At 36.4% G+C, this 288,358-nt stretch overlaps 1 protein-coding gene across 6 annotated transcripts; it reads left to right on the forward strand.

The window, feature by feature from the left end:
* The first annotated feature begins 20,904 nt into the window (after nucleotides 1-20,904).
* On the forward strand, nucleotides 20,905-185,851 carry SPOCK3 (SPARC (osteonectin), cwcv and kazal like domains proteoglycan 3). Of its 6 annotated transcripts, XM_066186018.1 has the most exons (11): nucleotides 20,905-20,985; nucleotides 21,145-21,318; nucleotides 83,336-83,381; nucleotides 95,928-96,042; nucleotides 122,350-122,476; nucleotides 140,561-140,675; nucleotides 167,465-167,584; nucleotides 177,783-178,004; nucleotides 181,746-181,808; nucleotides 182,975-183,112; nucleotides 184,123-185,851. In XM_066186018.1, exons 2-11 carry the CDS (start codon nucleotides 21,145-21,147, stop codon nucleotides 184,290-184,292), a joined length of 1,290 nt encoding a protein of 429 aa, XP_066042115.1. In that variant the 5' UTR covers nucleotides 20,905-20,985; the 3' UTR covers nucleotides 184,293-185,851. The 6 variants fall into 6 exon arrangements, with proteins under 6 accessions (XP_066042115.1, XP_066042120.1, XP_066042118.1 ...); XM_066186021.1 differs by lacking the exons at nucleotides 20,905-20,985; nucleotides 21,145-21,318; nucleotides 83,336-83,381; nucleotides 95,928-96,042 and adding exons at nucleotides 108,833-108,909; nucleotides 109,163-109,261; nucleotides 109,927-110,082; XM_066186019.1 differs by lacking the exons at nucleotides 20,905-20,985; nucleotides 21,145-21,318; nucleotides 83,336-83,381; nucleotides 95,928-96,042 and adding exons at nucleotides 108,841-109,261; nucleotides 109,927-110,082.
* Nucleotides 185,852-288,358: the final 102,507 nt, after the last annotated feature.

A 288,358-nucleotide genomic window follows, 5' to 3' on the forward strand; every position in this document is an offset into this window, starting at 1 on the left:
CATAATTGAAGTCATGAGAAAACACTTTCATTCGGGGAGTAGTAATTTTTTTCTACAACGTTTTAAAGGAAATAATTTTTTTGAACATTAACCAGCTTTTACCAAACTATAGTCTAAAAGACATATTGAAAATTAAATTTTGCTTTTCACAAGTATACGTCTAAAAAGTACAGGATTTACAGAGTACATGATGTGCAGGAGGTTGTTCACAACTCTAACCTGTTTTATTATTACTGAAAAACTGCAAGACTTGAATAGCAGAAAACAAACAAAGTATTGAATGTGATTTAAAGAGTCAGGTGAACAAATGCACCTTGGAAGAACGTTCTTTAGCTGGCAGTGAATCAGCTTACAAGTGATGCCCACTAAAGTCACAATGAAAAGTCTTTTCTTAAATAGGTGTGTACATAGTGGATACAGAAATTGAATTTATGACTTAGTTTCACTTGGTCTGTCTCTCCAGGGAGGGACATTGTGTTGCCCAGTATCAGCTCCTCCCTGTGTAAAGCTTCAAATTAAGGGAGAGAGAAGGAAGCGAAATACTATGGTTCATTTGAAAACATGGTATTAAAGAGAAAAAAAATAAAACAGAATGTTCTACTAGAAATAAGACCCTTTTACCAGGAGATTAATACAGTCTTTAAAGTATTTTATAAGAGATTTTTAATTTTGAAACCTAGATTCTAAAGAAACTAAATAAAAGAGCAAATATACTGTTATGATAGTTTTTCCATTGATTTTCCATCAATATGTCCACAAACTACAGAAATATTTGATTCATTTTTCCAGTACTAAATAGCATAATGAACTAGTCTTTTTAGAATAAATAATCACAGACTGTTGCCATGAAAACCTCCTTTAGTAATAATGATCTTATTTAATTAAGAAATAGAAATTAAGTTATAAAAATAGCCTTAGTACTAGGACTTGGATTTAAATTACTTCTATCCTTGCCTACCAGTTTTCTTTCAAAATACCATTGTATATTTATTCCACTGCACTTTAATATCACCCTACAGTCTAATAAAACAATACTTTATGCTTTATACCTCCATCTTAAGTACCTGAATGTGGAAAGTCTTCAAAGGAACTGATATTTCCAGTGAAAATGTGGTTGTTACCACAGAGATGAACTCAAATTTTCAAGCTGCTATGCATCTAGAAGTAACTACTCACATAAACAACCTACTAGACATGGAACAAGAAAGCCCCAAAGAGTGTAACTGACCTCATAGTGTATGTGAAGTCTTCTTTAACCTACAACAGGCTGGAGGGGGGGCAAAACCGTATAATTACATTTTCCAGCTTGTACCATACATATATTGTGTTTACTAAATTGTGAATAAGAAATGTTTACCTACTTCTCAACTGGATATTGGTTTTTTTGGGTTCTCCCTGGTGGGATAAACTTCTCCGTGAAACAGATATACAAACACTAGATTAAAAGATTTTAAGAAATGTTATGGTGTTATGAAAATGAATAATTTTTATATTGTGAGATCCCACTGTTTCTATGCTGAAAATTCTTGTATTTTTTAAAGTCTATTTTGACAGGAAAAAGCATGCAGCATGGATTTTAGTAATGTTGTGTGGAAAACCTGAGCATCTTTTCAATAATATGCATAATTTGTATGTACATTATTGACTTCAGATTGAGTTATAAATTTGAAACATCTAAATCTGTTTTGGACTTTGACTATGGGATAAGTTTACATTGTTAATATAGATGTCATGATAAGTTTTGAAACACGAAAAACTAACACTGAAGGAGGAAATTTGGCTGAATTAGGAAATAGAACCAGTTAACCGTGTTTATGTTAGGTTTAAGCCTTTTCCAAATGGTTTAACGAGAAAATGAACATTGTCATTAAATTTAAATAATAGTTATTGTACAGTGTAATGCTGTTTAACTCTCTCTTACCAGCTGAGAGTTAGTTTTTCCAGTTACAGTAACTAAAAGCATCAAATGTCTTATTTCTGCTGACAGCTTTCAGACTTCCCCTCTTCCATCTCTGTCACACAGTCTCTTAGGAAGACTTGCAAAGTCTTTGCCTTACTGATGACTTTGTTGTCTCAAGAAATTATATGCATGAGGCTATCTGTGAAAGGAGAGACCACTCCTCTTTAATTGGATTGGTAGAATTAGAATTCATCTTAAAATGAGAGTTTTTCAGAGGAAAGAAAAAGTAATCAAAACAATTGCAAAGAAGACAGAGAGAGAATGACAAGAGATGAGTAATTCTTAAAAATGAAACAGTGTAACTTCCTCTAAGATTGCATGATATCTTTTTTTCCCCTTTCTTACAATCTTGATATGGCGCAACATAGTTGACAGTCAGAGGCAAGAAAGCCCTGAAGGCCAAGTATTTGGGTACTGAAAATGACCTTACTGAGGGGCTAATGAAAAGAAAGCTGAAAAATCCTGTGGTGCATGAGTACTTTTGGAGATGTACTGCTGTTCAGTTCTGCTAGGTCAAATTTGGAACCATCAGATAAACCATAGGTCTTGACTAATGGAAAGTTTTGATCATCTTGTACTTTGGTACAAACATAGTTTAATATTTCTTCAAAAGTCCTTAATTCACCTACTTTACTTCAAGAAAACTGTCTGAGAGAAGGTCTTATTGTTCACAAATGATAATGCACTTCAGAGTTTTGTTAATGTTCATTTGCAAGGAGTGTTTGTAAAGCTCAATCAATGAAGACTGCATTAGGTGAGGCACTGAAGGGATTAGGGGAACAGAGAGAAGTATGTATAGCACAGCTTATCTGGGAGGCAAAAAGCAGCTTAGTAATGCTGATGTACTTATTCCACTCTCCAGAAGTTGTTTGAGACCAATAGCTGTGGACAGGAGTTCAACAAGAGGCCAACATTTTGCTGTGCCTCTGTGGAAAAACCCTGGTCCATTCAACCTGATTGCATTACAAGTGGCTTTCTACAAGGTAAGCTGAGTCTGCTATGCACTGTTTCCTGTATTGTGTTCTGGGAGGATGGAGCTTGTTATTTAAGTGCCTAATACTGCATCCAGAATATGCAGAGCTAAATTTAGCAATGCCAATTTGAACTCTTGGGTTTGGCTTATTTGGTGTTTTTTTACTGGCAAGAAAGAAAAACATAGAGGGGTAAAAATATGTACCTTAAAAATAGTATTGCATTTGTAGAATCTGAGTCTATTTTATAAACAATTTAATGGAATTTCTGAAAATGTTATATTCATCTCTAAAGGCAAAATTTAGAATATTTTATGCAGCAAAAATAAATTGCACACTTGTAGTATGTTTTGCATTTTGTGATTTCTTTGAAGGAACATCTGTTCTATGAGGACTACTCAAATTTTTGAGATGCCCTATTAAAATCTTAGAGACTCTGAAGCATGCTATTCTTGAGCTAAAGAATGGGGTGAGGGAGGAAGGACACGTTGCCTCTTTTAGCACCATGTCAGTGTCCAGTGGCACTTGGGAAAAGCATGTCCTGATAATAAAGTCACTGAATAGTTGGGAGAGGTATTTCTTTAATATAAGGAAACTGATGGACAGGTAGATCCTTTCTGCCATTAAGATACACTCTCAAAAGTTGCATACTCTTCTGGCAGCCTGGAGGACAAAGTAAAGTGCTAATACAAGGAGAAAGGAAAGTGCTTTAGACTGCCACTTTACATTTAAGCAAAATTTGTTATACTAACTGCTTTTGGTGAAAAAAGTCCCTGATTAAAAAAAAAAAAAAATAAAAAACCCCATAAAACAACAACAACAACAACAACAACAACAAAAAACCCAACAAAAGAAGTACGTGCACAGTACAACAGAACATAGTTTCTATAAACTTTCTATTACCTCTGTCAAAACCTATGGTCTTCAGCCAGGGAAAGACAAACAGGAAGCCGGAAAGATCCCCAAGGTTCTAAAAAGTCTCCTGCAGTCACAGTCACTTCTGTACTAGGAAATTCTGCCAGTAAACAGGTAAAAACAGCAGGTGCTGATCTAGATGCTATATTTGATTTATCTCTTTGTTAAAAATGTCCTCCTCAAGAAAACTTCTGTCAGGAGATTTCTGTGCCTCCCATACTTTCCCCTAGTTCACTGTCAGGTAAAAACACTTTACCTGAAGAATTCAGGGTGTTCTAATCCAAGTAGTCATAGTTCCTTTCCGTGTTACAATCTTATCCCATATCATCTAGGCCTTTCCTCTCAGGGTTTCCTATGACTGCCCTTTGCCCTCACTGTCCTCTCAAAGGTATATCCTGTGCAGCTCAAAGTGTTTCCATCTCCATTTTAGAAACAAAATGTGTGGTTTCTACAGCATTTCCATTACTAAACCATTATGTATTAGCTTGGGAATGAGAAACTTGGAGGTGACGAAAACATGCAACTGTTTCAGGTTCTATCAGACACTTGGTAACTAGTTCTGCACGCTGTGAACTGGTGCTTCTAAATTTTTGAAAAACAGCTTGGCAATATTAGGAAGTATTAACAATGTAATTACGTGTGTATGTGCAAGTCTTTCAAGTACCGAGCGTACCTCATCTGAGACTGTTAAGGATGGAAACCCTAAAAGGTATAAGGGAAACAGGCAATTCTGTGCTGATATGTGTCATGGCCCGAGTGGTTTCAACAGGGATGATAGTTGTGCAGATGAAGATACTGCGTCCTATACAAAGGCATTTCTAAACAATGCAGAAAACAAGAGCTACCACATCCCAAAATACCAGAACTGTGTTTATGAATACATTCAACTAGTCAATCCCTAATGTTATTTGGGTGTACAAGGTATTTTTGAGAGTATAAGTGCAGCACTGGGAGATCTGGCTGATAGTAATACTGTCTTTATGGACCTTGTCTGCTGTTCCACAAATGGGGAATATGACATTGTTATGAAGAAAAAAGATTAAAATGTTAAGTGGAAAGAATAAATATAAAGCAGACAGCAAGCTGCTGTTTCAACAGCTAGACAGAAGTTACAGAAGCCTTTCATTTAGTGTGCTTGACTGAGGCTGAACTAAAAGAATACCTTTGAGTGCCAGGCATCCCTCATATATTGTGATGCAGCTCTAGCACAGTCAAAATGGGTAATCATTGTAATTGTTTGCCTTACTTGGCTCAAGCACACATAGTAAATGATTTGCAAAAGCCCATTTGAAATTCAAGTTCTGATGCAGTGTATCATTAGACACAAGCAAGGACATTGCCCAGACCAATTAACAAAACAGTCAGAGTTTATGAAAAGTAGTCTTACATAAATTTCATATTTTAAAAGATCTGACTCTTTTTGCTTAACCTTATACTATATTTGAGCTCAGCCCTGTTTTGTAAGTGGCAGGGCTAGTGATCTGACTGTTGCCTCAGTTCGGGTGAATGGCTTTGCTGCTTTGAAATATATTACCTAGGCAGCTCAAGTGTAAACATTTCCACAAATGTGGATGTTTTGTGGGTGTCTTTGCAGAATTTGTCTTTGCTTCCTGAAAATGACAAAATATCCTGTTGCACTTCTCATTACATCTCCAGACTAGGCTACTTTTTCCAGGAAGCATTTCTTTTGATCTTGCCTCCTTTGCTTTGTCAGAATTACAACCTGTGCATAAATTTTCCTTTTGTATTCCTGAAAATGGATTTATTATTAACAATGAATTTTCTTTCCTTTACTCTCTCCCACAAAATATTATCTGTAGGAAATAATATTAAAAATGTTCAGCCATTTTTCGTGAAATTGCCAACAACATTAATATAGCATCTGATTATATGACCTGTATATTTTCTTCATTAACAACAGGCAGTCTTCCTCTTTCCATATAATCTGGTTTACTACACACACCTACATAGATCTATTAATTTGTGGTAGGCTTACACTTTGAAAAATTGCTATATTTCCTCGGTATTCATGGAATAATTGCAGATGCTTTTCAAGCGCCTTAAGATAAGCTGCTGTCACAGTGCTTTAATTCCAGCTCTATTGTCTCCAAAGGAACCACAGATTTACAGGGAAGACTATGGGACTTGGGTCTGTCATCATGTTACTGCAGAGTGATAGCACTACCTGCCTGCTTGCTGCACTGCTGTAGCTGGAAAATGTCATGCTGAGAGGAAACACAGCTGATCCTGAAGACAGATCTACACAGCGGACTTTTGTGGGCATTAAAATGCTGGTCACTACAAGAATCCGCTACATGGCTCTTACTGACACTCCTGCATTAGCTTTTCAAAGAACAGCAGTCCTGAAACATGTCTGCAATCACACTGGGGTGCCAGAAAACCTTAGGCCAATTGTAAAGGTGTGAGTTCTGGTATCTGCAAGCAAGGCTTCCAGGATCAAGGATTTTTATAGGTATAACTAGTTATGGTGTAAGGGACAAAGAGAAACACACCCAGAAACAAAAATAATATCAATTTTCTCTAAATAAACAATTAGGAAGGATATTAAATATTATATTTTAAAGCGAGCAATGAAAAGAATTATTGCTAGGATGGCGAGCAAGCAGCAGCGTTGTAATTACTCATCTTTCATCCCCATGTCGACTTAGGTCCAGCTGAATGAATACAGTTCCCCGATGCCACCGGGGGGCGATCCTCTCCCAAGTACTTCGGGAAAGAGGCACGAATTTCATATTCCGGGCTATCCCGGTGAGTCGTTTGCACGAGCATGGGTCTATTTAAAGAGGTTTCTAGAAGTAAATTTTAAAAGGTAAGAACATGTTGGCAGCTAAATTTTCGTCACGTTCCTAGAATTCTTGAATCTTTGACTAAATTAAATTTTAAAATTAATTTAGAAATGATTGTGTCTTAAGGAACTGGAATGTTTAATGTATTCTCCTTGATTTCAGTTAATGAAGTTTATTATTAAGTATCTTATTCCTGCTTATAGCTCAAAGATACTCTCATAAATCTGTCATGTTCCTGATATTCATTGTCTGTTTGTAACCATTAACCTAACATTAGTTAATACTTCCCTATTTTATCCATACACTTCTGAAGAAATTTCTAATTTACTACTCTTTGACTAAAAGGAACAAAAGATAAAAGCTTTCTGAATGTTCAGAGTATATATATATTGTTAACCACTACTATTCTTCAGACCTTTAGCCCAAACATGTATTTCATTCCCTGCGAGTGCATTGGCATTGTACACAGGACAAAACAATCTCATTTCCAGCTGCATAAAGCAGTTGGCTAGTGAGTATATGAATAGGATCAGAGAAATGAAGAAATGAAAAGGAAAGGGAAATACCTGCCATTCAAAAAGTAAAAAAAAAAAAAAAAAAATTAAAAGGAAGTAGCGGCAGTCTAAACCACAAATTTGTTATAAATCAAGAGCCCAAAGATTTTATCATTTACCTTTCAGTTTTCTTTACTGTAACCTCTTTAAAACCTCACCCAAAAATCTAATAAGGGATTAGAACAATGGGCATTTTAATCAATATGTACACACACGCTTTTTCAGATTGGTAAAAACACTTGAACAAGTTATGGAAAAGGACAATTATATTTTAAATACCCAGTTTATTATTAAGAGAAAAGCATTCATTGCATACTTTATAATGTTCTGGTTTTTTATATTTTCTGTGAACATGGCCTAGGATCAGGAATAATCAGGTACAAACACAATTTTAAGTCTTTAGTGATTAGCACAGACTTCTAGCGTTCATAATGTGACTTGGTGTATATTGATCAATGCAGCCTATTCATTTAATGTGAAAAATATCATTTGCTTCTGTTGCTCTAATTCTATGCAACATTTTCAGAATAATCTTTGAGAGGAGGTATCAAGATGATTTCCTAGGCACAAGTTCTATGACACTGTCTAAAAATGTCTGTGCCATGTCTCAAACTATTACTTATCCCCATAGCTTCTGTTTTGGTCTGAGAACTATGGTCTATCTTGGAGCTAACTTCTATACTATCGAGATAGTTACAGGCTGATATCAAAAATCAGAAAGCTCTATGTCATTCACTCATTGCTGATTTTTAAACTTCTCTTGATTTTCTCCCTCTTCCAGGGGTACTTTAGGTGAAAATTTTATTGTTTATTGTGGTTCTCTCTCAAAGAGAAAGGACTGAGTAACCCCAACATTATTACTCTGATATGGGGTCACCAATACAAAAAGTTAGAGTGATGAAGAATGGGGACATTCTTCCACCTTGATTAAAAGATAGTTTTCTATCATGTGGCTAAAACTGTTCTGTTCTGTAACTCTGAATCTGAGAGAGACCCCGTTGTTACAATTAGGTGATTCTTTGATATTTTTGTGATAAACATGAGGCTGGATGCTGTGCAGGATTTTGGAAAAACTCGGGCATTGATTTCCTACAGTTAGTCTGGATTTGCAACCTTTAATGAATGCAGTGCAATGCAACCCCTCTTTCAAAGGTGTTAACAATTTGGGGTTTGGATTCTCAAAGATGCTGGCAAATTTCAGCTCCTATGTTCTTGACTCTCCCTTTTGCTATTGAGTGTATCATTCAGAGTGATACATGAAAATTAAATTTCTGCATAAAATCCAGAACTGCACTTTTACAAAAGAGTAAAAAACTCTTGAAAGGACCAGCCTTCTTTCTCTCTTACAATTTGAGTGATGACTTATATTTGGTATTTGGAGAGACTATGCTGGGTATGAGGGGTTTCTCTAAGACACAAGCAGCCTCCTTCAAATGAATCCTAGAGCAAGGAAGGAGCTCTCTAAGTTATTATCTGTAATATAGGGAAATTGTGTCACTTGTACAATGTTAGAAGGTAAAAGGAAATTTGGAATCTGAGGAGAACTATAAAAAATAAAAAAGAAGCACAAACAAAAAAACCACCCCAAAGCAAAGAGCAGTGAGACATCAGAATTAGTCGCTGTTATACTCTCCTAGGTTGGTATAGTTGAGATGGGTGTGATATATGTTAATATAATAAAAGTATAAATCATAATAATTTATTATGGTGACATAGAAAAAAAGATTAAAAATGCAAAGTACTATGTTGTGTATTAACATACTGTTATTTTACTCTAATGAACTGGGAAACTACTGGACACATAATGTTTTAAGCTAACAAAATATCCCAACAATTATTCTTTAAAGAGCGATTAATTGAAGGTCAACTTATGGTCTAGTATGCAGCCTAGCGACATGCAAAGTGAGAGAAGGGGAAGAAGGAAGTTTCATCAGCTGTGTCAATGCATTTCTTTTTCTCTCTATAGGAGCCTCTGGAGGACTGAGGTCTGCTGGTGGGGTACTGCTGAATCTGGGGGTAGCTCAGTGGGTAACAATCAGACAGTAGCATCTTCACTGCTGTCCAGAAAGGCACCATAGGATAACAAAATGCACCGTAGAAATGTTAAACCTGTGACCTAACAAATCTATTTAGACCTAGCTGGATTAAATTCTGGGTAAATTACAGATGTTTAAAGCCCTATACTTGTCAAGGTAAGTGGAGGAGGTTGAGCAATGTCTTCTCCCCACTTTCCACTATATGCATAGCCATTTGGCATACTATGTGCCTATGCTAGGGAGAAAATGTTTGCTATGGATCCCACCATCTCAGAGATATTTAGATTTGAGATTGGAATTATGGTAATTCTCCCCATGGTATCTTGTGCCCTTTGAAACAGATCATCCTAATGAAAGATCATCTTTAAGTGAGGAGCACGCAAGTTTCCAATAGATTGATAAATTGCTTTCCAGACTCCTCACAATGTGTACAATATTTTATTCCTTTCACAATTTCTCCTGTGTGAAATTGAGATGAAACATTAATGTCCTAAAACTATTTGCAGAATCCTAACTTTAAAAAGGATTTTTTCTTTAATTTCAGTGTTTTAATTGCCTTGAATTGAAAAATTTATTTTAATTGAATGTCAAATTGCATCTACAGGTATCTCTAAATTACTTCTTTATTGTCTTATCACTATGTTCCTATTCTCTTCTATGGTCTACCGAAGAAGCCAGATGGTTAGAAATTTCCAGATCTTTGACTGAGGCCTGTGACAAAACTACATCTTCTACAACTCGTTACAGTCTCCTTTGAGTTTTAGTCATACCTGGCCCACGGAATCTAGGACTCAGAAACTGAGTCTTTGAAATACAGAAACTACAAATTGCAGCCAATTAATTATAATGGAAACTACTTTTTAGTAGGTCACCTAAATTTTGACAAAAATGAAATATTTCAATTTGGTTAGATAAAGTATTAAAATTTTCTGTGTCAAAATGCCCACAAAATAAGCAGAATTAGCTCCCTACAAGAATAAATTATTTTGCACTAACACATTTTAACTATTTACCTAGGTTATTTTTTTTAATTGGAGTGTCATGGAACTAGAGTTCCTTTCCTGCATTCCTTGGGTTATTTTCTGTTGGTTTGTGGTTTATTTTGTTTGGTTGTGGGTTTTTGTTTGTTTGTTTATTTTATAACTTCCCCCCCCCCCCATTTTTAATGTATTAGAGATGACAAAAAAATCAAAATAATTACAAGAATGTTCATATGGAAAAAAAAATAGTTCCTAGATGTCCTGATTAAGACAAGCTGCCAATTCAAAATGTCCAGTTCAATACAGAGAGATTAGGCTGGAAACTGCAATAATCTATAAATTAGTACCAATCTATCCCAATAGCTTCATCAGTCCTGGTAATCTGGAAGGCCAACTCTACTCTAGAGCAGTGGTGTCTGTTGTTGTGGTCATCTTGTTCCACATCAATTTTCCACTTCTGAAATAGATCATATACATGATTATTGAGATAAAATATAGCCAAAGCAGTTAACTGAAGAAAGTGAGAGTATAAGGGAGAGATGAAAAAAACATGAAAAGGAATAGGCAAAAGAAAAACTATAGATCTCTATTCTGAAAACTACAGAAAAGAAAATGAATTGGAAAAACCTTATTTTGAAAGATGGGAAGTGACAGAAAGATGAGAAAGGTATTGGTGGTTTTAACAAATGAAATTTCCATGAAGAATTGTGTCATTATGAGTTTTTTTCCTGCAGTAAATTCTGTATTTTCATATGTAAAAGTTGTGTAGAAATGTGCAGAGGCTCTTCTGAGTTATATCCTAAAAATTCTATCTTTTTTTTTTTTGCAAGGTTTATGATCAATTTGACTTACTTTTAAATTATATAGAAGGTTTAATGATTACAGCATATTTATAAGATAAAAAGAAACATCATTTCAGAGACCTAGATTTTATATGGAGGTTATTTGTAAAGAAGTTGTACTTAATTGTGTAGCCTCCTCTCACTTCTGACTGAATTGGTAACAAGGTAAGACATACAGCATGTGTGGTAGTGCCTACAGGCCCAAAACAAATTAACGTAATGGGCACAAATGTGTATTCCTGTCAAATTATGTATTTGATTAGGAATGGACTTGGCTTCAACTTCTTTCTTGCAGAAGAAAAACAAGCCAGTTAACCCTTGCAATTCTGAAATGTCTTACACAGTTCTAGAAAGAGAGCCAAAGAATAGATACGGTTTGTGATTGAACTGTAAAACTGAGATTCCTTTTCTGCAGTAATACAGATTCCTTTAATGCTTACACTGCTCCAAAATCTGTCATGTTGACTAAACAAAGCTTGACTTTCATAGCAAGAATCTTTTGAATATGTGCAGTCCTCCAGATTTTAATCAAGTTGGTTGGGAGAGTTAATCTGCTGGAGGGTTGCAAGCTCTTCAGAGGGATCTGGACTGGCTGAATCAATGAGCTGAGGCCAATTGTCTGAGGCTCACCAAGGCCAAATACTGGGCCCTGCACTTCAGCCACAACCCCATGCAGCACTGCAGGGCTGGGGAAGAGCAGCTGGAAAGCTGCCTATTGGAAAAGGACCTGGGATGCTGGTCGATCAGCAGGGTGGCCAAGAAGGCCAGTGACATGCTGGCTTGTGTCAGAAATAATGGCATCAGATTGCATCAGCAAGACCATGGCAGTGATTGTCCCCCTGTACATGGCACTGGTGATGCCACACCTTGAATCCTGTGTTCAGTTCTGGGCCACTCACACAGAAAGGACATTGGGATGCTGGAGCAGGTCCAGAGAAGGGCAGTGGAGCTGGGGAAGGACCTTGAGCACAAATCATATGAGGAACAGCTGGGGTTGTTGAGCCCGGAGGAGGCTCAGGGGAGACTTTATTGCTCTCCACAGCTGCCTGAAAGGAGGGTGTAGCCAGGTGTTGCCAAGTGGGTGTAGCCAGGTGGGTTGCTCACTTCTCCCAGGTGACAAGGAGAAATAGCTTCAAGCTGCAGCAGGGGAGGTTTAGACTGGATATTAGGAAAAATTTCTGCATGGAAAGGGTTTTCTGTAGCCCTGGTTTCCTGCCTGAGATACTTTGGTTTTCTGAAATTCTTTCCCCAGAGGAAATTTCTGTAAACAAGAGAAGTGCTTTTGTAAATGTACTGTGTTTTCATTCCTTTTCCTAGGAGGGACTTCTTCTTGATGTCCCTCTGGTCTGAATAATGTGATTGAAGAGGTTTGTCTTTGTTTCACCAATCGAATTGGACTGTGTAGAATAGTATAAAAGGGATACACATCCCAAAAATAAAGGAGTAATTTTCAGCCTTCTGAAGTTCGGAGTCTGAGTCCTTGTGGTGTAAAGCAGCTGTCAAGCACTGGAACAGGCTGACCAGGGAAGTGGTTGAATCACCATCCCTGGACATGTTTAAGACAGGTAGATCTGGCACTTACAGCCATGGTTTGGGGTGGGCTTGGCAGTGGTAGTTAATGGTTGGACTTGATGATCTTAAATGTCTTTTCTATCCTAAATGACTCTTTGATTCTACAGTCACGAGATGTTTCAGGTGGAGGTGGCATGGTGAGTTCAGCCAAACTCTAGGTAATATGACTGTCTCTAGCTAGTTCCATAGGTTAATTCATCAGCCTACAGTTAGTCAATAAAGTATTGCATTTAAACATGTCATCACTATAAAATACAGCATACTTGTGGGGAAAGGCCTTTGCTCAGTTACTAACAGAAAAAAGGGGCAAGATGGTTCTATTTTGATCAACTTAGCTTTTGCTTTTGTGAAGACTTTTGTGAAGACTTTGGTTCCTTTTTAAGTTGTCAAAACTTACATCTTTCAGAGACCTGACATTAGGCTGAATTTGTAGCTACCCATCTTTGATGTCTAAAAACATGAGCCCAGTTTCTTTTATTTCTGACATAAAACATTTTGATAAAGGATAGCTTTCTTCATAAATGACACCTTACTGTGAACATTTTTAGACATTATTAGAATTATTTAGATTGTATTAAATCCTCTGTGACAGTCTCAATGGCAATGAATACATTAGAAGTGTCTCAGATTTTGTGCTCCAGTAAGAAGATAAAGCTTGATAGGATATTCAATATGTAATAACCAATATATATCCAATACATGTCTAGCATATATCCAGCATATAACAAGATATTATATTGTATCCAACTGCTTTGAACATCATGCATACAACATTTTACAGGAAAACGTTAGTTTCTTAATAAATAAGATTCAAAAAAGTCTAAAATGGGAACTAATATAAAGCAGAATGTTTCTGTATTGGATAAATTGGATTAAATTGGTTTAAGTATTTGAGTAAACCTTGCCATTTCGATCGGTGTTCTGGCAAAAGAGAAAAAACTAACCCTGGTTTTGCACAAAAAAACCCAAAGAAAAGCAAAGTCTTGTAATGTGAAAAAAAACCCTCATGAAAACAGTGTCAAGGTTCGAAATTTATCATTAAATAATTTTCTTGCTTGCTACATTATGTATAGGCTAGAGCTATTGTTAAGAGAAGCATTCAAGAATTTCAAGAACCCTGTCTCTTCAAAATAAGATGTTAGTGCAGACAATGGCTTGTGGTCAGGGAGAGTAAATATTGGGAAGGAGATTAATTAGCATGCCAAAAGAACTTTACTAAGATGAGGAGGCTACAATGGGGCTGAAAATCTCCAGCTGTGCAGAACGCTCAGGATTGAGGAAAAAGTGCTAAATGAAGAATCCAAAAGGGTCCCCTACCTGTTTAATCAACCGCAATGATTAGAATAATTAATGCTTTTTCAAACTGTGTTGCAGAGACATTTCTTAAAAGATGCTGGTTATCCACATAGTAAAGGAAAACATGAGTGTGTGTTTCAGAGAGAAAATAAATTAAAAAAACAAAAAACCACAACAAAACTCCCCCCACCAAACTCTTCTGCTGTGCAACATGCATTTTTTAATGTCATTTTCATTCTTATTCAAAAGAACGAAGAGCTAAAAGTTTTATTACATACTTCATCTTCTAGTTTTGTCTGCACTAGAATTACTTTCCCAGGTAAGTTATACAAGTGAATTTGCAAAATTATTCTTGTAACTTATTTCAGGCTTGAAAATCCATAGTGAAATAAAAAACCAAATATACCTTTCCTATCATACTATCACCCACAGTACCTTTTGTTGAGCATAACTCAAATTGTACATCTGTATTTCTGACCAACAAATTTGAGCAAACATGAAAATTTCAGTAGGTAAAAATAGGAGCAGCATAACATCTTCTTTGCTTATTTCTCATTTTTGGCCAAGAACAAAAGACATGTGGAAGACCTTCTTCAGTCACATACTTTGGAAAATGTAAACTACAGGAGGTATGAATTAGAAAACTGCTGATCTACTCCATAAACTTCTAGAATATTTAATTAAAGAAAATGGTGAGAAAGGTGAGAAAGAAATTTAAAGAAGTCAAAGCTCACCTAAGGTACATATGTCCTACCCAACTTCTGAATTGCTTCTATTGAGATTTTGTGGTGTGAAGTGGTTAAAACACATCGCCATCCAACAGAGAAATGTCAACTTGATGCCCAACATTTTTTGGTGCTTAAATAATGCCAGATCTGAAAATTCAGCCACAGCTCTTGAAGCTGAGTATTTCTGTATAAGGAACATGTAAAATAGAGATGCTTAAACTAGGAAAACATCTTCTCGAGGAGATTGTGAATAACACAGGAAGGGCTTAACAGGCATTGGTTTAGAAGCTCCATCAATCTTATGCTGTTATGACTGTTTTGTTCGCAGAAAATCTAATGCATACAGTGTTTGATTTGAAAAGGTGTGTCTGGGACTAGGACACAAGAGATATTTGCCTTTTTCTGGAAGCTGTGATGTGTGCCAGATAAAACTCTGGGTTAGGAAAAGTTTCAGATTTTTTATGATCTACTGGGAACAGTCAGATGAGTTCATAATTTTTAATGAATAAACTGCATCTAAAAGAATTGATATTGAGAGATAGAAGATTGTCCTTGGCATCAAGGCACTGCTTATTATTGTGTTGTAAATTTTAACATGCAGTTTAAATTGTTCAGTGGACAAGAAAAGAGTTTTGAATTTTTGAACATCAGCAAATACAAAAATTCATTGCATGCTTTTCTAGAGACATAAGCTTAATTTTGACAATGACAACTTAAAATATTCTGTAGTCAAAGTGAAAAATTAAGATTTCAACTCTAGGCAAGATATTTTTCTTGAATAGGCTAAATCAAACCTGAGTTTGGTTGGGGAAGTTCTTCACTTTGTATTATATAAAAAGCCAGATCTTTCCATGTTTAACAAATTTGGATGAAGAAGAAATTATCTTATTTTTGAAGGCCTGAGTTCCAGGGTTTATCTTTGTGAATTCCTGTTGCATCTGCCATGGTTGTTGGGGCTATATAGAATGTCAGAATGATTAGATGCAGTGTCAGGCAGAGATGTCACACCATTAAGATGTTTTCTGTTTCAGTTGTAAAGTTTGTGAGGATTTGCTTAGACCTGTCTTGAGATGGTCTTCTGCCTCTAGTTTTGAACAGGTCCACATAACAATGCCTTAATCTAAAGTGTATGCAAGCTCTCCATAAAACCAGATGGATGTGTCCTTAATGCTGACCATCATGCTCTCTGGATCTTTGTGGTTTCTGCCTTTTTGACAGTACTTGTGTTAGCAGAGATCCACAGGTGTTTAGCAATCTAATCAAATTCATGAAGAATGAGAAATATGAGCACCTTGGAGCATTTACCCTACAGGAAAAATATTAGGGATTAAATTGCAGTAGTGGCAGAAGAATAGGGAAATCCATAGAAGACAAATACATTAAATCTTGAAGTCTGCAGTGGCCTGAAGTAGAAGACAAAAATCAAAGAAGAATGAAAGATGAATACTTCAAAGCAGTTCAAGTCACAAGTAGCAAAAGTCAAGGAGAAGTTGAGATGCAGCTATCAAAAGACAACAAGGTTAATAAGAAATATTAGCAAAGATAGTATTACTATAAAGAAGATGAAAGGAAAGCATGAGTCCCATTGTGGAGGAAGAATGCAGTAAGGAGAGAAATGTAAGAAAAGATGATATAAAACCTATGCACCACTCATTAACGGCATGTAGTTGGTTAACTCAGTCATCACAGCAATGACATGAAAGAAAAAGAGCTTAGATCAGACTTTGCCTGTAATGAATCCATTTTGTAATTTTTGTAAAAATGAGATTGTTGTAATCATCTTATGAACTCTTCCCTGAATATTCAGAGAACTGTTTGAAAGGGTCTCAGAATTGTTAGTCATTGCTTTTGAGAAACTGTAGGGAACAAGCATGTACCAGGCGACTGTAAAAAAATAAAAAAAAATTAACTGGTTTCTTTAAAAAAGGGACCTTCAGAAAAGTGGGTGAAAAAGGGTCAGAAAATTAAATTCTTGCTGTTCTACCCTCAATTTCTTGAAGATACAGAGACAGGTAATTCAGCACACTATGTCGACATATCTGGAAGATACCAAAGAAGGGGCAAATCCTATCAAGCTAAAATCATTTATGTTTATCAGGTACATCCTCTGCTCTATTCAACAGTGTTCTAGTGTTCTAGACATTGACAATGGAAAAACCTCATAGCCCAGTTCAGTGGGATAATAAAGTGATCAGAGATCTCAAAATCATGGTATAAGACTAAAAGAACAGGGTAAAAATATGGTAATAAACATATGACTGGGATGAAGTACAGACTGGGGTTACAATAGTTTCCAATATGGGAAAGACTGCTGATCACAGGAAAAGTCATTTGTTCTTCGTGCTTTTGGTGAATAGGATTCACCATAACTTATAAGCTTAAATTGCAGCAAGTTCAACTTGTTTCATGTATTGGAAGCCTCCTCTAAAATTAGTCTAGTTAAACCCACTGACACAGATCAGTGCAGAGTTTCTATCACTGACAGTCTCCACCAATGGTGATTCTAGAAATAGATTTGGATTGACATCTGCCAGCAGTAACAAGGTCTATCTGACTTTGCCTGTGGGCAGTGGGATACCTAGAGGTTCCCTTGAGCTTTCCTTCACCATAAGTTTATTCAAATATAATAACACAGCCCTTGCAGTAAAAATACTTTTGAAAAATGAACTCCAGACTTAATTGCCTTAAGTGAACATATTCTTCATTTGCAGGAAGTGAGTAAAGCACTTTTGTGATACAGTGTTCAGGGCATAAATTTCCTTGCATTTCCTAATAATTTTTCAGCATGTCCCTTCTGTTCCATCAGTATCCTATGCATATAAACTTTTCTTCCAATATATATTTTTATACATACGTTGCATAATTCCAACGCTCTTTCATATAACACACAGATGTGTACACAAAATATATTTAAATGTGTAGTCCTTCTTTTCTCTTTCCATCCTTTTCCTTGTGCAACAACCATATTACTCATGCCACTATTGTAACTTGCAAGTATATTAGCACCTACACCATCTTCATTGCTACCTCCCTGTAGGATGCATCAGCCACTCAGAGGGGAAGACACCTGAACAGTTATTATTCTAAATTAGTAAGTCTTAATATTGAAATATTTGTAACCGAAAATTTACAAAATAGATGATATTTTGGAATCGAGAAGAAATTTTTTTTTTGTTTATAACAACAATGCTTTTGACTGGATAATGGTAAAGAGCTATGAGGCAGTTTCTAAACTCTCAGTTCAAAATTATGTTCCTGTTACTGTTAGTATTATTCTCTTACGACTGCTGCAGTAACAGATTCCCTGTCACATCTTAAAGATGCTATTGTTAAACACATCAGTGTGTAACAATACAGTTACATTTTCTGCAAGAAATGTATGTACATTTAAAATAAAGAATATTTCTGAAGGTACATAAGTTTAATCTTTGAAGAGAAGTAAAATTATTGAAAAAAAAAAAACCTTCTTAGTTTTGTATCTTCAAAATGCCATTTCAATCAAGTATCATTGTGTGCTTGAATAAATGGAATTACCAACTTGTGTAAAGTCCTTGATCAGAATGAGGCTCTTAAACCAATTATGTGGAGATCAGAGTGCTTAAAATTATAAGGAATACATTTAGAATTATTAAAGGCTTCAAATAGCTTGGTTCAGGCAAAATTACATAAAATTGATCATTAGTATGTGTTGTCAGTGGAAACTGCAGACATAGGTGTTGAAGATCACTTTTTAGACAAATTGCAGTGAAACTTTTAAAACTCAAATCATAAGAGATTTCCCATTTCTAAGGATTTTCACTGAATGCAAATCTTAGCCACTTTTGATCCTCTTCTCTAAGTATGGAAAGATGAACAATAACTTTAAATTACTAACTAATATTATCTGGATGAAGTTGTCAAACACAGATGAAGCAAACCAAAACAAAAATAGATCACCTTCATTGCTGGGTAAGTGAAAACACAAATTCAGCAACTGGGATGCTGTTCGAAAGGTTTAAATAAGTAATTTAAAAAACAAACAAACAAACAAACAAAAAACGCACACCAAAACCCCAACACATTTGATTTATAGAGAAATTTCTTCTTTGCCAAAGGGCAAAGCAATTTGTAGGAAATTAACATTAAGACTGACAAATACAAACTGGATTGTCAGAGAATGATTCTATACAGCACTGACTCTATAACCCACCCTGAGAATAACATGACTGTTTTATTGATTCTTATTTAGCCTCTGTGCAGTCCCTCTATCCCTTTGCTTTGAATTTTATGATTCATTTATTACAGAATATCATATCATTCTGGATAGGTAGCATTTTTAGAGTCAGGCACATAAATCCTAATCTCGCAATCATCCTGTCTGTCATATGGGTGACAGGATTTTCATTGATTTTAGTGATATAAGTTTAGGAACAAAATGGCATGTATTATGTACTGTATAATGTAGGTTATTTGACTTAATTAATACTTTACTATCTGTCTGTAGTTACAGTTTATGACCAAAATCAAAACTTGCTAAAGTCAGTGTCAATCTCATAATCACTTCTCTTTTTGCATGAAGTGGCATTTTTCTGCCCTCAGAGAATCTCTTGATGGATTTGGCCCTAGTTTCAAGCCTGAAAGTAACTCATATTTTACCACAAAAAAATACTTTCAGCAACTACACTAAGAGTGCTGTGTACTTGACATACCCGGCTACCTCGAGGTGGGTTAATCTCGGCTAACAGCCAAACGTTTACCCAGCTGCTCACAGCCCGTCTCCCCAGCAGGACAAGTAGAAGAAGAACTGGAGTGAGAGAGCTCATGGGTTAATATAAAGGAATCAGGAACACTGTTTACCGATTATTATTGCAGACAAAACAGTCTTGGCTGAGAGAAAGTTAATTGCCAATTAAAATAAAAATGTAGTAGCCAGTTTGAGCTGTGGTAGAGAAGACGACACTTTAAAACTTTTCTCCCTTCTTTTCCCAGGCTCAGCTTCATTCCAGACTCCTCTCTCCCTGACCAGCACAGGGAGAATTGAGGGCGCGTACAGCATGTAACAATTTCTCTTTGCTGCTCGTTCCTTTTCACACTTTTCCTCTGTTCTGGCATGGCTTTCCCATCGGCTGCAGTTCTTCAGGAAAGTAAGCTCTGGTCTGGGCTTGCCACCGTTTCTCTGGATATATCCCTTTGCTCTGGCATGACTCTTCCAGGGTCTGCAGTGCCCTGCCATGGAGAGCATTTTCTCATTTCTCTCTGGCGCCGGCGTTCCCTGTCATTTCTCACCGTTTCTGTTCCCACTTCCTCTCCCCGCACAGCGTTCTCTGCCCTTTCCTGGCTGTGCTTTCACAGAGGCACCGCCAGCTTTGCCCAAGGGCTTAGTTGTGGCCGCAATGTCTCCACTGTGGAGCTGGTAGGTGCCAGTTGTTCCCAAAACGGGAGTCCCACACCTCTTCCCACAGAGGCCACCCTGCAGTCTCTGTCCCACTTTCTCTACCGAAGCCTTGCAACACGCAGCTAATACAAACTTAAAAAACACTGTTACTCAAGTCTAGGGAATAAAGCTAACTTTAAAAATTAGATTAATTAGGTCAACAGGATGGCAGAACTTAAATATGGAGGTAGCTATGCTGAAAAGGTAATGGAACTATTTCTGCACCTTGCTCAATTCTAAATAAAATTTAACTAACTCGGGAAAGCAACCAGATGTCATTGAAGACTTTGAGTTAACATACTGTTGCTGTTTAAGAGACAAAAACCAGAAAGAAAGGGAAGAGTGCACGACCCTTTCAAAAGGGATAACACGGGCAGGCAGTATCACGAAGTGCCTCCATCAGCACTCAGAGGCGAACCGCAAGCTTGTGTCTCTCCTTGCCCCGAAGGCGCGGGAAGTTCTATTTTGACATGACTGTGAGTTTTGAAGGATCACGTCCGCCTAGGGGTTTTCGCCGATCTAACTCGGGGTGCGAGGTGCCAAGGCAGCTGTAGCGAAGTTCCAGCGGCATCTCCCCCTCACCTGGAGGAGGCGGCGGCCCCGCGCGGCTGCCGCGGGGCCGGGCGGGGCTCGGCGGGGGTGTGCCGGTGCTCGGGAGCGTGCCGGTGCACTGGGCCCGCGCGGTTCCCGGCGGCGCGGGGTGCCCAGCTCCGGGCGGGAGCGCGCCTCTCCCGGTGCGGCGCGCGGCGCGGCGCGGAGCGGGGGCGGGGCGAGGGGCGGGCGGCGCGCGCGGCGCGGGAGCGGGGCGGACGGACGGGCGGCCGCAGACGGCGGCGCGTGCGGGGAGGGAGCGGGCGCGGGGCCGCCTTTCCGGCCGCGGCGAGGAGCGCGGGTGCGGGGCTCGCAGCAAGGTGACGGGCTGGGCAGCCTCCCCTTCCCCTTCCCCCCGCCGCTTTCAGGTGGGCGAGGGGGCCCGCCGCGGGCGGCTGTCCCGTGCCCCACAGGCAGCCCCCGGCCGCGGTTCGGCTCCGCTGTGGGTAACCCCCCTGCCCGTGTCTCCTCTCGCCCAGATGCTCGCGGCGGCGGCAGCTTTGGTGTGCGTGTGTGTAGCAGCCTGGTGCAGCCCGGCGGCGGCGGCGGCCGGGGGCAGACCGGACAGCGGCAATTTTCTGGACGATAAACAATGGCTCACGACCATCTCTCAGTACGACAAGGAGGTCGGGCAGTGGAACAAATTCCGAGACGTAAGTTCAGCCCTTCCACCCTGCCAGCCGGCAGCCGCGCCCAGCCCGCTCCCGCTGGTTCCGTTCCTGCAGGGTGTAGGGCATCCCTTGGGGAGCGGGGACTGGGGTACAGCCTCAACTTTCCCCCTTCTCCCGGAATTTTAATTCTTAATTAATCGCCTGCGGCACCTCGGCGAGCGAGATATGAGTCCCGCCGGGCAGTTCTTGGTGCGCTGCTGCCGCCGCGGAGCGGCCGGGACCGCCCGGCGTGCCCCGGGCCGTGCGGGGCGCCCAGTCCGCACCTTCGGGGCCCAGCGGGCCGGGCCGCGGGAGCCGCTTCCCGCCCTGCGGGGCGCCAGGCGGCGGAGGGGGAGAGCCGCGTTTGTCCTCCCTTCTCCCGTTTCCCGCCCCGCTGCGGGAAGGGATGCGGTGGGAGCGCGGGGCCGGGCCGAGGCTCGCCCCGCCACCGCTCCGCCAGTGCCGCCCGGGACAGAACGCCTTCCCTCCCCGGGCACCTGGCAGCGGCGCCGGGCTGCACCGCCGCGTCTCGCCGTGCCCTGTCAGAAGTGCCGGCAGGGAGGGCGAGGGAGAAGGGGCAGCGCTCAGGGCCGGGGGTTGCGGTGTCAGGGTGCGGGGCTGCAGCGCGGCGGTGCGCGGTGTCCGGAGCGCCGTGCTCGGAGCCCGGGTGCACAGCCCCAGCCTGACCCGAATCTCATCAGTTACGAAACCTGCCGCTGTAAGGTGGCTGTGTCCTCAGCGTGCTTCCCCGGTGCGCCTAGTTCGGGCTCTGTTTGCTGCAAGTTGTGTCAAAGAAACATAATCTATTTTCAAAAGCTGTTCACATCTCTTTCATTGGAAATGATTTTCTTTGATCATCCAGTGTCCTGCTTCCTTTGGTGTCACTTAAAAACCCGAATTCCAACCATGCAAAATAATTTTCTGTTTTCTTTACTGTTTAACCTACTGGATTTCTTAGATTTGGTTAAAACATTGATTTGGTTTGCAACTTAAGAGGCAACAGGTTTCTTCTTGTTCTACAGCCTGCTGGCGACTGCGGTTTGCTGTAGCAAACTGAAGTAAATGTCTCCAAGAAGTCTCTTATTTTTCTGAAACCTGGAGTGTCTTGTGATGCATGTAATTTTTAGCTTTATGTCTCTGTTGCATGTGGGATGCAAACTTGGCTATTTATCTTAACCAACTAGGAAGGAACTATTAGAGTTGTGGGAGAACTTATTTTCCCAATAGTTTTTATTAAACAGCACAATTCTGGTGTTTGAGAGTGCTTCCAATCAGTAGTGAGATTTTTTTAAAATATTCCATGCAAACAAAAACGAGAGCTTAGGTTCATGTGAAAAATACCTGTTCAGCATGCTGTGCATTGGGACCTGTGATTTAGGAAAAAAAAAAAAAAAAACAAAACAAAAACCGAGCTAAAATTTGGTGCTGTAGAAACGTTCTAGGATTAAAGGCTGCTGCTAGAAAACTCCAAAATACGTACATCAGTTATGTTTTGTAATTGGGCAAAGTCATTTATGTAAGGACTAACCTGCAAGGCTGAGGAAGCTAAGTGCTCTCTAATGCTCGTCTCCTGGGTGCCCACTGACATGTACTGTAATATTGGATATTAGCCAGATAATTTATTCTGTGACAAGTAGGTGTCCCCAAGGGTTTTAAGAGTGACTGCTTTGAGGAAGTACTGCATACTGATTCTTCAGAGGCAATTTGCAAATATGCTGTCTTATTTTTACTCTGTGTAAGTTTTATAAGGCTGGTGCTTCAGTGAAGAGTATGCTTTCATTTCTTGTGCAGAATGTTTATGTCCTATTGAGTGGTACCCAGTCTGGAATATTTATTTAATTATACAAGGCTCTCCTTTTAAAGCATGGGTAGTTTTCAGTAATTTATAACATAACTGTAAACCAACCCCCCTCCCCCCCCCCAAATTATTTTAACCTACCTGTGCAAGAACATTAGAAAAATATCTTGAAGAACACTTATCAATAATCATACTTAAATATAACATGGTGGAGGAGATTTACCATCCTGCATTTTTGTATAATTAATAAATTTACTTGTGTGACTGTAATTTGTTGGTTTTGAAATCGTAATTAGCCATGTGATTATTGATTCAGATGTGGCCTCCTCTTAAGGAACAGGATGGCAGCATTTGAAACATATGTAGGGGTAACTGTTTTTTGCAGAGGTAAAATCAAGGTATGCAAGGCCTGTGTTTATAATTTGATTCTCTGGTCAGAGTAGGATATTTATTGCAGGCTTTAAATACCCTACAGATGTAATGGTGAGATGGAATTCTGGTGTGAAAAGAAGTATTTAAAGGCTTAACTTAAGACTTAACTGACAGGACTGATTAATGTGGAAGATAATGACCCTGACTTCTGGCTCATTGGCTCAGTTTCTTAGGAGTTTTAGATCACAGTGAGAAAGAACGGAGTCATTCAGAAAGCGAGCCCTTACTGAACCTGATAAACCAGGATATACTGCTTTATTTATAAAAAACCAAAAACCAAGCCAGCCCTTAAACCTAGCTCTCTTAACATCCTCTAAAATGTCTGTTTTGTCAGTAAGTGTTGTTAATGTGAGATTATTAGCTAAGATCTTTTCAGTACTTTGTGCGGGCAGAACTGTAACTGACTCTTCAATTCTTTTGAAAGGTCTTGATCATTCTGACAAATCTATTGAAAATACTAATGCGCAATAGGTCTGGGCAAGAACTGTGCCTTCGCATGTAACAGTGGGAAACTAGGTGTGTGTTAGAGGCTACCTACCTTCCCACTTTTTCATGTGCAAAAATTGAGAATGGCCTTGTTTTTAAATGGGGACTTTCCATCTTAAAGATGGGGGAGATGGGATATGTCAAGTATCAACTCTCTTAAGTTGTATGGGCAAGTCAAACATTTTGGGTTCTTTATGAGGGTATGTTTATTTTTTGCCTGAAGTGTGGGGGAGGAAGAGTTTTTAACCCTGTCTTAGCGCTGCTGCAGTCCAGTTTCTGACTAGCTGCAACTATTCACATCTGTCACTAAAACAAGTCTCAGGGTTGATGTGTTTATTAAGGTTTTCCAAGCTGCCTGGTTAGGCTGCTTTAGCAGCCAGTGGTGTCACGATGCTGGGGGGTTCTAGCCCATGGGAATGTATCCTCTGTTTATTTCAGGCTTGGGAACTGAGGCTTTTCAGTAGATACTGTTAGGGGTATCTTCTTCATTCATATTTTGCTGTATTGATAATGCTTTGTAGTTATGGTTTTATCTATGATGATACCTCTAGACATTTGATAAATGTATATACAAATACTGCAGTTTGTCTGAAATAAGGGTTATTCTTTTTGAAAAATGTGATCGAGAAATGGTATTACATTTATACTCTCCTACTTTGAACATCCTAAATCTTATCTGGCCAACCTTCATTGCTCATAATGCTGTAAATCTGTGGAGTAAAACAGACTATTGGAATATCGGATTTTTTTTCCTCTTTCTGATTATTTTCCAAATAGCGGTGGCGTTTTTAATCCTAGAGCAAAACACAGTGACTTTGTCATTTAAAATCATTTTGTCTCTTAATATTATCTTTACAGTCAGTTGGACAAAATTACATACAATCATAGTTGTCTGTCGTATCACTATCTGAAAAACTTTCAGACCTTCTTTTCAGAAATTTTAATTTTAATTTCTTTAAAATACAATGAAGCAAGATTCTATAGAGTAGCTCATTTTAGTAATTGATATTTGTAGTGTCTTGTGCTTTTGTGTTCATTAAAAAGACTGTATTTTATATGGCGAATTTTACTTGCTGCTGGGAGAGAGATTTTTGAGTTCTAACTTGCTTAGTGATATATACTTTTTCTTTTCAGAGATCATAATTTAAGTGATTGCTGTATTTTCAAATTTAAGTTGATAAAGGAGCTCCACAACTCAGCTGTGTCATAGTATTGCTGTGAAATAGTAGGGCTGGTTATCATTGTACCTAGCTGCATCATACTGCGGTATTAACTATCTTCCCACCATGTTAATACAGTTGTCAGGGGTAAAGAAGGTAGAAGACAATTGAACAGACCATAAAGCCAATCATCTATGAAGAGGAAGTTTGCATTGGAAGTACTCCTTTTTACTCTGCTTTGCCAAGGTGTGTTCTCACACTGACCATCAAATGGAATGCCTTCTACAAGTTTGGGCAGCTTGTGTTGGCTTTCCAGGGGAGTATTTAAAGAGTATGTTTTATCAGCATTAGTGAAAACTAAACCTCAGTGTTTGGAAAGGAGATAAATCGAATATTAGGTCTCCATACCAATTCAGTAATAGCCAGCATTAGTTATTCCCTTGTCTGTTTTGAAGGTTTAAGGCTTCTCAAAAACGAACACTGCCCCTCAATTAAGCTCCATGCCAACTGTTGCATTACTGAGCAGAACTTCTCCGTCCAGCTGTGGATCACAACTACGTCTTTGTACAACTGAGCAAGCCAAGGCCCTTTTAAAAGGAATTCATCACAAGTTCTTTGCACTTCATTGTGGGATTACCTTGTAAGTACTCAGAAGGTTTTCATGCTTCCGGAATGGAGTACCAGTACCTTTACTTGAGGAGGAGGAAGAGTTCTGTTCAACAAGACTTTTGCAATGGACAAGAAGCCCTCCTAATTTATGGAGGATTCTAAATGTAGTTCAGAGGAACTCTGTATTTAGGATTGGATAGTGCAGCATTCATTGTCTTTTCTCTCATGTTAACTCTTCAGCTGTGAGAAAAGGTTTGGTGGTCTTATTTCTCCAGTACTTTTTATGGTTCAGGGTAAAAAAAACTTATTATTGGGTACAGCAGCTCTTTTATGACATAAATATATCCTGATCATGACATCAGGAGAAAATGGAATTGCTAAACATGAAAGATGAGCTTCTGCTTCTTTATGTTGCCTTAAGCCTAAGTTAAATCAAGGTCTTGTAATAATGCAAAGTTACTTTTGCAAATGTTTGCTCACTGTGTTGCAGATAGTGCACAATATTTGCAAATAGGGCTTTGAATCTTTCCCACGTGCCATTCACGTTTCAGTTAGCTGAAACTTACAGGCACTTCTTAAGTAGTATCAGTTACTTTTTTTCCCATGACTTGCTTTGTATGATCTGAGTTTTGTTAATATGGTGAAGCCTGGGAGGTCTGACAGAAAAGAATAAGTATTTAGTTTCTTCATCTGTAATTACTGCCTTCGAAATTGAACTAATAAGGACCTGAATACTCTTTTTTTAAACTATAAAATACGGGAAAGTGTTAGGAATTTCTATTACTTTTAATTAATTAAGGAAATTAAAGCAATTAATGAATTGTTCATAACTTCTAAATTGGATGTAACATTATAATGGGGAAGAGTAATAGAAATCTTAATTTTTCCTTTCTTCTGTATTGTAGACAAAGGCATCTAATTTTTATATATGCTCTTTATTCATTCTCAAGTATAGATTCCTTTTGTCTTTCACATGATTACGTTTCCTATGGTCTGTTTCTGCTGCCTGTTTCTAGTGCCAAATGCTTTTTTGTCTGAAAAGGCAGAGTCTACTAATCTCAAACTATTGTTAACACTGAACTCTTAAATATCTCTTGGAAGGCATTAACTTGGAAGCTCTTTATGTAGCTAGCATTTAAAAGTTAAGTAAATGGTAATGTGCTTTTCCTTAGATTGCCCTCATAATCTAAAGTAAAGCTGATAACATTGTTTCATCTGATCTTTATCTCCTTTCTCTGAAGAATCATCTTTATTTTATATGCTGTAGGTTATTTAGTGGCTATGGATACCCAGTCTTCTCTTGTCTTTCCATTAAATCTTATTGGAATTGACTCTAGCCATCTGTGCTTATTATAGTGTAGTATAAATAGCTTTGTAATACACAAATAGATGGTAACAGTAACAGAAACTGCATAGGCTCTCTTGGCTTTACAATCAGAAGGGAAAGATGCCTAAGAGGTTTTGTAAGGGGTGGCAGAATGTAGAAAACAGTGGATTGAGCAGAATTAGAATATTTTTAGACTGATGCCAATTTCTCTTTCTTTCTATCTCCTCTGTTTCTGTTAATTCATAATAGAAGTATGTGATGTAACTATCTGCAGAAAAGAGAAATAATACCTTGGATTAGTATGTTTGCAAGTGTTGGGCAGTTTCTGAGTGTGACTCCTTGGACTGAGTTGAAGCAGTTGTGTGTTGTTTCTGTGTCATGTCCGTGTTGTCGTGACCCCTGGTGTGTCCACGTTGTTCCTGCAACCCCCTCCCTTCGACACAAGGTATGCTGAAGGAAATAAAAAAATCTTTCAGCAGCTGGTTAAGTCTTTGGGAATCTAGCTTTAGAGCGACTCCCATGTATTCAAGCATAAGGCAACTTTTATTCTAGCCAAGGTTATTTCTATCACTTTTCTATCAGTATTGAAAAAGCACTTTAGTAAAATAGCTGTAGTTTTGTTTTGTGTTAATGTTTCTAATGTAGGCCTTTTTAGAATTTTTGATATTGATTTTGGAGTGGTGTTTCTCCTATCGTTGTTTGTTGCTTGTTGGTTTTCTATTATCCTATTTGTCTTAACTTGACCTATTTTAATGTCTTGGTAACCACAGAGCGCTTCTTTTTCTGTATCTGTAAGTCCAACTATGCTTAATGCTAAAAATCTTGCCTGTTTGCTTTAGAAACAAATACTATGGAGGCAGTGCTAGTAAATGCCAGCATAGGAGATTGTATTTAAAGCTTTTGTAATTTTCATATTTCTTGAAATTTGATTTCTGAAAGAGAAAATTTAGTGGCTAGTTATATCAGAGATATATATATCTATATCTATATCTATATATATATATATATATATATATATATATCAGTGAACAATCTTTAGGTATTTGATTTTTTTTTAATGGTTTTTCACTTCTACTTTCCCATTTCACACTGATAGATGGCAATAGGGAAAATTATGTAGGAATTATTGATGTTGTTTGAAAAGATGGTGCAGTTTAAGGTGGCAGCCTTGGACAGGACACAAGGAGAGATAGAATGAAATTATAACCCATATTATAGACAAAGCTTTCACATTACAATGAAGATGTGATTTCACTGGTCTGTTACTATCTTTGCAAGTGGCTGCTTTAACAGAACACAATAAGAGAATGGGTTTAAAAGATTGAAATCATTCAAACTTTTTGGTGTTATACCCGTTCCAGAAAGTATTATCTTAATACTTGTTATTACAGACTATACAGTGCTTGACATTTTGCTGCCGAAAATTCTTATGAACTAATTCTTTTTTTTCTCATGTGATACATAATCACTGACTCAGAAGAGACTGTCAGTTTCCAGCTTGTTCGTTATCTCTCTAAAAGTCTGCAAGTCATCAAACAATTTTATGTAGTCAGTGCACTTACACTGGGATTTACATGCAGCTGAAAACAAACTCCTTTGACATTTTTGAGCTTGCTCTTGATGATGAAATTCATTTCAGTTGTTAAATCTTCGTAGCATAGCAGTGAGAAGTACAGAACTTACTCCTTCTTACATGATACTGCATGTGAAAAATGATCTGATTTTACCAGCTGCTCAATAAAATAGAGGGAAGTTATTAATATGAAGAGTGTGGGAATCTATATTTAATGATGCATACGTGTTTGAGGATTTGGGAGGGCTTGTGTTGGTGACCGGGACATCACTTTGGGAGAAAACCCAAGCAGTGATTCTTAGAAGTGAAAACAATTGATTAGTAGGTAAAGGACCCGTGACCAGAATCCATTGTAGAAAGTGGCCTTCCAGCCTTTTGCAACAGAGTGAGTTAACCACTTTGGTCAGATTTAGAAAGTCTAGATCAAGCTTTGAGAACTCTGTATTTATAAAGTTTAGGACCAGAGTAGATCACTGGATTTGACAACATGCTTGCCTGTGTATAGTGGCTTATTTACTTATATCCTGAGAGATTATATTACATCCAAAAATTCTACTTTGGCAAAAGCATCTCGGGTTTCAGAAATCTTTATGTGCTACTGGCAGAGATTAAGGTTTGCTCTCTAAGGCCTGCACTGTGAGGGAATTAATTATCTGCAATAATCCCAGATGATCTAGGCAACAGATTTATGCTGTTTTGCAGAAGAATAAGGAAGAATACCATTTAAATTAATGATGGTCTGATCTGGAAGTGTTTCCTTCCTTGGCCCAAATATGAAACAACTGGAATAGTGCTTGATTTTTCTTAGGCTAATTTGCTATTTAAAAGGATTTCTGTTCTGCCATCTTCATAGAATTTTCTTGTGTGTGTTGTCAATAAAAGCCAGCTGCTTTTATGTGAAAAATCACAATTGATGTTAGAATGCGAGCCAATTCAAATCTTAAGGAAGGTAGAGAAATGGCTTACAAATTTTCATTAGGGTAATCACCAGGATACATACTTGTTGTTTTAAATCTGGTGTTCAAGTCTTTAAGCATATTAAGAAATACGTAGGCAGTCTTGTTTCCAACATCCAGGAACAAAAAATATGAATGTGAACAGCTCCTTTTAACAAAGCCAGTAAAGGGTTGTCAGATTGCTCACTGTGTTGCAAATAGTGCACGATATTTCATATGTGAGCTGGATTAAAGCACACTAAGTGCATAACTATTTTCCTTACTCAATCTAGGATTTCTCTCCTAAACTGTTACTGTTCAATTTTTCATCCCTGTGCATATTTTTACAGGTGTGTATATATTTAACTTTAGTCAGGACTTCTTGGCAGGCAGTTACAAGGTCCTGTTTTGATGAACTCTGGTACTTGGGGCATGAGTGGACAGATTTTCTTTACACTATTAAGAAAAAGACTCAACTGTGTTAGAAAAAGAGGCAGTTGGTTCCACCTGTGATATCCACTGATATTCATGGGCTCCTCAAAATAAAATATCCTCTCAAAGCATGCAGGAATATATGACCAAAACTGCCTTGTAGTTACTGTAAGTAACATCTTAGCCAAGTTAAGTGTAACATGATTATGAATCATGAGATTTCTCTCTGAGATCTGCGGGTGTAGTCTTATAAAGATGGAGAGGGAGGGATATGCAGAAGTAGAATTAACTCTGTAGATTTGTACTGCAGAGTGAATATTACAGACATATAAAATCTCAAAATATTTCAGTCTTCTTCACTAGAACTGAATGTGGATTTATAAACTGGGTTCTACACAGTGGTAGAACTGTGATTTAGGCTAAAGCTACCATACCCTTCTCTCTTTGCATGCTTTTTATGTGTGCTTAATGCTTACAGAGTTCCTCTCTTTCCTTTTTTCATTCCTATGTAAAAATAATAGTTTCTTTGGGCATATGAAATTATTCATTTTTTCCTCCAAGTTTTCTAGATTTGGATTGTAGCACAGCTTCTGTAAATTGAAGACATTTTTGAGTAACATAACTTGTTGGAAGACAATGACATTTTTCTCTCAGAAGGTTCTAAAGTATTAATATTAGAGAGTATTTGATGTCCAGCACATAGAAAAGTTGAGCTCTTGTGTGTTGGTTCTGTGTGTGGTTTTTTTTTTTTTTTTTTTTTTTTTTTTTTTTTGTTTGTTTGTTTGTTTGTTTTTTTTGGTGTTTTTTTTTTTTTTTTTAATAAGTCAATGAGGCCACGTGTATGTGAGGGCACACACATGCTTATGCTAACTGGTACCTCAGATCAATAAAACTGTAACGTGATTTTGCACTGTCTATCCTTTATTCTGAGCAGCAAAATGCCTCACGGAATATTAGAAGTAATTTATAGGTCCAGCCTCACCGTGTCTGCAGTTTTATCTTACCATTTGATATCCCATTGATTGCAGATCATTTTTGGATATATACTGAAGGTTACATGGGTTTAACAGTGTTTGTGGTTGTGCAGACTGAAATAATAGTTCTGAATTCATATCTCAGATTTGTGAGGCAGTTATCTGCAATAGTTTCAGCTCACTGACTGGAAGAACTACATCTTTTTTTACATTCCTATAAATATCACATAAGAACAAGGCAAGTATTGCTACAAGCATGTAGAGATTGTAAAGGAAATGTTTGTTTGGACTCTAGCTTCTCCAAGAAAGGTGGAAGAAGTTATAAAAATAATACTTAAAGAAAATGTGAGAAATTATTCTGTGAAGCAAAGCTGATGTTTGATTCTAACAGTGGTTGTCAAATGTGATAGCATCTTACATAGTTTAGCTAATATAAAAGAAATTTCTTGTCAAACAGATATTCCTTTAGCCAGAAAGTAAGAGGATCATCAATTGTTTTACAATTGGACTGTGGCTTTCCAGCCCAGTTTGAGTGTAGTTGGACTGTTCAACAGCATGAATGTTAAAAAGTCTTTTTTCCCTAAAATATTGTAAATTGCTGTCGAACATTATTAATAAGAAGTTAATCTGGTTAGTAATATATATTTAGTCCTGCTGCTTCTACAGATATCTATGGTTTTTATTCTAATGCAGATGAAAGTAGTAATTTGTACATGCTTAATTCCCACATACACCGATCCTGCTCTTGCTAAGTTATAGCAGAAAGATGCTTTTTTTAATTACTGAAAAAAGTACTAGTTGAAGGTAAAATTTCTATAACTGTAAAATTTTTCACAGTATTTATACAACTAAATTAAAATATGTCAGTGTACATCATTCATTTATAAGAAAACAAATTTAAGCTTGAAAATGAAGTAGATGGATTTTCAGATTTGACACATGAATTTTTCAGTTGTTTTAACTTAGGTAGCTGTAGCCAAACAGCTTGCTCATTAGACCAAAAAACCTGCCAAGGGTGATCAAGCACAGGGATGAAACAAAAGACATTGTGATGTATTATTTTATGTCTCGTGTTGATCGAGAGAAGTGGTTGAAGGAAAATTAAGGGGAAAAAAGAAAATAAGCTTCATAATGCTGAATTAATTATAATTGCAAAGTGATGTGTAGTCAGCCAACCTTGTGATGTCTGAATTGTTAAAGGAAGTTGTTCAAATAGTGTATCTTTAAGGAGTTTTTCAGGGAGTGAAACATATCTGCTTGAAGGTTTCGGATTGTTTTCTTTTCTCCATTTTATCAAATCTTCACTGTGGGTTTCTCAGAGTCACAGAATCACTCACTAGGTTGGAAGAGATCTACAAGATCATCAAGTCTCATGCCCTATCTCAACTAAACCATGGCATCAAGTGCCACATCCAGTCTTTTTTTAAACACATCCCGGGATGGTGACTCCACCACCTCCCCGGGAAGACCATTCCAGTATTTTATCACCCTTTCAATAAAAAAAATCTTTTTCCTTATATCCAACCTGTATTTCCCTTGGTGCAGCTTAAGGCTGTGTCCTCTTGTTCTGTCAGTTGGTGCCTGGAGAAAAAGACCAACCTCCAACTGACCTTTCAGGAAGTTGAGAGTGATATGGTCACCTCTGAGTCTGCTTTTCTCCAGGCATCTCTGGGATGATGTTGTATTAGGCTGGGTCTGGACCTGGTTTGCAGGGAGTCTTGTCTTATCGAGGTCACTGAGGATATGTTCACTGATGTTTGTTGGAGGTGGAATTATGCCAGTTCTGCTTATTTTAAATAGTTATTTGACCATTAAGTCTACAAAACAGGCTTCTGGATGTATTTTGCATCTTTGAAGAATTGAAAGAAAGCAAACTTGAACTGGAGAACGAACTAAGTCATCCATCCAATAACTCCTTTTCGTTATTAAAACCTCTCTAGTGGTCTAAAGTAGTGTAAATACCAAAATTATTGTGTGGGGGCTTTTCAAATTTATTTTTGTTTTTGCTTTATTAGGTGTAAGAGAATTGCAAGTTTGTTGCAACTTATGTGGTACAATGACAACATTGTTTCCTTATTTTGTAAGTAACTGTATTTGAGTGGGGTTTTATTTTCCCTTTCAATAAATTACTTTCCGGAATAAGTTGTTATTCTGCAGCTCTTCCCCCCTGCTTCCCCTCTTCAGCCATTTGCGAGGTGTGGGTACAGAACAATCTCAGTTTCACTGACCTGAATCAAAGTATTTCATTTTGGTTAATTCATCTTTGAGGATTTCTGTTTGTGTATTTAAAGTCTGTGTCTGATTCATTTGCTGCATTGCTTCATGGAGTTGTAGGTAGGTGCATCTGTGCTGCCTTTACATGACTTGCTCCTACAGTGAATTGCAAATTGTATGATCATTCTGCTCTCCCCTTGTGCTGAATCACATGTTGCACTGTGCAAAACAGTGCAGAAAGTCAAATAAATTGGAGGGTGACAATTATGAAGTAGAAATAAATAAAGTCAGACAAGCATTAAAAAAGCTGTACAGTGCATAGCGAGACAATATTTCTGAGGCAAGATTTTCATCCTGAATCAGAAAGGCCATTTATATAGATAATAATATTGTTAAAACTTAAGCTGAGTAACCTATTTGTCAGAAGTATTAAAGCATCTGTTGCACAGCTTAATTCTGTGGGAAATTACAGAGCTGACAGCAAAACAAAGTACTGGGATGGATTTACACAGTAGTTGTTTCTTTCATCTGGTGCTAAAGTAGATTGATCATCTGGCATCGTTAATTCTTAGATGTCCCAAGTAAGATACAAAATATGTAGGTAGAACTAGTTAAAACCAGGCTTAGGTAAGATATACCATTGTGTAGTTATAACTGATTTTTTTGAAGTATTTAATTTCTGTTCATATTATGGTATATTCTGCTTATTTTGCTCGTCTTAAGTGGAGTTCTGTTATACCTGTCTCAGATTTATTTTCTTGAGTAGTTACTTAGTTATTAGGTGTTTCTGACATTTGTATTTTTTCCTCATCTTCATTCAGAAATCTGCTAAACTATTTGTTATTTCTCTCCTTGACTAGACAACACAATGGGTTGTTCATCTTTAAATATTTTCACTAAAATCAAAATATTTTATGTCACTTTCCTTTTATGACATTCACCAGAAAATTAGAAATGAGGCTAGGATGAAATGAAAGTCAAAATTTTATTGCCATTATATCAGCTGTAGGGATTTGCAAATACCTTATGCATGTGGATATTTCTTTGACACTGGTCACAGCGATGAATGTCCCTTTCTACTCAGCCTTTACACCAGGTTCAAGTCCCTGGTCCATCCCATAAACATCTCAAGTGTTAGTGTTACTTTGAGTCACCAGGCAAGGACCAGTGATTTTATACCTTTTCCACACCAGTTTATTTTTATGTATTTGTTATGGCAGAACTGGAAAAATGAGTGAAGAGAGAGTTTCTTCTTTTCCCACCTGGATCTAAATCAAGATCACTCGTGTTTTAAACAGTTTAATGCATGAGACTATAAACTTTGAAACTGAACCAACTGGTCAACAGCACCAGCCATCCTTGGGGGCTAGAGTTAAACAAAGCATGTAAACTTCCCACCCTCCCTGAACCTAGGTTAGTAGAAAGCTGGCTGGTGCAGTTGCATTGTGTCAGAAACAGAATTTCTTATCTAAAAAACTTGAGTGTCAGTTCAGATCAGAATTCCAAATCTTATCACTTAAGTCATGAATTTGGAAGAATTTTTCTCACTCTATTTTTGTCTTCTCTGACAAGTAGACTGTATGAGGCTGGAAGTCTTCCTTCTTTCCTCCTGCAACTTTTAAGTTTCTTAAAGAAGGATTTGAGTGAATAGTGTGCTTGCTGAAGTTAAATATCTATAAAAAGAATCTGTTTTATTTGTGTGTATATTCTGTGAAATTTGTGTGGGACTCATAGATAATGCCTTATTGCTTTTCAAAATACAGGTACTTTCATATTTTTGTCATTTGGGTGTTTTTTTTTTTTAATATTTCATTTAGAAGGAATTGTGTACCTAATTTTTATTATAAACCAGGGCAATTTGGCACAGAAAATGTCCTGTAAAAAGTGTAGATTGTTCATTGGGCAAAAGGTTTAAGAAGTAATTGAGTTACAGGGGATTAAAAGAAGGTTAAGAGTGTCGTTCCAACAGTGTAGAATTAGTTAAGGACTTGATACTGTTATTTAGTTGTGTATTGCTGTTCTGAGTGAGTTTTGGCTTGAGGTGTTAGGAGCATGTAATGACTGGCTGCCAAGTAAATTTGTAGGACAGGGAAGAATCCTGAAATCTTTACACACTATGTATTAGCTTTCTGAAAAAGGTTTGAGGAAAATATGTGAAGTCTTACAAAACAGCAAATTACTTAAACGTTTTTCTAAATATGAAATAGTATTCCACCACCCCAATAACTTTTGCTTTGAAGTTAAAAAATAACACAAATATGAAATAATTATTCCATATTGTCCTTTGATTTACTGTTACCTAGTTCATTGTCATTGCTCAGTTTATGTTATTTTCTCTCTATTTAGTTTCTTGCACGCAGCAATTAAATCAGCATTCTTGGGAGTAAGCTTAAGAGCAATTTAGAGGGTTTCTAAAGAAAAATTTCTGGGTTATGATCACATGAGTATTGTTTCACGATTTCTTCTGAGAACGGAACAGCACAATTTGTGAGCAAATACTCCTCCAAAGGCATTTAACTACCCAGAGTTTTTACCTCATGAATGTCTAGTTACCCCCTACAGGCAGCCTACTGTGTGCGTTTGTTTGGAGAAGTGGAATTTATCTGATTCTTTTACTAGATCAGATTCCTAGTTGATTTCTAGGAGTCCGTGTTTTACTACACTAAAAATAGCTAGCTTATTTCCTTAAATCACTTAGTAACCTGAGGAAAATAAGACTGAGTGCCAAGTCTTAATTTTCACAACAGCCAGTAATGCTTGAACAGGTTAAGTGCATCCTATATCAGTGATGAAATGGTCAGGTATAATGATTTGTTAATATAGCACTTAACTATAAAGATTCAATTTTAGTCCAGTACTGTTGACCAGTACTTGGATAGGTCGATGTCAGTCTGATGCTGGATTTCTCAGTTGTATCAAACTGACAGTGTAGTCATCCTAGTTAATCACTACTGGAACTGATTTCTGATTTCAAATTCAAGTACTGAATTTGAATTTCTTGCATCTTGAGTGCTCTCTGCTCTGTCCAGCAAAGAGTTTAGGCCTGTGGCTAATGTAAGCCTGTGAACAAGCTTCCTGTGAAATCACTTGTGATTCCATTAAGTAAGATTTTTAATTAAGATTGTTACTATCTGGCCAGGTGTTTGTTGTTTTTTTTTTTTTTTTTTTTTTTTTTTTTTTTTTTTTTTTTTTGTTTGTTTGTTTTTTTTTTTTTTCCTATTGATTCCGAAAGTGTGGGATTGTTTTTTAAAAGATGAAGTGGTTAAATTGTTTTCTTTTGGCATAGGTAATGTCTTACTGGTGGGTTTGATATGACAGTATTACTTGGACTTTTAGAAAGTTACTTTTAGAAAGTTAAGCTCTGCTACTTTGGAAAGATTAATTGTAGCACCAGTTACTTTGACAGCCTAATTCACATTTCATACACATGATAAAAAAGGAAGTATGATAAACTGTCAAACTACTGTAGCGTCTGAAGAGATTTGGTTCTTTTTTAAGAAAATGCTAAAACCACTGTGTTTTTTGACCTCTGAAACTTGCGACCTTCTTTTAAATTAAGTTTCTCATTACTAACATAGTATAAGTATCCAAAGCATAGAATTTGTGGGGGGATCTGCTGTGCAGGAGCAAATAATGTTAGTTTTAATAAATATCAGATCAGGTGTGTAAAAACACGTAGATCAATTTCTAGGTTGTTATTTGCAGGTATAGCTATTCTGAGAAAACACTATCCTTTTCAATATTTTTAAATTTATTCATTCAAGAGGAATATACACCAAGAAACCCAAAATCTTTTCAGTAGTTAATGTAGTTTATCTTATTTGGACATGTTTCAAAATTTTATGTTAAGCTGTAAAGCTAAAAGTAAGATTGTGTATGAATTCAAGATGGTATTTAGTTTCTGCAGCTTCAGCTATGTATCCCATCTTTTTAGTGTACTCTTCTGTGCCTAAAAATTCTGTGTTTCCTTTATATCTGGACACAAGCCACTCACCCCTTCCTGTGACGTAGCTCTTTTGAAGTTAAATGTTTCTGTAACGCACAAATCAATAGTTTATTTTGAACACTGTCTTACAGTATTCATGAATTGTAGAAACATGCCTTGTTTGTAAACTTACTTGTACTTTGGCAGATGTGTTTGTGTTGGAGATTTTTCGTGATAACTTGCTGAAGAATAGGCAGTAACTAATCAAGAACAGCAGAAATCAAGAGCATGACCTCAATTTTTTATATCCTAGGGGAGAACTTACTGTATGAAATGTAACTTGAATATCATGAACTATGGGCCAGGTGTCTTTTAGCAGCCAACTCCCGTAGTTTGTGCTTGCATTCAGCTAGAGCTGCTGCTCTAAAAAAACTATACTGAAATAGATTTGTATGTTTTTTGAGTATCTTGGGAAAGTTTTGTGTTGGTAAGAAATTGTTTCAGATTCTGTAGGGTTATTGATGAATTCAGCAGAAGATGAAAGTAGCTTTTAAATTGAACATTTGTAGAAAGCACTGAGTTTATAGATAGAAAATAGCCTTATCCTGTGGGATTTCTGTATAGTTTTCTTATAAAATGTGGTCTTTTTGATGTAAAATTAATTATTTGCAGCAGATCTGACGATTTTTGCTAAAATCTTTGAAACTGTAAACAGTCTATTTGTCTTCATTAAGACTTTTTTTGTAGGTAGTGAAGTTAGAGAAATGTGGTATGGAAAGTTGCATGCTCATGGGTTTGTAATATTAACCGTTACACAGCCCGAACTGAGGGGGAAAAAAGATCACCAGAAGTACTGTTTATATGTGAAAGGTTCTCATGGGTTGTAGTGAATTCAAGGTAAACTCTGACCTAGGAATAAAAATGGTGTACTCTATCAGGCTATTGAAAAAAACCCCTCTAAAATACCTGATGAAAACTAAATGTGGGGTGTATTGCTATGTATTAGTGCTGTTAGGCACTTCCAATTCTTACAGTTATTTCACAATATTACAATTTATTTGTGGTCAGTGTGTTCTTGGTAGTTTCTGTCAGTAGCTTGCTGCCCCATATCACTGATTTGGAGCAAAAGTGTGGTACTGCAGTGTGGTTTCACAATAGGCATCTTATTTCTTGGATGGATTTTGGTGATTGATTATATGTAGAAATATATGTGATTCTTAGCTTGTATTTTTAAAACGCCCCAATGAACCCAAATGTCTAAACCAAAGAAGAAGCATCTTGCTGCATATAATTAAGTTTTCTTGTTATTAAGTTAGCATTTGGATTTGGTTGCTTGGTGAATAATTATTTATCTTTAGCATACATAGTCTATTTAAAGGGACAAAGTAAATATGCTTAATATTTTCTTTCAGGTTTTAAGGAGTAATTTCATATGCTTTACATCCTCGTATATTTTCCTGTTTGTTTTTATTGTTCTACTGCAATGTGTTTCATATCTTTGTGTCTTGTGTTTACTTTCGTGTTGCTTTATTAGATAACTAATGGAACAAAAGAAGCTGAGTGCTTCCCTAGGGGAAACAGGAAAATAAAATTTTGATATATATATATACACACAAAAAGCACTAGAGGGATATTCTCACTGATGTGTAAATTATAGCAATGCTATGGCAATTTCTTCAGAGCTGGATTTTTAGAGCCAGTGTTAGGTATTATAGATTTATTTAGGCGCAAACCAGCACGGCAAATATGTGGCTGTTTGCAGGAGGAGCAGGTTTTTTTTTTTTAGTGTGTGTACATATTCACATGGCAGACTTTTTTGGTATAAAATTCCTTTTACTGTTAACTATAGGTCTGAGACATTAATATTCTCCTTTTTATTGGGTCCAAGAAAAAACAGATGAGGCTGGATGCTCATTTTACATCTTGTGTAATTCTAATTACAGAGCTAAGCTTATGGAAAGGGTGGTGTAGGTTCTTTTTATTGTATACCTTGCCATATATGATGTAGCATAAATTTAGTTTGTAGGAAAATTAAAAGCTTTTTTATTTGTTTTGTTGGGATTTTTCTTTCTCTCGCAGTCAAAAAAGGTTTGCATTTTTTTACTTTAAAAGGACTCTTGCAAAAATACTGACTTGTTAAGTTTGTCATGGGTATAATTAAACTTTTTGTCTCATAGAAATATTTCATTTAAGTTGGGAATGTTAGGAAGACTTAAGTGAGTTTGTGATAAATCAACAGCATATTATGCTTGCTGTATCAATTATAGTGAGTAAAGGGAGAAGCTTGGAATAAATTTTCTCTCCAAATGAAAAAGGAAGATCTTACTAAAACTCTTTATTATTTGTTTAAAAAGTATTTGTCCTCCGGGCATCTGTCACTTGTATGGGTATTAATTACTACTGAGCAATTTTTCTATCAGTGATGGAAATACATCTTTGAGTTTCTTTTTGAAAAGTTAGGGAAACAGGTAATATTTTCTGAAGTAAGAGTAATCTTGTGAATTGAGTCCTGATTACAAAATTGCTATCAACAACTGATACATGTATATGATGATTAATGTAAAATAAGTAGTTATAGAAAGCAAATGCTTTAGCTGTTCCTTCTGGTATCTCCCTGTGGTGAGACTAAAGGTGCATCTGCATGGCAAAATGCTCTTAAGAGATAGGTGTAATGAGTGAGGCCATGGAGGTAATAATAATATAGAAATAGCATAGCTCTAGTAATGCAGGGCGATAAGCAAGCAAGTTTATACTGTTTCTGAGCAATGCCTTAAACAGCAATATATGCTCACACTTTCAGTGATTTTGGTATTTGAATTTGGTGTGCAGAGGTGATTTGAATGGTACTTTGAACAAAATGTGTAGTTTTACAACTTTTGTGTAAAAGTGCTTAAGTGCCTTTGTATGAAGTAGGTTAATATAAACCTCATTTTTGCCACCTCCAAGTGAAAACTCAATGCAGAACAGTTTGCCAGCTTGCTTGTAGGCAGGAGTTAGTCCATTGAGCTTATTTTTGAACAACAGCCACTAAACAATTGTATGTATTGTGGCTAGCAGCATGTGTTACTGCTGCCTACTGAAACCAAAAAATGTTCAGTGGCAATGTTGTAAAAATAGGTTGTTGGTATGAAATTATTTGCAGGCAGCTGAAAAATCACTGCTATTATCAAAAAGGTTCCAAATATATTTACCTTATTCATTATTAAACCTGAAACTTGAAAAAAGTATTTCAGCTGTTGGTGTCCTAATTTTTTTGACTTGGTAACTAAATTTTAATTCAAATGAAAAAGAAAAGAAAGTTTTCTAAAGAATGTTTTTGACATGTTTCTGATTTTTTTTCTTTCAGTAACGCCTCAGAGCTCTCCAAATGCTTATGAGTATCAGACAATGAGCCCATGCAGATCAGGGGCTCTGTTTATTAATGCTATTCATAAATCTGCTATACTGCTACAGAAATTTTGATATTTCAGCTGGGACTTAATTCTGGACCCCCCAGATGTTAGAAGTGACTATTTTTTGATTTTCAGAGTGGATATTTTTTTGGACTCTTTTTATTCTAGCAACTGAAGTAGGTATGAGTGGAGGAAGGAGTCCTTAATCCTTGGGGGAAATTTAGTTAGGCATTTTTTTGGCCATGGTTAACCTCACTTCTGAGGTAGAGAATGAAGAGGAAAGAGAAGGATTAAATTGAGAGAGGAAAATAAGTGTATGCACACCAAAAACCTTAAAATAGAAGGGAGAGATGGTTTTTTCCTTGTCTGTTTCTGACAGTTATTGGAGAGAGGAGAAAACTTCAAACTGAACGTTGTTTGAGGCATCTATATCCTCTGCTATGTATGCACATAATATTTAAGTAATTTGTCTGTTGAACATCAAAATAGGAGCAGTCTCTTCCTACTGATGTGTTTCTTCAAGGTTCTCAAAGATAAAGCAGCCTAAGGGAAATTGACATGTGTTCAAATACTTTTAGAGGTGTTATTTAATTTGCCTAAGGCTATTTGTCCTGGGTTGTAGTATAGGATGTGCACAAAGTATTCTATCGCCGTCTTCATGAACTGTTGAATCCAGGTGGGGCGGTGTTTTCCCAGACCCCCTCCCTCTGGGCCATTATCTTCTGCTAATGGCCCATCAAATGCCTTGCCCATGACTCATAGATAACTCCCTCCAGGAGCTATCTCTGTTTAATGGGCCATCAAGGACTCCCTGCATGACCCATCATCCCATTGTGAGATGCTCCGCCCAGGGGGAGGAACCAAGCATTCTCACTTGGATATAAATCTGGGGTTTGGGACAGTACAGGGGGCCCTTACCCACTGGATTCCCAGAGGACCCGAGCTACCAGACCTTTCTACAGGATCACTGCTTCAGGAAGACCACCTCATCTGGACTGCTTCCATCACTCTGCTCAGGTTGTATTCTGACTCTGTCAGTGGTCTTTTGTATTATTGCATCTGTTTTATTTTACTTTCTTTCCTTTCTTCCTATTAAATTGTATCTCTGACTTGGAGCTTCTCATTTGTTTTGCTTTCAAACCACTACACTATTGCATCTCCCCTTTTCTTGTAAGGATAGATAAGGATCTTGACTCCAAAGTCCCAGAATGAAAGATCACTCTTAGGAAAAAGCACATGATTGAGATTGGATATTGTTACTACTGTTCCATGACACTTTCTGTACTTAAGTATTTAAGTATTTAAGACAAGTGCAAGACTCCTAAAGTGTGTTTATAATAGTCTTGATATAGTTTCTGTTGAAATAGGAGGTATTAGTTAATATTACAGTAACCTTTTTATTTTGTTTACTGTGTTCCTGTACATTGGACTGTTTTCTGTTTTTTATTGTGAACTATTTGGAAATGGAGGAATTAGTAAGACATTTTTAAGGCTTTTAAGCCTTTCAGCATTGATTAATGTGACAGTTGGAGAGAGAGAAATTTTGCTGAAGTTTTTATCTCCTGAAAGGTCATCCCTTTTCCACATAATTTGATCTGTAATTAAAAGGAAGAGTTGTTTAAAAGCGGAATGAGCTTAATGGATACTACACTTGTTTGAAAGGGCAAATCTGCTGTGAGTAAAAATTCTGCTTCCCAAGTGCCTGAGTTTCTTTCTCAGGAGGTGTTTCTTCACTTTTCCTCCTTGAATAAGCCTTTTAAAACTATACCTAAGTTTTTTTCTCCCTCTATCTGAATCACTAGGAATACAGTCTAGGCAGGAGTAAATTGCTAGTATTTTCATCAGAGGAATGAAAAGACTTCAAGCTCTTGATGGCCATTTTATTTTTTGCTGACTGGCTGTTACCATCTCCGTCTTAAATAAGATCATGTGGTGTGTGCAAGGTCTGTGCTCTGTACCTGTGCATCTCTAACCCTGGTATCTTAGTCTGAAAGTGCACATCAGTACAGCTGCAAATAGTAAATACTTGACTTACTCTTGCTATACTGAGATATGGAGATTTGACCAATATATCTGTATTTCCTCTTATATTTCTTTCCTGTTTTCCTCCCCATCTCATCGATGCTGATTTTTTTTTTTTTTTGTCATTTACATGATCACATATGAAAATGGTCAGTTGGCAGAAATATGCTGTGTCAAATTTTCCAGTGCTGAATAATTCTTGGTAGGATTGCTCTAGATAGCTTCCACTGTAGATAATTATTACTGTACAATAATTTGTTGTCCTTCTTCATATTTATGAATGTAGTCTTCATGGAGGAGTTTTGCATTAATCTGAGTGTCAATTACCTGAAAGCTTCATGCACTTCTTTGTGCTAGGGTGGAAGAAAGCATCCGTGATAAGGCAAGAGGAGATTTTAATTTTTATTTCAGCAAAGTTTTGGTAGAAGAAATAGAAGTTGTTATGACTTCTGTCATAATTTTTGTCCTTGCCATTGGGATATAAGTCCTTAGAAGCTGAGAAGATGGAAAGAACCAGTTCAAGAAAAGGTTTGATTACAAGAATCCTGACATCCTTGAGAAGAAGCATTTTGTGTAGTTTTTCATGGATAGATACATATATCACCCTGATAGTGGAAGAATTTTGGGAAATCTTTGTATAATTTACATATCTTTATGTATTAATTTTTCTGTTAAAATTATTACTAGGCAAGAGATGAAATTAGGATATAACTTCCATGGCTTTTATTGAACTAAGAAGAACTATTCAGTGCCAGGACACTTTCCTTGGTTCCTTAAACAACCAGGAATTTCATTCCCCTTATTTTCCTTACCTGATTTCTATCCTTACATTTCAGTTATTTCTCTTTTTCAAGTCTTATAAATTATGAATATTATTTTCACCAGCACCTGAGGCTAGACATTTATTTGTCTTTCCTTAGGAATAGAATGTAAATTAGGTATTACAAGGTTACAAGTTGAGATAATAAATTTTTTTGCCTAGAAAAATATCAACATCAAAAATTTTTCAACAATTTTTTCAGAGAAAAAAATCCCAGATGTAAATGAACTATTTTTGCTGGCTTGCAGAAAGCCAATTCTGATGGAGGTTGAATCAACTCTGATAGTAAAGTATTGATCCTTGTTGTGTGGAGTTGCCTAATCTTCTAGCCTAAAACTGCTACCTAGGTTTAAAATGCCATGGTGCTGCAACTGGAAGGGCAAAAAAAGGTGCACCAAAAAGCATTTTCCCTTTCCCATTCCTTCTGAACTAGCCACGTTTGGAAAAGTAGTGTTGTCTTTTTGGGTGAATTTCTCAAAACAAAGGAAACTTGTTCATTGTCCTGCTAAAGCACTGCTGGGTTTGGTGTTGGGTGATGATCAGAATTTCCTTGTTTGGCCAAATAACTAGAAGAAGGCAAGTGGTTATTCAGAAGGTGATGCTGGGACTCACCTAACTGCTGTAGTTTAGAAGTTTAGCATAAGCATGTTCTCTGCTTACTTTATATGGTAAGTGGGGACAGGTGTTTGCTTCAAACAGTTTTTTTGTTCTGATTTTGTGTGTGACATCTTTTCAAAGTGTCACACACAAAAGTTTTTCTTTCAGGGAGGCTAGTTATCCTGGATGCTTTGTACAGATGGAACAGCTGATTTTTAGATCCTAAAATAAGGTACAACTAGTACTAGACTAGTAGTAGTCTCCAATTTTATCTGTTTTGTACAAATTGATGGAAAGACAGTTTTTTGTTTTTCTGTAAATTCAGCATGTGAAGAATAAAGTATTGAACTGCATGTAAAAAAGGTGTTTTATGTGTAGATTATTTTATTTTTACAGTGCAGCATTATACTGCTAAAAGGAGTTGAGAACCTTTAACCCTGACATGTATCACTATTATGTAGTTACTAAAAACTTAATTATTTTGTTTCAATGTTCTTCTACTTCCAATCACGTTTGAGGTTATTCCTGAAGAATAAAATAGAGTTATCACCTACGAGAACTTGTCTGGAGTTTTATTTTTTTACCCTTTGATGTTCAATAAAATTGTTGGTAAATTTATAAACAGTTAATACCTTCTGATGATCACACCTGTGTTAGAGAAGATGCATTATATCCTTTAAATCAGTTGTTTCTCATTGTTTTTCAGAGAAGTGTCTGATCTTCAGATTAGCGTGTTTAAATGTGAAATATTGCAGTGTGTTTTATTTATGGTGGAAGACTCATAAAGGGCATGATCTGAAATTCTTGGAAGTATTTAGAGTGCTTAAGCGTGCTATGGGTCCTTGAAGACCATGCTGATTAATGCGCTCTGGATATGTCTCAGAACACCCTTTCCCTTGCCCAACGTGTGCTGTGTTACAGTACTTTCTCTGAGGGAGGCATAGGCGTATATATTCCGTCAGAAGTTCTGTTTTTGCAGTAGTGTTGTACTCTGCAGAGTGGATGTTGGTTTCTCCGGGGAGCTACATACAGCAAGAACATTCTTAGGTGTGCTGTAGTTTGTTAAGGAGGTGTAGCTTTGTAGCTGTGAATTGCTCTTCTGTCACTCAACTAACCACATCCAATTATATTCCAGAGTTTCAGGGAGAACCTTCAAAAGCGGCTGATCAGAGTAATGAATTGAAGAATGGGTAGTAAATTCTGAAGAGGAAATGAAAACAGATAACGCCAGAGTTTAAAAAGCCCTTACTTTGTTAATTATGTGAAAAGAACAGAAATGCCAGGTAAAATAAACAGGTATATCCATGCGTAGGAAAACCAGAAAGGATAAAAGGAGAAAAATCTGAAAGCAAGAAGGAAATGGGGAAGAAACTGAAAACAAGAAATGAAGTAAACAAAACAGCTTTGTGTATACTTGCTACCATACTCCAGTTATCTAGGAATGCATTATATAGTATTTATAACTATGCTACTGTTTGGGTTTGTTTTTTTTTTTTTTTTTTTTAGTAAAAAAGAAAAAGAGTGTATTAAACTACCTATCCAAAGATAAAAACTTCAGATTTTAGCCCCAAATGCTCCAAACATTGAAAAAAAATAGATGTTGTGGCTTTTTCACCACGTTTTCTGATATGGACCAGCTTTCACTGCAAATTTTTTTTTCTTGTCCTACATAGCCATAGCCTGAGAGGCAATGAGAGTTCAGAGTATGAGTTTTCTGAATGTAAAATGTAAAGTAAGGGATTCTGTTTTAGAAAGGGGGGTGGGAGTGAAGGCAGAGGCTAAGGATGGGTTTTGGTGGCTCATTAATACCTGAAACATCTTGACTAAAAAACATTCTTTCTTCTTCATCCAAAATAGAAGAAGGGTGTGTATTTCTTTTAGCAAACATTCAGTGATTTGAATTTATTTTTCTATCTAGTCAAAAAGTCTTTTATTATGGACTCTAAGAATGCTTGTCTTTAGCTTATAAAATTGAAGTGATTTTGGGCAACAGGATATACTCAGGAAGATAATCTGGAAAGAAGAATCCAAATTAGACTGCATTATATAGAAAATGTAAAATAATTTTACAAAGTAATTTGAGTGCATTAAGTGGAAGGGAACCCGATACCTGTTGGAGGGACAGTGCAGCAGGGCAAAAGCATTCTAGGGGGTTCCTGGAATGTGTTGATGGCAGCTTCCTTCTCCAAGTGATAGAGGAGCCAATGAGGAGGTGTGCTCTGCTGAACCTTGTTGTTCTCAGCTGCAAGGAGGGTCTGATGGGGAATGTGAATCTGAAGGGCAGTGTTGACTGCAGTGCCCATGAAGCAGTGGAGTTCAGGATCCTTAGGGCAACGAGGAAGATGCACAGCAAACTTGCTACCCTGGACTTCTGGGGAGCAGAGCTGGCCTTCTTGAAGAATGTGATTGGCAGAGTACCTTGGGATAAAGCCCTGGAGGGAAGAGGGCCCAGGAAAGCTGGTTGATACTCAAGAGTCACATCCTCCAAGCTCTGGAGTGATGCATTCCTACAAAGAAAAATTTGGGCAAAATCGCCGAGAGGCCTGTGTGGATAAACAGGTTTCTAAAAACTCAAACACGAAAAGGAAGCCTGCAGAGAGTGGATGCAGAGATAAGTAGCCTGGGAGGAAAACAGAAATTGTCCAGAGAGTCAGAGATCAGGTGAGAAAAACTGAAGTCCTGATAAATTTGAATCTGTCTAGGGTCATCAAGGGCAACAGGAAAATCTATCACTGATAAAAGAAAAACTAGGGAAAGTATGGGTTCTCTCAGGAAGGAAGCAGGGAACCAGGTAACGCAGAATATGAAGAAGGCTGATGTACTCCACAACTTTTTTGCCTCAGTCTTCACTGGCAAGTATGCCAGTCACACTGGCCTGAGATGCAGGATGCGAAGGCAGAGACTGGAAGAATTGAGAAGCATGCGCTGTAGAAGATCAGATATGAGATCATCTGAGGAAACAGCGTCCATGGGACCTGATGCGATACAACTGTGGGTCTTGTGGGAACCATCCAAGGAAGTGGAAAAGCCACTACACATCATATCTGGAGTCTGGTGAAGTTCCTTCTGGCAAAGGGGAAACAGAACCCTCATTTTTAAAAAGCAAGATAAAGAAGACATTGGAAACCACAGGTCAGTCAGTCTTACCTAAGTGTCCAGCGAGATCATGGAGAAGTTCCTCCTGGAAACTCTAAGTGATTGGTGACAGCCTGAATTGCCTTCTGTGATGGCATTACAATTCAATGTGGATACAGTAAGAGCGACTGATTCCATCTTCTGTTAACTGTGAAGAGCAAATGACACTGTCATTTGTATTACAACATTGTAATCTCTAAACTAAAAAAAATAAAACGTGAGTTTGGTGGGTGGATCATTCAGGGAATCCGGAATTAGCTGGATGGCTGCACTAAAAGGGTTGTGGTCAACATCTTGATGTCCAAATGGAGACGATTGGCAATCCTTTGGTTGGTGTTGACACTGGTGCTGTTCAACATCATTGTTGACATAGACAGTGGGATTGCGGGCACCCTCAGCAAGTGTGGCAACACCTCTGGGCTGTGTGGTATGATTGTAATGCCAGAGGGAAGGGATGGCATCCAGAGGGACCTGGACAGGCTTGAGAGACAGGCTTGTGTGAACCTCATGAAGTTCAGCAAGGCTGAGTGCAAGGTCCTGCACCTGGCTTGGGGCAGCCCAAACACAAATTTAGGCTGAGTGGAGAATGAACTGAGAGCACCCTGGGCAGGACTCAGTGTGTTGGATGAGAAGCTCAACATGATCCATCAATGTGCACTTTGTACCCAGAAAGCCAACCTCATCCTGGGCATCCACATCACAAGAAGCATGGCCAGCAGATTGAGGAAGGTGGTTCTCCTACTCTACTCTATTCTACTCTCATGATACCCCACCTGGAATGCTGCATCCAGGTCTGGGGCCCTCAGCATAAGAAGTACATGGATGAGAGGGGAGAAGTCTGGAGAAGGGTTGTGAAAATGGTCAGGGGCCTGAAGTGCCTCTCCTGTGAAGAGAGGCTGAGAGAGTTGAGGTTGTTTAATTTGGGGATCAGAAGGCTCTGGTGAGACCTTAGAGAAACTTTCCATTACCTAAAATGGGCTGCAAAAGAGCTGGAGAGGGAGTTATTACGAGGGCCATGTAGTGATAGGAGAAGGGAGAATGGCTTCAAAGTGAAAGGGCGGAGGTTTAGATGAGATGTTAAGAATAAATCCTTTACTGTGAGGGTCGTGAGACACGAAAATGCTGCCCAAAGCACCTGTGGGTGCCTCATCCCTGGAAGTGTTGAATGCTATGTTTGGACAGGGCTTTGCATAACCTGGTCTACATAAAGGTTCCCCATCCGTGGCAGGAGAGTTAGACCCAGATGATCTTTAGGATCTCTTGCATCCCAAAACATTCTGTGCTTCTATGATATCTTCTATTTTTTGAGTGTTTCAGCAACCTTTTCAAAAATCTGACTGGGATAGGAAGTGTTAACTGTAGATCCTGATGCCTCAGTCTATATGAGGTTCTTTTAACTTTGATAGTCATGCCAATTTGCTTTTTGATGCTTTTGAAATTTCACTTTTTTGAGTAAGTGTGGAGAAGGTTGCGAGCAGGTTTAGTCCCATCTTCCTATTTTCTCCAGTGAAACAAGAAAAAATGTGGTATTTGTATGGTCAGAAATTTTATTTTGTTTAAAACCTCCAGTGTCATTTCAGTGCAGTAATTTTAAATTAATAGATTTATGGTTGTCTTTACATAGAACAGTTTATTCACTAATGCCACATGGCAAAGTATTTTTAAAGCAAAGTAGTCTTTTATTCTGAAGTCTGACTCCTTTTTTATTCAAATTGAATGTACCCTCAGGTTTTAGATTTGTGTCTTCTCCAATATTAGGGTAGCCGGAATATGAGCTCTCTAGTTCTTGGCAAGTCGTAAGCTCTTTTTTCAGAGTTTTTGTCATACAGAGCTGTGACCATCTGGTGGTAGATGTCTTATTTTTCCTTCTGGAAGTGTACTTTTCCCTAGTGAACCTAAATATTCTCTAATCCCATTGAGAGTAAATAACTCTGTTCTGAAGAACCCTGGCAATATTTTTGATCTGGATAGAATGCTCCTATTGTCTAAGAGTATCCTGGAAAGAAAGCTTACTTAATCAGTATTGTTAAGATGAAGTCCAGTTCTCCAGTTTTACTTTTGTGTCTTCTGTCAGTGGCCAGTTTCTTATTCCAGGTTATTACAGATCTAGATTAATCTGAGTTCTAAACAAAGGCTTGCTTTTGACTGTGTACGTGGTTATGTTTTTCTTGTAAAGTGTGTATACATTGAAAAAGAAAATGGTATTTTTTTCTACTTTATATTTTGAAACACACCACAAAGTCTTACAGAATGGATGGGAAACAGTGCCACATTTCTCCTGAAAGGAAAGAAGTGGAAAATTTCAAAAGGTTACTTATTAAAAAAAGAATGATATTTTGATGCTACAATAATGGGACTAGTGAAGAAACCTTGGATCAGGACTATTAAAATGACTCTTCCCCTGGATACTGGCTAGATTGTCATATTACAGAACTGTATGAAGAAAAGACAGACAGATATTCTGGGGCATTCTTCACTCTTCCCCTCCCATGAATTTTTTACAGTAGCTTATATTGCTGGCAAGTGTCTAGCTTGTAATCCTTTTTGCATGTATGAAAGATACACTTGGGAAGGGAAGGCTTTGTGTAACTTGTGTATCCCCAAATCTGTTCTTTTATAACAAAAAGACTGTTCATTTTCTCCGCCATGTACTTAAGTATCAAAACTACTTAAGATAAAAAAGCAAAAGCCACAAAGGCATAATGCTGTCATTTCAAAATGATACAAAGGCACTTCAGAGCAGCCAGTAATATTATAGGCTTTATCAGAGTTGCATCAGTTCTTTCCTTCAGAAATCTTTCACTATACAAATCAAATAGTCAGATATTTGACAAAAGCGATAAAAGGTAAAAGATGTTACAAATCTCCAGTACAGTTAAAATGACTGCAACTAAAGAAGGTAATTATTTCATCATTCCATCTACAGTTCTCCAATTCATCTAGAAAGCCAATAATATAGAGAAGCTTTGCAAGTTTGAGAATATGATCATTGTAGGCTGTTTTAGACTAAGTAGTTGGCTCAGGTGCAATAATATGTCTTTTACTACTCAAGTCACTGGAATTTTTTGGGAGTCGATTAGTTTTTTTTTTCCCTACTTAGTTGCACATAGAAGTTCCCCCTTTACTTGGCTGTATTACACAGAATACACAAGCAGATATTTACAATTTTTCTTTAGCTGGTAGGCAGTCACTAGAGGGTAATATATTCTCATCTCACTTTTGGTCTTTCCAAATCCTCAGGCAGCTGCCTCTGTGCATTTATTTAGCCTGTGAGGCAGAATTGACAGCTTTTTGAATGTTTGCAATCAGAATACATTTTGTTGGATGTTGCAATAATGGGGCTGCAGGATTGCCTGAAATCTTCATTGGAATAAACTGTTAATGTCAATGCTGTTGGCAAATAAAGCCTGTATTACCAACAAACTCTTGAATTCTTTTAAATTTTCATATACTTGAAACTCTTGGTGCAAAAGAAAACCCCTTTGATAATCTACCAGGGTAATTGCTTGTAAAGAAAGATGACATTATTCTAGGATTTGATGAAAAGTGTGTGGTTGAGGCATATGGTTGTTTCAGACCATTGCAATTTGGGGAGAAGAAAATGGAAAGGACTTTTTTTTTTTTTTTTTTAAAGAAGCTTGGTCTCCTGCTGCATACTGGTCAATTTGATCTGTTGCTGCTCAGAATCGCAGAGAATTACGTAGTCTCAAACAATGCTTATCAGACTAATTGTCTGTCTAGAACCAAAAATTGTGAAATTTTTAATGTGGTATTTCTATTCAGCAGTCAGACCTGATATTCCACAGAATCTGAAACGGCTTCTTATCTCATTTGACAACAGTAGCTACAGATTATTTTAAGTTTGTTCTGTTCTGCTTTGAGTTTTTTCATCAATCTCTTGCAAGAAATGTTCTCAAGGATTCTATGGAATCAAATTCTCTACACTTAGAAGTGCATAGTGGTAACAATTTTCTTCTGAGTGGTTGCTGTCACTTACAGACAAATTCACAAGTGCTTTTGAGAAACTCCTGTAATTTTCTCTGGAATTCTGTTTTATCCTCTGATTTACTGAATTCTAGTGGCATAAATCAATTTGTTATTCTGTCCTTCAAAACTCTCTCCCCTCTATTTGCACCATTTTATCTTTCCAGGAGATTAAAAAGTTACTTTCTGTTAGTTTTTAAAGTATCTTAAAACTGGCCAATGAATGGACCTGTACAAGTGGTTTGGTAGACACTCAAAGTTATGTAGCTGGAAACTGTAGAAGGAATATCAAGTTAACAGCTGCAGTTGTGTGCTAAAAATATATAAGGGGTTAAATGAAGAACTGTAAAAGTAATTGTAACATACCTACTGCCTTTCAATGACACTGGTCCCAAAGTGTGTCCTTGTCTAAACGTAGCCAGCGTTGGAATTGGCCACCAGAGGGCAAACTAAATGTGCATGCTCTCCACTTCTATATGTTCTTGAAAATCAGCTGCATTTCTTCATGTAAATGTAATTAGTTTTTTTATTCTTTAATGTTTTTTAAAGAAAATACTCTTTCTCACTGAAGAGGTCGTCTTGTCTTGGCTCATTGTGTAGCAACAATAACCTGAAAGACCAACTTTGTAACAGCATGTTTCATAGGAATGATGTAAAACATCACCATGTTAGTTGTGCATCTTACTGCTGGATGGGTTTTGATGGCATGTGCAAGCAGAAGATTGTCTGTGAGTCTTCTGCTTCTTTTCATGATCTGAAAGAACATTAATCAATATGAGGCTCTCAAAGAGGCTCTTTTGTTTACAAGAGGAAGTCTTTAGTCATGTAAGTTTGGGAATAACTATTCTAAAGTCCATTTCCCTGATGCTGCAGACGCTGACATTCTTCCTCTATGTATGATATTCTTCCTGAAACAAGATGTAATTTTGTTTTTTAATTCAGAGTAGTTCCAGGAGTTTCCTTTAAACTTGCATAGAACTTTGTTATTTATGTTCCCTTTAAAGCATACCACTTTACTAGACAAAATTGCACAAAAGTTTTGCTGAGGCAGGTACTGAATTTGTTATCAGTTTAGGTATGAAAGATGACACATCTCAATGTTCATACATTTTTAGGTCAGTAGAAATAGGGATGGTAGATTTCTTTGGAGAACTATGTAAAAAATTACAATGTAGTAAGAATAAACAAAACCATCCATTCTAAGCCTTTCAACTGCTTAACAAGCAGGGAATTGATTTTAGTCACCGAATTTAGTAGCTTAAATGGGATATTATCTTCTGTCATTGAGTACTGATAGATACATTTTAAGTTTGTCTTTCCATGAAAGAATATCTTTCCTATTTGACATAAAATTATGGCTGTCAGATGAAATGGTATATGTAATGAAATGTGTATCTCATTGGAAGGGAATGGTACTTTATTTGGTGGTAGTTTTCATGCTGATTTTAGAATGTGGGGGAGTACAAATCCCAGTTTTCTTCCTGGGAAAACCAAGCTGTGATGTGGTATGCTCCTGTTTAAATTTGGGCTTTTTGGCTATGGTTAGTTTTATTTCGCAAAAGTTTCAGTATGACCTGGGTCAAACCACTGTGAAGCTAGATGAGATATTACTGGATAGAAAGAAATGCTTTGACAGGTTCTATATTGACCAACTCTGATTTATAGAAATTGTGGATTTATTAGCCCTCACGTGCAAGACAGTAATTAACGTGGACTGTATGTTTACGAATAAATTTTTCTGTTATTCTTTGTAAACATTTATAAATATATTTCTTTGGGATTTGTGTGACTTGGTAGAAATTTTGGATTTGATTCATGTAGAATTGGTAATTTTATAATTAGAGAACTTAAAAGATGGAAAATGATCCTGACAGAGTAAATTAAGTATTTGACAAATTTTCAGTGGGTCTGCTTTGTCGATGACTTGTTGTAATATAATTTAAAATAGATTATATTTACAATACGATATTTCTGTTATGCCTGGCAGGGGAAGATTTTGAACCTTTACATCTGTATACAGCTACCTACTAGCATGAGTTGTAATAAAAAACCATTTTCATTAGTGGCAGTTTGATGTATTTTCCACAACGTCTTGGCCAAATCCATTGTATTTCACAAAGGTTTTCTCTTGCAAGATGGAGTGGGTAAGATGAATGTGTCATTGTGTAGAGGTATGTCCCTGAGTCACTAAAAAATCCAAGAAAACACAAAAAAGGCTAGAAACTCTCTTAAAGCAGGAAATAATTCAAATACTTGCTTGTGCCTCATCTCTGTGGTGGATCAAACAGCTTAAAGACTCATTTGATACATTTAATGCTGTGTTTCCAATTAAAGCACGTAAAGAGTCAAGGTCCTCTGTTATTTTGGTAAATCTTTATGTGTAATAATGTATATTTTGTTCCTTTTTTTTCAAAATACGCTGTATTGATATATACTTTTATTAAAGTAAGATGTTCAAATTTTAAAAAAATGATTTTTGGGAGTATTCTCTCAGAATATCTAAGAAAGGGCTTTGAAATTCCCCTGTAGCAGGCAGCCTTTCATTATAGAAAAGAATTGATGACATTACAATTGGAACAATAGTCTGTATTGATTTTCATAACATCATCATAATAATATGGGGGATAGTTTTATAATACCTTAAAACACATTTGGTTATTTCAAGCAAAAAAAAATCAAGTCCAATTGTAGTACAATTTCATATTTAAAACTCAAATGGTGTTTCTGGCATATACAACTGAAGGAGGCATACCGTAGGTCTTATACAAGATTCTTTCCTGACTGAATATTGAAACGTGTTTTCAAATTAATTTAGAAATTGTTTTTATGGCATTTCTACCAACTCCTGGCCAGTCTGAACTCTTGTCTGTATTATCTGTATTTTCCCTATCTTCTCTCTCAGATTTGAGCTACCTGCTCATACTCTTGAATAAATGCAGAGATATCTGCTCCAAATGACTCCTGGAGAGGAAAAGATTTTTTAAAAACGACTGTAAAAATAGAAACTTGATGTATTTATTAGTGTATTACTTACTTTTCTCGAACAGGGTATAGTAAACAGCTTTAAAGGAGGTGATTCATGACTCATCAACTGAATTATTGAAACAAATGAATTCCCTAGAAATGTTGTGTTCACACAGTAACAGAGGGTTTTTCAGATACATCAGAAAAACTGACATAGATGGCTTTCCTCTCTCTGCCTTTTCTGTTCCAAATAGAAGTTCTTGCTGCCTCTGCATGAGATGGGTGACAGTTCAAGGATGGGACGTAGGAAAAAAAAAGTCTTTGCAATAATTGTGTTCCTTATGACTGCTTCAAAACTAGCTCAGATAAGTTGTTGACAACTTGAACCTTAATGACATAAAATGCATGGTTGCTTTGTTTTCTTTTAAAAACCTGGTGTTTTCAACTAATCTTGTTCTTCTATCATTATGAACATGTGTTGTATATTTAACTATGTGATCCTGCATTTTTGAAGGCAATTTTGCTTGTTTGTTTAACAAACTGTCTTACATTCAAGGTTCTTTTATTATTATTGTTTTAGTAATGTGCACTTAGTGAATTATAGACTGCACCTTAATGAAGTAATTATTGAGGAAAGAACAGTCTGCATCCACTGTATAATTGTCTTTTCCCGGGTAATGCAATCAAATTTGTATTTACACTCATTCAGCTTTTTGTGTCTCTTCTCTAGGGTCTTTTAAGTGGATTGTTCTAAAAATAAACCAGTTGGCCGGCTTGATATTGTAACTACTGTGGAGATTTAAAGCTTATAATCTTTTAGAGGAAAAAGCCCCAATGCCTTCAATGCTAGACAGATCCACAGATACCTGTTGCTTTTTGTGATGCTGGCTATTAGCAGTCTGCTTTATAGTTTTTCCACATTTGAATTAAATGTGGAGTTTTTCAGGAGTCAGGTATGATCTTGGCTTCTAGTCAAACTTACTTGAACTGTATCTTCCTGAAAAACAGAGTCTGAAGTAACTATCAATGTCTCTGGAATATTTTCTGGAACAACAACAAATGTTCCAGAGTTGATAGAAAAAATAAGTTCAATTTTTCTTTAAGTTATAGAAGAATAAGGCTGTTTGAAACCAATATGTTCAGTCCATATATCAAGCATTAGATATATCTGTAACATTTGGATTCTGATCAGATTGCATGCAAATTTCTATATTTCAGTTCTCTCCTTTAGTATTTGTCTCATAATCAAATAAGCTTTAAGGAATAGGTAAGGTGTATGGCATATATGGCATTGATTTGAAGATAGCTATCCTGTTGGACCTGAACTCCTTGTCTTGTTCACATATTCATAGCTTTGTGTGAAATTTGTTTGAAACATACACGGTTTGCTTGCAGAAGGGAAGCCAGTGATGCACAGCTGTAGAGATGTTAAGCTAGCCATTGTCTCTCTCTTTGTGTTCTTTCTTGCTCTTGTTTTGTCTACAGTCTTCTCTTCTCTTCTCTTCTCTTCTCTTCTCTTCTCTTCTCTTCTCTTCTCTTCTCTTCTCTTCTCTTCTCTTTTTCTTTTTCTTAGCATAAAAATATGGAGAAAATGAAAAACTGTACATGGTCAGCAACCTAATGATCCTAAAAAGAAAGTCTCATACATTAGTAGTAATGACTGCTTTATATGAAATACGTGAGGGAAAATAAGCTGAGCTCAGTCTCTAGTCCAGCAGATTATGTCTGATAGTTGGCAATAATGAGCAACCAAAACAACAGATAAAAGCATCAATGTCATTATAGAGGCTTCCTCTTTAAAATAAAAATAAAACAAAACCAAAAAAACAACTCTGAAGATCTGTAGTGCTACAGTATCTTAATGTATTTCTGTAGTGTACTATAGCTGCTTCCCTTTTTTGTGTTCTGTTTTGCCGTTCACAGCTGTAGTTGAAGCTTTGAATGCAAATTACTGTCCTTCTAGTGGGATAATGGTTTTAGTTTGTATTCCAGGCCTATATGGATATTTAAAAATTAAGAACAGCATTCTATTTAACTGAATTACATGAACCATATTTAATCTGTATTTCCATAGAATTTAACAAGGAGCTGACTTGGCCTTCTGGTTAAAATAGATCTTAAGATACTTCTGAGTCAAAAGGATTTCACCAGCTATGTCTACATCATTTGGCTTCTACTTTAACAAGGAACAAAAATTATCATGCATGTTTTTCACTTTGATTTTCAACAGTTAACCAACAAACATTTGCATCCAATAATGAAGGAAAAACATCTTTAGGTTTGTATTTTGGTATTAATAAAAAGTTACTCCTGCTTTCCTTAAGTTTGACCATATATTTATTTTTTTATCTTCTTAAATCCAGTTATTTTGGATTTCCTAGCGCTGGATTTGTACTTGTGTCTGTCAGTGATCCCTTTTCCTACTTCTGAAAACTTAAGAAATGATTTTTCTTCTTTTTCTTTAACACTAAAGGGTTTTTTAACTATTACAAGTGGCTGTGGGATAGCTGCTATTTGAAAAACCGTGATATTCTTAAGAAATCTCAGTTGTCACTTACATTGCTTGTTTGGGTTTTTTTGTGTCCCAATAAAAATATTTTAACTTTTCTGATCAAGCTACAATCAGTTCTGCAGGTTTTTTTGTTGTTGTTGGTTCCCCCCCCCCCCCCCCCCCCGGTTTAACAGCTGCTTTAGTTTGTTAGTTGCAGTGCTTACATATTAGGAGCTATTGCAGAACTTAAATACTTTGAAGGTGTTTCAATTTTATCAGTGCTGTTTCCTCATCAGATTATCAGATAAGAGAAAGGATAAACCAGCAATTTACCAGGGAATTTGTTACTTAGCTCTTCATGTTCTACCTTCATATAATTCTTGTGTAGTCTGTCCTCTAGTCTTTGAACTTGATAGTCACATTGATTATAGCTCTCATTAGGCACTGTCTTGGTACTTTTCATGCCACCTTGTTTTGCGTGGAAATTTAACTTAAGCAAAAAACTGAATTGTGGTAGTCATGATTGAATTTAGAGTTTGTGGACTGTATTTAGGCATTTTTTATAAGGTAGGCTCTTCAGTACTTTCTCTTGGCATCAGATTTAATTAGAATGAACTGATGTATTGCTGCTACAAAGAACAGGAGAGACATAGAGCAATTCAGGTTAGAAAGACAAGTATCTCCAGAAACACGTTCTGACGTGTGTTGGTCCATTTTATTCAAAGGATAATTGTACACTTTCATCACAAGGATTTTAGCTAGAATCATTTTATGCAGTGATCTACATTTTTAAGCAGCAACGTATTACTTATTTTCTTCACAAGTCCTTGATGTTCAAAAAATTAACATCAATGAAGATGCAATATTCTGAAAATTTAAGCCACAGTCAATACAGAGGGGAAAGAGAAAAAATAAGCCACAAAAGTGATTGTTAAAGGACTTACTAAATTAATTGTAGAGGGATCTAAAATACTGAGGCCATTGAAAAAACCTTAGTAGATATTATGGGTCCCCAGTAATAATATAGTACAGTAGTGAGTTTGTAAAATGGGGAAAAATTGCAGATAGAAATGTTAATGGTGCTTTGTGTTTTGGAAGACACAGGCTTTAAATAGGAGACAAGAAAATTTTAAGATTGTGCAGATCACCTGCAGAGTTGCAAAATTAGTATTTTACACTTTTACTCTTTAGTATTTCTATCTCTTTAAGAGGATTTATATAAATGAAACAAAAGTATGACACACAGCTTTCAGTAACTCCCAAGTAATTTAGAGGATGAGCATGTGAAGTATATTTGTGGGATGTGATCAATAATTCTGGATTTACATCTTTTTTAGGTTTGATGTGGACATAACTGAAGCTGATGTTACTGGACTGTCTTACAGATAATGGTCTAAAATGTAGATACAATTTGGGAGATGGTGATGGCAAAATGGAATGTGCACGCGTGTGCCGGAGCTTTGCCACTCTTTAGTGAGCATATGGATGTTTCAGGTTAATCATATTCTGATACATTTTTATCATCTGGTGAAAAAATGTTTGCATTGTGGATATACATTTAAATCCAGAATGCTACACCTACAGAAAGGAGTGAGGTAATCCTAAATCAGTGAAGTAAACTGCTATCTGTTTGTTTCGATAGCAGAGTGGGGCAATTGGGCCACCTTAAACATTATGAAGTTTCTTTGACAACTTCAGAGCTTATGTGGGTCTCTTGCCAGTGTTTAATCTTTAAAGAAAGCATCAAGTATTCTTTACTTGAACCTTACACTGCTAAAAGTTCAGGAAGAACCAGTTTCTCTCTGACTGAATGTTGCAAATAGCTACTTGCAGTTTCAAGCTTTCAATTTCAAAGTTACCATGTGGTTATAGACTGGAGATCATTGGGTTTTTTCTCAATTCTAAATGTCATTATTCTTTACCTTCAAAAAACCTGTTCGACTGTGCTGTCTTTTTAAAAAAAAATTTCCCCTCCCTACTTTTATCTACCTTTGTACAGGAGACACATGATTGTAGGACAAAGGCTTTTTCATACATGAATCATCTTTTTCATCCCAGATAACTGATCTTGTGTACCATACAGACTATGTAAATAGTGACCTATGTACGATATTACTGTAACATCAAAAAAGACTTAAAACAGGAAGAAGTTAGTTTGTGATCTGATTCGGTTTTTATTTAAGATGTATGCTAGATTTGGGATTAGAGACGTTTTAATTTAGATCCAATCTGTTCTTTAAAGAAACATATTTAGGTTTAGGTTTGAACAAAATAAATCATCTTCATACATATTGTTTGGAAGATGATGCATATTGTGCTTTCCCATGCAATAATTACCTGTGTTTTAAATGGGTAGGCTGATGATGTGCCCTGATAACAGATGGATACTTTAGACTTGCGGCTTCCACAGACTTGGGGAATGGAGCAGTACATGTTGCTATATGAGAATGGCTATATGAGAATGAACTCTATGCCAGCAAGACTGAGTACAGCCTGCTGCCAATTCCTATTTGCATGGCTTCTATCTTTGAGTACTTTTATTCTGTTTTGCTGGAGTTCTGCCTCCTCCTTGCTTCTCCCATGTTTGCTTTCACTGCTATCCTGCTATGAAGTCAGTCTCTTGTGAGAGACAAGACATTCACAAAATTTGTCTTTAATCTGTCTATAAGAGCACTTTTCAAACCTTGATTTGCTACTGTAACTGTACATTGTTCATAAATTGTGGAAGTCAGAGGTAGCTGCTTCTCCCAGACTCCCATTTTGCTTCTAATTTAAAAGCATTACATGATGAATTAGTGCTGAAGTACTCCCCCACATGTATGCCTCTCTTCAGGACAGTGACACACTTAGTGCAGACTGAGTTGAGTACTTAGTCTTCTGTCCCACTCAGTTTGCATTACTTTTTTTTCCCCTTTTTTTCTTTTTTTGGTTGTTTTTTTGCCTTTTTAACCACAACAGCTGCAGTCAAGACAGATAACCTATTATTCTGTATGTATTTAAATACATGTGTAAAACTTGTTTTTTGATGAACTTAATTGTAGCTTAATCTTTTAAAATTATTATTGTCCTTTCCCTCATTCAACATCGTTACTTGATTTCACAAACAGACAAAAAAAAAAAGGAAGACTAAAACATTTTAGAATCCTAATGAGACCAACTATCAAAGAAACGCTATGAGATATGGTATTTCATAATGGAAATGTGCTGAGTACTTGAAATTGTTGACTTGAGAATGGTTGGCTTAACTCTTCATGGGGTTGTAAAATTGTGGTGTTGGGTAAGGTATACATGAAGCCTTTAAGTTGTAATGAGTTTGGTTTTTTTAAAAGCAAGATGTTTATCAGCATGCAGCATGGGTACTATCAGATATTCACACTCATTGCACATCAGGAGTATTAGAGGGGACTTTTGTTTTTTTGGTGCACGTGGCAGATTCTTGCTTTATGTAAACCTTGATGTCAGAGAAATTGTACTAGAAAAATTTTGCTGTAATCAATAACACGTTGCAGAGTTGTGCGCCTGAACAGCTTCAAGAATTGATACTTTCCAGGTATTTATGTATCCTGGTTCTTTGCCGAGGATCCTGTTAAAATTGCAATATTGAAGGCTTTATCCTTTTTCATTGTTAGCTGTGTTTCTTGTGTCACTATTGATTAATTTGGTTTTTAGTTGCTGTTTGTCAGTAAGCTGAAAGCACTGGAGACCTAAGACACTTTTGTTTATAACATTTGTTACAATACAACTCTGTTTAAATTACATTTAAGCATTGTTTTGCATGTCCTTTCTCTTTTCACTTGGTTGTAACCTTGTGGGATCATTCCATGGAATAAAGGAGAGAGCACTAAACAGTGGAAACTTCTAAATAATTTTGAGTAGTATTTCTTCTCTAAGTAGTCCAGTTAGTATACATTCAAAATTCAGGTGATGAATTACAGGACATTACCATTACTAATAGGAACCAGCTGACCAAAAAGAAAGTCAAATTGTATGTTAGCAACTATTAGAAAATAATAGAAAACAAATTAGAAGATGTGTTCAGGTTCCTGTATAAATCTGTAGAGCACATTGTCGTTATCCCTCTTCTTACCCCTCAAGATATAGTATAGAATTGGAATAAATATTAAAAAGAGGAAAATAAATGATAAAGGATATGAAAAAGTACTTTTTAAATAAAAAAATACTTAATATTTGAGAACTCTGATAGAGAGAAGGAATGGTAATGAGAGGATGTTGTTTGCTTTCTTTCTGTAAAGACCTCTCTCTGTTTATCGATCAGTCTGTATCTCTTCAGTAACCGATTGCAGCTGTCTGTGCTTGGCTCCAGTTGGAGATGGAAACTGGGGTAGATGGTTCCATGCAGCAGGGTTAGTTGCCTGCATACGGTGGCATAGATTCTAAAAACAGGAAGGTTTATGTCAGTGGAAGTATTTAAATGCAAAGGAACTCTAGTGTAATGAATACAAGATGGATTCACTTGAAATTTAAAACCAAAGACAGTAGAATAGTTTTAATAAAGAAAATGGAAAAGTCTGTGTACTGTAATTAATGGAAATGTTGATGGTTTCTCAGTCTTGTGGATGACCATGCATTTTGAAAGCAGAAAAGAGGTACTTCTTGTTGAATTTGTTTCAATTTCACTGAATTTCAGTTTCGCAGAAGGAACAGTTAGGGTCACAAGGAAACTGAAAAATGAATTTTCCATGACTTTTGCCAGTCCTAGCAAACATACAGGCCGGGTGAATCTACCTCCCAAACCAATAGTAGTGACCAAAAGGAACTCTGAAAAACAGATGGTGATTTTGCGTTTTTGAACTGCATTGCTAAAACTATTATTTTAAAATAACAGACATGGTCTGTGGACACGTGATTTGCTTCCAGTTCATTAAAGACAAAAGTCATGTACATTTCATTATGTAATTGTCCTTGCTACTGGATGAAAATCAAGATGGCAATTAAAAACCAAAATTTGCCTCAGTAAAAAAAATAGAAACAAAACTAAGGAAAAAACCTAAACCTGTCATGATTTTTTCTTTACCTGTTATTGTCTTTACTTCCACTCATTCTGCTTTTCCTTCTTTTGTCTGAGTTTTAAAAAAAAAGAAGATCTATGGATCAGTAAGTGCAACCAGCACCTCTGTTAATTAGCTGTGATTTATCAGCCCTGTTCTGAGTAGTTGCAGTTTCCCATATTTATCACTGTACTTTCTATGAATAGAACTATTATGGTAGGTTTTATTAATTGAGATAGGCTGGAGCCAAAAGTATGGAATATCACTGCTGCAACACTTTTCTTTGATGAACTGCTGTCAAAACCACCAGCTGGTGACTGATATAGATAAGGAGAACTTGTTCTATGATTGCAGATTGCTTTGTCCTTATCATTGAGATCTCAGTATCTTTCAGGAATTTCATAATATGGCACAAATAGGGCTTGGCATGTGATTATTTTTTGATTTCACTAAGTGAGGTTTTTAACTTTGTTTTTACAGTAGTTATTTTTCCTAGTTTCTGATGATGATTATCTTTTTCTTTTCTGTTAAGTTATGGCCAGACAGTGGATATTACATTTTAGAAAGGCAAGCAGCAGTGCCTTTGAAATTCTGTTGCTGTTACTTATTTTACAAGATATTAAAGACCAAACCAGAAATAACCCAGAGGAAAGTCTTCTAGGATACATTGTGAACTGTCAAAAACTCAGCCTGAGCAATGAGCGTTGAGGTTCATTGCAGAGGGAGGGTAGGACTGGTACTTGGCATAAATTATATGAGTTGGCTAAAGAATTAATTTCTTCCTGGTATACTTGTTGGGATTAGATAGAGTAACAGAATGAGTAATTGGCTTTGTCAATTAAAGCATGCACATTTTGTACAAAATATTCAAAGGAAATTTCATTCAAGCCCTAAGATGCTTGAAACTTTCAGGTTTACAGTAAGCTAAACTGACAGAATAGAAGTTGACTGGCAGAAAGGAGCTGAGCATGTGAAGTGTAGAATTGCTTTGTTTTGGAGTAATTTCAGTGATACCACTTTTAAAATTAATTTTTTCCCCATTTTGATTTGCTTTGTTCCTTTTAGTTTGAATGAGCTTGGGCCACGTGTAACCATTATTTCTCCTTTCTTTCTCAAATGATCTTGGAGGATTTTGTGGAAATTAAAGACTGCAAATCTTGTATTATTTTGTCATGTTGATTCATATCTGCATGGTGTTGTATGTAAGAGAGCTGATGCTTGAACTTGCCTCCTTATAGTGGAAATGGGTGTGGAGTATTTAAGACTAGTCAATGACTTACTTTGAATCCAGGATAGGAAGAGCTTGAAAAAGATCCTTAAGATCATCAAGGCTAACTGTAAAAGTATTACTGTTGAATTATTCTGATCCTTCTCTGGTAAAGCAGAAATAAAGCAGGTCTGAGTTAGATCAGTGGAATTTTCGAAATGCATTTTTATGGTATGAGCAAAGATAATGCCCCTATAACACCGTGTAAATAAGCAGCATCATGTTTATAACGTCATATTTTCTTTTAAAATTGCATAGTGCCATCCATGTTGTTTATAAAGTGCCCTAAGTTAGAGAAAAGAAAAACAACCCCAAAAATGAGTACTGAAAATTATGAAGACGTAAGCAGTAGTAATGTGTTGAAGATACCATTGAAGTGCCTAGGGTTAGGAAAGAGCTGATGAATAAAAAAAGCAAAATACAAAAATTAAGGAGATTTGAGGTGGTAAAACAGGATGTCTTTTTCCATGTAGTGAATGACATATTGACATAAAAGCAATATGGCAAATCAGCCTTTCCTATTGAAAGTGAACAAAAAAAAATACATGTATTTAGCAAGGATATGACTGGCTAGTATGCCAGGAACTTGGTATGATATATTAAGGGATTTTACAGTGAGCTGTCTATTAGTAGCACTCTTAGCAATGTTGTTTTGACTACTTGGAGTACAAGGATTGATACTGCTGTTTTTTTGAAATCTTGTTTAATATAACTGAGTAATTTCACCCAGAGATAAGCCTAACTCTGCTAGTACTTTTGGTTTTGATTCTTCTTTGCAGTGAATATAGGCCAAATTTTGGAATTTCTGGCCAAATTTTGTTTTGTCAGGTATTTCTAATAATGTCAACTTTTTTTTTTAACTTGATGGTCTTCAATTTTCCATATACTGTTCCTTTAATATGGTAAGTAGACCCACAGGAGCAGAGATTCTTCATTGATAAATTTATGACCAGAAAAAAATCAGTATTTACTTACCCTAATGTCCTGTGTTATATTGGCCAAGTAATTTCAATACCAAGCTCTGGAAAAAACTCAGATTCCTTAATACTTTCAATCTGATGTACAGGTATTGGGCTGATCTTTAGAATATGAAAGTTATGAAACCAAGCATTCAGAAATTATGCTTAAAATTTCAGCCTGATGGATTTATTGGTCCTGTTGTTGCTACACAGTGTGATACAGCCTTTTACCTGCATGCTCATACCTTGCCCATATTAAGTGGAAGGGATTTTCTATGAACCATGCTTGACTTCAAGGGCAAAGTGATGCCTTAAGCTTTAGCTTTCTTATTTGCAGATTCTGTGTTACCTAGGGATGTAGCTTTGAGCCTCATATTAAGTGTCAGTAAGCTTTCTTCACAGGGTAGGTAGATAAAACAAATCCCTTTTTGCTGAACACCAAGGGCAACTCTCAGGCCCAAAAACATAAACAATGGTGGACTGAAGGGAGGAACAAGAAGGATAGGACCTCACAACCTGAAGCTGTAATTGGACAATTAAACCCAAATATGCAAATGGACCAAAACTGCTAAAAATGTAAGACCTCATGACCGTGACTGGGCGGGTTTTTGGTGTAGCGTTTTCGTAGTAGACTCAGGGTGCAGCCTTGGTCGGGCTTCGGTCCTGTTCAAGGTGGATCCTGGAGGCCTTTCAATAAATACCTGGTTTATTCTCTAGCTCTGTCCAGTCTCTGTTTCAGGTCAGCCTTCTAGGCAACAAAAGGATTTATGAGTCATTGCACTTCGATTCAGTCATGTTTCAAAGTGCAGAATAGGTAGTGAGGGCACAGAACTACAGGAAGAAAAAGGAAGGTCAAGTCAGTTTATGCTTCAAGTTATGGGTCCCAAAACATAATCTCTTGTGTCTGGGTTTATTTTTAAGTATTCAAGCTTTCAAACTTGAAGAAAGTAATAGTATTGAGTGTAACATAAAAAAAAAAAGTTACTAAAAGTAAATTTTTTGCACATAAACAGCTATTAAGTAATTAATGAAATAGAAGTGAAAGATCAATACTGGAGCATGGTCATGTGTAATGGAACATACACTGAAGAGAATACTTGAAGAGAATGGTATACTTAGAAGCCTGACTACTCTTGCTCAAAGACTGCTTCAAGGGAGGTCCTACGTAAGTTTTCGGTCTGTGAAACTCAGAGAAAGGTTGCGTATCCCCCAGAGTGAGATACCGTAAATAAGTTTAAGTTCTTGAACTTGATTCTACTTTAAAATGTAAGTCAGCTAGTTTATCTGTAATGTTTTGCTGCAGAATAAACTGCAGAGATTACATCTAAGTTTTCAGTGAAGTTTCGTTCATGCAGGCTGTCATAGTAAATTAAAGAATTAAGATACCAAGAGAACGTGGCCCTGAGCATCCTGCTCTGGTTGACCCTGCTTTCAAGCATGGGTGAAATTAAAAGTATTCGGTTGTTCATGCAAACTTGAACTACTCTTTCTCTGATCCTGTACAATGCAGATGCTGATAGTTCCCTGAATTAACAGATGTAGCTGTTAGTCATTGTTTTCAAGTTCATGTTTTAAGGTAGGCTGTTGATAAACTCTAGAATGTCTTCTGTGTTCAGGGGGTTGGTAGCTTTTGAGTGTGTCTTTTATTTTGTTTGTTTAGTTTTTTTGTTCTGTTATGCTTTTTAAGGCATTTAGATTTGTCCCAGTTACGAACCTAGCACACAGCTTTTTAGAATTCTGCTGCAACTCAAGTGACAGCAGTGCAAGTAGGTGCTACGTGTAAACAGACACGCATTAAAAAATAAATGATCCAACTCTTACAGTTGGTTTGTATTGTCCTAAATTGTTTTTGTTTGTAAAGAGTAAGAAAATAGGCTTTTGGATTCTGTCTAGTGTTTCCTTCTTGCAGACCTGAATATTGAGTTTTTTCTTTGTCTGTGTATTTCTTGCGACAATTCTGTTTCTGTATTTAGTAGTTTATTGTGTGCAGTTGCTTAAGTGGGTGCCTTACCTTGTTTATTCTGCTTCATTTTCATATTCCTCAATTTTTCAGGAAAAAAAATTCTAGCTAAATATAATGTTTACAAGCTAAAATGCAGATTATAAAAAAAAAACCAAACAACTCCATGATCTATGTAGAGGCATATTCCTGTTAGTAATGTTGCTTATACATGTATGTGTGTATCTGTTTACCTTGCAACAAAACTGTCTAATTTGTCATATTTTACTGTGGGATTAAGTAAACAGTTTGAAAGAAAAACTTATTTCCTTAATGTAATGAACATGTGTATGGACATTCAGTTCATAGTTCTGAAACCGGATTTATGTGGTTTCAGTAGACTTCTGGAAAATAACTGGCTTGATAAACAGGTAGATAAGAGCAATTTCTTGGGTTTGTGTGCATGTACATGGTAAGCCATCAAACTGTTTAGTAAATGAGTAGTTTTCACTGGCCACTTTAGATCCAGTCTCTACTTTCTGGTGAAAACTGAAACAAAGCTTACTATTATAAAATTGGCATTTTATTCCAAAAATGTGTTGCTTATTTATAATGTAAGTATTTCAGTACTTTAGTGAAGATTTCTTTCTTGATCATGGCAATAATATTCGGTGGAATTCTTTGTATTTGACTTTTATGTATAAGAACTCAGTAAAAAGTGCTTGTCCACATTCAGATGTCTGTAAATATTCCAGGAGTAGTCTTAATATTTCTGTATAAGTAGAAAAGCTGCAGCGAGGCTAATGATACGTGTAGTGGGAGGACAGGTATTGAAAAGTACTTTGCCCCAGTACCTGCTTTAAAATCTGGAACTGAACTCTAGCTCTGAGATTATAAATTCCTTAATGTCAGCCAAAGCTAGTCAGACAGTAAATCTGCATGCAGATAAACTGCAGGCATCCAGATGGATAGATAGATATACTGAATGCATCCAAACTGAAAGGTCAGTATTGTTTCTTCCTCTTCCTTCACTGTAAAGCAAAGCAAATAAGGTCCAGTCTCTCATTCTCTGAGTTGAAAACTTAAAGATGACTCAGTATAAAGGGACTTGGGATAAAAAGCCAAAGGAGTTTTAACAATATGATAGTATCTTCAACAGGATATTATGATTAAGTTCAAATACGTTGTTTGCCACTTTTAGAGGATGCACAGAATTGGGATCTGGAAGGTGACAAGAGAGCTCAAGTTTCCAAATGGGTGCAGCCATTGATCATCATGTTGCTGCAAGCAGTACTGTCAAGCCAGAAAGAACATGGAAATACATGCTTTTCTTTACTGAATAGATTTCATCATAAAAGGCAATCAAAACACTGCCATGTATTGAGTAGAGATTTGAAATAAAGATATGGTTGGCATTGCTGAACAGTTCTCGTAGTTTTGGTCTTTTGATTAAATATTATCATACTTAATATTATGAATCATAAACTCATAGAATAATTGAATAATTTAGGTTTAAATAGGCCTTTTAAGGCTCTTCAGTCCAAACCTCCTTTCATAAGCAGGGATGTCCAGGTTGCTCAGAGTCCCATCCAACCTGGCTTTGAATGTTTTCAGACAGGGCATCTGTCACCTCTCTGGGCCACCTGTTCCAGGGTCTCACTATCCTCATCGCAAAAATTTTCTTCCTTACCTCTGGTCTGTATTTGTGTTCTTATCAGTTTAAAACCATTAACCCTTGTCTTATGACTAGAGACATATTTGTTGTGCTTCTGTTCTTATAGGTCCTTTTATTATTATCTAAGCATGTCAGCTATCATTCAAAACATCACACATAAAATACTTCATTAGAAAAAAACTGTTGGGCTGTAATCGTTTTAAAAATGTTGTGTGTGGCTGAAAATAAGGTTTGTTGATGCTAATACACAGTAACAGCTTGGAAATTGGCAGGATATTCATAGGCTCAGCTCCAGTATTCAATCTATGCTGGAGAAGAAGAGCTGACTTGACTAAATTCTAGGGCCTGACAGACAGAAAATAGATCTTCGGGGGGTTTTTTTAGGGTTTTTTTGGTTGTCTTTGGGTTTGTTTTTTTTTTTTTTTTGTGGTAGTGTGATTTTTTTGTTTGGTTGGGGTTTTTTGTTTGGTTGGGTTTTTTTGTGTTTTTTTTGGGGGGGTGGTTGTTTGTTTGTTTTTAGCAATATGTAGAGCGTAAAAAGTGGATTTTTTTAGGCTGTGATCCTCATTTATGTGCTGCAGATATTTTTTTTAATCCCAGATTTGGAAATCTGTTGTAATACTGAATATCTAAGGCATTAGAATAAGAAAACATGACTTACTTGATTTTGCCTGTTGTCTCTCAAGAAATGTTTAGAACGTCCTTGAAAAGTGTTTACATGAGAGGAGGATGAGAAAATAATCCTAAAAAGTGAAGACTAAGACAGATTTTGTTGCTCTTTTTAACTGCCCTTTGTGGTAGTTTAGAGAAGGTAGAGCCAGGCTCTTCTCTTTACTGATGGGCAGGGGTGAGATTGGAGGTAAAGTACGTGTTACAACATGAAAACCCTAATAAAGTGTAGTAAAAACATTTTCTTGTGAGAGTAGACAAATAGTGGAATGGGTTGCCCAGGCCAGGAGTTGGAATCTCTGTTCCTAGAGATACTCAAAGTTTGACTGGGCATGACTGTGCAACTGTGCATGACTGTTTTGTAATTGGACATGCTTTAAGCAGTGGTTAAGACTAGATGACTAACAGAGGTTGTTTGCCACCTAGATTTATTTTATGATTATATGGAAAATTAATATTAAATAAGAGACTTTGCTATACTTAAGAAATACAAAGGAGTAATTAAAACCTTTCTCACTAAACAGTTTGTGATAGTACTTTGTGTAATTTGTGAATGTAAATTGCAAGCTTCAAGTATTAGATTTTATACTGTTCTGTTGAGGAAATTTACAAGACATTTACTTCTTTCCTAAGTCAGAATACTACCCATAATTTTCTAGCTTATTTATTTAGCAGGGTACAGGAAATACATCTTTCTAGATGTAACACAAATGATACATAATTACAACAGTTAAATTGAAGAATATGTTTGAGAGAAATTATGTGTATTTGTGTGTACCTTACCACAAATACATGGATCTGTGCACTTGTTTATAAATTTAGAAATTGTTGCTAAGCACCACTACCAGACTAGGAAACTTGCTTTCTAGTCTAGTTAGAAAGGATATAGAATGGAGCATGGACAAATTTTTTATATCTTACAAAGGTAGTTTCCTCTTCTGTTGTAGTTGTTTTACTGTCTCCCTTTATCTGTGTGCACAATGGTTTTGATCTAGTAATTTCCCTATCTCATAAGAGTAAATGCATCTGTTTCTGTGTTGATCATAATAGCAAAGAGTAGACTAATTCTACCTCCTTTCTTTTATCGGTAGGTTTTTGGTAGAATCGCTCAGCAGGACAGCTTAGAGACATACTTTTTCTCAGCCTTTTAAATTTTTAGCACTGGTGCTGCTGAGGCAACACTTTTTGGTTTTTTTAATTGTTTTAAATTTCACTCCATACTGACAAGAGGGCGGGCTGAAAGAAAACACAATCTCAGGCCAGTGAGGCTGGTGCAGTGTTTCCCACTTTTGGGTCTAACAGCGTGGTTGAACCACCTCTCCTAAAATCTGAGAAAGATGCTCTAGTAGAGGATTTAGTGCAAAAAGTAATTTGTTCAAAGGCACCATAATTTTCCCACAGTATTTTGAGGTCCATGGAGAAAACTGGACTCTGCATGCAGGGGCTTGGCATAAGGATTCAGATCCCAACTGACCTCACAATCCAAAGCAGACAGGTTCTCTCAAGTGTTTAAGAGGGAAGATTGTTGTTTCAGTGCAGTAGGTCATAGCTGTTGACCTGGAAAACATTTTGCTTTTTTTACTTCTATCACAAAACTGAACTACACCTGATCCTGACAAAATATGACTAGTTGAGGATGGGAACTCAATCTATCTTGAAAGTATCACTGAGAAGAAATGAACTGAAATGTTAATGAACTGAAGTGCCCTTTCAGGCTGTTGTTTTTCTTTCCAGCAGAAGGAAGGTGGCACATATGGGCCATTAGGAATAATGAAAGATAGTCTTCAGCTATGATTGCAATTTATATATAAAGTGTGTTATTACTGAACATTTCCATAGACTGAAGAAGGGAGTTGGCATCTAGTCTTAAATGTTAGCTGTAGTTCCTGTCCTGTTATTGTTGAATTCACTGCAGAGATTTGGTACGTTGCTTTATTTTTTTGTAACTAGCACATTGACAGCCATGACATTCTGCTGCTGCTTGTTTGTCACCGTAACTAAGACAACTTGACATACAGAGTTTGTAGGTAAACACACCGTAAGGGCACTAAGAATTTGATCCCTGGTCTTGGTATGTGACTTTTTTATTGCAAAACCTACATGACAGAGAAGGGCTATGATACGTGCAGTGTTTTAGAGATTAGTTTTATGGTAGATCAGGGTTTTTTAAATTGTCATTAGCACTGTGTCTGCTGCACTGAGCTGTCATTCTCTCTAAGTGTAGCTGCTTTTACTACCAAAGTGCTTCTGGTTTTAGTTGCTGTACTCTTTCAGTCTACTTGATAGCTACAAAACCTGTGTGCTTTACACAAAAAACTGGAATCAAATATTAACGTCAACATTTCAAGGAAATGTCAGGCAAAGAGGACATGCAGACAGAAAGTCTGATTCTCCTTCCACTTACATAGTGTACTTCTTTCAGAATCAACATGGAATTAAATTAACAGAATACTTATACATGACGTTTTGTTTGTAATTGTGTTTCCCTATTTGGAAATGGGAGATCTCAGCTGTTTTTTACTAGATCGGTCTCCTCTGTGCCAAGCTTTACTTGGGCAGGGATTCTACTGGCAGACACATGTAGTACCTTGCTGAATTTAATGTGCCATATTTAATAAACTGTGTTTAGAAAAATACTTCATTTCTATAGCAACATCGCTGTAATATGGAAAGAAGAGAATGTGTTTAATTGGTGATAAAAGTATTATTTAATGTTGGTCTTTTAATAAGGCAAGTTATGCTACTTGGTATTTCCTCATGAAGTAAGCTCTGAATACAGATCCTCTGTGTTAAACAAAAAGTAAGGGCAAGTAATTCCATGCTCTTCCAGCTACTAAAAGATCAGTAATTATTTTTTGTGTTAGACTTCAGGATAGTATGAAAAATTCAACAGCAGGCAGACTGGATATACTCAACAAATTGTTATAATTGGTTGTATGTCAGAGTCTCTTTTTCTGTGTACTTTGTGTGACTTTTTTTTTTCTTCTTGTAGTGGTTAAAGTAATGATGAAGCCTGGTCCCAAGGTGAGAAAAATATTTTGAAAAGCCTTAATGGGTGGATGTGTATTTTGGGTAAAGTCTGTGGGGTATTGTTCCTGAAATCTAGGCTTAGAAACTTGATATAGTAAAATGGAAAATGAGGTGAGATGATTTGCAGCAGATTTTTTTTTTTTTTTTTGGCAGCACAAGGCTGTGGAGGTTCTTACAGGAATGTAGATTGGAGTTTAGAAGTACTATAAAAAGAACATTTAATTTGATCTTCTATCATTTTAGCTCAGTTTAGCCTTTTAACAAAGAGAAGTCTCATTAAAGTACTACAGAAAATTTCTGAACAGAAAAGACAATAGCTTTTTTGAGAAGGAGTAGCGTTCTGTGTTTTGTCATCCTTAGTATAGAGCACTGCATCCAGGACTTAAGTCAGAAACCAAGAGTGAAAGAAAGATTAGGAAGAGGCTGAAGTTCACAAATTGCCTTCTATTTGGAAAGATCCCAAAATAAATTGCACTGTATGTTGTGCAAATGATTAACATTTTGGCAACATTGAAATTAATCTCACTCTGCAGCAGGATACAGCAAATTTTTAGTCCTCAGCAATGCAATTCTATTTTAAGGCAAATTGAAGGCTCTCACTGTTCTTGAAGCAGGAGGGAAACTCAAGAATGCAGAATGCAATTTCCTAATTGGATACCAGAAAGGCTCATCTTCCTTTCCAGGGGGTGTGTGTGGGTGTGAGAAGTTTTGTCAGTTGTAATTGCAGCTGCTAAGAATTTAGCCCAAGTAAAATAATCAAGTCTTCAGTGTTAAGTCCCTCAGAAGTAAAAAAAAGCTTCTAACACCATAGTCCTTTCTAATATACTGCTCCTCTGTGACTTCAGCATGGACTTGGTGTGTCATGGATTGAAGCATCGGCAGGGTTTCCTGCAGCCAGTGGGATTATCCTTTGTCACTCATCCTGGCAAGGTCCGAATCTGCTGGGTGTGAGATTAAAGTCCGTAATAACCTGACATAAGACCTGAGGGACTGAGATAACAGAATGCTCTTGTAGATGGGAAAGGTGCAGTAAGGTTGTGAAAGTAGCATGATGTGATTTCTTTGACTGTTAAATAATAATTTGTCTTGGTCGTGGTATTTTATTGTAATAGTTCACAGATATTTGATATTAGCAGTTGGCAGTTATGATTCAAACATTGTGATAAACATAGCTTTTTGATGTGTGCAAACTAGTCCTTTAGTCAAATCAATGAAAGCAAGTTAGCATTGAAACATTTACCTTGTCTGAAAATATTTCTGCTGATGTCCTTGAGATCTGGAGAAGCCCTAAAGACTGAAATAAGGAAAACGTAACTTTTAAAGAAAAAACAGTGAAAAATTTTAAGAAAAAAATTAAAAGATAAAGACTAAAAGTAAAGGGTAGGGGATTAGTTAATGAAATTTGGAGACTATTGCAGAGTCCATTAGTACACAATGTAAGATGCTGCTGCAGCAGGGATACTGGCCAATAGACTTTTTTCTTTCAAAAGTTTCTAATCTTAAGTTTAGGGCAGTTTTTCCTTTATCAGTTCCCAACACAGGTAATGAGACTTTCTTTACTCATGCTTGGTCTTTCCTGACATTTCTTAGCGTAGAACTTTGTCCTGTCCTGTTTCACGTACAGGATGTCTGCTATCAGAGGATCTGTACCAATGTTCTGGAAACCATTTCGAAATGGGCTGGTTCTTGATCCTTGTTTTGCTCTTCTGTAAGGGATGCATTGCAGGGCATCTTACAGCAGCACATGCTGAAGTTGATTGGAGATTTTTGTATAAAGCAGGAGCTTCATAGTATATTGCATATGAAAACGTTACAGAATAATGCATCACTAAGATCTACAAGAACTGGGTCAATTACTTTGAGTTAAATTTAGGTTGTATGTAATAATAATTCTTTCAAGAAATTCAGCACTTGGTGATATACTTGTTCATTATCCTGTGTGGATTTATTTAAAGAATAATGCTGGTATTTCTGAACTTCCATTTGAGCTTAAAATCCTGTAGATTCCTTTACTGATCTTTTGAATGCTTTTATTTATTCTTGAGGCTTCATCAGTAAAAGTTACTGCTTTAAGGTCTGAGAAATAATATTGTCTTAAGGAGCCCTGCTTATTGAATTGTTCTTTTTTTCCACTGTTATTTACAATGAGAATGAAGCCAGTCTTTGATCTTAACAAAAATGACTAATGGCTTTATTTTCTTTAGAACCAATGGAAGATGGCCATTTTGGAGGGGAATTGTTCTTCATTAATTTCCCTGAGGAAGATTATTCTGATGCAGCAGATTTGACAGATAACATTAAGTGAAAAAAACCCACCAAAGTGTGGTTTTGTTCATATTGTCACCTCTGCTCAATAAAGATGTTAAGGATGATGTTAAGGGTAGTATCTCTGTATATATTTAGGAGAAAGAGAAACTCTCATTTCCTTGCTTGCTGAGCTTTGATGTATGTAAACAAGCAGATGATGCCTGGTACGTTTACATGCCTGAGAGAAGAGCACTGTTGGAGCTGATTTAGAGAAACTTCTTTAGAACTATTCCCAAATATTTGGACTAAAACTATGGCTAGATCAGCTTCCCTGAAAAATGAAGGATCAGTAGGGCAAAGGAAATGTGTCACATACACAGATTTCTTGCTATATCTAGGAGTATTAATAAGGGAAGCTGAACCAGTCTGAACACTTTTTGCTGCTGCTGCCCCTGCATTTAGTAAGCCTACAGCTGCAGTTTGAAAGACAGAGGAAGGCCACTGTGTCTCGGCTATTTTATGGTTTCTGTAGACATACAGTAAGTAGGGTATTTTGACTCATGTTTCTCTGTAACATGTCCTGACTTCCTTGGTATTTTAGGAAAGCTAATATATAATAAAATGGTTTTAATACATGTTAATGAATTAGGATACAGAGTATCCTAGGTAGTATTTGCTTCATGTGGGAGTTTCTTACATATTTTTCACCACATATGGTTAAGATATCAAAACAATCTTGAATCTCCCTAACACAGGCATAGTTGCTGGAAACAAAATGAAACAAAACATCTGTGATTCTTTAAAGTTAATTTACTTTTATTTGGGACTCTTAAACTTCACTGTCAGTAGGATTCAGCTTAAAATTCTTTGTTTATCTTGTTTTTCCACCTAGTATCAGTATCATGCATTTTACTTGGAACTGTTGCAACTCTTGTGCCTTAACTTAGCATAGCTTTTGGCAAGGGAGGAAATAATTGGAATTTGCAGTGTTGTCAACATTTTTGCTATTTAGGAATTGCAGGTACAATAATAAAAATGGACAAGACAGGTGTTTCTTAAAGGATGAGGAAAAATCACTTAAATTGTGGACATGCTGGAACTAGTGTTTGAGAAATTGGAACATTAGAAAGCTTCTTGAGACAGCAGCCTCTCTTTATCTGAGAGATACTGTAGTGTTGTATTAATCTCCACTAAATATAAACAGAGAAAGGAAGTATTTGATTAGGCAAAGTTCAGAACAAGTAAGTAATATAGCAATATTTTATTTTTAGACCTAAATTTCACTTTAAATATGACTTGTGTGAGCACAAATCTTGCTATTTATTTCTACAAAGACTGGCATGTTTTTGAAAAGAAGTTGTAGCTGTGAAGTACATATCTTAAGGAGATAAACTAAAGCCTAAATTTCATCTTAAGCACATGGGACATTTGCCTTGCAAATATTTTTCTAAGAAATGAACCCTTACTTGGTTCTATTTAAACAGACTAAGATATGCTAGTGAAATCCTCTCATCTGTAGTGCAACTATTTCTTTTCAGTAAGACAGCTGATCTTTTCCAAATATATCTAATAATTAAGCCCAATTCAGAAATATATTGCTTGCTGGAATATGTATTTTCCCAAATCACATTATATAATACCATTACTATACTAAATCACATCCTGAAGTCTCTGTGTGTTTCTTCTGTCTTTTTCTTCAATGTGCTAAATTTGTAGTTTTCTAATGTTGGCAAGAAGTGTGGGAATTTCTTTGTGTCCTATCAATCAAAAGGGATGACTTGAGTTACTTAGAAAATAGTTCTTTTTTTTCTTACCAACCTTATTTTCCCTTGTCTATATACCTGTTCTCTTATTGATGTTAAACTGCATGACATCTTATTTAAATTCCTTAATTGTAGATACCAATTGATTTCTTAATATCCACCCTTGAACTGAGACCAGTAATTTTAACTACTTCCCTGTATTTAGCTGCAAGCATGTTGTATGCGTGTGGTTTTCCTTCCATCCCATTTTCCCTTGGCACATCTGTTCTTATTTGCCTTGTAATGACAAAAACAGCGTATTTCCTCTCTCATAATATTTTGTATTCCTTAATTTCTTCCATTTTGGACTGTTTTCACACTAGGGTGTTCTTTGTCTCCATGGCAATGAGAGGTAGACTAGAACATTGTTCTGAACCTTAGTGTGAGAGACTTTTTTTTTCTCCTCTGCTGGGAGAAACATCCCAAAATTCTGTCCATGCAACTGGCATGATATGGTCAATTTCATGATTATCTTTGTAATCAATTTTCTCCAGGCTGAAAAACAAACAAGCAAACAAAACCAATGTCAACAAAAGTACAGGATCTGTTTTGTAAATGATTCCAGGTTTTTATCCCTGACATGCTAAAAAGACAAATTTTCACCTTCCTGAATGAAAATTGATGAGTAGCACTTTTTTTTCCCCCTCTTGCTGTGGTCAGATATGGTTGAAAAAATGTTTTCCAAAAGCCACATAAAAGCCAAGGCCTTTTTACAAATCCTTTCTTAGACATTTAGTAGACCTTTAAAACCTAGACTGTTACTGCCCTTGTGCCCTCTGTGTGTCCTTCACATCCTACAGGACTTTTGTTCTGAATATGATGCAAGTTTTCATTTTTTATAAAAGAGGCAGGTGGAGGGAGAGACAAGAGTTTGAAAAGACAAATGGCATGAGCTCCTGTCATTTGGGGAATAGTGCAGCATTTGGTACAGAAGGTGCACCACACCCCCCATTGTCTCCTTGTGCACAAAACTGTTCCTTCATTGTACAAGGCTCTCTGTCTGGTCAAGCACCCTTGGTAGGTCTCTGCACTGAGTATTTCTTTCTTAGCTTTTACTTTTTAAGATGTCAGCTGTTTATTCCAGTTTCCAGAGATCTCCTTTATACAGTTCACCATTTTTTTTTTTCTAGACACAAACCATAGCCTCACGACCATATTGTCATTCTCTTTCAACATACCAAAGTAAATTCCCTCCAGCCCCACATATGTGATCTGAGCTCCCTGTATAGTCTGGTGCTGTTTTGCCACTCTTGGCTGTCTGTGGAACTGTATGCAGAGGATCAGGGAATAATTTTTGCCCTTGTTGCCTGGTGCTGGTACATTAGTGAAGTGGTACCTGAGGAAATGGAACAGCAACAGGCACATGAACTGCCTCAGAAGGCATATGGAAGTCCCATGGATAGTTTTGTTACCTCACATGTCATGTGTTTTTATTTTTTCCCTCCTATTGTCTAGCAAATATATTTTAACTTTTTCACAAGTTGAATCTGGAAAGCATAATAGGAGGAGTATGACCAGAATTTTTTCTATTTGTAGTGTAAAGATGGTTCATTATTTCTTTTATTCATGATGAGAAATATGAGATGCACTTTTAAGGAAACAATGCTTCAAATTTTACTGGGATTTAGAAGCTTATAGCATTTATGCTTTGATATGAATTCCTTCCATATCAAAACGTTTTTCAGTGTTTTCTCCATATTTGTGCCTATATGCTTTAGTGAGCATTTGGTATTTCTTGACAAGTGATTTCAAATACTGTGCTATTCAAACTTGCTGTTAGTAATGCTGCTAGTACCCAATAGACAGCATCCACAGAAATCTGACTGAATGGGAGCTGTGCAACAGAGAAGGCTGAAACATGGTGGCTCCTAGCCCAGCTTCATCAATGGTACAGAAACACAGGGCCAAGGAAGGGAGCGGGATAAACAATAAATGTGGGTAGCTGAGTGCCAGAGTCACTGGAAGCAGCTATTGATTCTGGTTGTGCTTTGCCAGCTCCATGAATACAGGCCTCGGGGAGGCATGGCCCTGGAGCTGGAGCTGCGGAGGAAGCCGACACCAGGCTCCCTGGAGGCTGGCACTGAGCAGCAAAGCCGTGTCCTTTCACCTGTCAGTGCTGCCCCCCGCTCGTGGAGGCTGCCTGCCAGACAAGCAGCAAAGGAACTTTGCAGCAAGGCTCTGTCTTGCCTGCAGGTGATTCTTTCTCTGCCAGAGGAATGATGATTATATTGCCTTCTGGGGTGGTTTATTATTTTCGAGTTTCTCTCATGTTGGTTCTTTGAGATACTAAACTGATATCTTGACTCCTTGATTCTCAGAAGTATTGATGTAGCGGACCACTGCCTTTATTTGTATCTGAGTACTTTGAGCACTGTACTGGTGATTTTGGCTAAACTGATTATGTTTCTAATGGGAGAATTAATCTGTAGTCAAAGCTGGCAGAAGTAACCATTTTGCTAGCCTGTAAATACCTTCTGGACATGTTTTCTTGTATTCCTTTAATTTCCTAAGTGTAATAAATGAATTTTTTTTTTTTTTTGGAAACTGATTCAATGAAGAAGGGTTCCTGCTCTGTGCAGTTCATAAATGTGACTTTATGGGAAGCATAATAGGTATTTCAGTTGGTGAGAAAAGGGAGATCCTGTTGGGAAGAATGTATTGAGCCGAAAAATGTGCTAGATACAAGTCCCTGCCCTCCTGAAATGAGCTCTGTTCCTAGTTCTACTGCAGGCCTGTAGCTGTATGGCATCACATAAGGTCTGACAGTTCAAGCGCAACCTACTGAATGCATCTGGGACAATTAGTAAAAAATGTGCTAAGGAGTGCATGGTCCATCCTGGCTTCTTGCCTTCACAGGTGTTCTGAGATGTGACATACTGTGATAGTCAGTAGGGTTCTGGGAAGTGTATTATCTGCCTTATTCTCATGTGTGCACTATCCTGCATTTAACGGGCTAAAATAACACTCCACATTTGTACAGCAGAGTGCTCACATGTCTTATGATAGACTGGATGTCTGTGCACGTCAGCGGAGATGAAAACCAGCATCTGATAGGCAAGTGGGTATCGACATGCTGCTGAACAGCATGCCTGCATCCTGGATGAGAATTTCAGACTGGCTCGGGTTTCAGGAATTTTCCGGTACATAAGCATAGTGCATTTTCCTGGTGCAACTTATGTCCCTCAGTTATGGTTTATGTTTTGAAGTAGTACTCTCATTAGATGTATGTATCATAGTTCCTCTGTGTATGCCATATGTGGCCCCCATTTATTTAAGGAAACTGCAGTATCTGGGACTGCTGGATTTCTCATATGATGGCAGCTTTGTTATTGTCTCCTCCTTTTATTCCTATAACAATTCTCCATGTGACCAGCAATTTATGGCTTTGTAGGATAATGACGGTCTCACTGATTTTAGACCAAAGGTCCTGGAGCAAAATACAAGTAGAAAAAAATTTCTGCCTCCTTCTTCCAGCACCAGAAGGAGGTCGGGGCAGAGGTATCAGATGACAACCCTACCCCAGCTCTTTCAGTGAGCCTTAGGATACAAATACGTATTACAGAGTTTCTGGGGAGGTTTGGGGCAGGTGAGCCAAATCCTCTGCTATTGGACTGGTGCAAAGATGTGAGGGGGAGATACTTGGTGAGCTCAAGTTTGCTGCAGAAGTGAGCTTGAGGCAGGGGGAGAGCTGCAGTGTGGGACAGTTGGCTGAACTGAGTCGGCTTGTTGAAGTGGAGTCTGAAAATAGCATAGCTACCAAAGACCTAGCCTAAAAGAGGTAAAGAGCTTTCGTGTCGGATGAGAAGCAGATGTGTGTACTTGAGATGCAGATAGAAGAATTGGAATGGAAAGCCCATTAAGAACTCCTTGAGATTAAAACGAGTGAAATACTCAATAGGAAAACAGCTAATGGCAGTGAGGAAAAAAATCAAAATCTAATACTGTAGATTTTCAGTTTCTATGGAGCATGTGCAGCCAGAAAAACTTTTGCTTCTAAAATTGTCAGATGCAATTCCATGTCCCTCTACGTATTGAAGTATGTAACTCTTCTTTGTTAAAAACAAACCAATCCCTCTGTAGGTATAGGGACGCGAGCAGTAAAATGTATTTTTTGCATTATGGTAAGTCATATGAAATCTGAGTGGAATTTTGTACAGGCAGAATGAAGTTTGCTGTTGAACAGTGTTCAGGAAATCTTATCTTTCTTGCTTTGATAACTGTTAGAAGTATTGTTTCTTGGAAAGTTATTATAAATGAAGCCTGACATTGTGCAGTTGCCTATTAGAGTTCTTCTAAAAGTGGAAGTTTGTAAGTCACATAAATAACAGTATCCCTGTACTGCAGCAGCGAAATTGTATTTCAATACAATATAAAGATAATTATAAATTCAGAAAACTGCTTCAATTTTAGTGGATTCTCTGTTACAAATTAGCTTTTATTTTAATATATTTGTTTTTATTGTATAGGCCATACTAAAGCTAAAATGTTGAATACAGAACAGGGGCTGAGTTTTCTTTGTCCAGTTTTTCAGGCCAACATTGGTCTGAAAATATTTGTGAGGAAACTTCCTTCCTTGCCTGTGGACACCTGCTGTTCTCTGAGTCACTCATCTTATCAACCATGTATTACTATGCTCTTTAGAATACAGATTTCTGTTCAAGTGATGGCAGCATCTACAGAAAATGTTGCAGAGGAGAGATCAGCTAAATAATGTAACAAATGTGCTACAGAGGCAAGAAGAGTAATAGGATCGTAGGTTCTGTGTCTATTGAAAGATGAAAACTGTTGCATATCTACATTGCCATGTATGGGTTTGGTGTTTTGTTGATTTTTTTTTTCCCATGGAGCTTTTTGCTCTCTTACCATACTTAAATGTGTATTTTTAAAAAACTTATGTAATAGCTCCTTTTTAACAATGAGAGAATACATATAGAAGAATATTGTAGTCCAAAAAGAAGCAAGAAAAATGTTCAAGGCAGAATATTTTTTTTTCTCCTATTTTTAAATATCTTTTCTGATTAAGCGGCTGTTTTGTTTGTTTTTTTTTTTTTTTTTTTTTAAAGTTGTCAGATTTTCAGATGACAGATTTTTTTTTTTATAGTAGGACATTTACAGGAAAAAAAAATATTAGTCTCAAAGTGCATATATAATTGTAGCTTAAGTTCTTAGAAACACTTCATCACTATGACCCTGAATGAGCATAATGCTTAAACATGCATAATTTTAAGGCATGGATATTAAACTCATTGAAGTCTGTTATCCATGGCTATTAGAAGTGCTTTGTGTCTTTCAAAGAGACACTTGAAAGAAATCCTGACATTTCACATAGTTTCAAGTAGAGCAGTAAGGATGAATTTTCTGTTTAAAATGTATGAATACTTTTAGGTGGGAAATGTTAAAAAAGTGGTATGGTTACTGTTACAAATCTGTGACTTTATTCTCTCTGCTTTTACAACTTGTCCTTTAACATGCTCAGGATAAAGGCAAAGAAACCCCCTAAAGAAATTCAGAAGACTTAGGCTCTGTCTTGAGATCCTGAGGCACTGACTTTTGCATTTATAGATTGTTAAAGGATACTTTACGTAGAGATGCTGTGATGCCTTCGCTGTAAACTGTGTATTCCTTCATTCTGTTTTTAGATTATGATTATGAAAATGAGGCTTTGTATGTTATATAATGATCTTGATTACATTCTGCAGAGGATGTTGAACATTATTATAATCAAACTTACTGACTGAAGGTCAGGAAGGGTCTGAATGTAAGAGGAAGCCAGGTTCTTATGCAGAAGGTTTAACAGCTTCAGGAATATTTGTAAAATGGTGAAGCTATAATCTATTGAAGCAATTTCTTTTCTTAATCTGACAATTGATTAACAATTTTAATTGTTTGTAGAGGCACATAGGAATTTCGTTTAACATATCCATTAGTGGATTTTATTTAAGTATCAGTTGATTGGCAAAATTAATTCTTTAGGAAAATCAGTATAGGTATATATGGTTTATAGGTTTTTATATTTTGGATTTAAGATAGAAAATTCCATGCAAACCATTCAAATCATACAAATAAAAAGAACAAAGCCACAGACACAACTTACAAAGACACAATAGAGGGGTAGGCATCTTGGGGAGAATACAGAACAAAATAGTGTTGTGTTGTGTATAGATCCATAATACTGCTTTGTCTTGAATGCTCTGCACAATTCTAGTTGCCAAGAAAACAGACTTGGAAAAGATTCACAGAAGGGTAATAAGAAAGGTACAGAGTTGCTTTGTAGATAGAAGTCAGCAAGACTTCTAGCAATGCCTGAGGGATATTATATTTGGTGTCTGTGAAGTTGTCTGCAGTATAGAGATGAACAAGAATTGATTTATCTTCTGGATGGTTTGAGGCCAACTTAAGAACATGTAATATATACAAGCCCCACTTGTACAGTCTTCCTTAAGCAAAATGCAGGATGCTTTGCCTTAGAGGGGATATTTGTCACATTCAAGATGACTTCTCTTTTGTTCTAATAGCTTTATGTTCTAGATATTCCAAGTTTTCACCATTTTAATAATAAAAACACAATTTTCTGCATGGGCTCAATCAAACATTGTTGATTTTAGTTGACACAGAAAGACAATCTAGCGCTTTGATGTTTTCTCAAGAATTTTAAATTTTGCCAGTGTGGCATGACTCCTGAACAGCATTGCCTTCCAGATGGTTCAAACCTGTTCAGAACACCACTGTAGGAATAGCACGATAGTGACTATTAAAAGGAATATTTGAAAAACACTGTCATAATTTTAATTTCTGCTTACTTCTTGTGTGATTAAAAAAATGGTGTGCCTGCATGTATTTTATTTCTTTAAAAATAAAGTAATTAAAAAGGCAAATCACATATACTGATTTGTAGATTGTTAATCTGTGCAGCACCAGAGTAAAGGAATGATTAAGTATTGGTACAGAAATACAGTTCCATTTTGCACTTTCAGATTCTGCTCATTTCTGTTTCAAAGCAAAAATTTTCATGACAAAATTTTTACTAATAAAACATAATCAGTCAAATATGGTTTAGGCTGCAACCACTTCTTTTTTTTTTCTTTTGGGGTAAAAACCCAACAAGTGTTCTGTACTTGCAAAGAGGTATTTGATGCTTGATCATTTTTAACTTCTGACTGTGTGACTTTGACAACTGTGTGAGATTTACATTTTTCAGTAATTAAAATTTGTATAAATTGATGTCTTTTTTCAGTGATCTTTTAGCAAGTGGGATGGAACTGCTGGATTTAACAGTACACCCACTGTGTTTTGTTAACTTTAATTTATGCAGACTTTAAAATGTTTGGTACAATCTTCTAAGTGTTTTGTTCTAGAGAATAGTTAGTTGGATTAAGACATAATAATAACTAATTCCAGCCATTTTTCTGTGACACCTGTTGTCTGAGATGTGCAGATCAATCTATTTCTTGGCTATGAATTTGTAAATTGTTATCCTAATTTCTCATAATCTTGAAAGCTATTTATTTAATTCAAGTTTTTCCTTCTTGGAATTGAAGCCTAATACAGCTGATGACATAATTAGGAAAATACTTTATGTTTATAAAAATGCTTTGTAGCAAAGAGAGCTAACTCGACTGACTAAATGAAAGATCTTACTGATGCGGTTAAAACTGCATAGCAAATTATTTTCCTAAAAATCAGATATTGTTTAAAATAGCTGTATTTTATTGATGATGACTTTGAAGCTTTACTTTTGAAAAATCATGCATTGAACATATAATTAAGTTTTTCAATACCTTTGAAGTTAAAGTACAGGAAAACTACTGTAACATTTTAAAAACAATGTTAGAAACATTACCTATGTGAGTACTGTGAGCAAGACATTTTCTATTTTAAAAGCTAGTAAGTAACTAGCATTTTTTCGAGTAGCATTTTTACTCTGAGTGATGCAAATGGCCTCTGAATTACACTGTTTTATTCTGTATAAGTAATTTGTCCCATTATGATAACTGTAATCTTTTTCTCTCCTTTTTTTTTTTTTAAATTTTATTTTCCTGCTTGCCTTTTCTAGGAAGTAGAGGTTGGTATGCTTCTTCTGTCCTTTATGATACTATGAGCTTTTCATGGATTCCTTATGTTTTACTAAACTTAGGTTGTTTCTCCTCCTCCAGGATGATTATTTTCGCACATGGAGTCCGGGTAAACCATTTGATCAAGGTAAGATTCTGTTCCTAGGTACATGTGTGGGATTATATTTGTGTAATGATAGTAATAATTGAAGTAATTATATTTGTCCTCCTGTTTTAGAATACTAACAGAATTCTGTTAATTTGTGTAATTTTCTCTGTCTTCAAATAATTGACTTAGAGGTCCAGTAATTCAGCCTAATCATTGATTTATGTCTGTGATTTTTTCAAACATTTATTGGTTAGAGAAAAAGATGGGAGCATTAGAAACCTCCAAAGTATCTTAAAATTTCCCTTGGAAAAACGTGAGGCTTGGAAGATTTTATTTGTATCTTTAAGTTAAGAACTCATGCCTTTTCATAGAACGTCTGGTAAAAAGCAGGCATGCAGTCTAATACATGCCTTTTGCAGTCAAGAAAAAACTTATTAAGATTTTGAATCCCTCTTTATATCCATCAGGTGAAAGATGATCTAGAAACCCAAATTTGGAAGTCTGTCATGTTCAAATGATCTATCTTGAGGCAAAATGCAGCTGGAGCTTTGGGAATGCTGCAGTATGCCAGTTTTAGGTTGAGATTACTATGAGCAAATGCAGCAAATATTCCCATTACACGTTCCCTCCCCAGGCAATGGAATTTAATATTTACTGTCAATATAATCCCCCTCATGTTTGTTGTTTCAAAGTGTATTGCTGCCATTTTAAAACTGCTGAGAATCTTTATGCTTTTTTTTAATTGCTCTGAGAAATGCTTCGGGGGTTTTGTGTTTTCTGATAGCACCAGTGGTATAAATGCCATGAAGAAATTATGCAGGGGCTTGTAAACAAGAAACCAAGATAAAAATATGTTGTAAAGATAGTGTTTATTCAATTTCAATAACTTTCTCCACAATGGATACTGACTTGTGAGGGATATTTTTTGTTGTAATAGTAGAAAGATTTGTGGTTCAAGGAATTGGTGGTTGTGCATATTATAACAACAATGAGTGTTATTAAATTTAAGCCTTCCAGTCCATAAAGGGGCCTTCATGAAAGCTGGTGAGGGGGGACTTTTTACAAGGACATGGGATAGGAAAAGAGGCAAGAGCCTTAAGCAGTAGGAGGCTAGAATTAAATTAGATATTAGGAAGAAATTCTTTACTATAAGATGGGGTGAGGCACTGGAACAAATTGCCCAGAGAGACTGTGACCTTCCCTGGAGCTGTTCAGGACTAGGCTGGACGGGGCTCTCAGTGACATGGTCTAGTGGAAGGTTCACTGCCAGCAGTCAACAGGAGCATTGGGACTAGATGATATTTAGGATCCCTTCCAACCTTAACTATTTCATGATTCTATGAGTAGGGTTTTAATTCATTCTTCCATACTTTGGTACATTTTGAAAGGCCTTCTTACATTAATGGTTTAAAGTATCTCAGAATTGCTCATGTAGACAGATCTGTGTAATTCTCTTTTATTAAGAAGAGTTTCTATATGGAAATACTTGTCCAAACATACTGGGAGGGTAGCCCTTACTATGAAAATGTATAATGCTGTTTATTCCTGGACTGCGAGATCTATTTTAAAAGATGGAAAAAGTACTGCGATTTGCATTGCAATCCACCAACACCATTTCTTAAAGCAACATCTGGCATTTGTTTGAACAAGAGAACTTGTTCTCATTGAATTCTTGTTTGCTTATATGCTTGTAAGATAGAAAAAACATATTTAAATGTTTTTTCTGTGTATTTTATATGTGCGTATATGTGTACACACCCCTGAATGTTTTTTGTTTTTCTGGAAATGCCACAATGTAACTTGTTAATGAACAATTATGTGGGGCAGGTATTACTGTTGGAATAAATCTGAGTGTTCTATTGGCATATTTAGTTACTGCTAAAAGGCGGGTTTTGGTCTTTCAGTGATTTTAGAAATAAGGAAGTAGAAAGTTTTGTGTTTAGGACTGTTCAAAGTTGACTACTTCAATAGCTTTATCAATTTTTTATCAATGCTTATTCAAATTAACCTCCCCCCCCCCACACACACAATATTTTCTGGCACATTTTCTTCATACACTACTTTTACATCAGATGAAAAGGTACAGAATACTTGTGGTGCATTTTATTTTTAGACTACATTTGGTAGCAGAGCTTGGAGGGTGTAATTATTGAATGAAATTGCATACACAAAGACACTGGTGTAATTTTGCAAAATGGAAAGGGTGTTTTCCTTTGCTCAATAGAAATACCTTGGAGGAAAAAAAGAGAATATTCATGTAACTGAAAAAAATGCAGCATGACATTTCTGTAGAAGTTGAACACCCTGAAGGTATAGTTGGTTTGTAGATGTATATATAAAATTTCTTGTAGACCATTCCATTGAATTATTTTTGGCTTTTGCAGTATCAGGTTATATTAGATGTCTATTTACAGCAGGAATTTTGTAGATGCTGTTGTACAACCAAACCAGATTTTGAAACTATTTCACCTATGTTAATTTAATGTTTGCTTTTTAGTTCTATGTATTTCATCTATCTAGTTCTGTAATAATTTGGGTAACTAAGGATATCCATATGTATGCAAACACATCTCTATAATTTGAAAATACATTTCTGTACAGTGAACTGAACTAATTTAGAGTCATATTCAATAAAATAATTTGATTCACTCATTTGCAAGCCCTGGGAAATCATGAGGGAGTTTAATGAAGATCCATTAGTTGAAGACTGAGAACAGTCGTGTAGAATTAACTTTGCTGCATTTGATGTGTCATGATCTAGTTTTTATAGTAGAACTATTGATGTTTTTAAACTAGAAATACATATCCATCACTTTCAAGATAAATTGCAGTGCTTTACAATTAAAATGTATCACATAGCACTTTAAAATGTTGTCTCAGATAAAGGAGGACATATGAATTTCAAAAAGAGCAGAACAGAAAAACTTTTTAAAATATTTCATGCTTATTTTCTATTAAGACTAAACTATATTTAATATGGTGAGCGTTTTCCAGTTTCAGGTGTTTAGGTATGTTTAGTAATCCTGCTCACTTGTGAAGTACACTGAATCCTGTGTTAAACAGATTCCCACTGCTTTATGATACTTTCAACTAGCCCTTGGCTGAAAGATCTCTTGTAGATGTCTGAGGAACACTTTCATGGTGCTTTTTCTTAATTATCTGATTCTGTGTTTAAATGATTCTTGTATTATTTCTCTTTTATAAATTTATCTATTGTGGTAACATCACAGAAGTGCATTGTCCTGTACAATTCACAGGCTTGGCTTCTAACTCAGGTTCACTGGATAATACACATCTGCTTCTTTAGTTACGGCTTGCAAATTGTTTCAGTGCTTATTTTTGTGGAATCATCAGATGCATTCTAAATTTTGTAGCTAATTTTAAAACAGGCTGTAGAAAGAATTCTTTTTGAGGCTACACTGAACCCATAATAAGAGATTTTGCTTGCCTTCAGTAGCAGTCTAAGCCTTTATTCCTGCTGTCCTGTCATCTTTGTTTTATTGCCTTGATGTTAGGTCTAGAGTCATATCAAAGATTATTATAAGATAAAGTTAGAAGTGGTGTTTTTTTTTTTTTTGTTTTTTTTTTTGTTTTTTTTTTTTTTTAAACATAGCCAAATCCTGGATTCAGGTGGCTGTTCAGACCCACAAGTAGTTATATCAGAAAAGTGGAAATGCATTGCAGGGTGACAGTGACTGTCCAGTGTACAGCACTAGAGCTTCTCGAGCTGGCAGCATGCTGAGAAAAGCGTGTGTGGAACTGTTTCTTTGCAGTTACAAACATGCTAAAATTTAGTCCTGCAAATCTCTCACTTTAGAAGTCCAGCTTCTCTCTGGCATGTCCCAGACAGTGGTCAAGTCCATGAGCACTGCATACCTGAAAATATTTTGGTGTGTGCTAGGACTGCTTCTTCTTTACAAGCTCACCTAAAGGCCAGATTTGCTTATGTTTGCCACAGGAACTTAATACGAAGGCATGTAAAGCAGCTAATGGAGGAATGTATTAAGAAGATGAAATTGGAATAACATTACAGTTTAATGGTGAGGGAAAAAGAAATAGTTTAATAGTTTAATAAATCACTTTAAAAGAACCAAACAATAAGCAAAGAAGTAAAGTAGAAAAAAGAGCTGTACATAGTTTTACTTAAATAGAAGAATGAAACCTGGAATATTAGAAGTTGCCTTTTTGACCTATTTAACTTCTTGTGTTTAAAGACCTGTTTATCTTTAAAATTACAAATATAAAAATTGTTAAGACATTCTTTACAGGATTTATTTTATGTGGAGGTTATCATTCAGTTTTACCAGAAGTACATTTCCTGATCATTATTGTTATTCCAGGCTTCTTCAAAATGCCGATATATTTATATTTCTGATGTATTAGATACTTAATATGAACAGTCTACTGGATTCTGGTTTAGCTGGTTTAAAAAATTTAAAAGCTGGAGTTGATTACAGTAAAATGAAATAATGATTAAAATTCTCTATGTAACTTAAGAATGCATAATGAAATACAGAAATTAGAGTTCTCCGAGAGACAAAAATAGAATCATTAAGGTTGGAAAAGACCTCTAGGATCATCGAGTCCAACCTTTAACCCAGCACTTCCAAGCCCACCACTAAACCACTTTGCTGAGTGCCACTTATACACGTCTCTCAACTACCTCCAGGGGCAGTGCCTCAACCGCTTCCCTGGGCAGCCTCTTCCAATCCTTGGCAACCCTTTCAGGGAAAAAAATATTCCTACTATCCAATCTAAAACTTCCCTGGTGCAACTTGAGGCCATTTCTTTTCTGTCCTATCACTTGTTAACTGGGAGAAAAGACCAACTCTCACCTCAATACAGTCTCCTTTCAGGGAGCTGTGAAGGGTGATAAGGTCTCCCCTGAGCTTCCTTTTCTCCAAGCTGAACAGCACCCGCTCCCTCAGATGTTCCTCATTGGATGTGTTATCCTGACCCTTCCCCAGCTCTGTTGCCCTTCTCTGGACACACTCCAGCACCTCAGTGTAGAGAGGGGCCCAAAATTAAACACAGGATTTGAGGTGCGGCTTCACCAGCACTGTATCTTACAGCATTTGCTTTGCAAGAATAATCATCCTGGCAAGTGAGACAATAGGTGGGAGAATTTTCAGGAAGATGCATTTCTGTTCTTACAGGTCTGCAGATGTTTCTTTGCTCTTGTTGACCAATTTGAAGAACCCAGAATTCAGTTCTAACACAGCCAACATGTCTCTAAATTATGATTTAATGTATTTCGGAAAGGATAATATAATGCTTAACTGTTTGCTGGTGATATATCACTATTGTGAATGTTCAAGTAGTCTTAAGATGTTATTTCTTTTCTGCCAAATCAAGAAAGTGAACATTTTGATATAAAAAAATAAGAGAGCTTTACTAAAGCTGTTGAAAATTTTTATAGTGTATGCCAGGGAAGTGTGCACTTGCATTTCTTCTTGTCAGAATGTTCTCCTTTGCAGAATATTTGAGAGTTCCTTATTATATATAGAAGAAACTCAATATAATTGTCTTAATTTTGTTGTCACTTACACCAGTCTGAGCCCAAAATAACTATGTTTTTCAGCAATTTAAATAAACAGGATCATTTCTGAATTGTCACAGATAATGATACGGGGGGCATTTGACTCTGACTACATGGAATTTCTCATTTACATCTCTTTTTGAGCTGTGTGTAACCTCTTCTCTTGTAAACTTTCAAATAATACCCAAAAGACAAAACACAAAAAACATGGGAATGTTTTAGAAGCAGAGATCATAGATATTGAGAGGGGGAGAATTTATTATAATTTAGTCACTGCACAAGTGGCTTGAAAAAGTGTGACTCAATGAAGATGACTGTTTTAAAGGAAGTGGAGAAAGAATGAGTGAAGTATTTGAAATTTTGAAAAAGAGATTAAGCTTTAGTGGGTTTGTCCCAGAGGAAGAGCAGAGACTGGCAGATTCAGTTTTATATTTTTAGCACTTATTTTAACTTATATTATCAGTACCTAGAATACCAGGTACCATGTTATGATTCAGTGTAACGGCATTTTCATGTCCTTTTTAGAAAAAGCTTTATTTGCAGCAGTGAGCAAAATGGAAATATGCAGTTCTTTATGTCAGGTGGTTATAACCAGTGTTAGATAGTTTTAAATTGGCATTAGATGTTTCTTTGTTTAGCAGAACTTTTGTGTAGCATAACCACAACCATTGCAGGGCAGCTAGAAACTCAGTGGTGACGTATCAGAGCTTAGTAATATAGATTAGGAACAGCCGTGCTTTTATACAGAAGCTTGATAGAAACTTTACACAATTGTCCTTGAGTCATCAGAATGGAGAGTTCTGAGCACTCATGAGAGGAGAATTTCTTGGGTAGAAGCTACCTCCAAACACATAGCCTCCTTAATTATTGAAGCACTTGCTCACAAGTTAGAAACCAGACTAGACAGCCAGTGATGTTCAGGGATTTGAATCTAAACTTTTAATTACTTCTTTGGCCATCTAGCCTTCTTAGTGAAGTTGTAGATTCATGTGTCCAGATGGAACTAGTGTTCAGGAGGATTCCTCTTGTGAACATCCAGCTGGAGTTACCCATTCTGCTTTTTATGCTATATAGTGAATCTTGAATCTTACATGACAAATATAGTCCCTGGGAAAAGAAACAAAAATTTGAGATTCTTCTTTTTCAGAATGCTCCCATCAAGTTACTGAGGTGTGGGCTATTTCTTGTTTATTCTCTCTCTAATTTTATTTATAAATTTCAGATTTCTAGCTGCACAGTGATTCATTTTCATGTTGAAGTTAAAAAGTGTTTTTTTCTCAGTAGATGTGTTGCATAGTAAGATGGGCTTTTCTTCTTATGAATCCACAGCAGTGTGGGTTCAAATCATCTGTGACTGAGGAGGGTCTGTATGTGCACATGCAAATTTTGAATGCTGATCACTGTACAATTTAGGCAAAAAGATCACCATTACCACTATTAATTTTAATTAAACATTTATCTGGACATCCTATTAACTGACAGTATCAACTGAGTGTTTATGTGCTCTGCCTTTCTCTCCTCCCTGCTGTTACTGGAAATTGTGGTGCTGGGATTCTGACATTCTATAGACCCACAACACTTGTCAGGGAGAAATCCTGCTATAGCAGATGAGAAATTGTCATTTTTCAAAATGGAGAAGTAAAGATACTCATGGTCTTTAGGTACCTTCAGGAATTGTGTGATTTATCAAGGGGGCAGTATGAGTCATTCCCTTCTATGGCTCTGTGTGCCTTGGGTTATAACGTAGGCATTTGACCTGATTATTAATTTTTTAGTTAAAAATTTCTGATAACTTAATTTTTTTTCTCCCTGCATTGTCAAACAAGAAAACTTAGCAGACAAAAAAGTCAAGGCTTGCCTTTTAAAGTAGCGGAATTAAATGACTCATGGGATGCACAAAGCATAGCTGAAGTTTTGGTAAATGGACACAAAATATGTAATTGCTTCTTATTTTGCCCATCAGAAATGAATCAGCACATTGGAGGAAGAAAATAGACTTTAAGTCTGAAAACTTAGTCCTTAATCTTTTTTCACCTTTCTTTTTACTTGGAGTGGAAAGTAGGGAACATGTTAGAATGCACTCAAAAGATGGTGGAATAATGATAATTTATTCTGGTTTCTGCACCAGTGCTACCATTAAGTATATTCCTATGATATGGCTTGCTAGTCTTCATTTCCTATTATATTCTCTATATAAATGATGTTCTCACTAATGTCAGTTTTCGGGAGTGCTAGCTGTAAATTAGCTTACAGTAAGGATGACTGGAAACTTTTCTTAATTGCTTTCCTAAATTTGAATTATAAATAAATAGATCCATTAGTAATAATTGAATCAAGTTTTCAATTATTAATTGCTTCCTTACCATGTGAGAAGAACAAATCCATACTAATCTATGAGAGTCAGCAGAAGTTCCTAACGGCAGAGCGACTTGTCATTTACAATGTTATTTCTTAGAGAAAAAGTAGATATTAAAAACATTTCATATCTTTGATATGCTTTTTGTGACAGTGATATTTTTCTGCTTGTTGAAATTTAGTTAACTTGCCATTTCGCGGTATTGTAGCCAGATACATGGGCAAATGAAACGTAGGCATGCAGAGAAATAACCTATAGCAAGTAAATGTTTCTGAATATTAGAGTGTCTTGGTTTAGGAAGACAGGTATCTGCTAGGTAAAATTACAATCAGAGGCTCTTTGGCAAAGATTTGGGAAATAGGAATAGCAGTTCTTTACTAGTATGTAATACAAAGCAAACAAACACAAAAAAACCTCCCCCCCCACCAAACAACTACAGCATTAATGACAAACGACAACAGTACCAAGAACCTTGAGGGCTTTGTTTCACAAAACCCAGGGCAGTTTGGTTTCGGTGTCCCTGCAGGATCCTCAGAGCACCAAGCTGGAACAGTGGAAAAGTCCCGGGCTGGTAGCTGGGATGGCAGGGTGTCCCGGCAGGCAGGGGCAGGATGTCCCGGCAGCGCAGGGGGTGCAGGGTCACGCTGCAGCAAGAGGAGCAGCGCCGAAGGAGCCGAAGGCGAGGCAGAAAAGCGGCCCAGCTTCTGCTCGGCGTGCTTTGCGGCGGCTGAGATCCTCGAGGAGCGGCCGACACGCGTCTCCCGAACGCCGGAAGCAGAAAAGCCCGCAGCTGCCTCAAGCTGTGTCTTTTACCTGCGTTATCTCCCCCTTCCACCTTTTGTCCATCTCTTTGTTTCAGCCAAGCACTCTCAAGTATCCAACACCCGGTCCCCTTGGCAACCCGTGGGGAAAAAATTCCCCAGAGAAAGAAGGAACAAACCCAACCCCCAACATAGAGGCTGTGTAAAGCTGAACATTATCAAGTTGCTAAAGCTAAGATCAGGCCTGCATCTTTAGAAACTCGTTGTATGTGACATTGTAGGAAATCCGCTGATATAACAGTAAAGAGATGATTTCTGACAAGACTTACATAAATATATTTGTTACATCTAGAGTCTCCTCTCTGTAGTGCAAGCCTTTAACAGTTTTTAATACCAGTGTAATTTTGCTGTACAATTGATGTTTTCACTTCAATTATTGGGGAGGGAAGCCTCTAATTTTAATAATCATGATGATATTTTAGTAAATTTTAATTGGATAAAATCTTGGATTGATACCTATTTCATGTTGAAGACAATAGCTGTGAGGAATACATCAGTCCCACTGGAGGATTTTGATGCTTATGATGATTTAGGTGTGAATATTGTACTTTTTCAAAGTTGCTTATTTTGGCAGAAATGGAAAGAAACATGCAGTGTTGTCTGTGCCAGTCTGCATAGTCTGAACGAGGTGGGGGAATGCCAGGAATGTTTTGTTAGGGATAGCTAGAAGATGGACTGAAGAAGTAAAGACTTAGTGCCATGCATTTCGTGATATAAATGAGTTACATGCTTAGTGGAAATCTGTGATACTTTTCCTGATATAAATGTATAAATTTGTACATTTTCATAGTAGTAGTTTAAGATACCTAGGATGGCTCCTTGTAGAGACTAGACACATAGTCAGACGTGTCCCTGTGTTGTAAGGGGATTACAGTTCTTCCCCAGCATGAAGAGCTTCAGACCCTGGTTTTGAAAACTGTTTTTCTTGTGGTTTAGCCTTTATTTCCCATGAAAATTATTAATTGGTCAGTTCCAAGTATCAAATAAAACGGACTCTAAAGAAAGGCAAGCCATTTCCATGCTTTTGTAAATATCTAATTTTTTTTTAGTCTTGTCAAAACTGGCAAAATCACTAATGCAATCTGATGTGGATGCTATGTACTTTATAATGTAGGATTGACTAGAGCATCTGATGTTCAGAGAGAGAAAAAAGAGGAAGACTCATACTGGTTTTCATGGTTTCTAGCAACATTTCTTTCAGTGTTCTTTCTTGTTTTATCCTCTGGCATGTTGTTAATCCAGGCAGAAATTAACCCTTTGATTAGTCCACTTTTTCGCATTCCAAAACTCCGTGTTTTTTAATCAATTATTTATCTGATCTCTCCCTTGCTGTTTAAAAAAAATGTTTCCAATGATATACATTTTTCTCTGACTTCTGGGCCAAGAAGTAAGAAAGTTTCATGCAAAAGTACTGGGAAAAGGGAGGCCATGTGTCACATGTAAAGTGAGGAAAAAACAGTTCTACAGGGAGCTTACAACTGTCAGAGAACAAGTTCAGCAGGTCATGGAGTGATAAAGTGAGTTAGTGTCAGTGGAAAGACCTCGGGTGCTGAACATGCTTTTGAATATAAAATAGTCTTGTGATTTCTGCACCCATGGCTCTGCTGGCTTACTCACCTTGCCTAGTGAGTATATAGCTCACCTGAGGTGATAAGGGGTTACATACAGAGCATGATAACCACTGAGTCAGCAAATAATAAAAGATTATATTACTTATATCAGTAAATACTGAAAGTCCTGGTTTCTATTTGATACCCATCTTCATGTTGTCGTAAAGAAAAAAAGGGAAATTACCATTTCTTCCTTGTAAATATGGTTTCTGCCTGTAATATTTTGCCAATATGCAACATATTGCCAAAACCATATTTTATGGCTAGCTAAATTTGGTGGAATTTTCAAAACATACCTTCAGAGTCCCAAGAACTTTAGAAATGAAGTAGCCATTTCATTGGGAATGGTTACATGTTCTCCCATGTTCATCCTTTTTTCCTGAAACCTGTTTCCTACTTGGTACTAAACTCAGCATCCCTATATGATTCCAGGTTTCTGTTATTCAGGGTTTTTTTTTAAATTTCATTAGGTATTCTATTTTACAGGAGTTATCTGAAGATAGACCATATTCCAGTGTTGCTACCTTAGTGTCTCCATTAGGGAACATTCTGGGAAGAGGTACTTGGACCAGTACCTTAAATGATACTAGTAGCTGGCATTACATTCTGCCTGACTTAAAGCAGAGAAAATATTTTGAATGGAATCTAAAATCTGAAATAAATTGGAGAAGGTTATGGTCTCCTTAATTTTGACTCCAACTCTGTAACCCTAGTTTAGTCATTTTTTTTTTGCTGCAGTTGCTTCCCATTCATATAGAATTGTTGTAATCAGATGTATTCTGGGTTACTTGTGGTGGTTTTATGGCTTGTTTGCTGTAGAAATAAAAATATGTGGAAGAAGAATACATCTTTTCATATGTCTTTTGCTGCAGTTAACAAAATGCTTCTTTTCTGTTGGCATTGAATTATTATTGTACTAATGATTCCATCACTTTTTTTCTTTGATGATAATATGATGTATTTGTTTTGCATAGCTGAATGTATTATTATAAGCGAAAACTGAAAAAGTCACTGCTCAGACTATATTTAATCACACTTAGCACTACAACATTTTGTGTCAGAACTGCAACTAATGATCAGCTCCATTCTTGTTTTCTGGTTAACATGCATGGTTAGCAGGCCTGGGTTAATGTCCTCTGTCAGGTCACATAGAAATGTGGTTAAAAGATTATTTTGATTGTGAAGAACAGAAGAAATTTCTTTCAGAAAATATTTCTGCAAATTTGTGCTCTCAGGCCCATGGTGTGGTTGTTTGGAACGTCCTGTGCCGGGCCTAGAGCTGGACTTGATGGTCCTTGTGAGTCCCTTCCAAATCAGAATATTCTGTGATTCTCTGATATTTTATAAGCAGATGCAAGAAATGGGGAAAGAGCACTTCTGAAATATGATTGAATGCTGGACAGTAATATGCTAATGTGAAGAAGAACACAGGAAAACTGAATTCCAGTTGTGTTCATAGCTTTATTAATTAAAAAAAGGGATACCAGTGGGGTAAAAAAATCAGTTTTGGAGTACTTAGGTTACTTGAAAGGACACCATGGAGATCGGAGAAGGGAGAAGTTGACTGTCTCTTGTGAGAGCTTAAAGTGGCAGGTGTTTTTCTATATTATAGCCATGTAGGCATGGCTACTTCAGAAAAATGCAAATTTAGTAGGAGGAAACAAACCCCATTATTTGGCCCTTCCAGTATTATTGTAGCCAGAAATCACTGTTCATAGTTGGAGTTGTACTTCAGAAATGACTATGGATAACGACTAAAGGAACAGCTAAAAAAAAAAAAAACAAAACAAAAACCAAACCACAAAACAGAAATAGAAACCTGGAAGGGGGTAGAATTTATGTTTAAAGATGGAGTCTCGCAAATCACCCACCTGCATATTTTAGTTTACTTTTTCTTTTATTGAAATTTGATCTGAGTTATAATTTCTCAGTAAATTCAGCGTCATTGTTCGCCACTTAACGTTGAGTAGGAAGAACCCATTTGTGTCTTATTAAGCACTTAAGGGAAACTGATTTCAAGGTGGCAGTACCATTATTTCGGGATTGGGCAGTTGGAGAGTGGTGATTGTTAAAAGAATATAGCAGGGAGTATTTACTTACCTACACAACCACTGTATTTTTCCTGGTTCCTTTTAGTCCAGCACTGTACAAGCAGCAGGCCAACCCTCTCCACATACTGGGTGGGTTTTATGTGTGGTGTTTCTTGCCTTAATTTCATGTTCTAGATAACTGTTAACAACTTTCTAAAACTATTTTCAGCTTTAGATCCAGCTAAAGATCCATGTTTGAAGATGAAATGTAGTCGCCATAAAGTCTGTGTTGCACAGGATCAACAAACTGCAGTTTGCATCAGTCACCGAAGGCTTACGCACAGGTAAAGAGTTAATCCTGTACACATTTTGTAGTGTTCATGACTGACTTGTAAGCTATAAATCCATTGCAATTAGTTTAATTACTTAACAACATATGAGCAGAGTAGAGGTGGGTTTTAGAAGTCATTGTGTATACATAGTTTGACTATAACGTTTACTATTTTAATTTTTTTTAAATTAGAAGGTATACATATTTAAATATTGCAAGCTGCTGGTACAAATACACTTAAGGAAATACTCACTGTGCCAGTACCAAATAAATAAAACTGTTGTGATAGTATCCTACTGCTGTACATTACTTTGACATCATCACTTCTTATATGAAGTCAGAGAACTAAAAACTGCCTGCTGAAGTGTAGCTAACAGCCTGATAGACTGTAAATGTTTTGAGATTAGTGGGGGGATTTTCCCCTCTTCGTTTTCTCCTGTGCATTCTGATTTTCTTTGCATGCTGGTCTGGTTAAATGTAAGGAGAAAATATATAATAAATTAATGTATTTTTTTGTAGCTTTATCTGAGGCAGAAAATGAATATGTAGGACCTGAACCATACACTGAGTTGAGTCATGACTATTGCGTGCTAAGGAGATGGAGTCAAATTGCATTTTCGACTTGAGATTGTTCTTTTTTCTCCCACTTCATTGTGGAAAACAGGACGCAGTAGAAGGGCTAAATTTCAATAAATTGATTTAAATAAGTGTCTGTTAAAGTGCTTTGCTCAGTAGGGGCTGAAAAGAGCTGAGGAAAATGAGACTTCCTTGTGTGTTGGAGGTGGATCATTTCAAGTACAGTTTTATGAATGATACAAGGAATGTTCTTTGAGTGTCTAGTTATGTTAAATACATCCATCTGGAGCTTTTCAAACGAGCAAGACAGTTCATAATGAAAAGAAAAGTTCGAACTGTTCTCGATCTGCAGCTGTACTTAATTAATAAAAAACCTCAACAGTATTTGTGGAGTTACACTGTTTATATTAAACAATTTCAGTGTAGTGCTAGACATTTTAGTTTGATAAGGTACTATATATGGTGCAAGAATTATTATCACACAAAGGTATGTAGCCTGATTTCAACTGCATGTGATGCGGCAGGAATATATGAGTGTTAACTGTGAAGAGACAACATAATAATTCAAAATTTTTAAGGGGTATTACATGTCATGGAAAGCAACAACTATAATGACATTTCCTAATTAAGTATACATGCAGTAGGTGACAACTGAAAACACTTTTAGATTAGATGAAGATGCATGCTCTTGTTGAATTAAGAAACTTTGACATCAGCCTTCATCCCTGTATTATTCCTCCCACAGTTCTTAGTACTCTTTTAGAAAGGTAATATTTTAAAAGACAAACTTGCCTGGATATAATGCAGTCAATAATGGGAAACTTTAGAATAGCAGCAACTTGATGATTGTAAAAAGAGCTGTAAATCTAGTCTTCTAAAGTAGATGAAGCAATTTTCTACCTACCTGTGCTGAGCCAGGGCTGGGTTTTCCCACGCTTAGATCTCCCTATTCCCTCAGATTGCTGCATACAAGGAGAAGTAATTTGCTTTGTGCTTTCTTTCTAAAAAGGCTTTTATTCATGCAGTTTCTGACCTTTTTGTAACATGGTGGGATTAAAGTATGGATATCATAAACACAAGCAATCATATCTGCTGGGTCTCTTTACCACTACTGATTCTCTTTGCCCAACATGTTTTTCCTTCACTTGTATCTACAGTTTGCATACTGATTATCAGTAGGTCCATCTGTTTACCAGAGTTCCCAAAGGACTAGTCCACTCTATATGAGTGTTGGTAAAAATTAGATGAGAAAGCATAACTTGGTAGTTGATAATATAACCTATCTACCAGTATCCATTTCTAATATATCATTTCCGTGTAAGCTGTTGTGAATAAACATTTACAAAATTTCATCCCAGTAATCTTTCCTTTTGCTTAGTTTGTGTGTGTGCACATGTGGTATTCTTCTAGGATTGGATAACATAAATAAGTAAGAAAAGGAAGTTGGGGATGTTTTCTGAAAAAATAGTTGAGACCTTTTTCATGAACTACTGGGAACTCTTTGTAAAGAACTTGCCCATAGATTTTAATTTGGACATATTTGCTGGATAGATCCATAAATGTTCCAGGGATTTTCCCCAAGACTCTTGCACAGGAAAGCAGTTTAAAGTATATCAATTGATACAGTGGCAAAGGTGGTCCCCGAGAGACTGTCAGGGAAGAGGAGACTTTGCACACTTTCAAGATAAATAAAGTTTATGGGCACCTTTGGGCTATCTCTGGGGAAAGAGGCATGAAATACAGTTACAGCTGAATAGATTTTTCTCTAGTCATCAAGTTGAAATACACTGATCTATAGTTGAATTCTCCATTACTGGACGCAGCATTCCCAAGCAGCCCTATTACCTAGTTCATAAATTTCTGTTTATAAATTCTGTTGCTTTCTTTAGGTAATAGCATAAACAGAGAAGTTGCTAATGAATGAAGACTGATAATTGTATCAAATGGAGGATTCAATTTAGTAATTTCTTCTGTTGTTTGTAAGAAATTAACTTGCAGAAAAAACAGATAGGCGTAGACATTGTTATTCAGTCCGTGCTGTCCTAGGTATTCTTCTCTGTACAGTACAATCTCTAAACTATTGTAACCCTTTTTGGATTTCTTAGAGCCCCTCTGCAGCACACAGTGAAGCATGGATGGAAATCCCAGCCACCTGCAAGACTGGTAATGACATGATGTGGTAGTTATATGACAAGGTCCCAACAGGATTAATTAATGTGACAGCACGCTTTAGTGATGATTCTACCTGTTCTTTCAGAAGTAGTAAAATTTCTGTTAGCTTGGGGATCTCGGCATTGTGATCTTGCTGCAGTGTCCTTGCATTTTTATGGTTTCAAAACCAGCTACTGTGTCTCACTGTCCTTTTCATGGAGTTGTGGGTCAGGCAAGCCTATGGTTTTGCTCTTTCCTCAGTTTCCATGGCAGCTGGGATCATGATCTCCCCTGTCTCCTCTCAAGGCTCATTTCCTTTTCTGGTAGACTGCCAGGATGGCAAGTCCTGTTCTAGCAGACTCCTGCAGGGCCACAGCACAAGGGCTTCCTTTATGTGCTGTCCTGGAAAGACTGAATAGCATTTGCCAAAAGATGAAATACGTGTTGTAGATCATTGGTCACGAGACTAGTTGGAAGTACCAGGACTTTGAAAACACAGGGACATGCTTAAAGTAGCAAGGTTTTTGTTGGTAGCAGATAACAGCATTTGCATCTCTGCTGGCTCTATGTTGGAAGTTGTGTTCTGTGTGCTGCATGCTTAGCTCTGGGCTGTGAAAAAAAGATAATGTACTTGAGGGGAAAACATGCAGACTATGTATATAAATGTTGTTCATATTATTCCCATGTGGATTACTGTGGAAAGGGAGTCTCTGCCAGCACCTGAATGCATCATAAACAGGTAATTCAAACTGTGGTGTAAAATAGAATTTTCATTGAATCTTTGAAATCTGGGAATTTGTCATTAACTTTTCCTTTTGGCTGAATGGTGTTTTGACATCCCGTTGAGCTTTCCAGTTTATCTTTATTGGTTAAGTGAAAAGGCTTTATGGGGAAGAAAAAACCTGTAAAGGGTCTTTACATGATATAATGAAATGCTTTGGAGTATGCCTTATTCAGTTACAAGTACAGCTTGCAGAATATGGAATACAATATTGCTTATACAGTGATGTGTTGATTGTGAGTGTTACAGTGACAGGCAGGATATTCATCACACTAAGAGGAATCATCTACTCAATTTAGTTTCCAATCTCTTTACTCTCAGGAGATTTAGTTACTTGCATCTGCAGTACTAAGAATCTTTGGCCACTATGTGTTCACCCCTGTGGGCTTGGGGAAGAGGAAAGAAGTTATGTGAGTGTTCTGCCAGAAGACAGCTGGAGAGGACCAAAAAGGGATGAGTCAGAGGAGAGGGCTGTAGGTGGTAATGGACATTTCATAATGCTCGCAATGGAATGGATGCTTTTTTAATACTTAGCACAGCAGGTGGTAGAGATAAATCCTCAAATCTCCATGTACTTCTTGTTGCCACTTTGAGAAAGGGAAGAAAGGATATGTGCAGACACCATGACATAGAGGAGCTCTTGAGGCCATGCAAGCTGGTAACTAACCGGGCTCAGAAACCTGGAAAAGTTAGTCCAGCAGTGACCTATCCTAGATTTATAGGTCCTGATGAATAGTGTGTTAACTTTCTTTTAGATTTGAAACAGACAATTATGATATTGACACATACTGTAATTTTCACTAAGACTGACATTCAGTGAATAAGAGGCTGCAGTACTAAACTAAGCAGTGTATAGGTGAAGTTCTAAGCCAGTAGGTTAGCTGCAGAAGAGCAAGAAAACTCAAAAAAATAGGGAAGGATTGCTACCCAGCAGAGAATTTTAATGTAAGCATAACAGTAAACATGGGGCAGTGCCTGTGGTTTCAGGTGAATTACTTTTATTGGAATCCTTTTTGTAATCCATGTTTGTCAAATATATTTAAGTCCAACACTTAAAGGTGAAAGAAAGAAGAGGAGGTGTGGGCTCTGTTTTCTTCAAATGCTTCTCTTTGCTTTTATCTCAAATCCACTGCAGGAGACAATTTATAAAGGAGATGGATTCAGTTGAGACCTACTTATTGTACAGCCCATTTCAAGATTTGACTGCTTACAGCTGGAAACCAGTGAAAACTCTGTCAACATGATTTGTCTACAAGTTCTGAAAATTAGGAGATTGTGAAAGAGTTTTGGGCCAAAAATCATGTTTCAAGTAAATCCCAGTGTCTTTGATATATTAGAACCCAGTGACTAATCTTGTACTTACTCATTGATCTTAGTGGAATCTGATAAAAACTGGTCTCTCTTTTTCTTCTTCTATAAGTAGAAGAAAAGTACTGTGTAAAATTGATTGGATACATTTAATCAATCAATGCTTGGAGGCATTAAATTATTCAGTGCTTTGAAGGTGTGTGCAGTTTTTCTAGGCAGATGTAGATCTGTCTCTTATGAATTCCCCACAAGACATAATACCCCCTGCCCCCACTGTGAAAGTCCTGCTATGCTCCTATGAGTTTGTTTATGTGAATTGTGCAGATCGACACAACAGTTCCCTGCTATGGCAGAAATAGATTGCATTTGTCTCTGCCGTAGCATGTTAAGATGGAATAACAATGTTTAAAGACCTGACAGCGCTTACTTGTGTAATTTTACCAAACTCCTTATTTCTTTGGATTTTTTACTTCTCCAATCATTTATTCTGAGGTTTCAGAGTAAAGAGCAGTAGTAACTGGCTCTCAGTAAATATTACCTAAGCCACAGATTCTGATGATACTAGCAATTCTAAAAAAAAGCCTCACCTCATTTTATTAAAGTAAAGGTTAAGGTAGGAGTGGTGACTTTTTCATGGTAAAAGCATTTCAGTTAAAGATGTTGGTCACTTGGAAGATAATGAGAGTTCGCCAGTCATGAACAGAGAGTCACAGTAAGAAAGCATTTCTCAAAGTTGAAAGTAAGAAATAAAAAATTATAGCGGCTCTTTTTCTATTAGAGCTCCACAAGGCAGGTTCCAGAGCACTGTGCAGGCTGGACATGTGTAAGGTGCACAGCTGGGTAGAGGTGAGAAGTACAGAATTCACTCTCTAAGAATTGGTGACTCTTCAGAGTTCTGTGAAATGAAATTAGATTTAGTGTCAATGGTTCCCTGCTCCAAGCCTGTGCGGTGTAGGACCTGAATTTAGGGATGAATAAAAATTCTATAATATTTCTGCCTATGGGTGCAGTTTTCAAGTTATGAAAGTTTCACTATCAAAGCGTATTAAAGAGTATCACTTTATTACAGACTCTCAGAAGCTGATAGTGCTAAAGATGTTGCATCACCTTATCCAGTTTATTAAGGTAGAGGAGTTGGATAGCTTCATACATTTTGTGGTGGCATTTAATCTTGTCACAGCTTCCTTCAGGGTTTTGGTTTAAATGACATTTTGAAGTGCTCATTTGGTTAAATCATTGGTCATCTAGACCATTATCTTGTCCTGGACTCTGTCCTCTTCCAGTTTTCTGAAGAATTTGTAAAATCAGTCTAAATACAGTTTAAATTAGGTAGATTATCAGAAGTCCTTCCCTGTGTTTGGTCACATTAGTATTTTAACTTGAGGAAAATGTTCCATCTTAGCTTGGAAGTGATGAGTGTTTTGGCCTTGGAGCATGATGTGGATTAGCCTAGATGATGTGACAGAAGCTGAGAGTAACACTGTGAAAGAAAGCCAAAACCTTTTCTGTTTCTATTCATGTGGGTAGTGCACAGCTGAGATAATGCTCCCAAGCTGAAAGAATGAAGTCCAAATATATGAGAGGCTTATTTGTGCCTGTATGTGAGAAAAATGCAAACACATATATAATGTGTATGTGTACATACATATGTTCACATACAAATACATGAATGAATATGTACACATGCATATGTATTCTTTTTGTTTATATTGTATGGATACATGCATCCCAGATTTCCAAAACATACTTTTGAACCCAAGGTATTTTGCTATCTCCCCTCCTTTGCAACAAAGGAAAGAGGGGTTTTAATTTAGGCTTTTAATTTAGACTAAATTTCTGATTAAAAACAAAAAGGATGTAATTGCAAGTCTGTAGTTGCATTAAGTAGTCTGAGCAGTTTTGAAAGCTAATCTATTAGAGCTGATATGGAAGATTTTCTCATTTGGTTAGAAAAAAAGGAAAAGAACCAGAGAAGAAGGAACAGTACAGTTTTGTAGCTCTCCTGTAATTTTAGGTGCTGCAATGTTTTATTATTAAAAAAAAACCAAACCCAACATAAAAAACAAGCTTTCGAAAAACTGAAGAAAAACAAAAGGCTTTCTTTGGATAGATTTTGTGAAAGTTGCAAACACCACTATTTAGGATGTCATCATTTCACATTATAATGCTGCTGAAGAAGGCCAGCTGGTGCAGTTAAGTCCCTTATTGGAAATTTTAGTCTGATTCATTACTGTGATTTGTAGTTGTACACAGAAACACTTAATCATTCTTATCCTCCAAGCTCTATTGAATCTACTGGAGGCTTTCTGGTTCTTTGCATAATTTGTGCTTCCAGTCTGCCAGCTTGGCAGTGTTTCAAGCTTGTTGCATTATCTGTGTTTGTTTGCACAGGAAGAGATGCTGCACGTAGGCTGAATTTACAGTAATTCTTTTGTAATAGGCTAATGAGCAACACTACTTCATTCACAATACTAACATTATATAGCTTTGATTAGACCAATTATTGTGTAACTATGCCATTGTGATCATACTTGCACTCTACAAAGTACTGAAAAGGAAATTTGCTTAGCCTTAGCTTAATTGAACTTGCTGAGAAAATAATTTGGACTTTTATATGCTTAAGAGAGGTGAAAATTTGAATATGTTGGAGATTTTTATATGCTGTGCAATTTAATTTATTAAAGTGAGAAAATGAAGCTTCTTTTTTTACTCTCCATTTCATTGCATGAGGGAGGAAAAAAAGCAACACTGTACATCATACATTCTGCATGTGTTGTGAAGGCCTGTTAATAATTCCATGGGCAGCTTGTGTTGTCCCCCTTCACATTAGTAGGAATTATGGGTACGCAGCTAGAGGAAAACAGCATCCTCTCATGGAATTCCTTCTCCCTCTCTGTGGAGCTTTTACTAACACTAGTGGAAGACACCTACATTGATTGCATTTTATATTGAAGTATCAGTGTTGTCCATATCAGCCTTACTGTTTATTAAGGTTATTTTCTAAGCCATACAGTATTTATACTTCTTGCTGTCCAGCTTCAAAACTCAGAAATTGCTGTTCTTATGAGGAAAAAAAAAAAAAAAAAAAAAAAACAACCAAAAAAAAAAAAAAAAAAAAAAAAAAACAACCAAACAAAAAACCAAAAAAAACACACAAACCAACCAACAAAAATCAACTTGTCCAACCCATGGACTTCTCAAACTGTATCTCTAAAAATTGAAAATGTTAATTTTTTTAATGTTTGGATTTTTTTGTTTTTTTGGTAGTAAGTAAAGCAGATGTTAAATAAAAGAGGCATAAACAGAGCCTTTGTTTTTTATTTGTTAGCAGAACAGGAGTTGTGCGCTATACTTTCCCCATTTAAAAATCTGTGATAGGCCTTTTTTAAGGAAAATGTGGAGCCCTATGCTAGACTAAATCATACGGACTTCAGTTAACTTAGTAAGTCCTGGGCCTACTCATTTTCTGCCTGCTCCAGCAAGAAGCTTGTTTAGATTCTCAGTTGGCTGTAGGAGTGAGAGAGTGCACTGGATAATCAGTGCGCACGATGAATATTTTTGTGATTATGAGAGCTCTGCTTAGAAATTCTGCAATGAGATTATAAATTAGGATTGGAATTCTTTTCAGGAAGATGGATTTGAGCATGCTGTAATTCTTTCTGTCTTGCTGAAGGCACATTCAGTTATACTATCTCCTAAGAAGCAGTGAATTAGGACACTTCTGTTCGTAAACTAGGTAACAGGAAAGAATGTGACTAGGAAATATGGCTATCTAGGAAAGCTTTACTGTTAAGAGTGTAAAATTTTGACTAATCCTGGGGGATGTTAATGTACTGTCCTGTTTGTAAAAAATGGTGTGTCAGCTTTTGTTGTTTTAAAATAGTCTTTTTCCTTACAGTATTCCTGATGAGCTACTTTAAAAGATGGCTTTTTTATTAAAAAGATCAGGAAGGATGATGAAGACAGTGCTTTTAAATTACTTCTCTACACTTAATTATGAAGTTGTGATTGCAGTCCACAGCAATAAGACTCAGTGTGTACAACTGTAAACATTGAAATAATACAAAATGATAAAAATAAAATCTTTGAATATTTCTTTATTAGAAAAGATAGGCAAAGTGAATTTGGGAACAGTTCAATGCACCTTCCTAAAAATATCTGTTAAGCTTGTGATATGTTTTATGGTGCTTTAAAAATTAGCTGTCAGAATCAGTTTTCAGTGTACTTTATTAGAAAATATTATCAATTCTAAAATAGCTGATGCAAACATTTTTAATTAGTTAATGCCTAGTTTGGAGTTTCCTTGTGGGTTGTGTGTTCAGAGGTTTGTTGTTTTTTTTTTTTTTTCTTTCACTATTACTGTAATATTGGGTAATGGAGCACAATAGAACTTCAGGATGCTTGGATATGGAGGGTTCTTTCACAGGTTTTAAAATTTGATTTTGGTTGTAATGAGGTGCTTTTATTACTACCTAGCATCAGTTCTTATGCATTTCGTTTTATATGAAAGTTGTGGATCATAAGTTGTGTTTATAGGCTCTGAATACGTCTGTTGCTTTGCTTATGTACCAGTGGTGGGAAAAGGATAGTGTGTGAAACCGAGTAGGAGTACTGTTAAGGGAATAGAAAGCATTGTACTAATTTCCATTTATGTAAAACAGTACATGTAAGGTTTCCAATGTTGAAAAATACATTAAGTGCAGTAGCTGGAGGTGTTTTTCATCACCGAGTGAAGTGTGTGCAAATATTGCTACTTGACAGTAAAATGTATTGCTGTGTTTAGAAATCAAATAGTGTACTCAGCATGCTAAAGGCATGTCAGGAGTCTCTAAATGTTCATGTTTGTGACATGGTCAATATAAGAGTTTTCTGTCTGGCAGTACTTTTATCTTTTGATTAAAAACAAATGCCCAAACCCTTTTCATTTATTCAGATTGTCTGAAGTAGGTTTGCTTTACAAAATTCTGTAGTCTGCTACAGAACAGAAGTATTTTATTTAGGTGTGTGGCTTTTGCGACAGACTACTCTATCCTTTATATTAAATCCTTATTACCTAAAAAAAAGTATCTTTTTTTTTTTTAAATCTCAAAATCTACATACTGGAATGTTTAAACCACACAAATACTTTTCTTAAAACTCCTATGCGTCTTCTGCATTAGTAGTAATAATAATAATGATGAAAAGTTCTTATAATCACAGTACAGTTAAGGCTGAATCTAAAGCTTCCAAAATCTGTGGGATCCACTGCTTTAAATCAGTCCAGTGGTTTAAATCTGTCCAGTGGTTTCAAGAGTTGTTTTGGGTTTATTGTACATACATTATATATTATATATTATATATTATATATTATATATTATATATTATATATTATATATTATATATCATATATCATATATCATATATCATATATCATATATCATATATCATATATCATATATTTTATATATATATACATATATATATATACATACATACATACATATATATATATATACACACATATATATATATATATTATATTATACATAGGCTATCCACATGATGTGTGGCACCGTAGATTCCGTGTCCAGAAACGTCAAGGAAATACTCAAAATCTGTCTAAACAGAACTTTTGAGGCAGGCAAAGAAGAGATTATACCTGAGGAAACCTGAACTCAGAGTAGCTGTGACTCCAGTGTATTCTGCTTCCATTCCTTTGAGGGATACTTCTTTCAAATACAGACCTTCAGTGATGCATTTGAACATCCAAGCACAGGTACACTTTGGGGGTAGAATTTGTATAAGCATTTTATAGTAGTAGAGTGTGTTTTTTTACAAGATTGCAAAAGTACAAAACATTCAGGATTATCCTAATTTTAGGATAGACTAATAGACTGAGTGTTGCCTGAAGCTGCAGATGCAATAGCAACAATGTTTAACAGTATATCACTTTCCTAATGGACACAGACTTACAATTCCTAGTCTGTTCCATAAAGCAATAAAAAGCAAACTAACAAAATCACCCCAACCAAGCTAACAAAATTACACACCAAAAAAGCATCCATTCTCTCCTTTGTTCAGGACAACTTTTCTCCACTAACTAATGGGGTAGAAGGATTAAGAGACCACTAAACTGGTTCCTAGCACCTATGGATCAAGCCATCCAAAATTATCATTTTGGAGGATATGTACTCATCAATGCATAATTTTTTCACTGATTTAAAATTATTTAGTTCTGTGTGGTTTTGAGCATGACTGTGTGTGAGACATAATTTTTCTCTTCTGCTTTCTAATTATTATTCCTTTTCCCTTAACTGTAGATTATTTTAGTTCAGAGTCTAAAAAACAACCGTTGTGAAATACAACCTTTTGAATCTTAGAAATAATGCCTCTGGGAAAGATGTTTCACAGAGAAATATACCTACGTGGGCTTTTTCTTGTCAGAGAGTTTCATATGTGTCGACATTTAAGATAATTATTGTAATTTAGGCATTACTTCATTTCATGATCAACTGAAGATCTGGGCACCTAAAGGTTTCTGAAAACATTTGCACATCTTGAAGAATGCATTCCCCTTGACTTTGCCTTCATCATTTACACATTAACTGCTAATGAATGTTTGTAGTACAAAGAATTGCATTCTTACAAAAGCTGATTTTAAGTTTTGATCCATAATTCCACACAAATTACATTCCAAGCTTTGTCTGTTGGGCCTTTTTCTTAAAGATGATGCCAGACATCATCTCCTCTTCAACCCCAAACTCATTGATGCAGGGTAGGAGCAAATAGTAGAAAAGACTGTCTGAGAGGAGATTTAAACTGGGTAGTACAGTGATGAACATAAGACTACAGGATATTTTGCATATTTGGAGTATAAATATAAACGTAAGACATAAACATAAAGACATAAGACTACATAAACATAAGACTACAGGATATTTTGCATATTTGGAGTATGCTCTAAAAGGTATGAAGATACCACCAAGATCCTCTGGATGATCTTAGATATCATAAAACAAACATACATGGTAGGAAGTAGGAGGTGAGGGCTTGCTGTTCCCTTATTCATTATTACAGTGAACACTAGAGACCTCTGTACTATTTACCTTTCTACAGTTCTCTCACAGAAAACTCACAGTAGTAACATTTCTAGGGTAACTTCAGCTTCTTTTTGTACATATTTGAAATGACTAGAAAACTGAGAGTCTTTCATGTTTTAGATGTGTACAGATACGTAGAAGTTATATGACATAACTTTTTACTTCAAAGTACAAATGCTGGAGTTTTTTTTTGTCTACACTGCAATATTTTTGTCATGCTCTAATTCACCTCTCCTATCTTCCAATTGTTGTAAAACAAGATAATTTCTCATAGGATCAGTAATTGCTTGTATGTTCAGCTGAGAAGCAAACACAAAGGGTTGTTATGAAGAACTTGGAAAATTTAGGCAGATGCAGTAGTTATAAAAGCAAAGAAAACAATGGATATTTGTAAAGAATGGTAAAGAGTCTGTAAATGTTAAGAAATCGTTTTGAGTAAGGTCTCACAATTTATTTAATAGCCCTGCTATCTATGGCCACTTTGATAAATGACACATACCTGAAACAGGAATACTTCTGACCTGTTGAAAATAGGATCAAAGACCTAAAGAGACATTTGGATGAAGACACTGGAAAATGGTCACTTAAGTTAGTGCTAACTTAGTAAGAATGACTATTGACAGGATTTTATTTCTGTAATCATTGCTCAGTTACTTTAATTTACTTTCATAATAAAGGAAAGGGGAAAATACATGGGGCAGCAGATTCCTAAGAAATTTTAAGAACCTGTTTAATTTTGAAAGACACTACTGCCACAGAGCTCTTGGTCCACATTGTGGTTAAAAGGAAGGTTGACAAATGCAGGAGAAGGGCATGCGAGTGACCTTGTCCCTGATAAGTCACAGCTGTATCCAATAAGGGTAAGTGTGATAAAAGGGAGTGGGATGGCTGGTGAGGGAGATCATGAAGGAGCAGGAACCTTGAAGAGCAGGGAAGGAGAGGGTCATGAAGCAGGACCCTGAGGAGAGAGAATCACTGCTGTGAGGTCAGTCTGGGTATGCAGTTAGAGCCTGTTGTTGGAAGCTGCAGTCATAGTCTAGTCAGTTAAAAGCCAGCGTTCAGAGTCTGCAAACTAATACATGCAGTCATAATTTAGCAGGAAGTAACCAGCAGTTAGAGGTTGCAAGGGAAACCTACAGTAGAAGCTTGCTGCAGCTGGAGTCAGTGAATAGTTATAGTCAGGATGGCTAAGCTGAAAGAGGAATAAACCAAGACCCATTTCATGCTGTGATAAACAGAAAGTCTGTGACTTGGCTCATTTCTGTCCTCTAACGAGCGGGCTGCTGCAACAGAGAAATATCCGCATGAAGAGCTAGAGCAATGCTCTGAGCTGGCATGTACGTAAGACAACTGATTTTCCTGGCATGTGACAAATGTTTTGTTTTTTTGCAAATCTTCTTTGCAATAGAGTTGTAAGTTTTGCCTCTGGTCACTTTGCTCCTAAGTTTCTTTTAGCTGTTCCATTTAGCTGTTCCTTTCCTGCTGCTTTCTGGAAGGAGATTCTATATATTTGATCCACAGACTGGACACTAGTCCAATTAGAGACCACAATTTACTGTCTTACCAAAGCAATTTAGATATGAAAAGATACAGTTATTCATATATGCCTGAACCTACAAAGACTTCAATAAAAATAAAAGTTGAGCTAAATTATGAAGTAGAGAAGGAAAAATGCCCCTGGAAAAAGTAGTACTGTCTGCTTTCAGGATTTCAAAAATAATAATAAAAAAAAATCCTTCTCTTATGCAAGCAGATGCTTTCTCAAGCTAATTATGAAATGGTTTTATTTTGCCCTGCAGTGAGGGCAGAAAATATCTATTTCCAGTTGTCATCTCTCAATAGATTATTTTTTCTTTTTTCCATGTAACCACAACATTTTTATCACTCTTACTGTGTTCTGATTTTGGGACTTCAAAGCTGAATATGTGGTTGGTTTTCTAAAGCAAAGTATTTGGAAACATGTTCAGCTGTGAGGCTGAGTGGTGAATTTTTTGTTTTGCAGAGTCATGACTTTGAAGATGAAATTAGGCAGCTAAATCAGGATCAATGTAGTGTTACGGTGTGCAGAGTACCAGGGATGTCCAGCTGTGAGGCACCAGCAAAAGCCATGGTTGTATGAAAATGTAGACCCTCTCGGAGTCATTAAGCAGAGGAAAAGGTGAAGCCTTGGGTATCTGATTTTTCAGTTTTTCTGAACAGTTGGAAATAATTCTTGAAATATCATAGAAGTTTCAAATTGTGTGTGCTGCAGAATATAGATATCAAAGTACAGAGCCCTGAAAGCTGAACTGCAGTTCCCTTTGTGTTACTATCCCAGAAATATTGATTATTGCTGCTTTACCTTGAGTAACATGCTTTGTTTATTTAAGATTTCTCTTTTAGCATTTTTGTTGTAGTTTTGTTTACTGTTTTTCTCTCTCTTCAAATAACTCTTCTCTATTTTTCCATATTACTTTTCTTCATCACACTACTTAGTGTTTTCACTCAGCATGGCTAATTATTTATGCAGTCATACCTACTAAAAGATGCTTTAGGGTGGCTTAAGTGGAGAAGAAATAGATTATGTATTTTCCTGTAGGTATTATTTTATGGGACCCACATTATAGTAATTGAGGAAGGAAGAAGGAAAAAGGAAGGAAGAATTTATACTGTTGGTGTTCATGAGCATTAATAGAAAAGGAAAAGATATTAAAATTGGAACATTACTGGCTTCTTAATGGCAGAAAAAGAAGTTACGTCCATTTGTTTGCCTGTTTGATTATTTTATGGAATCAAGTTGAGGTTTGTTTGTTTGTTTTTTTTTTCTTACAAACGTAAGGGGAAATATAATGCCAACATAAATAATAAAAGAGAGCTTCTTTCATGCTAGGCTAAATAATGTGAAATAACATTACAGTAGTTAGTAAAACTACTTTTGGCAATATTATTGACAATTTGTCTTTCATTGATTTTCTGGCGCACATATTTCATCATGAATATGTCTGTTTTGTATTAAATTTTCATCTTTAAAATGATCTATTTATATGTGTGAATTATCAGACCAGAAAACCTCACTCTTTAAATCTCTTTGTTTTCCTTGCCTTGAGCAATAGCACAAATAATCTTTTATGTTTTAAAAATACCTTCATTTATAGATGGCAATGAAAGTAGCAAAGTTTTGCTTTAAACTGTTTGGTTTATTTTCCATACAGCAATAACTATCTCTGTGGGTTTAATATGTCTATGGCAAAAGCAGATTAATAAGTAAAACAAACTGTGTATTATTTAAAATTTGAATATTATCAAGCTGTTAAAATAATTACTGGCAATATATATATAAAAAGCTAAATTGCTTCCTACTTGTTAAGGGAACATTTCTCCCAGTGAAAGTCTGTTGACAATCCTTGGATTTGGTCAGAGGTAAAAGAATATTACAAATTAAAACTAGCATTTAGGTACCATCAGTATTGTTGCAAAATATTGTTGAGTTTTGAAGAGCAAACACAAGCAGTATGCAGCCAAAATGGAGGCTGTGCAGGTGTTGCTCTTTCTTTTAGTACATTTAGCTGGTGCAATGCTTTAGTGAACTGGGTTTTATATTTTATCAGATTTTTGCCCTCTTCTACCGTGAAGCTTTTCTAAACAGTTTTTCATACTTGTTCAATGAATTTATGCATATTTGCCAATGTGGGTGACCACAGTGTACAGACCTGTTGCACAGTGAGTGTGTAATAGAAATGGTACTTGCACATGGCTTGGGCTTACCATGGATGTCATTGCCTAGGCAGGCTCTGCCCTGAGCTAGCTGGGTGAGATGTGAGGAGAAACACTCCCGACCTATGACAAACTTTGCCTTCAGTAGTAAGGGATAAGAAAAAACAAATAAAGAAGATGTTCTATGTTCTTTCAATATGAAAAAATATTAATAGAGTAAGTTAGTGTATTGCATCAGATGATCCTCCATAGGTAATTGTTTGACAACCTGTTTTTGCTCGTTTATCATCTTACTATACACTTGTTGCTGTATGTTTTGTCTGAGCAGACCTCTACATGATAAAAGCTTGTCAGCTCTATCTTCCCATTTTCTGATCTTAGCAGACATAATTCATAAGCTCAGAAGACATCATACTGGCAGAAAAGATAACATCAAGCTGAAAAGCCTTTCTGTCTCTTTTTTGTTTATTTTTTCTCCTCTTCCTCTCCCTCTGCAGGAGTGAGAAAATCGGTGCTGATAGATGCTCTTCCATCTATCTAAGGAGCACTTGGAAGGTTACAGTACACTAAGCTGACAGGTGTCTACATGATCTAAAGAAATTCTCTCTTTCACAGACATTCCATAGCTATTAACCAGTGCCAGAATACAGAACTTTTATGAGGTACTGATTCACAGACATTGATAATTCTCTAAGAGTTTTCTCTTAGAAACTCATGAACTGTAAAGCAGTGTTCTTTCAGCACCTGATTAACAGCACCATCTAAAAACATCACAGCCTTTGTCAAAAGTGACCTAGAGTAACCACAATAGCAAAACTAGTTTGAGATAATAGTTCTTTAGTTTTAATTTAAATACCATGTAGATAGTGCTTGTAATCCTGAGCACCACTGCATAACAAAATTTTCTGTCCGAGTGTGCTGTCTTAGAATATGTAACCACAGATATGTTATTATCTTTATGCTTTTAAAATTATTTTGGCTGTATAATTAAGGGCAAATAATACTAGCACTAGAATTATCAAGACAGCTGGCCAATTTCAAGACTTGTTCATAGAAAGGTTTGGGTTGGAAGGAACCTTAAAATCATGTGGTACACAGCCCCCCACCCCCAATGGACAGGAACACCTTCCACTAGACCAGGTTTCTTGAAGCCCCATCCAGCCTGGCCTTGAACACTTCCAGGGACAGGCCATCCACAACTTTTGGGCAGCCTGTTCCAGTGCCTCACCACCCTCATAGTGAGGCATTTCTTTCTGTATCTGATCTAAATCTAACTTCTTTCAGTGTAAACACATTACCCCTTGTCCTATTTCTACATGCCCCCTGTATTGGTCCTCAGCACCAGGCAGTAGATAATACATGAAGAGGTCTGTTATGTCTATTATGGTTTTCTTGTTTAGCAGAATTGTTCTTGATTTAGATAGAGTATGAGTCCAGTTCAAAGTTGTTCAATCATTCCAGGGTAGGTAGAATTATATTACACAGTGCCTGTAACATAGCAGTTTAAAGTAAAAAAATCACACTTCTACTGTTTAAGCAAATGAGTTGTGGTACTTCTGGAGGAGGGGAGAACAGTAAATTAAACCTGGCAGGTTTAAGAAGCTGAGCTGTAGGTGGTGGGTGCAGCATCAACCACACAGATGGACACAGTGATTAATGGAGTTAAGTACTGTACAATAAAAGCTGAAGCAGGGGCTGGGGAGCAGGGAAGTATCGCTCACTCTAAAACTGGGCTAAAGAGCAAATGACATTGGCTAAAATGGATGGCTGCAAGGTTCTGTGCCATAAAGGGACTATTGAGTCAGCCCTGAGTAACTTATGCAGCTAAAGGATATTCAGATCCCTGAACAGGAATGGTTTGAATGCATTCTTTGTAGAAGTGGCTTATTATTCCTCACAGGCGTAATGAGGAACTCAGAGTCATTAAATATAACCTGAAGAGAAATATAGTTCCATATGTCTCTCCTTAAGTTTTTCAATTTTGGTTCAAAGTATATTTCTTTAGTTACCTCCTATACTTACTATTCAGAAAGAAAAAAAAAAAAAAACAAACCCAAACATGTTCATTTGAAGATGATCAATAACTGATATTTTCTACCTGTAATCCTACCTAAAGAGCTGAGTATGGAGAAGATAAATTGACAGTCATTGACAGAGCAGCGGTACATTGATAATATTAAAGGAAGAAAATGGAAATCCTTCTTTCAGATGTTGATTACTGTCATGTTTGTAAATGGATTTTCCTTCCTTCTTTTCTGTCTTTATTTTCAAGCAGACAGTGTGACTGATCCTGCAAGAGGGAAGAAAGAGCTGCGAGCGTGGGCAGCAGGGGTGCAACTTCCACTTGCCGGGCAATGAGAAAGAAAGATAGATTGCATGAGAATCACTCTGCAGGGTTCTGAATCTGATGAGTGGAGTATCAATTTATTCTTATAGTGCTGAAAGCACATTTTTGTGGCAGACAGTGTTTTGAGCCAATAGGAAAAGTAGCTATTTTCTAGTGAAAAAATATTTTGTAATTATGTTCAACATAAAGTAGTGAGTGTTATGGGAGTAGACATCCTCATTGTAATATTAGTCAAAATATTGTTATGATTTGTCAGCTTTGGGTTGTAGAAGTGATTATTAGTTATTTGACTGTTTCATTTATTTTAATTTGTTTTTTTATGTTTAAATTATTTTTATTCACTTATTTCTTATAAATCAGAAGCATTAAGATACTCTCTAATGAAAACTGATTTTAATTGGACTATCAAATGCAGGTAAAAGAAAGCATCATATTATGCAATACAGATTCTGAATTAATAACTTTGAATTCTCTCTCAATAATAGATATATAATCATTGAAAAATTTAAACCAATGCCTTACCATACAGTTTTGCAATTGCTAAACATGCTGAGATAGAGGACCCCCATTTAAGTGATGATAATCAAATGAAATTATCGTGCTTTTCTTACTATTAAGGAATTTTGGATTCCTGTTCACAAGCTACTAAGATGTAATGCAACACTGTGGTTATTAGATGAAGTCCTTAAAATTATATCTGTTGACTGAAGAGAACTATTTACAACCTAAAAAAAGTTTTCTGCTTTATTGAATAATGTTTAAAGAAAAAAAGAGATTACTTTTGCTTCTGTGCTATCTGTTTTAGAAAAGTCTTCTTTCCTTTGCAATACAAATTGATGTCTTTTTCCAGTAGAGCTAATACATAGTGAATATATTTATGTTCAAAGAGGTAAACTCTGCAAGGCTGAGTACACACACAAAATCTGTATTATGTTCTGTCTTGCAAAGTAGAAAATGATAGGTTTGAAATGTGTTTAGTAATTCTTTTGGCTTTATAAAACGAAAACAGTTCTGAGAAAAAATAATAAATATTTCTTAAGAAATTATTAAAACACTGCATTATGACAAGGTCAAGCACTTAGATTAGCATAAAAAGCCCTTATGAAAGACATTTGTGTATCTCAATGATCAAAAGGTGAAGTCTAAGTTCATAAGTTAATATACATTATTAAAAATCTTTCTAAAATAATACATAATTGCTTTACCAAAGTGGGGGGTGTGTGTATGAATCTCAGTTTCTTTTGTAATATTGCATATATGTTATATCAATGAAAATGTGTCTTAAATTTTTGAGGCTTCAATTCTGGAATGACTTAAAATTATGAGCATCCCATGTAGTCACTGAAGCTATTCAAATCTTAGCAACTTTATTTCTATCAGTTTGCATTGTGAAAAATTTAACTATTGATTATTAGTGAGATATGTCATGTAATATTTAAGATTTTATAGATTAAAATAAAACCTCTTTTTTTAGTAACGCATAACTTTTTAAGTTAGGAGATCCTTAGTTTCTTACCATCTGTTGAATGAGTAAAAGTGCATCTAACCACTGAAAGAAAGAAATCATGTTTAGGTCAGTTTTTATATGAAGTACAGGAAGTCCTGTAAAAACTTGAATTAGGAAAAACAGTGGGTGAGTTGATCAGCTTAAAAATTATGAAGCCAACGGTAATTTTGTATGATCTCTAATATTTGAAAACAATATCTAGTAAAGGAAGTATCTTTATATTTAAATGATGATACATTTTCATACAGTTTCAAAATAATTGAAAGACCTTTTTCTGTAACTTTACTGTTCTCCAGCTCCTATGTTGGAGGCCAAAATAGCTGTGTTGAAGAGCCAAATTAGACATCCTGTGATAGGTGGATCATTTTGCCATGTGTGAACACCTGCTTCATCCAAGGTTTCCTTCCAGCTTATGCTTAACTTGTGAAAACGTTGTAAATCTTTGCTCTTTGGTCGAATTTATTCAAGTTGTTTTGCAGAGCACAAAAGCTCTCTAGGCAGAATACATGCTACCTAAAAGTATAAAATTATTGCCCAGTGGACATAACATTGAGCTGGGACTAATTTGCTGTTAGACAGTACTGATGATACTTTCCACCTCTTTCCAGATACTCAGTGGGTCTTTGCTGGCTGGACAGTTCCAAGTGTAATGTGTTGACTCCCATGGCTCATTGAAATAGACTGATCCTCAGTGTTGTTTAAACTTGTCTCTCTTTCTGCTTTTATGATTTTATAACTTTTCATATTTGTGGCTTGTTTTCCCTCTACTGCTGACTGACCTTGTTCAACAATCCTTGTTCTGTCTGCAGTTTTACCTTTCTTACATTGCATGGTTCTGCACTACCTAATTTCTGATAGTTCTATCTCACAATTTAGTAGTTTTCTTAGTAGTGTGTGCCAAGGTTATTCATCCATGCCCTATTAAAACCTCAGTCCTCAGGAGGAAGGCTAGGCACTTAGCTGTGAGCTGACTGGGAAATAAATGCCATTCTTCCTTATTCTTATGGTCTGAACTGCAGATACTTGTGGGGTGATAGAGTGTGCTTTGATGCTTCATTGACCAGCTTGCCTAGATTTCTTAGAGACAGTGAGAATATGGTTTATATTCAACTCTTACCTTTAGTGGGTGCGTCTAAAGTTTTGACAGCATCTGTAGCTCAGGACTTCAAAGTGGGATTTGTAGAGTAGGTGGGAACAAAAGGAAAAGCTTTCACAGAAGTCATGCAGCAAATGAAAGTGTGGGGTAAAAATGTTAAATCCTAATTTGTTTAATAGTCTTTTGTATTGGTATTGTTTAAAGTGTGCCTTGCTTGTTTCTCTTGACTTCATTTTATCGATCTGCTAATTCAAATGGATATTGTAATAGAGTTATTACATATGCTAAGGGTCAACTTGCACCTCTGTCTTTAGAAAAATATGAGTGCATGGTTTCTGTGACAGAAAATGAGGTCTGTTACATACAGGATTGCTTTCCACATCTCTGGGATTTGCTAAGCAAAATCTGCTTCAGCTATATGTATATGTCCATTTCTAGTTACATATGTAGGAAATGCATGGAAACTAAGTTAGATCTGTAGTAGGCATATCTGTAAATAATGTTGGACAGGAAGTTCCACCTGAATGGATCTCATTAAGCTTGCAGGTGACACTGAACTGTGTGGTGCCGTTGACACTCCTGAAGGACAGGGTGCTACCCAGAGGGTCCTGGACAAGCTCCAGAAGTGGGCCCATGGGAATCTCATGAGATTTAACAAGGCCAAGTGCAAGGTGCTGCACCTGGGTTGAGGTGATACCAGCACAGGCTGGGGGATGGTCAGATAGACGGCAGCCCTGCCCAGAAGGACTTGGGGATGCTGGGCACGAGCTGGCAGTGTGCACTCTCAGCCCAGAAATCCAGCTGTATCCTGGGCTGGATCCCTAGCAGCATAGTCAGTAGTTGAGGGAGGTGATTCTCCCCCTCCACTCCATTCATGTTTGACCCCACATGGAGTGCTCCATCCAGCTGTGGGGCCTCCAGCGTAAGGATGTGGATGGGATGGAGCAGATTCAGAGGAGGACTGCAAAGGTACTCAGAGGGCTGAAGCACCTCTCCAATAGAGACAGGCTGAGAGAGATGGAGGTTGTTCAGCCCATTCAGGAGAAGAGAAGGCCCTGGGGAGACCTTGTAGTACCCCCTAAAGGGAGCCTGCAAGAGATCTGGAGAGGGACTTTTTACAAGGGCATTTAGTGATGGGACTGAAAAATAGTAGATTTAGATTAGATACTAGCAAAGAATTCTTGCCTGTGAGGGTAATGAGGCACAGAAAAAGGTTGCCCAGAGCACTTGTGGATGCTCCATCCCTGGCAGTGTTCAAGGCCAGGCTGCATGGGGCTCTGAGTAACCTGGTATAGGGTAAGGTGTCCCTGCCCATGGCAGGGGGATTGGAATGAAATGATCTTTAAGGTTCCTTCAAGCCTAGAAGATTCTATGATTTCTGTGTTGGGGTTCCGTCTTTGTTTTTTTGTCTTATGAAAGTAGTAGGATTGCTAACTCATTCAATCTATGCTAAGATTGGTTATCAATAAATACAAATGTCTTACCAACAATGTTAATTTATAAGTTGCTAAAATACATTTTATTAATCTTACTAATTTTTGTCCTATTTATCTCAGTTTAATTCAGTTGTTATTAGTTTATTCAGATGGATTTTTCTTCTATTTGTTAGAAATAACGCAAAGTAAAGAATCAAATTAAAATAACATACTCAGAAAGACTGGCAGTAATGAATTGAGAGGTTTTGACATTTGAAAGAAACATCTTAATAGTATATTGACAACTATAGTTTTCTTCTAGGAGGCTTTTACATGAAAAGGCAACTTTGAAGGAAATTCAGGCAACTCTAAAGAAAGCAATTTAGATTTTATGATATAAGTGTTTTTTCTGATTATGTTAATCTGACACAGTCTGATTGTGTCCCCCAAAGGCCATGGCAAAACATAATCAGGCCGACTGTCTAAATTGGAATCACTCTAAAATCTCCTAAAGATGCAAATGTAGTTATCAGAGAAGAATTACAAGAGTTCTTTCAAAGATTGGTTTTTAGTAACTCAGACTTTTTTCAACCAGTGTGTATTTGAAAAAATGAAGATTATCAAATCTAGCTATAAAATACCATTTTTCAATTGAATTGGCCACTCATGCATTTTATAGATAGCATTAAATAAGTCATGTTGCCAAAAAATTGCTTGAAGCGAAATTTTAAACTGGTTACATTAAGTATTCTCAAAGTATTTGCAGGCACAATCACTGTGTATACAGGAAGGTAAGTTTATGTATGCAAACAGGTACATAGGCTAGAGTAATTGGGCAGATTGGCTAATTATGTTTCTAGGCAGGCATGCACAGTTTGGTGTATGCAAATTAATGCAATCAGAAGCACTGCTGGTAAATTAAGCCCATATATTTAATTTTACCCTTTAGGTGTCAACAAGATCAGATAAGGTGGAGCTTGCATTCAGTAATAGTTATTTTATTACAGGACAGGTACCAAAGCCTTTTCAAGAAATTTTTGATGGAAGAGGTTGACTTTCTCATGACATCATATATTTAATGTGACAACATACTAACAAGTGCAAGAACATTTATAGTGATTGCAGTAGAACCACAAAATTAAGTGATAAAATTTTATTAGCTGCAGGTTGCAGTGATCTGGCTCTTCTTCTTGCATATTGAATTATAATAAATGCAAGGAAGAAGCAAGTGATTTATTGAAGTGAAATAACTGCCTTGTTTGCTATTTTTTTATGTCATAACATTTTAAAATGTAAATATATGTTGCTTTATCTACATAGCTCACATAAATAATAACTGTGTTATAGTTTTGTGCCTATTTCAGGGTATTGTTGACATACATCAATGATCATATCTCAAGATAATTTTTATCATCACAGAAGTTTCTCAGTTATTTCCATGTCAATAGTTTGTGTGTGTGATCATTGCCTAGCTGTAAAAAACATAACTCTAACACCTGGTTACAGAGAAATAGTCAACAGAAACAAATTTGATGCAGCTAAATAATGGTGAAAGGAAAAGTTTGAGAACATAAGTAAAATGCATTTATTCAGCTATTTTTTGATATTCTTGTGTCTACCATAACTAGCATTAAAAGTATTTTTAATTGACTTTTCATATTTGCCTGTCAGTGACTGACAGTTAAAAAGAGCTGTTCAGCAGCTTTGACAATACAGTCCGCTTTCAGCATCATTGTACTAAAGCTTCTGAATAGATAGATAACCATAGAAACCATTCCCATGTCCAGGTCTTTGGATTGATACCTTCAAAGTATCATTTTTTAGTATTTCTTTATCATTGTGCCTTTCATTACAATTCTGGAAAAAATGCCGATCTATCTGTCTCTTACAAAAATATTATTAGTTATATAGAAGCCAATTTTGGTAACAGTGATTTGTTGAAGGCCTCAGAGGAGTTCTGTGTAAAAGAGGAAATTTGACACTCTTCAGCTTAAACGAGTGCCCTGGGACAGTTTGCATTTAAAAGCCGAACAAAGCAGAGGTTAGTTGAGGAAGGTAATTTATCTGACTATATCAAATATTTTCTGTTTTCTTCATACCTCTCCACTCATCACAGAACTGCAATTTCTACGTTCTGAGCTTGTTCTACCTTCCATTTTCCTTGCCATCCTTTCTCTGAGATACCTCTTTTCCTTCATGTGGTTTTACTTCTCTTCATCTAAAAGGAGGTGTGGTTTTCTTCCAGTCTTTTCTTGTCTTCATCAAGGGCATGCACAAGGGTGTATATATGCTAAACCACTAAGCACCACTAGTCCTTTCTTTGATATATTTTAGGCATGTAGATCAAGTCCCCCTGTGTCGCACAAACTCTAGTTCCAGTCTGGTTTTTGCTGATGCCAATGAGCTTCTCTCTGTTGATGTTTTTTGCAGTTCGTTTGTACAGCATTTTAAAGTTGCTCTATCTCTGATAAACAGAAATTGCATCAGCTTGATAGTTGGGACGCTGGTCCTGTCAGTAGCCTCAGGCTACTGGGGCACTTCTAGATAATTGTGGGCTATAAAAGCAACAAGAAGTTAGAGAAAGATGCAACCATGTATATAATCTAATGATGCTGGAACTCATGTGAATGATTGGAAAACTCTCAGTCAAGTGAAAGGAGCAGCAGTAGTCTGATTATTACTGCATATTGTACATAAGCAAAGATAAAATTCAGCTTCTTTTTACTATAATAGAAATGAGATGTTTTTTACTTTGTCTTCAAATTATGCAACTCATCAGAAAGGATTGTTACTTGTTAATTAGGGTGGTATGTTTGAATTATTTCCTTTTTAGTACTTCCTGGTGGACATAAAATCTTCATGTATAGATAATTTATTGCTTATTATGTTACATATAACTAAAGCTATTTCTGGCTTTTTTAAGCCAGTAACTGACAGCTTCTGTGTACAGTATCTCTTGTTCCTGTTTACACTAAAAAAATCTGTGCAGTTCAAAATTTCATTACCCAGCACAACCTGAATGTAAACTTCTATGGTTCTGTGATTTTTTTTTTCATCTAAAAGACCATGTTTACAGCTAAAGTTATTCACAGCATATGAACATTAGCATGGCTTGGAAATGGGCTTTTGTTTTTTTGTCATCACCAGTTTACTGCTAAGTGTGAGCTTTTAGCCTTTTACCCTGCTCATTCAGAGGATGAGGAGTTTATTTTCTCATGTTTCTTTTTATTACACCAGACAAGCTCTTCTCAAACAGTGATTCATTACTAACAAAATAGTTCTTGATTATCTGTAGGTGGTAGAGTTGAAAGAGTTCTGAGAGTTATGCTCCATTAAAGAATATTTGATTTGTGATTGTATAAGTTTCAACGTTTGTGTGTGTCTTGATAAGTCAATGCTGTATTCTAAGTGTAATCAATTTTAGGCTCCTCGTTAAGATCCCAAGAAGGAAAAAAAAAGTATAAAAATCATACATTATTGTTTATTTTTTAAAATTTAAATGCAAGAAGTAACTTTTTCATGTATTTTTAGGTCATAAAGAAGCTGTTTCAGGATACCGTGGCTGCTAAATGCTTTTGTGGTTGGAGAAAAAAAATTGGAAAAATTAATGAATTAGAATTAATTGAAAGCTACAGAGAAAAAAGCATGTCTGTCTGAAGATGGCTGTATACCACAAACTGAAAGCTATGAAAGTATTGCGAAGAAGCATCATAACTTCCTTTAGATTTTTAGTCTGACCCAGCTCACCCTTTTCCTAAGGCTTTAAATAGTCCATCTAGCTCTATATATGTTTATATGAGGATATACAGATACGCTTGTGTAGGTTGAGTCTGCTCCAGTGGACTAACTTGTTTTTTTCCCTTTGAACTTTTGTGTTGAGTGTCAACTGAATTTTGCAAATTGTAAACAGTGAAAGACAGTGTTCAAAGTGTGGCAAATAGTAGGACCACTTCCCTGTTTCTTTAGTATTTATGATACAGTTTTCTAAAACCTAAATGTTGCCTCATAAAATACCAGTATTGATACAATAGTTCTATTCATACTGTTTAATAACAAAAAGAGTAAGTGCCACAGAATTCCAACATCTTTCACTGATCAATAAGTGTAAGTCCCCAAAGCATCATCTTTTTCTACATGTATGTCTTAGAAAGTGAAATAATATGCAGGCATCAAATATTATTACAGAGAGTAAAGTACAAAGGTAGAGAACTTTGGGCCAAAGATATTAGCAGCTCTTTATGTAGAGGAAAACTTTATGGTTCAAGTTATGTGTGGTTTACTGTTTGTAAAGGCTCGTTAAAATACCCTGAATATGTTCTATTTTTACAACTGTTTATCAGAATTACATACTTTTTGTTTACTTACAGTATGAAAGAGGCTGGTTTAGGCCATAAACAGTGGAGGGGTGGTCCCATTTCATCAAACTGCAAGCAGTGTCCAGTAGTTTATACCAATCCTGTTTGTGGATCAGATGGTCACACATATTCTTCTCAGGTAAGAACTGAATAAAGCACTGAATTAATCTTTCATTGTTCCATTCAATTCCAGCTCTTGGGAATAAAATAATGTATTGTAACACAAACCAGTGTTTATTTGTATTGGCTGAAATATGTATTACAGAATGCAACCTACAAAAATTCTAGTATTTAGTATGATGTCAAAGCAAAATGGTAGTAAACCCTAAGCAGCAGAAACCAATAATACCTGGAGCAGCGGTGTAAGAGTGCTCCACAATGTGATGGAGCACACTGAGTGCTCTGCAGTGTGACAAGACAACATGGCAGGGTTTTGAGTAAGCAAAAAATGTTGGGTGTCTCCAGCTAGAGGTAGAATAGATATGTTAAGTCAGATTTCCCAGTTGAGCATTGGAGGTGTCCTTCAAATTCCAGGCTCTTAGACATAGATTTAACATAAAAAAACAGGAAAAAAATGTAATAGTGTGATTGTTGAATATCTTTCTTTGCAACAGTGTATTATGAGATTTAAGATCATAATCAAATCTTCCTTTTCTAGTCCTTAATCCTCCTGTCTTTTCTTTCATACATACCTGGAGCTGCAATAATAATTTTAAAATGTCACTTGTCAGTTTACCCAGTCTTTTTTGGATGAAGTATTTTGTACTGCCCCTGCTGAAGTGTGAAAAGTCCTGGGTCTCCATTAGTACAGTACAGAGGTGAAATTGTGAGATGGAGGGACTTCATAATGCTGAAAACAGATTAATTTGTTTAGCATCCTTCATTAAAACTTGGAGCAGAAGAATGCTCAGCCATCATTAACAACTGAGTCGTCTTTAATAGAAAAAACTGTGGGCTCCTGATAAACCTATTTTTCTCAGAAACAGCATGTAATTCAGCAGTGTGAAAGGAGCTACTGTATTCTGTCTTACTGACACTGTGTCCTTACGCTAACAAATTGTTTCATTAGTAGATAATATCCAGTGCTTCAAGAGAAGTATAATAATAGATTAAATTGATAGAGATGAAAAAGCTCTGTGGTTCTTACTTAGGAAGAAAAAATACCATATCACATTTTAAACAAAATACTATAGAGATAATTCCTATTATCTAAAGATTATTTTAGAGCTTCCATATTTTTTTTTTTTTATGTAGTCACATATTAACCACATCTGAAGTTTACACATCTGTAGTCACATGGGAAGTTTACAAAAAAGAATTAGTTTCCAGGAGGGACTGGGTATTGGATTGAACACCAAGTATGTTCTCCAAGGATATTTTTTTCTTGATAACATAAGTCATCAGATTTAACTAGTGCTTCCTAAACCCTGACAATTTAGGCTTTTATCCTACATCTTACATTAGAAAATTTTTTCCTACTAACTTGAATATTTAATTATAGAGATTTGGTCTAGAATCCTAGTTTTCCTTTAAAGAAAGCAATTAAAAAATTTCTAATGCTTACACCAGATTATCTGAGGCCCTAAAAAGGAATTCTGGACTCTTTGGCGTAGCTAAAAACAGTTCCTTTCATTGTCACTATGGCTTTAATTTAGGAATTTGAAAAGTATTCTGATTTTCATTAACTGTAATCTCTTGCCTATGTTTTTTTATGAGCCAAAAGTGTGCTGGCATCTTTCTAGACATTAGGTAATGCTGTCATTTAGTATTTACTTTGCCTTGCAATTCAAGATTTCAGGCAGTCTTTAATTCTCAAGTCTAGGCTGCACACAGATATAACGCAGATGGTAATCTTTACAGTTTTGCAATTTAAATAGATGAGGTAGATGAGTTAATACTGGATGAGGAATTTTTTATATACTGTATACTTCATTTATTGCAATCTCTCTCTATGTTCTTCCTAATGTAATACAAAGATCACCCCCTTTAACCTTATTGCTTATTTCCTATTGTACCATATAGGAATGCTGTGTTCTAAATAGCTCCCTAGGTAGAAGTGACCTGTCTGGTCTGGAGTAGGTGTACAAAAGTCTATAAATATTGATAAGATTCAGATATTTTTAAATCAGTTCATGCATTAAAGGTGCAGCTGTTCAAAGGGAATGATGAAAAATGAGTGGATTCAATAGATGCACTGTGCTCCCCGTGCGTTGTCAGTGCAGCAGTACATGTCAGCCAACCTCAATATCCCTTGCATGCAAACAATGCAGAAGTTATGTACCATAAGAGATATTCTGCAGGGTTGTACTTTTGTCTTCCACTGCCTTGTAATGGTAGATTTCAAATCTCAGCTTACAGAACAAAAATGCTAAAAATGTTTATTGCCACAGAATATCTATATTAGCCTATAAATATTTATTTTTATATCTTTTCAGTGATGGGAGGATTTCATATTCTGTGCTGCCAGTTGCATCAAAACAGAGGTCCTTGCCAGGTTATTTCAAGAGCAATGTTTTTAAAAATTGACTAAAGACAAATATTTGTGTTCCTGTACTCCAGGCAAAGTTGGTTTCATTGTGTCATCAAGCTCCAGTAGGAGTTTATATGGCACTTTTCTTGTATTTAGAAAGCATTCATCAATGACTCTGGAAAATTGTGTAATATATTTTCTGAAAATAGGTCATTAATAGTAATAGTATTGTAGAACACAGCCAGGCAGTTGACACTTGTCAGATGGATGCTCTTTTGGGAGTATACCCTTGCTTTTCAGGACAGGCCCGTGAAATGCTTGAATTAAGTTATGTAATTATAGCTATTTCATGTATGTGTTTTGCTTTGGAAAGCAACAAAAAGATGATATAATAGGTGGACTATCTAGGAAGAAAAGTTATCTCCTAAATTGGGCTTTTCCAGAGTCAGGTAAAGATATTTTGTTTCCCTCTCATTTTTGCAGTCCTGGTTAGGTTTACTGTTTTCTTAGCTCACAATTAGTCTCACGAACTGAGTGTAAAAGAAAAGTAGCAGGTGTAAGATATTTGTTCCTAACATTACGAAAATGTTGAAACTAAAATATTATGTGCTGAAATGTTGAGTAATCAAAGTGAGTATTAATCATTGTCTGAGAAGAAATTCAGTATAAAGTGATCCTACCATTTCCTTGGCATGATGGTGGTACAATTTTTACTTGCCTTTAATACATATGCAGTATTATTTAAATAATATTATTATTTAAATAATACTGCATGTGTTCTGCGATCGGTCTGTTTTTACGTTATGCATTTCTCTAAAATTTGGCAATTCAAAGTGCAGTACGAATTTTTACACTACGAATTCTTAAGGAGTGCTGTCTCATAATGCTTTAGTACCCCTATATACTTGACGTTCTCCATGAAAAACACTGCCTGTTTGTAGCTTCATCTTTCCTGGGATTAATAGGGAAATAAAAGGACATGAAGTGCACATCAGAAGTGCAACCCAGCTGCTGCCATTCTTTCACCCAGGGAGGCAACTCACTGCTGTGCAGCACACACTGTAAAACTGGGGTAACTGGGGTGAGATGTTGATGCTCAGGCTTGGATGCTTCTGTTGGAGCAATTCTCCTATATTGCACTATATTGTAGCTGGTGTTCCAGGAAAATGTCCAAGAGGAAAAGAAAAAAAAAAACAGTCTTGCAGATGAATCTTGTTTTGGATTTTGCATATTCTTATTTCAGTTCTGGTATTTGGTATAATAGGCTGAAGTTTTCACTCTTTAAGTTGAATGCAGTTGACAATTAGTCCCACTTCAGCAAAATCTAAACACAAATAGGATCAATAAACAGCACTTGCAGTATTTTGAAAACACAGCAGAGATAACTTAATCTTTAAATTATGCCCATTGCCCCATGTTTTCATGCCAGAATCTCTTTGGCAGTTCTATTGTTAGCAGTAATTTGCTCAAGATGGCTTCATATTGATAGTAATTTTTAAATGAAATTTATTTTCTCCTACCTATGAAAGCTTTATGTTATTGATGACAGCCCTGTGTGTTTAAATAACAATAAAAATTGTGTTTTTCAAAAGTATTGTGTCTAAACTAGCTTCTCAGACTTAGATACAACCTATACAGAAAAGTAGTCAGAAAAGAGGATAAAAATCTTGAAAGACTCCGCAGATAGACAGGTATGTGGATTTAGATATTTTAAATATTGACATACTTTCCTCAGTTTCCCAAATTACCATTCCTTTCTGTGAGGAGGTTTTAAAGAGTGGGGGATAAAGTTGCACTGTGTGAAGGAGTGAGTTTAATACTCCATTCAAGTTTTGTTTATAATTTTGCATGAATCTGAAATAGATTTTTATTCTCAGGGCATTCCATACTTAACATTTTTCTTCTTTAAAATCATTGCTATCTTTATTCATTTCAGGTATCTTTAAAATTTTAACTTCATCATCTCTATTAACTTAGCAGTGTGTTTGGTGTAAGACGGCTTTTGGGGAAGAAACAAAAAAATACATATTGGGATTTTTAATCTTTGTTGTTATTTTAAGGATTGTGATTTGATGTAACTTAAATTGATTTAAATCTGTTAATTATCGTATTGTGAGCTTTCAGGTCACATGCCTGAGCTGTTGAAAGTTCTTTTCTGCTTCAGGGGAGATTGCTAGAAACAGAATTGCTATTACATAGTAAGTGAAAGTATTTTTCACAAGCCTGATTCAATGTATGTCAGTCTTACTTCTTAAATTGGGCTAATCCACTATGCCTTTCCATTTTTATCTGCCTTGTTACTAAGCAATCTGCTGTCTTATCTGTCAGTTGAAACACAGCCAAAAATAATAAGGTTAAATCATTGCCTGTCACCTTTAGCAGTAAAATAATGTAATCTCTCTGAAATAAATTGTTTGACAGCATACAGGTATTTTACTTCTGCAGCTAGATGAAGCAGGTTCTTCCAGGTGCTCTACCAGCGCTGATTTGTTTGTCTAATAAAAATAGATTTTGTCAAATGGGGCATCTCAAAATTGAGATTTGTGTCTCTAGCCCAAGCAACACCCAGCCAAAATCACTCTGCTCTAAGTGGAAAAAATTAAAACCTCCTACAGACCAAATCTGGGTGGTACTGTTAAATGAACTTGTGGCTGAGGTACACTGGCAAATAAAAAATTGTTGTTTGTAAATGGGGGAGGGGGGGGTACAACCTCAAAAAAAGCCAACAGACCATGGCTGGCCCTTCTTCTGCCCCATTCTTTCCCCTTAAGAAACTCCACAATGAAAAACCTGTAAAAAACTTTTCTTGAATGAGACTGTGTGATGATGAATAGACAGTGAGAAAAATAAAATGTATCAATCTTGATGGATCCTGGAATATACTTTGGGTCTTTACAGAAATAGTAGAAACTGATTGTTTATTGTTTAAATGCTTAAAAAAGGCAAACAGTGGAAAAAAAAAAAGGAGATTGGCCAAAGTTGGAAAATCAGACATGGATGGGTAAAAGCCAGTAAGGCCTGAAATTTTATCTGGAACCTTCATATTGATAGGATGTGGTTTTCAAAAAAAAAAAGCAGAGAAATATCAAAAGGGTGACTAACTTTATTTAATCCATATTTTTAAATGGGCTGATGTACTAAAAATTCCAAATTATATCAAATTATACATAACTGATCTCTTTATCTACTGCATTCAAAATAGATGCTAAAACTGTAGAGAAAGAAGGCAATAACTTAGATAACAAAATGCATTACCGAAACTTTACTACTTTAAAATTCTGAGCTACTCAGTTTTCGTAGACTAGGATAATGTATTTATACAAGCAAGAGTTGAATTTGATTCCCTTTTTCATTTCCAGAATATCATGTTCATTTAATATAAAATTATATCTTGAATTTGCATTAAGAGATACCTAAACTTTAATACTTCAATGAAAATAAGAAAATGCAACCTTATGGACTGGAAAGTATTTTCCAAAGGCTTCACCTATGTAATTCTTTTAAATGGAGGCGCACCTCAGAAAGGATGAGATGCTGACCATGATCTTAAGGGTCAGGATTAAAGGGGGACAGGTGACATTTAAGTGGGGGACTGCTACTGGCCACTCCACCAGGAAAAACAACTGAATGAGGGCTTCTATAGACAAATAGGAGCAGCCTCACTTTCACAAGCCCTGATCTTCATGGGGGACTTCAGCTGCCCTGTGGGAGGGACAACACAGCAGAGTATAAGCATTCCAGGGGGTTCCTGGAATATATTCATCAGAAATTCATTCTCCAAGTGATAAAGGAGCCAAGAAAGGGGACCTACAAGAGAGCTGGAGAGAAACTTTATGCAAGTGCCTGTAGTGATACAGTAAGGGAGAGCACTTTTAAACAGACCATGGGTAGATTTAGGTTATATATTAGGAAGAAATTCTTTACTATATAGGTGGTACGTTGCTAGCCCAGGTTGCCCAGAGATGTTGTGGATGTCTCATCCCTGGAAGTGTTCAAGGCTAGCTTGGAAGGGCTTTGAGAAAAGTAGATTTATTTGCCCATGGCAGGAGAGTCTGAACTATAGATGATCTTGTAAGGTCCCTTCCAACCCTCAAATGGACTCAAATGGAGTCATACTGTGATTCTGTGTGTGTTATTTTAAAATGGTTTTATGTTTTTTTCTAGAATAGAAAGCATCTAGGCTGTAAGGAAAAAACAATAAAAGAATAGGACAAACAAGTAACTGAAAGAAGTATCAGTGTTTATTAAAGAACTATTATATGCTGCCAAATGGACACAAAAAGGATGTTCACACAGTCAGTGTCTGGGCAAAAAAGAAGTTTATTTTGGTTTTAGGGTTTTGGTAGGTTTTGGAGTTTGGTCAGCGATTGGGCCATGAGATTGACACCTCTCTGAACCCACTGATCAAACCGAAAGTCCCATCACAGAGAGGAATGGGAAAACAATTCACTTTGTTACAGTGCTTAAGAGCTCCAGTACAAAAATGTAAACATCAGAAGGATGAAAAAATCAAAATGACACTTATGTCACAGCAGTAGGATATGGATACAAAATTCTGCATGTAAATTTGTGTGTTAACTGTTAGATGAGACAGCCAGTAAAACAAGAGAAGTCACTTCTGTAAGGGAAGTGGAGATTATAGTTAAAGATTAAGATTTCTTAAACTTTAGAGACATACATACATGCGTGGAGAACAGTCTTTCTCTGAGAGGTTTAACCATTAGAAGTTAATCTTTTGAAAATAGTATTAAAAATGTAACTAGAATTACTGCTAAAATAATCCAAATCATTTTGGCACAGTAATTCTTTTCCAGAAAAATGTATCCACATCATATGCATGCAGAAATGCATAGGAGCTGAACAGAGGAATTTGCATATAGTTAGCCTTGTGGAGCAGAAAACAGTTCTGTAAAGAAACTAACAGAGAGAAGGGTCTGGGGTGTTGAGACAATTAGTAAGGTTCTTGTAGTTGCTGGAAACATTGAGGCACTGAGAAGATAGTGTAGAAGTTAGAGATGAGCTGTGTCAGTTGCAAGGAGATCAAGGGACACAATTGCTTCAAATTTACCAAGTGGAAGCTCATTAAAGCATGTGGTTTTGGTGGAGTAGAAGATAAGGGTGCTAATAATTCAAGAGATAGGTGGATTTAGAGAATTTTTATGATCTTGGAAAGCTTCTGTTTAGGCATTTATTTCTGAAAGAAATGGAAAGGAAGCTTTTAATAGGGTGAGAGAATGGTTAAAAATGACATGAAGTGAAATAACACCAACCTAGGGAACAGATTTTGAGAGTTTATAGTAACAACCTATGATGAGAATGGGGTTAAAGAAGTCAAGATGGAAACAAGCAAATGGCACATGAGAACTGGCTCAGATCTTGGCCCAGTGAAAGCATTCTGTTGCAATTAGCTACAGAACTGCAAATAAAATGAAAATTACTAGAAACAATTATTCAAATTAAAATTTTTAAAACGTGTAATTAAATTTAGTAATCAAACAAAACAAAAGTTTTTAGCTTCTAAAAAATATTCTTACGCAGTGTTCATGCAGGCCACGTTTGCATTTTGAAAGAAGCTGAAATGCTGTGAAATTTAGGTTTCGGACACCATAACAGAGATTTAGACCAGCAATGTTGTAGTGCTATAAACTAGTCATACTGGCCTGGAGAAAAAGAGAAGCTTCAGTCTTTTATTTTTGTCAGATTCCAATGAGAAAAAAATGTCTGTAACATTAAAGAATCATCTTCCAAGTCTCTTATTTTGGGTTCGTTTGTTGTTTTTTTTTCAAATTTGTAATTTTGGCAAGCTACCAATGAAATACATTAAATGTGAGCTAGTTGCTACATGGTAATTTCACTGAAAACAAATTCAGACATATGTCTGAGTATCAGAGGTAGGTCCTCATTGCATCATAGCAATGTGTCAACAACAGCAAAAAAACCATCTTAGGCCACCATGGACTTACCAGAAAAGAAAAATAAGTATTGATGTAGCAAAATCTATCACTTTGGCTCTTCATTCAAAACATAAAATATGAAAACTTGGCTTTTTGTTGTCCTGGTTGTAATTGATATGTGTTTGTCACAGAACAAGGAAAATTTTTGCATGTTTTAGAAATCAAATACTAACAGCATGTGGGGGAAAGACTTAGGCATGGTTCTGTGTGCCTCTACAAGAAAGATCTTTTTATGCTCAAGAAGAGATATGTGGTCTACCGAAAAACAGTCATGCTTTGGAATGTTAATTCCCACTTGTACAACACTGTGTTTCTTTCCTGTCAGAGTACTAGTATGAATGTGGAATTTCATGAATATTTTTATCACTAATACCACATGGAGCCTTGTATTTTGGACAGTTTTACAAATTAAATCTAGTACTTGAAGTTCAAATTAATATTAGCATATATTTTTAGGTGAGCAAAAAAGCAGAGAGCTGTACAGGCTCTCTGATGAGAAAACTGAGAGTGCCTAAATGTTTCACCTACTTGTAATGAACTATATAGTATTTATTTTTCCTCTTTTTTTTTCTTTTTCTTTTTTTTTTTTTTCTTTTTCTTTTTCCCCACAGTTGACAAAGAATAATTTAAATGTCTTTGCAACTTTGATGGGATACCTCGGTATGGACTGTCTATGTCTGTGCATGTTGCTGTTAGTACTTTTATTATTTTTCCTGTAATTGAAACTAATGAGCATGCCCTTTAGATGCTATTTTAGCTCAGATACAACTTTATAAATATTTCAACTTGGATATAATTGGATAAATTGAACTTGTTTAATTAGCAATGCAATCAGCCAGCATGTCTTAGGAAGTCATATCACATTAAAAATACAGCGATAATGCATGCTAATAAGGAATAAGCAAATTGTTTTAACAAAAAATTCTACACTTTTAGAAGTCATTTGTGTCTTGTTATAGGGTCTTACAGCTTTGCCATTATTTCTGTGTTACTATTGCCATTATTCAGAAATTTACATGCCAGATGTAAATTAGTGAAGAGCTTTACTTACTGATGTTTGAACCAATATAGTCACCTATTTTTAAGATAGTTGTGTAGGGGAACGAAATGTTGTTGTTCACCTTTAAAAATTTTCTTTGAATGTTAGTTTTCAAATTGGTAGTGGGAACTTCAAAATGTAAGGTTAGTTTCATCTGAGCAATATTTATTTTTCTGTCTCTCAAGAAAATTTCTCCAAATTGCAAAATACTGAATGCCAGCAATAGGGTGCACCAAGCATCTCACATACAAACGGCGTTGAGTTACGTTCTGTGCATCTCCAGCTCAGGTGGGATCAATATAATGGAGAAATTTGAAACAGGGAGCCTGATGAAGTGCTGAGGTTTGGACTATATAGGCAAGAGCTCTTATTCAGAGCCAGAATTTATGGATTTAAGTATATGCTTATATATGTCAGAAAGAGTTTTTGTTTGCTTGTTTGTTTCGTTTTGGGTTTTTTTTGGTGATAAGCATGCTCACTAGAAGCTTTTAGTAAATTTTGAGACTGCATCAATGTTTATATTTTGGAGTAAGTCAGAGCACAATATAATATATTACACAGTTATATATTTTTAGCCCTTTAGTAAGTTTTTTAAAACACAATAATTTTTTTTATTTGAAATACTTTTTGCACGATTTGTTGTATTCAGGGAATATTGAAATATTAATTTGGATATGAGGAAATATATTACTTTTTTGCACAAACACTAAAGGCATTATTATTAATTATTCCTAATTTACTAGAAATAGTGTATTTCAAATAGGGATTTACCATTAATTAAGCTTTGTGTTCTTACTTGATGGTATAAAATATTAGTTAGCCTGTTTGCAATATGTATAGAATAAGATAGTGAGATGTATATATTCCAAACTGAGCAGGTGTCTAAAAATTCAGACTGCTGATTTTAAAAGCAGATAAGTTCTTTGAAGGATTTCCAGAAGCTCCTAAGCATCATGTGTCTTTAAGAGCCTCTAAGCAGGAAAGCAAAGATAAGTAGGTGCCTAATTTAAATAATCCCAGTAGGCATCTATTGGCATATTTCTGTGACTTAATATGTGTTCTAGGGTGTCTGAAAAAGACTGAATAACCAGTTGACCTGATTTCAATGATTTCAAGCTTTTAATTTTATGCTATTGCACTGCAGAGCGCTGAAGAAAAGAGATAAGGTAAATGGGAAGAAAACTGTTCATACAGGTTTTAATTTTTTTCACGAAAATAGCATTCTCTAATTCGTAGCTTCATAAACGATGTATCATCGGTTGTCTTTCAACCACAGAAGATTTTCTTTGCTCAGGGTCTTGGTTCAGTAGACATATTGCCTATTTTTCTCTGATCAAAGTGCTAGTTGCATGTCTTTATGGTTAATATATTCAACAGTTGTTTTCATTTTAAGTAGTACTTTTTTTTGCCGAAGATTTTTTTATCCAAATTCCTATTTTAGGTGACTAATACACATGCTAAAAAAGGCATCTGTTGATCTAGGATGTAGATCTGTCGATGCTTCATGGATAGATTTGCCCATTAATATTTCCTTTCCTAAGGTTGAATTAGTTGAAAATGTGGCCTCTCGGCATTATGCCTAGATGCATTTGGCTTGAAATTCTATACCTTCTTGGCTGCTTTTTGTAAAGAAATTCAAAATTACATAAAATTTTCAAAATTAGGTTTACCACATCACTAACTTTGGCCATATTTTCACCATCACTTAAGCCAGCCTAAAGTGATTGCAAGAAGCAGTCCTTTACTTCTCTTCCATGTATCAGGTATATACAAATGGTCTGCGCTGAACTGGATCTGGAACATACCTGATCAACACTCACCCTACCTGCCATCTTTTTTACCACTGAGTTAAAAAAGATACTTTCTTTACACATTTGACTTAGGCTCAAATCTGAGGCCATAATTTCACATAACAGTTTGCACCAAATACAGCAGAGGCAAATTTTGTCCTGGGGAATGTATGTAAGCTTTGTGAAATAGGAATAAGGTTTGAAAATGGGGAACGTGGATAAGAAAACAGCATGAAGATAAGTTGAAAGCACACAGTACTGAGTAATCAGAGATTATCTGTTCAGCTGTCCGACATACCAGCTTCTAACAAGAGAGAGAGAACATCTGTATTATGCATGGATGTGGGGCTCTATGGGAAAGATTTCTACCTGTGAAACATATGATGCAGGGAAAAAAATAAAACTTTGTGGTATTCTAGCAAAGAGCTCTTTTTCAGAGATCCTGTTGATTGCATCAGACAGAAATCTCCTGACCATGAATTGTTGATCATCTAGAAAATACATACAAAAGAAAGAACTGTGAGCATGCTTTGGTGGGAACATAGAAACTTGAAAGGATATTCCAAATAAACCCAGCAATTCTATTTGTAGCATATAAACTGATAATTATCAGAAGGAATCTGAATTTAATTATTTATGTGTGTATTTTTTTCTAGAATTGGATAGTATACCCTGTTTGGTTTTTAAATGTACAAAAATATCAGGGACTTGTACAGAGCTGTCGTTGAGATAAGGTGCAATTACAGGTGATGGTTACTTTTCAAAGATGAGACACTCTACAGTTGCATAAATATTCATTATTGTTTGTCTAAAAAGTAATTTACTGAGTGCTCGGTATTAAATATGATGGTGTTCTAGAAAGCATTTCTGTAAGTATCAGCATTTTAGCAGATGAAAATATCTGAAACACTTTTAACAGTGAATTCACATTTTGTCCAATATTGCAGATATCCTTCTGTTTAGAAAAGGGTGTCTTATACATTTGGCCAAACTTCAGTCTTTCTGTGTGAAGGGCTTGAAGCACATGATGGACACAGTATTCACTGGATATCTAGATGAATATCTTGGCAGCTAATTTCTGCTGACTTGTGTGCTGTAAAGGTGTACCAGTTCTGCTTCCAGCTGCCCAGGGTTTATACAGATGGAAAAGAGGGATTGGAGGGTGGTGTCTGCAGATTGTACCTCAAGGCTTCTGTTCATTAGCTCCTGTTCTTTGCTTGCCAGAGAAGTCACAGGTATCCTCATTACTTAGTTTTAGTTAGTTTTGTTTTAAAGTCACTAGATGTTCCTGTCAAGACAGTACTGTTGTGGAAAAACTTGCACTGAGGTTGTAGCATTCTCTAAAACGAACAGAATTAAGTCTGTGAGAAGAAGCAGATTGATAACATTAAAGGAAATGCCAGAGTCAATGCTTCACAAGGACTTTATCTTTCTTTTTGGGTGGACTTATAATGCAATCCTAATTCTGTTGCTTTCTTCCAGGGGGCTCTTCACTCACATAACACATGGAATGGACATACTCCCTTTAATTTAATCAGGAAATTGTTGTCAGTACACTCTTAGGTCTTTTATTATATGGTAGCCAGACAGTCAGAGTAAATTTCTCATATACTTGAATGTGTCTTTATTCCTTGTACGTTTTGAGAAGTCTGCAAATAGCAACTAATTTACAGCTGTCTCACAGACTGTCCCTCTGTGTGATATGTCTTTTTACAGATAGATGATGTTCTGCAGATGAAAGCAAATAAATGATATGTGAGATGTGAATATCCAATTTAAGGATTTTTTTGTTCATATTTCACATTGCAAAGCATTTATATATTCAATTAATTTTTGTTTTATAGTTTATCTAAAAATATTTACCATGTTCTCAAATAATATGTCAGGTTCTTAAGAGCTCAGGAGAACACAAACACACTCAGTACCAAACAGAATTTTGCTGAAATTATCTAGGATCAATAGACCAGTACAAACATTACTTTTCTTTCCTTTTGTGCTGTCTCCCAGTTCATTCATTACACATTTTTCAAACTCTTCAGTAAATGAACAAGATTTATGCAAGCAGTAATCTCTTGACACTGGTTCATTCCTGTAGTGGGTCTGTACTGTACTTCCCAGCTGAATAAGCTTTATGCAATCTGATCCACCCATGTTCTCAAAGCACGATAAGCTGCACAGGTGTAATTCCTGATGGATTTATCTAAGCCTGGTCGTAAAGACAATTACTAAGATTCAAAAAGCTTCTCCAAGGATTTGTTTTAAGATGTCACTACCATTCTTAAAGAGCCTGCCCTGCCGAGTATCTAATTTGTTACTTCTCTGCCGCAATTCAAGACAATTATTTCTTGTAGCATTCATCGTGGTATTCTTTTCAGGTACCTTTCAGATGTCTTTTGCCTATTTGACAGCTGTTCTGTGAATCGTCTTCTCTAAGACCTTCAGCCTCTTTTTGGGGACTATTTTTCAGGTTTCTCATTATTCCTGTTACTTCTTTTTCAGTTAATTCCTCTCTTGTTTGAAACCTTGTCACAAGCTGTACAGTGCTGCTAGAGCTGTGGGAAATTATCTTGCTTGTTTTGTAGGTTGCACTAGCATTTGTATGTCCTGGTATAATGTTTTTAAACACCGCTCAACTGTTCTTAATGATCACTAGACTTCTATTTTTCCTTTAGAATGGATGTCTAGCTGATTGCTCCAGCTTGTTGTTAATATCTTGATTATTTTTTTTTTCTGTGTAACAGTAGACCACAGCAGTTTTCTGTATTGAATTACTTTATATTTTAGCCTATTTTTAAATTACTACTATTTTTATTATATTTCTATCTCCTAAAACTCTTCCATGTTTAATAGGATGTCCTTTAGCTCATCTTCCAACCCTCTAGAATCACAGAATAACCTGAGTTGGAAGGTACCACGAGAATCCTCATGTCCATCTCCTGGCCTGCACAAGACATCCCCAAGTGTCACACCATGTGTCTGAGAGCCTTGAACTCTGCCAGGCTTGGTGCTGTGACCACTTCCCTGGGGAGCCTCTGGGTGGAGAACCTTGTCCTAATACCCAACCTAAAGCTCCCCTGACACAGCATCAGGCCATTCCCTTGGGTCCTGTCACTGGTCACCACAGAGGAGAGATCAGCGCCTGCCTGTCCTTTTCCCTCATGAGGAAGCTGTGTGCTGCAGTGAGGTCTCCTGTCAGTCTTCTCCAGACTGAACAGACCAAGTGACCTCAGCCACTCCTCATATGGCTCCCCCTCAAAGCCCTTCATCATCCTTATGGCTCTCTAATAGCTTAATATCTTATTTATGTTGTGGCAGCCAGAACTGCCCCCAGCACTCGAGTTGAGGCTGCCCCAGTGCAGACCAGTGGAGACAGTCCCTTCCTTGCCTGGCTGGCGATGCTGGGCCTGATGCCCCCCCCCCCCCGACAGGCTTGGCCTGCCTGGCTGCTGGGACACAATGATCCAAATTCAACTTGCCATCAACCAGGACGCCCAGTTTCCTTTCCATGGCACTGCTTTCCAGCATCTCATTCCCCAGTTCGTCTGTTCATCTAGGGTTGCCCCATTCTAGGTGCAGAATCTGGTACTTTTCTTCGTTGGTCTTCATACAGTTGGTGATTGCCCACCCCTCCTCTTTGTTTAGGTCTCTCTGCCTTGGAGGGAGTCAGCAGCTCCTTCCAGTTGAATGTCATTGGCAAATTTACTTCATATACGTTTGAGTCCTACATCCAAGTTGTTTGAGGACCTTGAAGAGCACTGGCCCTACAGTGCAGCTGTGTGGAACCCCATTAGTAACCGGTCACCAGCCTGATGTACCCCTAATGTTATCCCATTCACCCCACAGTGCTCTGTGTCCAGCCCATGAGTTGGGTGCTCACCCACCGCATGATGGGCTCGTCCTGCTGTCTGCTGGACACTTTGTCCAGGAGGGCACTGTGAGAGACAGTATTGGAAGCATTATTGAACTCAAAAAGGGTTCTATTGCCTGGCTGCCCTTGGTCAGCTAGGTGGGTAACTTTGTTGTAAAAGGAAATTGTCAAGTTGGACTTCATTCTCGTTAAGCTGTCCTGCCTGTGATCAGCCAGGATTGTGACCAGTGATTGCATTGTCTTTCATATGTCTTCCTTTAACTCCCAGAGTAATCTTCTCCATCATTTTACTGGATGTAGAAGTAGGACTGGGTCAGCATTTTCCAGCTTTCTCTTAATTCTTCAGATTCCCAAGACCATTGAAAAGTCAGTGAGAGAGATCTGGTTAGGAAATCAGGCAGCTCTTTGAGTACTACCCTGGCATGAATCCCCTCACACCGCCCCTCCTTTTTGACCTCTATTTCTCATTGTGTCCTCGTAGCCTTCATGTCAGTGATTTCTTTTTCTGTGGAGTTTCTCAGGTATGTTTCTTGCTCTTCTGCCAGTTTAAGAGTAACATTGAAGGAAGTTTGACTGTAATCTCGGGAATGATGTCAAGAGGTTTGAACCAGGGTTCTGTTCCTCGTGTCGTTAGCTGCTAATAGGAAATTGTCAGAACTGCCTTGATTCATTTCCAGCTTATACAAGCACTGTGATGTTGCTTTGTTTCTGAAAACAATGAATATATCTCTGCTGCCTGGCTGTCCTTAAAATGAGTTCAGCGAGGGTAAAATTTTATCATACCTGTGAATGGGAGTACTGGTTTGGAAGTGTTGTGTCCTGACCTTGCACTCAGTATCTCATGTATCTCTGCCTGTGCCAAGGTGTTGAGCATTAAGTTTGTGTAGTGTTTAAAAGGATAGTATTATTTGCAAATAGGACTGAGTAGACCTCCTTTTTCAAAGGAAAATAAACTAAAAAGACTAAACTGGCAACTCATGATGAACTCAGCTGAAGCACCTGTGACGTATTTACTAGTCTCTTCAGCAACATTCGAGTGAGTCAAAGTTAGGAGCATTGGAGTCTGTAAAAAAATAATCTCTCAAAGGAAGGATTAAAGAAATCTTAAGAAATTAAATAAAAGTACCTCTTTTTTCCCTTCACTCTTCATACTCTGTTTCTTAGTAAATCAAACCTGGAATGGGTTTATATGTCAAATATTAAGTGGTGGTCTCACCAATTAGAGTAATCATAGCCTATAGCACAACTCTCTGTAGGTTTGAATCCTTAAACTACTAAGTTTGAATAATAAAAACTCTCAGATCTTAAAAGAGTAGAGCCATATCTTTTTAACAGAGATGAGTGTTAAATTAGAGTGATAATCCATTCCATGAACTCCAAATATTGGTTTGAGCATTAAAATGTGAATCAGGTTATGTACTTTCTGGAGGGAGGGCTGGTGGACATCATAGTAATGCAAGCACTCTCCTGTACAGCCAGGATAATTGAGATAGAAGTAGTATTCAGTTGTTTCAAAATCAGCATGGGCAGATATTTGCTTTTCTACCATTTTCTAGTCTTTTATGAGATATTAGTGCTGTAGAGCTTTCAATTGGAACAGATATGTTGGTGTTTTTTTAGGAGAATTAAAAGGTTCTATTAGTGTCATTTTCCTTTAACCATGCCTTTTTGGCAAAAGGTGACACATTCAAAACCGAAATACAATAATGACTTTATTTAGGTACACGTAATTTGAGGTAATAATTTCTGTATTTTTAGTGCTGGCAATGGTGCAAAAATGTACTATTCTGATACAGTGATGCACTTCAGGTTATGCAAGATGTAGAACTGCGTGAGAGTGTGACAAGACTAGAAGTCTGACTGCTTAAAAAGCTGATAAAGTTCTGTAAATTCACAGTGCTTACATCTGCGTACTAGTGGGAACCTCAAGTGCAGTCTTTCAGGAGGCTTCTTGATTCTTTCTTACATAGCTGCAGCGCTCCCACCTCTTACATATTTTTCGGGGAGAGAGAGAGAAACTTTGACTTTAGCATTCTCTTGAAATACTGAGAATCATATAATGGAACTTCATTACAGTGAAGTTACGTACCCTAATAAAATACAACTCAGGGAATAAAAGAGAGACATTTTGGTGAGATTGTTCTGAAGTGTTGTGATGCATAGAAAACACTTCATATTTTCATTTGTTACTTGAACTGGTTTTCTGACTCATATGCTTCTGTGTCCTTTACCTATTTAAAGAGACATTTTGGCATCTTTTGTTCAAGGATGATGTGTTCTCCATAACAATTTTTCTTCTTTCTCTTTTTGAAAACACTCTTTGTAGATGCTTCCCTCCCTTGGTTTTTTGTTTTTCCTGATAATACATTGCAAAAAACATCCCAGAGAAAGATCTCTATGCAAAGAACCTTTTTATTGGAAGAAAAGTTCAGCTTTTCAATAAGAGTGGCAGTGGCTTACAGTGATATTATTTTCTCTATATGTGCCTTTTAGCTACATTTTTTTAATACACTTGAAACAACAGTTTTGTTTCTCAGATATAGTTAGCTTTTATGTGGTTTCTGGATTGGAGCTGTAAGTACACAGATCAGAACCTCAGAAATTAATCTGTTTCTGTATCAGAAAAGATGGGCACTATGCAGAATTACATTAGGCACAGTTTTTCATTTCATTCACTAATGCTTTTTACCAGGATACTGGCATCTTAAAGATAGAAATTCTATAAAAATTTATGAAAATTGACTGTTTATTGCTCCTTTCAATAATGAATGTTGTTGCTGTGTTTATTTGCTCATAGAATACAGATTAAACCAGTGCAGTCTACTTCCATTTAGCATGGATATTCAAATTAGTTTCACACCACAAGTGTCTTCATGCTTGAATTGAGTCTGAAACTGCAGCCAGGCTAGGAACCAAAAACTTTGTACCTTTTTTTAATCTAATTTCTGTTAGGAAAGTAACATATACTGCAGAAGACTTTTCTTTGCACCTGTCTGCAAAGATTTAAGCATTTCATGAAAGATTGCTTCAAATTTCTTAGAACTGGAATTATTTTTAATAAGATATGTTTATATTAATGATAGCTATTCTGTCTCCTTACAGTGCAAATTAGACTATCAAGCCTGTGTCTCAGGAAAACAGATTTCAGTGAAATGTGAAGGACGTTGCCCTTGCCCTTCTGACAAATCCACAAATGCAGGCAGAAATGACAGGAGAGGTGAGTGATGGTAATTTCTGTGATGTTTTTAATATTCGTTTCCAGAAGGAAGGGAGATTTTGCACATGGAATATTACAGTTATCAGAAACACTCATTATTCTTGAATAAAAACAGCTTTATTTTGTTCAAGGTTGTTTCTTTGCCAAGGGTTTTGAAATTGTACCTATAGTAAAATACCATGGTGTTTTTCAAATGAGCTATTGTAGTATGAGTTTCTGCTGTTCTTTATTTCATTTGCTATTTAATACTCCTTGAGATGCTTATAGGTGTATTTTAGACAGGAAAATAATTCCTTGCTCCTCAGTGTTTTTAGTTGAATATTCAGGAAAACCAAGTGTGATAGAAAGGATGTCCTTGTTGCTGGTCATAGGAGCAAGCAGTTGAGCTATGGAACTGTCAGTAGGGACTATATTATATAAGCAAGTTCATTTGAAAAATGCTCAATAGGAGTAAATCAGCTTCCTTTTGGAGCACCAATGAGATGACACTGCTGGAAAACGAAGTTGCTTTGCAGTGCTTCTTAGCCATTGGTGCAACTGGAACAAACTGGAGAGAAAAAATGGTGGCTGAGCATATTTGTATTTCAGTGACTCCCAGGTGGTTATGGCAGGTGGTTGTTAAACAAAACATGATACTGTCTTTGGTGCTTCTGAATAGAGAGCTGTCTTGAGGTTGTAGGAGCCATGGACCTGAATCTGTCAAGAAAAGCATTGGAGGTCTGCATTTTTAAAGTTTATTTAGACTGTTCTCTGTTAGATGCCTCTTTTTGTTCTTTCTGAGTAGTAACACTCTTGATGAGTAAAATGCATTGAAAATACAGCAAAATTAGTTTTAAAGATGATGGTTTTTTTCGTGTAGCAACCTTATAACAATAAAAGAAACAAATATTGCCTTCCTGCATTAACGTTGATATTTCATTATAGTTTGAAGCACTATTCTGGATTTATTGTGCAGGATAGTCTTACTTTCCATTATAAGCTGTAGCTACTGCCAAAACGATTTTTTTTCCTAGTTTAAAAAACAAATTAATGTTCTTTTAACAATGAATGAAGATGACCACTATAAAGATTAAACCATGTGTGGGCATACAAGTCAATTAAAAAACTGCTCTGAAACACTTCTTTAGGTCCCTTTTTTCATCTTTGGCAATATAATTGATTGTCTAATTAAATATTAATTGAATATGTGTAATTAAATACTCCCTGTGCTGTAACCCCTCTGCAAAATGATAGTCTTAACTTTTTTAAAGCATTGATTTCCAATTTCATATAGTATCTTAAAAATAAATAGATAAATATGTCATCATCTTACATTGTTGAATGAAATGAAAAGTACTGGAAGACCCAGCATCGTGTGGCTAATGTGGTCCCCCTGATAAGATACAGTGAGTGTAACCTTAATGTGATTGCAGCATCCTCTAGCAATAATTTCTGTGTCTTCAGGATGGATATAGGAATATTTGCTCAACAGTGGGCATGAAGTGAAATTAAGATAATGAGGCGAAAAGCATCTCTCTGTGTGTAGCAGGCCTACCATTCTCTAGTGTTAGTCTTTTAATATGCTCTCATTGCCCTTAGTTTTTACCAAAATAATATCAGCATTTTCTCTGCTGGAAGCTGTTTCACCTGATGCGGTTATCTTTGTACTTGTGTGTATTTGTTCAGGCATATTTACTTTTTCATACTCCAGTGCTAAAACACTGAAAAAAATCTAGAGACTTTTTTTTTCTTTGCTTCAGAAATTAGAATTTTTTAAAATTAAGAAGGACCTCTTCTTGATGATTTAAGTTTCCAAGGAGTCAATTTTACTTGTCCCTAGTTATGTAAAAGAGAAGGAAAAAAGCTATCATGGGTATAGGAATTAACACTAATCCTGTCCTGACAGATTTTCAGGCCAAGCAAAATACAGGGCTTTTCCAAATGCTACATTTTGTTGCAATGCTGAAATTTGTTAATATATTTTCTTTACAAGGCCAAAAGCCAGGAAACTTGAGAAACATGAAAGTGAGCTGCGTAACATTAATGAAATTTCAGCTTTTATTGTGACAGAATACGAAATTTCTTACAACAGAAGTTCTTCTAACAAAAGTTACAAGAATACAATTTTGGTCTTTTTCCATGAAGTGTTGTAGTGGATCGACTTGATCTTTGAGATCTTTTCCAAATTAAATGTCTCTTTGGTTCCATGATTCTAAGCTGCATATACATATGTCAGTTGCTTACAAATTTGGTGAAGCCAAACAGGCAAAATAAGGTTACTGTTCCTTTTTCAGGGATAACTTAAGTGTTTCCTAAAATACATCCCCTACCTAGGCTGTTCAGGACAATCTTTTCAGATTGAAATTACTGGGTTTTTTTGGGGTATCTCTGGAGAGCAAACGATGTCTATGAACTTGCCCAAAATAGTCTTGTTGTGGATCCCTATACTCCTCTGAAGAGCAAAGTTTAACCAGTATTCAGAAAAACATATTTTCTTCTTAAAATGTATGTGAAGATAGTAATGAAATCATAGGATCCTTTTAGTTGGAAGTGAACTATGAAGTCTGCCTAATCCTTTTCTCTGATAAATGCATTAGGCAGGTGAGGGAAACCAGGCTTTTGTGAAGGCTGTCTCATTTTAATGATACATTTAGAAACATTGAACCCAGTTGACCTGCGGGGTCTCTTAGGTTAAATCCATAAATGAAAGGGCTAAGAACTTGCTTGGTCTGGATCTAGATTTGTATGTGTTAAGAAAAACAAAAGTTGCAAACAGAAGATAAAAAACAACAAAACAAAACCCCACAACAAAAAAGCCCACAATAAAATAAAAATCTTTACCATCTTTATTTTGAATGTAATTTGGGTAAAGCAATGGATATTATGTAAGCTATAAACTACAATTGGTACTCCAGTAATTTTTAAATAGAGACAGAAAAGACAAACTCAGGATGACAAATGAGGTGGGGGGGACATCTGTGGAGAATTAGAGGCAGTATTAGGGGAACACAAAGTTAGAAAGAAATGAATATGGGGAGTACTGAAGAAAGGGAGGGCTTAGGAAGTTGTGTAGAAGCACAATGAGAAAAGAAGGTAAAGCAGAATGAAGGGGAAGCACCACCACTTGTGACAGATGTGTTAGATAAGAGACACATGAAGGAGCATCTTGTTTTGCAAGCACAGCCGTTGCCTCATGTCCTGCTTTTGCCCCAATATCCTTTTCAAGTATGTGCCAGGATTTGGGGTATTCATGTCATACTGAGTTGCACAGCTGTGAATTAAAGGATTTTATTGAGCTGGAATCTGCAGATCTTTATTTTCCTAAAGCACTTCTGAGCGTTTATGTGGAACCAGAAGTTAGGGAGGATTCTGTGCACTGCACGTTTTTACTAAACCGAGGAGTCTTTTGTCCCCTTGGCAGTGTCTGGGCACAGGTTTTTCTTTCGGACAGTGGTCATGGTCCTTTTTCGTTGAGATGTAGTGAACCCTGTCCCTTGCTTGTCCTGCTCTTCAGTCTGATGGGTAAGAACAAATGCACATGATGCAAAGTGTGGTCAATGAGGACCACAGGTGTTTCTGCAGAAATTTTGCCAGCTGGTGAGTGTATGGCTGACAGCTCATAGCTGTGGTTAAAGACCTTCGAAGGTATCTAAGAAAAGCATCTATTTTCAGTTATCTTAAATTTGCTCTACTCCAGAGTACGTACATTGGGAAAGTTTAATTATTCTTAAAACTAAAAATCTTTACAAAGTGCTTTGTTTTATTTCCCTGTTGAGCTGCACTAATATTCTGACAAATGTGAGCTGTGACATGCCCAGGATCCTGGTCTCCCAAACAGTCTATTTCAAGGATTTGGCTGATGTGTACAACATCCTTCTTGATTATGTCTCTGGATATTTTCATCATAGAAATAAGGCTGTGTTTCTGCCCTGACACCGGGTCAAATTCAGCTGGGACATGCAGTCACACCCAAAAGCTCAGGGCCAATTGCAGGCCCTGCAGTTTAAATGGAAAAAGCTGTATCACTGTTGGTAAAATACTGAATATTCATTTTTATTAGCTATTGAAATAGAAGCATTCATTCTCAGTAATTTTTGAGTTAATCTCTAATAAATCCTGTGCTGAGAGCTCACTTGATATTTTCACTGAAATAAGAGATTTAGGCTTACATTTATGGCAGAAAAAATGGACTTCTCTTTCTTTCAGCATTTGAGGAGGACTGTGTAGGTAACAAGGAAGCTGTTAAACATGTCATATTCTTTGACTCTGAGCTTTTCCAGAAGGAGGTGAAAAAGCAACATTGCATGCTCTAAGTATTTTCAGTTAGCATATCTGAAAGACTTTAATGACAGAATATGACTGCTCTCTCAGCTGCATCCTGTTTTATACTGAATACTGCCGAATTGTTAATTGCTTTGTAGAGACGGGGATTTTGTTCTGTGTGCATCGGTGTTTGAAAAACAAATAGAGGGACAAACAACCAAGCAGCACTCTCCCAAATCCTCTGATTTAATTTGCATAGCATCATCTTTTCAGTATTCCACTACTCTTCATATAGTACAGGTATAGATGCCAAAAAAGAGTTTTTGTTTTGTTTACATTCAGAGAGAACACTGACTGGTTTCCAGACTTCACAAATAAAGAGATTGAGGGTCAAAAATACCACACTGTTAACTCCTTAATCTCTACTTTGCATTTCTGCCTTTCAGTGACAGGTGCTACTGTTTTGTAATACCCTTTTTCTCTTTTGAAAAAGCAATTGCAGGACATCAATAGAATAAAAATCCATGTTCAAACCAACATGTCCTAGGCCAATTAGGCCTGATATTATCAGTGACCAGTTATGGGATTGCTGTCTGTAAGTTGAAGAGATTCATGCTGTGTGGTTGAGAATAAAATTTACCATTCAAGCTTGAAATATGACAAAAATAACCCACCAAAGAAAATTGATGTTATGTTATAGAGCTGTTTGGACTTTATTTACAAATGTGGTAGTATGTTTTATTTTTGTTTTTTTTAAAGATCTGATTGTAACATTTAATTTCACACAGTCATGCTTGTTACAGAAGATAAAGTGGCCGGCCTATAAAAAGTAGCATAAAGAGAAATGTGCTGGTTCTCATTGTGGGCAAACTGCTCTGAGTTAACCTTGTCTCTCAGAGGAACATGCACAGTAAATGGAGGGAGGTAGTCTCAGTAGTCTGGGAGTATAGGTGGTAGCAACATATGTGAGTTAAGTTTGCACTAGGCGGTTGTCAGCTTTCTAGTTTATTCTTCTTCTTAGCCGTACATTTATATTCAGTAAGGGTTTTTTATGTAATTCCTACTACATTTCTCTAGACTGCAACAATAAAAGAAATTTTCTATGCTTTTTTAGTTGCTTAACTTCCATTAGGAAATTTTGCTGATTTTTCTCAATATAGTCTTTAGATGACGCCTGAAATACAAGAGCAAAATGATGAGTGGTATCAGCGGAAGCACTGAAATCCAGGAGTTTGTCTTATCTGTACTGCTTGAGCTTGGTGTCATTGTGGGCTCTCAACAAAAATTGAATCTGGGCTAATATTTCTGCTCTTGCCTTTAGTGCTGACATCAGTGTGAATCATGCTAGTGTTTTAAATGTAAATAGGCTGTAACATTGTGACTCAGTTTCCTTGTTAGAGGAAAAGACATTATCCTTAGGTAAGCCTCCTTACTCTACCAGTGTTTCTGAACACTATTTTATTACTGTTTCTGAAACCTTTTGATTTTAAAGGTGCTATGAGACTAAAATGTGTTATTGTATATACGTTATAGTTTTTCAGAGTGTATTGACTTGCAAGTGAATGTTTATTTTGCTTTTATTGCTTTTTTTACTAGAATATGTAGTTTTTACTTTTCAATCTTAATGCTATTAATCTTAGAGCTGTACTTATCCAAGCATCCAAGCTACTGCTTTTCACCTTTTATACTTTATTGCACGCATTTACAGTAATGGTGAGCTGTAAGTATACACTGTTTATGATTTGAAGATAAAGTGAAAATTGATGCATTGTGCATTTTTATGCTTTGATACTTGGTCAGCCTAATTCATTAGGAATATCCTTTTCTTCTCTGTTGTATGTAAGGTGAATGATAGACCATTTTTTACTTGATCTTTAATAAGAAGTACTATTGTTTTACCAGATTTCAGAGCTTTACTAGATATTCTTTAAATGGTAGGTTATATCTGAGACAGCAGGCTAATAATCTTTGCAACAATTCATTTAAATATGTAAATTATTTCCATTTCTATGATAGAGATGGACTTTGCTAGCAGAAAAAGTCTGTTATTGTATTTGTAAAATACTGCATTTATTTAGGATTTATTACTGTGTTTGTGTAATAACAGAAACTCAGTGGAGCTAATTTTATTGGTAATTTTAATATAATTTTTTGCATGAGTCTTTTAAATGTCTAAACTATCTTTTTTTCTCAAGTGATACTGAGCCAAGTAACATTGAATTGGAAATCTTCTTTTCATTAATCAAACTCCATGCTAAGACTTTCTAAAAAGAGACTTCTCCATCATAATTAGTAGTAATCTAATGTAGTATAATCAGCAGTAATCTAATGTGGTGTAGAATGACAGAGGATGTGTTGAGGATGAGAGTGAGCTGAACTGTGTGCCCACAATCCCTGGTTCCCTTGTCAGCTAGCCTGGGCTTAGCCAGAGCATACCCGTATACCTGGGCTTCCTTCCTGTGGAAGCTGGGAAAGATTGGAAAGGAGTCTTACAGGCTGCTTGCCAGATTTGTCCATGTATGATGTGGAAGTGATGATGGGCCCGTGGCTGTGTTTGAAGGACTGGAGAAACAGAGATGCAGCCATGTAAGCTGTTAGCTGTTAGGCTCTAGAAGTGACTCGGTTATGCTTCTGTTCCTCCTATAATATTAAACTTCTCCTGCAAGGAATAGTGTGTGTTCACTTCATTTAAAACACCTTTATAGTTTGAAAAGGATAACTAGAATTGATTAGTATACTGGTAGATGACCTTTTGGCTAAAAAAGTTTTGCTTTTTCTTTCTGTTCTTACAGGGATTATGATATTTGGGAACAAGCAGTAGAAGTATGTGTTGTGCAGAAAATAAGTGATACCACAAATGTAGGTAGAGCAATGAGGCAGAGACACTCCAGTAAAAAGAATACTATTAATTCAGATGAAAGTGGAGCTGATAGTGTAAAAAACAAGTGAAAAGGTAGAATGTGCTTCAGCAGTGATCTATATTTTTGATGTTCTCTGCAATTAAGTCATAATTGCAGAATGAATTAAAATTCGATTGAGTTTGACTGTTACAAGGAAGTGAAGGATTAAGGGGAGGGTTGTCTGTTCCATAATAATATTGTTTATGTAAAAAAGGCGATGAGTGTCTGTATGCTCTGTTTATGAAAAATGATCCCCATAACGCTGCAGAACATACTTGAGAATGCTTTGAAGAAGAGCATTTTATTGTTTCCAGGATAAAGTGTAATACTGAGAAAGGATTGTTAGCTGAGTGCTTGTTGTCAATATTGCAAAGAGATATGACACTAAAGGGAAGATGGGGGTATTACATATTCCCATTACTGGAAACAGCTCTTTGTTCACAGTTCCAAGCACCTTTGCAACAGCAATCTTCTCTAGAACCACCTTGTCTTTGCTCTTCATTTGGCCTGTTTATTTCCAAGTCATTCCACTTTTTATGGCTGCTTTTGAAAGTTTTTAGGTACTCAAATCTATACAGTTCTGTGAAGTCCCGGTATGTGTGTCACATCCACAAGTTTACTTTTAAATGGAAAATTCCTAAGGTCTCAGTGCTGTGGAAAGCAGTTCTATCCTACTGTGGTGGACTGCACTTGGAGAATTTGCTTCTCCTGTTTCTTGTTACCAGCAAGTGAGTGTTGAACTGGCAGATCTGGCCTTGCGTTAAAAATAGTTGTGTAATCGTTTTTGATTTCTAAAATAATGCTAGTGTTGCATCTCTGCGCACTGTGTGATTACTTTTTATCACAGGACACTGAGAACATCTGTGTCCTGTGAAAGCTGTGGCTTAAAAAACAGGTGTGCATGTTTGAGGAGCTGGGCACAGCGTGGGACCCCTTGTCCATCCTGTGTGTAGGGAGCAATTCAGGGTGAACTCCCTAAACTCCATCTCAAGCAAAGCTAGCTGGCTCACTCTAAGTATGTGGGAGTGAGCGTATACACATGGGATGAATGCTTAGAATGCATTGCTTTTTTTGTAATCCTTGATTTCTGTGGGGCTGTTCCAATACTCAGAGTTGTTTATACACTGCTGCTTTTTAGGTAAAGACTCAATATATACAAGATGAGTAATCAGTCATTCCGAGTTTTATTCTTACTACTACAAAGTATTCATATATTTTTCACAGGGGAAAAGATTGTTCTATAGGAGGTTGGTTTAAAATAATTTATTATTAAAATTAATTTTGATTAGCTTGATTGATTTCATTACTTCCTTTCCCCTTGTGTTTTAGTAGGAGGGGAAGCTTCAATGCACCCAATGGTAAATATCCCTTTAGAGGTGAAAAAGTTATCTACAGTGTATCAGCCTGTGGTTTTGTGTGTGTTCCTGCAATTTTAAGAGAGTTAGGCAAGTTGTAAGGATGAAAGAAGATAATTAATGCTGTTTTCATTTTAGGTTTTATAAGCATTAATTTTAACTTAGATCTTGAAGCACTTAATGAACAAATTCAGTTCTAGAGTCCCCAAAACATGTAAATTATTTGGAAAGTTTAGTCTGTGTAGCACAACAAACTCTATTAAACTATTTTAGGTAGTCATGAGAGCATGCTTTTATAGGATATATTCATTATTTTCTTTTGCACTTTGCCAACCAGCTTCCATGGATTATGAAGCGGAAGCTTAAATATAGTCCAGACCATTAAAATGGTGCTGCATTTGATTATAACGGCTATAATTGCCTTAATTATGTAAATGAAAGGGCCTTGCCAATCTTATGGTACATTAAAGGCTTTACAAGTGTGTCACAGTAGTTGTATTGAGAATAAATAACCAAAGAGATGCAGATCATATGCTAAGTATCTGGATCAGCATTATCTTTCTGTTCATGCCATGTACAAATAAGCTAAGGATGCCTTTATGTTTCTGTCTCAATTACTGATGTGATGGTAATATTTTTTTACTGATACTATTTTTATACCATCAATATGCAGTAATATTTAGAAGTCTTTCATTACTCAACAGTGGAAGATAACTGCTAGAAAAATCAGGAGTTTTTTTGTAAATCAGGTAATTACTTAAAATTACTTAATTTGCTCCTCCTTCTTATTTATTGAAGAATAAACATGTGGTGCTAATTGCAGAACCTAATTCTGATTTATTTTTTCTGTAAGTATGTCAGTTTATTAATGAACAGTGAAGCTACTTGAGATCCTTAGGAAGCTCAGAAATGGACTGATGATGGTTCAGTAGTGTTCTGAAGGTGGATCAGTGAGATTCATGGAGTCCTCTTCGAGTAAGATGTAAGCTGAGTGGTATTTAAAGAACGTGTGATAACCTTTTGGCAACCACTTCTCAATAATATTAATTGAGTCTTTAGTACTTCAATATCCTATTTACTTTAGTACTTCAACTGTGCTATCTGTACTCCCTCTTAAATACTTGCAGTATCACTTTTCTGAAGTGACTGTTCTAATAGCTGCCAGAATTTTAGTATTTTCTTTAAAATATCAAAGTTCTTTAGAAGACAGAGTTTGAAATGTCTGTCTACGGCAGCTATTGCTGATGTTTCTACAGCTGCTACACTGAAATTGACAAAAATTTGTTAATATCCTGGTGATATGATGGCCTTTTCAATTTATTATTTTTTAACATATATATTGTATCTCATTTATCCTTTGAAGATGACCTCTGTCCTGGTAACTAGTTTCTACTTGAGCTAATTTTAAGCAAATATTCCAGTAATTTATTATTCAAGGAAAAAATTTACGTGGTATCAGCATATCCTTACTTGGTTACACAATATCCTCTTTCTGTCAGTAGTAAATATATGATCAGTTCTTACACATAAAAGTAGAAGTTTTCTCTAAAACTATGTTTCTCACCTCTCCTGAGCATACAGACAGAAGAACAGTATTAATTTACTGTTTCACTTCTGCTTTTCTCGCATAAATGTTTGAACACACTTTCACAGTTGAGAACCATTGTTCTCTTGCTTGATGTAAAGTTTTGAGGCACTAATGAACATTTTAATGTGGTTGTGTGTATTCACTGATACTCTGAAAGTGTCTGTCTGTGCCTTGAAGGTATGATGACACCTAGGCTATGTTCATATCACTCATTTCTAGATGTGATAATTTTTGAAAGTTCGAAATGATGATGCAGTGTTGGAAATAAATTTTACAGTATTAGAAGAAAGTTATGTAAGAATAACTCTCTAAGAGAATTTTTACATGCTTCTGAGTGTCTTTAAGCAAGAGAAAGATGTATTTTCAAACACTCCCCATCCTTATTTTGCATGCAAAATAGTCCTGCTAGCTTTGAGTCTTTATGTAGGTTACTACAGGTTTACTCAGCCTTGGTAAGAATATTGTACTAGTGTCAACATGATCTAAATCTATTTGAAGTGATACATTTTTATATCTTGAAGGTGTTTGCTGCCAAGAAAGCAGGTATTGTATTTGCAAATACAGATTTCTTTTGTATTCCTGATGATTCACCATTATGAAAGCATGTATTAATAAGATATTAGATCAATCCTTTGTGCCCCAAAGTATAGTAGTTGCCCAGCTGTGTTGCTTTTTATCTGCATCACAAAATACAATACTTTTTTTTATTTTTTCCTTGATATCTTTATTTTATATCACAGATGTAGATTACTTTATATGTCAGAAATTCTCTAAATAAAACATTAAAGTCTTCATGGAAAATGAAAAACCCAACTTCTTTCCTGAAGGCACCATGACCCATGAAATAAGCTGTGGCATCTGTTTTAACTGTTCTGCTGATACTGCAACATCAAGTGCTACAGCCACCTCACATGCAGGCATCAGCACTTGTTCAGTTTTGTCAAATTGTTAAGCTTTGGCTCATTAGCATGGTGGCACCTTTAAAACATAACTATCCCCTAAAATTAAATGGCTTTATATTGTGATTTACTAGTACTGAAGTATGTTTTTGTAGGAAAAAAAACCCCAGCGAACAAATCTTATATTTCAAAGAGTACAAGTCCTAAGAAATCCTGGATTGATTCATCCTCAGTAATAATTCCTGTCAATAATTTTTTGCACTATTTATCCTCTTTTTAGTAGAGGTTGGTTAGAATACTGAGAACAATAGTAGAGCACAAAACATTTCAAAAGGAGGTCGTAAAGCCAGTTTACGTGGAAACTAAGTAATTAAGACAGTTTTGTTCTGTTTGGTCTCTTCAGCAGAATTGTCTCGAATTCAGGTGTGGTTGAAGGTTTTAAGAAAGTTTACTGTGTCTCGTAGGAATCTGATCTTTTTGGTCTAGTTTTCACTTAAGGTCAGTACTTGAAGCTGGCCAACCTCTGTGGTACTTCTGTACGTACAGTTTAAGAGGATTAAAAGATACGTCGAAGATGGAGAGCACTAAATCACTGGTATTATATAGTTACCTTCTTTCTAAAGATTTAGCTTTGGAAAAGGAAAACAAGAGGGTGTATTTTTAGCAAAATGAACAAAATACTGCTGCAGCTCAGAAAAACAAAGAAAGTAGTAATACTTCCTGGTTTTGTGTTTGACGCTGATTAAATCTACTAATGAGAAAAAAAGAGAGTTTGTACAAGTATATCCAAGTCAGTTGGGATGTTTCTGACCATTTAATTTAGCACTGAAACATAACTAGACTTCATAGAAAACAGATACATAACTTTAGGAAAGCAAGTTTAAAAGAAAATTACTACAGATTGGGATAATTTAGGAGAGCTGTCCACCAGCTTTAAAGATAACTGATTGATAGCTTAAAGCCTTCTGAGTCGAAAGCTGGAAATAGCCAACGGTATATGGTGTGTCAAGGCTAAAGGATGGAGACAGTTGTCAGAGACAAGCATCTGTGACAGTTTGCTGCTTAGGAAAAGAAAGAGATCAATGTAGAAATCAGTGCAGTTATTCACAAGGTTATTGTGTACATGTGTTTATTTCTTGATGTCACTAGAATTTCATTCACTAGGGTTAAAGGTAGATTTTGTAATGCAAGCACTGATTTACCATGTCCATAGTTCATCCAGATGGTCTTTTAATCATTAGTGAGAGCTCTCACTGACTATAAGGATTAGCAGCCTGCAGCTGTTACAGCCAGCACCTCTGTAGTGTTCATTTTTGGGCAACATGAATCTCGTCCTGTAAGATGCCAGTCTGTCAGGATGTTTTTCCTGCATTGCATAGGGGGTTGTTAGAAGTTCACTGATGTCACTGAGTGATGACAGGGAACCAATTTCTTTAGTTTCTTGAAAAAGGTTCTCATCAGTGGCAGGAATGTAGCACTCAGTACAGAGTAAATATTTTAATTCAGCTTTCTAGCTGAAGTATATTCCTTTTCCAGAGTCATCCTAATTTTCTTATATTGAAGAACTATGTATTACTAGTTCTAGGCCACTTAGTACTATTTTTGCACATAGCAGGTAACACTTCACTCTGCAAGTGATAAGTCTAAGGTGTTAGTCCTTGTAAGTTAGGATAGGAGAGTTAGAGTGAATGATAAGCAGTTAGTTACTTATTTGTCTAAAATAGTTTCATTTGCTATTTCAGTTTATTTGAAATTAATTCAGTTTTTTGCATAAGTGATAACCCAATGTCATAAAGATTTTTCCTTTTAATCTGTTGCTAAATTCCTCCAGTGTATTGGGACAGATTTAAAATCAGTTGTGTTTTGTAAGAACAGACTTCAATATGACAATGGGGCCAGGCTTTTGATTTGCTCTATTTCTCTTTTCAAAACCAAAAACAAATATAGAAATAAGCTTGGAGGTGGAAAAGTTTGCTTAGTGTAAAAGGAGAAAGAAAGGAGTATCCTTTCTTCCCCAAAATAATCCGTGCAACTAGCACAGAGAATCTGAATAAAGATCCAGTAAATGAAGAATTAAATTATACCATCACTTGAATTGATTTTTGTTGAGATGTTTAAAATTATCAGTAAGATACTTCTGCTACCAACCTTTTACCAGGCTGCACACCAGTATTAGAGAATCACAGACGAGCAGAATGGTTGAGTTTGAAAGACCTCTGGAGGTGCTCTTGCTCCAACTTCCTGCTCAAGAAGGGCCACCTAGAAGAGGTTGCTCAAGAACCTGTACAGACAGCTTTAAAATGTCTCTGAGGATGGAGCCTCTACAACCTCTCTGGGCAACTCAGACACTCTCACAGCAAACAACTTTTTTCTCACATTCAGCCGAAACCTCCTGTTTCACTTTGTGCCCATTGCTTCTTGCCCTGCCGCAGGGAACCACGGTAAAGAGCTTGGTCCTGTTTTTATGTCCTCCCTCTAGGTATTTATTCACATTTATAAGATCCCATTGTTTTCTTCTCCAGCGAAAATGGCCCAAGAACTTTCAACATTTGATCATGTGAAATTCTTTTGATGCACAGAATGTAAAGCGAAAAGGTCCACATTACCATTAGCTAACCAAAATTGTCTATCATAATAGAATGTCATGAGTGATTTTGTCACATTTCATGGCAATTAGTGAGACAATTTTGGTTAGCTGTGAAGACCTGTGAAAGAGAAAAAATTTTTTAAATGGTCTGAGAACTATAGCACATGTCTGTGTATTAAGAAATACTACACTTGTTTCTGTGTGCAATTGCATATTTTTTTCTTTTTTAGCCAAAATATAGAGAAAGAAATACAGTCTGACCTCAAGTGTTTGAGGAGCAAGTTGAGAAATGTGTACCTTAACATTTAGCATGAAATACGGTCATGAAAATGTGATTTATAGCTCAAAATACATTTATGACAAAAAATCCGTTGTCATTTTAGTGGTGATGTAAATCCATTAATTTCCTAGCTAACTTTGTACAGTTTAGAGTGATTCTAGATTTATATACTTAAGAGAAGTCTCTTAGAAAAAAATACTGTTTGCCTACATGCACACACAGTGCACATGTTGTAATACTTCATATGTATATATGTATATATGAAACATAGTTTATATCTATATGAGGCATTTAGAACATTGAAACTAGTCTGTGGAACCAAGTGGATTTTTTTGTAGCATAATGTACTTATGTACAAGACACACTGAAAACTATGACCAGTAGTAGTAGCTATAGTCTAGAAACCCAACATATTTTACAGAACAAAACTCATAAAAAGTGTTTGCAAATCATAAAGCCTGCAAAACAGCCTTTGTTTTCCATCTGCTTCAGGTACAGTGATGTAACATTCAATTCAATCTGAAATAATCTTTTTAATGGGTGATGATTTATTCTTGACATTTGGACAAAGGACACAAGGAGCCTTGAAAGTAATTTTTAAATTCATATATATATATATATATATATATATATAGGTAATAAAATAGAAGTAAGTTAACTATATACAGCATAAAAATAAAGTTGTACTGAATTTCATTACCACAGAGGTCATGGAATAATTGCACAATCTACTATTCCTTTTTTCTATTGCTCTATCTCAAAGCAAGATTTCTTCCGACTGAAAGAAAGCCCCTTTGCTGTTTAAGTACTTACCTAATGGAAATAGAAACACATATATCCATTAAGAAGGTGTTTGCAAAGAGATTGATGGTGTTGGTATGTGTTTGTTAAGCTCCAAGCAAACCACCAGTCCATATGTGCAGATTGCCTGCACTGCACATGCTGTGAATCTGGTGTGTCCTGGAGGCTTGCAGCTTAATGGCCTGAAACTTGTATGGTACACTCTACTGGGAGAGCTGAACATGAAATGGTCTGGTCAGAGCTTCTGCTCTTGTTCTGATACAATCTGAATTTCCTTTTGATTTCTGGAGTTTTGGGGTAGGTTAAGAACAGCATTCTAGAAAGTTGAAATGTGGCAGCTCTCTTCCTGTCTGATTGAGCAATTTGTTTGAGTATCACGTGGACATTGGGTCATTCTGTTACATCAATCAAAATGGAACATAAAATCTTTCTCAAACATTATAAATGCTTATTGGTATTATTTTGAATGATGAGAAATTTCTTTTGCAATGGAAGCCACACAGTAACTGTGGAAACAAAGTATATCTGTCTATTTCAGTCTTTACAGAGGTCATTTTTTTTGCTCTCAGTGTCTCAGTGTTAGGCTGCATCATTTTATTTTTTAAAGTTTTGAATTTGCTTTATCTGTGCAATATCAGGCTGTACAAAAAATGAATGTTTCCCTGAAGACAAATTTCCTTACTTTTTTCAATGCTATAAAAGAAAAGGGTTGTATGTAGACTCAAAAATTACACATACCTGCATTTCTTCGTAGTGATTGGATAAATATCAATTGATTAATTTAGATGAAAATGTTCAGTACCTTACCTTTCTGAAAAAAAAAAAAAAGTTTTACAAAGCAGTGTTTTTCAAAAAAATAATACCTATTATTTTCTCCAGGAAAAAAATCATTCAGTGACAGTATGGTAATGATAAAAGATATTTTTTTACAGAAATATGCGCTGAGTGACAAATATTTGATTTCACAGGAAACTTTTCAGCACCAGGTGGTTAAATGGGACACCTTGACTATATGTTGTTCAATGAAATACAAATAATATGTGGTTCGTTAGCTCTTGACACTTTGAAATGTGAGAGACTAAAGAAAGAAACTGCCTAGAAAGGGGAAAATGGGGAAAAAATGTAAATAGCAAGGAGATGATGATTCTTTAATTACATGTTTGGCTTGGGAGCATAGTTTTGTGCCCACCAGACCGGTGCTTGGCCGCCTTGTCTAGATTGAAGAGAGGAGAGAAACTCACTATTTTTCTATGTCTATATTCAGCCATATATTTATCTATGTTCCTATCTTCTACTGTAGAGCTGACCTGTTTTGTGTGTGCATAGTAGATGAGAAACAAATAAAATCTAGATACTTAATATACCTAGTTGACTACCTTTCAGGGAGATTTTGGAGAGTTTGTGTGAATTGCTCCCTTGTAGGCCATTACCAATGCCTATATCCTCAGGAAGTTTCTTCTAATTGTCATCACTGTTGAGTGACTGAATAATCAGAGGAGCTGTTGCCTGCATCTTCTTCACAGGTGATCGATATCAGTGTGTTGAAAATGTCATGGTTTCTGTTTCCTTGTTTATTAATTTCTTCTAAGAGACTTGCCTAGCACTTGGGCAGTTTTGGACTTTAGGCAGTGACTAGACATTCGGTATTCATTTAATTTATTTTGCTCAGCTGTTTGTCATGGTGGTAGCAGGAGTGGTTTTGAGTTCAGTGGACCAGGTGTTGTACATTGATACTATTTGGTCACACCTCCCTCCTGCTGACTCCTGTGAAATAAACAGTATTACTGAGTAATTCTGGGCACAAGTCTAAACTGGGAGAGGAGTGGCTGGAGAGCAGCCCTGCCAAGAGGGATCTGGGGGTGCTGGTCAGCAGCAGCTCAGTGTGGGTCAGCAGGTGTGCCCTGGAACCCAGAGGGCCAAACCCCATCCTGGGGTGCACCAAGCACAGCACGAGCAGACAACCAACAGAGGTGACAGCCTTGGGGGGCCTCACCCTGTGTGCTCTGTGCAGTTCTGGGCCCCACATGTCAAGAAGGGTGTGATGTGTCAAGAAGGAGGCCAGTGAAACTGGAGACAGGGATAGAAACAGCGTACTGTGAGGAGCGGATGAGAATTTGTTTTAGAGAGCGGGAGGCTGAAGGATGACTTCATTGGCCTCTACAGCTCCCTGAGGAGATGGAGAGGGAGGTGCTGAGCTCTTCTCCCTGGTATCCAGTGATAGGACACATGGGAATGCTTCAAAGCTGTGCCACAGGAGGGTTAGATGTGGTAGCATTTTGTTATTGAGAAGGTGGTCAAACACTGGAACAACCTTCCTAGAGGGGTGGTTGATGATCCTGTCAGTGTTTAAGAGGCATTTGGACAATGCCTTTAACAACAGGTGTTGGGTTATGGTCAGCCCTGAACTGGTCAGGCAGCTGGACTATTGTAGGTCCCTTCCAAGTGAAATGCTATTCTAGGTGAGTAGGCATTATTTTAATTTGATTACTAAGTTATGATTTTATTTAGGAATCTACACCCTTACTTCCTTGTTTAATAGATTTACCCCAAATGCAGTATAACATACCTTGAGGCACAAACAGCAAAATTCACAAATTTAATTTCTGGTATCTGGAAGATAATAAAAACAAATTCTTTTCTATGTTTTTTATATATTTTATTCTTCTCAGCATGTATAAGGAAGTCAGTTTCTTGTAAAGTTTGAAGGTTTAATGAGGTTTTGGATTATTTCTATGTTTTGAGGCTTAAACAACAGTTTTGATACCATTGTAAATTGCAAATTCAATGCCTTCAGGTTTGGTGGGCAGTCTGCTCTTACTGTAAGTTCCCTTATCAACTTGGAACATTAGGGTTCAATGTAATTTTTATTTTTTTTAGAATTTTTTCACAGCTCAAGTTACTGGCTGATTTCAAAATACTAGTTGAAGTTGTACTGAAGTTTTGTTGTTTTTTTTTTTATACAGAACATTAAACTACATTACCATAGTGGCAGCTGCTGACCATACTGTGTCATGTCCTGCAAAAAATTAGTTTAATCATGGTCATCAGGTCTGGGACTCCCAGCATAAGAAGGACATGGACCTGCTGGAATGAGTCCAGAGGAGGGCCACGAACATGCTCAGAAGGGCTGAGACCTGTGTTTATTCAGCCTGAAGAAGATAAGGCTCTGGGGAGAGCTAATAGCAGCCTTCCAGTATCTAAAGGAGGCTACAAGAGAGCAGGATGCTCAAGGCTTTATCCAACTTGGCCTTGAACCCTTCAGGGCTGGAGCATTCACAACCTCTGTGGGCAACCAGTTCCAGTATCTCATCACCCTCATGGAAAATTATTTCTTCCTAATGTCTAACCTGAATTTCCCCTCTTTCAGTTTGCACCCATTACTGCTTCTCCCGTTACTACAGTTCCTGACAAAAAGTCCCTCTCCAGCTTCCCTGTAGCCTCTCTTGAGATACTGGAAGGTTCCTATGAGTTTGTATATAACCATCTCTTCTCCGGAGGCTAAACAGCCCCAACTATCTCAGCTGTCGTCATAGGAGTGTTGCTCCAGTCCTCTTTTCGACCTTGTGGCCCTCTTCTAGACTTGCTCCAACAGCTCTATGTCCTTCTCATGTTGGGGACACTGGAGCTCGATGCAGCACTCAGGTGGGATCTCACAAGATCGGAGTGGAGAAGGAGAATAATCTTCAGTTTGCTGGCCATGCTCCTTTTAGCTGTGACTGCACACTCATGGCTCATGTTGAGTTTCTCATCAACCACCACTGTGAATTCCTTCTCTGCAGCCCCTCCTCTAAGTCCCTTCTCCACTCACCGTGTGGTGTGCCTGGGGCTGGTGCAACACAAGACCTTGCACTTGGCTTTGCAGAACTTCATAGGGTTTGCATGGGCCCACCTATCAGGTCCTACTTGACTTCCAGGTGTTGCTATAAATTATAAAAAATATACTCTCTGCTATGTACAGTATATTGTAGGATTATGCTATATTTATTTTTGTCATAGTTACCAACTCTTACTAATCTGTCAGCAGCCCTAGAAACTTAGAAATTAATACATGCTGACAGCAGCAAATAAAATCCCAGGTCTGTTCAGGTATTCAAGCAATAGCCTTCAAATTACAACTGTGAAACCAGGAGGAAGTTTTGAGATTTTATGCAGTAGCCGTAGGGGTTTTTCGTCTTTGTTGAATGCAAAACTGGTAGTGAAATCAGTGACAAAACTTCCACTAAATAGAACCAGAGTTTCTATTTGTTTAATGAAATAAGAGCCGTGGAGAAACTCTTAAACTTGGATCCATTACACTGCAAGTTAATTTTTTTGGTGGTGGCACCTGCTGTTGAGTCGAGTCAGTAATCTCTGCACACAGTTGCTATGCCTCAGCTTCACCTTGCTAAATGTGAATTTGCTGTTTGAAAGTCACTGAGGAGCAATATCAACATCTTGAAAGCAAGGCAATGAGCCATGCAGGCAGGAAAGCAACAACTTTCTGAGCTCAGTGCCGTGGTAACAAAACATGGAGTTTGACCGCAGTGAATTCACATGTGGCTGTCAGGGCCTATATCTTTTAAAACTGCCTAAATAGCCCAGTGATGTGGCTGGCCCTGTAGAACAATCTATGTGAAAAATAGACATAATTTCATGCTATCAATATTTCTTACTAATATGTTCTTACTAGGATGTCTTCAAAACCATTATCAGTAGGTATTTCATTATTTCTTAAAATAATTAAAGTACTGGTTTTGTTTTTCACTTTTAAGTCTCAGGTACTGATGCTGTATTTTCAGACTCTTTCTGATGTCACTGATAGTTTAAAGACTTCTACAGATTTTTTAAACAGTGCAAAACAGTGATGCCATTATTAGGGACACTAGTTTGGAAGTCTCAGATGCAGTGGTGAAGAGGCTCACAGCTGATGATACTTGGCAGTTCTTTTCAGCTGTAGGCAATGGTGCTGATCATCAGCACAACCAGTTCGTATAAATGCCTCTCATGGCTTATGATTAACAAGTAAAACTATAACTGAATAGATTACTACCTGGCATCTCTAATTGCCCATACTCTTTTTGCCTTGAAAGGTTCTTAATCACCATGTGGAAAAACAATGTACATTTTAATTATATAGATTTTGTCTAAAATGCAGCACATTTTCTTGTATAGTCTTTTTTTCAAAATGTCATTTCTTTAAACAAAAAGGTTATATTTTTCTTTTAACAGATTGCACAATTTATTAAATGTGATTTTTCATTGGGAAAAAAGTCAACAGAATTGTTTAAACAATCATCACTGTGTTGATCAGTGTCATCATTCCTTTCCTCTTCAGAGAACCAAGTAGTTGGTCTAGACAGCGGCAAAATGAGGGTGAAATTTTGGCTGTACTGAAGTCAGCAAGAATTTTACTACTGATTTCAATAGCTTAAGGATTTTAGGAGAGCTTTGGTCTGTTCTGCATACTCATGGTGCTGATTTGTGCATTCTGGAAGCAGCTATATTTGAAAGCTTCTGTGCTTGCGAAGTCGACATGCAGACAACACTGCATGCAGGTAGCCAGCAGAAAGACTGTGGCTGGAAAAAAATTTTCTGAAACCTGTCATGATACCAAGACTGACCCCTCATGGTGTCTGGTTGGGATGTGATGTTGATTTGTGTCACACACAGTATACTCGGTGTGTTGAAATTTCTCTGTAACACATACGAGGATCGCTGTTGGTAATGCAAGATTTTTTGGATTAAAGTACATATAGGAATAACCACATTAGATAATACCAAGGCTAAATAAATGCCTGTCTCTATGAATATGCATTTACAACTCATAAAAATACCCTGATCTACATCAGACATTCGTGAACAATCCATTTAGTGCTGAATACACAGACTAGCAAAACACAATTGCACTTTGGTAACATATTTCATGTATGCATTTGTAAACATTTTGGGTATTTGTGCCCTAATCATATCTTTTTTAACTCATTAGTTTTTCCATTTCTCCTTAAACTTTTGATTAGTGAATTTATGTGGAGACACAGCTGCAGATTACGTTTACTTAACTAGCATTATGATTTCCCTGAGGTGGTGGTAATGTAGTGGAGTTTGCATCTCACTGCCAGTTATTTCTGGTCCAGAGAGATTGCATCCTGCTGCTACATTACTACATAATGGATTAACTGTCATAGGTTTCTTCAATAGTAGAGAAAGAGCTCTGTTGGCCTTACTTTAGGGAAGGTACAAACAATTACCTAAATTGGAGTAATTCTGGCCTTTCGGTCCTCTCTGAAATATCTACAGGCAACTCTGCTCTTTAATGAACAATTTTATGTGATTTACAGCAGTGTTAGTGATTAAACATTCAAGAAAAACACACAAGCAAGTGTTTAGAGTAAATGAAAAGTGGTTTCAAGCATCAGATCACGATCAAAATATGAAAAAAGTAAATTGTTGCAATGCAGCCTTGGATCTGATAGACTTCAGTGGGATCCAATATAGTGTGAGATTTCTTTATGCCAGACACTTGCAGAGCAGACTGTAGTTAATTTCTGCTAAAGGGTGGTTGTTCAGGCCTCTGTTCAATTCTCCTGCCCTTCTGTGCCAGAGAAATGGTGCAAACCAATAGATGGTCATAATGAGGAGCAATGTTTTTTTCTCACAACAGAAGGTCAGTCCCTTCTGGGTTCTGTGCATGGTTACCTGATGTAATACGCTTTTAAAGTGTTTTATCAGGGAAGAACATTCCTGATTTCAGAAAATACCTAATTTGAAATGGTGAAATAATGTATACCTATTTTTAAGTTTACTTTATGAAGAGCATTGTTTAGTGATCTTTTTACCTTTGTCTACTAGGTTTCAAGGGGTTGCGTGTCAAATGCCAGAAGGTTTTGCAGGTCTCTGTCAGTCATGATCTTGAAGGGAAGAAAATGTCCAGACTTCATCCCAGAGCTGTGTAGTGCTTTCAGGAATCCTTAAAACTGAATTTTGGAAACTACCATATGTTTGGGTTATGGTTTCTTTAGAAGCTTTGACCACTAGCACAATTTTTGGTCTGTCCCTATTTGATACTTCCCATTTCTTTTTTATCCATGAAATACTGGATTTAATTGAATATACAGAAGTATTTGAAAATTATCTTGGAGTATCGCATATTACAATGGAACATTTGCTGTCTTTTTCTGCTGTGTTCATCACTGTGCAGTTTACAGATTAATAACATCATTTTCATCCTCAGAAATTAAGAGTTTGAAAAAACAGAGCATAATGAGAAATAATAGCCAACACTACAGGTTAGCAGCATTAAGCAAAGAAAGACGTATACATTGACTGTCCTTCAGAAAATAAATAAGCAAATTCCAGGGTAGGTCTGGGATACTTCTGGGGAGACTAAAGAATCAGTATTGTCTTACTTAATTGCAATGTCTTTCTAAGTCCACATATTGTAGGTTGAAGACAGTAACTTGGCACATAAATTCTGTGTGTTGTAGTTACTGCTGTTTTTCCTGCACTCAGAAATTATTATTATTATATTTAAATGTGAAGTATTTAAAAATTGAGGACACAAAAATATCAGATTTATTTATGAAAATGTAATTTATTAAAATCATTTTGCATGCTATGAAGTATTAGTCATGTGCAGAATGTCTGTATGGAACATTAATTTGGGGCAGTAAGAATAAGCAGCTGCAGTTTCCTGATATGGTATCTGCAGCATTTGTATTAATTATCTCATAATGTAGACTAACCGAAGTAGAAAATTCATTACATTTAGGTAAATAGTAAGGTAATCAGAATACTTTTATTTGTTAATTTCAAGGTATTATCTTCCTAAAATCACTGGCCCTAGAGGTAACAGATGGCTGATAAATATCAGCTTATAGAAATATATGCATGAATTTTTTCAATTTACAGTGTTAAATAAAAAACCCAACCCAAAACCAGTTCTAACTGTACATCCGGGATGGTAGAAAGATGACTGAAATGACTGTTCCATCCTTTAGTTACAGATTTGAAGGGATTTTTGTCCTTCTGCCAAATTTATTGGGTTTTGCTAGCACATTTCTTTTTGCCATATGTTACTCTTCCCATTTGTGACAGATGATGCAGAGCTAGAAGTGCTGCTCTATATTGCAGGAATTGTAAGTCACTTGCATACAATTCTTAGACATTTAGACTTAGCCACGTGGGTACTAGCCCTTATTCTGGAGTCAGGAATTTTCAGTCCAAGTAATCAGTTCCTCAGGCCTAAATTGACAAACCTCTGCAGAATGACAGCCTTGCAGGGTACTGTCACTGAGTAGTTATGTGTGCTATAATGTTCCAGCTTACTGAAGTAGATAATGTAAGTAGGTAATGTCTTTAAAGGCTGCACTGAGTTCTGATGGCAGTTTTAGGGTTACTCTGTTTTCAGAAGAATATTTAAATGCCCGTGCAGGAACAGATGCTCAACATTTATTGTGCAGCCATATGATAGTCCGTGGTTGGTAGGTAAGGCTTTGAAAGGGCATTGGGCTGCATGAGCATCAGCTGTGGACAACTTCTAATAGTCCTGCTCACAGCTGATTCAGAATTGCTGCTCTAACCAGGTTTCTGGGTGTCTAGCAATCCTGGACAGGTGGGTGCAATCCTCAAGTTACAGCATGAGAGAATACTCTTATAATTTTCAGGGAGAACAGTATAGAGCTATGAAACAGTTGTTAGTAGTTCCTTTTAAGGAGGGGTTGTCTCTCAAACTGAGGAACCCTCACCTGAATTGTGTGATGGTCACAGAACATAAATGACTGGACACTGCCCTGAGCAATCTGATGTAATTGGACCTACTTTTAGCAGAGAGTAAGACTGAACTACTTCTGGAGGTCTCTTTCAACATATATTATTGTTTGATTCTGTGAATCAAACAATATAATTTTGGTTTTTAATTGCCATATTTTTGTAAGTCATATGCACTGATTCTAATATATTGAAAAGCTTTGAATAGCAAGAAGTCTTGCTTAAGCACATACTGACTGATACCCATCTGACATGGAGTAATGACTGGTTGATTCTAAAACATGGTTGATGTGTACCTGGTTCTTCAAGTTTTCTATATATTCTCTTTATATTTACTTCCTGGTTATTTTATTGTATACATGAATTTATGAGTATAGTTCTGCCTGATTGAATGAGATTGTGTTTGCTGAGGAAGATCATCTGCATAGAGTGCAATGTGTTTCTCGCTTCTTTTTTTTTTTTTAATGATTTTTTTGACCCTTAACTTAGCAGAACCTACTCCTTGATAACAGTGTTGCGATATGCTTATTATGTCCATGTCCATTCAATACTCGCTGAGCTACAGATAATTTTTTTGTGTATCTGTGTTTACATAAAAAGGAAGCACTGTTAAAATAACTTACTTTCTCTTATGTCAGGAAGCTAAGACTGGTTTAAATATGTTAGGGAATTCAATACATAATGCCAGTGCTAAAACATGTTCTGCATGTCTTTACAGCTTTCAGTAACACTATTTTTACTTCATTAATTAGCTTGAGTTGCAAGGCACTAAAAGAACTCAGGCTGACACAGCATTTTCAAATATTTTACTTCCCATCTGTAAAGTATATTCAAATGCCAGCACAAATCATAACATTTACTTTATGTGAAAACAGATAGAACAGTTGTTTCCACTTAACATTTAAATAATATTTATCATAAAGATATATGTAGATTAAGTACCTATAAATTTTCAGATACCTTCATTTTTTTGCATAGCAGTAGCTGTTAATTTTAGAAGACAGTCTCATTGCTTGAAATGACAGTAGACTCCAGTAACCTTTGAGCTAGTGACTTCATATTACCTCGTACTAATTCTCTTAATGGCTACTAAAATTGATTGTAATAGCAGGACTGCCTTGCATTGGCATTATACAAAAACAGAGTACTCCTTGGCAGGTTCCTGAGTGGATTCATGTGATTTAATATGCATTTTTTGATTACTGTCTAACCTTCTACAACCTTTACTGTCTGTCTTTCACCATTAAAGATTCATCTCCCAGTCTATCAGGTGAAATGATAGTCTAAATAGATATGAATTACCTCATCTTCACCTATTTTAAATCAGACAAATTTGCACAATAATTTCCCTACTCTGTATCTTTACAAGCTCATCACTGGGATGAAAAGTTCCTAAATGTTTTTTAGTCTGTGTCAACTAATTCATATAATTTTTCATTATACAGTATAACCTCGAGCAAGCACGTTTCAATGGCAAATAGCATTCTACTGAATGGATTGTTAGGTTGATCATCTCTGTTGCAGAACATGAAGTTGAACATGAATAAGTTATCTCATTCCTTACTGGCTCAGCCTTGGCCAGCAGTGGGTCTGTCCTGGAGCTGGCTGATATTGGCTCTGCTGGACATGGAGGAAGCTTCTGGCAACTTCTCACAGAAGCCACAGCTGCAGCTTCTTGCTACCTAAACCTGGCTGTTCAAACCCAATAGACAGCTGTAATGGAAGGAGAAATCAAATAGGAGCAGAGTGTCCCAAGTTAATGGCTGATTCTTTGTGCTGACCTGTCAGCTGATTGCAAGAGTTGGTACAGGAAGGTGTTGTTATAGCAAACATAGAAATCCCACATGTTTGAATTATGATATGTAGTCTTGGGTCAGGAGACCATTTTCATCTGGTTGTTGTACATTTTTGAGTACACATGACTATTTATAATTTTTTCCCCCAGTTCCCTATAAATTACCAGAAGAGAAATAGTTCTGTTCCGCAAAAGAGAAGCAGAAATACAATTTTTATAAAAATGTCAGTCTATAACATATGCAAATATATGTATAGATGGATTGTACTTTAGTCTTTCATGGATAGAATCACAGTATCAAGAGAGACTTAACTAAAGAATAAATAATCCCGTGCTTAGATGCGTGCAGTTGTACAGGCATTGATAGTTGTTGACATAATGACATGTTTCTTATTCCAAAATACAAATAGGTGTTTCACAGTGGTGTTCGATTTAATGAAGTGCTAAAAAAGCTATGTCACTATGTGTTGGATTCCTACACAATAAAGGACGAGTAAGCAAACTGGAGATTTATTTTCAAGAGTGTCACTGTGAAGCTCGGCCAACTTAGGTAGGAGCTCTTCAGGTTGTAGCTTATTCAGTTACTGGTAGACCTGGAAAGTGATCCCAATTTGGAAATGATAGCTGTTGAGAATGGCAGTGAAAGGTATTTTTTTAACAGAGCAGGGATATATCTGGTGTCTCTTTTGCTCTTGTCATCTTCCGGATACTGTTATTTCTTTTGTCTTCTCTTAGCTTTTCCCAAACAAATGGGAAGATGGAGTTCTGGGAGGGATATCTACTTGGTTCAAGCATGCCCTTTCTTTGTCTTCTCAGTGAATAAGCCTCTTGTCTGCACATCTCTCTCTGATAATCTGCTTCTGTTGCTGGCTTCTGTGCAAACTGCCAGTACTGTACAGCACTTCAGCCAGTCTGCTGCTAATCTGCTGCTCTTGGTACTACAGATGCTCTCTTTGGTCTGATGTGCTTTTTCTGCCTTTGCTATTTCTGGTCTAAGAATCCACCCTTTCTATCACCAAGTGGCTCTACAGTTGCCTGTTTGCCATCATGTGCTCAGGGGTTTGGCTTGTGAAACTCCATTCCATGGTAAAAACTTCCAGCACATTGTGAAACACTTTTGCTCTCAATCCTATTTCCTTTTTTCATGTCTCAGCATAGGAAAGCAGGTTGGGTGTTCATGATTATCAGCCTAAATTTACCTCTGACCTGTTCTGGTAGGGCTTGGATTAGTATTGCCTTAATGAACATGGAAATGAAAAGACAGAAGACTCCTCTGCAGTAAGATGTGAAAATACCTGTGCTGCAACTATTTATAGTAGATTGCGAAGGAAGTTTTCTATTTCTTGGTATCTGTAATTTCATGATTTCTTTATACAGCAGGTATTTATTTCTGAGGACCTTCATTGGGTTTTGAAGGCATACCTAAGCAATGCAACTGAATTTAATTTAAAAAGTTGTGGAACATACACGTTTGTATTACTGTATGGGGTTTGGTTTTTGGGGGGGGTTCAGGGATTTTATTTTTGCTGTAATTTGAAAAGTTCTATTTAGCTCCCCGGAGAAAAACCATTAAACAGCTCTGCATTTTGTTTTTCAGTGTGCAGTGACCTGGAATTCAGGGAAGTTGCAAACCGATTGAGAGACTGGTTTAAGGCACTTCATGAAAGTGGAATTCAGAATAAGAAGACCAGGATGGTTCAAAGGCCTGAAAGAAGCAGTAAGTGATTTCTGCTTGTCTTATTTGATGACTCTATAACTTTGGGATTTTCTGAAGTTGGTTTCCAGTTTATGGCTTAGCACTAATAAAAGATGTTCTCTTTAGACTTTCAATATCATTTGGCAGGACAGGTACTATTCACAGTGCTTTAATTTGTGAATGCCATCAAATTAAAAGAAATAAAATAAAGGAACTTAAATTATGAGTGATCATCTTTACTAGTTGATTTCACTGTAGGTACTGGTACAGAAAAACAGATGGAAAAGAAGCTTGTAAGTAAAAAGGAATTTTTAAGGTTACACCTGAAATTGAAAAAGACTTGGGAGTATTAATGAAGTGGAAACAGTAGGGGGCATAACTCGTTCTTAACCCCCTCAAATATTTAAATAGATTTTTTTTGTTGTGGAAAGTAGTTACATTTTAAAATGTAATCATCAAAGGGCTTATTTAGAAGAGCAGTTGAAGTGTGCACTAATAGTTCCAAAAGGGAAGTCCTACTGTGAGGGGAGTCAAATTGGTTTTCATAAGCCAGAAAAAATCTACCTTTCATTAATATGAAGGGAAAACTATGAATTCTTCCAGAGTATGTTTCACAGAACTTGGCCACCACTGGCTTCTTACCTAACTTATTTTATTTTTAGCCTTTTAAGCATTTGAGATTTTTTTTTAGCTTTTGTTTGTTTCAATTTGTAGCATTACTTTTTCTTTTTTTTTTTTTTCCCCACAAAATCCATTAATTTCACTTAGTTGGAAATGTCATTTCATTGTGTGATCTTTTTTTTCATGCTAAGAAGATGTGAATAATTCTGTAAAACAGAATGAATTAAAGATGGTTCTGTCTTGTCTGGGAATACTTTCCTTAACATTGATAAGAAATGTTTCTGAGGTAAGGTGGTAATACAGTAACACCACTTTGTATTGATATTGAAAAAAATGACATTTAAATCCATGTATTTCCAATTTACATTCTGGTTGGTGCCCATAACTGGCATGTGATCTGCTTCTCATGCAGCAGTGAAAACAATAGAAATACAAAGCTTTCAGCCCTTAAGTAAGAATTTATTGTGTAGTTTAAAAGAATGTATCTAATTAGGAAAGTTTGTGCATTGCTCAGTTGAAGGTAAACGGAAATATTGTGTAGGGTCCTGTTTCTTGCTGAATGCTTACTTTGATATCTGGGCAATGATAAAAGAAGCAACTGTAAAGCTATTAAGTATTATGTCCTGCATAAATAACAAGTCAGTGTTTCAAGAAATTGGATTCCATGTAAAGCAAGAAAGTAAAGTTCGTTAATCCTTTGAATACAGTGAGATATAGTGCAAACACAAAGTTCTTAAGAGTGAGATTTTTCCCTTTGCTTTTTTTGTTAAGCACACAGGTGGTTTTGATAAGACCTACAATCTCTGCCTGAAACAGGCATTTGTACTGTGATGTGTATGTGGATATAATACAGTCATATTTATTATATCACTTGTATGTTTGCAAATTTTTTCTCTGTAATAGCAATCAACAACTGTATGTACACTTAAGATCCAAGATTTTAATATGTGAGGCTAAAAATGCGAGAATCAGGTGGATTTTTGGACATTCAATTTTGGAAGCCTTCAAAGTCATAAAGTTCTCTCCTTTGGCATTGTACAGAATCTGCACGTATTCTAAGAGGTACATGAAACTTAAGGCACAATTTAGATTGCATGCTATTCTACCTTTTTTTGAGAGGTAGAGTCAAGAGTTGATTTGGATGGCTAAGAATAGTCTTTGCAGGGCTCTTTTTCATTAACAGGTAAAAGATTACAAGCTCTGTGGAAAATTCTGTTTCCCATGTATTACTGACTTTAAATTACTTGTCAATATCATGCTGTCATAAATGTTTGACTTAGGCTTTTATCACGGTACCAGAATTTGGAATGTTGTACTGAGTATTAATTTATTACTGGTTCTAAATTTGGTCGTAGTTTTATGATAGGCTTTGGGATGTTTATTTTCTTTTTACTAAATCAAGCAAATCAAGTTTTAAAAAATGGTTACATGTGAGACATTTCGTTTGTCTTTTATTTCCTTCTTTTTGTTTTCAGAAAGGAGATATTCGACAAAAACCTATAGTGTTTCACATTTGAACAATTTGTTGAGTGGGTATTGTTTCAGTACTGTGGTCAGTTACTCAAACTGCATTATAGCTAATAGTGAAAAAATACTGGGTTTAGATATTAAGCATCCTATTTGTGCAGTATTTACTCGATTTTATAAGTCGCCAATATTTACATGCTTGTAATAATTTGACAGGCTACTACAGGGAGGCAGTCAATCCATCTATAGGCAGAAAGCAGTTGAATGATTGTATGTTCATTAGTAGGTTTTTTTCATTTGTAGATTTTGCACAAATTATTTTAAAAGTTGTTTCACTAGTGCTCTATGTTTTTCCTGTTATGTAAATTTTTGTACTTCAAAATTTCTTAAGACAGCAAAATATATGCTGCATTTCATGAGAAATGAACATGTCTGTTGTTTAGAAGAAAATACTGTGTCGCCATGTCCCTGTAAACACATAAAGAAACATAAAATACAATAACCATTTATCATGGTAAAGTCCTTTCTAATACCATTAAAAAATTCTTAAAACTGTTCTTGAAGAGCAAGGTTCTCAAGTAATATCCCTCGATGTCTGTTTCCAGAGTCACAAGAAGTCCAAGAGATCAATACTATTGATGTCTAAGTATATCAGGGCATCCAGCCATAATGATATCTTAGTATACCAGGGCTGTCCAGTCCCTATTTCGGAAATACAGAAAGCTACAGCTACAAATAAAACTTGCAAAGAACTTCTTATCATGTATAATGACTTTACATTCAGCACATGAGACTTGGTGATCTGTGCAGAATAACATCTGCAGCAAAAAGCCACCTGAATGCAAGTTCCCCTTTCAGAGTTTGATCTAACAGATCCTGGAGTTGTTTGTTACGCTTGGGGAGTTAAAAATCTCTTTTGTCACCCTTTCCCCCTAGGCTTTCCTATTCCTATCATAAAGTTCCTTCCTCACTGTAAAACCATTCTGCATTTAAAGAAGGAATTTGTGGCATCCTCTCCAATTGTCTTTTTGTATTTAGGTGTTTTTTCATATTTGTCACTCTGGTGGCATTTAGGACAGGATATATTAAAAGATTTGAGCAGAGTCCTTCTGACCAAGGCAGATGTGGTGCAATTCTGTAGTGCCTTACTGGTGCTTTTTGGAGTTGTTCCAGCTATTAAAAAATCCACTTTGTTCCATACAATCATTACTGTACCTAAACAAACAGAACAGTAGTGTTCTGCTAGAGCTGTCAATATGCTGTTAACAAGTTTAAAATGTCAGGTGGCTACATTGCAGTGTTTCTACAAGAGTGACACTTTTTTTCCCAAAGCAAAATGTTATTAGTAATCAAGAGTAGATATTTCAAAAAATAATGGGGTATTAATTCCAAAATCCCTTTTGGGTCCAGATGTGGTCAAATGTAATGTATCTAAAAGTATCAATAATATAAGTATGTATGTGCTACATACATACTTAAATCTTTTCCTCTGGCCATTTATGGTCTAAATAGATGACACAGGGGGAAAGTATATTTGACCCCCATACTACAATAATACCCCCATTATTTTTCGCTTTTGGATTGAAATATGTGGAATTAAAAATAATAAGTGACATTTTATATACCCGTTTAAAGTCTATTCAAATATTTTTTCTATTTCTATATTAATTTTTTGTGATAAAACGCAAAAATAATGCATCAAATGCAAAGCACAAAGAATACCATAGTCCCACAGATACTTCTGCTAACAGGCAGTCTATTTCTGAAGAGTACTTGTGCCCCTTGTCATGTTAGAAGTTGAAAGACCAGAGGTCAAAGTTAGTTAACAGAGAATCTTGTTATGGCTTGGAAATAATATGATGATTTGGAGTCTAATACATGAATAATTTTGAAAATAACCTAAAAATACGAGTCTGAAAGAAAATTACTTTCAAGTGGCTTGTCTGGAACTAGCATAGTAAGATATTATTACACTAAAATTGACAAGCTCCTATGCGAAATTGCAGCAGGAAAAATTAATTTTCTAGAGAAAAATAAATAAGCAAATTCAGATTTTTGCTTGAAGATTTTAATTTAAATCTATCATAAATTCCTTACTGATGAAGAGACAAGATGGTATTTTGCAGTGATAAATTACATTTCCCTGATCTTCACTGCTGAAGCATATTTGAAAATCCTGAGGTACAGACGGAACTCATAAGAACAATAGGGTTTTCCTTACTCCTAGAGTAAGGAAAGAACTAGAGCTGGAAAGAATTGTGGTTTTAAACAGTATTTTTTATGTCTTCAAAACACTGATGGCTTGAGAGTTTGTCTAATTCCTGAGAGTATTTCAGAAAATGTTCCGTAAAGCTGAACTGCAAAGTTGAACAGGATGACAACCTGAACCATAGATCTGGTTTGCTAGAAAGGAAAGGTTCTTCCGATGAATTTCTTCATGTGTCAGGTTAGCCCATGCAAAGGCATCCTCAATGCAAGAGTCTGCAAGAAGAAATCCAAACTAGAATTAATTCTGAACAGGACTTTTAATTAATCCATCTCTATTTAAAATTTAAGTCTCTAAATGAACCACATCAGTATTATTGACTGAAATTGGTTTTGACTCAATCTTTTGTACAGAGTTATCGTTATACACAATGAAACATGTGGGTCTTCAGTATTTTGTTTTGTTTTATTTTGTTTATAATTATTTATTATTTATTTTTGTTTATTTATGTTTATTTATTATTATTTAACTTTATCCTCAGTTATCCGCTTCCCTCTAGCAGTCACTCCTGTTCATAAAATGGTAAATCTGGTGTCCCAAATAAAAAATTTTATCTGATCTGTCAATCTATTAGGAAACTGATAGCTTCTAGGAATAGGATTCATGTTGCTTCACCCCCTGCACCCCTCGCCTCCCCTTCCATATAAAATTCTTTAAAACACTTTCTGGAAGAGACTTCAGAATGCAAGCTTTCAGAGGGACATTGCAGTTGTACTTTCTCTTGTACCTTTTGTTGTGACATGAGAGTCAGTTTTCCTAGGTTTATCAAAATACCTTTGGTACTGCCCCATGTTCCCCAGGGCCAGGAGTTGATCTTTGATGATTCTCATGGTTCCCTTCCAGCTCAGGATGTTCTGTGGTTCTGAGTCTTCCCTTAACCTGCTCTGCTCGTGTCCGTGTAATCACAGTGAACCGGAATGTATTGCAGCCTCAGACAGGGGACAGAGAGTGTTATGCCTGAATCTGTCTCCTGCCTCTTGTGGAGCCAGATGAGGCTCACCAAGATCACCGCTTTTGTGATCAAGTACAAAAGCATTCCCCTCTCCTTAGTCCTCTTTATTTTAGTCTTTCCTGCTCTACTCTGTCCTGATTGCATTAGGAAGTGAAAGATTTTCCCAACTTGTGCACAGTAGGTTTCAGCTGTGAGATGCTCTTCACTGAAGGTTTTTTGCTAACCAGAATATTACAGAAATCCATTACAAAAGAAAACCTTCTTGCTATGCAGCTTGCACACTGAACAGGTAAAATCCACGGTGTAGATGTCAGCCAGGAGTCTGGCAAAGAGTGCATGTGTGTTTATTCATATGTGTGATTTGCCAGTGACTTTTTTTTGCTTCAGACAGCATGCTGGTATTGGAAAAAATCGTGCACTTCTTGGCCTATTAGATAAACAATTTCTTTATAATGCAGTATTTGAGCCCTGTGTATGTATGCTGTTTTGATTTCCACATGGTTTCAAAAGCTGTCTTCCTCAATGTACATGTTACTTATGTGCTTAATAAGCAGGCAAACAATAGTTTTACCTTGGAAAGCAGATGAGAGTTGAAATTCTCCCCAGAGAAATAACCAGAAAGAGGAGCATTTCTGTTGCTTTCTTTTGAGCAAATGTTTTGAATACCCAGTATGGGGAGGATGGTTATATTTCTTAATAATTTTTCCCTTGGAATTGTTTTGACTAGGAAAAGAGCATGATCTAGTACTTTTTTTTTTTTAGATAGTATTCAGAAATAGCTGCATAACAGCTCACTTCATTATGGTATATGGAAATAGATTTTAAATAAGTCTTTAAAATGAAAGAGAAAAACATCTTTCATAATTTTGTCATCTGAGCAGCAGTTTTTGATCTCCTCAGCATGATGTCCTGGTACTTAATCATCAAGAATAAATTACTATCATTCAATTATACTAATTATTCCTTAGTTTCTGCTTATTGCTTTGTATTACAACTGTGAAAAGTATGTAAAACCAGCATTCTAGTTGGCATTCCAAATGATAATGTATGTAGTATGTTATTTGGGCAATAATTTCCTAGGTCTAGGTCACCTGGTGATTTTTTGATTCTTTTCTGCATCACCTGATGCCTTCATGTGTCAAGCCCTGTTAGCAGATAATAAACTCTAGATATGTACTTCAAGGCTTTCCCCTTTTACCCAAATATATCACCTTCAAGATATGTTATTTTATCAATATTATAATAGAGGAAGCAAGTCATTGTTGAGTGAACGTATTTCTAATCATGTTAAGTTTGGACAGTTCATTAAAAGTTCGTTTAAAGTCAACCAAAATTTTACCACAATTATCTCTAAAAGAGTTGGTAATGTGTATATAGACCTGAAGTGATGATCTTTTTGTGGTGTAGCAGTTCTCGAAGACGTGGAGTGCTCCATTTTATATCAAACAAATCTGCTTCTATCTCTGTCGACACCTGCCTGGTTTACCTCTGGAATACTTGGGTCATGTTTATTAATTTTATTTAATTGAGTAAAGCCAATATTCTACCTAGATTTAAGACATTTCTATATTACAATTACTGATGGTTGTAAAATACTTTGGCTTGATGAAACACGACCAATGAAAACTAAGAAGAAATATGATTTTTATCTATTTAAAACACTAAAATTATGTATACTAAACAAGAGGAAGAACAGAAAACTAGTAAAAACTATAAGAAATATACCTGGGCTGTAAATGAAAATACAAACTACTTCAGAGTTGAACTCTGAAAAAAGAACCATAAATTACTTTCAAGGTAAAACATGATCAGTTTTAGAAATTATTAAATCAAGCAGTTATTTAGTAGAAAGACTCCATGATCCAGAGTGCTTTTTTATTCCAGTACCTGATGCTATTTAGCATATAGGTTATGACAGTTTTAATAAATGTAAGCTTTTCTGATATAAAATAATATCGTTTGAAGTAGGTTTATTAGTTCTGATATACCAAAATAATATATTCCTATCTTCTAGGAAGAGTATGTCATGAATATCAGACTTCATACTCCATATTTCAGTATTCAGCCATGGTTATGTTGAACTTTGACAGGATTTATTGAAAATATTAGAACATAATAACATTTTTTTGGTGCAATCCTGTTGGTATCAGTGATCAGTAATAAAATGATCTGCCTTTTAATTATATTGCTGACTCCAATGCAATTTTTTTTACATTTCAAGCTCTGTCCTTAATTATGAAAAATGTAATAGAGAAGATGATGGTGGGACATCGCTTTTTAAAATATCTAAAAGCTATATAAAAAGAAGTGAGATAGAAATTGAGGAATGGGAACAGAGGATGAACTCCAGTCTCAGGCTAATGCTAGTTAAGGAAATCAAGAAAAAAATAGTGATAAAATCTTATGCAGTTGTATAATAATATTCTTTCAACCTTAATTTAGTGGTGCGCACATCTTTGAAACGTTCAGTTCTCTTTCGCTGTTCTTCAGATAAATTTATTTCTTTTTAGAGTATAATTTGAAACTGACTGAGGAGTTGCACTCAAGGATTCCTTCCAACTCAGCTTATTCTCTAAAATAAGCAGATGTTTGGGGGATTTCTGTTTTGCCTTAGTATAGTTTATTTAAAAACATAAAACTGTCTTCTATTATCCTAAAATACAAATACTTCATGATATGAGCTTTGCCGGCATGAACCACAAATGTAAATTTAAAAATATTTTGAAATAAAATATCTTTCAATAAACTTAAGCTGGAATTTCTACATGCAGGAGTATTATCTTCAATTACTTTGGCCCACAAGGTCTATCCTTAAATACACCATTTAAGTGGCTTTTATCTTAAATTCCCTTCTAGTTGGCATCTTACTAATTAAAATCATAGTTACTCTATTTCTGCCCCATCTATTAGAGTTGGGTGAGCTGGCCAGAGTGCTAAATTGAGCAAGAATTGTGAGTATAAAAATAATTTCTCCTGTCATGCAGGGACACAGAGGGCAGGATAGGTAGCAGTATGTTTCATGTTGACCTCTTTTGGCATCCAAGGTCAAGAGGAGGATTTCTAGCTAAAAGCAGAATTAAGAGAGAGTGTTAAGAGGCCTTCAGGAACAGAGCCTTACAGGTAAATAATGTTGCACTAATTAATCCTTAGAATATTAATCCTTAGAAAAAATGTTTTAAGGCGAAGGAACCTTCCAGATTTTTTCTAATCAGAATCACCTCTTGAATAATTCTGATACCTTTTACAGATAAGGTTGCTTATTAAGACATTTACTCTATATCCTTATTCATTCAGTTGGGTCCTCGCTGCTCTTCGTAATCCCCATAAAATAAGTTTTGTCCTGACAATTTATGAAGGGCTGAAGAGGAAGGGAAAGAGATATTTGGCTGAATGCTTGGATATGTTTCTAAATTGTGTTGAACACATGAAAACTTCAAAAATATGAAATGGCTGTCTTAATTTTTTTAAAATTATTTTTTGTCTTCTTTCTATCAAACAAAAATAATAATTAATGCCACGGATCATCAAGGAACTAGAAAAAGTGGGATCACCCTGATGAAGAGTCATAGTTAATTTAGAATTTCTAGGGGAAGGGATTTTATGTGTTGGTCTGATTTGCACAGGGAGTTTTGATGCTTCAGCTTTGTTTTCCTATCTGAAATGGTCGTTCTACCAGAGTAGGCATTTCCATATATAGATACATATCTAAAAGGACGTCTGATGACTTCTAAATACAATTACTAGATTAAACCTGTTTAGCAGTATAGAAGCACTTTTCAGATTTCGTCACTGTTGTCAGAACAACAGCAAAGACGGGCAGGCAGGCTTGATTTTCAACAACAATAGAAATTGGGAATTCCTGCATCCTCTCATGTCAACTTTTCCATAGCCGTATCTACCAATCTCATTTTTTTCAGTGCTCAGTTTTAATATAAAGTTTTGAGGCGAATGAAGTTTATAGTAGCACTAAATCTTGTTCTGTATTAGGGTGTGTACTCAACTGCCTGGCCACATTGGCCTGTGGCATGACCCAGAGCACATGAACCAGAAAAGGAGTGTGTTTGTATCATCTGCAGCTCACAGCTTTGACAGAGCCAAGAGGCCTGGTGGCTTCTCCTGGTGGTTTCTGCATTTCCCTCTCATGTCCATAGGCAAGTCTGCATGTACTTTACAGTTCATGCAGGAAATGTAAACAGGTGGTGTGAGGTCTGGCTACAGGAATAATTAACTCAGCCTGTTCCATTTGGCCATTTTTTCAAGCAGTGATTTAGGAAGCTATATAGGTAAGTAGGATACTGGCAGCTGGCTGCTCTTAGCAACCATCTTTTACATGGCCTTTTCCAAGACAGAAAGTGCACCATGTAAAGAAAAAATACAATTTTCAAAGCGTTGCTGAGCCTGACTATCATGTTCCTTTTTTATAGATTTATATGTATGTTTTCAGAAAAAAAAAAAAAAAAAAAAAAATCCCCAAGCATGGACTACAAGTTACCTGGTATTTATTCTCTTCTTAGTTCTGTAAACTTTGAAAACCACATAAGTTTCATTCTCCTGATTTATAATTTCACTTAAATTCCTCATCAGTATTATTTTCCAGGAAACCATTATATATCATTTATTACTGTATATAATGTGTGTGCTACATGTATAACATTTGACGTGAAAACTCATATTTCTGAATTTTTGAGGCTGGCTGTAGGATTGATTTTTTTAGCAAGTTAGTTTAGTGGTTTTAAAAGTGAATCTGACGTAATTTCTATGTGCATTTCAGTAGCATACACTGTTTATTTATGGTATCTCTGTACCACCATAACTATTTCCATGATGCAGCATTCTTTTGTGGTGGCTGGGAGCAGCAGCTGCTCTAGCTTTCCTCCTATATAATTTTTTATTATTTTTGTTTTGCCTCTTAGGATTTGATACCAGCATTTTGCCAATTTGCAAAGACTCCCTTGGCTGGATGTTTAATAGGCTTGATACGAACTATGACCTGTTGTTGGACCAGTCAGAACTTGGAAGCATTTACCTCGACAAGAACGAGCCGTGCACCACAGCGTTCTTCAATTCTTGTGACACATATAAAGACAGTTTGATATCTAACAACGAGTGGTGCTACTGCTTCCAAAGACAGCAAGGTAAAAGATGAGATCAACCTGCATATGTAAATGACTGACCTTTTTGTTGGGCTTTATCTTTTTATTAACATATTAAGAAGATTACAGTGAACTACAAGCTCTTAAATGCTGTGCAATGAATTTGTGTTAAGGTTTGTGACATATGGTGAATACCTAAAGTGAAGTAAAAAACCCATAAACAAACAAAAAGACAAACAGCTCAAGCTAAATGAAAAGTCTTGCTAGAAATTCAGGGATTTTAAATAAAATGCAACACTGCCACTAATGCTTTTACAGCTATATTGTTCCTCATGCCAAAATTTAGTATGTCTGTAGGGGGAAAGAGATGAAAATAAAGAACAAAATTACTTAAATTATTTCTTTCCCAGTCTACTTTGCCTACATTATAAAATAAACTTTTTTATTGCTAATGTAAGGTATCTGAAAGTTCAGTGAGCCTAATAAAATAGCTGAATGAACATTATAGATAAAGTTATTTCCAGTCATTAAGACCTAAAACCAGTTGGGCTTTATTGCCTAGTTGAATCCCTTGTTAGTGTTCTGATGTGATTTTGGTTAGACAAATAAACACAAGCTATAAGCATTGTTTTCCTGAGGAATATGTAACAATTTTAGACATAGGTGAGACATCATGTAAATTATATAATCAAGCCAGGTGTAACGGATCAAGGAATTCACTCATTGAATGTTGTGTGAAATTGGTCAGAATAACCCCTGCTATTTTTCTTACTGACATGAGGGAGTTTTTCTAGAGGATAAACAGCAACTAAGGTTCAAATTTCTACTGCCATTAGAGGAGATAAAACTGATTTGGTGGAAAGTTTGCTAAGCTAATTTAGCCTTTTTGAGAGTTTTAGTATCAGTTTTTAAATCTCACTTGTACCCTTAAAACTCTCATGATAAATTCCTATTAACATTCAGCATTTATGGTTTCATTCTGATTTCTGTGGAAATAAAGTTTTTTATCATGCCACATCTGCCAGTTGTAAATCTTAAGTAAAAATAAAGCTGTAATTCTGTAGATAAAAAGTAGCAGATATTATTTCTTTGGTAGCTTTCTTGTTAAAAAGTTAACATTCAAACTTTCAAAATGCCTTGTTTGTTTTATAGTAGAACAAGAACTTCTGTGTGATTTTTTATAAGCATGTATGTACTGCTACCAACAGTAGCAAATTAGAAATAACCCAGAAGTAATGTAGCTCTTAAAGAACGTAACATGTTTTGTTCATTTGTCTATAAAATAAAACACCACAATAATTTCAGCTTAACATATAAATACCCTTAGTCTTTGAAGGGCATTATAATTCTTTTCTATTGCCAGAGGAAATACAGCAAATGACATGTAGGCCTACATAGTAGGCCTACTATGGTCCAAGGTTTTTCCACCAATTTCAAATAATGTATGCATGGCGTAACCAGGGCATTAAAAAAACCCTGCCGCAGATCAGTTTCAAGTAGTTTTGCATTTTCTTATCTATAAACATGTTTGGTGCATAATATTTGCTCAGTGTACTGTTAGAACCTAAAGGGTGGTATTGTAAAGGCTGATTTAAACACTAGAGAATTTTATTAATGCTACGCCAACAGATCCATTTTTCAGTGACACTGATTTTTCACATTGCAGAACCCAACATTATCAAGCTTTTCTTCCCCTTTTTTACCAATTTCCTCGCTGTCTTGATAGTGATGTGGAGCTAAGGTGCTGATTTCAAACAGATTTGGTAGTCTTTGACACCACAGTGTGTTTCAGTATATAGTAAAAAAGTTGTTCTTCATTGGCATTTTTCCCATCACTTTTGGAGGACAGGAGAGGATAGAATATAATACGATACAATAGGTGGGAAATATTCTGTGACATAACCCAACCATTAACCTAACCCTGCCAAATCCACCCCATTCCTTATAACCTGTGATATTTGTATGATAAATGACTGTCATTTATTAGATTAATGGTAGTAGAAAATACCTTTAGTTTAAGAAATAATTGATCCTCAGGATGTTGTAGCATTAAGAGCTTAAATCATCAAGTATTGGGAAGGACAGAAACCTTACTTTTGAAAGATACTGAAATAGTGAGCATGATCATCCTCAAAGTAACTTCTTACAACCAAAAAAGTAAAGCTTCATGTAGCGTCAACAAATACTCAAAGACTGAATTATTAAAATCCAATACCCACCCAGTGATGTCAAATCTCATTGATTTTTCAAGAGCACACAGAGAAATTGGTTCATTGTCTGGAAAGGCAACTCCTGAAAATTTCTTCTGGTGTTAAGACTCCTGTTGACAGTATTTTGAAAGTGGAGCCTACCTTTCAGGCCTTCACTCTAAAAAGAATCATTGTAGATTTATTTTGAAAAGCCAGGCTCATCAGAGTTGAGGCCACTTGAAATATTTATGAGGCTCTTTAAATGTATTGCTTATCTTAATGTGATTTAAAATGTAAAACCTAGAGAAAAGAACACTCTCCTGCCAGTAAGGGGTTATTATTGTCTACTAGTTTTTATTTACTCTCTTAGATAATACCAAAGGCGTGTTGGAATAACTAAGCTGTGCCAGCCAAGAGGCTCTGTGTTCACCAGAAGTATATGTTTGATCCCCACTTCATCTAGGTATTTGTCACCAGAGTGCCCTACATAGTGGCTGGGTTCTGGTCTTACGTGTGTTCTGCATCAGTGGGCTGGGCCAGTCTTACTCATCTTTAAACCAGCTCAGAGCACCTTTTTCTGTTTGCATGGAGAAAAAGGTATCATTGAGTTAAGTACCTGGCAAAGATGTATTACAAATGACCAGAGTCTGCTAAAATGGAAAACGGATTTAATATTCATGGCATGTAAGATTTTGTCTGGGAACAATGCAAGCTAAAAACACCTGTGAGTAAACTCAGTAATTCTATTGCTGGTTCAGAATGAGAAATGCCCTGGTGCTAATAATGGTCTAATGTGGCATGCAGTGCCAGTGTTCAGAGATTAATTAGCGCTTTGCTGTCTTTGATTTTTTCACTTATTGAACAGTGATGTAAACACATTCACATCTTATTTTCTTCACATTCATAGGGTATACTGCGACTTTCTTTTATGCACAGTAAAAAATTAAATTATTAAGAACTGGAATAAGCTGTAGCTGAAAAAAGGAAAACTGAGTTGTAATACATATTCTGCTTCTTAGAGCCATCTAAAGTTTGGCCTCCATTTATAAGTTAGTTTGCTGTACATGGGGCTTCATACCCATGGGTTCCAGTCTTAAATGGTTGCCAGAGAATCACAGTCTCGCACACTTCAGTGAAGAAAAAGGTGTTATTTTTTTAGTGTAGTATGTGAAATACAAAATTGGAGCATGACTTCTAAAAAGAACAAAAGGGAGGAAATTAAAAGATCTATCTTGTTTTCTAGCTAATACGTGAGGCAAGCTTCACAGCTGCACTGATTTTTATAGACCAGTAAAGTAGGGTGTGATAGAGTTACTATTTTGGTCTAGCATTCCTCGATCCTCCAGACTAGTGACTAGATGCTCACTTGGAGATGAGTTAATTGGGAGTGGTGTACTGCACAAATCCATGGTGGTGTGCAGATTCTTAATTCTGAAGGTATAGCAAGGTGCGATAATTCTTTTATTTCAATGTCTGGGTTTCATAAGATCAGTAGTTAGAGTGACCTTGCAACATAGAAAACTGTGAAAACGTAGTCATGTGCTTTCTGTCCTACATACTGTGTAACCTGTTTAACATTTTTATGTCCTTTTAGACCCACCTTGCCAGACAGAACTCAGCAACATTCAGAAGCAGCAAGGAGGAAAGAAGCTCCTAGGTGAGCCATAGATCATTCTTTTGAAAGTTTTATTACTTACATAAATAACCCTAGTTAAACAGCAACACAAAATCAATATTAATCCAATGAAGATAGACCACAGTAAATCTCAGCAACAAAATTTATGAAATTCTTGAAGGCTATTAAACTTGGTTTTATTACGTTACCAACCAAAAGCTCTTACATCTGTTTTATTACCCTGATAGAAGGTACATTTTTACAGTTACAGGGGGCACAGCATAAGGTACTCCTGAAGTAGTTTTTCTGCTGATCCTTTAACTGTAATATTCTGTAAGTAATTGAAATCTTTGTTGTGAATCAGTTTATACTGCATCAGTATTTCTGAAGTGTAAAGTCTTCATTTACCACTAGCCACTGTGTAAAAGCTGCAATAAAAGGCTTGGCCCGAAGCTGTCAAAACTGTATTTCTCATAAGGATGGTTTCTAACAAGAACTATACACTTCAAATGCTTTCATTTGAATGTTTTGTTCGTTATGGTCTCCATTTGGTCCAAGTAATAAACAGTGGATTATTCAGCTGTAGGCAACTCACTGCCTCACAAAATAAGCCCCTCTTGTACATATAAAAGCCAATTTAGTACTAGTTTTTTACAGTTTTTTGTGGTGTGTTCTGCTGCATTTTTCTTCTGTGGTGGAATAATTAAATATTAGTGTGTAAGTAAGTGGTTTGTAAAATACATATTATACACAACTCCTTGTAGCAGATAGTTTGTTAGTCAGGAAGTCTGGTCCTTACTATTCAGACTTGTTTGTACTCCACAGATGATAGAACTTCCCATTCAGGACTGGGTTCTACATTTGAGCCTCTTCACCAGAATACAGTGAAAATCTGGACTGAGATATTCAGGGAGTAAGAAATACGTATCACAGTGCCAACAAAAAATTTAAAGGAAGATCGCTCGCTTTATTTCTTGAAATCAGTCCAAGACTGATATGTGTTATTTTCCCTCCCACATTTGATACCTTCAGTCACTTCGAGTCAACTGAATTTAGTACTACTAAAGCAGTCAGTGTAGAGGCTGAAATGATGAAACAGGAAAAGGTAGTTGCTTTCTGCTATAATTGTGACATTGGCCAAGACTTGAACTTTAGTATACTTATTCAACAAATGTATCTATATCTGTCTCTATCGATCTATCTTGCAGGGCAGTACGTCCCCTTCTGTGATGAGGATGGGTATTACAAACCAAGTCAGTGCCATGGAAGCCTAGGGCAGTGCTGGTGTGTGGACAGATATGGCAATGAGGTGTCAGGATCCAGAACAAATGGTGCAGCAGAATGTGGTAAGTTAAGAACCTTGTGTGGTGTTTGGTTTAGAGGTGCTGCTCCCTTTGATTGCCAACCAGGTTAAATTTCTTCAGTAAGAGGTGTGGGACCCAACTACATGGATTTTGATACAAAACCCAACGAAATATAATGTGTTATTGTTACTGCTTCATTATTTTTTGGAACTCCTGTCACTGTGTCAACTATTAATAGACCCCTTACATGTGCTTGGCATAGTGTATATAAACCCAGGAAAAATTAATTTTTCAGAGCAGCATTAGATAAGTCTCAGAATGTTTCGTGAAATTCCTTCGGGTAATCAGCATGCAAGTTAATTTGATTTGACGCTTTTTCAGTTTATATTTGAGGGAAATGCCAAAAGTTTTTAGCACACTAAATCTTCCCTTATTTTTCCATTCCCTACAGCACTGTGCAGCTTCTTCCAAGAATTCCCATGTCACCTTTATTTGATGTCCCAGATATAAAAGATGAAAAAAAAAATACTTTTCCTCTTTTTTTTTTTTTTTAAAGTAATTTGTTACTCCTTTTCACTTCTCTAACTAAAGAATATAGCCTGAAGCAGAGAGTAACTTGTATACAGTATTTGAGGTACAAGCTCAGGCCTATTGTCCAACTGATCCAGGATATTTTCTGGATAAATGGACAGTTTGATATAGTTCAAGACAATATGTAAGAAGTGAACAATAGGCAGGGTATATTATCAGTAGTCCTTATTGTCATCTCTGAGTTGGGCTTAAATTTTTTCAGTTGTTCCTAGCACTCATTATAGTTCTGCAAATCCATAAAATCTGTCTCCCTTTGTTCATATTGAGAAATTATTTCAATATTAAGGTGAATTTTTTATGACAAAGGAATCTTTATATTATTTATGTTTTATTTTTATGTGACACTCTGTAGTTGGCCTGAAAGTAAATATTCTGGTGTGCCTTTTGTATGATTATGCAAAATATACTATAATATGTAGTGTATCTTGTGAGTCTTTTCTATAACTATCATACCTTTTTAGCTATCGATTTAGAGACTTCAGGTGATTTTGCCTCTGGTGATTTCCATGAATGGACAGATGATGAAGATGATGAAGATGAAATAATGAACGATGAAGATGAGATTGAAGATGATGATGAGGATGAAGGGGATGATGATGATGACGACGATGACCATGATGGATATATTTGATAATATTAAGAGGTCCATATGTTGTACCTTTCTAAATTTCACAAGGTGATATTTCATAAAATCCCTTTGCTCTCCAAGATCAAACGGGTTCTAACAAATATGTATATTTTGTATGATTATTTCAAACATTGCAGCTGGAGTCATAGACTTTTTTTGTTTAAATGAGGATAATTATATCATGTGCTTTTGAGTTTTTAAATGCCATTGCGCTGAAGAAAGCACATTGGAATTCTAGCCTGAAGGAAAAAAATGTTATGTGCTACTGAAAATATATATATATATATATATCTATGTGCAAAACACACTAGAAAGCCAACGAGTCTCTTCAAAATTCTGCTGAAAGGATATTTGCCCTTACTTGGAACTGTGCATGTCCTCTTCAGAATGCATACTGTGACTTCACTTCAGTTCCGTCAGTGTTTTAGGCCCTGCAATTGTCCATTTGATGAATCAGAAATGTATTGCAGTAGAAAAACTGTGGTGCACAAGTAGCATCTCAACCAGCCTTTAATTATCCAAAGGTATGGAGAAAAATCAGGAGGGAAAACTGTAGCAAAATCCTCCTCTGGGTTTGTATTTGTAGTTTTGTTTTTATTAGGAAATGGCTAGATTATTGAAATGATTTTTCAAAAGCAGTAGCGTGGACAAGCACCAGTTCTGAAATTCTAAAATTTTCTTGTCCTTCCTTGTATTGGTTTCATGTCAAGGTCATATGAGCTTTATCATTATTTACTTAAACATTGCTTCACCCTTTGTGGTTTCTCTGTATTTCTCTCTAATCAGACTAGCGTATAATATTTACATTGGGAAAAAAGATTTGCTTAAAATTGTAATATCTTTATACATGACTATATTTCAGAGTATTGTCACTTGCCCCAAGGTAGTTTTTAATAAATGTAAAATGATGCTTTTTATTTTCTTATTTCAGGAAATAGTTTTGCTCTTTATCTTAATTCATGTTGTTTTCTGTTACTAGTGCAGAAACTTTTAGAACGTATTGTAAAGGTGCCTTGCAAAATAGAACTAGAGAGGTTTTAGCATGCATATCAGTTTAGGACGTTAGGCAATAGCTAAGCACACCCAGTTACCAAATTAATACCAGTATAGGTACTGCTGCTGGAATGAAGAAAACGGATTATTTTAATTTTTTTCCTATTATTATGTAATTACCATGTGGTCTAGATTATACTTATTGTGTAGAGTAGCACTTAAGATTTGACTGTAGAGAAAATTACTTTAATCACTGTATTTATGTTAGCATGTTAATTAATTGTGTAGACATTTTGAGACACCACCATCTTCATTCTTATCCTGTCTTTCTTTCTGCCCACAAAAAAATTGACATGACCTGTTTAATGTATTACTACAGGTTGTATAATTTAAAAATGAATCACTGATTTACCATCATTATTAAAAGGAAAATCAGATTCTTATTTGAATTAATTTCTACACAGTAAATACTAAATCTACTGTTTATCTTATGTAATATTGAAAAGTATAATGCATTTTCTTTTTTACTGTTTCTGTATAGTTTGCAAAATAAAAACTCTTGTAACCAACCTTTGGCCAGTATAGCCCATCATTTTGACTTTTTACGTAGTCTGAAATGTAGAATCAAGAATTCATGTTTCCGATGCATTTTACCTATTAAAATATTTATTTATTTGAATAAAACCATTAATGTTTTATTTCCATTAAAAAATACTTGAATAGGGCAAAACACATAGGGTACTCCTGGTTTTCTGTAATTTCCCTCATTTTTCTATAGCTTTGTTATGTACTTTCATGACATTGTCTTCATTACATAGTAAAGAAAGAGAGAGAGACTTCTTTTTGATCTCTGTCACAATTTCTGAGGCATTGTTGTGTTATTTTCTTAAATAAAGATAGTTGAGAGTTTACCATTCTGATAGTGGGATTTTGTCAGAGAACAGTTTCTCATGAGTGAAATTCACTGATACATAAACTGATTTTAAATAAAGAAGCTAAAGAAAAAGTGTTGTCATTCTTGGCTGATACAGTAAGTACTGTTGTGGGGAATTTTTTGTATGTGACAAGTGGTTATTAGATGACAAACTGAAAATGCATTTCATTAAAACTTGTGATATTAGGATAATTAAAGAGAATTCATAATGTGTTTTGTCTAAAGGGATTACAGTATGAAGACCTTTCTGAAAACAACTTTATGTTCTTTCTTCCCCGAAAATTCCCCACTGAACTGAAAGATGAGGAGTATAGATTCATTTTAGTCCCTGAGTATTAAAGCTACTTAGCATAAATTCAGAAGTAAATCAAGATAGTTAAATTCACTAAAGAACAGTGACGGTGGGGAATATGGATAATTTTGGGTCATTTTTGTGGTCCAAAACTAAAACAGCAACAACAAAATACTGAAGTGTTACATATTCCTGAGGAAAAGCCAGAGAAGAGGCTGATATACAGTGTAAGTCATCTTTTGAAAACATCCTTTTGTTTTGTAAAAGGTAGGTAACTGTCTATGGATTAATATGGTGGTGCTGCTTTCCTTTCATGATACCAAAGGAACAGGAAACCAGTTCACTGTGCACTTCTTTCATGCATTGAAGGAATTCTGGAAGTCGGGAGCATCTAGAATAAATAAAGGCAAGGGCTGATAATATAAATGTACTCAATACTGAAACCATTCAGAAGCTTTTTCCTGCTTTCCACAAAATGCAAGGATTTGCACAGATGTCTGTCCGCATGACTACAGTCATGCAGAAAGCAGTCGGGAGCCCTTGACTATTTTTACAGTAGTGCTGTCATTCGTTGCTTTTTCTTGATCTTACAGTTCTGCACATGTATTTATAGATAGGCAAAGATCGTGATATAAATTTGGAGATTTTCAGACACAGTGATTAATCCTTGTGCTCTTCTGAGAATGTGTGGAATTATAAATCTCAGTTTCATTGAAGAGTAAGGAATACCAAGCTCAATGCAATAAAGTATTATGTAGTCTTTGAAAGGAGTGTTTTGGGTCAAGGCACAGATGTCCTTAGTTTAGAAGGAAATGAATTAGTATCATTAGTTTGTTTATCTGAAAATTGGAATATTGTATCGTAATGATATGTATTATCATACATAATGATGTATCATATTGGATCATTATTGGATCATAATGATAGTAGGAAAAATTTTGCCTGTTTTGACAAGAATTGGATTTCCTTTATTCTTATGTAAAAATTCCACTGCCTGGGTAGAATAATAAAAGTTTGTCAAGATGTGAATTAGCTTTTTATGCTTCATAGGAAATTAGAAAGTATTTTTATTTACAGATTCTTCATGAAAGCAGTGAACATATTTCTAATTACTAAAAGCATTTGAAAACTGGATTTCAATAAAGCTGTGGCAGGACAAATTTATTTGAAGTACTGTAATTCTTTTTACTGTTCTTTAAGCTAATTTAAGTATATTGGTCACAAATCATTCACAATTTCATTTCAGCGAGCGCAGTGGACAATAAAGTAGTTTGTCAGCAAGTTCCTGTGTGAAGAGAGGTTGGTATTAACATGAAGAAGAATACAATGAATAGAAAGAATCTCTAACTTAACCAGGTACCACGGGGTGAGTAAATAAAACACCAAGTTTTAAAAAACTCAGCCACCTCCTGAAGGCAAATACAATGCTGGACATGCTGAATTAAACCTTTTGTCACAATTGGATTTCTATTAACGCAGTGTCTCTGAACTTGCTCTGCAGGAGGGATGCAGTTTGCTAATTTGTTGATTCATCCAGTCAAATGGCAGTAGAAATTACTCTGAAGTTAAGGAACCAGAGCAAGAATGGGAAACGGAGTTGCCTAGACTAAAAGATGACATGTCCACTTGAAATTTTTGTTGCTTCAGATCGTAATTGAATCAAATCCTGAAAAAGAGACTTTTGCACAGTATGTGTCTCCTTGAAGGTGAGTTTTACACATGAAATATTTATGCCTATTTTTAAAAAGAATCTCCATGCCATAGTGTTAGTAATGATGCAAGACATTTTACATTTTTTCACTGGCTTTCCATTGAAAAATTTGAATAAAACTTCATCGAGGGTTATGCACCAAACTGGTGCTCATGCCTGTAACTATTTTTACCAAGGCTGAAATTTATCAGTTAAAATCAAGATGAACAGAGAGGTCACTGGTTCACCATGTCTGCCCATAATATTTGCAGCTGTTTTGTAAATCCATGGAGCATCCAGCAGTCTGCTGAATTAAAAAAAAAAAGAAAATAATTTTTTTGTAAAAAAAAGTAAAAAAGGTAAAAAAAAACCAAAACAAACTAATGCACATCCTTCAAGCTCAGGTCATTATTCTGCTCATCAGGCAAGTGTAGTTTTGAAAGAGCTGGCTGTACCCAGCACAAGGCACTGAGGGTCTGCTCCAGAGGTCTTGTCATTGGATGTTAAATACACATTTTTTGGGAAGACTCTCTAATTCCTTCCCCTTTTCATAGTTTATTTACTTCACAGACTTACATACTGACAGGTTTCTGTGAGATTGTCTGCTGGTCTTTGGTCTCTGTGAAGGAGATTGGATCTCTTGTACTGTAAATGCAATGCTTCTGATTGATTCCATGTGCCTAAGGGGGCTGGAGGGCCACAAGAAGATTTCTCGAGTCTGGGGTATAAGAAGAGAGTGTTGGCTATTAAAATATGTTGATTTTGTTTGAAAGCTAGAAAAGGTTACTGAGCTTTCAACTTGTTTTAAGAAACACCTGGCAATAGCAATGTATAGGAAGAATCCAGTTTTGCAGTCATAATGCCGTGATTCTTTTTCCTTGTTTCTTAAGAATAATGTTGTTCTTTGCAAGTGCACTGTAATTCACATTTGATTGGTTGCGTGCATTATGCAAAATGCCTTCAGAACTTGTTCAGTTTTATTATACTTCTGCAGTAAATTTTATTAATACACATTAATTCCATTGTACTGCATTAGTTAAGGAGCTGAAATATGCTTTAATCCAAAATCTGTTGGGTGAAGTTTTTATTTGTTTTTTTAGTGTAAGCATTCATTGTTGAAGTAAACGAAACTTGGAGATGGTTTTACAGATGCCACCAGTACAATCCAAGCCAATTCATCTGAAGTAACAAATTACTGTAAAAACCATGCTTGGTTTGTAGGAGGCATGCATTTTAGTATTGAGTATGAAGTGGTTTAAACTGGCTTAAAAATTCTTACTGCAGTAACATCTGTGGCAGCAACCTGAACAGAACAAATGTATCTATTGGACGTTTACATATTTATTTTGTGTTGGGAAGTTTTCACGTTTGCTTAGTATGATGAAGATTTTCGCAAAGCTAGTGTCTCTGTGCTGTGTCATCATTGTGCTTGATTGTGACCCAATGGGTGTCACCATTTTATAGGTTAGTGTAACTCAGAGTGTGGTGAATTGATGCTGCAACAGCAGAAGATGATGGTACGAGTCTGTATTTCTTCATGTGCAAGTGAACTTGTTTGCCTCGATTTTCCCATGTGTTTGGAAACAGACTAGTTTCCAGTGGAAGACGGAAATCAAATGTTGAGCAGGACTACTGCCTTCAGCAGTAAGAACTCTAGGATCTGTCCCTAGAAATTCTGCCAGAATATAGGAAGGGAGGCTGTTTTGAAGGCACAGCAGATTCAAATGCATGATTTAGATAAGACTTATTACTCTTAATAATTTTGTAAAGAAAACCTACCTATAGTTTTTATTTATGCCTTGAAAATATACCTGAATATAATCTTTGCTCATGGGAAGACAATTCCTAATTGAAAAAAAAAAAAACAACCAAAAAAAAACAACCAAAAAAAAAAAAAAAAAAAACCAAAACAAAACGAAAAAAAAAAACCCAAAAAAACCCCCCAAAACACCCAACGAAAACCAACCCAAGATAGTGCTGAAAGTAAGGCAAGTTCAAAGGAAAGGAAGGCAGGTGAAGCATTAGAATGTGACAGCATTGGGACAGCATCTATGTATCTGAGTAGCTGGCTGATCCTGTCATTGTATTACATTTTGTGAGGCTTCTAAGTTCATTGCTCATGTTGCTCTTTCCCCTCATAATTTCACCACATGATGTTTTTATTAGGCTATGAAGCCTTCTAGCATATCTTCACACCAGAAATTATGCGTAAGTGCCTGAGGTGAGTTCAGTTCCCACAGTGGCATGTGTAGGAGTTGCACCATTAACCAGCCCAGAAGCTGAGGATGTTACTGACACATTAAGTCATTCTTCAGAAGGAATTTTATAGCAGGTGTTTGTCCAGATGTACTTTAGTATATCCAATAGAAATGCTTGTTTGACTCAGTGTAAGGAAGTGCCCAGAGTTTTTTGTTTATATAAATGGTAGTTTACTCAGATTCTGACATATATGTGGAATAATGCCATTGATAGTTGTATCTCTTATCCATTAAGATTGATTTTCATGCAGTGGAAATGGTGTTACTATTTTATCTCTTTGCATAGTTACTTTCATTTGAATCAGCAATAATAGCAGAAAAAGTATTGCCTTCTCAGTAAATTTCCTTTATCAGTTTTGTAAAGATAAAAAACATCCGTGTTGGCACAAGGGATGTCTTAAGGCCAAACAGGTAATGAGTAGTTCCCCTAATTTACAATTCAGTCCTATGATTTATAGATCTGACTTTCACCAAAAGCACTAGCTGCCTGGTTAGCTGTTCTCTGGCCATACTTAGATTTCAATTATAATGAGTAAGTGAGTGAAAGAAGCTCTCTTTTTCCCCCTTTCAAATCTGTAATATGTCTGTTACTGTTAATTAGAGGTCAGTTTCTATTAAATTGTTTCCCACTCCACTGCTTCTTGAATACCATTACATAACAATGGGGGAGAAAAAAGGCCTAATAATCTTCAATAGCAGGAATGAAATTGCACAAAATTCCTATTATTTGCTGCTATATGGAGATAGGTCTTTTTCTTTCTCCGTGCAGGCAGGAACCTTGCTGTGCAGCCCCCGTGTCCTTTGAGTGAAAGTTGCTGTCCTGAGCAAGGCAGGGTTTTGGAAACCTCTGCTGCCTGGCACAGCTCATCTCTGTCCTGCCCTCCCTGATGGCTCAGCTGTGCTGTGACGTGGCTGCAGAGGATTCTGCTGTACACAGCCTGTGTTTGCTGAAGGGGACCTGCAAGTGCCTGCTGAAGGGCTTTGTGGTAGTGCTGCTGCTCTTGCCTGCCCAAGTGTGGTGGAAGAAAGGGAAAGATTTTTTTCTTTTGGCATAGCGAGGTTCTACAGACTGGATAGTCCCACAACAGTGGCCCCTCTGGGGTCTGTACTTCATCTTTACAAAATATATTTGCTCTGTCATGTGTGTCAACTTTCCATTTCTCCTGGTTGTATCAGCCCAAAATAGCCAGCTGATTTTCCCTACCTTTTTATCTATCTCAAAAAGAAATAAATATTGTGCTTGTGAGGTTTTTTTCTAATTCTTCTAAAGCATTCTTCGTCCAGCTCTTGTATAAAAAAAAAAAAATCTAAACAGGAGAAGGAAACAAGGCAGAAGTATAAAAAAACCAGTAAACTACTAACTCAGAATTGTGGAAGAAAGTAACATATTGAGGGTGAGAAAACCTCACACCTCTCTTACTCCTCCTTTCTTTAACTAACACCTCTTTGTGGTATTTGTCTGCATCAATCTGTAGCCAGCATTTGATTTAAACATTTCTGGGATTACATCAGCTCATGAAGCAAACATCTGTAAATTGCCCAAACTACATTTTTCTCATGGGAAGAAATTCCTGTCACTCTCCCTTAAGACAGTGATTGCAATGGGTAACTCTCAACGTGTGAATTGGTTTTTTTTGGTGTGTTTAATTCGTGTATTAATATGCTGCAGTATAATTTCTTCCATTCCCTTGAGTTCTGTAGGACCAATTTCACATGCCACAAAATATAATCATCAACTTAGCATAAGAATACCAGAGCATCTAAGATGTGATGCACTGAACCAAAGGAACTGATGTCCACTGAGCTTTGCCTTTACCCCATGGTAGACCATCACACAGCTGTGGTTTAGTAAAGGTAGGTTGCAGTGCTATCTAGCAGACACTACCTGGAAAAAAGTAAAGAGGGAAACAAATGTAAATGATTAGTGGTTATGATAATAGTTACTGTTTCTCTTTGCCCCCTACAACAGCATGTTCTTCAGGGTATGGTCTATTTGTAGTGCTAATCTGGCCCATCCCTCTAAATTTTACCAGACCAGATACTGGTTTTAGACAAGGTTCTGTCATTTCTTCCCTAAAATAGATTCAGAAGGTCAACACATGGACTACACACACGTAAGCAAAAATATCAACAGCTGGTAATGACATCTATAAGACTGCCCTTTTTTTTCTGAAAATTAATTTCTATAAATATGCTTCTAAGTATTGCTCAGGTTTATTGGTTCATTGTTCTAGAAAGTGACTTCTAATCCTTTTTCAAACTATGAAAACATGTTGTAGATCCTGACTCTCCTTATTGAAGCTGTTGAAACAAACCAGAATTTTTAAAACACATTCCTCCTGACCTACAAGTTGGCCTTCAAATGGCATCTTCTTAGCAGGATCACAAAGCATTCAACACATGCTCTGAAAAATTGGCCTTGTCTACAGAAAGAGCAGGTATGACTTCCAATTGTATATCTTCTTACTTAGCTAAACTGTAATATCTTTTTCCCATTTTTAAATGTGATTTTAGTGGTGAGAATTCTTTTCTTTGTGAAGAGCCTGATCATTGTTGTCCTACTCTCTTAAGCTACTATCTACTGAAAATTATCACAGCTAATAGCTATCTGCTGCACAAATCAATTCTCCGTGTATCTACATCTGTTCTTCACCTTCATTTAATCCTTTTTGTTCACTAAATTCCACTCTTCTAGGAAGAGTCAGGAGGCTCCAAGGCTGCTCTTGGTCTCAGTGTTTCATATGCTCAATAGATCTCTTCACGCAGAAGACTCTTCACGTGTGATTTATGCAGCAGCAGATGGCCTACTTCATATTCCTTGAGAATTGCCAATTGACTCAGAACAGTTTACACTATTCTTTTCTCTCTTACAGTACCTCTTTGCTGTCACACTTGTTTCTTTGGAATGTTCCTTGAAAGGGGGCTTATCTAATGGAAATTTGTCAAATTCATTATAAAAGTCCAAATAATCATGTTTTATGTCTTGCCATTGTTGACTTTCATTGTAAATTCTTCAAAGGAATACTTGATGATAGGCAAGAGCTCCTGAGGGGCTTATTACCCTTACTTGTTAAACAGGACTGAGAAACCCACATCTGGATCCTCAGGGAAAAAAAATACTATGTGACCTATTGGTTGGAGTTTTCTGTGTAAAAGAGTTACATAGAATCCCAGAATGGGCCACCTTGGAGGGGACCACAGTGGGTCATCTGGTCCAGCCTCCCTGCTCAAGCAGGGTCATCCCAGAGCACATGGCACAGGTTGTGTCCAGATGGTTCTCCAGTGAGGGAAACTCCATACCCTCTCTGGACAATCTGTTCCAGTGCTTACCTGTGCAGTAAAAAAGTTCTTGCTCATGTTCAGATGTAACTTCCTGTGTATCAGTTTCTGCCTGTTGCCTCTTGTCCCACTGCATGTTTTATCCTACCTAAGGACCTCATCCAGCAGTATTTTAAAAAATGGATATAAAAATAGTGAGCTTTCTTTCACCAAGGTTTTTGACATTAATAGCATTTGACTGACATATAAAGGAGTCACTGATAATTTACTCTAACATGGTTTTAAAGAAAAAGAGCTTTATAGCAATTCAAATGTAATTTTTTTTAATGAGAAATTATTTAATACTGTACTCCTGTTAGAACCTAGATTTTTATGTCAATCCTGGTTAAATGCTAATTTCAAGTTGTTTGAAACTCATTTAATTTTTTTTTTATTACTGGGTAAAAAGTAATTCATCCCTTTTTAACTAAGGCAGTTTTAAGATTTTTTTTTTTATCTTTTCTTTCTCCTTGTTTTTTTTTCCCTCCTTTTTTTTCCTCCTCTTTTTTTTTTTTTCTTTCCAGAGGATGAAATGTATACACACAAAACCTGTATCTCATAGTTACTTTAATTTAATTTAAAACTGCACTTGCCACCACCTGCCAAATCCCATAATGGAAGTAGTATAATGCCATAGTGACTATGCTAGCAGTGTTGTAACTAACTTGAATTTATTGTTAACATTGCTAACACTAGGAAATGCTGCAAATCTCACCTGGAAACCTTCTTATGCATTTTCCAGACCTAAAAGTTTTTAAGAGCTGCCAAAATTGTTTCATCTCAGAGTCAATCCTCAGAATTTTCTCATTTGACACTTGGCCATTTCAGATTGCGTTTCCTCAGTGTGCACAGCGTGTATTTAGAGACAAAGACAAGTTCAGCTAGGGTCAAATCCCATTTATGTCCCCAAAGGGACATTTCAGGGAAAGGAGACAGATCTTTCCCCAAAGTTTCTGAGTTGTTTTTATTTAGGCCCTTTCAGGCTCCTTATTTTCTTTGGGGAATTACTTATAAGACCAAATGTGTTGATTTGTGGAAGAGAAGAAAGACACATGGAAGAGAAGAAGGATTAATACTGCCTTCAGATGTGCCCTCTTTAATGCATTTTTTGGAAACTGTTTCCCTCGATACAGGACTCAGCCCATGAAATATTTTTTAAATTTCCTTTAAACTTGTTTGTTTGTGCTTTTTCCCTTTTTGTGTCTTTCCTTTTACATTTACTTGTTGGCTTGAAGAGTAGTGGCCAGAGGTGTTTTCCATGGTAGTGGTGATGCTTTACACTAGTTTGTTCTTAGGATTTGTTCTTTCTTAGTAGTCCACCAGAAATTAGTGATTTCACATGTGCTATTTAGAAAGATGATGTTGTTCCACAAAAGTGTCACTAAGTGTCTTCCTGCACTTCACTGATTTAGGTATTTTTAATGTGTAACTTCTGCGACACCAATATTTATCATATTAATTTTTGGGTGTAATGTTTGAAACTTTTCAATGTAATTAAAAGATCTTCTTTTTATTTGATATTGCAAGGTTAGGACCAGGGATATGATTAATGCTATCCATGAAAAGAGTGTTTAATGAAAATTTTCAGTTTTCAAAGTGTATTGCTATGGTTATTACTTCAGAATGGAATTCATTCAATGAAGAGTGGATTCTAGAAAAGCTGTGGTAGTAACTACTGTTGGATGAACACTGGATGACAGAACTAATGGAATGCATGTGTTTGCCACACAGAAGATAAATTTTAACTTCTGCTTACAAAAGAGTGATCATAAATCCTCCTTACTGAAATAGAGCCAAGATCTCTCTGAGCCATCCATGTGTTGATGTGATGGAGATCAGAGTAACCAACTGTTTCATATGTAAAGCATACATGTTCCTATTTGATGAGTTTCTGTTGGCCCTCAGTGAACACCAGAGAATAATTTTTTTATTGCTTTTCTGGGGAGAACGGAGTTTTCGTGGAGACAGGATACAGGGCCAAGATGAGACTTACAGAAAATAGTTTGATAGGCCAGAAGTTGGTATGAATTTGCTCACAAGACCTCCCTTTCCCAAAAATAGGACTGTTCTGTATAACATTTTCTATTTTTAACTCAAGAATATAAGCAAACTCATGTCCTTGTCAAGGCATACTACAGGCCATGGTTCACTGCTGTTCAACAAAACTATATTCTAATTGGTGATTTTTGCTCGATTGATACTTTTTGTTGATCTAGGGTTTTCTTGTTTTTTTTTTTTTTTTTTTTTTTTTTTTTTTTTTTTTTGTTTTTTTTTTTGTTTGTTTTTTTTTTGTGGGTTTTTTTTTGTAAAAAAGTCACAATTTTTTACCATTTCCATACTGGTGAAAGTTACTGCAAAATTTTCCACGTCATTGTTTTGTGTCTATGCATCCTGTCTGCTAATGGCTTTAGTAATCAGTTTCTTTCTCCTGCTGCTTGATTTATTTCACTGCCAATCTGACCTTAATATAAATCTGGGATTAAAAGCTTCATTTAGCTTCACCATTCAGGAGCAGATAGCCATAGTTTCATTGGACTACTTGCAAACTTAATTTGGATTTCACCCAGGAATATTGAAGCAAATGTCACTAGGAAGCCCAATCCCAGGAGAACGGAATCCTCTCCCCATTTCTTTCACACAGGGAGTCTCAGTAACAGTTTTTTTAGTCAGTATAAATGAAACCACTGGAGAAATCTTTGAATGATTTTTTTTTCTGTTGTCTTTATTAGGTAGCTTACATATTTATTGTATGTTAGCTGTCTGGAAAGAAAGGTTATTGTGACTAAGCAGTAAAGAGAATCAGGATTTGAGTCCACATATATGACAGAAAAAGACATATTTGTTAGTGACAACAGGGGCTGAGGCTGGCAGCATGCTGCGAGATCTCTGATTAAGTGAGTGGTTACAATGTGATCTGGCAGCTTAAGGATAAAAGAAACCCTTTTTGTATCGTTTCCATGGAAAAGGATTATTGATGGGATACCAGATCTTTTTGACCTATTCTCGGCAAGTTTTTGTGATTCAGAAGCAAAACAGAAGTCTTTACACAATTTGAAAATAATTCCTCATTGTCTGGTAAATAGTACTTTTGGCTGAGAAAGAAAAGAAAAATGTCCTGAGTAAAAGTTAGTCTTGCTTATTGTCTAAATATTGTAGGATGCATTTAATAAATTCCCTGTAATCTAAGTGGTTCAGGTCGTGTTTCCTCTAAGGTCATGTTCCTTCACCTAAGATATTTTTTTTGAGAATCTTGAACCTCAGTTTCTCCCACAGCATCTTGATGAGTTAACATTGGAAAAGGCAAGAAAGCAAATTTCTAAATCTTTTTACCATCCGGAAAAAAACCCCCATCCTTAATGGATCTGGGAAATTTCCACTTGCTTTGCTGTCAAAAAAAATAAAAAAATAAAAATGACAACATGCAGAGGAACATTTTATCTCTGAAGACTTCACAGCCTTGCAAAGCTGATTTGCCTGTCAAATGTAAGAAAAAGAAGTCTAGCTAATCCCCTAAACACATAATAATTAGCAAGTTCTCACATTTTTACACCTCACAATTTTGAATTGCTGTAAAAAAACCCCTAAGTGGCCTAAAAAGAACTTATAATGAAATCACTCTTCCTCTGTTAATTTGGAAATGCCCTGTAATGAAGTTATTGGCAAATGACTCTATGTGATGTCTAGAATATATATACAGAGTATCAATGAATATCTATAACAGGCAGTTTTATATTCATTCTTGTGTGACAAGGTGGCTGTGCTATGAAATCAAATTAAAAAAGGACATTAACTTGTGGGATCCACATTTGTTACCACACGGATCTGGAGTCCATGGGCAGTGTGTGTCCCTTCAGCTGTAGATCAGCACTATAGTCCTTCTCAGCTGTCAACATCTAACAGAGTTCAGTGGGTTTTTTATCCCCCAGGCTGTTCTGCTGCAGGGAGATGAAGCTGCACTGAATGAGAAGTTTCATCCTCCACCTCTTTGGAGCCAATAACAGGTTTAGAAAATATTTTTTGTTCCAGATACCCAACTTCTGCTAGTGAAAATATTCTATGGATATCAAGGGAACAGAAGCTCGGTACATTAAGGACTGCATTATGATGTGCAAGGACAGAAATGCAGGACAAGGGTGTAATGGCATTTTTGTTTGTCTAGTGAAAAGTTTCAGATAGATTGGTCTAATTATAGTTAAATACCAAATGCAAGTGGGAAGTCATTTGAATTCCCCTAGCCAGATGGTCTAATTCATCTCTCATTTAAAGCACTTTGATATGAAAATTCTGAAAGGGTCTAATGCTCAATTTTACCACATTTAATTCTACAGAAAGGTGGGAGAGCAATGTACTGCCATATAGGATTTTACAGTCTGGGTGTGTGAAATGAGAAGTTAGCCACAAAGAAGTGCCAGCATCTTGCTGTTATGTAGTAAGCCAGACACGCTTTTCTGCTTGTGCACTTCTAGCTGTAGATGAAAAACCATTAGGACATCAAAATCTTCTTAGCCACTCTCTTTCCCAAATGTGCACATTTCTTTCTCATCTACTAGTCCTTCGGTTGCTGGGGAGCTGGACATTTCCCCTTAGCAGATTGACTGGCCTTTCTTCCAATTGTTTTGTAGTGAGTGAAGTTTGAAGCCATAGACACTAAGGGATTAAATCTATTGTCTGACGCTTGTTTTCCCCAAATGTGTGTCATGTACAAATGTGTTTATCTGGAAAAAACACCTTTGGGGAAAAGGATTTTGTATTCTCTATAGTTGTGAGGATTTTGAAAGGTTTATTGAGGCCATCAGCAAAGAGATTCGTTGAAATGAGATTTCTGTGATCATCTGTTTACACCGGTTTAACATGAAACATTTAACAGTGTTGTGGTTTAGGAATGGGATTCTCCAATTTAGTACTCCCATTGAAAAAAAACATGCCCCACTCACCCTTCCCCCTCCAACTGGAGGAACAAAAGGCAAAGAGCACAGGTTAAAAGAAGTACAATTTACTGAAAATAGCAGTGAGATAAGAAAAATAACAGCAAAAAATATTAATAAAAAAGTGTCCAAAAGAGATAGTGATATGCAAGAATGTTCACCATAGAGCCCATGACAACAAATGGTGCCAGACATCTTCCAGTGCCACGTTTTCTTGACCAGAAGAAACCTCTTCTCCTTGGAAAGAGAGTTAATTTCCCTGACACGAGGTGGTATCCCTCTCCTAGCCATGTTTCTTCCCAGTGACTGCAAAAGATTGACCCTCTCCTGGCTGGAAGCAGGACAAGTAGGTGCTAAACCTACAATAAAAAAATGATCCTTTGTTACCCTGACCTACTCTGTTTCCAGTCAGATGAAGTTTGTTATCTGAAAGAGATTGTTTAGTCAGGTACATATTCACTGAAGTAAAAAATCCTGGATGTTTTATGCATTCTTGTTCAGTTATTCAGACGTAAACTTTGGTACTGAATATTTACATGAACCTCAGTCCTTGGCTTCTTAGGTAGTTTTCAAAGTGGAGTCACTTTTCAGCCTTACATTTTATGCTATTTTGGCACCTTTATAAACATGGAGGGACAATTTTACTGGAAATTTTTTCAAAATATTTACCTGACCTTGAGATTTTTGGGCTTACCATGTAATAATTTCTCAATTTCTCAATTGGTCTCAATAAAAAGCTTCTAAACTTTTTTTTCTGGTGTAAATACTCCACACTCAGATTTACTGTGGAATTCAAGAAGATTGCTGCTTTTTGCTTAACTTTCTCCTGTGATAGATTTGCTAGGTAACTGCATTCATAATATTCTGCTGCCTCAGCCTGACAGGCTAAGCACCTTTTTCTTTTCCTCTGAACTTCCTTAACTGCCAGTCTAGCATATTTCAGGCTTAGATACTTAGATATAAGTCATTTTAAAGGCAAACTTAAAGTTATGTACTAGGAGAAATAGTTCTAGTGGTCATAAGAATATATGGATCCCTTTAGTGGCAGGAAAGATGGCATCTCTCTGGATGGAGCTGATGGGGATAAAAATTAATTTTGTGAAGTGAGTTCGTCCTAGTATTCAAAAGCTGTTTCCCCTGAATCCATATTTTAAATCATTGACTTGTTACTTACAAGTGTCATTTACTATTGATGGTCCTGATCCACCAGGGCTCTGCCTTGCCTCTCACTATACCTTTTCCTGGTGCATGTGTGAGTAGTACCTGGGAGGCCTAAAGGAAAACATGGAGGAATACACTGGTATGTCAAACTAAACCCTAGTGTTTTATGGTCTCTGCCATTACAAGTTACTGTATTGCTGATGCACATTCTGTAAAACTGTATTGTAGAGAAATGAAACACCAAAGTTACTGCCAGGCTGGCATTAACATTGTGACCTATCATTGATGCCAGCTGAGGGGTGAATGATGAAAACAGAATCTCTAGAAACATTTGTTCACCAGCTTATTGACTTAAGTACAGAAAAACATTGACAGTATATCTTTTTGTCACTGTCATATTACCTTTCTATTTATTTGCTCATCTAGACTTATTAAAGGAAGGCAGAATAAACATAGACACAACATGAAAAATGCTTGAATCCTTCAAGCCTAGTCTCTATCTTCATCTGTGGCTGGTGATTATGTAACAAGGTGCTCCTCTCAACAAGCTCTTGCTAAGCAGCCTTGATGAGCCTCCTTGTAACCATGCCATACAATCAAGGATGGGGACCAACATGCTCCTTCTCCAACACCAGTGGCAAAAATCAGATAGTAGTGGCACTTGGCACTCTTGTGCCAAGTCAGAACAGTCCTACCTATGATGAGTCTGTACACACCAGTTTCATCTGCTGTTTCTAGTTTGGTAGTGTTTTAATATGTTAAAGGCTTCTGGCTTTATATGGAAATTCAAAAAACAGGTTTATATGGAAGCCCAGGTACCACTTTCAATTTTTTTGTTTGGTTGGTTTTGAGATGAGTATAGATCATCAGTGATTTTTCACATATAGTTTTGAGTGTAGCCAAGAAATAAAACCTATACTGGGCTGATTGATGCTTTCTCTGAATTTGGTAACTATGGCAGCCAGGCATTACCCAACAAATACATATTTTTATGTGCATTCACAAAAAAGAAGTTCTGCTTGTGTTCCTCGGGACAGCTGTTGCCTTTGGGCACAGGTCAGTAACTGAGGACAAACAGGATGCTCTCCTGCTGTACTTCAGGTCTGAACATAGATCTGCTTCATCTACTGTTTATGTTATTCTATTGTCTGACAGAGTGCCTTCAAGAAGCATCTGAAGTGTCTGTGTGCACAGGAAATTTTTATTTTTTTCTCTAAGCATAGGTGAAATATTTATAATAGTTGCTGGACTGTGGTATTCATTCCCCATCTGTCTTCCTGAAATGAGATCTCAGCTGAAGGAAAAACACAAAAGAAGGGCTTATATTTGAGAGAGTGTCTGAACAAGGAACATGTTCTTCCTTACTTTTTTTTTTTAATATTTGGTAGCACAAACACATAAGCTGTAAAGAATCGACAGATGTGACAGCAGAATAGGATGTTTTTTGAAGTTATTGATGCCTAAGATACATTCTTTTTCTGAAGTTCAATAACGCTTCTTAAATAGGATCAGTTTGAAAAATCCTTCACTGCAGAAAATGATTTATCTGTGTGAAGGCTGAATTGAAACAGGTTAGAGTTTACATTTAACCCAGAATGAAAAAAAAAATAAAATTATTGTATGTTTGGGCTCATGCAAGTAGAGATGTGCTCAAAAGTGAGAGTTAATAGGAATATCTGGACAGCACACTCTGGTTTTGGCATATCAAAGACTTGTTTTGTGGTCAACAGCTGACATCTGTTTCTCTTTCCTGGTATATTGTAAGTAGCTTTTCCTGCTTTCATCTAAAGATTAGAAGATAATGCTGTAGGGTCGAGGCTTATTCTAACTTAAACCACTGAAGTCAATGAGCAAAACTCTCCTCTGTCACGTTAGTACACCTGCTGCCCTAAAGTGTGCCTCAGTGATGGAACTTACAAAATCACAGAATGCATTACTGTTTTGTTGGGTTTGTTTTTCTCTCAGCAGCATGGATACATCTTTAGAAAAATCAGTGAAAGTGACCCAGGAGGTTATTCAGGGTGTAAATTCAGCAGATTTTTTTTTCACTGAAGTTGCCGTAACACTTGAACTAACTTTCAGACAACTCAGCTTCTCATCATACCCTTTTTTAAATAATGTAGCAGGCATAAAAAGAGTCCAAAGTATTAACATATTCACATGAAAACAGACAAAGGCACAGAGAAGGACATTTGTATAAAAAATACCAAATATTTTGTTTTCCTTGAACCTTGAGAGAGTAAGTACACATTTTAAAAAAGATTCACTGCTCAAAAAGAACTGCAGTAATATCTATATGAATTAATAATAAATTGTTTGCAGAAGTTTAAGAAAACAGATTTGTTAACTTTAGACAACTAATAACACCTTATTAAAAGAAAAGTTTTGAACCAACATTTCAGAAGGATTACAGGTGGATTATTCAAATATTCATTTCTGTGGAGGTAAATATCAGGAATCATGTTGATTGATAATGGTATGAATCTTTAAATAAAGCATTCGTAAATTCTGGTGAAATTAGAAATTAGTTGGTAGGGATTTTTGAAGTATATTTGGTAGAGACTCGAACTACTGAGCATCTATTTTTTTGCCTTTCATTAATTCTTTGCTACAGGGGACCCATATCAACTATTTAGTGGTTGAGGGTTTTTTTCTCTTATTTGTTGGGTTTTTTTCCAAGAGAACTGAAATTCTGCAAATGACACAAAGACTGGCAGAGTCATAAACAGTGAAGAGGACAGGCCACAGTACCCTTTTTAGTTAGACCCAAACTCAGTGAAATAATTCTTATATAGGCAAAGGTTCAGCCATGTATCTGGGACCAAATAAGGCTGTCATGTAGAGTATGAGCTCTTCTGTCTTAGGCAGTTTTTCTAAAAAGGACTTGTGAAGAACAATTAGTGTATCACAGTTACAGAATGACATTTTGGGCAACCATAAATATGTTATAATATTTAATGTTTTTCCTACAAAGTATAAGCCACAAATCCCAGTATTTTTGCCTTTGAAGTTGTAGGTTGACAGGTGGCTCTTGGGTTGGCTTTCTTGGAGATGCTGTTGTTGCTGTAATTAAAAAGGAAGAGAAGGAGAAGAGGCCTCCAAGCAGTATCCTGTATGGTAATCCCCGTAGCAGATTTCTATGACCTCTGCACAGTGCTCATCACAGCATCACATACAGGGAACACCAGGTACCACGGAAACTGTCGGGTACATTTGTGTCTACCTCAGAGATGTTCAGGTGCTTTCTCCTGACAGCTCTGAGGGACTTTGCTGGGACTGTGCCTTTTTGGGTAGAAATCACTCCTGTGCTTTCTTGGAGATTGTGTTGTCACTTCTACTGAAACCAGTTCAGTAGGGAACACTTCAACTCTTTTGATTTACTAAAGAAAGGTGTGCGAAGCAGAGCAACACAGAGTCCCCAGGCAGGTGCAAAGGAGAGCCACTTTTTTGCATAAACCAGGCCTCTTAAAGAAGTTAGGCCTTTATCAGTTACATAGTTTTAAATCATAACAAACATAATTAAACCAACTACCACACGATGTGAACACATGACCGCTATATAACTTGTTTTTCTATCTCTAATTCAGCTGAGTCACTTTCCCACAGTCCTTTCTACTTAGCCGAAATAACAGGCCTGAGTCATGATTTTACAAGGCCTTCCTTTTGTAAAGTTTTACCTATATGCAACAGAAAGGTAGTCTTAAATGAATTCTGGATGCGAATTAGTCTAGTTTATGCTCTGTTGGTATGGATTACTGTTTCAAATCAGTAGGCTTTTATACTGAATAATAGAAGACAGGGTTGCTACTGAAAAATGAGGCATCTGCTTACCTGCTCTTAGGTACAAAAACATTCATATAAAAGAGAGAAGACTAGAAATGAGGGAGAAAAACAAAATTTGTATACTTAGAATCCTGCTTTATTAGTCTTTTTAAAAGATCTGTCTGATATGTGGCTTATCTAAAATATTTTTATTCACCCTATGGCTTTTAAAAAAGTACTTTGATTCTGGAAAGAGCTGACTACTAACGTTACCTTCTCTGTGCTAATATGAGTGAAGAAACTAAGTCAACACAATCTAAATCCAGAGAAATGAAGTAAAGTAAAACCTATAGAGAACAGAATAATGAACATGTAGGGGAAAGGCAGTTAGCTCTGGAAAGCTGAAATGGATTCAGAAGACAACTAGACTACTTTCCTTAGAAGAAGAGCACCAAAACAGTCCGGTAACACACAAATGAGTAAATGTCAACATAGGCCAATCATTTTACCCAGATTTTCTCATCCCCCACCCCTAAAATTAATTGCAATCTGCAATGTAGTACATGCTTTGAGTAAGAAGTGATGGTGAGAGAAGGAAAAGAATAATTTGTTAACATCTTAAATTTGCGTTACATTTTATAATATGCCTGCTGTCATATTTTACATGCAGAATCAATGGTCCCTGCAGGCTCAAGTTGCTGCACTTCCCTAGCACAGTCAGCCTACCTTTCTTCAACTAGATGAGGCATGTAATTGGTGATGGGTTGTACTGCCAGCCGTGGAACTTCTTGTTTGAAAATAGACCCTGAATTTTATTCATATTGCAGGCTCAATGCTGGATGGTTTGACCAAGGAGTTTCTTATGTTAGTTTCGTATTTTTAACCTTTTGTATATAGGCATAAAAATAAAGGGGACTTGGGAGGGTTCACATCTCTTGGAATACTTCGTACTGAAAAGGAAGCAAGAAAAAGCTGTGCTTTCAGTGTCTGAAATCTGAAAAATCTAGTTAGGGATTTCCTAATTCAAAGTAAATCCAGCTGTATGATAAATTCAACTCATTTTACCAGGGTTTGTTCATATCATTATGTCTGCTGCAACCCCTTGGGATTTATGTCTTTCAGATGTTTACAGTATCATATTATACAGTCTTGAAAGCATTGCCAAGGTCAAACCTGCTACCCTGGGTGCCAGTTTCTTTCCAGTTTTGTCTTTCTCACCCTTACTTAATGATCATGTAACTTACAATTCTCTTCCACTTCCTCACTATTTGTCCTGTATCTACATGCCTGGAAATGAAGCATAGTGTTCCTGCTACTCTTAGAGCTGACACAACTTTGTTTCTTTTGGCTAATCTAAGGGGGTCTTTTGCAACTTCAGACTAAAATTAAAACAACTATCAGTTATTTATCAGCATTTGCATTTAGTATCTATGTCTCTATCATGGAATAAGTTTTCCTGTGAATAAATCTCTTATCAGGTTTTCTTGATGTGAAATCCTTTTATTACTGAGTTGTCTGCTAATGTCAGTGTGTTTGTTATGGAAAGAGAATACTTCAGGATATTGAAAGAGAAAAGGAAGAAGAAAGCATACTCTTTAGCTTCTTTCTGTAGGATAGGTTGGATGAGTTTTCTTTAATGAATAATTTTCTTAATAATTTGTTTTAATAATTCAAATAAGATGGCAAAGATGGCGATGTATCCATAATTGGCATCCATGAAAATAAACTGTTTTCTGATTAGTAGCTAATGTATTGGTGACTCTAGCATGATAAAAAACAGTCTAGAGGGCTATAGAATTTCCCTAACCTTAGATTACTTTATTTCCCTGAGGGTGCTTAAAGTTTTTGGGGGTAGCCTTTGAAATTTGCCTTACTATTAGATTTCCACCGATCTTCAATGCCACACTCTCCAATCATTTTATAAACTGTTGGAAAGTAGCCTGAATGCTGAAGAAGAACTGAGGCAGAGAAAAGAGGATATATAAGGTCATAACAAGTTCATAATAAAATGAAAGCAAACCATGTCTATTCATGCTCAGGTTAAGGTTATCCTACTTTCCCCAGCAAAATATATCATGTCAAAATTTTTGTGAAACTTGGGAAAGATTCCCTGTGGTGTTTCTGACACCATATTTCTGGCAAAGCAGTATAAGCTGCAGCAAATGCTCTGTCACACGATATCTGTTTTCAGGTATTTCACTATTCATGTCTATTTCTTCCAGCTTTCCTCCAGGCTATTAAAAATACAATTTCCTTTTCTTCCCAAAAATGGTGGAAGTGACAGTGATTCCCACTTGTCACTATACTTTCCATCTGAATGTTTTCTTTAATACAAATAATGTGCCTTTTCTTTCAAACAAGGAAGCGCAGTTTATTTATTAAATACCGTTCTTCCTTGGTTAAGGTATAAGTTTCAGTAAAACATATGCAAGTCTAAGAAATAAATATTTACTAAAATACCCTGAAGAATGCACCTTATTTATTTTTGAAATATCCCATTTTGAAAGAGAGACTGGCCTAATCTCTTGAAGATTATTTTATTTCTTTAATTTTTTTGGCCCTGCAGTAATTTGTCCTAAAAGAATTTATTAACACCACCCCCCCACAAAAGAAAAGCAACAGCAACAACAACAAAACTAAAGCAAAACAACAACAAAAAACACAAACAAACAACCAAACCCACAACTCAAGTGTATTATTGTGTGCATTTGTAAGATGAAATTAGTGTCTTATTAAAAACAAAAGTTAGTCTTGTCACATAGAGAAAAGACTCAGGATGTTGAAAACCCAGTATGTCCTTAGGAGCCTCATAATGTATCACAACAATTTATCATGACTGAATCCATGTTAGGAGGATGATCTGTGTAAGCACAGTAACATATTTTGAAGATACATTTTTGGCTTGGTCAAGTTGTGAACTCTCAGTGCCTGAGGAGTTAGAAATAATCTTTCTTCCTCTTACCTGTTTTACCAATGTGTGATCTATCTGTCTGTGTACTTTATCTTTTCAGATATTTGTAGACATCTCCCTGCTTTCTGTGTATGACAATTTTTTTCTCTGTTCTAGTCTTGCTGCTTTTGAGTGTTTAAACCTGGTAAGCAAGAGAGCTGACTTTTAGCCTATTGGATGGTTGACCTTTCTGGCAAAGAAATGGAGGGTTTATAACAGATTTTATGTGTATACTTTTGAACTGTGTAAGATAGCTCAAAATAATGTGTGATAGATACAGTGTACTGTAAAGAGTAAGGTTATGTTTCAGTGTATACCGGCAATATTGATAATCATATTATCCTCTGTAAATTCGTATTTCTGCTGACATTTTGCCATTTGAAACTTTATTCATAATTTCCCCATGGTGTTTTCCATTTGTTTTATAAATGGCATGTGCACAAAGCTATGCCATGGTCTAGAAGAAAGGGGGAAAAAAATCTAATATTAAGCCCTAAAGGCATCTGTTCAGTAACCTGTATCTGAGAGTAAAGCAACCATGCTGCCATCTGTTATATTTTCTGTTTGATGGCTATTGCCCTCATTGTAGGTTATTGCAGGTCTCAAAGGGCTGTGCTCACTTTGCCTTTGAGCCATTTTCTAGAGAATAAAAAATATTTTGCATTTTCTCCTGTCACTGCACAAGCTGTATTGAAAAGATTGCTTCAATTACTAGATCACTTATGTTATTTTTAAGGAGAATTGATTTTGTTTTCATGTAGTATAGATGAAAGTGAACTCTCTAAGAGGTTTTTAAAATGTGATGTTGTAGCCTTGCGTGACTTTGCATAATGGTATGACATTATTTACTATTTATTTCAGATATTTAGTCAAATAAAACTCTCTCTGAGCAACTCTTTGTTTCTTTCACACAGCAAAAAGAAGGCATTATTTAGAGCTGAATGTTAAAACCCCAAAAAATAACATGTATAGCAGTTGTTTTTTTCTGTGTCGTTCCAGCCACTAATCTGTCATGATCTTTGTCTGAGTAAGTCAGATGTTTTATGAAGAAAAAAAGCAACTCTCCTCTCTCACTGTTTTCATGGCTCTGCTGAGTGTGAAAGGTGCAATACTCTGCTGTGATCCTTTTCAGATAGTAATTTCATTTCTTTGCTAAGGCTAACAGCTAAGTAGAAGCCCACACACTTCACCTGTCAGTGCTTGCATTTAAACTGTAGCTTTTCTCTGAAGCAGAATGCTCCTCACTTTTCTGAGTGAAAAAAAAACCCAAAAAACCCCATGAGACTGTGGGGATGAAACATTAATTTTTGAGGCAAGAAATAGTCCAGAATTTCAGAGGTGCTTCATCCCTTAGTTCATGAAATGCCAGATGACAGATGAATGGAAAAAATCTGTTCCTTATTTATTTTGTTTTTAAAAAGCTAGCCAATCTTGGGGGGGGGGGGGGGGGGGGTGTGTGTGTGGAATGGAGCATTCCTAGATTAAATAATAACATTTAAAGAACTTGGGGTAGGGGTTACTTATAGTAATTTTTTAAGAATTCTCTCCCAAAAATATAATCTGAATGCATTGTAAATTCAGGGTTTACAACTCTGTGCTTCATCTCAGTACTTAGAGCTCAGTGGCATGGGGAGTAGGAGGGGTGAGGAGCAGCAGACCTTTTCCTCCAGACAGGCTACAAAGGCAATGTCCCGAGCTGGCGCCTCTGTTGTTCACCACTAAGTGAATTCCTACAGCAGTGACTGTAATTGGAAGCAAAATATTATGACAGCCTTCATTTAGCATCATTTAGCATATTTTTGTATACTAGAGCATGGAGTGACAGGACAAGGGGGAATGGCTTAAAACTGGAAGAGAGTAGGTTTAGACGGGATATTAGGAAGAAATGCGTTACTGTGAGGGAGGTAAGGCAGTGACACAGGTTACCAGTCCTTGGAAGTTGTCAAGGCCATGTTGGGACTGGCCCAGCTGCAGCCTGGTCTGGTGGAAGGTGTCCCTGCCCACAGAGGAGGGGTTAGAACCAGATGGTCTTTAAGGTCCCTTCTAACCTAGGCCATTCTGTGATGTCATTTAACAATTGTCGACAAAGATGGCAATCAGCATCTCATAAGGCATTTCATGGTTGGCCAGCTAGCTTTAGGAATTAAACTAGCAAGTACATTTTGAGTTGTAGTTTACCAACAAGTAATTTAGGCCACCTCCCTGCATATTTTACCTTGTGATCTCCTACCTGAAGAAATGAATTGTAAATTGTTAAAATATTTCCTGTTTCTTTTGTATGTTTGTGTGAAAGCGATTGCAGCATTACTGGCATTTCTTTATTCAAGATATGCAGGGTCTGTGAGGTGAGCAATAGATGAGGTTAACCAGTGTCCTTTCAGATGGAACTCCTATCTCTCTCCATTTCATCTGTTGTAAATGCTTTCCCGTAATTTAAAATGGTATTTCAGGTGTCAGCTCAGAGATTGTTGCATCCTGAAGAGCAAAGAAGAAAACAAGCTTGTTTGCAGGGTGCAGAGAAAGCAGATGACCTTGCAGCAGGTCTTGGAGAAGGAAAATAGAGGTGAAAGCACCTGTTCAAGGTGGACCAGGCACCTATGTGTTATGTGTTTAGTCCTTGTGAATTTGCTAGAGGAGAAATATGAAGTGTTAGGCATTTAATTAGATGTAGCATTGAGTTAGAGTGCACTTAGAGACTGATCTCTTCCTGGCTAAAATGCGACAAACCTGTGCTAATCTAAAAAAAAAAAAAAAAAAAAGGAATGGTAAATCACTTGAACGTCTAAAGTATGGACTCAATTTCTGAGATATTTCCCTGTATTTTTTTCCACAAACAATGGTACATTTGAATTCCAAATGCACCTTAGCAAATGGTTCAAGTGAATCATTTTCTTCATACTATTTGTAAATTTTTACATTTTGGTGCAAATTTGAAAGGCGATAAACAGACGTAACTATTTCTCCTTGTAGTGTTACAGTATACAAATTTTGAACTTTAGCCTGTTTCAGCTGCAGGAGTGGTTGTCGCGTGACCATTTCTCTTTCAGACACACAGGGTAAGGACAGTGACTGTTCATAAAACAGCAGCCTGTTCCATATGTGATTATCTGTTTATCCTCCATGGCAATAGTTTCTCAATATGGAGTCAATGAATATAAAAAGAATGTGAAATGTTAATGAGGGCAATTATTCTTTTCATTACTTCATTAGTGCAGATAGGTAACTTAGCTGAAGTTTGTCCAAGGCTTAAGAAATATGTTATTACATAAAACAGGCCATTTTTTCTACATGGAGTGAAACACCTGGTTTAGAAATGATAGTAGTCACCTTGTAAATAACCCTGTCCATCTCCTCAAAGGGGGCATGTTGCAGAAAGCTGTCATTGGAAGTGGAGGCAGAAGACACCTGGAGAAACACATTGTGTTGCTCAGAGTAGTTTTATTCATATTCCATAAGCAATGGTAAGGGAATAAAAATCCCTTGCCTCAATCACTTTATCAATGTACAGGATTACAGAATGGAATTGCAAGTTGGAGGTGGTAATGGGTAGAAGAGAAACAGCTGCTTTTAGACAGTGCTATTATTTGGTTTGGGTTTGTTTTTTGGGGTTTTTTTTTGCATTATTGAAGTGTCTTGTTATCTTGTTTCACCTTATTATCCAGTGAGGGATCTAGACTCATGGGGCAGTCTTGGGAAAGATGAACAGAAATGAATGGTGACTAAGTTTCTATTCTTAAAAGGGCTTTTGCAGTCTTTTTGCCTATTGGTCACTGAGGTTATGGTTTAAAAAGAAAAATTAAATATGTCACTAAAAAAAGGGAAAGAGGAAGGGAAAAAGAGAATGTAAGTATTCAATTTTAAAACTTGACTGTGGGTTTAGAGAGACTACTATTTAAATATTTAAAGCCTGCTAGTCTCTGGTACTGTACTGCTACACAGCTCAGCACCTATTCTATGAAGTACCATTTTTGCTTACTTCTTTTCTTTCAATGTGACAGGAACAGAGACCATTTCCCTAGAATATTTGGAAAAATATTTATAAGGCTCCCTTTAGAATTGCTGCCTACATTTGTTCATGGATGTGGTCTCCTGGAAACTGGTTCATGCTATGGAACTGTGTGCACAGTGGGTCCTATTTTTATATGTAAAAAATACAAGGTTATGAAGTCATGAGTCTCAAAAGGTGAAATTTCTGCTAAATACTGCACTCAAGATACAGAGCCCTTTATTACTACTATTACTACTTTTAAAAGACAGAAAAAGAAACAAACAAAAAAAAAAAAGTTTGGCTTTTAAGAAACGAGACTGGAAGGCCTATTTTTGTCTACTGCAGATACTTTTCCCTTCTATTAAGAAAAGTCTATTTAAAAAGGACCTTTTGAAAATTATGAAGGACAACTCTGATATGTTATGTGGTGTCTTTCAACTCCATATTTGGTAATCAATTCATTGTAATTACTCATCTGTTTATCCCTATATTCATCTTTTGACACACTCAGTCTTCTTTAGCCTTTTAACGTAACATTTTCTGCTAAACCTATGTTGCTTGGGAATCACTTCATGCCATTTTCTTCTTTTGATCTCCTTCCTGTGCTTTCTTAATTGTGTGGACATGTCCGAGGATGAGGCGGTATGTCTGAGAAAATGACAAAGACATTTGCAAGGAGTGGGAAATGAGACCCTGAAGAGTCTTTATAATTGTACTAGGGTAGAGAGGGAAAGAGCTAGGTGTTTGTGCCTTCTGCTCCTCCTCCAAGTTTTTAATAGAAGCCTTTTCAGTAGGTCACTACTTTTTCCCTGTTACTGAAGAGGAGAAAACTTTCCTCTGACAAGAGAGTCTTCACAAACCGCGGACATTTGAAATGGTCTGTGGCAAGCTGTTCTCCTAACAGCTCAGAAAGAACGAAGGAGAGGCGATTATAGATACACGGATGTATAACAGTGCATGGACTCAGTCAGCGCTGCTGCGTAGTGTGCCCTGGAGTACCAGCTGCCAGGACTGTGACACCATCAGAGTTGTTGCCACATTTATTAACCAAACCATCTGTCACTCTGAGATAAACCTGCGGATTTTTTTTTTTCTGAGACAACAGCTAGCTTCCAAAAATCAACAAGACCTGCTTACTCAGTGTGACAAAGCCAACATAAATGCTCTTGGGACAGCAGCTTATTTGTTACATTGAAGTAGCACATACAGGGTTCAAAACAAAGGAAAAAAAAATGATTGGGCTTGCCCCCAGGAATATTTGCTGAGTTAATAGCTTTTCAAGCTGCTGCAGGTAGCAGAATAAAACCTTTCTCAAAGGAAGCTATTTTCTGCCCCAACACTGACAAAAATTTCACATCAAGTAGGTTCAAATCTCAGGAACTGAACATCCTGAATGACAGTATCTGATACACCTGTTGATGTGACTAATGCTGGATAACACGTGTCTTTATTGAAGAAAGCTTACTTTTCTATAAAGCTTTTCCAGGGCTCTCAGCAGGCTAATGTCTATTTCAAGTATTTTAGAAGGAAATCAAAGAGATCCATTAACAGTAGATAGAGCATTCAGTGATTTGGCCAAAAAGTGACAAGTCAGTGACAGTAAAGAATAATATAACGTTCTTTCAAACACGTTACATAATTCTTTATGAATTTCCTAAAAGAAGAGTTTTCTTATGTAGGAAAAGTAGTTACTAGTTTAGACAACCAGCAAAATTATACCTTGAACATAACCTTTCCTTTGTACAAGACATTGGCAGAATTATCTCTTCTCTGTTCATATTCTGAACATTTTTTTTTCTGCACAGTAGCTGTTTGCCAGAAAACTGAATTAAATAATTTCTAAATCTATATGTTGACAGTCAGGCGCTGACATACACTTCTGTGTAGTTATTCATTTATATATCTTTCCTGCTCCTAGCTCTGTCAATATTTGTTTACTCTGCCTTTCCTCTCTTGCCTTTCCAACTTGACAAAGCAAGGAGAGGCAGCCTCTCTGCATTTGTTCCCCTCTCCTGCTGAGGTGTTACATTCCCATCTTACAGTAGAAGGCTTGTCTTAGACATAAACAGGCTCTGTGTATATATATGTGTGTGTGTATATATGTGTGTGTGTGTGTGTATATATATGCACACACATATATACAATTCCTGGGATTCAAGTAATCCCATAAAACTCACTAGCTATCCACCTGCTGAGTAAGAAAATGTTCTCAGGTCAGAAAACACAGCAACACTCTCAGCCTGTTGTCCCATGCTTGGAGCATGGCACAGCAGTTGATGGTGTCCTTGTTGGTATTAATCTTTACCCACACATAGGACAGAGAAGAGAGAGAGAGAAAGAACAAGCTTAAGAAATTAAATCTTTAATTAATATAGTGTGAGACAGTGGGATATTACCAGAGTCAGAACCAAGGGATAATGCAAAAATTCCACTGAATCATATATAAATGTAAAAATGAAGAAAAAAAAAAGAGATTCCATATCTGAGAGTGTCTTCTTTTTAAAGTTAGGGAAACAATTTTTGCCACTCTGATTTAAGAGCTAGGAATTACCAGAGGTATTCTTTGAAAGCAATCTATAAAATGTCATCTTGTTTGGACCATCTTTTTTCTTCCTTCCCATGAACTGTATAGTTCCCATTCAGAGTTTCTCTTCAGGCTTTCCTTTGAATGTCTCAACAGATATAAGAAAAGTTCAACTTATAAGAAAAAGTGACATTTAGTTAGATTTTATGCCAGACATGTCATCATGTGTATCTGTATATGTTCTTTTTCTCTGCTTTACGTCCAGGGAACTTCTATGCCTTTAAATATTTATACTTCTACCATAGGGCAGTCCAGCCCAAGGACATTATATTTTATAATATAAATATTATACTTATTAGGTTTCAGGTGCAAACCTCCTTCATTTTTGTATGTGAAAATTTTTCGATTTTAAATTATTCTCTTCAGCATGACTTTGTCACCATGTGGGTGCTCAAGAGCTCTGAAATAATAGATCCATCAGCCAAAATTACATTGGCCTCTGCTCAGGTTTCTGTGCTTTCGCTTGCACAATAAAGAACTTTACAAATAAATGTCAGGAAAACCTTGTTGCTCAGAGGAGATTTGAAAGAAAGTTGTAGCTAATGGAGGGCAAAGGATTCCTTTTGTTCTAATATGAGGACAAAAATCAGCAAGTAGTAGCAAGAAGACCTTGAATTTGGGACGTTTCTTTGTGATGCTCAAAGAAATTGATTGGTTTCGTTTATTATTGAGGATTCACCTTTCTCCACTCAGATGTTATTTTGAAATAGATACTGGTGTGGGTTTTTTTTTTTTTCCCCACAGAAGCAGATTTATAGGCAACTGTTTTTTCAAGAACTGAGCATGATTTTACATGTGCAAAATGACACATGGTAGAGACACCATGATATAAAACATGCATAGATATATATTTGAACAAACACCTCATGAAAGCAAGAACAACAATGCTACTGCTAAGACTGTGCTATTATTTCCTCTACTACTGAGGCTTTTCTAAGTACTTCCTCATCTTGCTTCTCCATATGTTTCCCTTTTGCAACATTTAAGTAACACATGCCTTCAGAACAGTGATGGAGGAAATCTCTCTCAAAGGAGAACTGATGCTCAGATACAAATAGTTTGAAATGTGGAGATTGTTTGGAGGCTAGAAAGGTGCTTGCTACGACTCTTTACAGCTGCTCTGTGCAATACCTACACAAAGCGTATAATAAAAAGGTCTTTTTTCATGAGCAAGGATTTAATACTAATCTAGCGATATTCTTGTGTAGGGTGTCTTTTAAAATAATGCATCCTTGCACACGTTTTATAAATAAAAATGCATTATAAATATTGCAATGACAATTCTTGGAGTAGTTAGAACAGAAAGGTGTCTGCGATGCTTTCTTGGTTATTTTTAACAAATCCTTCTGTTCTTGTTATTTGTTCAATGACCATATTCTGAGGAAGTACATTCAGAAAGTACTTGTTTCCTCAGTAATTACTTTGAAACTTAGGAAGCAGTAATTGCCACTAAAGGTTATTCAGAAAACTCTTACTTAGGAGGAATGAAGAAATAATTGTTTTGGCAACTGCATCTTTTCTTTTAAGATACTGAAAACTACTCCAAATCCCACTGAAATATTCCACTGGAAAGATTTTCATTGATGTTGGTGAATTTAGGATTGAGTCAATTAAAAGCTGATAGCCTCAAACTCTCTCCCTACTACTAATAATACCTATTACACTGGTAATTACCTCTGTTTCTCTGTTCTCCTTACATTCTCTAGATGTTGTGACAAGCCCATACTGTGTTTCTTTCCTCTGGCCCTGAACTAGATTTCTACATGATATGTGCTTTGACTGTGAGATGCTATAGGTGATGCAAGAAAGCAATCAATCTCTTATTTTTGTGAATGCCTTGAGGTTAATTCTTCTTAATTAAAATTAATTTGCTGATCTTTTTCTCAGTCCCATTATTGTAGCTACAAAACCCACTAACCATCTTATGTATAAAAGTATTAATATAAGCTGCTTTTTTTCTGTTTTATTACTAGGCTTTTTTACTTTTACGTGTCTTTTATTTCCTCTGCTCCATGAGGAAGAGATTGCCTCGTGACAGGACTTCATTGTTAGAAAGCAGAGAAAAACTTTCACTGATCGTAATATTAGCAGGAAAACATCAAGAATTCTTTTTCATGATGATAATATATTTTGTATGTTCACAGCCACTTTTTTATAATGTGATTAGTCACAAATAAGTTAGCTGAACCAGGTTTTAAAATAATTAATAAATTAAAAGTAATTTGATCATTTGCTTTTTCTTCTGAGACACACTATTCTTTCTAAGTGGTAGCACTAAGAGCTGACTGACAGATACAGAATTCTGATCTGTTTTTCAATTTGTATTTAGTCCAACCTCAAAAAATAATTAAATGCTTAGTATCTTTAAAAAAAACCCAAAAAACCCCAAGATAAATAAATGCTTTTATTCAAGTAAAATAAATGGTAAATCCCAGCACAGCTTGAAAGGGGAAGTAAAAGTTGTAATTTCTTTTTTCTCAAATGATTTTTTTACTAAGTCAGGTAGGTAACCAAAAAAAATCAGATTAAGAAAACTCCTCACCATTTCCTAAAGCACATTTTAAAAGATAGAGAGGAAGTTTTCATAGTTTTTTTCCCTCTGCTGTACTGAAGCCATGGATGCTCCATTTTAAGAGGCTCCACCAGGCTTTTGATGGACTACAATGTCTACAAGCCGTGTCTGAAGATTTCTCATTATATCAAAGCTCAAAATTATTGGTATTATTAGTACCAATGCTACTGGCATTGCTGGGATGAGTGCTACAGGTACTAATCCATGGATGGAAAAGTTCCTTCAATCTGAAGTACTCCACACGTTTAGGCCTTTCTCTTTCCTTGGAGGATAAGATGGAAAATCAACTTTAATCCAACTGTAATCCTATGCTTAGCTCCTTACCAAAATCTCCACTCATTTTCTGTAGTACCCCACACACTTTTCCATCACCTTTTCTCTCTTTTTTTCCCTCTCAGTGGTCAGTAAGAAGCAGTGGGGCTTCCTTCCTTCCTTTCTTTCTCTTTTTCAGGTTACATTGTGGTAGCTGACCGGTGAGTAGCTCAATATGAAAATCATTCATTTCCAAAAGTTAAAAATTCTCAATGTGGGGACATTTCCTGCTCAAGGAAATGCCACTGGATCTGCAATGATCATGCACTGTCTGATATTATCATCCAGCCTGCTTGTTCTAAGGAGGAGAGCAGGAAGAGAGGAAGCTGTAAACATTTTAAACATTAATTTGGCAAAGAAATTAATTTGAGACTTTGTGTAGTTCTATTAAACCCTCAGTTTAACTAGAAATGAAGGAAAGTGCTAACATTTATACTTAGTGTTTCAACTCTATACAGATTCATTAATCTTCATTCAAACATTTACTTACTGAATGATTCAAACCGTTAAACATGCACTCTTTTTGCCAGCCAATTGAGTAAAGATTTTATTTGAATACTTTTGAAGTGCTAGCATAGATGGCATTTTCTTTGCTTATTGGCATGTATACCCAGTCCAGAAGAGGCTTGGAGCTATACGGCTCCTGAAATACACATTTCAGTAAGCAGGACACTTCAGAATGAAGGCATGTGAAAGGTTTTTGAAGAATAATTTTCAGAATGGTTTAAAAGAAAAGGTAACTTTGAAAAACTGGGGGGAAAAAGTCATCTTATCTTAAATAATCATTCAATAGAATGGGGATTTTTCCTTTCTTCTTAGAAAATCACCGGCTTGGCAAATTCAAAGCTGTAACAAAAAGCTTGGGTGATCGCAGAACATTGTAAGAGATCTTAGAGGGGATTGCACAGTAAAATGTATTTCAGACTCAGGAAAAGCAGCAGTTTCCATAACTTGGTTTCCTGGAGTGTAAGAGGGAAGAAAGTGGCTGCGGTAAGTGAAGGGAAAGATGAAAGGTTTGTTATTTTCAGATTTTCTTTTCTTTTGATGTTCAGGCAGTAACCTGACAAGTTGAGGCCCTGAATATGGCCAAAATGACCGACTTGCAGGTTTCTGTTCTTGTCACAGATAGGACACAGACTTTAGAAATAATTTTAAATCCTCATGGCATCAAAATATTTCAAGACGATTTTTCTCTGACCCATTTAATTTTGCCTTTAGGAAATGTCAGGTGTGCCTTCTAAAATGAGGCCACATTTCTAGCAAGCTTTCTATACCACAAATTGAAGAAAAAATATTCCTACAGTCTGTATTATTTCCACTTTTTTTTGCAGGTTTGACAAAGAGGAGAAATACTGATAACCTCAGTATTGATTAAACTGCTATGATTACCATTGTTATCAATCAGTTCTGAGCTTTTCTAACTGATACTGAGCATTTCTTAATGCTAATACTGAGAATACTTTTAAGGCTACTTTGAAGGACAGAGAATCAGTCATGTATCTTCAGCGTAGCGACAAAAGAAAACCCTTTCTGAAAACCAGAACTAGCATGTGTGTATTTACTCGTGAGTGCATTGCCACAATACTTTCTTTGCTTTTCCTTTCACAAATTCATTTCAAAATCCTACTAAAATTTTAAACACCCAGAATTCTTCATAAGCATAAGCAAAACAAATGAAAGCAGCTGCATCTGAGTGGGAAACATCAGACTGTGAGTGCATAAACTCTGCTGCCTGAAGAAATGGCATCTTGGTAATTAGAGGATTGCTTCTGATGGTGGCCTCTTTCAGCACCCGTAGACTCAGTGGAATTCCAGACATTGCAGACAGGTTGTGACAGTAAGAGTCAAGTTTGCAATGGCAGTCACAAATGATGCAGAATCTTCTAAAGGGCAAAGTGTCAATTCTGCTCCTACTAGAGCCAGTGAGACTTTACCAGAGAAGTATTTTTGGAAATCCCACTTGTACCTTGCTGTCAATGTGAAGTGCACATTTTGGAGTCTATTTTCCTGCCATAACAGACCTCTTGAGAGTGCAGAAGAAAATAGTAATCACAAGAAAAGAAAGGCTACAAAAGTCAAATAATGGCAAGCTAAAAATCCACACAGAAGATCAACTGCATAATGAGTAAAGAAGCAATGCAGAAGTGCTTAAAAATAAAAGTAGAATATTAAAAGAGTACTGATGTTACTATGACTTTCAGTGTTAAGTTCTTTGAGATACATCACCACGGTCATTGCCTGGGTTTTGGCAGCAGCACAGTCACTTTGATCTCAGTTAATCAAGGCAAAGAAATCCTTTATTCCCCCTAACTGAACAGTTTCCTCCCACAGCAATATGTGGGATACTTTGGATAGGTAGGATGGCTTTGCTTAATAATAATTAAATGCTTTCAACAAAGCGCCAGGCAGTTCAGTACCAGCTGCAGAGGTTACAAGTTATTGGTGCCAGGTAAAGGTATCCTGACTGTTTAGGAAAAGATTCCCAAAAGATACAACGTAAATGCCACCACTAAAGCAAGTACCAGAAGTGGACTAGTGCTTAGCACAAATTTCTGCATGAGTCCATTAATCACATCAAGGGACACTTCCATCCTTAATGGCATTATAATGAGGAAAAGCTTAGTATTTAGCTAACTTCAGAACTGATTGTGCTTGTGGAGAATTTTAATGTATTACTAATGCAGTACTAATTGCTGGAAATAGACACATACAGGAACCAACTGAGATTTGATTATTTGGTTTCTATTTTTGGTAGCAAAAAAGTTTTTAACTGCAGTAGTAACAAAGCCAGAACTTGAATATGTTCTCCAAGACACATTAAAACATACAATTTAACTAACAGCCCTTGATTTTCTGCTGCAATATTTACTGGGTGAAGAAAAAATACTGAATTAGCATTATTTGGGTTTTGCTGCTTCAGTAACTTGAATGAAATCTCATGCTTCAGACAGTGATCTTCAGTTTTTCCACTCTAATAGGATGCTGCAAGCAATGTCACATGTTGCTTTTCCAGTCAGCCTAGGAGAAGACATAATTATGGAAAGTGGGAGAAAAGAGCAACCTGTGGGTCTGTGAGTCATAATCTGGCAGTCACATACCTACACCCTGGCCATTGTATTGATGTGGTTTTGAACTGCTGCTCTGAATTAATCTGTCTTTGATATCAGCTTAAATAGTCTCTCATTACTGAAGATGTGAAAAACGAGGAAAAGGGGAAGTCAGAAAAAATTTTGCCACCTCCTTTTCATTTATAAAGCTGGTAAAAAGACCTGCACGTTTTCAATTAAAAGTGATTTTTGCTGAAAATTCTGGAAAGTAAATTGGTTAGGTAATCTAGAAAATAGCTTGGTTTGGTTTTTACTATTTGACTTTTTTGACATGAATTAGTCATTGGCCAAGACCAAGTGCTGAATACATTATGGACAGTACCATGGGAAGTCAATGTACAAGTCTCTCTCAGATAATGTCATTGCAGTTTAGTAAAAACAACTGTAACTGTTTCAAAGGAAGCTTGTTAGTCACCACATTTCAGGTTATGGGGTTTTAATTTTTGTTTTGGTAGGCAGCAAAATTATGTGACAGAGATCAAAGAACCAAAGGTTTCTTAAATACTCACAACCTTCTTGATGTGGAAAAACAAGTTAGACAACACATGTAAAAGATGACATCTTGTGAAAAAAGCTGCTTTAACCTCTTTTTTAAACATCTTTTTTATTCAAAGCATTTAATTAATGAATGCCTCCTAATGCATTATGATTTTTGCCCCTAATATCTATTACACTTACACTTGCAGTATTTCTATGATCCTCATTATCTTACAAGTATTTTACAAAATTCCTTACTGTGACAAACAATTTAAATAGTAATTTAAGTAGAAGAAGTATGAGAAATAAGTGTGTTATACCTCATTAAGAAAGTAAATGTCTTCCTGTGTTTGTTGTTTTGTTGTTGGATTTTTTTTTTTATTTGATTGCCCACAGTTTCCCAACAGCAAGGCATTAAGGGGAATGTATTTAGATACTGTATTATTTTATAGCATTTAGAATTAAGAAGAAACTGTTATGGCATGACTACATAATAGAGTTGCCCATGACAAGAGAGGATGGAATGAAGAAGTCCCCTCAGTTAGCTTGTATTTTGATGTTCTGTTCCTTGCTACAACTTAACTAACACAGGAATCCTGCATATGAAAACAGCATACGAAGCACTGTGTTGAACAGGTCATATCTTTTTTCAGGGATACATGATTGATCTTGTTCATCATGGGAAGAAGTATGTAGGGAGGCAGCTTTTATGGCTAATTCTCACTCCAGTACAAAGTGTAGAAACAGCTGGGATATGCACAGTGGAGATGGAAATGACATCAGATACAGGATAGTTTGATATGCTCCTCTTTTAATTTGGCATAAAATTAATGTATATGGAATAAAGAGCTCTTTGTAATATTTTGAGAGCATGCAAACAGAGAAACTTAATTCAAATTAAATTTAAAAGAACTTTGATGTAGGCTTTTCAGAAAATGTGAAGTGTGAGATACTTAAAAAATGGTACTGTCCTAGATCCCAACAAACTCAAACTCATGGAGAAGGTGTCAGATGTAAACCTTCATTTTCAAAGGTAAAATAGATAGAAGTTTAAAGTGTTAGTTTCTTAAATGAAAAAACATTTATTTTTATTGAATTTGCTTAAACAAATATATTTTGCTTTAAAGATTATTATATTTTTAAGATTTTCTTTTGCTGGAAGTAATTCTCAAACCAATTTTTCTAAAGTGAGTGGAGGTTTTTGAGAACTCAAAAATTGTGGGTATTTCAAAGTTTCTGAAAATCTGAATGCTTAAATCCTTCAAGCTGAGTGCACTATTGCTCATGTAATGAAGTTGCTTCCGCCTGAATTCTGACGATATTTCCTCCAGCAGAATGGTCCTTTGCTGTGAGCAGAAAGATTTCCTTCAGTCCACAAACCTTTGTGAATGGTTGCTTTCAACATAAAAATATTTTTGCGTACCTTTCCTATATTTTCTGTGGTTTTTAGCATTAGATTCTGGAGATGAGGTCACCTTCTGCCGTATCTCAGAGGGTTGTTCTCCTACCGCTGAGACTCATTTCATTGAAGGTGGATGAAGCATACATGAAGCAGAGCAGAATGTAAAGGTTTGTGAACTGCCTCCTCCATGATGTAGATAAATGTAGGCTTATGTGTCTTTAGTATTGTTGAGCCAGAACATTTCTCAACTGCCAAAATCACACAAAAAATCAAAATTCACAGCTGGCATAGCGCTCTGTATGATATACAAACTAACATTTTCACAGCATGCCATCAATTTTAAAGTCTATCTTTCTCAGTAAATCTCACACGGGACAGGCTTTCTTGAATGAGAAATCACCAGCAATGTGGCTTTATTTATGGGATTGGTCACACAATATGTCTGCTATGGAAATAAAAATATTATTCATATTAGTGCATGTAGCACCATTTTTGATAATGTACATATTTTTAAATTCCCAGTGTAGGGTCCAGAAACATACATTCTCTATTGCTTTTTCAAATCTGAAGCTTTATAAGCTTCGTATTTACTTGATAAATGTAAGTTCCCCTTAGCTTCAAAAAGAAGGAAGCATGTGTACAGTTCAACTTGTTTTTAAAAGAAATACATGATATTTTATTCTGGCAGTTTGCATACCTGGCTTGTCTGAATAATTCTTCACAAAAAAAGATTGCATGGCAAGTTTGTAAGTAGAATATTTATTCAAGAGTAAGTATTTTTCAGTCCCTTAAGCAATTTTTTAATGGAAACGTGGAACTAAATCTTGCTTTTAAAGGCTTGGGTTGTAGAAAATCCAGGGAATGTTCCAATGGAAATGGCAAAATATTTTTTTATGCGCTAACATTCTACTTGAAGGGGAGACAAACTCTATCTACATTTAAAGAGGCTGTCCTAAGAAATGGGAAATCTTACTGTGTGCAGTTTATCACAGGACATACTTTTCCAGAAGGAGATTCCATTCAGAAGATGGAATATCTACAAGATACATGTACACCAGATCCTGTAGCTTGAAATTCCCCTGTGTTGCACAACTTGGAAAGGATGGAATTTATGGTAACAAGCAGAGAAGTGCATGAATTTTATCTATGCACTGTGTAAACTATGAATTTTCATAAGTTAACATCAATATTCATCAGCTGGTTTAAGTCTACTGGATTTATGTGCAATAAATATATATTCTTGTCTATATAGGGCTAAAATTAGCACTGCCTACTTTCGTGGAAGATAGTCCACAATATGTAATTTTTTTTAATTGATACTTTAATATACATGAGGATTGTTTATTTTGAAAGGAATGCAAAGCATCTCTGTGTGTCAGGGTAGCTTTTTCAGTGGTCTAACCAAGCAGTTGGTAACCAAGCAGTGCTGTGCTGAGTTGTAGATGGTTCCTGTCTCTGTCTCAGCTTTTGCCATATGTTTGCTTTTCTCTCCAAGGATATATCCATCAAAGGTGCTGACAAACAGCCTCGGTAATGATTTTGGTATGAAGCTTGGAGTAGCTGTGTCATGGGCGGTGTGGGAGATACTTGAGGTTGCCTTTGGAGCTGAATGGATACATCCAGGGACGAAGAATACGAGATCTGTCTTTCAGATCATTGAGATCCCTCCCTCCCTCCCTCCCTCCCTCCCTTCCTCCCTCCCCTGGTAAATGGGAGTTAGTTCCAGGTTGTTTCCTTTTTTTTTCATTACTGCAATTTTTAGATTGCAGAAAAACATATCAAGGTATTTGAATAGCAAAGTATGTATTGATAGGAAACCCCATATCATTATTCCTCAGCACAGCAGGAAGTGAACAAGGGGACAGTTAGATTAATGACTTGTACAGAGTCCATAGCATTGTGAAGTGCTAACAACTTCAAGTTGCATTTTTCTAGCTAGAAACTTTAATGACCAAAATGAAATAAAAATACTTCTTGAAATTATCTTTCTACATCTTTTCCTTTAAAAGTACACTATTTTTTAAAGACAATATTTATAAAACTTGTGTTTCTCGTGACTTTCATTCTTACAATTGAGAGCCCCAATGTAATCTAAAAACAGGTTAGGAATTTATCATAGACCTGCCTGTTAAGCTTTTTTAAAAAGGAAAATGTGAACTTTGAACACACTGCTACATATATTTTTTTTTTTGGTTTTGAGTTTTTATGGTTTTGTTTGTTTTCCAATAGATAATGGGAGTGTGGCTGTTTATTAATGATATCAATGTTGTATATTTTAAGTTTTTGATTTATCAATTTTAAATATTGTTTCGTAAAAGTTTTTAAAATTAGACTTTTAATTTTAGTTATTTTCTTCATAGGCATAGGTGCTTCATTTGCATGACTGTTGTGGTAAGAAATATATAATTACATTTGGCTTGTCATATTCAAAACCTGTATCTCTTGATGACCCTCTTCAAGAGAAAAGAACTGTTCAGGGCATGAATAATAAAATACACGCATTTTCTTGTATAATTTTTATCTGCTTTAGTATAATATGTATTTACTTCTTTTCCCATTTTCCATTAGTTTTGATTTTGAAATCTCATGTTTGTATCTCATGCCTGTACACATAAAAACTCCATATAACTGAATGACCTGAGATTATTCTCTATGAAGATTTTTACCATGGGGTAAAACAAAAAAGGTAGTTGCTCTCTCGCACTTTTGCAAGTTCCCTGGCAGACACTTGTGACTTTGGCTCTGCTCTGGGCAGACAATCTCTCTTTTATACAGGTGGTACTTTTGCAAAAATTGTGATAATTTCTGACAGGCAAACAGGCAGACAGAAAGTGACTTTTCCACCCTGGTGTCATCCATCTATCTAACAAACGAAGTGGGAATAAGAAGCAAATTTGGATCCTGAAGCTGCTGGCTCTAGTGTTTTGTTCTGTGGTTGATAGTATGTTGCTTCAATCTATCTCAAATTCAGAGTATGAGTTATGTTGCACCTGATAGAGAAATACATATGAATTATTGTAGCAAAAGTTACAAATTATGCTTTAATGTGATGAATATTTCCAGATAATGATTTTTTTCAACTCTGACATCTATATGGTGAGAAAAGTAAAATTTTCCTCTCACTGGATTTCATGACTACTTCTAATATAAGTGATAAACCTCTAAAGTGATGCAAACAGATTTAGTAATACAGTCTCCACTTAACACTAATAGGACTTTTAAGGCTAATTTCCTGTGCATCAACTGGAAAATATACAACTTAATATAATCTAAACATGTATTTATAGCTTAATTATTCTCTACCATTAGACAAAATGCACCATTACAGAGTTCCATAACTTATTTTAATGATATCCTGTACTATGCCCTGGTTGGAGAAAACACTTTCAGAATGTTTTGAAGCTCTGCAGTTACAATAAATCTGACTACCATGTGTGTACATAATTTGGAAAGAAATCTCAAAACCTCAAAGTGCAATGAAAACTTATCTGTCAAGCTGGAGAGTTTTATTTTGAAAATTGTAATGGCAAACAGAATGAGAAAAGCTTCTGAAGAATATATTCTGAAGAATACAGTGAATTTGAGCCTTCTGTAATCATAGAGGAATAAACACCTGTAATTTTACTGGTGTGAGTAGCAGAAGTGAACAGACTTTGTATCTGAAACAACACAACATGCCAGCTGCATAGAAAAATCTACCCAACTGAAGAAAATACACTGTCCCTGCTTTTAAGGATGTTCAAGGTGTCTATCATGAGTCATCATTTCACAGTGTTTGAAATCTCAAAAGTATAAACTTTGACAGTTGCAGTAAAAAACAGGACAGTTTAAAAAAAAAAAAATTCTATCTTTTCCAGAGTATGTTTGATCAATCAAGGTGAATTTGAAAGGAAAAGGCAAACTTCCTTGAATTTGGCCTTCAAAATTAAAAAAAAAGGTAAAATGTTAACCTGCTGGAAGTGTGTAAGTCCTGAAATGGCTTAGTGGAAAAGCAGCATGCAAGAATTCCCAGTTTTTGCACAGTGGTTATACTTGCTATAATATTGACTTCCAGAATTTGGTCGTACCAGAGGAAAAAAAAGTCTGGATATTTCTGCAAGACTTGGGGAGAAATTGACCTTCCAGATGGCACATGACATGACTATTGGTGTTAAGACTACTAGGTAAACTTGGTATCTCTCTAGTGCACAGACAAGAAGAATACAGACATTAAAATAAACAGGGATGATAAGACGGGCAAATCTACTACCATTCAGTGAATAAAATTCACAGAGTTGATTAAATTACTTTTTTCTGTGCTTAAGCATATTGTAAACGTATCTACTTATGATGTTAGCAAGAAAGGAGATTAATAGGATGAGTGATTGTTCTTGGTATTTTTAATAAGTATAATACTGCATCAATAACTTCAATGATAAGTTGACCCTGCTTAAAATAACTGCAGTGGGGTAAAGGCGAAAAAGGTATCATGCATTTTTAGTGTCAGGTGCCTGTGCTTAAGAGCCCAGTGGTCCTCTTGTATAGGTTTTTATACCTTCATTTATACTTGCCGAGAATCTGGCCTTTAAATGTAATGCTTTGATTTCAAATTTGATCAAATACATTTTAAATTTGGGATTAGTTGCTTTTGCAAAGCAATTCAGACTTATCTGAAACCACATTACTAACTGTAGACGCTTCAATGGTCTGATAGGAGAGTGTGACATCATGTAAACAGTCACACAATTTTAAATACAGAAACTCATATTTTTTTCTGAAAGGAATAGCCCTGCTCTTCAAGGCTACGAGGAAGTTAATTAGCCCATTTTCTAGTGAATAAGTCTGAATTAGGGCTTTCTGTGTCATAAATCAGAAAGGGTTATGGAAGTTCTTTGTGATTTAGCACAGAAGTGGCAGAAGTTAACACGGGGAAGATCAATGTGCCATCCACATCCTTCCTCTCTGTTATTAGATGTGAATTAATGGCGTTTACTGTGATCAGTAGCTGTGGGTTAACGTTAAGCTTTACATAATCAGCTTCATGAATTTTTTACCAAGCCTTGCAAACTGAGAAGTTTGTTTGCATGGGCACAGTTTTGCTCTGTGAACAGGTTATCACAGTAGTTTAGACCAACTCAAAGACCTCCTTTCCTCTGTAGGCTGTCTCTGGGGTGAGCTTGCATAAGCTGACACATTAGGTGGGATAATTTTCTTCTCAATCACAGGCATTTTCAAATGCATTTTTTAAGGTTTCCTTTTTAGCACATTGATTTAAAAATTCCAAAAGAAGACTTTTCATTAATATTCTCTGTCCTTAAAAAAACTTCTATCCCTTATAAATCAGCCCCACCTAGAAGAAGGAGATTCTGCATGAGAATGACCTGTAACTGAATGTTGTTCCAGTATGGCTCAGACTACTCAGTCCTTTATACCTTATAGCAACCTTCATCAGTGAAAACCATATTGTTTTAATATTTCTTTATTCATCATCACTTCTAAGCTCTAACAGAAAATGTCACTGGAACCAGATCTTATTTATTTTGATTCAGTTGACCTGTTTCAACTCCAGTCCTGTGTTTCAGTTTTCTGCCTTATTCCTTTAGCAATGAGAGATTTATACATATCATCATCTCTCAAAACTGATTTTGCAATGCAAAAATACAGCCATGAGAGTTCTCAAAACCTGGGTTTTCATGCCCATAAGAAACCAACACATGGAATATTAAAGGATGGACTGAACATTGCCATCAGAAGCGCATATTGCCTCCCTGAAGATTTGCAGGTGCAAATTCAGATTTTAATTCAGTGGCTCTAAAGTGTTTTCTACTAGTGTTCCTTAAGACCTGTGAGCATTTAGGATGCTAAAGAAAAAGGTTTAAAACTGCTTTCAAGTCTGATGACTGGAATATATTCAAAGACACATATCCTGGTTGAGAAAGACATTTTGAATTGCACTATCTTCCTTCTTTTTTTATTCTAAATCTAATTGTTTCTGAGGGACGCTGTAATTTGTGCAGCTTGATGTATCTGCCTCAAACTTAATGAAAACACATCTGATGATGTAATGAGGAAACAATATGCCATAAAAAGAGACCTAAAGAATTTCTACAAGAATACAGGTAGAAGGATTAAGAAGTCCTCCAAAGTTAGCTCACCAACTGAAGGCAATTTTAAAATTTTGTTCTGTTGCTTAAAATTTAGCTCACATTAGTTTTCTCTGAAGTGGGGAAAAAGTCTGTTACAACTATGAGTAATTGGAGTGCCATCTGCTTGAGGGACATAAACTTACAATATAGCACAGATAGTTAATATGGATTAAAACACTGTCAACGTTTTATGCCAAAAAATGTGGTTGAGACTGTTTTTTTTCTGGCAGAACACTGGCTCTTGGTAATTTATCCTAATTTTCTATTTATACAAGAGCTGTAAGCTTAAGCATACAAGATTAATGAAGGTTGATTTGACTGCCCTCTTTGCTTCCTGTGCCTTCTACAGCATTATAAAGGTGGTAGATTGCTAATCAAGAGTCCTTGACACTTTGTCCAAACTCAGGGGTGAATTTCTCAGAATTATAATTACCTGTAATTCCAGTCATGATCTCTTTGACTATGAGTCACAGCTAAACTATTTGTCTTTTCCACACATCTTCCTTACAAAATGAGACCATGCTTATAAATAGAATTTCATTATTCAGAGTACTCTTTCCTTTTTTCATAGTTTAATCTCTGACACTACATCAGTAGATGTCATGAAACTATACATGGCAATAGTTCATAATTACAATTGTCTTAGGTAACAAACAGGACACTAGCCTGTTTTCGTCATCTTTTAAGGATCTTTTCATGGGCTACACTAAAGGATTTTTTTGCAGTACACTGTGTGCTATATACAGTGCACTGTGTATTGCACTTGCAGCTCAAGCTTATAGATCTAGATCGTATCCACTGAACATTAGTTAATCTGAGTTTTACAAGGGTCTTGTAATACTAGAAGATCATGTCTCTTAAATGCCAACTATTCTGAATCAGCACAATTCTGCTGTTTTATAAACTCCAGTATTTAAGCAACCCACTAACTGGATAAGCAATTACAACCTCTGTCATTATCTATGACACCTGCCAAATGTTCAAAAGATCAGGACTGGAAGAAGACATTCAGAATCTAAGGACAAACAGGCAGAGGTTACAGGATACAGATAATGGTAAAAGGCGATTAATATACAGTGAGAAGAATTGTCTCCATAAATACAGACATTCATATTGCCATAGATGGGGTGGGATACAAAAAGAAAATTATCTTGCAGTTTCTTTATTTCAAAGGTCAATATGCCTATAGTGACTGCAGTGGTATTTCATGTTTTTGTTCACAAAAGACATTTGCTATTACCTTTATTTCTCCTTGCCTTCCTGTCCTTTCCTTCCTAACTTGCCAGCTGCCCTGGCACCTATAGCACTGATTACGTAGGCACTATAAATAGAGTTACTATTTCTATTTAGACTTTAGAAGCCATTTTAACAGAAGGAATTAAAAAAAAATGGGTGAGTCAATAACAATTACATAGTGTTTATTGCATTAAAAACTCTTAAAGCCAGGATGAAATAGTTTAACACTGTATCTACCTGATCTCCTTTGCTAATATTTAATGACTTCAGGTTGGTTACTTTAAGGCTGTGCATTTTCTTCTCCCTGGTGATCTCTGTTTGTGCAGATTATTTTGAGACTCATTTCACAACAGAAGAAACTTTCTTCTCCTCATTTATGCAGCATATCCAGCTAAATATACTTGATTCATGTTTGCTGCTATTACAAAACATACTATAATGATAATAAATGGGGCCAGACAACTGCTTCAAAGAAGTTTTTAAGATGCAAAGGTCAGATCAGGGATGATTGTAAGGACACTGAATTAGCCAGTTTATTGAGTTCCCTTTCTACTCCACGTTTCTTTGTCCCTGACAGTTTTTCACCTCCTTCCAAGACATTTCCATTTCACTCCAGCAGACTTAGGTCTTCTGCCGTTAGTCTGTGCTCTGGCTTAGGAGGCATACAGCAGCAGCCTGACTTCCTTCTCCTTGCACAACACAAGCAGCAATAGTTTATTTTTTTGTCTAACAACTGAGGGCAATAGGTAACTTCAAGGTTAAACCTCCGGATTAGAATACATATAGCTGAATGAATGAAGATAAGTTGATTTTTAAAGGCCAAATAAATATATGTCCATGCATTACTTTATGTGAGCTCACCAGAAAAAAATTGCTGTAGACAGCTGTACACATACAGGCACTCTATGTATTTAATTAAAATTATGAATATAAAATTAAATAAGACCTGTTCAGCCTATATAATCAACATCCTGCACTAGTATAAGAAGAAATATCCAAATTTTGTTGATTGATTTTTTATTTTTTTTTTCAAATCCTTTTTTCCTAGATGCTTTCCATGCCTGGTCTCTTCTAAACTTGAGTTCGTGCCTTCCTTCTATAGATCCTGCATCATTTCACTGGATAACTCATAGGTACCAACGTTTCTCAGGACTGTTTTTTCTGTATGTTTCAAAGGCACAAAAAACTGCAATCTTTTTCTTTTAATCTCAGATTTATCATATAGAAATTAACTTCATTATCTGAATCAATGACCTTGGTGTAAACATCTCACTTTTACAGTTTATTCCACATTGCAAAACATGTCATCAAAATCTAAGACTGTATTAGGCTTGGTGAAAAAGAACAGCTTCAATGTATTTTGTTTCCTTCCCTTATTCACTGGTTAATGTTCCTGTTCCATCTTTTTACTTTGCTTTTCATAATTCTTCCTGCTCTTATAATTTAATTCACTGTTCCATTCTTCATTTGCTTTCATATATTTCTAAATTTTTTTCTATTTTTTAACTTATTTAACACATCTTTTGTTGTCTTCATCTCATTTTCTATCTTGTCATTGTCACTCAAACACGTCTTAATTTTCTATCAGTCATGCATTATGTACTGGCAATGCATTTCTGATTTCTTCAGCTATTTTGTGAAATTCTATGACATTTTTGGGATGGGGGAGCACTTCTCCAACAAGAATTGATATTTCAGGAACAAGTGCTGATATTTCAATGTTAGTTTAACTTAGGAGAATCAGTGGATTGATTTTATCCAATCCTTTCTCTGTGTGGGTCCAAGTTAATGTTACTGCTACCAATTTATTTTCAGATTCAGGAACATAGTGAAAATGGTCAGGAAAAGACATTCTTCCACAATCACAAACAGTAGATGCTTGATAAAGAATATTGATGTCATCACTATATATTGCCATACAACAATCTACAGAAAAGACTGAACGCTACAAGGAAAGAACAGGAAAGGTGGGAGTTCTTTCTTTTCCAGAAGCCCTTCAAAAGTAGGCATTATTACATAAACATCATAGGGCTTTTGGGGTGCTTGTCCATACCTTAACTACAAAAAGAAAAGAAAATACTACACATGCTTCCCCCAAAAACCTCCAAAAATACCATTCCGTTTCTGCCTGAGTTTAGAAAGTTATTTCCTATCTGCAGATTCGTTGATCAGTTTATCACTGAATGTTGGAGACTGCAGAACTCTTTTGTGATAATTCACCTTTCAAAATTCATGAAGATAGAACCAAGGGTAAGTAGGGGTATAAGCCAATTTCTCATTTATTCAGTTAAGTAAAAATATGCTTTAAAAAATTTACTGTATAATGCCCACCTTTGTTTATCTTACTCAATTACTTCTCAGTTACCACTGAAAAACACCACCATCATTTGAATTTTCTGTATCAGAACCTAACCTTATGATTTTTCAAGGAGACAAAGGCAATTTTTAACTTATTCATGAATTTTGAATTTGAATTGCAACGAGATAACTTACTTTTTTTCCCTTGATCTGTAAAAACACTTTTTTAATTAAGAAAATAATATCTTTTTTATAGTTTTATTAGTGTAAGACACCTCTAAACATGTGGCAAGTGACACCAGAAGTCCTTGAGGAATACATATTAAATTGGACTCGTTGTGCTAGAATGGCTTTGTTCTTGTTTAGCTTTGTACAACCTGCAGCTACTGTTTTCCTTTACAATGAACTTTGGGTTTCTCCAAAGGTCAAGAATAATCTTACTTTTAAATGGAGGAAAAGAGAATGACATTTCATTGTCCATAATTTAAAAAATCACTTCCTTACTTTTACTTTTTATGAAGTCTTGGCTTACAATTTGTATGAGCACTTCAAATCTGTAATCACCTGTAAGGTTTATTGGCCTTGACTTGTTTTCAGCAGAGGTGTATGGTATTCTTTTTTATTTCTTTTTTCGATATATATTGACAGTTAAGCTGTATCAGGATGAAGGTACAGCAGGAAAACTTTAATTTTTTAGGAAAATTTTTCATTCAGTAACAAGCACAATTTCTGATGAATAGGGGAATGATCTGACACTGACCTGGTTTCTGTCTTCCAGTCATACAATACCACAAACAAGGTATTACAAAAATAACAAAGTCCATCATATATATGTAGTAGTTAATTTGTATTGAAATAATTAACTTGCCATTTAAAATTATTTTTTTAAAAAAATTAGTCAGGGAGGAATAAACATTTTGAGATTGGCTTTAGTTTAATGGTTAGGCTGATCATGAATGTGGGGAGCCCAGATTCACGGTTAACTGAATAGAAAGGATGGGATTTTTAATATATCTTAGAAGTGAACACCGAAAGGATAAAGATGCACTAGTTTTAAAGATGCAATTTTTGTGTGTTTTAACAAAGAAAATTGAGATTGGACATGAGAAAAAATACTTCACAAGATGAGTGGTTAAACACTGGGATAACTTACTCAAAGGAGCTGTGCAATCTGCACAGCTTTTTCACTGCCTCAAGTCCTGAGCAACCTTACTAAGCAGAAGCTTGTACTAGATAACCTTGAGGGTTTGCCCACCAGCCTAAACTATTATATGAATCTTGCACTAACATTCAGAGTCCAAAAGCAGAGCTTGTGAAATCCAAATGAATGCTCCTTCCAAGTTAAAGGAGAGATCCCATATCTCATGGAATGCCAAGTCCACAATGTGTTCAAAGTCAATTTCTTCATTTCTTGACCCTACATTACCGAAGTTATTATTAGTTGAATAACTAGAGCAGAAATTTTGTTGGGAACATCTGTTAATTGGGTCATTTCTGCACTTAATTCCTTTTCAGTCAGTTGTTTTCTGCAGATTCTTTCTTCAGATACTTCATTTTCTTGCATTACCTATCAAGTCAGAGCACCTAAGCTGATGCAAGAAACGCCACCCTGAGTCCAGCCCCTGTTGGGCAACTGGTAGCCCCACAAAATTCCTCCGGAGCAGTTAGTGGTCCATGTGTACCATTAGAAACAATTATTTCATTTTGTGTGATGTACCTGGTTGTGATTTTTAGGGCAGCATCATGCTTTTCGTTTTCTAACATTGGGGTTGCTTGAAGAATCAGGTGGAATTCCAGGTTGCATTTTGTTAATATGCAGGGCTACTCTGTTTACTTTCACTCTGCAGTGATAGAGTGCAAAGTAGGTAGAGGTGAATGCATCTTTCCAGATGGTGTAAAGAGATAGAATTACTGTCTTTGCCTGGACTCCTGGGTGTCTGGAGCCAGCCTGCTCTACTCTGGAAGTCAGTGCCCCACTTCATATACCCCATGTTTTGTCAGGTCTCATTAACACAAGCACAGATCAACCAAATTCTCTCTCCATTTCAGGACCAGAGCTGACTTGCAGCTACCCAGGTCCACCGGTGTGCACAGCACAGCTGTCTGTCTGTCTGTCTGTCTGTCTGTCTGTCTGTGAGCAGCCACAGCATCACTGTCCCTTAGCAGGGCAGGTGTGTGGAGTTCTAAAGCACAGGCAGGAGACTGCTCTCCCTAGGTAGGGTGTCTCTCTTCCCAGAGCTGAGAGTAACCAAGAGTTGGTCGTTCCTACAGAAGTAAACCATTCATTGCCAGTAGAATCTGCTGGGCCCATCTAGGGGATCATAGTGATCAGGCACATCTACCCATGCATTGCATCAGTGCCACCCTTACTCGTACAGCTACTGTTATTGTTTGGAGAACTGCAAGGATGTGTGAGAAAAGCCAGTCTAGTCCAAAGGTGCAGAAGTAGAAATTCAGATAATTTATCATTTTTCTGTCTCGTGAAACTGCCCTCTCCTCAAGTTGTTGGTGGTAGAGTCAGCAGGTAGAGGGAGGAAATAGACTGCCTGCTTTTCCCTAGGTTGATTTATGTCTGTTCACTGTAAACAAGACAGCATATATAATAGATGTGGGCTTTAATTAGGCTGTTGTAAAATATGCAATTACAGCTACTAAGATCCCTTTTATGTCTGAACACATAAATGATTTCAGGATTGTTGATGAAACTTTGTAAGAGAGTTAGCTGGTTTCCAAAATCTGCATTTGTGTTTGTTTTTTTTTGTGATCAAGAATACCTTCAAGTACATTCTATAAAAGTTTTCTTATTACAAAGACCTAGACAATGATTTTGTTGATTTTGGTGACTTTGTTTCTGTTTTAGGCTTTTAAAAATAATTAGTAATTTCTGAGAAACAATAAAACCACAAAATTTTCTCTGTCATATGTATGATGTAGGCTATTATTTTTTCAGTGTGTGGCCCCAGTGAGTGATATGGTAGCAATATTGTTGAAATTATAGGAACAATTTACTCATGCTCCATGCAACCATGTGGTTGACTTGCTTTTGATTAGCAAAACAAAAATATTTCCTGTGTCTGTGATCTGTTAGTAAACTGTGTCTTTGTTGTGTGGAATTCAAATGGCTTTGTATGCCTATTAGTCTTTGAACTCATGCTTCACCTTCAGCTGTTTCTTAGATTTTGTAGCCAAAAGAAATGTTTTGCACATAAGGAAGGTGATGAAAAAATATTTGCTGTAAGCCAAGAAGAAAATGGACTTGTTCTACATGAAACAACTAAGTAAATGAATTTTCCTCTTATTTCTTACCTGTTTTTTGGCTTTTTTTTCTCCCCTTCCAAATTATCATACAAAAGACAGTGCAGAAAATGAGAGCATGGGTAAAGATCATGACTGATTTTAGATAGGCCCTGTACAGCTATGAGGAAAGGCATATAGCTCAGGAAGGCTTCTGTCTTTCTTTCCAACACATGGAGCTCAGGCTTGCTCTGTTTACAGCCATAACATGGTGCTGTCTCAGAGGCACCCAGCCTGTAAAGCCCCCAGAGCTCTGCTCCTGTAGCATCAGGAGTGTAGTACTTCATGACTTTGACTCTGTCACTTAATTAGAGAGGGCAGTACCAAAACAAACTAATTCCTAAGCTGTGTGACCCACGACAAATGTAGCCAGTGTTCCGTTTATCAGCAGTCAAGGTTTGTTTTTGTCCTTTATGTGCAGCTGCTCTGAGCTGCAGAAGGATCTGAAGGGGGAACTGGTAAATCCTACAGCACTCAGGCTGACCTCATGTGACCACCCATGTCTCTGCATCATATTTTTCAATACTTTCATGGGCTCAAGATAACTAATTTGCAGTGAATATGACTAGCTTGGGCCTTCGGGTGTGGCTTGATAAATTCTGCACAAAGGGGAAGAGACAAACCTTTTTCTGTATGTGATGTGGCCTGGAAACAGAGTAGTACCTTTGTTACACCACACCTGCCCTGGAAGAAGCCCAGACGACCTGGACTGGCTCTGCACAGAGCCAGCTCTGAGTCTTCCTATCCAGGGCATGATTAATCCACCTGGATTTGATTATAAATGGTTAAGCCCTTTGGATAAACCACAGATGATGTGGACTGACTAAGCCCCTGCTGCATAAGAAATATCATTATTCATTGACTCTAGTAGCAGCTCATGTGATCTAAAATAGAATAGACTGTTTTGCCAGGAAAATAAAAAACTAAAAAAATAAAATGGAATTGGGTTTTTATCTCAACCATAGATTACATCTAGAAGGATTTTTAAAAGTGGATTTTAAAAGATTAATTTAAAATAATCCCTACGGTTTGATGGGATTTAAAATTTTATTAATTTATTTCAAAAATGTATTTGAAGTCCTTTTAAAAAGTAATTTTCTTTCTTCTTCTGTTGCATAAAAACTTACCTTCCAATTTGTGTCATACCATTGGCCAAATGTTAGTTGATAGTTGTTTAATTTTCACTTCAGTTATTATTGATTCATAATGCTATGCCATTAACTTCATGCCTATATCTAAACATACATAAATCATGAGAAAATCCTGGACATATCAGATTTTGACCTGACCCTTAGTGTTTTCCATCTGATTAGAAACTCTCTAAAAAATGCTTTTTATCACTTTTTACACAGACAAAACTCAACAAGAAATACTTTTAAATAGGTAAAACACTGGGGAAAAACACATTTATATTATTTTAGTATTTCTTTTGTTACTCAAGGAAAGGTAGTGAAAATGTTTTTATGGTATTTTTTGATGATCACCCTCCTTGTGAGGTTAGAAATGTTCATAAAAAACATTTAAAAGATGCTGGAAGTTGGAATAAAATGTAGCAAAGAATGTGCTGTGGGTCCTCTAAAGCCAGGTTCCTTGAAGTATTAACTTCCAAATGTGTTAAATGAGCATTCCTTGCACTCATGAATGTGTTCTTTCTGATTCCTACTAGGACTATAAATTTCATTTTTTTCCCTCTGATTTCATAATGAAATGAGAGCTATGGATCATTGAATAGACCTAAAGCTTGTAAGTAGGTGGAATTCAGGTCTGGAATAGCTGACAGTGTGGGGAGAGGTGACTGATGTGTTTATGGCACAAAGATATTTACATTACAGTAATTCTGTGTTCCCTGTATGATAGAGAGGTCACCTCAGTTCCAAGACATTTTCCTTCCTTCTGTCCTTCCTTCCATGCTTCCTTCCGTCTTCTTTTTCTTTCGGGAAAAAGGAAAATCCTTTTCTGTGAAGGGTCAGAAATATAATTGGGGAGCAAGCCATTAGACAGGAAATTACATCTAATTTTTTCTGGATGAACTCATCTGTGGTGAGAAGAATAAGAAAACAACCCTTCGTACAGATTTTTGTGCAGAAAATAAAGAAGCATGTGGATAATTATTTATGAAAACACGCTTGAGTATCAAACTTGGCAGAATAATGAGATACCATGTTTTATTCCCTTTACATTTTTTCCCCGCTGAGAAGAGTAACAATACCATTCAGAGGTAAGTTCTTAATCAGTGCAGGAGAGGTGATGGAGTCCTAGGCTGCCAGGCTATTATTTTTTACTGAAGAACGAGAGAATTGCTCTGTCTTGATGTTTACAATAACTTAAAGGCCAACTACATTGTTCAGTAATTTAGATTCCACTCACATAGGCAGAAAACAGTCTATCTAATCTGAAGGTTTTTCAACTATGCTCTCTAATCTCATGTATTGTTAAAGGAATATATAATTTTCCAATGTCACCTCTATAAGCTGATGTCTCCATGCCATTAATACGGTTTCCTGCTCACAGCAGTTATACTCCTGTACAGTCCCATTGTTTCTAGTGAGAGATTTCAATATTTGTGTAAACACCCTAATAAAATGGGAATAGCTCTTAAAGGTCTTTCCCTGTTATGAAATTACACCAGAAACACAACAAAACCCCAAAATTATTTACCGCAGAGCAACCCCTCGTTCCCTATCCATCACACAACTACTTCCTTAGTTTCCAGTCAAGGAAAGAGAATCACGGAGGGAGAAAACTACACCTAGATATGCTCACTGCCTATGCATGCCCTCTTGATTCTGTGTGATGGTGGGAGCCCTCTGCCTGGGCACTGGCTTGAACCTCCTGTACTGCAGGGAAAAGTGAGGAGGTGCAGCACTCCTGGCTCTGGGATATGGGTGAGTATTTTGCAGTACAAGACTTGTATGGTTGGAAAATTTAATATGGTTTTCAGCTATCATACTTGAACTTTGAACACTTGCTACTATTTATCATGAACTCTGTCATTATTAGCATCTTGCTGCCACCTGCTAAAGATCTTAAGTCACTGCTGATGTTTCTTTGGTTCTCTGTGCTTTCATAAGGCTTCCTTTAATTTTTCTCTACCCTTCTCAATTTGCTTTAGAATATTTAATTGCTCTTTATTTAAATACTTTTCTTTTTTTTCAATTCATGATGAATGCTTATTGTATTTCTAACAGCTGGTCATTACTTTGTGCTGAACCAGAAGAGCTTGGGCTACACTTATCCCTTTTTGGTGGGGGAACTGTGATTGATTAGATCAGGCCTCCAAATATCCAGTAGTAAGTAGCTTGTATTTTTCTATTTACATTTTCTCATTGATATTGCTCCAAGCCTTTCCTAGTCTTGAGGAAGCAAATATTTTTATATAACTATATGAAAGTGTTGACTGTTTCTCTGGATTACAATTAATTCCAGATTGCTGGTATCCTGACAAACATTTACTCTTGGATTAGAAGGGAATTGGTCTAGAAATGTCCCATGCTGTTGGACATTATCTCATAGGAGCGCTAACAGTGTTTTACTTTGGCTTCTGTGAGATGCCTACTAATGTCTCATAAGTCTCCCCACATATGAAACTTTCCACAAGTTTTGTGTGCCTTTGAATTAAGTGTTTCTCTCCAGTGTGAGAGACCCAGCCATGCCAGTTTTCCTCCTACTGATTACTCTGGTCAGGTATGTTAGAAATTGGAATTAAGCAGTTTAGATTTCTTAGAACCTGCAGATAACTGATGTCCTTCTCTCTCCTCCCTTTCCCCTGAACCATGTAGGTGTCCACCCCTTTCGCTCACTCTCCATCCAGTGATTCTAGCCATCACAGTGATTTTAGCTAGGCCTATGGACTTTATGGAGCATCATTGTACCAAGGGGAATTTTTAGCAATGCTCAAGGTGCTCATCAAAAAGTCATATAACCAGGTTGCTTTCTGAAATTACTTCATTCTTTGAAAGGGGTTGAGTTAATGCTTCTCTGTTGTGCTAGACTACAGGCCACTCTTCTATGCTCTGTATACAGCAAATATCTGCTAGAGGCATTATGATTTTATTCATTTAACCTAATTGCACTTATGGACTAATTTTTCTGTTTGTCACTCCCACTTATTCAGAGGATAGCTCATCAGAGTGGGGAGGAGTGTTTACTAGGTAAGTACACTTTGGGCTTACACCCTTCCTTCAGAAATAACATTTAACTCAGGCACTTGCATGGTATAATGTAATATAGTCTTTATGTAAACAGCTCTGTGTCAGACCTTGCAGCCTCTGGTGCACCATATTTAGAGATTTTCAGAACAAGTGCCCATATTTGAACTTCAGAAGTCCTCTGGGAACACAGGTAATTCGAAGCCCAGAACTAGTAGTTTATTAGAAATGTTATTTCCATTTCAATTAAAACAATTAGAGCAAAATAAAATTGAAGTAACTGAATAAAGAAGTAGCTACCCAAAGGACATGCATGCAGTAAAAAAATTGATTGCTTATAAGAGACTGAATCTTTTCTATATAATCCTCCTAAAACTTTGGGTGATTTGGCACAGTTTTTCTGCAAGGTTAGTATTGCTTATGTGTGCTCCTGAAGCCCACATTACTGCAAATTTCAGTGTGGGTCATCAGAGGTTATAGGCTCACCCATAGTAAAAAAGTTAATATTAGTACAATATATTCCAAACCAACATAAAAGAATGTTTTTTCCAATTGTTTTGTGGTTTTAGAAGATTTTTTCCAACCTATTCTCAACTTTCTCTCAATCCCTGTGTTATAAGCAATTTAGTTATCTGTTTTCTTATGAAAACACTAACTGAATTTTCAGACCTTTTTATTTGAATTTAAATATTACTGAGTGCTTAATGACAGAGGAGTTTCATTAATCAGTATTAAAAATTTATGATGCTGCACACTGAATTTCTTGTGTCTTTAGTTTCAGATTAAATCAAATCTTTACACAAGAAAGTTATTTCACAAGAAAACTAAATGTCCTTACAGCAGTGTTTAATTCTTTCCTGACATATGAAATGAGAAATGATAAGTATGAAAGATACATTATATCATAATGAGGGTAGTTTCTTGAGAAATTTTGCACAAGCAGTTAATTTTGTGTTTACTTGATGGATGTATATACAAATCATATTGCAATATAAATAAGAGTTAGTGTCAAAACAATTTACCTTGAAACAGCTTTTCACTTACAGACTGCAATTCTGAATGCACAGAAACTATGAGAAATATACAAAAAAGGGTCTGTTTGTGGAGGGGTAAGTGTTTTGATACACACGATTCAATGAGGAGCCACTCATTATCATCACTAATTAAAGAATTTATTTCATTAGTGGGTGTGTATATATATAAATATATATATAAATATAATGGTGTTGTATGAATCAAATCGAAGAACAATTCTTCCCTAATACAAAAAAATCAAAGGTCCAGAGCCCTCTTTACAGTCAGTTTTAATATCCTGATTGCAAAACAGACAATTGAAGTCAGTAACTCTCTTCTTAAACTTACTTTGAGGGTTTCAAACTGCAGCAACTCATAAACCAGTCTTCATTTGGTATGAATTATTCAAAAGGAAATGAGACTTAGTAGAGTGCTTCTGTCTTTTGAATTTGGCATAGAGGCAATGAAAAAGCACTGTTTAGTTCAAACTGGTATTGAAACTGATTTACACTACCAAATGAAGTGTGCTTCACATTTCTTGTTGCATAGATATTAATGTATATCATGATCTCAGCTCAGTTTATATCTGCATGAATTAAGTCCAACAAAAGAGGCATTTCTATAAAGCTGTCAGGAAAACAAACCTGTTATCACATAAAAATACATGCAGCACTCTGAACACTTTAGTTTAATGAATTTATTTTGCTGTGCTTTTGCAGGCTGTGAGGCAGAGGACAGTGATTTATAACTTGCAGAGCCATAAGCCTGATAGGATGATGGAGGACCATTTCTTCTCATTATGCCAGAAGAGCTTCTTTTCATCTCTTCTCTTATTCTCTGTTCATTGTTTGCCCTTGGCATCATCAGTCACCAGGCAGTGCAGTTTACAAACATTGTTTTGGCTGGCAGAAAATGAATTGGTCAGCCAATGATGTGAAATCTATCAAATTCCTACAAAGCTGCATCTTGAAACCTCTGTTCGAGCTGATCCATAGTTTAGGTAACATTTTACTTTTAAGAAATAGATTCTTCACTCCACACTCATTACTCAGAGCAAGACGCATTTCCTTTAATCTGTCAGCACTCAAAGGCTGACCAACTTCCAAGAGCCATAGAGACTACAGCATTTATCTCTGAACCTTTTTTACTTTTGTTACAAAACCCACATGGACAACTTTATGGAGGCATAGTTGAGCAGTATTTGTCATTGTAACCAGATATGAGTAGCAGCCAACATGGTGAAAGTAGCTGAACTTCACTGTAGAAATGGAAACATATAAACTAGAAAAACAACAGGAACAGGTCTAAAACGAGAAACAAACAATGTGTCGTATTTATCCACTTGGCAATAGCCACATGAAGTAATTTAAACTATAAAGCCCTGTTTGTTTGAGTGGTTTGGTATAATCCACAAGTAAATCAGTTGTCTGCAAATGCGTGAAGCTGCTGAATGGGAAATTAGGTGCTTGTATATTTTATCTAAAAAAAAAAAATCCGGATTACAAATCTGAACAAAAGTAGGCACACTGGTATGGCTTTCCTGAAATAATTGAACTATCGGGCAGAGCTGTTTGTGACCATATTGTGACTAGATTGGAGACATGAAGATTTGCAGAATATGAAAGGGACATAGTGTTTTTAGTGCCATACATATATCAATTTTACACTCCTGGGACAAAGTCTTGAAAAACATCCTGTAATTCTCATTATTGCCAACTTGGGGATCACAGACTGAGAATAACAAAAAAGTAATTTACTCTGCTAGTCCACTACATCTGTATTTTGATGTGTGTTTGAATGATTTGAAGTATGATGCGGCTTTTTTTAATGGTAGTTATTGTAATTTGATGAACCTGAAGTTACTGCTAGGTCTGAGTTTGAAGGTAAGTATGAAAGGAAAACATTTTTTCAGTGTTCTGATCTTTTCTATGCTCCTGTTAACTGGATTTACTGTTTACAGCCCACACGGTAGTGATAGCAATCATTAAAGTCTTCCAAAATGAACCTAAGGACCTGAATGAGTATTTTTCAAGAGCTTTTCTCTGCACAAATTTCTCGTGTCAGTAATTATTTGCCATCAATAATTGGAAATGGAAATGTGCATAAAAGAGCCAGAAGTAATAATGGAAATGTTCTGAGTAATATTTCTTAAGTCTGTGGTAGCTTATATTTGTGTGTCCCATGCTCCTTTTCCTTACTGGCCTACCCTGGCAATGCCAGGATTGCGAGGTATCCCAAAGACCAGGGCTGTAGGCACCCCAGGCTGTGTTCATATGGATCACTCTGTTCAGTCCCCACCTGTGGAACATGCCTTGCACTGCTGTACAGAACTGAAGGTTTTAAGCTGATCTAAACCATTTCAGTCTGCAGAAGGCTGAGCTGTGGGGTGCTGCAGGCTCAGCACAGAAGACTGCACTGCTGTCAGTGCCAGAGCCCTGGAAAGACAGGTCAGGAGAGAGATCTCTTTCATCCTTATGAGTCCTATGGTTTCTACCTGTCTGAAGTGGGTCAAAACCATAATAAACTCCCTGATCCCAAATCTGCCATTTATTTTGATCCCAAATATTGTGATCAAGTCACAGTATCCAAGTGTCGAAGGACATACAAGTCTCTCAAGGACCAGTAAAGAGTTTAGCTGTCCCACTAGTCTGGACTGTTGAGAATTTTCAGACCTGCTGTTATTGATTCAGAAGGGATGGGATACATCCACCCCCACCCCAACTGCATCAGTTTATTTGATATTCTGAAATGCATCAGCAATCAATAATTTTAGTTTGATCTTTTTGGTGCAACAAATATTTGTAGAAGGAAAGACTTGACTGAGTCTGTCCCTCAGAATGACAAAATTCAGGATGAAAAATACATTTTCTGTAAAAAACGTGAGGTCTCTAGTCCTTTCAAAGTAGCAAAGTAGGGGAAGTATGTTTTGCTCTTGGTAAGTTTGAGTAAGTGCCATATCTCTCTTGTTCCTTTTTTTTTAAGTCATCGGACTGTCACAGCTGTCACAGGTCTGGCTATCCAACTGTCTAAAGTATTTGTTTTAACAAATGATTTTTGCTTTGGCAGCCTCCTCAGGCAGTGAAGTTGTTAGATTTTTAAATTACTATTTGGATACTTACGAGATTGGCTGCTGATGTCCATTCAATTTGCTTTTCATCTTTCTGTGAGCACAGTAATTTTTACTGGGTTGTTTTTATTTTTGAGGAATTTAGGCAGTTAGTTTTTGGGTCCTCTCCAAGATCAGCAACTCTGCAGATGACTTGCTTTCTGGAAATGTTTGAAATCAGTGAATACTTTTTGAAACTTCCAAAGTGTTTCAAATAATTCCATGTACAATTAATTTTGTATGATTCCTTCTTTATTTTAAAATGTGCATTCCTTTTAAAACAACATTTTAAAAGGCTTTTTTGCCCCTTGAGTACACATCTCTCTTAACTCATCATTTTCACCTTATAGGTTTGCAAATGATACAGGCAATTACCTTTATGAACTTCTAATATGCAGAGCAGACAGATACAGATGCTGATGTTGAAATGGTGGAGAATTTACTTTATTTTTCCTTAGATTAAGGAGCAATATTTTTCACAAACAGCTCTAACTTTAAGGAAATAACTGATGGTTACAGGGTTTCACCTCTTTCCTTTTTTGACAGTAGGCTGAGGTGGTAGTCCTGCAGAAGACAACAGATGAATTCAGCCATCACATAGATGTCCCTGAAAAGTTTTTTGACCTTTTCACAGGAAATTTTGCTCTGGTCAGCATTCATTGACTCTTGGTGGAGCAGCTGTGTGTTGATGGATTTCATTTGAATTGAAGGTAGAGTCAGAGCCAAAATCTTCTTTCCTCTTGAAGGAGGATTTTTTTGTAGGACTTCTTTATCATATTGAGGCGCTTCTGTGCTAAGAGACCTCTTAAAAGTAATTCATCTTTCATTGGTACACATATTGAAGTCTTGACACAGCTATGATTTCATCCATATTTAGTTCTTGTAGAGGCATGAAGAAAGATCATTTTTCTCTCTATTTGAGTAAAGATTGGGTGGGGGAAGAAATTAGCTTCAGGATCTGAGTTACTGCTGCTAATTCTCAGAAGCATACTAAATCCTTTACAAATAAATGGCTCGAGGCTCACTTCTCCAAGGGTTTTATTCTGCTTAATATATGAGAGGTATTTAGATCTAAAGAGATTGTAGCTTCCATGATGTTGAATTGCCACATTCCAGTCATATCTTTCCAAATGAATATAAAATGCCACCCTTTATTTAAACATGGATGTGTAATTTGGCAGCAGTGTGCACACTGCCAAATTGGTTGTAGAGGTTGCAAATTCATGGAGTACTCATAGCTGTAATTTTTCAGAGGACCACTCTTTAGTATGCTATGGGCATTGAAACAGCTGAAACCTGGATTCTCTATATGATAGAATTTGTTGCCTTACTGTTCAGCATCTGTTTTTCATGCAACATATCCCTGTGTCTGCAGGGAAAAATCAGTATTAAAACTTCAGATATAACTTTCTGGCTAAAGTCACATGAAGTCTTGGATTTAGAGTTTCCTGAGTACATCTATATATAAACACCATCAGCCTACAAAACATTTTATATCTATTATATATTTTTATTTTACTAATCAGGATTAACATTAACATGATTAAAATCTTTAATCAATTCCTGAACACCACTAGAATCACTGTTCGAATTAAGGACTCTTTGCACGTGTTGAACTTTTCAACATGACACTAGAAAGAGTAGTTTCAAATCCTTATAGGCTTTTAAAAATTTCTCCCTTTTTTATTCCTTTCTCATATGAAAGAGATACCTTTTTCATGGTGTGATTCATATGATTCATGCTCTCCAAGAAATTAGTATTCTTCACATCTTCCTATGACTGTCTAAAACCATGCAGTTCTTCCTCTTAGAAAGCTACTGTAGACTATTTAATTTAGCTGTTTATTAAAAAACACAACATGGCCATCACTATGCTTTTACAAAGATGACTTCTCCTTATGCCCTGCTATATTTCTGCCTATTCTGAGCTGTGCTGAAATACCTTCTGTATTTTTCATTTGTGCACTTTCACCTATGTGCCTTTATTCTACTTTCAGTCTTCTATCACCAGTCTTAATAAGTTTATCAAAGTAACAGGTTAAAAAAAAAAACTTTGAAAAACATCTTGTGAAGAGCAGGTAAAAGTTCTTTAGTGTTAGCTTGGCCTGCGCATCAGCAAACACTTGATCTCCTCTTGCCTCACTTGTCCCTTTCCTGTTTGAGAGATATAATTGTAAAACTAGTTGAGTTTCAATTTTTTTAACTGACATAGGTCAAAAAACTGGGAGACTTCAAATGAAAACCACCTGTAAGGTTCCTTCACAAAAACCATAGTCCTTCAGAATATATATTAAAAATAAAAATTGGTGTTTTATCCATTTCTCATAATAAGTTCTTCTATTTGCATTTCAGTCATTTTGTCTCACTCTGCTTTTTTGCAATGCTGTATTTTTATGGGCCTCTGTATTTGTATGTGAGAAGATAAATATTTCAATATAAAAAATATCAATGGAGTCTTCTTTGAATCTGCTTTAATGTCCTTCCTTAAAGGTTTGAACATTCGGCAAGGACTTTTTTGTTTTGTTATAATTGTTTCCAAAGTCAATAGGAAACAACTCATAAAAATGCATTTTATTTTGTTTATTTTGTAAGTTTAATGCTAGATGTTATTATTTACATGCTGTATTATGTTGGGAAAAGAGATCACTTAAATTAATGACATTAACATTTCCTCTCATAAATCATATTGTAAAGAAAGTAAAATAAAAAATTGCAATAACATCAGTTTCAAATCTAACTGATACACATCTGGGTCTATCTTTTAATTATCTTTCCTAAGCAAGCAGTTGAATATGGTAATGTCATAATTCCAGTAATATTTTCCTGGATGCTTGACCATTTCTTTGCTACAGAAATTGTTGTATCCCTGTGGCAGCCAGGGTCATGCAGATGGAGAACATCTCTACCAGACCTGTACTGACTGTTAACACAAAGTAGGCTTTTCCTGTGGAAAAACTGACAATTGCTCTGGAGTGAATTTTCTATACCCTTCACTTTTAAATTGAACTGTCACCAGGCACTATACTTAACAAGCCTACTTTATATGCTATTCATTAGATGTCTGCTAATAAATGACTGACAAGGCAAATCTGAAAGATTTCATCAGTGATCTGTCAAAATGCAGCATGATTAACTCTCAAAACTTAGAAGTTACTGTCATGAGGGCTGTCAGTTTGAGTTCATTTGTTTGCTTCACTTGGTTTGGCTGGCAAAACCTATCTTTGTTTAAAATCATGCCTCTGGGACTATCTGCCTGGTTCATTTTGTCTTCAGAATGGCTTTCTACCCAGTACTGGAATCACGTACTTCTTACTGAAATGGTATTGGAGCAGATAGACATGACTGCTGGGAAAGCCACGAGTTTCCCACTTTATTACGGTACCCTCCCCTAGTCTGCACTAGTGTATGATTTGTCCTTTAGTGTGTACCACTCACACAGGTCCATTTCAGAAGCCAGAGAAGATTTAGGTATGACACCAGATTGGCTTCTGTTTCCCAAGCTTATTAGAATCTTAAGATTTTGCACTGATTCAAGTAACTTTGAATCAAACCTTTGCCCACGTTGTTTTGTGAAGGTGGTTTTTAGACTCCAAGATGTTCTGCTGTATGAAGTAGAAACTGTGATAATTGTTGTGCACTACAGAGGGATCTAAAACTCGTGCTGTGACATTCCTATAACCCTTTGCAACGTGTCTTTAAATGAACTGCTCTGGAGGGAGACAGGTGCAGAGTCCAAGCAGAAGCCAGAGAGCAAACCAACAGCTGGGCAATAGGGTAGATTTTGGTTCTTGCAGGCAAGATCATTCTTTGATCTTCCCTTGCTCTGGGTGTATCTCTCACAGACACATGCAGCCATATCCACTACATCATCAGTGTATCAATACACCATAGCACCAAAGTATCTGGTACAAGAAATGCTGCACGTAACCCGCTCTGATGGAACAAGGAAGCCAAAATAGAATTAAACATTGATGTATTTCCCATTCTATCTTTGGCTGACAAAAATACCTCAGTAGGAGACTAAGTCCAAAGTATTAAGTGCTCAGCAAGAGCCCTTAAAATCCCTTTAAACCAGTTAAGACATAATAATCTTGTTTCTTTGTTGGACTTATTAGATTCTGTTCCATAGTGTGTACTGATTCTTCTAGTAGGGATTCTGCATGGGGAACAAAAAAGAGAAGGTCCTATATTAATTGTAGAAAAGATGTGTTCCACTTTCATTTAATCCAGAAATAATTCGGTTTAGGTGAAGGTTATTTTAGATAAATTGTTCACATGGAAACTTATTAAGAAATTCAAAATTTTTCCTTCTTTTTCTAGATAAGGCTGTAGCATTAGGAAGCAGGCAACTTACAGGTCAAAAAATGTAGCCTTGTCTTTCTCAGGATTTTGTGTAAGTCAGGTGCCATATTTAATAAGTTAAATTGTTGTGTTATGCCAGAAATATGCAAAAGTTTAATTTTTGTTTTCAAGTAATATAGACCTATATTTGCTTTTTTATTTTTATTTTTCCAAGTATAAAGTAGTTAGGAACAGAGATTTTCAGTTTTTGCATCTTTCCCCAAATGTCCTGACCTACCTTTTCATCTGTGTTTTTTTTTAATTTATAATTCAGTTTTCACACTTGAAAGAAGATACTGCTACAATCTTGTAAATAGGGGATAAAATACTAAATTTTTGAGTGGTTCATCATCCAGCCTTCAGCCTTCTAAGATGTGAAAATATTTCATCATCCTTTCAAACGCCCAGTTATTCAGCAAGATTACTTGTGCTGAAATTAAGTATGCACATATCTCTTTTCAGGGATTAGATTGACAACTCACACCTTTAAAATCCAAGCCTTTTTAAAGATGGGTACAATGTTTCCCTTTTTTCAATCGCTTGGGACTTCTCCTGACTGCCATGACTTTTCAAATATCATGGAGAGTGGCTTGGCAACATCAGCCATTTCCCTCAGGATTCTGGGTTAGATCTCATAGCTCTGTGTATATAGATTTATGTGCATTCAGATTCCTCAGGCTGTCATGAACCTAATCTTTACTTACAGTGGGAAGCATTTTGCTCCCCCAGTCTCTGTCCTGCTTCTCATCCTCTCAAGAGGTGTGGGAAGAGAGGTTGCCATTGCAGACTGGGGCAAAAAAGTTGATTACCTCAGTCTTCTCCTAATCCACTGTCCCTGGTTTGTTGCTGTTGTTTTTCAGGGGGATGCACACCTTCTTTCACCTTTCTTTCATGGTTAACATAGCTATAAAAGCCTTCCTTGTCATTCTTTGAATCCCTTGCCAGGTTCAATTCCATCTTCTCCTTGGTCTTCCTCAATCCTATACAATCAAACTTCAACTCTGTACTCTTCCAGGGTACCTATCCTTGCATCCACTGCCTGAGCATTTGGTTTTTCTTTTCCTTTTAGTTTGACCAGCAGTTCCCTATTCAGCCATGATGGTCTCTCAGCTGATGTTTTCTCGTGGGCATTGCCAGTTTGTACACTGTGGAGAAGACTTCCTTAAAGATCTGCTGTTTCCACTCCCTTGTCTCTGAGGGAAGCCTCTGAGCGGATCCTATTGACTCTATCCTTGAAAAGCTGGAAGTTTTCCTTTCCTAAAGTACAGGGGCCTAACTTCACACCTTTCTGAGCCATATCTCTCCAGACTGCAAACTCCACCCATGCACCATCACCATAGCCCTGGCTGCCTCCAGTCTTGGTGTCCTGGATTACTTGCCTTACGTTGGTCAGATCCAGTACTGAATTCCCTCTGGCAGAGCTCTCTGTTGGCTCGCTCAAGGAGTTATCCTCTATGCATTCCAGGAGTGTCCTGAATTGCCTACTGCTCACTCTACTTCTTTCCCAGCAGATTTTGGGGTGGTTGAAATTCCCCAGCAGGACATGAGTAACTCTGATTACCTTGAGACTTGGCCTCAGTTTGTGTTTCTTTTCCCAGTAATGCTGCCTAATAAGTCCTTCTAAATATAGTTGAAGAAGCTAAAAGACCACATATCATCAGTGAACAGAGAAACATAAAATCATCTTTGCTTCCTCTAAGCAAATCTGGACGTTAAATCAGGCAGACCCCCAGCTGCTTTACATTTCTATCTTAAGAAATAGAAATGTGATACATGCTGAGAAACTCTGACTGCAGGAAGCTGTTAAAATAATGAGTAATTTATTTGAAGGGATTATAAGGGTTTAGATCTGACTGTCTGCAATAAGGAAAAATAAAAATAATACAATTAAAGTGTATGAAATGATGTTTGTGTGAAATCAGTGTGGATGAGGTCAGAAATAGAGGGTTCTAAATATATTTCCTGGTTCAACTGTATTGATAAAATCAAAATTTTCAGGTAATTTAAAAATGTTTTACATTAGGAAAATAAAATTATTCTCAAGTATTTGTTGTTTGTGTCCACTTTATTGAATATATCTGATACATGTTCCTTTCACCCTTGTTCACCTTGAAATAGTTATCAGGTTCAAATGATCCCATTAAAGCTTGTGATTTTTACTGAGGTGGATAATGTCTGAAGGGCCCAACCTTCAACTAATATGAGTGGGCTTTGAGAAAGGTCCACAATTAATTAAAATATAGCTTTTTTGATTTAAAACAAAGTTGCTTTTTTCCTAGGTACAATCAATTTATGCAAAAATTGAAATATAAATGCTTCTATTTTACAATGTATTTGAATCCTTTTATAGGTATTTTGTATATCAAAATCTCCACAGAGTATATTTTTATATCTTTGTCTGTTGGGCTTATGCAAAAATTCTAGGGAGTAATTTTGTCATCCTATTATTCTCTGGATAACAGCAAATTAAAATGCTGGATCAAAGTATTCTACTTTTATCTAGCTAAAAGTCAGAATGATCTATATTATAAAAACGAAAGCATTCTTTTTAGGTTTCATCAGGTCACAATGGTGGTAACTTCTACTTCATGTGTTATGTACTGTCATGTCACCTCAGGTACTGTGGGAAAGGATTTGGCATGGTGTCACCTGAGATCATTATGGTCAGGACTTACTCTCTCTAGCTTAGGGGAGAAAAAAAAGACAGTTCTAGGAAGACATTGGGGAGAAAAACCTCAGGTTTTGGTATTTCTCATTTGGAAACACAAGAGCATTTCAAATCAAGTTATGGTTAAATTAAGCCAGTATGTACCACAGTGGTGCAAGGTCCACCCTTCATTAAGAACTGTTACACATTTTAGAGAAAAAAGCTTTATTAAACCAGAACAGATTTTGTTCTAATCACTAGAATATGTTGCGCAGAGGAAAGACGCCATGTGTCTCTTTCTCAACATTCTCGTAAGGAATTAAAATTGGAATTTTATTCTTGTATCTCATGAGACATTGTTTGTTCTTTCAGATAGTTCTAAATTGAGTATTACAGTATAAGACTGTTATGACAGTTTTGTTCTCATTTTCCCACCCTTCCCAAATTATCTTTAACCTCACAACTTTTGGATGAGATTGGTGTTAAAATTACTTTAAAAAAATCCCCATTAGATAATTCTTCCTGTATTATAGCCTGACACAGAAAGCAACAAAAATCTCACAAATCTGCATTTACACAATTGTCATGCATATTTCATATGATAATTTTGCTTGTACACTTTTGAACATGTACTGTTAAGAACAATTAGACCCATAGAATTAATCTTGTGTGTTAACATAATTGATGTAATGTATAAATATAATGTAAAATTACTGTAATTCTTAATATGCACAGAATGACAAAATCCAGCCCCAAATCTCCAGTTTAGAAAGGCCTTTATGTTCTTTCCTTACAAAGAACCATTTACTTTGAATGATCATCATGAAGATATCAGCTCTTGCTCCTCACTCCTTTGTGTTATGCTGCTGGTGTAAACAATCCTAAAATTCACATTTGACCCATATTCCTGAAGTTATCATGTTATGTATACATCTCAGTTAAATTTATATATCTCAGTGATAATTTAAAATTTTGGCATTGGTTCCAGGTTATAAAAATCTGTTACCTTCTTTATTCCCGTTGGCACTCTGTGCAAGTCACCTTAAGTAAAGTCCTACATGTTGGGTAATACAAATTCAAAAACAAAGCCTGGTTTTGTCTAGGCAGCTCATTTCAAGCTAATCGTAAATGACATAACTTGGCACAAACAACCCCTTCTGTTGTTGTGGGCCATTGTTACCAAATCAAACTAAACTTGAAAATCATCTGTTCACAGGATGATAAAGAGCTGGAAGTTTTTCAGGTTAGTGTGATATTGTTCTGGCTTCTGTTCAGCCTTCTGGTTTCTGGTGGAGAAAAGGTAAGAGCCCTTTGGGAGAGGAAACAAGGCTTGGGGTTTTTAGATTTGTTCATTTTTTTCTTTTTTAACTTACCTATTTATGCAACTACCAAGCAATAACTTTTAGAACACCAGCTAATCCCAAAGTCTTGAGGATAAAGTGACAAAAAGTAATTTTTTTGCTGCACAGGTGGTTTGTGGTAAACACAGCAGGAAAAAGAGCAAAGCAGTAATTTGCTCAGTTCAAGAGATCTGCTAGTCTGCTGATAGTGTCAGCAGAAATAGTTGCAGTTGAACAGGTAGAAGCAGAGATCTTCACATTCATTTTTTCCAACTTAGCAAAACTTATTCTCTAAGATCTGTATCATTGCAGCTCTAATTCATAAATATGTTTAATTTTTAATCATGCTTCTAAATTAATTTTTAATAAGATTGTACTACTTCATGAATGAAAAATGTTCTGTGCAGCAAAATCAAAGGCAGTCTGAGTGCCACACAGATCCATCGACAGACTAATAGATGAATGCAAGATGGTTATTGTGCATGGATTTGTTCTTAACATTACTCAGTTATCAATAGAGTTTAAATTACATAGATTCTTTTTATATCATCTAATCTTTGACATTCATCTGCTATGTCTGCAATGCTGTGTAGTACAACCATTTCTAAAATATCAGTTTATTAAAAAATTAATGAAATGTGCATTTTTAATCTCCAGATTTCGGGGATGGGATTTAATCATTACTGAATCATGAAATACATTGATCCTTGATGTGGCACTTATATGTGTGGAATAAATAACATGGACCCAATCCATGTTCCACAAAGGGGTGATTGAGATCTGTGGCAACAAAAAAGTACACAATTAATGCCTGCTGTATGCAACTCTGGGCTTCCACACTGTTAAAAGTCTGATTCTTCCAGCTTACATTTTCAGAAACATAAAAAAACCCCAAAACCCCAAGATAAATAGAAATATTAGAATCCTTCAGCACATAATCTGAAGGAAAGACATGGTTGAAAGCCCAATCATTGCCAAGGCTAGTATTATGGCGCACTGTTCTAATTATTTTATTATTTTCCAGGAGACATCAGCTCTATTTAAGAACCTGTATTTAACATACAGCTGTGGTTTTGTATCTATGCTTTGATATATGTGCAATAAATGGTACCATGCTACTATTTGAGTATATGTAAAGGCATGAGATTCATATACTCAAACTAGATGTGTAAAACTAAGTGTTTTTCCCTCCAGACACTTGAAAAACTGCTTCTAGACAGAGTCAATGGATCCTTAGCCATGAAGCTACTGAAAAAACAAAAAAGGCAGGAGTATTTATGTGTCCTCCCTATGCTCATTTTGCTACTAGTCAACTCCAGATCACTGCTCTTAATCCACTCTCTGAATCTGGATCTATCAGACACCTCTGTGGGTTCTGTGAAGGCAAAAGAAGGTGGAAGTTCAGCACATAAACCATTATAGCATTTTTAAAACTGACTTAATTACTGAATTCATTCCTGAACCATTTCTTGACAGCAAATTAAAACTGGGGAAAATTAACTGTTTGCCTTTTTTTTTGTTATTTATTTATTTTATTAATTACTAAAATGGTACTCATCCAAAACATAAATTTAACATTCTTGTGTTAAAAGGAAACAGGAAGCTGTCTTTTGCCGGTAATTACTGGCAGTATTATTACTGCCCAAAGTTGCTTTCCTTTAATCTGTTGAACGGTGAGAAATCCCGTCTTCCTGGAAAGCCTTTCCTACCACAGATAAGACTTTTCTTACTACCCCTTGACCTTCACGACGAACCTGCAAAAAGCCTGTCTGCCTCAACAGAACAAGTGTAATGGCTGCTAATGCCTTACCTACCCAGTCATCCTGTAAGTCAGCTGTTTGATTGATGGGTGCAGTCTGTATCCTTGGCCAAAGGAGGATCAAGGTATAGATCTGTGGTGGTTTTGCTGGTCCCCAAGGTAGTGTGTGTCCATCAACTTAATGTGTGAAATACATGCTTACACCAATAATGAACTTGTGTGTTTTACAGAAGAGAGCAATGTGCACGTAAAGGTTTTGGAAATATAGAAGAAGGCAAATCAGAAAGGGGCGATTCAGTAATGAAGGGAAAGACAAGAAAATTCTAGTCTTGTTTCTAGCACCTGCTTGTAACTTGAAGCAGTGCTATATCTGACCAAACAGATGTATTTAGACACATCTAAGGGTGCAAGATCTTAGGGAAATCAAGGACACCAAGACTGGCAGCAGTGGTTACTGCCAAATGTTTCTGGTTGAGAAGAAACAATAATTTTGGATTCAAGCCAAAAAGACGGACTGGCTAAAAAGGTGTAGTTTCTGAAAAAAATAAAGGATAGATACGTATGAACACTGGGAAGTCAGAGAACAAACATTTCAATTTTTACATTATTTTGATCTCATTATAATTCATCTAATATTCCCAGAGAATGTTTATTTCCAGGTTTTATAGAAACAGGAGAGATATTACTAAACTAATGGAGCTTCTTTTTGGAAATTCACAGAACACTGTCAATTCATGCATGCACACTCAAAAGCAAGAAAGTTATTTCTCCTTTTATAGACAAGAAAGAATGCTCCTTGATATCATATTTTATAGGTCTTCATTCTTCTGAGTTTCAAAGAATAGAAAAGTATTAAAAATAAAACTGGACCACTGAGTTAGCAGTAGCATTTGATTTCAAAAAGCAGCTTTCTAGGCAATCTGATTTTGTTTTTCTTTTCTATTATGACTTCTACTAATGTTATAGGATTAGTGACTGGGGTATATCTGGAATATTTGTAGAACACTGTGACTTTAGTAAATTACTTCATATTGTCTCACAGCAGCTGATTTGAAAAAAATAAATAATCAAAATTGGTTTGGCCTGTGACACTTAACCCATGCACTCCAAACTGGCTACCATACAAAGCCTACTGATGAATGGATTCATACTGAATTGCAGAGGGAAGCCAAGTAGTTATTTTGGGGCAGTCTGTTCTTATGCCAGGCCTGGATGTGATTCATTGTTTCTTCAGTTTTTTATGGTACTGATAACCAAATGAGCATAATAAATCTGGTTCCTTTTTGATGAAAATTGTCTGAGTCATAAAGGCTCTTCACAGTTGGGCTGGGTTTGGCAGTCTCTATGGAACAGAGCAAGGAAAACAAAACTGCTTCCTCAGAGTCAGTCCCTTTGAGGTTAAGCTATGGTTGAGGCCTGCTGACTGGGCAGCAATGGGGGCTGCAGTTTTATTGCTGTTGACACAGCTTGTCTCAGACACATCCAACATGCTTGTGGTAGTTTTGTACCATGGATGCTTCTTTATAGCTGTTTCCCCTCTGTTTCATGAGGTTACTCTGGGAGGGAGAGGATTAAAACATCTGAGTTTAGCTATCTGTTTCCAAGTGTCTACCCTCCCTCAGTGTGAAAAGGAGACCTAGGCAAGAGAGCCAAAAGAACAGCTCAATTAACCCTGAAGTAAATACTGGGGGTTTATTCACTAGTGATGTGCTGAGCAGATTTTCATTGTAGCTGAAGTTTAGACATAGCACACATGGGTCATCTGTGTTTATTCATCATCTTCCGTGAAAAGAACCCTAACCCCTTTTTCTTAGATGCTGTTGTGAAACAAACAAACAAAAATGTTTGGCAGAAATATTTCAGTCTGACAAGTATGCACCATTCCTTGACTGGGACTTGGCTGTACTTCCCTGAAGAAGAGCTTGGAGAGCCATAATCACAGCTTATGTGATTAAAGGGTAGGCCTTAATATTAAGAATGTTGCAGACAATATTTCAGAGCTTTGTGACTCCCTGCTCTGAAGCTGAGCCTCCCATCCCTATCCTTAGCCTGGCTGTCATAGATGCATGTTTCCAAATGCACCACTGAAATACCTGTGAGTTAGAAATGATTATAGAGTCATCTGTAGTTCACTATTGGTAGAGGCTAGAGACATCCTATTCCCAAAAACAGGGCCAATAGAGAACTAGAATTTGGACAAAAATTGCAAGTCACATCTATAGTCAGAATAATCCTACCACTAAAAAAGACAAATGTGATTTACAGGATTAGACTGCTTTCTAAACCTTGCCAGCAAGAATGGCAACATCACATGCAGTAGAGCTCTTTTGCATAAATACCACTGATCAACCACCAAAACTAAACACTGACTCCTCATAAGTGTGGGGGAACTATGAAACATATTGAACAAGGTGCAAAAAAGCATCTCTTTTATCTCTGTCTCCTCTTCAATTTAGTACAAATTAAGAAATCTTGAAAAATATCTGTCAAAATTTTGAAGCTAATCAATTTTATTCCTGGCAATAAATTGCAAACTTTGCCATTTCAAATTAGAAGCAATCTGATCAAAAGGAGATTTCTCCACTGAATTCTGAAGAAACTAGTAGAAGATGCCAAAAATCTTTCAGCTCTGGTCCCATCTTGTGTTTCCAGTTCTCAAATAGTAAGCATCAAGTTTGAACAAGACATTAAGTCAACAATCAGAGTCCAGCCTCAGGCACAGAACAGAAATTACTTTTGTTGTATCAAACTGTGACCTACTTGCAAGATCCTGGACACAGTAAGAACTTGCTCAAAGTATTGCTGTCTGTGCTGCTTTTAATACAGTGAATTATGAAGTATTTCTGACTTGCCTTTGTTATGGACTTCTGTTATTTTTGTTCTATAGTAAAGTGGAATCTGAAGACAGACATTCCAATCATTAACCCATTCCCTGAAAGCTGCATGCAGCTGTTTGCATTGGAGGAATGGAACAGCTATAAGGGAAACATTGATGAAATGCTCAGTAAACATCATGCTTTTCAGGAAAATATCACTCTCATTTTTAAAAGGGGGAGAGAGAACATCAGTGAGCCTCACCTATGTCCCGGCAGAGGCTGGTGATAAGATGTGTCCCTCAGGGGTCTGTCATTGGCCTAGTGCTCTTCAGCATCTCTATCAATCACACACCCAGTGGGATTGAGAACACCCTCGACAAGTTTGCAGACGACATGAAACTGAGTGGTGCAGTTGACACAACAGAAGGATGGGATGCCACTCAGGGAGCCCTGAAAAGTGGGCCCATGAGAGACTCATGAAGTTTAACAGGTCCAAGTGCAAGGGGCTGCACCTGGGTTGAGGCCCTCTGAGATGTGACTGGGAGTAGAAGTCATAACAACAGCCCTGCAGAGAAGGAGTTGGGGTTCTCCTGGATGAAAAGCTGGACATGAGCCAACAGTGTGGATTCACAGCCCAGAAGGCCATTGCATCCTGGGCTGCATCAGAAGAAGGGGTGGCCACCAGGTTGAGGGAGGTGATTTTTAACTCTGTCCTCTTGTGAACCCACCTGGAGCACTGCATTCAGATTTGGGGTCCTCAACACAAGAAAGACATTGACCTGTTAAAAGAAGTTCAGAAAAGGGCTGCAAAGGTGATCAGAGTTGGGAGTATCTCTTCTATGAAGACAGGCTGAATGAAAAAGGTTTTACCCATGGTCCGTGGTATGGGTAAGTCACATCAATCTCTACTTCAATTATTGTTTCTTTTCAATAGCTTTAATGCCATTGCTTTAATATATTAGCTTTGATATAGTGCAGTGTCTTTACTATACTATACTATACTATACTATACTATACTATACTATACTATACTATACTATACTATACTAGTATTTTTAGGTTTTATAAGGTTTAGTAAATAATTTTGATTAAGATATTTTTGTCCAGTAATTTATAACAACAAATGATTCATTTTTATTTAAATATGCCTGGTTTTCTATCATTATCATTAATCCGGCAGGAAAAAGTTGTGCAAAAGTTCGGTCAAACATCTATAATTTCTTAGACTTAAACCATTGACAGTCTGAGGCTAAGACTGGCTTCATTTGCCCCATTTCTGAGAAGTTTACAAGGGCGTCCTTTCTGCACCTTTTGATTCAAAAGGAGGGGTTCTCTAATAAATTTTATCTGAAGCTCCCACTCTCTCCTGCAACAGAGGGTTGGAGTTGTTCAGCCTGCAGAAGAGAAGGCTCCAAGGAGACCTCATTGCAACATTCCAGTATCTAAAAGGGGTTTATCAAAGAGGATGAGGGAGTTTTTACACAAGCAGATAATGACAGCACAAGGAGCAATAGTTTTAAACTGAAAGAGATTAGATTAGATTGAAAGGTTTAAATTAGATTCGCTATTAGCAAGAAATTCTTTACTCTGAGTGTTGTGAGGCACTGGAACAGGTTGCCCAGGGAAGCTGTGGATGCTCCATCCCTGGAAGTGTTTAAGGCCAGGTTGGATGAGGCTCTGAGCAACCTGATCTAGTAGAAGGTGTCCCTGCCCATGATAGGGGAGCTGGAACTAGATGATCTTGTCCTTTCCAAAGTCCCTTCCAGCCCTAACCATTCTAAGATCCTATGAATTCTTTTCTCTGATTTCTTCACTGTATATTTGGGTTTTTTTTCCTCCCTGGATGGTGTAAGTAATAATACTGCCTTAATTTCTCCTACTAAGCCTTATTTGGGATAGCTTTATTTAATTTTATTCATCATGACAAAACTGCACTTAAAATATTTATTAACTGCATTTTCAGAATATCTGAGGAAAATCACAAGTGCCTATGATCCTTAGATTAATGAAAGACAGTAGATCATACTTTTGAAGTCCCTATTGCATCCTGGATGAAGAACCTACAGGTTTAGTAATAAAAATTTAAAAAAAAAATTAAAAATAAAAATTATATTATACATCTATTGTTCCCTATGAAACACAAAAATATGTATCAATAACTGGTCAGACTTTCCTCATTTAAGAGAGATAACAGACACAAAAAAATGGGAAGATGTAGGTTTATTGAAAAAGAATATATGATTATGAAGAATCCTTTCTGGCAATGGCTTACTTCAGAAACTTCAGATAAAATTTCAGTATAATCATAAGGAAAAAACCCCTATGTAGTAATTATGTTAATTATTAAAATCAAACATTTATATCTGAAGGTCATGGGTATAATAAATAGCAAAATGTGCCCAGAATTAGATTGTGTGTGATGCCATTTGTCCTTTATGAAGGTGAAGAGTAGAGCAAACTTTCTCTGAAAACAAATTAGATATATCTGAGACTTTGCTACCATGGAATTATGGAGTATTACTTTGCAACCTTTTTCCAATATAGGTGTGAAAAGCTTTAGAAAATTAAAAAAAATCCCCAAACTAAAACCACACCAAAAACCCCCAAAAGGCATGAGAAGTCATATTTGCTTAATTCCAGTGAGGACAGCAAGTGAAACAGAATTGCACAGATATCAAAAACAAAACCCATTCTCTACTGCTAACATGTAACTTAAAGTAAACCTCTAAAATAGTCAAGCTACAATTAATCATTGAGATAGGCTTATATCAGAAAAATCTCTCAGGAATTTATTATACCAAATCTCTAAAGTTCAAATTTTTCTTTTACATATGCATTTCTAGCATGAGCATTAAACAATTTTTCATCAGTTTTGCATAGGTCGGTGGCAGCAATTACATTTTGTGAGTGTCCTTTCGTAGCTGCTGTGATGTGTCTTAGCTGTGCTGACTTCTAGAGCTTGAGCAGTTGAAGTAAAAAATATATATCAGAGTGGTCAGAAAAGGTCCACTCTGAAAAAGGGTAGATCTTCCATATCTTGGAAACTTTGAAGTTAAAATGTGGCTTGGAAAGCTCTAGGGTGAGATTTTCTTAAATCCTAGCAAGATTAGGGGCTTGTATGATGACTTAGGTTTCACATTGAAATTATACCTTAGACCTTCTTCAGGTGCAAGTTTCAGTTTTGAAGTATTCACAAAAAGTACAAGGAGTGATTTTTTTTTTTTTTTTGTAAGGGTTGGCTTGAAGAGCCTGCATATTGCTATGAGAAAAAAAATCCTTGTTCTGTGGCAGTTCCCTCACTGACAGATGCTTTTGAGGACTGTCAGTTGGCCATTCCTTAATCCACTCAGTGTGGGTTGTACTTACATTTCATCATGCTCATTATTAAATCAGCTCAACTTTCTTATGGTAAATTGCAGATTGGTCTCCGAACCATCTGTGACTCTGCATCTGAATGTATAAGCTGGTGGATGCCTGTTTAGAAACAAGGCAGTGAATTGATGTTTAGAAAGGAAAAGGAGCTTGAAAAAGAGCCTGGCTTCTAAACATCTGAAAAGAAATGGTTTCTTTTTGTGGTGCAGCTTGGCCAGGCTGCAGCCCATGCTGTGCCAACACTGAAATGGAGCAGCAGTGCTGCAACATCTGCAGCAAGCTTCCAGCATTCCAAATTTTTTATGTTCTTCTAATTCTAGTGTAATACATCTCAAATACTTTTATTTTGAAGTGATAAATATACACATTTTTCCTCAGTGAGGCATGTACAAAAAAGTCTTTAAAGTAATATAGGCTTCAAATTTGGAGCTACTCATTAAGGGATTTAATGTAGAATAACTATTGAGATAATGAGCTAATATTTCCTGCCTTCTGGAGAAAATGATATATAAGCAGTACAACAGTGACTTACACCAATGACATAAAAGATCTGTGCATATTTATATGTTATAATAAATGAAAGGTGATTTGGCAAATGGAATTACAAAGGTAGTCAAAGGTGCTTTATTTCCTCAATTCTGACTATTTAATTGTGTTCGTTTGTGGGTTTTATACCAGCTGGATGTATTTCCTTCCTTCTTAAAATTTATTTATTCCATTGACTGTGTTAGTTCCATGCAATTTCTGTTTGTTGGCTGTGTTTTTAAACTACAAGGACAAAGATTTTTCAGCTTCAAAGGCATCAGGTTTGTGAAGACAGTAAGATTATGGATTGAAATGATTTTTTTCAGTGGTCAGAATCCTTATTCTAGAACTAAAGGCTCCTATTATGAATCACAATCTACCCTATGCCAGCCGTATTTAATACAAAGTGAAATAGCATTGCCATCTGAGCTAAGGGGCCTTTCCCTTCCTTCAGAATTGGACCAGATGTTGCCACATAGGTGCCTCTGGGTGCCTTTGTTCAGTAAATTTAGATTCTTATTCAGTGTATGTTTCAGCTTTTTTTTTTTTTTTTTTTTTTTTCTGAAACAAATTTGTAAGGCTTCTTTAGCTCAGGAGAAATTTCCCCCCAGTTGCTGAAACTTCCTTGTTTCACAGATTCTCTGCATCTTTATGCATTCTTGCATGAGTTCATGCACGGTCTGCTGATGGCTTCATCCCAGGAATCAGACTGGCTATTTCCTGAAAAACAAATTGATTGTGATTTCCACTATCCACTCTTAGGCTCCCTAGCCAAAGTACTTGCTAAAATTCCAACCTAATTTTTACTATCAGCAGGTCTTATGCTTGCAACCTTGAAGTGCTTCCCCATGGGAGGACAATGTGATTTCTGCCCACTCTCCCTCTGCTGCAGAGCACACAGCATCTGCCTGATCTTCACATAAAGGTGAAAAAAACTCCATGTTCTTAAAAATTTGCCCCCAGTTTTGTTTTTTGACAGATTGCAAGCAGCTTGCTTCCACATTTTCAATATATACTTATATCAAAGGAGCTATCTTTGAGTACAAGTCTCTGGTAAGTGAAAGCAGGACACTAATTTCCATCTCCTCCAGCACTGATACTCTAAGAAGGAGGAAAATGGTATTGACTTCATCTTTAAAAAGCTCAAGGATTAGAAGAAGGAGATGGGGTTTTTTTATCATTATTTGGATTTTTTCTCCTGTAAAGTTCATGATGCTTTTCAAGAATCATGGTTCTTTAATTTTTTTAGGAGAACATCTACCTCTTTTACTCACTAATTTTCATTGATTAGAAATTTAAATGGGATGAGATAGGGTGTAAATTCAGTTTAACCTTTCCACATTGAAATGGACTTCAGAAAAAAAGATTTATTCCATGTTTGAACAAGAAAAACTAGAGAATAAAGTTATAAATGTAAGGGAGGTGATAACTATAAGGAACCAGATGATGTTTTGTTCACAGGTGGATGCAGTGAAGTTATTAAGAAACTGCTACATAAGGGAACAACTCTATAACTACACTCTGTATCTTTTACTAGCCAGGTTTGTACCATGTCTCCACTTGGCCAAGCACAATGCGACATCATAAGTTGGAACAGTGGTGTTCTGGCCAAAGGAAACAAGAAAGAAGAAGTATCTCTTACATTTCTGTACAGATATCTGTAACTTTTACTAGCCAGGTTTGTACCATGTCTCCACTTGGCCAAGCACAATGCGACATCATAAGTTGGAACAGTGGTGTTCTGGCCAAAGAAAACAAGAAAGAAGAAGTATCTCTTACATTTCTGTACAGATACCACCACTTAGTAGCATACATGTAACTGAATACTTGCTACCCAGAAGACATGGACATTGATCACGGACATCCCAAAATGGAACTCTAAGAAGGTCAGTGGTAATAGAATATGTCAATAGTGTTTGATTCAATAAGGTAAATGACACTTTAATTTGATTTCACTTTGACTGTCTTCCATTCCACACTCCATTGACAAGGCTTTTGGTCTTCTTCAGAAGCAACTGATGCAATCTGGTCCACTGTGGTAAAGCACATCATAGTCCTTCAAAGTATGCTTAATGAATGCAAAAATAAAAAGGACTATTTACTTATTGGGAAAAATATTTCTACAATTTTAAAGGTAAATATAAGTCTGTAGTTCTTGTTGTACTCTTCCTTCCTCTCACTTAAAATTTCCTAGACCCTCTGGTAATGAACAATTATCTATTTTAGTACCATCAGATTGTCAGTACCACAAAAATCAGTTTTTCATCAACATTGATTGCAGGGAAGAGACCTGTCTGCTCAATCATGAGGCATAGGCTCAGGATTTTTACCTACCACATGATGTGAATAGGAAGGCATTTACTTGACAGCACCTTTTCCAAGGGTAAATTGCTGATAGCTGTAGTGCTCTATAAGGGCACTAGAGAGCTTGAGAGTTTGGAAGTCTGTTTCTCACACACATTCACACACACTCTTCCTTTTCCTTTCCTCCTGTACTTTTGTTCAAAACTCCTCATTCTTCCTGACAGAAGAAAGGAAAAACTGGCTGTAACTTTAGTTTGCATTAGTGGCTACAGTAGATCTGGGCTGATATAATTTCTGATCTACATTTACAAAATGGAAGGTTCAATAGTTTGTGTCTGTCAGCTTACCTTCTCTTTCTTGTGAGCTATGTGATGGTGGCTTTGTTAAGACTTCTAGGTCTGAGGTATAGAGCAATACCACTACTTATAGAAAAGATGCATATCTTTGTGAAGGTTAGAAGTGGAAATAAAATTTACCAATTGATATCTTACTGGAAATTGTTGTGCCTCAATGAAGAGCCCACTAAAGTATCTTTACATCAGCCAGTAATCTGTGTAAGGAAATATTTGGCTATCTGATTTGTCTGTCTCTTGAACCCACTCATGCTTCTCAGCCTCCACAAATATCTGAGACCTTGGCCAGCCCAAATCACCCAGCTCTAAGCTCAGCAGGAGTGGGATAAAAGTCCCCTGCTGAGATCCCAAAAGCAAATGATCCACATCAATTAATGGTGATGAAGTTCACCTGACCTGACCCTAAGACTTACAGTCTCAGCTTGTGATAAAGGAAGAATCTCTGCCTGATTCTTTCCTCAGGGCAAATATGATTTGAGGCCAATTACGAATTTTAGCCTTCATCTTCCAATGCTTCTCTTTTCCAAAAGTGTAGTAATACTTCCCTCTTTTCTCAGCTGGTGGTCTGAAAATCCTTCATGAGAGAGTGACTGCCACAGTTGTTTTCTACGGCCCCTAAGAGAATGGAGCTCTAATATGGGATGGAGCATGTATGCACTACCATGCCTCAAATGCTACTGACACTCACCTGCTCATTCTTCACGTGGGTTGTGCCACAACAACAGAGGCAATAAATATCTGACGTAACTGAGTAAGGCTCAAAACACCAAAGGATATTTACTTCTATAAGGGTTGAAGAATCTTCTTAACTAATGCCTTCTTTTCAAACACAGTTTATAAGTAAGAGGCATATAAGCTACTAGACTTTGCTGTATTAATAATAAAAGGCAAATAGTTGAAGCTGTATTATAAACAGAGAGGTACCAAAATGCAGTGCTCACATGGTGTGCTAAGTGAAGTGTTATTGATTGGTCATAGTTAGAAAAAAACACTAAAGTAAATTAATTCCTAAAGTAACACTGTTAAAGAAATTTGCAGGAAGCCAAATGATTATAAGCAGAATAAAATAATCTAAATCTGTTTGACACATTAAACAATACAAACTAATGAACAGTGTTTTCCTGCCCTCTTTATAGAGATGATTAAAAGATGTGAGTGGGAACGAGGCAACAAACTGTCAGATAATTTGTGCTGCCCTTCTAAAAGCTCTTTGCTTATGAATGTGCAGTAATTGTTGATCATTTGAGCCTGGATAGCAAAATAAAAACCTAAACACTGGATTTTAGCACCTTTTCTAGTTTCTTAGCATGAGTTTCAGTGTGTGATAGCTGATGATTATTGATCATGAATTTAAGTGATGTTTTCTATTCTGGGTTACAAAGCAAATGAACATCTGGGACCAAATTACTTTGTGACAGATGCATTTTGTGAATTTTGGTTTTTCATTATTGTTTCGTTGATTCAAGCCACCCTGCTTTAATATAGCTTCACTTGAGAAATACCATTAGTGTTTTCTTCTAGGGATCATGCTACTCTTCATCATGTCTGTTTCCTCTGGGTTCTAATAAAAAAATGCCAGTCGTTGTAATATCCACACAAATATGCCTCATTCGCCACCTGAACTACCTATTAGATGATATCCAAGTGCTTGTTGATAAGGTCATCGAGTAATAAGAGACAGCCTCCAGAAGGTAACAATGCTTCTTACCTTGAAAGTTTATGGTTAACTTGATATTCTGTGTATGTGCCCTTCTTTTTCTTTATCTTGGGATAATTAAAAAGTGTGTCTGATGTTGGAGAAGCTCCTATTCTCCTCTAAATTGACCACAAAAAATAAACACTGGCCACTGAATTACCTATTCAGCTATCCAGCAGCCCTGGCTGGCTGGCCTTACTGCTTAAGCTGAAAAAAAGATATCAAATACTTCTTGGATGGACATGGACATTGCATGTTAGTGGGCTCCATTTTATCATACCATGTAGACACAATAATTTTATTTTTGATGCTAAGAAAGTGGGAATAGTATCTGTTCCTTGAAAGAGGATGCAAATAGCTGGATCAAAGCATTCACTCTTGACAGCTCATCTGCAGACCCTCAGTCTGACCATATGATTACCAACCAAGTATGTTCTTGTAAAGACCACGTAAGAGAAGCATAGACCTCAAAATGTGGACTAGGCTGGTACACTGTTAACAGAATTGTCATTTCCCTTCAGTCTTAGAGGCTCCAGCTGGGATGTCCTTTGGGGGCAGTATTACATGCAGAGGCCTAGAAGGAACACTGCTGCTGACATTCAGAAGGTATTGGGTCTGCTCCTTGGTCCATTTTGACCAGACATGTAGGATACTTAAATTATTTCTTTGCACATTTTCTACACGGTGGAAGAAAAATGATTCAGTATGAGTTCACCAGAAGGCACTCCTACTGTGTTGAACAAATCTTCCTAATCCTTGCTCTTTTTTACCTCTTGAGACTTAAAAGGCTGTCAGACCTTACATTGTATTGACATGTACAGCCACTTTACAGTCTCAGAACTTTACATTCACCTAGTTTTCATTAATCAGATACATCCCATCAGCACAGTTTACATAGTTTAAAAAACCATTATATTCAGTAAGTAGCTTATCGCCTTATTTTTAATACAAGCAGTGATTTCAAAGAAAGTGATAAAGTGATCCTACGATGATTCATGCTACTATATGTATAGTTTCTGAACCTTCAGTTATTTAAACCTTTCAATTACTTTCCACAGGAAAGAATCACTACACACTGCACTATTCTCGGGATTAATTGAGGTGAGTAATACATGAGAAAAATGTCTATTTCTCTTTGAAATGACATGATTATCAATATTTAGTACTCTCTTTGTTTCACAAGTGTCAGAAACACTACAGAACCTACTTAAAATATGAACTTTTACTTGCTTTTATGTTGTCTTATTAGTCTCTGCAAAGACAGATATACTGATCAAAGACTGGTAAGGCAAATGGGATGTTTTCCATTCAGCAGAGATGAGAGAACGTGAGTTTCCACTTAATCTTACAATTATCTGTGTCATGTTTTCAGTAATATAATATTATCTACATTTACACCTCTTCTGAAAAGGCTAAGAGAGCTTCTGGAATACATGTCACCCATTACTGATTGCAAGCTCCCTTTACTGTTAAATCAACTAATATTTGTGTTAGCTATCTTGTTCCTCACCTGTAGAATTGCTGCCATTTTTAATAAACATGGGAAAGACTAGGGATATCAACTCATACCAGTGTAAACGGGGTCAAACATTATGGACTACATACTCTTCTGCTGTTAACTTCTTCAACCTCACATTAAAAGCCCAGAAAACTTAATTGTTAGCAACATTGTGAGAGTGGCAAAGAAAAAAAAAAAAGTAATTAAGAAGGGCATGCTCTCCTTTGTGTGCCTTAATTTTTAATTTTTTTTAATATATTAATGCTATAACGGAACTGTTCTAGTTTGCTATAGCTTAAAGGCTGCTCCTAAGATTAACTTGGGAGCCCAGAGGAAAGGTATCTAAATTCAAATGAAGTCATGAGATTTTATGTAATAACTACAGCTGAGAGCTTTAAGGAAAAATTTAGAAAACAGCTTTAGAAAACAGCAAGCCAGTTTGTAGCTGTACTATGGCAGACACAGGTGTAAGCTGGATGGTAGTTTTAAAACTTCATCCTGTTGCAGACACTGCTGCCTGCCATTAGTCACAATTTGCAATTTGCAAAATAGATGATATTTCAAGAAGATGGAGTGAATGTTAGAAGATATATGCCTCCATCATGGCATCTGTGGAGAGTTCAACATATTGTGCTTTTAGTACTGAAGAAGAAGGGGTGCCTGCAGGGGCACAGAAGAGATTGAATATCAATTGAGAAAAGTTACTTTATTAGCAGTTCTTCAGTACAACAGAAAAGTAAAATTAATGAGTTAAGAGGAAAAGGCACTGTCAGTCCCTTAAGGGGTACAGATGCTTGTGTGAATGAGTCATATCACTTAGGGGAGTAGCAGTCTGAAAGTACATACATTCTCTTTATCTCTGCACAAAGAAGGGATAAAATACAAAAGGGACATTATTCTGCAGAGGTAAAAAGAATATCAGAACCCAGAGGACTGTATATATTTTTTCAGGAAGGACAGTTCAGAAGAAAAATTGCTACCATCTAGTTGTTCTTTTTCTTTTATTTTGCTACTTTATGGAAATGTAAGTGAGCAGCACAGCCTGCAAATTTAGCATCATAAATAGTGTGAAGATTCAGAGTTGAAGATAACCTTGTTATCTTGCTCTGTCTTCCTGTGCTCATTTCAAATCTCATTAAAATGTGTCATGAATAAAGAAAAAAGTCCTGTTTATACCTAATTCTCTCTCTCTCTCTTTTTTTTTTCCTTTTTTTTTTTTTTTTTTTTCCTGGAGAGATACAGCGAGAATGCTTAAAAAATTGTTTGCATCATTTTATGCTTCTCTTTCATTTGCCTGCTCTCTTCTTATCACAGTTCTGTATCTTTAGCCCACTGGAATTCTGATGCGAGGGAAACCAGGCAAACTGTATGGCTGAGGAGCTTGCAGCTTCCACGCCTCTTGGTGTCCAGATCCTTAGGGGTCTGGACATGTAGGAGAGTGACACGCGCTGTCTCTGCATTTGACCTGGGTTTGCCTTTGTTGTTGACTCACACACACTCTCTTCAGTAAAAAGCAGTTGTTTGGTCCCTGCTTGAGTGTGTTACATAGTGAGAATTCACATCCAGTGCAGGAACTACTGGGAACGAGGCAGTAATGGGACTGCTGTAGCTCTGGCTGCAGCTGAATTATGTTTTTTGGAGATGACAGTGAAAAAATGACTGATGAATACGACAGAAGATAGAGCTGTGAATACTGCCATAGCAAGGCTAGTTTATGTTGGCAACTGATTAATTTTTTTTCTGCTCCTTGAGACAAAGAAGACAGGGAAGAAAACTGCCTTTAACTTGTATATTAATGGGAAGGAGCTTTACATTTCAAACCTTTTCCAGAAAATTCCAAGGTAGTGGTACTATGTTTTGCATTAGCTGATTTTGGTTTTATGCTTGAAGTCCTACAATTTCTAAATTGCTTGCATTTTTAATCTGTGCAGTACTGTGCCCATTGCAAGTATACAAAGAGAAAGAGACAGTTTCTTGTAGAGTTACATCCTAATCTTTAATTCACAGAATTATCTGAAAACTGTGGTCTCTCCTAAAATTCACCTTCAGAGGTTAAAAAAAAAATCCCTTCTTTTAATAGCAGGATACTAGAAACCAAGCACTATTTTTTTTTTTTTTCTGAGGCTTACTGCCTCATGTATTGCTGCATGCCCTTTGACTTAACTGGTAGGACACTAAAGCCTGTGGATTGCTCGCCTGACTGGCTAGATAATTCTCTACTATTTGCTGCTTTTATCTTTAGATACAGTCTATTCCCAAAATACTGATAGCTAGTCTACTTTTAGTATATGAAGCCTATGACACATGGGCAAGCCCATCTAATTCCATGATCACACTTTATTTCAATGATATTTGATTCAGATCTTCAAGAATTTGACTGATTTTGGAGGAGACTGTGTTCTGCTAATGCCTGCAGGCAGTAGAACATGCTGACTCAAAAAAGACAGACACTCAAGTGAGGTGAGCAAACATCATGTCAAGTTTCTCTTCCCCAAACTCAGAGAGAAAGAAGTCAATAGGGGAAATGAGCATGAGACACCAAAATTCTTTGAAGTGGGGAAGAAGAATGGAAAGAACAGATGACCTCTAACTGCCCTGCACTCTCCGCTCTTTATAAGTCAAAAACCATCCCAAGAAGTGCCACTCAGATACTCATTTCTTTTTCTGGTCTCAGCATCACCAGTCAAACAGCCCTATGGCACTGTGTTCACTGCCAAATGTTTCTGTCCCTTTCACTTTCAGCTGCCTCTGGAAATGTTTAATGTGGCACTGCAAAATGACTGGCAAAAAAATTCCACAGCATTATTTACTATGGTACTTTGATGTTTTATTGAAGGAAACCATCTGTTCAGGAATGTTTCCCAGTGTTGTGGGCTAGACCTAGAATTTACTGCTGCAATATAGCTTGTCTGAGGGAGTTTCATAACAGGAATGCCACCCAATGCATCACAGATATGTGAGACTCTGAGTAAGAAGAATATTGAGAAAGCTCCTATTTCCTTCCATAAAACAAGACAACTGACTTCTTGATGGTAAAGTTCAAAACAGTTTCAATTTTTTTCATTACAGTCTGATAGCTACATTCTATGGGCTCTGTAAACTTGTGGTTAAGGATATTTCCTAAATTACTTCAATGGCTCACAGGACAAATACTTGCGGCTGATAGCAGAATGCACTATAAACAGATTTATGGGCATTTTATGAAAATATTGGTAGCAGACAGAATATGTAACAAGGTGGAATTTCATTGACTTTTCCTTTTGTACTGATAGAAATGGGAGTTTTATATTGAGAAGAATAAATTCTGGCCTTTTCCTCACCCTCTGAATTACTTGTTCCTTTGAAGTGAAACAAGAGACAGCTGCTGATAGATGTCAGCTGTTTGATTTATTCTGAGGGTTGGGAATTTAAGGATGTACAGAACAGCTCATATATGACCATAATTAACTAAACGATACAAATAATCAAGGTTGCAGCCTGGGCCTTCCTCAGCGAAATGTTTACATACATCATTGATCTTTGCTCGGACTTTCAAAAGTAAGGAGAAAAGTATACTCAAGTTAAACTTGGATATTATGCAATATGTGCAATGAGATGGACATAATCTTAAAAGACTTCTATTTTTCAGAAATGCCATATACTATGTACTTGAGTCAAAAGCTCATAGGTTTATAGATTCTGAATAAGAAAATTAGAAAATTCCTTTGACCCAAGTTGTCTGCTAACCATCACAAGCATGAATACTTTAGCCTCGAAATGAATTTCTTGCCAAGTCATAATACCTTAGTAGATTAGTAAAAACAAAAACCATGCTGTGTGAGTAGGCAGGATGTAGCTGATACAAAATATTGTCACATACCTGTATATACTTGTAGCTGCAAAGATGAAACTTGGTTTGGAGTAGAAGATAATGAGTGTTTTCCCTTGGAATCTATCTATAAAAGAACAGTGCAACAATACAGTGGTGCATGGGCACTGCCGTTGCCTGTTATTTAAACACTCAACATAGAAAGGACCAAAGAGCTTTGTAGTGTGTCTTTTCTGCATATTGGCCTATGTAAGCATTAGCAGGGATTTCACACGACAAAGGAAAAGTTGGCAATTGTTTTTTTCTGAACTTTCTAGGAACAGAGGTACTCAAAAACTTAGTCCGAGTCCACCTGAAGCACGAAGCTAAGTTTTTGCCAGGTGCAAAAAAGTTATGGTTATGGAGATGATTTACACCCTGCACAGAGGAAGCCAGAGGTTTCTGCAGCATTAAAAAGTTAGATTGGTCTGCCTCTCCAAGCAGAGATTATTTTGAAATCATAGTAGGGTGGTCCAGGGCTCCTCTTCTTACAGTTTTAAAAATTTCCAAAGAGGATGCTGTGCTTGCGCAGCATAGGGACATCTCGAGGCCCAGCATCTTCCTCCCATCTCCCCTAACCCCCCATAATGGAGCACCAGCGTGACTTCCTGGGATACAGATCCCTGAACCCGTTACATTTTAAGAGGTATCAATTCACTGAATTGTTGAACCTGCACCCCTCCTCCCCCCTTTTATTTTTAATTGGGTGGACCCAGTGGCTCATTATTCCAAAACTCTGATGTTCACAATGGGAATTTAGCAGTGATATTACCTTTAGAAGTTCTTTCACTTTCTTCTCCTTCCTTTCATCCATCCCACCACCATACCTACAAAAGCCACTCCATCAGTAGCACCACTACAACAGTCTGTGGCACTGCACTGTCATTTGGGTACAGTCAAATAACTGTGAAATAATTCCATGGATCATGTCAATTCAGGCTTGTGGTATCATATGGGTGCCAAAAGACTTGTGGTAAATTAAAAATTAGAGAGGGGAACCAAATACATTCTATTGTAGATTCAGTTTATTCACAATATTTTAATAAATTAAATTAATACACACTTAATTTTAGGGGATCTTTTTAAGTATTGAACTCTGAAGAGGTCTGGACTTTTCATCAGCTTTAAGAACATATTTTAAGTAGCGTGTCCTATTTTTTAATCCCTTTGAAATTAATTTTTAAGTTGGTTAAGTGTGTTTGCTATATTTTACTTTTGCCTTGATTTTGCCTTTCTGTCTTGGGAATGTGAATAAATATGAGAACTATACACTCACATCTACTCATCTTCCTTGAGCTGAGATTTCTCACAATGTAAACATAGTTCAGAAATGGAGCTCCCAGGAGAAATTGTGTTAAATGGTTTGACAAACCTGAATTTTTCAAAACCATCCTACCTGAAAGTGATGGCAATACTTTAAGGCAATGGGACATTAGTGCAACCAAACTATCCAAAAGGCAATAGAGTACGTACTATATAGTGTACAGTTTTGGATAGTTTAATAAAATCACTAAGCAAAGGTCATGTTTAAAAAAATTTATGAACCAACAGAACAAATACTGTTTCTGCAATAATTTTATGATGTGTTAAACTGGTTAGTAAAAATAGAACAGTAGTCATGGTAGTTTTCAGGCAAACGTGGAGCTGAAGGCATTCCTTTAAAATATGCTAAACCTAACCAGAAGCAATTAAAAATTAAATGAGGATATTTTCTTTAATAGAGAAAACACTGAAAAAGAAGTTTGATTGTGCATGTATGGATACAGAAGAAGCACTTCAATCAAAATATGTCTATATAGACGTGAATTTGAGATTCGATTACTAACAGGAGTACTTAATAAGTCTTTAATCAAAGCAACTAGATACAATGACCTCACTCTCTGAAACATAAGACTTGGTCTACACTTTTGAATCTTTGGGTTCAAACACTCTTTGTGTTTATATTTTTAAATGGAAATACTGGAAACATTCCCCTACATTTTTATGGATTTTAGGAAATAATTTTAACCTTGGAATAAAAACAACTTCTCATTTAAAAAATACGCCTGTTTTAGTAACATATATAACCTATTCTATGAAACTGTGGTAAAAGATTTTCACCTTGGCTAAATTATGAAATATGACTGCATTTGCAAATTGTGACCATGTACTTTTAAATTATTGTTTCTTATTTAATGTGCTTGTGATGATTCCCTACTTATTTGAAAATAGTATCACCTGGAATGTGAAATCATTAATATTCTATGAAATCTGATACAGTATGAAATAACATCAAACATTATGTTTATTTATGTACTTATTTTATTCAGTAAGAACTCTAACATTTGTGAAAGATTCATTCACCATCTGCCCACCTACCTAAAATTGCTTTTATGATTCAATTGTTGGTCATAAGCTATTAAGATCTGTAGAAAAGATACTCTGAAAAAAGCCGAAGTGAACAAAAATAAACCTATGCACTAACTATTTTCCTGCAGTAAAATTAATATCCTGGCAGATGATTTGAACTGTTGAAGCACCATAAAAAACCAAGGAAATTATGGAATCTTTTTCAATATTACAAAAACATTGAAAGTTTTTTTAAAAAAATAGTATTCTAATTTCACTGCTTAGGAATCTCTCAGGGAAAAAGAAACTAAATACTACCAAACAGACTTGTTATTTTTTTCTTTTTTTTTTTTTTTTTAATTCGTTGGAGTCCAGTTTGTTGGGCACTAGCATGGTATCATTACTAATAACTTTAAGCCAAGTAGTAAGCTCTGAAAATATCTCCTCTTTTCAATAAGCAAGCTATAGAAAAACCCATATACTATGAATGTCCTTTAAACTTATGAAGGAGACAACACAGTTGACATCAGGTTGTTTCTTTCTTAAAGAGCAGTGCAGGAAGGATTACCTGTTCACATGTTTTTCCCCAGACTCCATACTAGCCTAGGAAAATTATACCGTATTTAAATATCTCACATGTCTAAAGAAGTAAGTCTGTACCCATAATTTCAGTAATTTACTTAAATCACAACACTTCGGTATGATTGGGGTGAGCCATGGGGCAAAGTCTGTATTTCCCAAACTGGTTTTATTTACATATGAATAATTAAAGATTCATGGGACCAGACTTCTTAATCTGCTAATCAGGGAATGCACTTGGTGTTGGAAACTCTCATTTCAGTTCCCAAGTTAATATTGTAAATTTGTGTAAAATTTAATGATTGTATGAAGGAGGAATCTGAACCCAGCTTTACCTTCTCAGGTGAATTAGCACTTTTCAATCTTGGCGTCTATTTACTCCTTGAAAAGCATCACAGAAGATGAAGAACAGATTTCTGAATGTTTTCTAACTCAAAGATTAAGGTTTTCTGTAGGAAATGAAATACATAAATACTTGAGGTGCTTAGAGAAAGAGCATAGTTATCTCATTTCCCATTTTTTGTCAGGAGTTTGGTCTTCCAAGTGTACATTGAAAGTTCAATTTATCAAATTTTAGCACCTCTGAAAAGTAACTTCTTAATTTTCATGTTTTTTCAAGGAAAGTAAAAATTTGTGGGTTTGTTCCAACTGCAAATGATTTTATCAGTCATGATAGTAGCTGGAAAATTGCTGCTGAATCAAAAGAGAATGCTTGTAAAATTTTGGAGATGGAAGACTGTATTCATGGAAAGGATCTCTCTAATGTAAGCATTTACGTTTTGTTTACAGAAATAAATATTTTTAGTTCAGTAAGGAACACATGGTGTTCATGCCAAAGACAATTCCTGACTATTCCAACCAGGTGCAGGACAGATGGACCACGGAAAGGCAAAATGAGGTAACTTCAAATATAATATTTTTTTATCATGTTGAATTGTCTGGTGTCCTGTGCAGCAAAAGATATGAAGCCATGCTGTGCTGTAGAGAAGACCAATACTGTCAAAACTTAGTCCCAGACTGTGCTTAATACTCAGCATGGGAAACTAATATTCACTTAGCCGTAACAGAGCTGGTTGTGGCTCCATAAATGGGAAGGCTCTCTCTCATCCTTCTGGCAGCCATGGCTCTTTCTTAGGACTATGTTAGCCTGTTAGTCTGAGCCATGTTATAAAACCATCTAAAGACTTCATTTTCATACATCAAAAATTATATTTTATGGGCATAGGATAGTCTCATGACAAAAGTAATACATAATTTATTATATCCCATTCAAACTAGTATAGAAATGTATACAATGGTTGAGTCACAAATCTTCCTCCCAAGTTACTTTTCAGACGATATTTCTCATTCTAATTATTTTTTTCACAGACACTCATTGTTCCCATGCTTTTACTCTTTTCAACTTAGTTACATCAGAAAATATAAATCCCGGTAGGAAGATTAGAAAATGCATTCTAAGAATCTGAGAAACAGATCCCACTGCATTCCAACACCTCTGCATGAATAATTTACCTCCCTTGACTACACTGCCATCACAGTTTTCCCGAGCTTCGTGTTGCTGTGGCTGGACTGTTACTCTCACCCAGGCAATGACTCTAAATCTGGTTCAGGTATGGATGAGGGCACAGACAGAGGGCACATGGTACTGGAGGGCACAGAGAGACTTACCATGCACTGGGTTCAGTGCTGTTGTCTCAACAGCTGAGACATGGCCACAGCCCAGGTAGCTGCAACCTCGCTGGGAGAACCCAAACAACTGTCCTTTCTCATGAACTCAGAGTGTAGGCTGGATAGAAAACAGCAGGATGGTATGGCTACAGTTTAGCTCAGTTCAGAGATCAGTTTTCTAATGTCAGACCTAAATATATATTTACATGTAAATCTAAAACTATAAAGAGCAATTTTAATAATCTAAAGTGTTCATTTAGCTCTCCATCTCAAAAACACTCATTTAGTTTTTCCCTTTATTGATTATTTGGCTTTGAGATGCAGAAAGTTCACATTAAAATGTCATTGCAAATAGTCATCAGTATAAAGGAAAGCATTCTGGCAAACTGAAAAAATCTTTTTTCCCTCTAAGTCCACTCAGGAAATGTTGTGGTTCTCTGTTGTAGGTGAGATCCAAATAGAACTGACAGTGGTGAACACAGCATTTGGAACTAATAAATGAGGTAGTGCAATCACTACGTAATAATGAGCCAATGAAATTGTATGATGACTTAAAAAAATCAGCGTGTGACAATTTCTAGTGTGACTGAGTCAATCTAGGCTCAATGCACATGCTAGGCAAGTGGACTGGTATTCTGGATAATGTTTCATCTATACATGGGTTAACATTTGTTGTAAAATATCTCAATTTATATCTGCCTATATTCTGTTTATATTACATTTGTGTCAAAGAATACATATGTCAAACTTTTTTATTTCTATAAAAACCCTACGATTAATACTTTCAACACTGTTAATGTAATAGTCATCATCTATAATCTGCTTTAAAGCATGAAGATGTGAGTTTTCTTTATGAGCACATTATTTTCTGCTACATCTTTGAAAAATGTTTTGCATTACTTTGGTGAAGATGGTTTGAAAAGAATGCTTTAGAAAAAATCATCATTTCTTTAGGCATAGGGACAGGCTTTGGCTGTCAAGGTATAGATTCATGACAATTGTTTCGTAGGTCCTGAAATACGAAAGTATATAATCATGCAGACTCCCTCAGCTGTGAAATAAATGTTGTGAGAGATGTAGTCAGAATTTAAAGAGTAATGGTTAAAAAAAAATAGAGCTTCAACCAAGAAAATTACTCAAAAGTATTCAACAAGACGACATAAAACTCTGACTGCACTGAGACTGATGATGGAGAAATGATGGAGTTATTGTATCTCTCACCATTTCTCTTCTGTCTTCTGTGCTAGAAGACTTGAAAGAATCTCCCGTTTACACAGTCTGGGTAATATTGTTGTCTTTATTTTACTGGCAACCCATCCTCAGGTCATTCTCTAATACTCACTAGGCTGCTTTGGTTTTTAGCCTATTGCATTTGAATTTAGTGTACAATGAAGTGCAGAGCTAGCTTCCCTAACAATAATACAGTCAAACTACAGCAATACTTTAAAAATACTGTCCTGACTACTCATTGCTAACAAACTGCTGTAATATTTCAAGTGAAGACAGAAAGATTGAGAAATCATTACCTCTTGAGAATCTGTGAAAGGTCTATAAATTCATTGGTTTACTCACCTGCAGCTCAGTTCCTACTTGTCTGTAACTATTATGCTTCTGAAGATTAAATACCTGTTAAATCATAGTGCCAGATTCTGGTCTACAATTTTGAATGGGTTTGGGCAACCTGTGTTGTTACAGTATCACAGGGTACCAAGACCCACATGAACTGAATCAGCCATATACATTAAATTATTTGCGGTTATTACAAAGTGTAGTTTAAAAATGGAGAGGCAAGAGTGTTTCTGAAGATGGAAATCTCTGTGCCTGTGCAGCTAAATAATAGAAAAGATTCTTTTACTCAAAAGATCAAAATATGAAGACAGAAAACAGTTTTCTTACCAATCACCCACAGCATCTGCAGAAGTTAGTCTCTGGTATAATTTCTGATGGTGTGAAATTTTCAAAAATATATCAGTTTTTTTAAAACCTATTTTACTTTCAAGATTTGAGCTGTTCCATGCATATTCTCCAGTGCTTTGCACCTACAAGCTACAGGTATGATTCCAAGGCAGGGATGATCCACGGGTTCTGTAGAACAAGAGAAAAAATATCTGAGAGTGAGATTCCATGTGGGTACATGAGTATGATCACAAATAAGCCAGATATTACACATTCAAGACATGACTGTGCATCAAATGCCACATCTTTTTGCAGTGTGAAGCTTCCAAGTGAGGCATTTGGGACTGCCTTTGGGAGCACCCACGTAAGTGTATGCAGTAAGGCAGTAACTGTGCCTATAACCAGTGGTCTCAATGTTTACTTTAGCAATGGAGTTGATATCTACTTTAAACTACTTTAGACATTTCACGACTTATGAGTAGGACATGAGTATAAAAGTTGGCACGAACAAGCCCCATTTTTGGACAACCCTCGAACTCAGGGCATAGAAAAGACAGACAAGGGAAACGGTGCTGGTAATTTGAAAAGTACAAAATCACTCTGGTAGACTTTACACTGCCTATATTTACGCACTTTCAGGAAATATTCTTCCAAAAACCTAATTCACATTGAATATTGTCAGTGACACCTAGGAAAATTGGTACTCACTGTCATTCATCAGTATACAAAAGTCTCTATTAATAAAGTCATTTAAACCAGTAGGATGATTACAGTGAAGGCAAATTTTCTTGAAGCCAAGTTGAAATATTGATGTGCTGAAATATCTTAATGTTTCATTTTAAGAAGGGCATTAGTGTGATTTTTACAGTGGATACTAGTTTTTACTCTTGAGAATTCTATAGACATGCTAAGACTTCATCATCTAAATAAATTCCTTATGAGTTATTTTTCAGTCAACTGTTAGGTTATCTATGAGCTCAAGGAATGTATAGTTGCTGAAAACTGCTTCAGTAAATGCCTTACTCACAGCCAGTGAGCTTTTATGACCCTTTTCTAGTTGCACTCTTCTCTTTTCTCTGCCCAGAAATAATGGTCTTTCCCCCAAATTTGACACCATATGTGCTCTCAGAGGTGAAATAAAGAGAAAAAATGAAGAGATCTGCCTAATCTTACAAACAAAAGTCCTGAAGGGGTTACAGTGACTAAACACATTCTTGGCACAATGCTAGAAAAGCCTCAGAACTGTTGCTGACACAAGGTAAGTGGGTCTACCTTAGTCATACCAATTTTAGAAAGTCTACTCTTGAATATCCTTTAGCTTGTACTGAACACATGACAAAAATCTCAGGGAATTTTTGTGCCTTTTCTTTACGAGAGGGAAGAATGCCAGTGGTTTACCCAACTCTTTTCTTCTAAGTCTTGAAAGTAATTCAGAGATTAATGGAATATATATACACAGCTGGCAGTCTTTCCTAAGCTGTAACATCCCAGTATAGAGGCCTAAAGATGTTGAGATGACAGCAACCATATAAAGCTGAAAAAGACTTGTGAAGGCCTCAATAAGTTGCAAAATCAAACTGGAGGGTCCAGTATGCCTTAGGCAGCGTTTAGTTCAGCTCCATGGTTCCCTGAAAGCCTACACCTGTAATTTTCCATGTATCCAGGACTGACCCAATGTGCTGCCGTAGCTCCGTGATAATTTTCCAGCTAAAGCTGACAAGGCCCCTAAAGTTGACATCATGTTCTCTAAGTGAGCTTAGTCTTTTGATAATACTGAGGTCATGGGCGTTTAGTATAATTGTAATTACTCGGTTTTAGATTTCCACTCTTTACATAGCATTTAGTGTACTAGCTTCACAAGCAGAAAATGTGGTTTCAATTAGTTCCTGGAAGGAGTTGGTTGGGTTGACTGTGCTCAACCCACACGCTCAGCAAAGGTGTCAGGGTGTGATTTATGTATTGGGCTGTTTGGGTGGGTGGAAGGTTTTGGAAGTTTGCATTTCTTCTCCCTCTCTCTCTGCCTTCCTCTCCCAATTTGCAATGTACACACTGTTCTTGTTTCTTCCAAAGTGATTTTTCCTAGTTTTTTTCCTGTACCTACAAGATGTCATCCTCAATTAAAAAAAATAAAAATACCTGAAATGCTCCTTAAATAAAATTTTCACAGTGCAACATGTAGATTGAGAGACATAAACAAAATCTGGCAACATCTCCTACTGATTTGACCGAAACTTCATGGAATCATAGAGTAGTTTGGGTTGGAAGTGACCTTTAAAGGTCATCTAGTTCGACCCCATGCAATGAGCGGGGACATCTTCAAATGGATCAGGTTGCTTAAAGCCCTATTCCACCTGACCTGGAATGTTTTCAGGGGTGGGGCATCTGCCACCTCTCTGAGCAACCATAGTTTCTTTACTGTTGTTCATTGATATTGCTATGAATGCTGTACTAGTACAACTGTTTGGGGCATTGTGCTATAAAATATCATTCAAATGACGCTCATTTTAAAAAAGAGTCCAAAGGGGTTGTTTCCAGGGATAGGACATCTACAACCTCTCTTGACAACCTGTTCTAGTGTTTTACCACCCTCATGGTAAAAAAAAATTCTTCCTCATAGGTCTGAACCTACCCTTTTTCAGTTTCATGTAAATATCCCTTATCCTACTGCTATAGGCATAACTAAAAGGCCTGTCCCTGTCTTAAAGTCCCTTCAAGGTATTGGAAGGCCATGGAAACGTCTCGTGGGAGCACTGTCTTCTCTAAGCTGAACAACTCCAACTCTCCTAGCCATTCCTTACAGGAGAGGTGTTCCATTTTTCTCATAAATTTGTGGTTTGAAACTGCAACGGTACACAGAGTGCGCATGATGAATCCAAAGCTGTTACTGTGATGAATAACTGAAAATTTTGCTATCTAAATGAATTCTGCTGTAGTGGAACTACAGATGTTCTGCTAAATCATCCACGCAGTTCTGAATAATATAAATACAAAGAACAGATCCAGTGTTAACAGTCTTTCCTGTTAGTCTCATGTGGAGTCTGCAAACTGAGGCTCACTCATAGAGGAGCGTGCAAATATTTCCCTTAGGAATACACTTTGGAATCAAAGAGTGACTCAAAAATCTTATGAATAAACTCCTGTGCTTAAAACATCATAAAGAAGGCAGATTGCAGTGCACTGAGATTATAAGTCAAAAAGCACAAGATTGCTGCCCCATCTATTACTGCATTCTGTGCTTTCAGACTTACATACCTGTATGGAAAAACTCAAATACAAGTACTGTGGTTTCAAAAGGACCAGCCACTCACAGTAAGAACATTTCATTAGATATCAGAAACTGATGAACTATTTGTATATAACAGATGTGGGCCCATCCATCACCTTTTAAATCTTTTTCTTTATTTAAATGATATTTAATCAAAGTAAATATGTTACAGAACGATCTGTCCGAGCACCTGGCTTCCTACTGGAGGTAATAGTGATGCTGGAAAGCATAATTGTTTAGGCCACAACAAAAGACAACAACAGCTCTTTTTTTTTTTTCCCTAAATATCATTAGGTTTTAGCAATATTATTTTTTCAAAGGCAGTAATTCAGGAAACAAAAAGCTTGGGCAAATACAACAATGAACTTTCATTTCTTTTGCACCTATCAGGGACAAAATGCACATAAATGGGAAAGGGCTCCACTGAGTGTGAAGCGTAAAATGTCACTAGATGTGGGATGGTAGCTTTGGTCCCCCACATCATTTACTTTCTGCATGGAGGCACGAGAGGGAAGTTGTGGACAGACTGGTGGCCATGGCATAAGTTGTCAACACCCATTGCATTCCTCATACACACTTCTATTGCTCATGCTTGCATAGCAGAAATTATTAAAGCACTTATGCTAGACAGCCCAGGATTCTGACAAGAAAAATTTAGTCATAACTACTTGTACCAGACTTTTGTTCTACTGTCTTGCATATAACTACCATTTATGTAGGGATTCTTTCCTGCAACATTTTACATCAATGCTGTAGTTCTCAGTATGATTTTTTAATATACTTTATTTAATTAAAAAAAATATTTACCTAGTCAGGTTACATGAATAACTGGAAAACATTAAATTGCTCTATGAATGCAGCACCTTTTTTAAAATACATATTTTTCATTTCATAAGCTCAAATTGATTGTACAGTGAAATTCTGTAAAGTCAAAACTATTCAAATACAGTTTTTTAGATTCATGTAAACACTGTGTTTCACAGAAAGAAAATTTGTCCAATTTGATAGTGGATAATATGATTTATGTTTATAAAATTTGCAGTTAAAGACCTGGTTAAATGCCAACATATGACAATTATTTCACATGATGAAAATTTGTTCCAGAGAAAAACTAGTTGGAGGTAAATTCAAATTAATGATTGGGAGCATGTCATATTTTTTCTTAATAACTTCTCCCAGGAAAGAGATTAACTTCAGGAACCTGCTCCAAAATATGTGGCATTATGTGCAGTATCAGATATTAAGAAAAACGAATCTCAAACTGTTTTCCATTTGGTACAAAAGTTAAAACATGGTGCATTTCATCACTGATGCTTCTCTGCTGCAGTTTACTTCATTTGGGTCAATTTGTTCAACGGTTTGATACTCAGGTATTCATGGGTACTTGAGAGTCATCTGCTTACATTCCATATTGGAAGCTATTAAAATACTACCTCTTTATCGCTAGCTGCCATATAGCATAGAAAGCATTAAAAATGGAGCATTTTAACCCTCAGCAATGAAGATAGCTTGAAAAATTCCTGCCCTCCATATTCTGCTTTTTGCCATAGAATTAGAGAATGGTTTGGGTTGAAAGGGGCCTTTAAAGATCATTTCGTCCAATCCTTCTGTGATGAGAAGGGACATCATCAACAAGATTGGGTTATTCAAAGCTCCACCCAACCTGACTTGGAATGTTTTCAGAGATGGAACATCTACCACTTGTCTTGGCAACCTGTTCCATCATTGCTTCTCTCAACTGCTCTTGTTCACTATATTGCTGTGTATGTTTTACTTATACAACTTAGGGATTGTGATATAAACTGTAATTTAAATGATCCCTGCTTAAAAACAACAACCAAAACATCCAATTATTTATTTAGATCAGCTAAGTGCTTTGTTTTACAGTGCTCCAAAATAATATAGTTTTGTGAGAGGGAATAGGGAGGAGGATGACAGTCTGAGTGTTGTAATAAGTTAGCTGAGACTCCATTTTCTTCACATGGGAAAATCTAATTCTTTATTCATGTAACTTATTTTATACACTTTTCACACATCTCGTGTGCAACATCTGCTGGCTGCGGGTTTTCTTACTACTTCATTTATTGGTCAGAAGGTGATTTGTGTGTACAGGCTAAGATTCAGGTTGTTTACATTTTTCCTTTATGGGTTCTCATGGAACAGATCTTATTGTTTACACATATGCACACATTTCTCAATCCAAGAATAGGTTGTTGTGTTAATGAACCTTTCATACCAAGATTGTTTTCGCATGGGAACTTGCAAATTGCAAATTCAACTGTGATCTGTATAAAACTGGAATAAAACATTATCTAAGCTTAATGATACTGAAACTTAACAGACATGAAATCTACAAAATTAACTTAATAGAACTTAACAGAAAGTAACAGAGCATTATATTACTGGACCTTAACTAAACATAACTGCAAATTAGTATCTTTAGAAGCTATAAATACGACAAGATGTGGCTTATTCTACTGTTACTAACACAACAAGAAAATTAAAAATAACTAAGAGAAAATAATTAAGAGAAATAACAGCATGATGGTGTACTGGAGGGATTAAAAGTCACAACAAGCATATTAAACTTATAAGTAATTTAGTTTTGAGAAAAACCCATGGCAACTGCAAATTTCATGGAAACAAATTTCGAAAGACTTTTTAGAATGCAGGGTTAGTGAAAAAAATATAATAACGTGTAATTTGGCAGACTGCTGAACAGTTGAGTAGCTTCTCGCGATTGTATTTTGTGTCATTTCATTTGGCAAATTTGTTAACATTCTTGTTAAAGAAATCAGAGTATGTTGAAATCTTTGATAGGTAAGAAGGCACAGCATTTACTGCTTTCTCTCTCTTCAGCAACTGTAAAACTGTAAAAAATTAGAATTCGGTCAGAAAATAAATTTAACTTAGAAAAAACCTCTACGTCAACAGGTTCTCAAGGCATACAACCCCAGCACGCAAGGCTTCATTGAACAGAGGCAGCCAGAAGCCGCTCCGCGCTGGAGCGCGGGGCCAATGCTGCCCACGGGGAAAAGAAGCGCGGGGAGCTCGCCCGGCCCGGCCCGGCCCGGCCCGGCTCCACAGAGCCCTCCCGGGGCCGCGGCGCCTCCGCTCCCCCCCGACACCCGCGGTGGAAAAGCGGAGGGAAAAGCAGCACAAAAACCCCTCTAAAAACCGCATTTAGCAAAAGGGGCAAACACACCGAAAACAAATACAGAGAAGGTTCAAAAGGCACAAGGCGCTTGCGGCTCCCACCTCTCGCCCCGGCAGAGCCGCCGGCTCTGTTGAAGAGCCCGCGCAGGGACCGGGAGGGACTGAGGGAATGGCGTCGGAGCTGGCAGCTGTGGGGAGGAGCTGTGAGCAGGAAACGTGCTCCGGCTGCTGCCGTGTGCGGAGCCCGCGCGTTCCGTGCGGAGCTGCGAACCGAGCGGGGCCCGGGGCGCTCTGGAGGATCCGAGTCGCCGGAGCGCCCGCCCCGCATCGCCGCCGGGGAGACCGCGCCCCCGGAGCCATTGTGCAGAGGCGCATCTAGCGCCTGCCCTCTCCCGGCTTTCTGTGCGGCCGGCGTCTTCACGTGGCCCAGATTGAAAGCAGTTTCAAAGTGGCTGTAACATTTTTAAGTCTTTTCAACATGAGAAAGGGAATTCGTGGGTAGAGGGAACAGAAACGGACCTAGAGACTGAGGAGATACTGACCGAGAGGTCTCTGGGGCCCGCGGAGGGGCGGTTGCCGCACCAGCTGCGGTCCCTTCAGCAGATCGGAATTTCTTTTTAGCGAATTTCTAATAAAATACCACGTAGGTAACGATTTTATGGCTACCATATCTTTCCCTGCTGCCCACAAAATAAGTGAAAAACCAGACTTGATAATACATCAAGTAATATAGCCATTTTGTTAATTTGATCGATAAAGAGTGTGAGGAAATCACAGCGCTGGGTGCGCGGCGGTCTCCGCCCCAAGCAACGCAGGAATTCAGCTCTCAGACGGTGGTCTCTTATTCCATTCTAGGCACTTCCCCAAATTTTCATTTATTTTTTACTTGCTTTTCTTCATAAACAGCGGTTGTGGGTTTTGAAGATCTGTTGGGGCGGTGGTCCCAGATGGTCTTCTGTGTCTCTCCAGTCTGCTATTCTTCTTTTAAAATCTCTCTTTCCACTAGCATTATTTTTGATTATACAGTCCGCTTAAGCAAGCATGTTTATTTTGTTAGTCAGCAGACATTTTGCAAGCTTCCTCTCAATTATTACACAACTTAAAGCTTCTCATACCTGTTGAGGGCCTCTCTCTCTCAAGTTACTACAAAAGCCCAAGGTCAGCATGTTTCAAAATATCTTTTTAAAGCCTTTCAGTTTGTTAGTCCCACTTCCCTTGATAGAGGATTGGAAATTCTATACTAAAAAACAACTTATACAAAAGATAGTTTAAAACTCGTACTACAAGGTGGTTTAAGGCTTATATTCCAAATAATTACAATTTTGTTGTTAAACTGTTAGCTAAAAGCTTACTGTTGTATAGTTGCCTTCACAAAAATTCCTGAGAGCCCTCAGTTGTTGCCTGGCAAGACTGCAGTGCCTGCCTGCATTTATGTCAGACACTTAAACGGGACATACATGTCCTTGGCCTCTCATTTCGTGCTAGCCCTAGTCCTGCTTCACAATAAGCAGTTAGTTTTATTTAAATGGTATTGTAGATGGATACTTATGAATGTAAATATGTCTCATTTTGGCCCTCTTTCAGCATTTAAGGGTTTGGCCAGTCTCTGGAGTTGTTCCAATCCCATTGTTATAGCCACTTGTTCCAAGGCTGTAGAGTAAGTGCACAGCTTCAGTGCTAACCCACAATAGAAGCACATCTGAAAAGGTGTTGGAGTACAGCAGCAATAGTGGGATAACCCTGTTGGCTACTCAGTCCTGCAGAGAGTTGCTCCATTCATTTGTATTTAACTGCACACTCTGCCTGTATTTTTCCACCACATTATCTGTGTTTTAGTTACTGCTGTATTTTTTGTTCTTTGATTCATCTTGCTGGAAATGGTTGAAAGGTGATAAAGAGTGATAAAGTGATCAAGAATTTACATCGATATTTCTTAGTCTCTGTTTAGGACAAGTGAACAAGGGGGACTTTGGAGAAATTGGTCTTGATTCTCTTGTGTCATTTCTGCTGTCTTAAATCTCTACCCAAATCCTGGAATTCTCATTTCAGCTCCCATGAATGAAATTTATACGTTCAGGTTTATTTCTGGCTATTGTTTAGCACAAAATAACGCTAACACATTATTTTGTTCATTTAATAAAAGCAAAATTAAAGCAGTGTGTTCCCAGTAATATGATGATGTTCAATGTTCTTCCAAAAATGATGACTTAGTAACCATAAATCAATGTCGATGCATCAAACTGCAGATAAAAATAAAGGAAATGGCTGTCAAACCTGTTCTCTCAAAATAGATCTCCTATCTGTAGTTATAAATGATGTAAAAAAAAATGAACATTGGATTTTCTTGTGTATTGCCAATCTTAAAACGCAATATTGTTAAGGTCATTATCCTGCCATGGCTGGCACCTTTCAAAAGACAATGTCTTTCAAAAAAATAATAAACTTGCATAATTGGACAGCCTGTCAGAAGTAGAAAGTCTTTTTTTCCTGCAGAGATGAAGTAGGTGATCACTCACTCTTCCTGTATTTTTATTGATATTATTTTTATATTAATTTATTTCCTTTTTCAAGTGTCATTTTATTCTCTGAGCCAATAATCTGCTCATCCTACAGATTAGAGAAAACTAAATTTTTCTTCAATCAAAAGGGAAAGCATTAATGCACTTCTTCACATAAATTTAGAAAGTTTTCAGAAGTATGAAGTTTCCTACCTAACATATATACCCAAATCTCAGAAACTTGGAAACTACATGATCCTATTCTTTACCTCAATGATTTTTGAAGAATGTAGTGTATTTATCATAAGACATTTGCTGGCAAAAGTCTGGGGGAATAGTAGCATTAGTTGTAACTATCCTACTTCTTGACATTTAAATTACACCGTTTGGACATAACTCAAAATCTCTTGACATAGCTACAGCAGGTCCCATCCACTGAAATTAGATAGTTGGAAATCCAATGACAGAAGAAAAAGGCACCTAAAATGTTTGATTGCAATGATGTGTAGCTGCTTCAGTCATTACAATGTCACAGCAAGGTTATGAGACATTTCCATTTTTAACAATCTTAATGGGTTTGGGTCCGGAAGTCCTTATTAAATTACAGACTATTTGATTTGTCAGTCTTTGGCTTAGCCTCTGTATCTGGGATGGAGGAATAAATGGTAATGTGATCTATCTTGGGAATTAAACTGGATGCTATTAGTGGTACCAGTACTATTAATGCCAGTTGTTTAACACATAAGTATGTTCTCTCTGTAGAGTTTTTATGTGTGATATTGTCACTGGCTGAAAGTTTCTGAAACAGTGAAACCACTTGTCATTTCCCCATAACAATAAACTGAGTAAGGGCCTAATTAACATTTACAGAAAGAATGTGAAAAAAAAATCATTTCCTAAGAAGGCTTGAAATTTGTCTAAGCTTGAGGAAAATATAGAAAGAATTAATTTTAGACTTCTAAAAGATTTTCCAAAACCTTACCACCTCTAAAGTTTTATTGGGAGTCATGGGCTATTTTTGTCTTGCTTTTTATGTACATGCCTACATTCATTACCAAGTTACGTTGAGTTTGCCACTTTATAGAAAACTGACTGCAGAAAAGTAATAGCAGAGGCAAAACCAAGAAATTACTCTTTATCCTACTTAGTTCAGCATTCTCATTGTGATAAACTTGCACTGATAAAAAGTGAGATTTCTAAATGTTTCTTAAGATTTGTAAAAATAAAACCCCAAGTGTCAAGTAATTGTAAATCATATTTAAATACATTTGAGTATTTATACAAAAGATTTTAAATCAACTTATCTAAATCAATACTAAAATATTGCAATTATATCATTTCAAAACCAGAATCCAAATTGATATGCCGTTTATATAGTACTCGCTCGTGTAAATCTATATTGTCTTCTAAATTTCAAGATTAGAATTGTTAAGCTTAATATTATCCAGTGTTTTGCATATAATAAATTTCATTAATAGAAAATATAGAAGGCAATAATTTTTTGGCAGGGGATTGAACTATTCAGTTTGGTTTTTAAACTTCTACATCACATGTCTTACTATGAATGTTTGAAATTGGTTAAAAAACCAATTTTTAGAGAGAATTGAAACTATTTTAAGACATAGAGAAATTACTTCCAAATGCACAAGTAATTCCAACTGTGATTATTATTCATGATCTTTAACAACTTGCAAATGCTTTAAAATGTCCATTAATGATACATGCTTTCAAAATAGTTTTCTGAGAAACAATTGTGCACTCTTATTTGTGTAGGACTGACTGCTGGTAGTATCTCTACATGTACTTTCATTTTTAGCATTTCTGATTTTTGCCTTTGTTGTGTATTTTCATGCAGCTGTGTTTTTATGTTATTAAGTCTTATATTCTTTCCTTGTCTTTAAGGAGACTAGCAGAGCTAAACTGTGTGCCTTAAAAATACAGTAACTTAAGATGATAAAAGGCAAAAGCAGTTTCTTACTACAACTGTGCCTTTAATGTCTAGCTAAAATACTGTGGGACCATTAGGGAAGCGTGGATGTGTCTTTGACACCCCATAAAAATAAATCTCTTTATCTCAGAGCTCTGTTCAGTAAGGTACATCTGGAGAAAAAAAATCCCATTCATGTTCTGCGTTAGGAACAGACTGTCATCCTAAGAGTACAGAACTGAGCTACAAATTACCATGCTTTTTAGTTTTCTTTTTTCCTGCTTTGAAACCTGTCTACCTACCTAGTGAATTCCATTTAAGAAAAAAAAAAAAGTATAGCTAAGATAACCTATCTACGCAGCCACACATTTTTGAAGACCAAATTCTATATATATATACACTCATACCTTTTCTTTAGGTCAGCCATGTGAACAAACGAAGAAAGCAACAAAGACAAACAGCAGGTGTTAAGAGTCACCAGTTGAATTTAGGCATGGTAATACTGGCCACTGCCACATCAAACCATGGGCATGGAAATGCCCACGAGCAATTCTCAATTCACAAATCATTTTTCTGGCATTTGACCTCCTATAATGCAGGAAGGTAAGACAGTGAAGGGATTTACAGAATTCAATGTGCTGAGGGGAAAGATACCCTGAAAGAACAGCTGGTGAAGAGAGAATCTGAGTTGTGCTTGGAGAACTTAGATGTCTAATGCTGCACTTGACATAGGTCCTTATTTTAATTTGGCTTTTACAAGCCTTAACTTCTCCTGAATTAGAACCATAAATCTTACAGTGACAACTTTATTTCTACCACTGTACCATTTCTACACTACTTCATAACTCTCTTGTAGCACAACATTTCTTACCCTGGTTCTTGGAAGAAAATTTCTGCTTCAGCAATGATCTGTGCATGTGTTAACTGCAAACTTTTTAAAGAAAAGAGACATGGAAAATGCAAAACTATACCATTAAATTTTCCTTACAAATATCATATAAATTGTGTATGCTGTCATTCCACGCTATGGTTTTTCACTGCATATCTTAAAATAACTTTCATTGTAAACCCAAATCTGATTTTTATTTTCAGAATCTTTATAACTTGTTGCATGGCACCAAGATACCAATTCTATAGACAAGGAGCAAGGTCAAATGCAGATTGACTTTAAATACGGCTTTTAGTCTAGATTTCAGAACATTTACTATTCTTAGGTTAAAAAAAATTAAATTTTGTGCATTTCTCTAAATATTACATAGCTATCATACTCTGATTATCACTCTGTTTTTTGTTGGGCCATATTTTGTTAAATGGTTTGTTATTTTAGGGAATTTTGGGGAGGGCTTCCCTTAATAATTAATAACCTATGATTTAGTTTACTTCCAATACATCTCTGAAGACTGTGTTGATACCTGGATATGCATAGGCCTCTTCTAGGAGCTCTGAATTGTTACTGCTGTCCTAATACAAGCCACTGGAATTACCCAGGCAGAAGTAAATACTGAATTTTTTACTGAATAAAAGCAATGGGTTTGGTCATGGTATCAGTTGCTTGACTGTCCCACAAAAAATGACTTCAAACAACCCTCCAGGTTGTGTGTGTGGGAAAACCTGCTTCCAGAACTAACAACACTGAGGCCAAGGGCATGGAATCTGCCCTAGGATTTTCAGCAGTGTTCAGCAGATACTGCTGAAAGATTTGTTTTGTTCTTTCTGTGCTTATTTGGTGAGCTATGCCAATGGCACATTTAAATCTGTTCTTTACTCTCTTCATACATTAATTCAATTACCAATGGATAATTTGTCTCCTGGTGACCTTTCTTCTAAAGACCATTTTCACTTCAGCACTTTATTGTTTTTCTTTTTTTTTTTTTTTCTCAACTTTTGGCTATGAGCTTTGGCACTTCTTACACCCCAAGATATTACAAATGCCCAAAATTACATGGATAATAGGGAGTAAGGGTGGAATAGCATCAGGCCCTTCATTTCTCTGCTCATTCATTAGCAAGAAAGAATAAAATAGAGGTGAAAAATTATATTCCTGTTCTTTCATATATACATCCTCTTTGCATAACACCACTTCTACTACAGTAGCACTTTGAATAATTCATCATTTTGAATTATGGGAACATACTTTAAGCAAAATAAAAGAAACCAGTAGTACAAACCAAAATTGATGACTTCTTAAAAAGAATGCTTTAAATGGCTTCTCCAAGAAGGGCTAAGCATTTATTTTCATTTACAAGTAGCAAGCACTTTGAGTTCTAATTATTCACCATTATTATAAAGGCTTTCTAAAATAAGACAT

Source organism: Chamaea fasciata, unplaced genomic scaffold (genome assembly GCF_029207755.1).
Source record: "Chamaea fasciata isolate MVZ Bird 193981 ecotype frontalis unplaced genomic scaffold, bChaFas1.0.hap1 SCAF_6, whole genome shotgun sequence".
In the NCBI taxonomy this organism is placed as follows: Eukaryota; Metazoa; Chordata; class Aves; order Passeriformes; family Sylviidae; genus Chamaea; species Chamaea fasciata.

What these genes read in the sequence shown, in the direction of transcription:
- SPOCK3 (XM_066186018.1), top strand. Translation starts at nt 21,145, where the DNA reads ATGCTCGCGGCGGCGGCAGCTTTGGTGTGCGTGTGTGTAGCAGCCTGG. An exon ending in GGGTAAACCATTTGATCAAG is followed by an intron (nt 83,382 to 95,927) that starts GTAAGATTCTGT and finishes AACTATTTTCAG; the next exon opens with CTTTAGATCCAGCTAAAGAT. An exon ending in AAATGGTGCAGCAGAATGTG is followed by an intron (nt 183,113 to 184,122) that starts GTAAGTTAAGAA and finishes ATACCTTTTTAG; the next exon opens with CTATCGATTTAGAGACTTCA.